Below are 262,711 nucleotides of genomic sequence, written 5' to 3'. Positions count from 1 at the left end.
ATGCTCCAATACATAGATCATAGAATATCAGGGTTGGAAGGGACCTCAGGAGGTATCTAGTCCAACCCCCTGCTCAAAGCAGGACCAATCCCTAGACCGATTTTTACCCCAGTTCCCTAAATGGCCTCCTCAAGGATTGAACTCACATGCCTGGGGTTAGCAGGCCAGTGCTCAAACCACTGAGCTATCCTTCCCCTCCGCCCCAAAAAAATTTAAAACTTTAGAGCCTACAAGTCTATTCAGTCCTACTTCTCCTTAAGCCAGTTTTGACTACAAACAAGTTTGTTTACATTTGCAGGAGGTAAGAGAATCTGTTAGTCTATAAGGTGCCCAGGACTCTTTGTCGCTTTTTACAGACCCAGGCTAACACGGCTACCCTGCTGATAGTGAATACAGTGACTCCCAGCCTAAACCACCACCACCCAAGGCTCCCATCCCAGTTATTTATTTGGCAGTAGTACCTAGGAATCCCAATCCTGCACCAGGCCTCTGCTATGCAAACACAGATCATTCCTGGCCCCAAGAGCTGTAAGTAACATGTATGTGGAAGTGACCCTCTCCTACAAGTGGAATAGAATCGCTCATTACAGTGGATGCACTGTGACACAGTCTTTTCAAACAGGAGATTACCTAATAGGGAACAATCTCTTGTACAGGTTTCCCTATAATTAAAGTGCATAAGGAAAGGGGTGGAGATGTGAGAGAGAACTGTCATTACTCTCAGCTCGAGAAGAAATCCTCTTTCTCGGGTACTCCCTTTTGTATGGTGAATGGCTTTGCAGTGTTCATAGATTCATAGAGTCCCTGGCCAACAGGGACCATTGTGATCATCTAGTCTGACCTCTTGTATAACGCAGACCATAGAACTGCCCCGACATAATTCCTAGAGCAGATCTTTTAGATAAACATCCAATTGCGATTTCAAATTTGTCAGTGATGGAGAATCCACCATGACCTTGGGTATATTGTTCCAATGGTTAATTACCCTCCTTGTTAAAAATTTACACCTTATTTCAAGTCTAAATTTGTCTTGCTTCAGCTGGGACATTCACAGTCACAGTCATTTTTTTTAAGATCACAAACGTGGAGATGAGGAAAGGATTTGAAAGTCGATGGACATATCACTGCAGAGCCTTTGCACAGTGAGGTCAGCATCAGTGCCTGGCTGGATCCTGGTGCTGCTGCTGTTTATAGAAGCTATTGATCACGCTAGAGCAAGGGAATTCGATAATGAGGGGGACCCTGATTTCATAAAATATTAGAAAGCACATCACAGCTGGAGCAGCTTGTGAATGGCAGCTAATGACATCTTTGCAGTCTCAAAGGTGAACTGTACAACAAGGAAAAATTGTGCCATTTGCTGCTCCTTTATGATGTGTAAAGATGGCCTCATCAAGATTTTTTTCTGCTTTTAAACAGTCTTACTAAATAACAACACTGCATTTGTGGCTCGTTGCTCCTGCCTGAGATTCCAAATTCAGAGAAGAGGCACTGTCATTACCCTAGGCTCAGTCCTACAAAGTGCTCAACAGTCTGCTCCCAATCAAGCAAAGCACTTAGGCACCAGTTTAAGCACATGAGCAGTACCATTGACTTCAATGGGCCTACCCAGATGCTTAAAGTTTGCATGACCAGGACCAAAGTATGCAGCATTTTGCAAAATGGAGTCCTTAAAGAGCTTTCAGTATAAGGGCCAGATCCTGAACACATTCCCATTACACATGCAAGTAGTCACACTGAAATCCATGGCACTACAGCAGTGCATAAAGTTATACATTTCTGTGTGTCTCCAGGATCAAGACCAAAGTCACACACCAACAAAGGATAGGGGAAAAGGGCATGATGAATAAGCAAATTGGTCAGGGTGGTGATTAACCATGTCTTGGTAACATAAGGCTTAACAACACAATGGTGTGTGTATATCTGTACATATGCATACACCAGGGGTAGGCAACCTATGGCACGTGTGCCGAAGGCAGCATGCGAGCTGATTTTCAGTGGCACTCTCACTGCTCGGGTCCTGGCCACTGGTCCGGGGGGCTCTGCATTTTAATTTAATTTTAAATGAAGCTTCTGAAACATTTTTAAACCCTTATTTACTTACATACAACAATAGTTTAGTTCTACATTATAGACTTATAGAAAGAGACCTTCTAAAAACATTAAAATGTATTACTGGCACATGACACCTTAAATTAGAGTGAATAAATGAAGACTGGGTACACCCCTTCTGAAAGGTTGCTGACCCCTGGCATACGCCTTTAACTAAATATTTTATACCTTTATCCAGAAAGTTATCTACATACTACTGTGCAAGGAGAAGCACACCACACATTGTAATGCACACACAATCTCTTACAAAAGGCTAGATCATCGCCCAGACTGCACGCTCCAGAGGCAGCAGGGGGAGTGCGCTCAGTGGTGAGCTGGAGCCGGTTCCCACAGGTTCCCAAGAACCGGTTGCTAAAATTAGACCTCCATGGAGAACCGGTAGTTAAAGGGCCAAGGGGTGGGCAAAGAACTCCGGTCCGTGGGCCGGACCATCCTGTTGCTCCCAGGATTCCCAGCTGGGGAGGCTGAGGCTCCCCCAGCCCTTCCCCCGCTTCCCCCCAGCTGCAGCGGGGCCAGCCGCCGGCACCAGCTGGGCAGCTCAGCTGAGCTCCGGAGTCGTCCTGCTGCTTTGAGCTGCCAGCAAGGTAAGGGGGGAGGGGGCTGCAAGCTCTAGGGCTGCTGGGGGGGCAAGTGGGGCAATTTGCCCCAGGCCCTGCAGGGGCCCCCGGCCCCACGGGTATGTCTCCCCCGGCACCTCCCCCACTCCCCCCCCTTAAATCATAACTTTTTATAGGGAACCGGTTGTTAAGATTTTGGCAGCTCATCACTGAGTGCGCTCACATCTTGCTTCCCCTGTACAAGCCACTCAGGTCCAAGTGGGTCTGTACACACAATACACTCTCTTACTCTGCACCTGGAGCACATGGGGAAAGGAGGGATATGTGCAGAGTTTTCTGCCACCCAGTGCGCTGGCCAGCAAAACTGAGCCAGGAGTAGCAGGGGGTTGGGAAGGAAAGGGCAGTAGTTAGCTGTCAGCCTAGGCTGCTGGACTATCCTGCTGGACCAAGAGGGGGGCAAGGAAAGAATCATGGCTCCCGAGATAGGATGCTCCCTGGAGGGGTGCAGCAACATTACAGTCCTAAGACAGTACCATGAAGTGTGAATACAATGCTATTTATCACGGTATTTTCCATTTATAGTCAGGATGTGTAATGATGGCCTCAAGGGTCTTGCAAAAAAAATTCTCCATTTTGGGAGGGAGTCCGCCTTTTGTTAATTAATATTAATTATTAATTCATTATTTTTAAAGGAATATCTGGGTCTGACTGCTTTATTTCCTCAAAGATTTTCATCCCACTTTAAGGGCCTGGGAACCTGACATGAGAGGAAGCTGAAACCTAGGCTGCTGCTCTCCCAGAGGAAGAGTATCGTGAGTTTCAGTGCAGTGGATGTCAATTCTCAGGTCTTGCCTATAATGGGGAATGTAGCTGGACCAGCACAACCCCCTCATGCAGATCTGTTGCTGTGACTTGCTTCTGTGCCATGCCACTTGCCTCCTTTGTACACCTGGGTCAGCTACACCAGCGGAAGTCTTGTTTTAACACCTCTCTGAACTAGGAGCTTCTACTGTGCTGCTACAGCGCAGCTACACCAGGGCACAAGTCCTCCACTTAGCCGAGCCCTAGGATGACTCATCCCCTTCTTCCTCAGCTACGAGAACCGTGAATCAGGTTTCTCTCTCATACTATCACACAGATGACTTCCTGGACACAGTTGTTTAGGGTAGAGAGTGTTGACAAATAAATAAACCAAAGATTTTCTAGAGTCTGTTTGGATTTGGGTTATTGCAGTGCAGTGCATGGTGTCCCTGATGCTCAGTTGGAAACCACACGTTTTTCAAGATTTCACACCTTCGTTTCATCAAATCTAAAATTACATTGGTGCAAAGAGAACAGCAAGTTATTCCTCCTAAAGCACACAGGGGTGAGCAGATCACTGCTCTAACAGAACTTCCCCAGTTCTATGATTTTGCAGATAAGGGGTGCCCTGGCCTATTCCTTTAGTAGTGTTTCATTGTAACTATGGGACTATTCTATTTTTCAGATGAAACTGAATGAGAAAAAATATACATTTAAGATAAGTTGAAATATTATTTGCCATTTGTTTAATCTCAGTGCTTTAAAATCCAGGAATATGGGTCCCTAAAGACAGCCCTGTTTGCATAGTACATGTGGGGGAGTCTGTATCATTAAAAGGGGAGCAGCTAGAAACCTGTGTGTCAAGGGCTAGAGCTGTTTTATAAAAAAAGGTCAATTTGTTCTGAAATACTGATTCGTCTCTTTTTCCATCATTTTTGACCAGCTCTACTAGGGCCTTTTTTCAGATTTCTCCAGAACAGTCAGAAATGACCTTTGGAGCCGTAGAGTTGCCCAGCAACTGTGAAGAGCTAAACTTTATTAACTTCAAGAATCTAGAAGGGTATTACCCAAGGAGAGAGAGAGAGCAAACAATTACATGCTGCCAAGGACAGACAATAGTATCTCTTTAAACCACTTAGCTTGGAAGAGACAAAGGAAAAGATTATAGGTGACAGGACTGTACTAAGTGTTTGTCTACATGGCGACATAGCCACTTGTCTACATTCAATATGCAACATCGGCATGTTCACTACTGTAGAACTTCAATACCTATGAAGACAGGAGGGAATCTCCCATCAGTGTTGGTAATCTCCCTTCCCCGAGAGTTGGCAGCTAGGTCAATGGAAGAATTCTTCTGTTGACCTAGCACTGTCTACACTGGGATTAGGTTGCCTTAACAACACCTCTCAGGGGTGTGAATTTTTCATACCCTTGAGCAACGTATCTGGGTCAACCTAAGTTTTTAGTGTAGCTCAGGCCTTAGTGCATGTCAAGCTAGGGTGGGCCTCTACGGCGCACTAGATGCATGTACTCCCATTTCAAACAGCAGGATGTCAAAGCGCACTACAGACCTTTTAGTGGACTGTATCAGCGTCCACACATCAATTTAGTGCATGGCAAGCTAGAGAGCTGTAGAGTCACACCCAGTTTGCTGGACAATAACTGTACACAAGCCATTATCTTTGCCTGCCTGCAGCATTGCACCAGGTTAGTCTTAGGGTGTGATTTTAAACTGATTCAGTAAACCAGTGCAAAAGGCTGCATGGACACTCATGGTTTGGTTTAAACCAGGCTTATTTTGAATCAGCTTGAATTGTTTTAAGCTAAACTGAATTTAGCCACTTTGAAACCAAATTAGAAGTGCGTCCGCGCAGGGGGTTGCACTGGATTAAGTAAACCAGTTTATCTAAAGCAGTGCAAAATTATACATATACGTGGCTTCATGATGCAAAGTATGACCCCCATCCTGAAAACACTTATGCAGCTGCTTTACTTGTAGGAGTAGTTCCATTAACTTCAAGAGCAGGCCTAAAAGTGTTTGCAAGATCAAGGACTATCTGTGTAAGAGGAGAGAGGGAAATGATGCACTGGTATAAAAAGAAGAAGTGGCTAAATTCCCAAACTAAATGCCACAGTCACCAAATGAGAAGTGGGTAAACGCCACTTACCCATGTTTATGCTTGACTGTATTACTGATGGCAATGTTCTTTGCTGGTTTTGATCAGTTCTAAGCAGGAACAAGCCTGGTTGGGAATGGTCTAAACGGAGAATGAACAGGATGTCTGAGCACTGGAAAATGCAGTCAGAAATTATTAAGGGGAACTACCACATCAGACGGGGAGGGGGAGCTTAAAAATATATCCTGCTTACACATAACTCCATTAAAACTGTCATCCTGTCTTCATAATCAAATATAGGCCTTTTAATTTTTTTTACCCTAGTAATCTATCACTCTCTCCTATTTGATCCTGTAGTTATGAGATTAGGCAGCATTAGTTGCATCTCAGTCATTTTCTCAGCAATGCACTGGTGTCATAGGCACAGGATTATGACTTCAGTGCAGGATTCATCAGAAGGAAAAGCTGGTTGAGGAGGGAGAGTGTGATTATTGGAGCTACTTTTGTTTTGAATTGTGAACAAGGGAATACAGAAAAGTTGCATCCAAATTAATTGATTTTGATAAAAAAAATAACTTTTCATAGTATTCTTATGGGGTAATCGCTTTTTAACAGTGCATACTCTCCATTCAGATGAATGTTGGTAGGATGTAAACATATGTTCATAAAATATACCCTGGGCAAGAATGAAAGAGTATATGGTACAGACAGATAGTATCAAACATTGCTATCTGTGCAGCAGAACCTCATGAAAAGTGCTGACAGATTCTTGAACAGTTCTGCTATTTGTTGCTGAACTGTAACTTTTACTGTAGCAACTTCAAGCTTCTTTATAGTGACAGTGTTATGCTTAGAGAGATACAGTAATTATAATTGTTGCCTTTGTGGAAGTATCTGTGTAGTACAACGTGTTACATCACCCAGTATGATAGATTACTGCAACTGATACCTAATGGTATAGAATCAGTCCCCTGAATGAATACAAGTACATAGTTTACCTCCTTGAGAGCCAGGCCTGCAAACACTTATGCCCGTCTGATGCTGATAAATTTTTGCAGGGTCTGACCCTTAATTGTTATAGCCATAGTTAAAACAACCGACAATAAAAACTGCGTGTGTGTGATTGTGATTTATCGTCATCATGATATACGTATGGTGTTTGCAAAGCCTGCATGTTTCATGATGTTTGTGGATATGTGGTTATATAAGCCAAACACCTAAAAGATCTGCAGTTATATGGGATACCAGCATGCCACTGACGCAACGTAAGACATGACGGGCCTGTCTTGCGGTTAAGGCTTGGTTCCATCATGGACTTCTTGTGTGACCTAGGTCATATAACCCAGGGTCTGATCCAAAGCCCACCCAAGTCAATGACTTTCTATTGACTTCAATGAGCCTTAGATCAGGGCCTCAGTCCCCCTGTGCCTAAATTCCCTATTTCAGTTACCGTCCCACCCTTTGTCTACTTAGATTGTAAAGTTTTGGGGACAGAGACCCACTTACCGTGTGTGTGTGTGTGTGTATATAACACCTAGCACAGTGGGGCCCCAATCTCATCTGAGCCTCTAGGCGCTACTGTAATACATCTCAATAATAATAATAAAGATTAAGGACCCCATTCTTTACTGGGAGATGGGCTCCAGTGGCCTTCAGCCATGCGATAAATGCAGGTATCTAGTATAATTTCACTTTAAGTGGTTTTTGATATTTTTGTTTCAATGCAGCACATTCAGGGGTGGCAGGTTTGCAGACATTTTGGTGGTGCCCAGAACCTGCCCCCCACCTGCCTAAGGCTCTGGGAGGGAGATTGGGTGGGGGGAGGAGGTCTGGGGTGCAAGCCTTGGGCTGGGGCAGGGGATTGGGGTGCAGGACGGTGAGAGGTTGGGCTCTGGGAGGGATTTTGGGTGGGGAAGGGAGTCTGGGGTGCAGGCTCTGGGATGGAGTTTGGGTGCTGGGTGCAGGCTCCTGGCTGGGGCAGGCTCTGGGATGGAGTTGGGGTGTAGGCTCCGGGCTGCGGCAGGGGGTGGGAGTGCAGGAGGGGGTGAGGGGTGCAGGCTCTGGGATGGAGTTTGGGAGCTGGGTGCGGGCTCCAGGCTAGGGCAGGAGGTGGGGTGCAGGAGGGAATGAGCTGTGCAGGCCCTAGGACAGAGTTTGGGTGCTGTCTCTGAGTTGGGGGTACAAGCTCTGGGAATGAGTTTGGGGACAGTAGGGGTTGAGGAGGGAGGGGGTGCAGGCTCTGGAACGGAGTTTGGGTGCAGGCTCTGGGTGTGGGTGCAAGCTCTGGGAGGGAGCTTGGGGATGGGAGAGGGTGCGGAGGGAGGGGGTGCAGGCTCGGAGAAGGAGTTTGGGGGCCAGAAGGGTTGCAGAGGGAGGGGATGCAGGCTCTGGGAAGGAGTTTGCACCCCCGTGTTCATCTTTATAAAATGTTGTGTGGTATCCAATGCGAAGTTTGTCATGTTGGGTGTCTTCTGAAGGCTAATGCTGCACTGAGCATTGTTATAGTAATGTTATAGGTTGTAATTTCATTTATATAGTTATGAGGCTGAGGGCTTGGCTACACTTGCAAGTTGCAGCGCTGGTAGAGGCTTTCCAGCACTGCAATTAGTAACTGTCCACGCCTGCAAGGCACATCCAGCGCTGCAACTCCCTGGCTGCAGCGCTGGCTGTACACCTGGCCAGGTTGGGGTGTAGCGATTGCAGCGCTGGTGATCCAGCGCTGCTCATCAAGTGTGGACACACACCAGCGCTTTTATTGGCCTCCAGGGAATAAGGAGATATCCCAGAATGCTTTTAACTAAATTACTCCCTTTGTTTTGTTATGCAGCCTCTCTTTGTTTTGTTGTGAACCTCCGGAGCGCCGTTTCTACCGGAGCTGCTTATCAGCTCCTGTTTGCTGTGATCAATCTGTGAACAATCAAATGAGATCCTCCTCCCTGTTGTGAACGAGCTCTGTGGAGCTCCTCCGTTGCCGCTGCTGCTATCTAAAAAACAAACAGAGCTCCTGCATCCGAAAAAGTGGGTATTCACCCACGAAAGCTCATGCTGCAAAACGTCTGCTAGTCTATAAGGTGCCACAGGATTCTTTGCTGCTTTTACAGAACCAGACTAACACGGCTACCCCTCTGATGTTTGCTGTGATCATCTGTACCTGGCTGTAAACAATCAAATGAGAGGCAGACAGGGAAACAGCGGGGAGTCGTGTTTGCAATTAAGAGTTAAGACTAAGGGGTCGGAAAAATGTTCTGATTTTTCAAGTCAGGAAGCTAACACACAGTGTTGGCTCCAAAAATCTACTCTCTCTCTCCCCCGCTCCCTGTCACACTAGACCCCACTCCACCCCCCCTCTTTTGAAAAGCACGTTGCGGCCACTTGAACACTGGGATAGCTGCCCATAATGCATCACTCCCAACAGCGCTGCAAATGCTGCAAATGTGGCCACACACCAGCACTGGTAGCTGTGAGTGTGGCCACACACCAGTGCTGCTCCTACACAGCTGGATGACCAGCGCTGCAAACTACCAGTGCTGCAAACTGTAAGTGTAGCCAAGCCCTGAAAATGTGTCCTCATGGCTTAAAACAAGCCCAGTCAAAACTCTCCAGGAACTCAGAGGCAGTTCACACCTCATCAGGGTATGTATGGGACAAACCCAGCCCAGCCTCACAGGAACAAAGGACACTGGCTTCGGCAGCAACAAAGGATCTGTTGGACTCTCGGATGAGTCACCCCCCTTCCCTTGGTCAGTGTGGGACTGCGATGAAGTAATACTCACCTGACCCTGAAAGGGGGGCAAAGAAAAGAGGGAAGAAAGACCATGATAAAAAGGAGAGATGTTTATGGATCTTGGGTAGCAGATAGAATACCCCTGGCTGGACCCCCCAACCTGAAGCAAATACTCACCAGCAACTACACACCACTCAACAAAAACACTAACCCAGGAACCAAACCCTGCAACAAACCCCGGTGCCAACTCTGTCCACATATCTATTCAAGGGACACCATCATAGGACCCAGCCACATCAGCCACACCATCTGGGGCTCATTCACCTGCACATCTACCAATGTGATATATGCCATCATGTGCCAGCAGTGCCCCTCTGCCATGTACATTGGCCATACCGGACAGTCTCTACGCAAAAGAATAAATGGACACAAATCGGACATCAAGAATTATAACATTCAAAAACCGGTAGGAGAACACTTCCATCTCCCTGGACACTTAATAACAGACTTAAAATGGGCAATTCTTCACCAAAGAAACCTTCAAAAACAGACTTCAATGAGAAACTGCCGAGCTGGAATTAATTTGCAAACTGGACACCAGATTAGGCCTGAATAAAGACAGGGAATGACTGGGTCACTACAAAAAGTAATTTTCCCTCTGGTGATACTCACACCTTCTTGTCAACTGTTGGAAATGGGCCACATCCACCCTAATTGAATTGGCCTCATTAGCACTGACCCCCGCACTTGGTAAGGCAACTCCCATCTTTTCATGTGCTGTATATTTATACCTGCTACTGTATTTTTCACTCCATGCATCTGATGAAGTGGGTTACAGCCCATGAAAGCTTATGCCCAAATAAATGTGTTGGTCTGTAAGGTGCCACAAGGACTCCTCGCTGTTGTTCCTAGGGTTGTGTCTGGGACCGGAAATACTGGCTAGTGTCATTCGGTTGCACAATCCAAGGAACATTTTACATGCTACAGGCTGTGTGTGAACAGCCCAGGAGTGGGGGTTCTCACAGCAGAGCAGGGGAAGGCTGGCTCCCAGAATCAGGGATTGGAGTGGCCTAGCAGATCACTGGTCCAGATAACACCAGGGGAACATCACAGCCAGCCAATAAACACAGCAGCAAACTTCATTCCACTCCAAAGCCCCACACCCTCACCCATCCCTGGAAACCTTATCAAACAGGTGGTTTTTAAATACTGCAATATAATAGATGGTTGTATCACCTACTTTGTTCAAAGTGTTTTCCAAACAGAGAAAGACTCTGTCTCTGTGCTTTTAAATATTACTGAAAGTAAGAAAAAGATCTTTGTAGTCCCATTGCTCTGTTTCTTCTCTCTTCGTCCTGTTGGATGTTATGCTGAGTTGCAGCCAGGCTAAGGTGCCTATCCTGCAAGCTGTTGCACTCGGTTCGGGGTTCCCGTCCAGAGACCCCGGCTTGCTGAGCTCATGGCTGATGTCCCAGCGAACATCTCCTTAGTCTTCGATTAAAGCTACCGAAGAGCGCTAAAAAAAAAAAAAAAGCTGCAGACCACTGCTCACTCTCTATCCCCACGGAAGTTAATAGGGCTCATGTGCACACACATGAAAGGGTCTCCCCAGGTGGATAGCTTGCAGGATCAGGGCTAAAATAAGCAACTTCTATTTTGACCGAGACTAGAGGTTAACTAAGCTACAAGACATACGGCTTATATTGATTTGGGGGAGAAAAATGTCAAAATTGAAGCTTAAAATGTACATTCTGATACAGCCATAACTAACATTGCGAATATCACTGTGATAACAGTAATGAACATTGAAATGAAACTTCTCGTACATAAGGCTAAAAGAAACCTGCATGAGTGGGGAAAAGCTGCAAGATTTAGAAGCCTGCTTCCCTCCTGCATTATGCCAGTAACACAATGAGATTTTGATGTAAGATACTGAATGCTCTGGTCCAATCTAGCTAAGCACATGGTTAACTTTAAGCATGTGACCAGTCCTACTGAAGTCAATGGGACAGCACAGATTCTCCCAGCAAAGCATGCACATAAGTGCTTTCCTGGATCAGACCAGATCACCTTGCAGGATTGTGTGCTGAGTTACACCAGCATGAAACCGGAGTAACGCTGTGATGAATCAGGCCCACCAGGTCTTTTCAGTAGTTTTTGCTGTTTTCCCCCAAAAATGTTCAGTCATGTGGTTGGGAAGATAACCTTCCATTTAGAAACCTGTTCAGCAGTGTCCTTTGAGTCAGCTGTCACACAGACTACTAGAGAAATGTCTCTGATGAGAAGAATGACAGTTCCCCCATTCAATTGAGTGGGGCAATGAAAATGAGAATGGGTTTAGAATTACATTGCTATCATTCAGAAGGATGCAGAAGTGCTTCACAACCACTTACCAACTCTGAGGCCTAATTCAATTTGCAATTTGGATGATAACATTGTTAATTATTTCACAGCTGAGATCTAGCTAATGCACTTATCTGATGTTGCTGGATGTACCTGTCATCTTCTGGAGGTTCCACTCACTTGAAAGGACTTTGTATGGGAATAAGGCTGCAAATTTTCAGTATTCAGTAGACAGATGCTTGCCAGTCCTTAAGAAATTACGGTAAAATATCATCAGAAGTATTGAATATCTAGAGGTCACTCAGGGAACTTTGTATGCAGTGTTGGTCCCAGGATATTAGAGAGACAAGGTGGGTGAGGTGTATCTTTGTATTGGACTAACTTCTGTTGGTGAGAGGAGAAGCTTCCACAGAGCTCTTCTTCAGGTCTGGAAAATATACTCAAGAGCGTCACTGCTAAACACAAGGTGGAACAGATTGTTTAGCAAAAGTCATTTATTTCAAAAGGACCATTCAAGGCGAAGTAGCCCATTACCACTTCTCCAATCATAGGGGGGGGGAAAAAGGTAAAAATACTGGAAGGGGGGTGATAAGTGGGTTATAGAGGGTTGCAATTAGCCAGAAATCCAGTGTCTATTCACTCCATGATTTTTAGTCCCTACCAAAGTTTTGAATTTAAGCTCCCAGGCTCCTCTTCCGAAGGTGTTGTGCAGGTTTCCTTTGAGGCTGAGAGACCAGATATAGAGCGATCGCTTCATGAAAAAATGTTCACCCGCAGGTGATAGGGTGTTTTCGTCTTGTATCATTTTCCTGTGTGAATTCAGTTGAAGGTGTAAGTGATTGTCTAGTTTCACCCCCATAGTTGTCATTGGGGCATTTAGTGCACTGGCTGAGATACACCACATGTTTTGATAGGCATGTATAGGACCCATGAATCTTGAAAGGTGTGTTGGGAGGGGGGTGTTGATTATTGTTGCAATGGAGATATGTCTGCATGTAGGCACCAACTCCATGGGTGTTCCGGGGCTGGAGCACCCACAGGAAAAAAAAAATGATGGCAGGCAGCCTCCCTACCAGAACCTCCCCCTTCCCCCAGCACTTCCTGCTCGCCGGCAGGCCCCACAGATCAGTGACTCTCCCCTCCCTCCCAGTGCCTACTGCCTGCCGCGGATCAGCTGTTTCGCCGTGTCAGGAGGCACTGCGGGGAGGAGCAAGGACGCAGAGTGCTCAGGGGACGGGCAGAACTGGGTGGCGAAGGGGTGGGAAGAGGTGAGGGGCTGAAGCTGGGGTGGGAAGCAGCAGGGCGGGGGTGGGACCTTGTGGTGGAGAGGGGGCGGGGCCTGGGCAGAGCCAGGGGGAGCACCCCCGGGCAGATTAGAAACTTGGCGCCTATGTATCTGCAGGTTTTGCATCTTTCATTCTGGCAGGGTCTGGTGCCACTTTGAGTTGGTATGTCCTGGCCAGTGGAGAGCTTGCTTCTGATAATGAGCTTGGTGTGTTTGGGGTTTTTTGGAGGGGGTGTGTGGGGGGGTTCAGATAAAGATTTATTTCAAGATGTGGTCCTCATCAAGTATGTGTTGTGATTGTTTGGTGATACCCTGTATGGTTTCCAGTGTGGGGTGGTAGGTGACAACTAGAAGTGCGTAGTCAGGCGGGATGGGGAGATTATTTCTGTATGGAAGCAGGTTCTCTCAGGATTTTTGGGTGGCCCATTCCATGATGTTATCTACTTCTCCGGTGGAGTGCCCTTATTTGGTGAAGACAGCTTTAAGTGTGTTAAGGTGTGTATCCCAGACTTTTGCCTTGGAGCATATTGTGTGGTATTGGAGTGCCTGGCTGTAGATAACAGATTTCTTGGGGTGTCTGGGGTGGTTACTGGGTTAGTGAAGATAGCTGTGGTGATCCATGGGTTTCTTGTGTGTAGTTGTCTGTATGAGTCCATTGCTGATGCCGATCATGGTGTTGAGGAAGTTGATGCTAGTGTGGGAGTGTTCCCGAGAGAGTTTGGAAGGGTGATAGTTATTGAAGTTCTGGTGGAAATTTATGAGGAAGTTTAGGTTGTCTGTCCAGAGCATGACAATATTTTTGAGGTAGCTCAGGTATATAATTGGTTTTGTGGTGTATGTGTCCAAAAATTCTTCTCTCAAGGCCCATGAAGAGATTGGCATATTGGGGGGCCATCCAAGAACCCATGTCTGTTCCCATGGATTGGACAAAGCATTGTTGTATGTAAAATTGTTATCTGTGAGGATGAAATGGATGACTCTGGTGATGTGTTTGGGGTGGATGCCTGAGGGTGGTCCATTATCCTATGGATATTTGAGTCAGGCAGTGATGCGGTCTTTGTGAGGGAAATTGGCGTATAAGGAGGTGACATACGCGGTGGCAAGGATGGTGTTCTGAGGGAGGATGTTAATGTTGCAGTTTCTGGAGGAAGCTAGACCTTTGTGGGGTGAGTGGTTTGAGGATGGGTTTCTATGAGTCCTGTTCTTTCAATAAGAGTGCTGTGGCCAGATGGGTCTGCCTGGGTTCCCTTGTTTGTATATTTTGGAAAGTATGTAGAAGGCGGGTTGGGTTCATGGAGGATGAAATTGTAGAGTTTCTCAAGGACCTGTTTGGAGAAGGATTTGATGATATCCTTAAATTCCTGGGGAAATTGTGGTGTGGGCTCTTTGCGTTCTTTATAGTAGGTGGTGTCAGAGAGTTGTTGGTTGGCCTCATTAATATAGTCATCACGGTTGAGGTCACTGCTGGTTTGATCACTATTTGGTGGCTGAATTTCAGGGGCTGTAGCACTGTCCTCTTGGCCATGGTGATTGTGATGGATGTGATGTTTGTTAAGGATTTCACAGTCAATTCTTTTTCAGTGTAATGACCAAGAGTGTGGTTTCATCTGTTGTGGGATGTCCAGTCAGATGATGATTTTCCTTATGACAGTCAGTGAGAATGTAGTAATTGTGGGTGGTGTTATCATTGTTGTGAAAGAATTCTTTGAGGCAGAGTCAGTGGAAGAAGTCTTCTAGTTCTCCACATATTAGTAGGTATCAGGTTCTGTGGTGGGGCAGAAATTCAGTCTCTTGCAGAATACAGATAATTCAGCTCCACTTAGGGGTAGATTTTGTAAACTGCTGGTGTCGGGGTGTTGTGTAGTGTCTATGTGGTAAGTCCTGGTGCCATGTTTTCTGATGGAGATGCTGTTCTATGGGTTGTGGAGTTGTAGTTGTCTCCCCTTTTTGTTTTAGTGGTTGGATGGCTGTCATGAGTTATTTTTTCCTAATTGTTTTGGGTTTCTCGTATGATTTCCAGGCAAGTTTCCTGGTTTTTTCTTCCAGTGTGTGGGAAAAAGTGATGATTTCCTGTCTGAGGCAGTCCCTTCTGGAGTACGCAAGGGGCAGAAAGTGGTTCCTCAGTTTTCCTGAAGTCTGTCTGCAGAGCTGTTCAGCATATTTGGAGTTGTTGTACGTAGTGGTCAAAGGGGAATTTTGTAGGTTTTCTATAAAACTAGTCCAGCAGCACTGGGAGTTCACTTTAAACCCTTTCCTGCCAACTGCCCTCCTAGGCTGCAATCTTGTAACCGATAGCATGCAACTCGAGTGCTAAGTGCATGCCGGGCCCCATTAACTTTATGAGGCTCACAGCAATGTGCCTATACACTGTCAGTTGCAGAATAATAGTATTTGTCAGCCTTCCTTGAAATACTCCCTTGAATGCCAGTATCCTACACATTAGACATTGTGCCTCACATACCTAGTGTCTTATGCAATAGGAAGGAATTTGATAATAAATACTTATGAATGAGAGTCTCTCTCTCCTTGCATCTTACAATGAAATCTGGCACTAAAATATAAGAGTGGATTTCTATTATTCTTGACTTCACTTCTCCCTCAGTCAATCCTTCCATCTCAAAACACATACATTTTTTCAGATTAAATCCATCCAGTTGCAAATCACATTCCTGTCTGAAAATTGCATACCTGTAAGTAACACTTAAGATTACTATAACTGTCAGGAGTTACAGAAATAAATGTATTTTACTCTGATGTTTCAAGTTTTTAACTTTATTTTAGTTTGCTCTATTTTCCCTGTGTTGCTGATCAGTTACACTCTAATCCTGGAACAGCATCTGCTAGTATGGGCCTATGCTTCACCCTCTGATATCAGTGGGATACAACAAGGATGCATGGGACTCGGCTTGGGTGCTGGGAAAACATGCCCATTATAGGAGCAAGGTTTTCAGCCCTGATTCTGCAAATACCTAGCCACCCGAGTAACTGTCACTCATGAAAAAACAATGAGGAGTCCTTGTGGCACCTTAGAGACTAACAAATTTATTTGGGCATAAGCTTTCATGGGCTAGAACCCACTTCATCAGATGCATGAAGTGGAAAATACAGTAGGCAGGTATAAATACAGAACCCATGAAAAGATGGTAGTTACCTTATCAAGTGGGGGGGGGGGGTCAGTGCTAATTAGGCCAATTCAATTAGAGTGGATGTGGCCCATGGACACAAATCAGACATCAAGAATTGTAACATTCAAAAATCAGTAGGAGAGCACTTCAGTCTCCCTGGACACTCAATAACAGACTTAAAAGTGGCAATTCTTCAACAACAACAAAATTACAAAACAGACTCCAATGAGAAACTGCAGAACTGGAATTAATTTGCAAATGTGACACCATCAAATCAAACCTGAATAAAGCCTGGGAGTGGCTGGGTCACTACAAAAAATAATTTTCCCTCTGGTGATACTCACACCTTCTTGTCAACTGTTGGAAATGGGCCACATCCACCCTAATTGAATTGGTCTCATTAGCACTGACCCCCCCTCCCCACTTGTTAAGGCAACTCCCATCTTTTCATGGGCTGTGTATTTATACCTGCCTACTATATTTTGCACTCCATGCATCTGAAGAAGTGGGTTCTAGCCCACGAAAGCTTATGCCCAAATAAATTTGTTAGTCTCTGATGTGCCACAAGGACTCCTTGTTGTTTTTGCTGATACAGACTAACACAGCTACCCCCTCTGAAACCTGTCACTCATGAGCTACTCAGCTGTGCAAAGTTACTCCTAAATGTTTGCCTGAGGGCCTTCATCAGTTTCTCATGGAAAAACCCTTATGCATACCTAGTGCTTGATCTGAAGGCCATTTGACTTTAAAAATCTCTAACTCAGGCCCTTGAACTTCATCAGAGGAGCAGAAACCCCCTCAGAGCACATGTTAAATGTAATTTCATTTTGTTCATATCATTTTACTCTGTGTTGTTTTCTGTTTACACATCAAATCACACACCTTTTTAAAAACAAAGTGGTTTGGGGTTTTGTTTTAAACTCAGGCCATACTACTTTAAGAAACTAGATTATATTTCAAAATGGAATTGACCGCAACCCTTTAACCTGCAGAAATGCCACAGAAAATGGCGGGGGGAGTTTCACAAAATCTGTTCCCCCCAGATTTATATTATCCCACCACCTCCCCCTCCATATGAAACTTACGTGTGACACCCCTTTGACTGAACCTCAGGCAAAACACACAATTCAACCACAACATTCCCCCCACCTTCTTTCGGTGACCTCCGGAGGGTGGCTGTGATGAAAGGAAACGCGAGGGAGCAGGGAAAGGTGAAAGTAAAAACAACAACTTGCCTACAGGTGAGAGCGGAGTTTCTCTGCCTCGTTCCCTCGCTGGGCTCACGCCTATACACGCACTTGGCGTGAAAGCAGGAGAGGGCTCATGCCTGGGAGAGGGGAGGAGCTGGCTGCGGGGGAGGAGCGGAGGGCGCAGGTGAAACTGACTCCGGGAGGAACTTTATCAGGGACTGGTCTCAGGGAGCCGGGGAGCGTCGCGCTGCCCAGGAGAGGGGGTAGCCCCCGCTGCTGCCCAGGTGTCTGTGACACGCAGCGGGAGCCGGGGGCAGAGCCATGGCCCGGGAGCTGAGCCAGGAGGAGCTGCTGGATTTCCTCTGCCAGGCTGGGGGGCGAGTGACCAACGCCGCCTTGCTGGGGCACTTCAGGCGCTTCCTGCGGGACCCCGGGCCGGCCGGGCAGGTGCAGCGGCGCCGGGAGCAGTTCAAGAGCCTGGTGAACTCGGTGGCCACGGTGCGGCAGGAGGCGGGCGGCGGCCCCAAGTACGTGGTGCTGAGGAAAAGGTACCGGGACCTGCTGGGCGAGGAGCTGGGGCCACCTGCCGCGGAGCCGCCCCCAGGGCCCGGGCGGGGCCAGGGGCAGGGCCTCGCCGGTGCCTCCCCAGGGAAGGAGGCGGCTCCTCCAGCCGCCCGGCCGGGGAGCGGAGCGGGCTCCCCGGGAGGCCAGGGCGGCGGGGCGCACGCCGGGCTCCGGGAGCAGCAGCGCCCGGCACCCCCCGGCCGCCTCCCCCGGGATCATCCCCGTGTCTGCCCGGGCGGAGCGGGCCGGGGGGCTCCCGGCCTCCGCCAGGCTAACTCGGGGAGGCAGGGAGCGGAGCCGCCTCCTGCCCCGGCTCGGGCCGCCGGCGGCCAGGGTCCCCCCCCGGAGCGCTGCGCCCCGTGCCCGGAGCTGCGCCCTCCCCGGGCTGCCCTGCGCGCCCTCCCTGGGCTGCCCTGCGCTCCCGCCGGGCTCCAGCAGCAGCAGCGGATCCAGGAGTGGGTGGAGAGAAGCCGGGATGCGGGGCAGGCGGCCCGGGACAGCTGCTCCGCTCCTCGCTCGCCCGACGGCACCTGCCCCGGCCCGGCCCGGCCGCTCCCCGCGGCTGGCTGGAGATACCCCCCGCCCGTCTTCAGGAGCATCCGCTGCCAGCTGGCCCTGCAGGACCTGGAGGATTTCGTGGAGCAGGCGAGCCCCGGGAGCGAAGAGGGCGGTGGCACCGGCAGCGAGGGGAGCGACTCCCCGCAGGAGGCGGGGGACAGGGGTGCCAGCCCCGCCGGGGGAGCAGGCGAAGCGCCCAGGGACCCAGGGGCGCTAGACTCACGCTGCCAGCAGCTCAGCAATGGGGCACCCAGCGACCGCAGCCAGCGCAGAGCCAACCGGCAGGTGGTGGAGGTGAATGGCACCGCGCCCTGCACCCACCACTCCTTCAGGAGCAAGAGCGCCCGCGGGAGCAGCAGGGTGTCCTCCTCCGAGGATGAGCTGAGGGAGCAGGACCAGGGGAGGAGAGGCCGCCGCCGGCGGAGGTCCAGGAAGATGGCCAAGGGGGCAATACTGGCTTCCCCAGGTGTGGACACTCCCCTCACTTTCCAGTACTTGGGCTCTGTGCAAAGACAGATTTGTGGGCCCACAGAGGAGGCGCTGCCAGTTCCCCAGAGGCCTCTGGACCCCGGGCCCTCCTCCGTGCCCCTAGACCCCAGGGAACACAACTGGATTGTCATGGTGGCTGCTGGCTCCTGGGTGCAGGTCCAGGCACTCTTCCTGGAAGATCCCCAGCTTGCTTTGCAGAGGGACTTTATCTCGGGCTACACCGCCCTTCACTGGATCGCCAAACATGGAGCCAGCCAAGTGCTCCAGGACTTGGTCAGCGGGGCCGAGAAAGCGGGCACCCCCCTGGATGTGAATGTGAAATCCAGCTGTGGCTACACCCCATTGCACCTCGCGGCCATCCACGGACACCAGAGGATCATGAAGCTGCTGATCCAGAAGCTGAACTCCAAGGTCCATGTGCGGGACAGCAGTGGGAAGAGGCCTTGGCAATACCTGAGCAGCTCAACCTCTGGAGAAATGTGGCAGCTGCTGGGCGCTCCCAAGGGCAAGACCATCTTCCCTACCCAGCCCTTAGTCAGACGCTCCTCACCCCCCAGAAAGGCCAAGAGCCAGGAGGTGGCCAGGAGCATCAGCAGGAAAACCTCCCTCGCGGCCTGCCTGAAACCAAAGCACATGAAATGGAAAATGGCTACCAAGTACCCTGCCCTGAGGGAGCAGGAGGAGTGTAGCGACTGACAAGGCAGCCGAGCCAGCCCAAAGTGGGGAGCACATGGACAAGCCTTGGGTAGAGGCTACAGAGACCTTCTAGGCAGGTTGTTTGCACAATGCACATTGTTTGCACAATGCGGGGTCAGGCTAGAGGTGGAGGAGAGGGGGGCACTTTAACTCTTACACTTTAACTACTTCTGGATCCTTTTCTGGCCTATTTTAATAGAAAATCCATCTAGAAACCTTTTGTCCAATGAGCTAATGCTGTGACAACTACCTGCCATAGGAGACAGCCAACTTTGGGAGGCAGCTGGGGGCACTCGCTCCCTGAAGCTTAGCCATGACCTGCAACTGAGTTACTTGACTCCCCCCCCAGCCCATGGCCCCTAGTTCAGGCAGTTAGTCTCAGAAGCAGTTCTTTAGATGCTGGAAAGGTGGGGCGGGGGTGAAAGCTATGCAAGGGAGTAAGTAGTGATCACAGGAAGAAAAGATTTGAGGAAACCCTAAATCATCCCTATTTGACCTGGCCTCCAGATTGAAACCAAGAGCAGAGTGTGAGCCAAAACTCATCTTCAGGTACTTCCTGCTGTGGAGGGAGATCATCACCCAAACAATAAGATAAATATTCACATGTCACGGGGGAGGGGATGATAAGGCTGTTAAATTGGAACATCACGTGCACTATGCTAGTTGCCAGCTCAGATGAATTATTTGCCTGCAGAAGGGTGTGTGAGGAGAGACTGGAGATTCTTCCCTTGGGAATGTTAATGAGAGATGAGGAATCCCTGGCACCTAGAGACCCAACCTTTAACGCTGCTTTGATGAAAATCCAAGCCTTGTTGTTTTCAGTGCAGATCAAAAGAGTGACTGAAAAAGGCACTGTCACAAAGATGAGAAATAGGGCTAATCTGTTTAAAAAACAATGTTTTTAAATTAACAAGGTTCATAAAGCGTGTGGTTTTTTTAAATAATGTGGATTCATTAGTCATTAATCACGCTGCCAGTTAGTGTTAAAACGTTTTCTGGAAAGAAAATGATCAACAAAGCAGGGTGTCTGATGTTCTTATTCTTTTCATCCACAGCTGAGGAATCTTTGAGGGCATTCACATCTTCCTAACACAACACACACAGGCAACAATCCTGCTCCTTGGGTCCTGGGCTACTTGTCCAATGCCAGCTTTGTTCGTTCTGTTGCATTTATGCCATCTACCCGTCTTTCATATTTGCACAGGCAATTATTCCTAAATGCACCTGGCTGGCTTTTGATAGTTTTGAAAATTAGAGGAATTCTCCATTTGAATATTCTATGCAACAAGTTGTGGGGTGGGGGTGGTCCCCTCCTCCCCCAGGAACTGTGTAAAACATATACCATAGTTAAACCTGAAACAAGAATGTTAATCCTAGTTACGGTGCTGCTATGTGTTTAGCAGTTGCACTTCATGGTGGGTAATGAAAACAGACCAGCTCATTTCTGTTCTAGGTTTTCTCTCACAGGCACAATGCTCTGAAGTCTTGGGTTGCATGTGGGGCTGGGGGGACTGTTCCTGTTTACAGGGGCTGGTTTTTGTGTTTTGTTTTTCTTCAGTTTAAAAGAAATATTTCATGGGTCTAAAGCTTTGGAATAATATTCTACAAAACCTAAATTGGGGGGGCACGTTTAGACACTGGCCCTTTAACCTTGATGGATTTTAATATTTCAAGCAAGGCCTTAACTTAAAGCCCTAGTCTCAAAGAGCGTGTGGAAAGCACCCTGCAATTCCCAGAGGCCTTTTGTCTGTGAAGTCCCTGGCTGGGGTGGAGGGAGGAGCAGACACTCTAGGGTGTGACATTCATTCCAGAGCTGGTTCATTCCAAGCCACTCCCCACCCACCTTTACAGTGTTCAGCACCCCTGGGTGTGCTAACCGCCTGCTGCTGTACCTCCCTGCTCACGTGAGAGGTGACACATTTCATCTGATCCCTCAACACCCCCCCCCCCCAACAGGGTACGGCATGCTGAGGGGAGGGGCCATGAAGGAGATCTTGTACCTATGCTACATATTGTAGAGGGGGGGCCCTTGACCGGTCCCCTGAAGGTGGAAGGCCACAATAGCAGCCCATGAGGGTCACGGCCACAGCAGGGCTATGGATTAAGACAGACATTTATGCAGATTTTTCTATCATGTAGGTTTAGTAGGGCCAAGGCAGCCTTGCTCACTTACCCACTTATTCCCTGACAAATATCCCTGCAGCCTGGGCCTGATTCCCTTCCCCACGATATGAGTGACTCCCACTTCCTGCGGCTGGAGAATTGGTCCCTGTAGCATTCACTCCTGTGGGCCCTGCTTGATCCCGGCTGTCCCTGTTGGGGGTAGATGAGCAGAGCTACGGCCCAGAGGGGTCGATAAGGGCGGCAGTGAAGTCAGCCTTCCATAGCGATGGCTTGGCTCTCCCTACAAGCCCTGACCCTTCCAGGCAGCTGTTCCCAGGCTGCCAGGACACTTGTACATATTGAGGTGTGTGCTCCCTGCCCACGCTGGTGGGCGAACCATGCTCATGTGTGGCAGGAAACAGCCATAGCTGCTAGATCAATCACCTGCCGAGGAAGGGCTAGAAACCTTGCCCTTCATCTTACGAAAAATATCCAAACCCACAGGCGTCCATCACCTAAGCGCAAGGATCTCTCTCCTGGCTGAATACCAGCTACGAGTGGGTAATATCACACAGACCCTGATAATACAAACGCGTGCTTAGCTTTACCACCATCACTAATCCCACCCGAGTGGTAAAACCAAGCATTTCCCATAACATTTGCACCATACCAGGCATCTCAATTTCAAACCACCACGAGGGCCACATGAGGACTAGTACATTGGCCCGAGGGCTGCATCATTGACACCTTTTAATACAAAGATACAAAAGCCCCCCCTGCCCCCACTCCACCCCTTCCATGAGGCCCTGCCCCACCTCTTCCCACCCCTTCCCTGCCCCCATTCCAACCCCTTCCCCAAAGTCCCCACCCCAACTCTGCCCCCTCCCTGCCCCTATTCCAACCCCTTCCCCAAATCCCCTCCCCAGCCTCGCCTCCTCCCCACCTCCTCCCCTGAGTGCCTGGCTCCCCGCTCCTCCCCCTTCCCTCCTGGAAAGTCCTAAGTGCCACCAAACAGCTGTTTGGTGGTGGGAAGCGCTGGGAGGTAGGCGAAGGAGTGGGGATGTGGCACACTCGGGGGGAGGGGCGTGTGTGTGTGTGGGAGCTATGGCGTCCCGCAGGAAATAACTCCGCAGGCCACGTGTTTGAGACGCCTGCACGATACGCTGTCAGTGTGTAACCTCAGGGGCTCTATGTGCATGAATGCACAAAACTTCTGACTTGACTTTACCCATTGCATGGATTTTTCAGTAGGACAAGGCCATGATCTGCCCTGTATTGCAACCCAGTGGCTGCAGCATTGTAGTAGAGCATTAATACCAGACAGTTAAATTGGCTAGACGCGGACTGTACTGAAAGTGACACTGCTGAGTCTATTTTCATTATCCAAGCTGAGCAGACGTCACCAAGTTAAACCCAAGAGCGCATAAAGAGCAAAGAGCAACTTAGTTTATTAAAAATGAAAAAATATTAAAAATCTGAGATGTTATCCAGAACCAGGGAAGGAAATTTTAAACTGGCTTCTGGAAGTTCAGTCTGGACCATTGATCTGACCCAGTATGGCCGTTCTTATGTTCTTAAGTGTCTGAAAAAGTGATTGTATAATGGGAATGCTGACAGAACCTTCATTCAAATGGGGCCGGCAGATGGATCTCTCTGATCTTTTACTACAGGATTGCTTATGAGCCCAGTGGCTGCTGCCATTAATAATACCTAGCTCATATGACACCTTTTTTAAGGCATTCAGTCATTTCATATAGGCACAGACATTCACTTCACCCACGAAGTCTGAGTAGCCAGGCTTTCTGCAGGCAAAGTCTACAGGAGTGAAGAGGGTGAAATCCATCCTTCAATCCACAGGTACAGCCTGGGGTCACAGAACAGTTCCCCGCCCCACTCCCCCTTAGCTAGCAATCTAGCCTATAGTCTGGAGCGGCTGCTACAACTGCAGCACCTTTCCTCTCCGGGAACCAGGGTCAGCAGATCTGTGGATCTGAGAGCATCCCCCACAACATGCAGAATGTGGAGATTCCTCAGAACCCCCATGCTCATCCCTCTCACGAGGTGCAAATGTGAGGCTTCCGGGGTGCATTTCACACAAAGAATTAAATGGATTTTGCAATGAAAGGGAAAAAATCTTGACTCCGTTGAAGTCAGTGGGAGATTTGCCATTGACTTTAGTGGAGCCAGGATTTCACCCACCAGATTTAGATTCTATGGCGACAGATTTGACCGCTGCATCTTGGTGCTGCTGCCAGCACAGTCTGAGAAGCAAGTGCTAAAGAATCTCCCCTTCAGGCTGTTCAAAATGCTGCTTTGTCTTTGGCAAGAACCTGTGATGAAGCTGAAGCCAGGAAGATCCCAGCTCGTTTTCCAGAGCCGGGGCGCGTACAAGGCGGTCCAGTTAAACTTGTTGCCCCTTTATGTATAAAACTGAGCAAACTTCCCATGAAGCCATTGAGACACATGAACATGGATCCCCTACACGCAGTCACTTTTCAGATTAAAACGACACTAGCAAGAGATGTACGAAAACAGCCTAGACAAGTCAGAGCTTTTCAGCTTTGTGAGGGTCCATGTAAACGGTAAGCTGCTCTCTAAGTCCTAGTGTACGTTCTGAAGCAAGGGACTCCACGCTGGTAAAGTACTGCCTTGTCTCCGCTCTGTTTGTATGAGCAGGGGGCTGGGGCCAATGACTGGGGACTACCTCAGAAGTGATGAGCTCTCAGTACAAGAAATACCCTGAAAGGTTTTAGTGCAATTGGAAAATGGTTCCTGTGCAAAGAAATACAATGAAACCTTCCCAATTCCCCTCTCATGATTCTTCGCATATGAACACATTCTGCAAAGCAGAGAGTAAGGGAACAAATGCCATGTGAAGATCTGAATAAATCAAGGAAACTGCCTCATGAAACGTACTTTCTTCTTTGACTTTGATAAGTGCTGTTTGGTTTAAATTATTGATGCTGGTACCTGGTGGTATGGCCTCTGCTTTGCATGAGCAGTGGTTTCTTAAGCGCGGGAAGCCTCATTACAGCTCTTTAGGAGATCTTGTTAAAATAATAGGTTGAGATGACGGGGATGTTGTGAAAATAACTCGGGTGGCAGATTAGCAACGTGAGTATTAGCAAGGCTCTGTTGTACAAATAACAGGGCAGTAACCCGTGGCACCAAGTCTCAGAGCCCGGGTCTGGTGACTCAGGCCTGCAGGGCTAAAAATAGCAATATGGGCGTTTGGGCTCTCCCCCTCGAGGGGGTCTCAGAGCCGAGGCTCCAGCCTGAGCCCTGTGAGTCCGAGTCAGCTGACGCAGGCAGTCTAGGCATACCCTAATAGGCTAGACTGAGGCTAGCCTTTCTGAGTGGGATTTGCAAGAATGCCTAAGTGATTTAGAAGCACAAATCCCACTGAAAATCTATGGGACTTGTGCTCCTACCTCCCTCAGGTCCAGATCTCTAAGGTACTTGTGTGCCTAACTCACTGAGGATCTGGGCTCTAGGGGCTTTGGAAAAGCCCGTCCTCGATGGCCACACAGGGTAAAGAGAGAGAGCAAACCTCTTTCCCCACAACCTTGCATGGGCCATGGGTTGCCAGCCAGAAGTGCAGCTCCTGAACACGGTGTGTGGGGGGGAGCACTGGGGCCGCTATCAAGTTGCTTCCCCACTCCCCCTCCGAGCAGTTTGTCTAAAAGTGGGTGGATAGCAGGCAGAGCCGGGGTCACCCCTCACACACACCAGCTGGTGGAGCTGGATGGCCTTACACTGCACCCTTTAAAGCGACAGAGCAAGTGTACACCCTGACACAGCACAATACGGGAGCTCCAGGAGGGATCAATAACTAGAACCGCTTGAAAAACAGGAAAAACAATTTTGCAAAAAAGTTTAAGATCTTGAAGTGGTTTCAGTTGTGCTGGGTTTGAAGCAGCTCCACCCTTTCATGGCATTTCTCGATGTGGTTGTCAGAGTTTCTTGTTTATCAAAATGCACATTTTCTTACCAGGTTTTTAGTAAGTGGAAAAATCTCAAGAATTATTTTTAAAAAGTTCTATAAAATTAAAAGCATTATGGAAAATTTGGGGGAGGGAGGGAGACCCAGAATGCGTCAACGACAGTGATATTTCACGAGACGTTTCACTTGTGAGAAAAGACCATCATGGAACAAAGAAACTTCTGCTATGAAAAATTTCAGGCAGGTTTATAAATAACCATTTTGGGCAAAGGGTGAGGTGAGCTCTGGAATAGGGCTGAGGCAGCTCCGAGTCACTGCAAGGGGATGCAGGAGATGGGAGTTTGCAGGTGACAGGACAATGAGGGAGGTTGGTTGCTGATTACAGGAAAGCAGCTGTGAAACTGAAAAGAAAAAGTTGTTCTATTATTATTATTTTAAAAGAGGAAGGGAAGGGCAGGAAAGAAGGTGAAAATGAGCAAGCCTTTCCCCTAATACGAATATGCAATTGAAACCTTTTAAGCCACTAAAGCACAGCTGAAAAATGATACAATTTCATGCACAAATCCAGTGTTTTCCTTGGTCATCTGTCAATATTAGCAGACAGAGGTTGACATCACTTGTGCTGCGGACTAGTTCAGTACACAAAGTGCTTCCTTCATGTGATTTGGTGCCAAGGTCTCCCTATGGCTATTGACCACAATGAAGAGACCGCTTCCTCGTGCCATCATGCGTGTGTATTTCTACACCTAAATATACAACCCCAATTAGAAAACCACCAGGGGCCGCTCCTCGGAAGGTGTGAATTGTGATAGCACCACTGAAGTCAGTGGGCCTGTGACTATTGATACCATCTGAGGATCTGGCAAGCAGTTCTTGGGCACAAAACATTGCAAATACATCCTCCAGTATCTGCTGGGGGCATGGAAGTCAATGGAGCTGCTCATGTGAATAAGGGTAGGCATGTGTGCACGTTTGCAGGATCAGGCCCTTAGATCAGATGACCAGGATTTCAAACAACAGAAGTGATTTTCAGTAGCATTGATCGCTCCCCTCCCCTCTTCTCCTTCATGGAAGTATCTACCTGAAAGGATCTTGTGAATAAAAAACCCTCCTTCAGGGATCCTCTGTGGGAAATGAGGCCTTGGAGAAAAATTGCAAGGATGAGCCACTCTGAGAGTGGCGAGCTCCCCTCCAGGACAGGCCCTCACCTTGGCTGGGGCCTGTAAGTGCTGCCAGTAAATCATTTGCTCTTAAAACTCAGATCCACATAGCAGATCTCAGTGCTTCTCCTCAGACGCCTGGGCAAGGTAGGAGCAGCTGCAGAAGCAGCTAAAGCAGGAACCTTCAGACATTCAGGGAACTTTCTACCGTTTTGACAGAACTCTCTCTACCCTGTGCTGATTGGCTGTTTGCTCCAACCCTCTCTCTCTTTCACAGTCTTTTTACCTCATGTTCACTCGACACCTTCCTGGTCCCCCTCGACTCTTCCCTTCAATGTCCCCTCTGTCTTCCCCTTTCTTTCCTTTTAGCTGATCCCCTCCTAACTGAAACCGACCCCCAACAATCAAACCCACTGTGGAACTAGCAGGACAGTGGCTGCTCTCACATAGTTCACTCTGCCCGTGTACTCTGTCCCTTCTCCCACCCTGTGTCGGTCTTGTCTATTTAGATTGCAAGTTCTTCAGGGCCATCTACTACTGTTCGTCCAGTGCCTGGCATGACAAGGCTCCATTCTTGGCCAGTCTGTTGGCACCACTCCAATAGACATGGGTACTAATAATAAAAGTAGGAAATGGAGAGGCTCCCTCATGAAGGTAATATTGGTCAGCTGATCTGGCCTCATGTCCTGGACCTTGGAGGCCAGCGCTCTGTTAAAGAAATGAGGATTAGGTAATCAAGTGTGCATAGCACTTTAAGGGAGAGTTACAAGTGGATGGGATAAAGAGATTCCAATTCAAATCTCCCCCAGGCCGCAGATATTCTATAGATCGCACTAGTCATGCAAAAATAAAAAAAATCCATACTTGGCTAACAGACTTTTTGCCTTACTCACATTTGTGTGGCTGCACCACCAGAAATGGCAACGGGCAACAACACGGGGCAGGTTTTGGTCTGAGTAAGATTTTTCTATGAAATGCATTTTATCATCTTGTCTTTTAACGTGACATTATTCCTTTATCAGATGCATTGTGTGCAGTCAATAGTGGCAGATAAATGAAAATCACGCTCTTTCAAATGGCCTCTTGCTGTTTTTACCTAGAAAGGACATAAAAACCCCAAAAGTCCCAAGCCCCAGACAGTTAAACACGTAATTCAGTAGGACCGGTTTGCATTACCTTATTTCCTCCCCCCTACAGTTCCTTACATCTCCTTGTCAATTGGTGTAAATGAGCCATTTTCATTACCACTGCAAACAGTTCTTTTTCTCTCCTGCTGATAATAGCTCACCTTAACTGATCACGCTCCTTATAGTGTGTATGGTAACACTCATTGTTTCATGCTCTCTGTGTATATATCTTTCTACTGTATTTTCCGCTGCATGCATCCGATGAAGTGGGGCTGTAGCCCACGAAAGCTCATGCTGAAATAAATTTGTTAGTCTCTAACGTGCCATAAGTGCTCCTGTTCTTTTTTCAATGGGTCACAATTACTGGTCAAAATCCACCCTAAGTCAAAGTAGCTGCCAGTCTGCACCGGACCCCCTCACAGAATTGTTTATTGGGGTTTTGTGGCCAACCTTATCTTTCAGTTCTCTTGGCATCACGCTCCATAGCTCGGCAGAACAGAATGGCAAGTCTGACATAGCAAGATATTTTACAGTCTCTTACATGGTACAGAATCTTCCTTATACAGAAAAGGAGCCTGATTAACAAGCAATGTGGATCCCATTATGACAAGGAAACAAATGATCCTGTCTACACTGCATAGCAATAAAATTCCCACGCGCACAGAGGAGATGTTATCACAGCTTGAGCAAAGTCCTCAGAGCAGTGAGCAAGAGTGCACAAGTACATGGGCTAGTACAGGGAACTGGGAGAATGACTTAGTTCTTGTTTACATTTACAGAAAGGGAAGAGAAAACGCTTACTAAAGAGGGAGGATGAAGGGGAAATGTGGACCCCGTTATTGTCAGACTAGATGATCTAATGAATAGAACTGAATTCACTCCGCTAACTAGCATGTCACAGGAATGGATGCCATAGCTACAGACCATGACGGGGTCTAAAATGGAATGATCCCCCCCCGTTTACCGCCATGTGTGTTTCTATCCGTGAAAACGGAGGACTGAAATCAGTCATGGATCGGGTCAATGAGTTTCAGTGTACGCTCTCATTGACATCAGAGGCCAATAGATACTGCGGTTATTCCTCTCTCCTGCATAGCCCTGAAAGCACAGCAATGATGATAATTAATTTCATGGCCTAAGGGCAAGGTCTTCTCTCAGATCCGTCGAGTGGCCTTGCCTCTGCTTCTCTCTTCTCCCTACTTGCCCAGGCATCTGAGGAGAAGCAGGCTGTCGGCACTGAGATCTGCTGTGTCGATCTGAGTTTTAAGGTGCAAATGATTTACACCCTCACACAGGCGAGGGTCTGTACTGGGGGGAGCTCACCACCTGAGCACCCCATCCCAAACGAGGGACCAGCATTGCAGGGGGTTCTTCCACTCTAGCACGCCCTATTGTCTGCTCTGGTTTTGCAGCAGCCTGCAGCTTTCATGGTCCAGCCCCCAGCCAGGTCATCTTTCAACTTCAGTCCCCTCTCAGGGTAATAAAAGTCCACACCAACCTCCAAACAAATGGTTCTTCCACGCCGGTTGGCCTACTCGCCAGTCTGCCTTCTGGGCTCCATTCTTAGCGGCCATTTCAGCCACTTCTGTGCTACTTTGAAAGCTTTCCCTACTCTGTCAGCTGAGCACGGCCTCTCAGGGCTTTCTCCTGGAGACCCTTTTTCCTTGCAGGTTCCTACTGCCTTGACTCTGGCAGCTTCCCCATGGGACTTTCCTGCTTTTTATAGCCCACTACCTCAGGGCCTCCTACAGGAGCCTGACTTGATTCCTGTAGTCTCCTCTCCCCTGCCCCCATTTTTATGAGATCCAGATGTTTATGAGGCTAGTCTCTGACACCATTAGTCCCGCTCCCTCATGCTGGGAGGCAGCGAATTATGGCACCCATTTCCCCTTAAAGGGACCTGCCACTTAGACAGAGCCCCACTCGGGTAGGCATGTACGGAGTATTGAAAGACAGGCTCCGCCCTGAAGAGTTGACAGTTTGAATAGACGAGGCAGCCAAAGGCTGAGGGGAGAAACAAAAAGATCCCTCAGCAGCGCAGCGGCAGAGTCAGGAATACGGCCTGGTCTCCTGCTGCCCAGTCCAGTGCCCAGAGCACACTGTCCTCTCCAGAGTCTCAGCCCTAGTGCAAGGACTGAGTAAGTGGGGTTTGCACAGGGTTTGTTCATGCCGTTGGGATGGGGGAGAAGAAATAACCCCTCACCTTCCTTAAAAGCCTCTGCCAAAGCACCATCAGAGAGCTACTCCTCAGCCAATTCCACAGCCTCCGCTCCACTGTTGGGGCCCCCCGACTACACTACACTATCACCCCACGGCCTGGTTCGTCCCACACACCCTTCTGCATTGCTGCAGAGAGCTCCAGGAGGCCACGCTCCCCGGACCACAGGAGAGGCAGAGGCCCGGCATGGCTTTTTGCCCAGCCCAGGCAGTAGAACTTCCTTTCCAATGCACTCCGGACCCTGTGCTGAAGGTTTTTCCCCCAGCGAGAGCACTGGGGAAGGCGGTAACTATGGCAGTGCTCTCTAAAGGCTCGTATCCCCGACTTTTTTGGCTCAGTCCCTGAGCCTTGACCACCTGCTCATCTTTCCTCTGCATAAGGATTAGGAGTATTTATTATTTGCATTGTGGAAGTGCCCACGACGCGGCTAGGTGCCATATTCACGCACCCTGATGAGGACCCTGTTCCTGCCCCGAAGCTCTCACCAGCAGCTGCTCAGTGTCCGGAAAAGGGGATGCAATGGGGCTCCATCCCCGCAGCAGGAGGCTGGGCAGGGGCCGTAGAGATTACCCCCCTATGCGCACACACTTTTTGATGTCCAGCGAGTCAGTGTGCCCCAAAGACCCATCTCACTAAGCCCCTCCCAAACCCTGAGGCTGGCCCTGGGCAGGGTGAGGTGATTATGGCGGGCAGGGATCAGCTATGTTTGGGGGAGTGGGAAAAATGATTTCCCGGGCTTGTCCCAAAATGCTAATGCACGGCTGTCCCTCTGATGCACCTCAGCTTGGACCTAGGGGGGTGAGGCGGGGGCAGGGCTGGGGGCCCACTTACGAGCCAGCCGTATTTGTGCCCTGGCTTTTGGGGCAATACAAGGAGGTTCTTCAGATACTTTCCCCTTGGGGGGACGGCAACTGGGCAGAGAGGAGGTGGGGAGCAGCAGGGAGCAGCAAAGCCATAGTGCCACCTCACTACACATTGGCAAATGGAGCTTACTGGGGGCCTGGGGAGGGTGTGTTACACCCCTGACGGGTGTAGCCAATTACTCCAGTACTAACCCCACCCTGCTGCCCTGTGCAACCGGGAAGACACTGTGAGTCTAAGGCACAATGCCTCCTGGTGGGGCAGTGCCCCTCTGCACCCCTCTTTACTCGGCTCTGTGCTAGAAGAACAACCTTGCTCTTAGTGTCTGTGGAGCAGGCAGAAGACATACAGCCATTATACCAGGCCTGGAGACGTTATTGCAGTCTGACTGCTGACGCTGGCCACGGGAAGAGGAGGGGGTTTGCTCCAGCTCAAACCGCTGTAGATAAAATCCCCAAATAACTCAAATGTACAGGAGATAAGAATCTTCCCCGCCCGACTGCTAGCTGGGTCCTTGCAGTAAAATGGTTTGTCAGCTGGATTCGCGGCTACGCTTATGAGTCATAGTGTTAGTGACAAGGAAGGTAAAGTCTGAGCCTTGCTTTAGCATATTTCTTGCCAGAGGTTCTAGCGCTGCCAGCCTGTTATCTCGTATTTGCTCTTAGCGTCATAGTCTTGCTTGATAAGCTGCTACAGTTATAAGCCTGGGCAGCAGCAATGACTAGAAATTCACTGGGCAGAATCGTTCACCACAAATACAAGAAGCTGATGACAACAACCAAAGCTTTCCATATACTGTTTCCTTTGGGTCTGGAGGAGATGAACGACATCCTACCCCAATTTCATAACATATACTAGGCACACGTCAGAACACATCCTTTTCCAGGAAAATGAGCAAATGGGTGAAACTGGGAGAAACTGTAGCTCCTTGAGAAGATGGGGTTGGATAGGTATGAAAACAATTAAATGCTCTTCACAAGAAAGACTCCGGGGCAAATCCCAAATTACAGAGCAGCTTTAATAAATACCTTCCAGAAAGAAGACAACAACTGAAGCAGCCGTGTAGTAGTTATCTAGCTTGTTTCCTTCTCATATGCAATATAGAGAGACAGATACATCCATTGGAAGATATAAGTATCTGGGGTATAGAATATTCATTGGAAATACAATACTTTTTCAGTTCATGAATCATTTGCAAACTCATCCTCTTTTTTTTTTTTTAAAGTGCATTATTTGTAAATATTGGATGGACAGGTTGAGCGAACAACTCTAAGCTCAGCTAAGTTTGCAAACTAATGGGCAGTAGTGGATTTCCAAGGCCTTGCAGGTCAGTTTTCCCAGTGGAGGAGAAATTAGTGACACAGAGTCTGGGAACGTTGTAAGTTTCACTTGTTTCATTTACACTATCTAAACCCGGCCTGGAACAGAGACGGTCACAAACAGCATGCAAGCCAATCCCTACTTCCAAGACTCACAGCCCAGCACCTGTGCCAGCTCTCAAGGAGCAACTCTGCCTCTACAGCTGACGCTAATCAGTCCAGGTCAGAAAAAAAAGTCACTTATTGCTTGCCAGAACCCAGAACCTTGCATCACACACTACATTAACAACACAGCAGGTCTTCCCAAGCCTGGACCACATTAAGCAAAAGACTATGGGGACTATGTTGAACAGTGCCACCTGGTGACATCAGCCAGAACACTATTCATTATGATTTATTTACTTACTTGTTATTCATGATGATGGGTCACTGACGTCACATCATTTCTGCTCCCTGGGAAAAGAAAAAAAACACCACCACATGCCTTCTAAATTTCAACAGCTTTCAAAAAATATTTTGAAAAAAAAAATCTGTTTCAAACCCTGCAAAATAGAAATCGCCTTTAATGTTGATATATTTATGTGTGTGTGTAGGTGTGGGACATAGTTTTTCTACTTTTTGGACTCACTCTATACCTCACCCACTTGTTGGGCATGGGGCTGAGAACCCATGCCAGAGGTTTCTACCAAATTAACCCCTTCTCCATGTTTCCAGCCTCTCTGTTCCAATACACTGTGGTACAGCATAACAACACTAAAGCATGAACTGCTCTGGATAAACCATGATCAACCAGCAAACTTTAGCCAATGACTAACAATTTTTTTTTGAGCTTTGAAAAATATTGGTTAACATTTTCCTCTCCCATTTTAATTTTTTTTCCATCTCGTGGTGCTTTTTGGTTCTATTCAGCAAGGAAGATGCTGTGGGGAAGGGTGCTTTCAGGCTATTTCTGGCCCATCCAAAACCGAGAAGCACTAGTAAGCTCATGAGCAAACCTGTCTTTGTGAGATTTCCAGCCTAATAAGACAGGCACAAGGGGATCAGATGAAGCATTGTCAAACTGGGTGCTTATTCCAGCTGACCCTGCAAACCTGTGGGATTCCCCCATCACTAATTGGCATGCCTGGTGAGAGTTAGAAAGGGACGCGACACTGCTCAAGGAGGGTGAGTATGCATTGGCATGCATGATTGACATGCTGGTATGTAGGCAGTTTCCCTTGTGTCTTTCTAAGCTACCCTCTCCTGGGACTCAGGTTCATTGACACTATTAACCTATTCCCTAACAATCCAAGAAACTGAGTTTACTAATCCAGGCACAGCTACTGGGTTTGATTTACCACTGCAGTAGCCCTCAAAAGTGTTGGCACATTCTTAAGGTCACACACTTTGTGCCAGGCCAAGATAGGTAGGCCTGGTACAGGGGCACTGTGCAGCTGTGGAGTGGGGGTTGGGGAATCATCTCCAAAGGTGGCTCTGTGCTCGTTACTGGCATCCACCAATGGGCCATTGGTTTTGTCCCCTTCTTCACTGTGCTGAGCCCTATCTCAGCCCCCAAATCCTGCTGTACAGAAACACGATGGTACCTCACGCCGTTGGACTCTGCAGTGCACAGGAGATGCAGCTCACCCATCCAAGATCCCCATATGCTTCCCTGCATCTCCACAAGGGACAAACTGACCTAGCACAGCACGGGTTTGCACTCCCCTTTTAAAGAGGAAAGTTGGGACAACGGCACCTGCAAAACAGATACCTGGGCTGGCTCTTTCTAGCTGCTTCTGCCCCAGGCCTGATAGGTGGAGTTCCTGTGTCATGTATCCATGCTGCCGGGAGCTGCTGGTGCACAGGTCGGGAAACCATTATATATCAGGGCAAAAAAGCTGGACAAGCAACAGTATTTGCACAAGATGGATCTATGCTGCGGGAGCAAACTACCAGCAGAATTCAATGCCAGGTGACACGGGGGAGGCACAAATCAGGAACCAGACCTGTGGAAAGGGACAGAATAGCTCGAAAGAAGCTGGAGCCTGGGTAAGTGCAATAGCCTGAAAGCAAAGACGCCTTTGGCAGAGTGGGCAGAAGCAGCGCCACATTCCCAACCAGGGTGGGTGAAATGCAGCATGAGACTGTTTGCACGGCCTCCAGGGCCCTCCGCCACTGCAGAGGAGGAGTAACGTAACTGAAAAATGAACGGCCAGTCCTAGAAATATCAGCCACCCACTCGCCCCGTTCCTTGGCCTCCTTCCACTGCTGCTCTCTGACAATCCAGTGTCGCTCGGCACACAAGTTCTCACGTATCAATTTAACATCTGATAGCCTTTAGCTCAGTGTTTCTCAAACTTTTGTACTGATGACCCCTTTCACACAGCAAACTTATGAGTGCAACTCCCCCTTATGAATTAAAAACACTTTTTTTGTATTTAACACTCGTATAAAAGCTAGAGGTAAAGCGGGGTTTGGGGTGGAGGCTGACAGCTCGTGACCCCCCATGTAATAACCTCACGACCCCCTGAGGGGTCCCGACCCCCAGTGTGAGAACCCCTGCTTTAGCTGCTGCCGAATGGTAAGTGGGAATGTCTGTGCAGTGGCAGGGCCGGCTCCAGGCACCAGCGCAGGAAGCAGGTGCTTAGGGCGGCACGTCCGAGTCTTCGGCGGCAATTCAGCAGCGGTCCCTCGGTCCCTCTCGGAGGGAAGGACCTGCTGCCGAAGTGCCGCCGAAGAAGAAAGCGGCGCAGTGGAGCTGCCACTGAAGTGCCGCCAATTGTGATTGCAGCTTTTCCCTCCCCCCCCCCCCCCGGTTGGGGCAACAAAAACCCTGGAGCTGGCCCTGGTTTGAGCGAGACAGGCAGGGCTGGCGCAACCCATTAGGCAACCTAGGCAGTCGCCTAGGGCGCTAACATTTGGGGGGCGGCGACCGCGGTGGCCGGATCTTCAGCCGCCCCGGTCGGCGGTGGTATTCGGGGGCGGGACCTTCCGCCACCTAGGGTGCCAAAAAAGCTGGCGGCGCTCCGGGAGACACGTAGTTGTGTCTGGCTCAATTCTGCTAATGCGACAAGGCTCTGAAAGAGGGACGCCTCTGCCTTGCAGCTCCCCATCAGGGACGGCTTTAGCAAGTGCAGGGCCCAGTTCAAACACTTTAAACGGGGCCCCAGCAGCGATGACTGAAAAAAAAACCCCACACACATAAAAAAACACGTGGGGCTTGTACTCACGGGGCGGCGCTTCTAGTCATCAGAGGCGGGTCCTTCACTCGCTCCGAGACTTCGATGGCACTGAAGGACCTGCCACCGAAATGCTGCCGAAGACCCGGAGCGCCGATGGGTGAGAAAAATTAAAAAGTAGCCCCTGGCCAGAGAAGTATCAGAGGGGTAGCTGTGTTAGTCTGGATCTGTAAAAGCAGCAAAGAATCCTGTAGCACCTTATAGACTAACAGACGTTTTGGAGCATGAGCTTTCGTGGGTGAATACCCACTTCGTCGGATGCAAGTAGTGGAAATTTCCAGGGGCAGGTATATATATGCAAGCAAGAAGCAAGCTAGAGATAACGAGGTTAGATCAATCAGGGAGGATGAGGCCCTGTTCTAGCAGTTGAGGTGTGAAAACCAAGGGAGGAGAAACTGGTTCTGTAGTTGGCTAGCCATTCACAATCTTTGTTTAATCCTGAGCTGATGGTGTCAAATTTGCAGATGAACTGAAGCTCAGCAGTTTCTCTTTGAAGTCTGGTCCTGAAGTTTTTTTGCTGCTATAAGGTGCCACAGGATTCTTTCCTGCTTCTAGCCAGAGAAGGGATTATCGGCCACTTACCCAGCTGGGGGCCCTGCCACTGGGCACGGGGCCCTATTACGCGCGGGGCCCGATTCGGGGGAATTGGTAGAAATGGCCTAAAGCCGGCCCTGACCCAAAGCCTAGCTCCAAGTGCCCGACCCATCAGAACCCTAACCCTAGATCCAAGTGCCCTACCCATAGGAACCCTAACTCTAGATCCAAGTGCCCTAATCACAGGAACCCGAACCCTAGGGCGGGAAGCGCTAACCATAGAAACCCTAACCCTAGACCCAAGTACCCTACCCTTAGGAACCCTAACCCTAGGGAGGGGCGCCCTACCAATAGGAACCCTAACTCTAGTTCCAAGTGCCCTACCCATAGGAACCCAAACCCTAGGGCAGGATGCCCTACCCATAGGAACCCTAACCCAAGCTACAAGTACACTACAATTAGAAACCCTAACCCTAGGGCGGGCCACCCTACCCATAGAAACCCAAACCCTAGCTCCAAGTGCCCTACCTGTAGGAACCCTAACACGAGGGCGGGAGGCCCTACCCATAGAAACCCTAACCCTAGCTCCAAGTGCCCCACCCATAGGAACCCTAACCCTAGGGCGGAGAGCCTTACCCATAGGACCCCTAACCCTAGCTCAAAGTGCCCTACCCTTAGGAACCCGAACCCTAGGGCGGGTAGCCCTACCCATAGGAACCCTAACCCTAGCTCCAAGTGCCCTACCCATAGAAACCATAACCCTAGCTCCAAGTGCCCTACCCTTAGGAACCTGACACTAGGACGGGAAGCCCTACTCATAGGAACCTTAAGCCTAGCTCCAACTGACCTACCCATAGGAACCCTAACATTAGGGCGGGAAGCCCTACCCATAGGAACCCTAATCCTAGCTCCAAGTGCCCTACCTATAGGAACCCTAACCCTAGGGCGGGAAGCCCTACCCATAGGAACCCTAACCCTAGCTTCAGGTGCCCTGCCCATAGGAACCCTAACCCTAGGTCGTGGCACCCAACCCATAGGAACCCTAACCCTAGCTCCAAGTGCTCTACGCATAGGAACCTAACCCTAGCTCTAAATTCCCTACCCGTAGGAACCCTAACCCTAGGGAGGGAAGCCCTACCCATCGGAATCCTAACCCTAGCTCCAAGTGCCCTAACCATAGGAACCCTAACCCTACGGAGGGGCGCCCTACCCATAGGAAACTTAACCCTAGCTCCAAGTGCCCTACCCATAGGAATCCAGCCCTAGCTCCAAGTGCCCTACCCATAGGAACCATGACCCTAGCTCCAAGTGCCCTACCCATAGGAATCCAGCCCTAGCTCCAAGTGCTCTACCCATAGGAACCATGACCCTAGCTCCAAGTGCCCTACTCTTAGGAACCCTGACACTAGGGCGGGAAGCCCTACTCATAGGAACCTGAACCCTAGCTCCAAGTGACCTACCCATAGGAACCCTAACCCCAGTTTAAGAAGTCCTACCCATAGGAATACTAACCCAAGCTAGAAGTGCCCTACGCTTAGGAACCCTAACCCTAGCTCCAAGTGCCCTACCCTTAGGAATCCTAACCCTAGGGCGGGTAGCCATACCCATAGGAACCTTAACCCTAGCTCCAAGTGCCCTACTCTTAGGAACCCTGACACTAGGGCGGGAAGCCCTACTCATAGGAACCTTAACCCTAGCTCCAAGTGACCTACCCATAGGAACCCTAACCCTAGGGCCGGAAGCCCGACCCATAGGAACCCTGATCCTAGCTCCAAGTGCCCTACCCATAGGAACCCTGATCCTAACTCCAAGTGCCCTACCTATAGGAACCCTAACCCTAGGGCGGGAAGCCCTACCCATAGGAACCCTAACCCAAGCTCCAAGTGCCCTACCCTTAGGAACCCTAGCCCTACGGCGGGGCGCAATACCCATAGGAACCCTAACCCTAGATCCAAGTGCCCTACACTTAGAAACCCTAATCCTAGGGTGGGGTGCTCTACCCATAGGAACCCTAAACTTAGCTCCAAGTGCCGTACCCTTAGGAACTCTAACCCTAGGGCAGGGCACCCTACACTTAGGAACCCTAACCCTAGCTCCAAATGCCCTACCCTTAGGAACCCTAGTCCTAAGGCGGGGCGCCCTACACATAGGAACCCTAACTCTAGCTCCAAGTGCCCTCCCCATAGAAACCCTAACCCTAGCTCCAAGTCCCCTACCCTGAGCAACCCTAACTCTAGGGCGGGAAGTCCTACCTATAGGAACACTAACCCTAGCTCCAAGTCCCCTACCCATAGGAACGCTAACTCTAGGGTAGGGCACCCTACCTATAGGAACCCTAACCCTAGCTTCAAGAGCTCTACCCATAGGAACTCTAACTCTAGCTTCAAATGCCCAACCCTTAGGAACCCTAACCCTAGGGCATGGCGCCCTACCCATAGGAACTCTAAACCTAGCTCCAAGTGCCCTACTCTTAGGAACCCTAACTCTAGGGCGGTAAGCACTATCCATAGGAACCCTAACTCTAGCTCCAAGTGCCTTACCTATTAGGAACCCTAACCCTAGCTCCAAGTGCCCTACCCTTAGGAACGCTAACCCTAGGGTAGGAAGCCCTACCCATAGGAACCCTCACCCTAGCTCCATGTTCCCTATCCATAGGAACCCTAAGCCTAGCTCCAAGTGCTCTACCTTTAGGAACTCTAACCCTAGGGCGGGGCACCCAGCTCATAGGAACCCTAGCTCCAAGTGCCCTACCTTTAGGAACCCTAACCTTAGGGCGCGGCACCCTACCCATAGGAACACTAACCCTAGCTCCAAGTTCCCTTCCCATAGGAACCCTCATCCTAGGGCGGCGCACACTACCAATAGGAAACCTAACCCTAGCTCCAAGCGCCCTATCCATAGGAACCCTAACCCTAGGGCGTGTATCTCTACCCATAGGAACCCTAACCCTAGCTCCTAGTGCCCTACCCATTGTAACCCTAACCCTAGGTCCAAGTGCCCTACCCATGGGAACCCTAACCCCAGCTACAAATACCCTACCCTTAGGAACCCTAACAATTGGGCAGGGCACCCTACCCATAGGAACCCTAACCCTAGGGCCGGAAGCCCTACCCATAGGAACCCTAACCCTAGCTCCAAGTGCCCTACCCATGGGAACCCTAACCCTATGGCGGGAAGCCCTACCCATAGGAACCCTAACCCTAGCTCCAAGTGCCCTACCCATAGGAACCATAACCCTAGCTCCAAGTGCCCTACCCTTTGGAACCCTAACCCTACGGTGGGGTGCCCTAACCATAGGAAACCTAACCCTAGATCCAAGTGCCCTACCCTTAGAAACCCTAATCCTAGGGCGGGGCGCTCTACCCATGGGAACCCTAACCCTAGCTCCAAGTGCCTTACCTTTAGGAACCCTAACCCTAGGGCAGAGCGCTGTACCCATAGAAACCCTAACCCTAACTCCAAATGCCCTACACTTAGGAACCCTAACCGTAGGGTGGGGTGCCCTACCCATAGGAACCCTAACCCTAGCTTCAAGTGCCCTACCCTTTGGAACTCTAATCCTAGTTCCAAGTCCCCTACCCTTAGCAACCCTAACTGTAGGGTGGGAAGCCCTACCTATAGTAACCCTAACCCTAGCTCCAAGTCCCCTACCCATAGGAACTCTAACTCTAGCTCCAAGTGCCCTACCCTTAGGAACCCTAACCCTAGGGCAGGAAGCCCTCCCCATAGGAACCCTAACCCTAGCTCCAAGTGCTCTACCTTTAGAAACCCTAACCCTAGGGCGTGGCACCCTACCTATAGGAACCCTAACCCTATCTCCAAGTGCCCTACCCATAGGAACCCTAACCCTAGGGTGGGAAGCCCCACCCATAGGAACCCTAACCCTAGCTCCAAGTTTCCTACCCATAGGAACCCTAACCCTAGCTCCAAGTTCCCTACCCATAGGAACCCAGCCCTATCTCCAAGTTCCCTACCCATAGGAACCCTAACCCTAGGGCGGGAAGCCCCACCCATTGGAACCCTAACCCTAGGGCGGGAAGCACTACTCATAGGATCCCTGACTCTAGCTCCAAGTGCCCTACTCATAGGAACCGTAACCCTAGCTACAAGTGCCCTACCCTTAAGAACCCTAACCCTAGGGCAGGAAGTGCTACCCATAGGAACCCTAACCCTAGCTCCAAGTTCCCTACCCATAGAAACCCTAACCCTAGCTCCAACTGCCCTAGCCATAGGATCCATAACCCTAGGTTGGGGCGCCCTACCCATAGGAACCCTAACCCTAGCTCCTAGTGCCCTACCCATAGGAAACCTAACCATAGTTCCAAGTGCCCTACCCATAGGAACCCTAACCCTAGGTCCAAGTGCCCTAGCCATAGGATCCATAACCCTAGGTTGGGGCACCCTACCCATAGGAACCCTAACCCTAGCTCCTAGTGCCCTACCCATAGGAAACCTAACCATAGTTCCAAGTGCCCTACCCATAGGAACCCTAACCCTAGGGCGGGGCACCCTGCTCATAGGAAACCTAACCCTAGCTCCAAGTTCCCTACCCATAGGAACCCTAACCCTAGGGCGGGAAGCCCTATCCATAGGAACCCTAACCCTAGCTCCAAGTGCCCTACCGATAGGAACCCTAACCCTAGCTCCAAGTGCTCTGCCCATAGGAACCCTAATCGTACGGCAGGGCGCCCTACCCATTTGGGAGTTGGGGGGAAACTTATCTGGGGGACTTTTCAGCAGGGTGAGGGGCCTATCCAGGGAGGGAAAATGGTTGAACGCTGGTTCTGTTCCAGCCCAGCTCAGTTGTGGGTGACTAAGCATGGTTACAAACCACTGTCACAAATCAGAGCCCTCCTTGGCAGGCTAAGCAGAGAGGCCTGTGGCTGAACGGGCCATGGACCATATAGGAAAGGTCAGGTCCTGACGTTCGGATCTGATTCTGGGTATGAACTTCCCCTTGGTTTAGACCATTTGAGAGAAAAGAGCCAGTGGCCAAGCTGAGATCTAGTTTCAAACAGGCGTGTTCTGAACCAGGATTTTGGCTCAGGCCTGTTTCTGATGGAAACTGAACTACGGTGTCTCTAGAAGTGACCCCTCCAGTTCAAGGTTCAGCCATGGCAGTTTGTGGAAGCTGGCACTGTTCTGTTCCGTTCCCCATTTGTGTTTCCCACAGGGATTTTTGGATGTCTTGTTCCTATTCACCCACCGAGAGCTCATGTTCAAGGCCTCTGAAATAACCTGTCATCAATTATGGAAGTCAACCAACTGAGCTATTCTACTTTTGATGGAGTTTCCTTAAGAAAATCAGCGAGTGCTTTATGCTCTTGCATAGAGCGATGCATGCAGGAAAAGGAGGCAATCTGGGAAATCTTCAACCACAAAGTTTCCCAACAAAAGCCCCAAATGATCACTCACACTGTTAACAAAAACTTTTTCCCTTTTCTGACTGGTTCTGGCTGGTTTTTCGTGCGTCGCTTTGGCTAACCCTGAGCAGAGCAATTGCTGATGGCTCTCTGTACCCTCCATGAGCACTCCCACAGCTGCAGCCTCTGCTGGAGATGAACTGGTGGCAGCAACGGTGTGACATCGGGGGAGAAAAAAGAAAAGTTTAGACACGGGTACATCTGCCTTACAGCTGGGGTTGTGAATGGCTAGATGTATCCACGCTAGCTGTACTCTAGCTAATTAACTACAGAACCAAGGAAGCCACAGCATAGGTGCGTCTCCACAAGCTGCCATTCACACCCCTGCAGTGTACACGCACCCCCTGAGGCCCACTCCTTGTTCATGCAAGGCTTCTAGCCCTACCCGGGGCTTTTAGCCCCGTTCCTTGCAGTGCCCACACTGTCTTGCACTGTGATGATCTTGCAGATAATGTCTGGAATTGTTAGCAGAATGGAACTGTTGGCTGATGACGCCGTGCAGTGCTACCAAAGGCCTTTGCTCATTATCCCATCCTGTCTCAACGCGTGTCAACAACGTCCTTCTGCAGTTCGGTATTCCCAACAAGAAGGGACCGGCAGCACTTAGAATGAATGCGCCTCTGCTCCGCGGCTCAGCACGAATCTCCAGAACAGAAAAAGGCCAGTGCATTACATGGCTGGGCCCCCCAGCTGCTGTTATTTTTCATTTCGTCTCTGGAACGGGTTAACATGCAATCCTTCCACTGAGTCGTCTCAATTTTCCTTTCCCAGTTTCCTAATTCCACTGGGCCGGTTGGGGTGGTGCCCACTCAGGGGCAGTCAACTCCAAAAGGACAAGGTTTGCTCCCTGCAGAAAAAGCAATTTTTCTGGCCAACTTCCCAAGCTCTGCGGGGATCTTGGGGTTCCTCTGGAAGGGACACAGGGTGATCCATGCAGAACCCTTGTACCTCCACAGCAGCATCAGCCACTGCAGTTCTGCTCCTATTTCCCAGCAGCATGTTCACTAAGGATTCTCCTAGTCCTAGCTCTCTCCTGGATGCAGTTTAATTGGATGATTCTCACAGCTGCATCACAGTTCCAGGGATTCTCTCCTGAGCACAGGGGCATGGGTGGCATGTTTGTAGAAATTTTGGTGGTGCCCAGAACCCGCCCCCCCAAACTCTGCCCCCCCAAACTCTGCCCCACCTGCCTAAGGCTCTGGGAGGGGTTTCGGGGGGGAGGTCTGGGGTGCAGGTCCTGGGCTGGGGATTAGCATGCAGGAGGGGTGCAGGGTGCAGGCTTTGGGATGGAGTTTGGGTGCTGGGTGCAGGCTCCGGGCTGGGGCGGGGGTGGGTGTGCAGGAGGGGGTGAGGGGTGCAGGCTTTGGGACAGAGTTTGGGTGCAGGCTCTGGGCTGGGGGTGGGGGTGTAGGAAGGGGTGAGGGGTGCAGGCTCTGGGAGGGAGTTTGGGGATAGGAGGGAGTGCAGGGGTGAGGGCTGTGGGGCTGAGGATGAGGGATTCATGCTGCAGGGGCAGGCTCAGAGCTGGGGCAGAGGATCAGGGTGCAGGGTGAGGGCTGTGGGACTGAGGATGAGGGGTACATGCTGCGGGGGGGCTCAGGGCTGAGGCAGAGGATTAGGGTGTGGGGGGATGAGGGGTTTGGGGTGTTGGAGAGGCTCAGGGGTAGGGCCGAAGGGCAGGGTAAGGGCAGCCTGCCCTGCCAGTAGGGGATGGAAGGCACTAGGACCCTGGGGCAGCAGACAGCAGTTCTGCCGGGAGCCCTTCTACTCCGGCAGCAGAAGCAGGCAGGGGAGAGGCGCCGCGCTGCTTTCTGTCAGGCAGGGACGCGGCGGGGCGGGGGGCCGGGACCCGCGGGGGCCGGGGCCCGATCCAGGCAGGGCCGGGGGAGAGACCCAGGTCCAAATATTGCTGGAGCAGGGCCCCCAGCCCTGAATATTCCTAGTGCTCGAGCACCGCAAACATATATAACCTGCCGCCTATGCACAGGGGGGTGATACATGTCCCCCGGTCCTGCCCCCAGCCTGCCAAACCCTGACCCACAGGGATCCCTGAACTCGTAGCAGTAGGACGCTATTGCAGGGATGGACTGGCCTCCTTTGGCATGAGAACCTGCGCATTACTCCCTCTCTTCAGGCACGAGTCAAAAGGCAGTAATCTGGCCCCCTGTTACTGAGACATGCTTCCAACTCCCACACATGGCTTTCTTTCATCCCTCTGCTCTTGCGACCCCCCCTCCTTTTTTTTTTTAACTTCCTGTCTCCACATTTATGACCTCTTGAATTTCATGGCTCACAGCCAGAATCCTTGATTCTTCCCAGCATCTGTTTAAACATCTTGCTTCCTGTGGCAGTGCCCTTTGGAACGCTAGCCCTTGGCAGCTCTTTGTTCCAAAGCTGCTGTCACACACCCTCAGATGACTGGTGTGTGAGCCAGGCCACGCTGGATTATGTAATATATTATAAAGCATTTTCTGTGGTCAGGAATCGGCTTTGGAAAAAGCTCCTATTTTCATGTCTATTTGCAGTCATTTGACTTCGTGATAGGCCTGAAAATGGAACGTGTCAAATGCGATCGTTCAAAGAAATGTGTCCTACAATCGGCCCATGTGTTGACTTTTATTTATTTTTCTCTGTGAGCATGTGTGCGCCTCTGTGCACATAGATAAGATTTCCTTGAAATGTTTCAATGCAGACTACATTTCTGTAGCGATAAAGGCGTCAAGGCCAGGTTCCCCCTTGTGATCCAACCCTACAGCTGGTTGAAAAATTGAGAGCAGGGGGAAAAGCGGGAGTCACCAAAGAGAGCAAAATTGCAAAGTTGTTTCCATCTACCAGGGCTTGGATCCAAAATTTGTGGGGGGGTTTCCTTCATTTCAAAACTTGTTGCTAATTTTGACTGGTCTGCAACACTTGGCTTGTTCTGGAAATTGAGTTTGAAAAATCCCAACCAGCTCTATCCGACCCCTTTTCCATGGCTGGGGTGGCACAAAGGGGCTGGATTCCAGCTATAAATGGCCAGCAGTGAATTCTCCTTCCCGAGGTCTAATTCCGATAAGGTGGCTCCCCCGCACCTGTCACATGGGAACGCTGGGGGTGGGGGGGGGGACATGTTCGGGATGGACCAGAGCTATAATGGATGTTGGCCTGACCCAAGAGTTTGATCCTGCTCCATTCAAGTCAACGGGTGTTTCAAGCCCCAAATCAGGGAGCCGTAAGCCGGGAACTGACTCCTTGACAGGGATTTTTTCCCTACCACGAGCAACACAAAGGAAATCAGACCTCAGAGACCTGTGTGAGGTCTGACCCGCTTCCCCCTCCCCAGCTGCCAAGGAGAGAGAAATGGGGCTTGTTGTGCCCTTTATTGTGTCGCTGCGATAAGGCCGAAAGGGTTATTCAGACATGGGAGGCTTTTCCCCCTGCTTGTGTTTTCACATTCCCAGGCTCTGATCACGCCTGCGCTGCCTTTCCTGAAATGCTCAGTGGAGGACTAGCGGGCCAGGGGCCTTCTGACAAGTGAAATATGACCAGCTGAATGGAGAAGTGAGTTTTATTCCAGCCAGCTGCTGGTGCTTTAACTCATGTGTTGTGCTCAGAGCAGGGCACGGTGGCATGGGGCTGCTCTGGGGAGGAGCTCTGACTTCCAGGTAGGACCTATTCCTAATGTTACCGGACACCGCACCTTGGATGTGATCCAACACCCACCGCAGTCAATGGGACCCCCTTCTCCTGGAGGCATTGGCTCAGGCCCGTAATGCACCTCCTGAGGTCCCTTCCAACCCTGATATTCCTGATAGCCTATGACCTCTCTGACTAAGCAGCATCACACGTTCGGTAGCTGACACAAGCGAATATTTCTGGCTGTCCTCCAGTCCTGCTGAAAGCGCTCAGACACTGTGAAAGGTAATGCAGGAAATAACGCTTCCGGCTTATCCGTCGTTACAGTTGCGCTTCTAATCCTTGGGGATGGAATTGTGCAAATCTACAGCTATCTGCCTGTAAAGCATCCAGCTATTCTCAGCCTAACCCAGGAGCTCTGGCTCTGTGGAGAACTCCTTCTGAATGGCAAATGTTGACTGATAAACATTGTATTTTCTTTGCTGGAGAATGATCTGCATTCTGGTTCATTATCTTAGCTCCTGCTTGGGGATTTACACCTCCTGAGAAGCAGAACAAGGGCCAGACAAAGGAGAACAGGAGTACTTGTGGCACCTTAGAGACTAACAAATTTATTTGAGCATAAGCTTTCGTGGGCTACAGCTCACTTCTTCGGATGCACAGACTGGAACATATATTGAGGAGATATATATATATACACAGAGAGAGCATGAAAAGGTGGGAGTTGTCTTACCAACTCTGAGAGGCCAATTAAGTAAGAGAAAAAAACTTTTGAAGTGATAATCAAGATAGCCCAGTACAGACAGTTTGATAAGAAGTGTGAGAATACTTACAAGGGGAGATAGATTCAAAGTTTGTATTGGCTCAGCAATTACCAGTCCCTATTCAAACCTAAGTTGATTGTATCTAGTTTGCATATCAATTCCAGCTCAGCAGTTTCTCGTTGGAGTCTGTTTTTGAAGCTTTTCTGTTGCAAAATTGCCACCCGCAGGTCTGTCATTGAATGACCAGACAGGTTAAAGTGTTCTCCTACTGGTTTTTCAGTGTTATGATTCCTGATGTCAGATTTGTGTCCATTAATTCTTTTGCGTAGAGACTGTCCGGTTTGGCCAATGTACATGGCAGAGGGGCATTGCTGGCACATGATGGCATATATCACATTAGTAGATGTGCAGGTGAATGAGCCCCCGATGGTATGGCTGATGTGATTAGGTCCTATGATGGACAGAGCTGGCATCGGGCTTTGTTGCAAGGATAGGTTCCAGGGTTAGTGTTTTTGTTCAGTGATGTGTGGTTGCTGGTGAGTATTTGCTTCAGGTTAGGGGGCTGTCTGTAAGTGAGGACAGGTCTGTCTCCCAAGATCTGTGAGAGTGAGGGATCATCTTTCAGAATAAGTTGTAGATCTTTGATGACGCACTGGAGAGGTTTTAGTTGGGGGCTGAAGGTGACAGCAAGTGGTGTTCTGTTATTTTCTTTGTTGGGCCTGTCCTGTAGTAGGTGACTTCTGGGTACTTGTCTGGCTCTGTCAATCTGTTTTTTCACTTCAGCAGGTGGATATTGAAGTTTTAAGAATGCTTGATAGAAATCTTGTAGGTGCTTGTCTCTGTCTGAGGGATTGGAGCAAATGCGGTTGTATCTTAGAGCTTGGCTGTAGACAGTGGATCGTGTGGTGTGTCCTGGATGGAAGCTAGAGCCATGTAGGCAAGTATAGCGGTCAGTAGGTTTCCGGTATAGGGTGGTGTTTATGTGACCATCGCTTATTAGCACAGTAGTGTCCAGGAAATGGACCACTTGTGTGGATTGATCTACGCTGAGGTTGATGGTGGGATGGAAATTATTGAAATCATGGTGGAATTCCTCAAGGGCTTCTTTTCCATGGGTCCAGATGATGAAGATGTCATCAATGTAGCGTAAGTAGAGTAGGGGCGTTAGGGGACGAGAGCTAAGGAAGCGTTGTTCTAAGTCAGACAAAGGAGGGCATTCCTCAGAGGCACACTTCCTCCCAAGACACTTTTGTTGCACTGAAGCAGGAGTAATTTACAATTCCCCCCACCCCTCCTTTTCAGAGTGTACCATACTTTCCCCATGGGCAGCCAGCCAACCACCTCTGCTGGCCATTTACGGTGACCAGATGTCCCGATTCTATAGGGACAGTCCTGATTTTTGGGTCTTTTTCTTATATAGGTTCCTACTACCCCCCACCCCCATCCTGATTTTCCACACTTGCTGTCTGGTCACCCAATGGCCAGTGCACGGAGAGGGGGAGGCGGAGCCCTAGTTCCACCCCTCCCTTGCTCCCTATAACAGCATCTAGCTCCTGTTCTGCCCCAGGACCTAGAGCTCGTATTCCGACATGGATGGGCATGAAACGAGGGGTCAAAGGTGATGGGTCATTTCCTCACTCTCCTCCGCCAGACCAGCTAGTCACAATTAACAAGTCAAATCGAGCCTAAGTCAAGTCCACACCCAATGTTTATGATGAGGTGATAATTATGGAAGCTATCTCACTGCTGAGGGTGAGCAGGGAATCAAGGGAGGGTCTTCTCCAAGCCTGCGGCTTCTGCCCTGTCCCCTGTCTGCAATGGTCCCCCCTGCCCTGTGACAGCAGAGTGGCGTGGGAAAGTTACCCTTGATGGGGCAAGAAACAAAGCAGCTCTGCCAAAGAACCTGTGGCAGTGGATTGCCCAGTATCTCCACGAGAGTTTTGTGGAGATCTCTGAGGCAGATTCCGTGAAGTGAGGGAGTCAATCAACACCCTGGTTCCACTGCTCAGACTAGGCATGTGGTGGTACGTGCATCAGACAGACACAAGCCTGCTTTCTGCAACCCTCCTGCCCCCAACAACTCGCCTCAGAGATTCTCAAAACCAAATCCACTTACCAGGGGCTTCCTCTCCTGCTTCGCTTCGCCAAGATCCAACAGCTGTGACTGGCTAGCCTCCTCCGGGGTAGAAAAGAGCTTCTGGCTGCATGCATCTCTGGCCTCCCAGTCGTCCTCTGCCTCTGAGTCCCCCTGACCCTCCACATCATTGGCCAGGGTTTCCTCCTCCTGGCAGTCCACTCTCGACTGGCACGGGAGCCACTGAAGTATCTACAGTGGCCTTCCCAGTGGAGGTGGGGTTGCCACCGAATATCGCATTCAGCAATTGTAGAACTGGCAGCTCTTGGGTGCAGCATCGGAGCGGTGGTTTGCCTCCCGCGCCTTGTGGTAGGCGTTCCGCAGCTCCTTCACTTTGGCCCTGCACTGCAGCATGTCCTGGTCATGGCCCTTTTCTGTCATGCATCCTGAAATCTGTCCGTAGGTATCATAATTCCTAGAGCTGGAGCGCAGCTGGGACTGCACAGCCTCCTCTCCCCAAATGCCGATGAGGTCCAGCAGCTCGGCATTGCTCCACGCAGGGGATCGCCTTGTGCATGGAGCAGGTATGGTCACCTGGAAAGATGCGCTGAGACCACTGCATGTGTCACCGAGCGAACAGGAAGGGGACTTTCAAAATTCCAAAGGAAGTTAAGGGGTGGGGCTCACAGTTGGTCACCTGAGGGCAGGGCAGTAGAGTTCAAACTGATGACCAGAGATGGAGGCCAATCGCAGCACTGTAATCCTGGTGCAGAAAGCTGTATGCCTCTCATTGGGGTGGTTTCTGCACACTAAGTGGCTTGGCAGTGTGTACACCTCGGGAGTTACAGCACAGAAAGCTGCTTTACTGTGCAGAAACTTGCCACTGTAGACAGGGCCCCAGAAACAAAAGCACACAGTCCATTTGCCATGGGAAAATAAAGGTTGAGGGTATGCGTGGCAGCTGCAAATTTATTAGGTGTGCAGAGAGGTTCTAAAGTTAAAGAAACCCAAAATAACGGTGACATCCACAGTTCCTGTGGGTTGCTAACCCCTTGTTCTGATTAGCAATTCTGTCTCGGGGGATGGGATTTAAACCAAACCCATGTCAAGCTGGGTCAATATTAAGGAGGGAAATTAAAAAAAAAAAAAGAGGAGGGAACTTTTCAGTATCTTGAAGAATAATAGTCGAATTTGTGTATCCACACTAAGGACACTAATCGACTTTGTGTCGACATGAAGTGTCAGGAGTGCACAGACCTCTCACACAGCAGGGTACGCCGCGCCGTGAGATGGTGGTGGGGTCATGTTCATGTGTGCTGTGGAACAGCTGGGGCTGGGGGAACAAGCACGGACTGGTGGGGACCGCCGCAGTGTGCTGCAGGCTCATGATGAATCACAACTTGCAAAACTTTTGTTGCGCGTGGGCACTTCCTCTGTGTGTTGTGTTCCTGTAGATGGAACTCACATCCCTATCCTGGGACGGCCCACCAGGCCCAGTTTCAATGGTGCTGCAAGCACTGGTGGACCATAGGGGGCTTTACCAACATCTTTTAGGAACTCTGGTCTGTTTAGACGCCTGCAGGAAGGTAGTTTTTCCCGGACCACAAAAATAACTGTTGGGGATGTGATGCCTACAGTGATCCTCGGGGACCCAGCCTACCCACTAATGCCCTGGCTCATGAAGCCAGCTACAGGCGCCCTGGACAGTGACAAAGAAACTCTTCAACTACCAGCTGAGCAGTGCAGGATGGTGGGGTGTCGCTGTGCATCCGGGAGGCTTGAAAGCCTAGGTTCCTCAGCAGCAGCGCTGTTGATTCTATTTAGTTTTACAGAGAAGCTGCACCTGCCTGCCCCTCTTCTTTACCCAGTTACTGTTGACTACATAAAAAATAAAATACATGTTCCATTGTTACTTAACAAACGCTTTTTTAATAATGACTTCGCAAAGAGTTGAAACTAGTCACATACCCCCCCCACACAGAACATGCAAAAACCACCTCCAGACCCCGACCAGGGTGCCTGACTGTGCACTGTGTGTGTGTGACTGCTGATCCTCTGCCCCGTGTCCTGTACCTGTGGTAAGGTGATGACCTGTCCACTACCAACCCCTTCCCCTTGAACACACAGTCTCCTCTAAACAGACAAAACAACATAGAAAAAAAACAAATTATCTTTTTTATTATTACCTAGACAGTTAGGGATGGGGGGGGATGGGGGGGGGGGGGAAGGGAGGAAAGGAAGGAAGAAAATTTAGGGAAAAGCGCCTCCTTTGTTACTTTTTTTGGGTGAGGGAGACCGACTTGGTGGCGGGGCGGTTGGTGCAGATGCAGGGGGGGGGGCTCCCTCCTCTCCTGCCCTGGTCCCCCAAGAACATCCACAGCGCGCCTGGCGTGTCCCTCCTCCCTCATTAGTCAAGTCAGAGTTGCCTGCTGGTCTTCCTGCCGCACCCTGCCCTCCCCTGTGCTGTGTGAGTGTGGCTGGTACTGAGACATGTTCCACTGGCTCATTTTTGCGAACAATGAACATAGTAGTCTCTTCTCTCTGAACAAGACATGCACACACACCCTATCTCTGCGCGCACCAGGACAAGTTTTTTTTTTTCAGCATTCATTGCCATTGGGGCACACATGGTAAGCTGTAGACTTTGGCTGCTTAAACTTAAATGTATAGTGTGCCTCTCCTGCTGCAGAATCCAAGAAGCATGAACTCCCTGCCTGTCCCCCTCATTATGCAAAGGAACAGTGAAGCATTCCCAATACTAACATTACCCTAATTCACCTAATTCTGCAGAGATCTCCCAGGAGGATTTCTGTTCTATCCCCATATATACTGACCTTCTTTTCGCATAGTTAATATTCCTGCTCTAAAAAAAAATATGTGTTTACATAAAGCCCGTGAGGGTGATGAAGAGATCCTGGCTGTCGGGAGAAATCAGCGCTGTAAGCTACCTCGACGCTCCTCCTCTCATCTGTTTCCTCTTCCAGTCCACGGTCACTGGTGGGGCAGTGGTGCAGACCCCCACCAGAATGGCGCAGTTTCTTGGTAGCCTTGTCTCAGGTCTGATTTTTTCCGCGGCACTGCGTTGCATATCCTGTATCCTCTCTGTCATGGCTGCTGGAGACCCCACACAGCGATCAGATCCAAGACTTCCCGGTCATCCATGCTGGGGCCCTTCTATTCTTCTGAGATTGCATGGACACCTCTGAGCTCTGCAGTGTAGACCAGGCCTAAGAGCCAGCCAACTCCTTTCACCACCAGTGAGATACTGCAGAAACTGCCTTATAATTAAGCTGGTGTAACAGGGTCGCTCACTCTTTAAGGGCTGGAGCTAACCACCCCTGATTACAGGAGCCATACCATGGAGCGACCAGGGTGATTGTCCTGGGACTGGAGACTGCTAGGAGCCAGCAGGCTCTAGCAGAGGGTCCTGGGAGTATGGATGGAGGCAAAGCAGGAAAAGCCTGGGAGGAGAAAGAGAAACTTCTGGTTAGCGTGGCCGGCTTCTGGCTGGCTTTGAAAACGTGATTTGGGATGTTGGTGAATTTAATAAAGCAGAACCCGAGAAGGGATCGGAATGGACAAAAGTGGGTTTTGAGTTCATTAAACAGGCCAAGAGAGGAAACTGAGGCAGGAGGGCTGTAGCACGACCCCCAGCCCCGAGGGGGCAGGCCTGGTTACATCTGCAATGAAGGTGTTCTGCATCTAACACAGGGGGGAGGTGGCATGTTGGCAAATCCTGCTCCGTCAAAGCTGAGCAGCCCTGTTGGCCTCAGCCAGGTTTCCCGGGGGTGAGTCAGAGCAGGAGCTGGCTTCTGAAAATAACTCTCTCCTCTTCATTAGGGATTACACAGCCTGCTGAGGAAAAAGGCCTCCACCCTGTCTACACTGTCTCTCATTATTTATATTACAGTAACACCTAGAAGCCCCAGCTGAGATCAGGTGCGAGGTGCTGCACATAAACATAGTAAGAGACAGTCTCTGCCCCACAGTCTAACTGGACAAGACAGACAAGGGTGGAAGAAAGGAAGGATTATTATGCCCACTCTACAGATGGGGAACTGAGGCACAGAGAGGTATTTAAACCCTCTGCATATCTGGGCCATAGACTCTCTGAGCCCAAGGCCTGGTCTACACAGAACAACACAGTAAAAATATGGGGGTCAGGGGCAGCGGTGCCAATTTTCTCTGGCGCTGGTGGGTGCCCGCGCCCCCCGCCCCTGGCCCTGCCCCCATTCCAATCCCATCCCCAAAGTCCCTGCCCCAACTCCCCCACTCCCTGCCCCTATTGGATCCCTTCCCCAAATCCCCACCCCAGCCTCGCCTCTTCCCCCAGCACGCGGCATCCCCCGCCTCCCCGCCCTGCGAATCAGCTGTGTCGCAGCCCAAGGGCTGGGAGGGAGGAGAAACAGGACACGGCGGTGTGCTCACGGTGGAGGCGGAGGTGGAGGTGAGTTGGAGCAGGGGGGTAGGGTGGGGCCACGGGGAGCTGCCGATGGGTGCTCAGCACCCACCAATTTTTTTCCGTGGGTGCTCCGGCCCCGGAGCACCCATGGAGTCAGCACCTATGGTCAGGGGTGTGATTTGTTTTACTGATATAATGATCCAGGAACACTCCCAATGTGACTGTAGTTATCCCGGTATGGCTTATTTCACTTCCCGAACCAGGATAAGCTAGATGGGTATAAGCACTTTTATACGGGCAGAACTGTCTCCACACGAGTGGTGTTGTCCCTTTGATTGTACCAGTATAAAGTGGCAAAACTTTCCGGTGTAGACGAGTGCTGAGTGATTGCTCCAGGTTACCCAGGGAGTCTTTGGTAAAACTCAAAGACTAACAGATTTATTTGGGCATAAGCTTTCGTGGGTACAAAACCTCACTTCTTCAGTTGCATCTGAAGAAGTGAGTTTTTTTACCCATGAAAGCTTATGCCCAAATAAATCTGTTAGTCTTTAAGGTGCCCCCGGACACCTTGTTGTTTTTGTGGATACAGACTAACACAGCTGCCTCCTGATATTTGGTAAAACTGGGACTTGAATGCCGCTCTCCGGAGTCCAGTGCCTTTAGCTACAAGCCCAGCCTTCCCCTGCTGTTGCAAAGCCCCACCAGGGGAGAACTGCAGGCTGATTGTTTCCTAGTGCTCACAAGGCACCTGTGACCAGCTAAGGGAGTAGAATTCCCTTTGTTACTCCAGTTCTAAGGAGCCACCGAGCCGGCAGCCACCCGCCTCAGCGCAGCTTGTGAAGCACGCCAGCCCCACTTCAGACGTGAACAGATGCAAAGGAGGATGCAGCTTCTGCAAACCCATTGGGTTTTTTTGTTTTTTTTTACAAAGAACGGGGCCTTTGTCCCACCTTCGTTGTTTCTTTTTCAATTTCAGTCAATTAATAATTTAGAAAAAAAAATGCAAATAAACAAACAAGTGGTGCTGCGTGTGGGCGCAGCACAAAGCAACAAAGCTGGGCGTGGGTGCCGGGGAAACAGATGGAGCCTCTGAGGGCTGCTGCTCATCTCGGATAATGGTGATAAATACTAATCGTATTTAGTGATAAATACCACCTAGCTCTTATATAACACTGCTCAGCGGCAGCTCTCCAAGCGTGGGGCTGTGGAGAAGCGGACATGGCTCAACCACCCTCCCCCATCCTCCCCAAGAGATGCCTTGTGGCTCCACATGAACACCCCTCCAGGCAGTGGCTCCACACGTGGTAAATGGTGCAAGGGGCCCTTCCATGCTGATCCCCACACAGAAGGGGCTGGGGGCTGAGGCAAGAAAGCCTGGAGGCACCGTCCCAGGAGGTGAGCAGCACAGGGAGCCAAGAGGGTGTGGGGAGGCAGCCACCATTTGGATGGCTCCGGCATCCAGCAGATTCCTCTGCAAGCTGCAGGCATGTGGAGATCTGTGCATTGGGGGGGCTGAATCTCCTGTTACCCTTGCCCCCCGAGGAAACACTGGGGAAACAATTTGCCTGAGGGAAATCCTTACTAGCGCTGTGGTGGGGATAGTTTGGGCCTTTGGGGAGGTGCACAGAGCAGTATGTTAGGGCCTCTGGTGTCTTCAGTTGTGTTTATGTGATGACTGAATTTAGTGCCACACACAGGGGGGAATGTTGCATTTTTCTCCCTGGCAGCATTTGTGGGTGGTTACTCCCGGCACATTTGCACTGAGGCTTCTTGCTGCAAGGGTGTTATGAGGGGCTCTTTATTTCTTCCCCTTGCCTCTCTGTTCTCCATATCCCCACCCAGCTGGTGTTTGCTCTGAGGGTGACACCTATTGGTCACAGCGAGCAGCAACACGCAGGGGAGGGCTGAGGGCACTGGTGTCAGACGTACATTTCCCGGGGAGGAGATCCTAGGAAAAGCTTCGTCCACTCACTGCTGGTGGGGCTGTCCACCTGGCATCCCCAGGCACAGAGCCACCCCCAGCAGCAGCAGGAGTCTGGGGTGTGGGTGGAAAAGGGGCTTTGGTTTAGTCCCCTTTCCCCCTGGATGGAGGTGACGGTGACGGGTCCTCCCTCCCTTCCCTCGTGCGTGGTGCAGAGGATCCAAGGTTCCGAGCAAATCCTTTTTCATGCAGAGAGGAGGGTTCCCCATCTGTCCTGCTACAAAGCCCCTGGTGGGGATGGGGAGCTGCGAGGGGTCCTTTTCTCTCTCTCACCCTGTGGAAAAGTGGAGAGGGGCTGAGTTCTTCCTTCCCCTCCACACAGAAGAGAGGGTTGTGGAAGAATCTTCTAGGGGGGAGGGAGCCAGTCTGGCACTGCAGACACTCTTTGCTGCTTTTACAGACACTGTTGGGTTTCTTCTCTGAGCCCCTGCTGAGTGCTTTGCTCCCTCCGCCTGGCATGAGAGCGGTGGTACATTACATCACATTGCACAGAGCAGAGGGTCTGTTGCTGATCCAGTTCTGGTCCTGAACATCATTCCAACCCCTTGTTGTCACTGGTGCGCTGAGGAAAATCCTCAGTTCAGTTTGCCTCTGCAATGATAAAGCTATCGCCCTGTCTGAAGGAACAGCCTTTAAGAGCACGGGTAGCAGAGGCTAGGCCAGCAGGGTGTTCACGAGGAAGCTGTGCTTTAACAGTGAGAGCAGTGACACCAGCAAATCACGTCTGTGGGGGAAGGAACAGCCTGGTCTGCAGAGACACTCATGGCAGAGCTCCAGGGATAGTGAAGGGAGGGAACAGAGGCTTGGGGAAAAGAGAAAATGCTAGTGGCCAGGCCTTTCCAGGTTGTTTAGGCCTTGTGCACATGGCACAAAATTCACCAGCATAGCTATTCTGGAATAACTATTCCAACATAATTTAGCTATTCCAGAATAACTCTCCTGTTCTGGGATAGAAGCGACTTTATTCTGGAATAATTACGCTGATTTGTGAGTGGGCACTTGCCTCATGTAGCCAAGGCCATGGATTTGAATGTAAAACACCCCCAAAACCCGGACAGAATTTATAGTGGGCCGCACACATCCAACCACCACCAACGGAAATCAGAGCACTCAGCCTCATCCACACACTGACTTCACGCCAGTTTAATTAACGTTGGTTTGAAAACCAACTGAGTTCAGCTGGGGCAAACCCCCATGTCGAAGCTTTTATATTGGTTTAAAACAGTTTTTAATCCAGTGAGCTTGCACCTGTAAATTCACTAATGCAAGTTAACCCCATGTGAAACCGATTTGAGTCTCCACACGGGAGAATGAGACGGTTTAACTAAATCAGTTGAAAAACCACACCTTTAGTTAAGCCAGTGCAGCTTTGGTGTGTAGATCAGGCCCTATGGGTTTTGGATCAGGCCCTAAGCAGGCAGGAGATAGGTCACTAAGGCTCTGATCCTGCAATGAGCTCCACACACAGAGACCCCTTGTGCCCATGCAAAGCCTCTTTGATTTGAGTGGGGCATCTGCATGTGTGCAGAGGCCTGCCCACAGTCCATCTTCTTACATCACGAAGTATAGTTTCCCTCAGTATTTCTTCTAGAGCTTTGTCTAGTTTTAAATGTCTGATGGGATGTGGCTTTCAGAAGCACTTCCCATGGGGGTGGGAGAATTTCCCAGCTCAAAGGCAGTACAGGCGTGATTCCCACTCTGTCATGGGGACACTTGGACATTCAGATAACTAAGGTTTGGGATTTGAGGGTGATTGATAGAAGGAGTAGTTTGGGACAGTGGAGTTTGATGTAGACCCCAGTAACAGGACATTTCTCTCTGCTATTCAGCCATAAATTCCTTTGCTCAGTTTCACCCACACCCTAAACAAGTCCAGGGTTGACAGCCCTTCTGTGTCTGTGGATAGCCATCTCAGCCATTAGTCACTGCTCACCAAACAGATAATGGTATTTTGCCCTTCTATATCAGCTTCCATCTGAAGGGCTCACAAAGCACTTTGCAAAACATTAACCAACTCTTACTCCACCACTGTAAAGTAGGTCTAGTTATCCCCATGGGGAAATCGAGGCACAGAGGAGTTAAGGCCCAGATCCTCAGAGGTATTTAGCCATACTTAATGCTGATTGTGGTGACAGTTAAGTGCCTAAAATACCTTTGGGTATGTCTACACTGCAGCCGGGACCATGCCTCCCATCATGGGTAGGCTAGACCGATTGATGGGCAGCATCAGCGTGGAGTGTCAGGCTGGCTCACACCACAACCTCCACGTTGCTATCTGGAGTGCACTAGTCCTGGTCTGTGAACTGCAGCGTGGATATCTGTGTGTGGATCTGGGCCTAAGTGACTTGGAAAGCCCACGGCAGATCCAGGAACAAAACCCAGCTCTCCTGACTCCTCTTGCTGGCTGCGTTTCCTTCTGCCACATCTTTTCCTCAGCTCACACCACAGCCTGGCTCCTGCCCACCCCCGGACTCTAGTGCATGCAGATCAAAACTGGCTAGGCCGCGCTGTGTGAAAAAGCTGGGGTCTGGATTCCCAGTTTGTTTTACTGGTGCCCCACATGAATGGCCGCGATTTTTAGACACGCTTTTTAGTACCATCCTTGTCTATAGCAATACTTCTATTTAATTGCCAATAGCAATAATACTTTGCACTGCTATAGCCCCTTCCACCGAAGAATCCCAGAATGCTTTGCAAGCATCAGGCCTCGTTACACACATTCTGTCTGAGAGAGGAGAATTATTTCTCCCATTTTACAGAGGGGCAAATGGAGACACAGAAGCAAAGCCAGGATTAGAACCACATCCTTTAGGCTCCCGCACCCCTGCCTGAGCCAGTATGTTTTCAAAAGCACAACACTGCACACATGGAGCTGGCTAGGCTTCGAACTGTGGGATAGGTGCCCCAAGACACTGGCCTAGCAGCTGGTTAGGCATGGACAGGCTGGCTTTCAGTTAGCTAGCATGGGTACAGCGAATTGTTCCAGAAGCAAATGATTCTATAACTACCAGCCCTGAGCTTCATGCATGTTCTCTGTCTCTTTAAAGCAAACTGGGGATATTGATCAGAAACAGCGCTGCTGCTAGCCAGTGCAAATGCTACTGCTCAGCTAAAAAAAGCTCAGTCTTGCAAACCAAATACTGTATTGATGCTGGTCTGCTGTTCTCTCTTTGTATGCCCGAAGTTTGGAAGAAGAACTGACTCTCACCAGCCCCACCCACCCATTTAATCATGTGAGCCCTTTGCTGCCCAGGCCAGCTGTTTAAAGGCCCTATAGAGAGAGTGCTGAGTCACACAGCTGAATCTTGGAACTGGAAAGCAAGCAGTTGTCCTAACTTTGGTGGCTTCGGTCAGCGGCATGGAGTGTGTGAGTCTTGTCTCTTTGTAGCTGGGACTGTTGAGCTGGAAAGGGTTCGGGTTTTACTTGCAAGACAAGGGGATAGTTAGCTACGTGTGGAATCCTGGAAGAAGGTTAACTGCTGGTGAGGGTGTTTGGGAGAGCTGTGGATCACATGCTGGGTGACCAGACTTCTGGTACACATACACCCCACGCACCTGACTTCTCTCTCAAGGCTCCCCCAGGGTGAGCTGCAGGGCTCTTTTCCTGTTGCATCATGGAATAGAAGAATTTCTCTGAGGGGAAATGTGGGTATTGGGTTGGGTCATATGTCAGTGATGGTAGGAAAATGCATGATTGGACTAGAACATTGGAGGGAGGGAACACTAGAGATGGATGAATTTTGATTTTTGCAAGATATTTCCACATAGCTTTTGTTTTGAAGTGTTCACGATGTTTATGTTTACAATTTTCAGCACTTGTACTGTCAGTAATTATCCTAATGTTTCCAATGTCTAGACAGTCTGGAAAGAATATCAAAGTACACCCTTTTTTTTTTTTCTTGCAAACTCTTACAAATCAGTTGTTGAAGATTGTAAAACATTTCATGCCCATATAAAGCCTTTGGGGGGGGTTCTTTTAATTTAAAATAAAACCCCTTCAACTCAGCCCTATAGGGCACTACAGGATAGGGCCAGGTCATCAACTCAACCTTGGCCTTCAGCCCTCTCTAACTCAGAAATGCACCTCCTTAAATATTGCCTACCTTCCTCAGTCTTGGTGGCTGCCTCCTCCCTGATTCTGCGATCCGACCATGGTTCAGCCTGTGCTCCAGAAACAGAATAAAAGAGGGATGAGTAGAGAGCCAGGATAAGTTGGGCTTAGATACTATGGCGATAAGCTGTTTAGCAATCTGCAGATAGTAGCTGGTCTGACCTCAGCATTCTGGCGCAAATGGGAGAGCTGGACAGAACAGACTATGCAAGTGGCTGGATATCCTCTTGGCTGTGAAAACTGTATCCAAATGAAGGAAAATGACCCTCTCTCCAAAACTGGAGGTGGTGATAGTGGTGCAAATGCTACTGTTTCCACTGGTCTAATGCAATATAACCCCAGCTGTGACAGGCCTGTCTTAAGGTCATCACTGAGGTATGTTTGGAGCTAAATTCCAATAGCTCCTCAGGTGAGGGTGCTTGTGTTCCTGATGCAAGGGGTGGAATGTGGCCTCTGTCCAGACAGGCTGGATATGGAGGTTGTTTATCTAAGTCACCTCCCTTAGGCTGCCCCTTGCACGGGGAGGGTGGCACTTGGTGGAGATGGGCTGAAGGTGGGTGTTTTCATGTACTTCGTTTCCTCCTCTGCAGTGGAGGCTGGGATGTACGCAAGCAAGCTGGCTGATGGGCAAGCGCTTTCAGCCAGCAAGCCAAGCCCCACCCCAGGGTTCCCAGGGCGCGGGAGCAGTGTCAGACAAGACCGTGTGCACAGCAAGCTGGTGGGCTGTAGATTTGCACCATGGCTGGCTGCACGGTAACAGCCATGGCTTTAAATGGGGGAGGGGAGAATAAAGGAGGGTTAGGTCTCACATTCCTGCGGGCCGGGGAAGTTACCTCTCTGTGTGCTAAAGGGTCGGGTGCCTGAGAAGTGAACAGTGGCTTCTTTTAGAAAGGCAGCCAGGGAAAAATGCTAGTCAGACTCCCCGGGGAAGAACTGAGCCCTCTTAGTACAGAAAAAGCCAGTGGTGGCAGGAGCAGCAGTGCAGGCTTCCCGGTGTGTGTTACATCCCCAAATCCCCATGGGCTGCAGCTAACGAGGGCACCTCTAGTCCAGTCTCTGGCCCATTCAGTCCTTGACCTCTGGACAGACTGCTAGCCATCAGGCCGGTTAGCGCCTGTGGCTGGGAACACATGGAGTCCTGCCCCTTGCATGTTAATGATTCTGGTCGCTGCCTGACTGGAACTTGTCTTGCTTCCAGGTCATGCTCAGCACTTATTTCTTGTGTCCCCTGTGGTATTGCCCCTCCCTTTACATCGAGAAAGTAAGTCTGTTTCTCCCCGGGGGCAGGCTAATACGGTTGTGGCTTGACTCCCCTAGGGACTGGTTGCTACTCACTTGAATATCCAGCCTGGAGAGTGCATCAAAGTGAAGGGGAAGATCTTGCCGGAAGCCAAGGGGTGAGCTGGGAAGCCTGGGAGGGGTTAGATGTTACATCATCGTTTAGGTACCCAGTGGGGATTGACTTCTTCCCTTAGCACATGACAAGGGTAGGTGCTAGAGGTGAATCTGCCTCCGGACAAATACAGTTCTCTCTGTTGTTAGGTCCATCTCCGCATTACAACTAGGGGTTACAGTGGACGAGAAGCTGGGTGAGAGTCAACAGTGTGACCTTCTTGCCAAGAAGGCTAACGGCATTTTGGGCTGTATAAGTGGGGGCATTGCCAGCAGATCGAGGGACGTGATCATTCCTCTCTAGTCGACATTGGTGAGGCCTCATCTGGAGTACTGTGTCCAGTTTTGGGCCCCACACTACAAGAAGGATGTGGAAAAATTGGAAAGAGTCCAGCGGAGGGCAACATAAATGATTAGGGGGATGGAGCACATGACTTATGAGGAGAGGCTGAGGGAACTGGGATTGTTTAGTCTGCAGAAGAGAAGAATGAGGGGGGATTTGATAGCAGCCTTCAACTAGAGGATGGATCTAGACTGTTCTCAGTGGTACCTGATGACAGAACAAAGAGTAAGTTGCAGTGGGGAAAAATTTTCACTAGGAGGGTGGTGAAGCACTGGAATGGGTTACCTAAGGAGGTGGTGGAATCTCCTTCCTTAGAGGTTTTTAAGGTCAGGCTTGACAAAGCCCTGGCTGGGATGATTTAGTTGGGGATTGGTCCTGCTTTGAGCAGGGGGTTGGACTAGATGACCTCCTGAGGTCCCTTCCAACCCTGAGATTCTATGATTTGGACTCCGGTGGGAGGGGCTGTGTAGTGTGGTTGTGTGTCTGATTGTCTCCTCCATGCCAGGTTTGCTGTGAATGTGGGGAAGGACCACAGCAACCTGGTGCTGCACTTCAACCCACGTTTCGACAGCCACGGGGATGTGAACATCATTGTGTGCAACTCTATGGAGGATGGGATGTGGGGGACAGAGGAGAGGGAGACGGACTTCCCCTTCCAGCAGGGTGACAAGACTGAGGTGAGGGCCTGGGAGCGGGGAACAAAGCTGTGCTAAGGGAGGGGGGGTGGTTCCTAGCCCTACATTCCTGCAGCACTTTTCATGCCGTACAGCAAAGCACTTCACACTAATTAAATAGGCCTCTCTTCACTCGGGCGAAGGCACCAGTGAGGCCCCTTGAGATTTTTGGGGTGCCCTCTCAGCCAGATCTGGGGGAGATCAGGCTTTCTCCCCCTCAGGACAGACACTAGTTGAGGCAAGAGTAGCTAATGCTGTCTGGGGGAGCTCCGGGTTAACACAGCTCTAAGAGGTGGTGGGGACTGGCTGCCTGTGTTGTTGGTTCTAATGTGCCTACTCCTTGCAGATCTGTATCTCCTTTGACACAGCAGAGCTGACGGTGAAACTGGCTGGCGACAAGGAGATCAGATTCCCCAATCGGCTGGGCCTGGAGAACATTGAGTACCTGTCTGTGGAAGGTGACTTTGCCATCAAAGCCATTAAGTTTAGCTAACGACTTAGTCCTACTCTTTCCACCTCCCTGCTCAGTGAAATAAATCTCAGCTTGGCCTTCAAACTTGCCATGCCTGCTTGCTCTGTGCCATTTCGTCTGCTCCAGCCAGCTTGCCTCTCCCGCACTACATAGGAATGGCTAATTGCACCAGGAGCCAACACTTACCTAATCACTAGCCCTTGACACCTATTCCCCACTTAAAGAAAACTGATCGTATTCTAAGGGTCCTGCTGCTGCCTAGTGTAAATGCTGCCTCTTAGCTGAAAGAGGCCGTTAACGCCACTCATCTTCCCCCGTCCACACCCCCATGAACTGCTCACTGTTAAAGGATACTGCCCCCACCTCCTGCAGTGGTCATCTGCTCAGCTATTTAAATGCAGTTGTGGAGCTGGGGCTGAATCCCGGAGTTGGTTGGCTGTCCTAGCTTGTTGGATTTCAGGCAGTGTACAAGTCCTAGCTCTTTGATAGCTGGGGTTGTTAGACCAGGAGGCATGACAGGTAGGTATGGTCTGACTGCAGTCCTTGATAGAGTGGTTCAGGCTTTGAAGAACTGCCTTTCTCCTCACAACTCTACTAGGGGTGTCCCTCACGGGGAGGGAGGGCGGCATAGGAGTCTCTTATGTATCTCCTGCGGAGGGGAGAAAGTCAGAGGGGTGTTAACTGGGCAGGTGTCAATGGGGACTTGTCATTGGGAAAGTGATCCAGCTCAGAGCTGGGGAGATCCTGCTGGTGGAATGGGGCTCTGGGAGTGGGAATTAGAGGGGAATCAGAACCTGTGAAATATTTTAGGGTTTTTCTAAAACCACTCTAGTAGTCAATTTCTTGGGGGAGGTGAGACATACTAACTCTGGGAGCAGGGCCGGTGCAACCATTTAGGCGACCTAGGCGGTCACCTAGGGCACTAGGATTTCGGGGGTGCCATTTTCTTCAGCCGCCCCGGTCGCCACCGGCATTTAGGCGGAGGGAGCTGGGGCAGGGGAGCGCGGGGAGGGCCCTCTGCAGCAAGTAAGGGCGGGGGCAGCACACAGGGGAACTCCCCACCCCAGCTCACCCCTGCCCCGCCTCCTCCCCGAGCACACCGTGGCTGCTTCACTGCTCCCGCCTCCCAGGCTTCCAGTGCCTAAGCTGGTTGGCATCACAAGCCTGGGAGGCGGGAGAAGTGAAGCAGCAATGGCGTGCTCGGGGAGGAGCTGGGGCGGGGTGGGGGTGCCTCAGGGTGGAGGGTGAGGTATGGGGAGCAGCCACGGGAGGGTTGGACAGGGCAGAGGACAAGGAGCTGGCTCAGGAACCGGGGAAGGCACAAGGTGGAAGTTTCACCTAGGGTGCGAAACATCTTGCACCGGCCCTGTCTGGGAGACTTTTTAAACCACGTCTGGTGGGGTTCAAAGGATGCGGGGGCAGGGGTAGCGCATGCTGCTGTTCCCACCTTGCTCTTCTAGCTGCCACTGACTGAAGTGCTGCTTCCCTTGCCTCTGGCAGCGGCTTTCTCCTTGCCTCTGCTAAATGCCCTCTTCCCGCTAGTGCCCCAGCCCCCCTCACAGCAATGTAGCCGATACGAGTGGGATGGCTGAGGCGCCTCTGTGCCCACTACACGCAGCATCCAGAGACGACGACGGTGGTGGGGGTCAGCACCACAGCAGTATGGGGGCAGGGTTCGAGCTGGCGTCCCCAATAAGCAGAGACGAGGCGCTGGGAAAGGCAGAGAATAGACTGAGTGAATGCAGCTAGCTAGTTGTTCTTCTGTCTATGCCCCTGAAAATAGGGAGAGGCGTCAGGAGAGGGGCTAATTCTGCTAAACTGGGATCCACTCAAGCTTCCTCTCCATATTCCCTGCCTTTGCCCTCTGACTTAGGCATGCGGCAGGAATACTTACAGCAAAACTGTCTGCTTCCCCACAGCCCAGGCTGAGCTCCCTCCTGGCTACTGCCGCCTCAAAGCCAAGAAAAGACTGGGCTCCCCAGAGGTGGAGGAGGCAATGCTCATGCAACTGCTGCTGGGTCCTGTAGCCAAATGAGGCCCAATCATGCTCTGGCGAGGCCTTCAGCTGAAGGTCATTATCAAAGATGGGGGTTCCAGGAACGTTCTGGCTGTGGAGCTGGGCCTTTCGCAGCTGAGCCCTTTGGGTGGGGAGGGGCAGCAGGATGATCCCATAGCCCCGACAAATGGACTATACCTGGATCTTCCACTTAAATCAACTCCTGGAGGGCTGGGGAGAGGGGGCCCTACTGCACTTTATCCCCCTCCTAGGATGGGAAGCTGGAGGTTTTTGTCAAGCTGAGCTGGTGTCCTACAGCAACTGAGGTGCAATTTTTCCCAAAGAACCTGGGGCTGAAGGGGAGAAGGCTGTCATACTCCTCAGGACCAGAGACACTATCATTCTGCCTCATCCTGGCTGCAGGATGCCTGAGTAACCGGGGAGCAGGCTTGCTCTTAGAAATGCCTGTCTCCTAGGGCAAGGATGGGGTTTGCCCCTGGCCCAACTAGCCCATTCAGAAACAGCTTCCCAGAAGCTACACTCTCCCCTCCTCTAGCTGTGTGGGAAGCTCATGGGCGGCGTGAGCATGGAGCATTCTGGGAGCTTGCTCTGCCACACCAAAAGGTATGTTTGTTTCCATGGCAGCCCAGCATGGGAATGGCTCCAGTGCTGGGGGCTGCACAGTGCAGGTGGCTACCTCTCTGCTCCCTGCCCCTCCAGGCTTGCTGTGAACGTGGGGAAGGACTGATGCTGCACCTCCACCCATGCTTTGACTGCCAGCAGGGTCACAGTGCGCAACTCCAAGCAGGCTGGGAGGCATGTAGTCCAGGCCGGCTAAGCTATGGCCTCCATCCTTGTATTGGGGGAACACTGGCTGCCACTATCCCACTCAGATTTCCCCTGTGCTTTAAGCCAAAGCACAGGTGGGGAAGGAGTCTTAAGAGAGAGATCAGAGGAAGGAAGAGAGGAAACCATGGAAACTCGGATCCCCTGAGGGACAGGCAAGACTTTTCCCTATTGCCCTTCCCCAGGTGCTCAGGAGGTAGCTCTTTGGTACATGCATGGTCGGTGCCTTGCCCTCTCGCCCTTTAAGATCAGACCTGTTCACTTGACCCATCTGGGGCCAGCTGGTACCACTCCCTCTCTCACTTTTGGGTTTACTGACCTCTCACAGATGTTGACAGCTTCCAGTGCTGTGGATACAACAACGGCAAAGAGCTCAGGTGGGAGGGAACCGTGTGGTCTGCAGTACTTCCTGCGGGATGCCCTGACGGGGGAAGTGAGGTGAGATGGCTGCAGCTCCAGAGCCATAACTACTCCTGTTGTTACCAAGGAGGCTGGTGTATCGAGTTAACAGTAGGTGTCTAGGCTGGCTCATATTATACTAGCAGCATAAGAAAACCTTTGCTAAACAGAACAGGGAAGAGAGAAACTTAGATAATGTTTTCACTCAACCGCTGTCCATGCTACCCAGCTATATGACTATTTATACTCCTGCTAGATCTCACTGAGCTAAGGCAAATGTGTGTCCCCAAGCTGGGAATCGCTCCTAGTGCAGACAAAGCCTAGCCCTGCCACTAGAGGGCACTGTGTCCACAACTGCTGATTTGACGCTCACCCCGACTCCCATAATCTACTACATTCCAGTCTTGGTTCCGGTGGATAGGTCCACAACACACACACAGCTACTCTTGCAGTGCTTCGCTTATTTATATGCAGATTAACTTATGGGATGTGCAGAATTGTTCCATTTCAGACCCTTGGTAAATCCACTTCAAAGGGTAAAAACACCTGGTTCCTAGAGACATTTTCACATATGACTTAAACCCTTAGGCCCAGAACTTCAAAGGTACTTAGGCACCTAACTCCCACTGAAATGGGAATGAGGCCCCTAAATACCTTGGAGGATTTGGGCCCTAGGCTCCTAGCTCTCTTAGAAAGTCAATGGGCTGTAGGCTTCTAAATCACTTAAGTGCTTTTGAAAATTTTACCCTAGAGCCCTGTCAGACTATGGTTGAGATCATGCTTTGGACTCCTGCTCAAGGGTGGGGGACTATGGTGTGGCTATCCAACAGGGTTCTCAGAAAAGTTTCCCTGTCCAGTCTGCTCAAGGAAACTGAGCCGGAGCCCAGTTTGTCATAATGTGTTCGTACAAGGTCGTGGTCAGCCTGGTTTCAATCATAGCGCTAAAAAGGCCTGCATTCAACTCGGCGCTTTCATCTCTGGGCTAGCTGAAAGCACTTTATTCTCTGCCCCATCCACAGTTGCTTGTGATTGAAGTTAACCCTCCTAATGCACTACAGCAGAAGGGCCTTGTTCATTCAGCTGTTCCAAATGTGATGCTTAAGGTGAAAACAAGAACATCCAGCAGTTATGTAGCACTTTTCATCAGTAGATCTCAAAGTGCTTCACAAAGGAGGATGGTAACATTAGCCCCATGTTACAGATGGGGAAACTGAGGCACAGGGTGGTGATGTGACTTGCCCAACATCACACAGCAGGCCGGTGGCTGATCCAGGAATAAAATCCAGGTCTCCTGAGCATGAGTTCGGTGCTCTGTCCACTAGAGAACACGGCCTCCAGGTAGGCCACGCTTAAGTTCTCTAGGAATCTTGCAGAACTGCACAATCTACTTAACCCCTGGAGAGTGTCTGGAAAAAGTGAAGATAAGTCAGGGCAGGGGAGACTGAAACCTGTAGGGGAAGTGAAGATTAGGAAGGTATGATGCTGCTAGCCATGGCTGAAAACATTTAAACAAGGAGGAAAAAGGCCTGGGTACCAATGTAACATTTAGCATTAACTAGCCATGCTGGTAACTGGAGCTAGTTGAATATTTGCACAAAAAAAGTGTTGTTATTGAAAAACAGCCTTTATAAAATGAAACTTTTGGAAAATATCATTGATATTATTGGAATTTTCAATTTTTTAAATTTTTTTTATCCAAATAATGTTTTCATTTACCAAAAACTGTTTTTTGTACTGCAAACTGCATTTTCAGTACACAGACATTTTTTGAAAATGTTGGTAAAACGAATCATGGAAAATTTTGCCAAAATTGGCAAATGGATCTATTTTGAATCCTGCCAAATGGAAATGTGAACATTTTTTATTACCTACCTTCTCCCATATTTTGACCGCAATTAATTACTCTTTAAGCCGGTTCCTATTTACACCATCTGAAGATTTGATTCTCTGGATTTCAATTCTAAGACACATTTTTGCACTGGAACAAATGAGAAGGAAAAAAGTACCTTTACTTTCTCTTCCCCCTTCATTTGATTTAAGAGCCATCAGAGTATGGAGTATTTGGTAGCACTTTTTATTGTCAGTATCAGTTAAGTGGTTCTTACATGTCAACAAATAGGTATTTCAAGTAATAATTACACATAATGCTATATGATAACAATAACCTTAAATTGTAAACTGATTGGCAACCTCTGGCAACCCCAACATCGGAGGAAAAAAGTCATTTTAAGAATCACTGAAAGCAGCTGAAAATATGTAGCCAAGCTGTGAAAAGAAAGTAAAATTGTCTGTAAGCAACATTCAGATTGACTGACTCAAACTTTCAAAATTTCCTTTATGATCAACTGGATAATAATTGTGCCCTTATCCCTGGGTCCAAAGAGTCCAAAGAGACATCTCTCTCTCTTCTCCCCCCTACCCCGTTCCCCTCCAGCATACTGCAAAAGGGTGACAGCAACTAATGCAACACTATCAAACAACAAATCTAGCTAAGAACATGTGCATCATCTTGGCACGGCAAGCAGGCTGCTCCAACTCTTTTTCTGCATGGTAACATGGCATGGAAGAGAAGGAAGCATTTATTAAGATTTCAGTGTTGGTGCATGAGATGCTAAAGAGCCTCAGTGCTAGCTAGAGAGGGTGTTGGCCTCAAGTGGACAGGCTGCTGGTCGGGCTAGGGCCTGGCTGAGCAGTTTGTTTCTGACCCCACAGGCCAAGTTCTACCCTCAGTTAAATGCCGGCAACGTGTACCGAAGATTCATGACTAGCGAGGGCAGAATTTGTCCCCACCTGTTGGGGGTAAGTGGAGGATCCCGGTGCCCACATTAGCCACATCAATACATACAAATACATAACACGAGTGATCTTCGTGAGGCAGTGACATTGCATTAGAAAACCCCTGAGCGTTGTGCTCTGACAAGGGAGGCACGGCCTACCCAAGTGTAAGTGCAGTCTGAGGGAAACCGGGAGCACCGAGGCTGCAAGAACATGGCCAATCCGCACTGCCAGAATACCGGGAGATTGACCTTGGGGTTGGTATTATGCATTTTAGGTTGGTTATAATGGAAGCACCTTTCGTCTGTTAATCGAGGCTACTCTTCAGGCCAGCCTGGGAGAGGGCAGTAGGAGAGGTGGGGGAAGCTGGGTATGAGAAACAGATATGCCCCTAATTTGTTCATTTTCATTTATTAATATTAGTATCTATTATTTGTATTATCGTAGCACTTAGGAACTCTAGGCATGGAGCAGAGCCCCACTGTGGGATCCACTAGGAAAAAACTTTTGATCTCTCTTGTCTAGGAAAGGCCCTGCCTGGCTCCACATGCGGACATTTAGAACTTGTGGAAAGCGGGGATAAAATGCTATCAGGCTGATCTGCTGGCTTTTTACATCCACTTTACACAAGTCACACCAAGGAGAGGACAATGGAGAATCAGGCCTGGAACCACAAGGCATTTGCTATCAGATGGTCTCATGTCTAACCTTCACAGAAAATGAAGTCCCTTTCATCAGCCAACCTGGGCATGGTTTTAGTCACGTGGAAACTCTTGTACGTGTGGTTGCCGAATCCACCTCCCCATCCTCCACCACTGACTTTGTACTGTCCGTTTTAAAAGAAAGCAAATCCGAGTTTTGATGACTGTGACTGCGTTGATTTCAGGCCGTGCAGCATGTTATGATAGCCGAAAGCAATTCCAGCCACCCCCTCAGCATGTAACTACTCTGTTAATGGAGGTATTTGAGGATTTACCAAGCGCTGATTTAAAGTCAAGTTGTAATTACGCAACACGCTGCAGGATTGTGCTGTCTGACACACGCCTCCATCCTCTTCCAATCTACAGCAATAGACCTGGCTGCTGTGACATTTACACAGTTTCAGTGCTTTTCAAAAACACCCCCTTGGGATGTAGGACACTAATTTCTTTCACAAGGCCAGAACCTCAGCTGAAGTCAATGGAGTGGTGCCGATTTACTCCAGCGGAAGTATTCCTTACCGAGAGAACCTGCAGAAATTGGCCAACAAGTAGGTCACCCTTGGAAGAGTTAAAACAGGAAAATTTGCATCCCAGTCCACTGCATAGGGACTGTAGTCCCCTCCCCCACACCTCACATGTCTCATTAGTTAAAACAGCAGCACTCCGTTGGGGGCTCTTCAGAATTGTTGTTTTAATAGCAGGATCGAATAAACCAGCCACTGCCCACAAGGAAAGATGGGCCATGTTAACCCATAATTGGACCCTACACAAATGTACATTTCAGGTTCGGCCCAGCCACCCCTCTGTCATGGCTTCGCAATCTGGCGTGCAGAGTCACAGTGCTGCTCAGGTCTGGCCCGTCCATTTTGGGCTCCCCCCAGGAATGTGGGCCCTAGATACATGCCTTGGTTGCTTATGCGTTAATCTGGCCTTGAGCATTGTCTGCTGAGCACGAGAGTCAGGGAAATATGGGCTGTGACCCCTTAGCACCAAAATAAGCTCATGCACAGCCAAGGGCTGAGGCTTGTATCCCGAACCCAGGCCAGGGCGCAGTGGGCAGAGAAGGAGGAGGTGTGAGCAGGAGACGTGCAGGTCCCCCACTGAGGGGCTTCCTCACTAGGGAAAAGCAGGATGTTCTTAACTGGAGAGGACGAAGCTGAGGTAAAATCCTAGTGAAGACAAGGCAGTATGTAGCTTTCAGGAGTTAGCAGGTCAAGATAAGGACTATGGGGATCTTAGGACTTACCTTGACCTGATAACCAAACTGTTTGGTCTTCACTAGGATGTTACCTCACGTTACCTAGGAGGACAGGTGGGTGGCACAGCCCCAGCCCCACCCCCCTCAGCCCCAGAGGGAGGGCAGTGCAGCCCCAGCCCTCACCTCTAGTGCCGGGAGGGGGGGCGGTGTGGCCCCAGCTCCCCCTCCCCTAGCACCAGGAGTGGCCCCAGCCCCTCACAGTGCTGGGAGGTGTGGCCCCAGCCCCCTCAGCCCTGGGAGGGAGGGCAGTGCTGCCCCAGCCCTCCCCCCCAGTGCCAGAGTGGCCCCAGCATTGGAGCACTAGGAGGGCAGGTGGCCCGGCCTGAGCCGGGGACATCGCACAGGGGAGCCGCAGAGCGGGAAGCAGGAAGGGGAAGGCCGGGGGGGCCAAGCGTGGGCAGGGCCCCACCTGTCTGTTTGGGGAGGCCTAGGATACCCACTGCCCATGACCACCTGACAGCCTGCCCCAGAACGAGCACAGATTGGTCACACCAGAAGCCAAGCGTTACGGTTTGTCTACTTTGGCGGCTGCACTCACATCCACTGCCAGCAGGCAGTGACTTGCAAGAGCCCTGGTGCTGCTGTCTCCAGGGCTCGAGGATGGCTAGGCGCAAAACATTCCCAATGGCTCAGCTTCCCCTCCCCCCTCTGGTATGGACAGCTGGGATGACTTAGTCCAAATTCGTTCCGCAGGGAGGAAGATCAAAACAGAATATGGAAGATACCGGATTACAGAAGGAGTCAGCAGCAAGATCACTCTCTCCAGGGCCAAAACCACGCACGTGAGCCGGGAATGTAGTGCAAAGGCACCCAGGAGAAGGAAGAGTACCTGTACCTTTTCCCCATTATTCAGCTGTGCAAAGGGAGAACAGAGTGAGGGTCTGGATCCCATTTAGAACTGTACATGAAAATACCTTATTTAGTCCTAGCCCAAAGCTGTCAATTATGTTTTCACGTGGTTGACTTAAGTTTTGAATGGAATTCAGCCTTGTGAAACACAACCTGGTGAATCTCTTCTGAGCAGGGAGAAGATCTGTCTGCTTGTCACCACCTGAACTTTTGGCTTCAGCAGACTTGCCCAGAGGAAAGAAAGAAAAGCAAAATTGCACCACTCCTGGGCTCCTCCCATCTCTCGCGTGTGACAAATCACCCCAAGAAACAAAACCAAACCATGTCCATCATAACACACAGGTCATGACTATGTCAGCATGTGAGAACTTGCCAGGGGACCTTCACAAGCCTGTCCTGGAAGGTCCTGCTACAGTTGCTCCCAGAAAACACACTCTAAGCTGTTTCAGACACAACTATTTTGCCAAATGTTTACATGTTTGCTTGTTACTCACAGGTCTTGCAAACACAGAGATTGCTCAAGGCTATGTGCATACTGACCCTTGTGAAAGCGCATTCTAAACAGTTAGTAAATACAGCCCCACCCTCTGCTAGTGAGCTGACAGCCCCTGAAACTCTATTCAGAGATATAGCAAATCAAAAGAGAGCTGGTCAGGGAATTATTTCCCCCATGAAAGATCTCTGGTCACATTTTCAAAAGTACCTAGGTGACTTTAGGAGCTGAACTGCCAATCCGTGGGGCATAGGCTCCTAGAGTTACTCGGCTGCTTTGGATGAAAATTTCTGAACTGTTTCTCGTTTTTAGCCGCTGGTCGAGGTGTGCTGCTGCAGCTGCATCTGTTCAACCCCAAGTCTAGACGAGCAGTCCGCCATACACAGTGACATGCATCCTGGGTAAGCTACCCCCGTGTGAGACATGTTCAGTGTGTCTACATTAGGGGTTTGCACCGGTGCAGTCACGTCACGTCACCGGTGTAGCTACACTCTGACTTGTTTCAATGCATTGCTGTGTGCAAACAGTTATAGTGAGCCTCTGCACTGGGCCCGCACAGCTGTTCCATGTATGTTCTTCTTTATACAGTGAAGAGGCTTTCACATGCTACTTCTAATTAAGGGAACAGGAATGCATTGTGGGAAATGAGGCAATAAATAGGTATCCTCTCCCCACTAAAGGCACTTAGAAGCAAACTCATGGAGACTGATCAATGTTTAATTTTCTCCAGGTACATGTCAAAATGTTCTTTCCCCAATCTGATGACTCAGAAACCCCCACAGAGTTAGCAGAACAATGTTTATATAAGGTTGTGCAAAATTCCTTCCTTAAACCTGAACCTTAACTAATAGCAATAAAACACAGGACAAAGGGATGGTGGAACTTCCTTCAGGAAGATTGCGAGGAATGGGTACCCAAAATACATCATCCGCATGAATGTACAGACAGTGCTAGTTGCTCAGAGTTTAGTAACAACAAAAGGATCCATTCTCTCCTTGATACATGCTTATAATTCCAATATGGACAGTAATTTACTTTCCGCTGTATAAATGTAAATGATCATTTTCCTCAATGATAATTGCTTGTGTGATTGGAGGTTAATCTGTAAACGACTTATATATTAACCCCAGTGCATACACACAGTGACAACTGACATCACCAGAAGCTGAGCATGTGGATTGAGGGGAGTATGAGCCAGAGGGCCAGATCCTCAGCTGGTACAAATCGACACTGAGTAAAGTGACAGACCTATCTAGAGCTAGGGGACCTTTAAAGGGAGGTTCTCTCTGGCTTGATGGGCCTTACGAAACGTTTTGTGGGACAGAACCATGTTCAAGTCGAGAAGCAGCTAAAATGGTCCTTTTTGCTCTGTTTGGACTATCCCTAGTTTCTTCCTTTCAAAAAAATTCCACATGCCGTAGTGACATGCAATTCCTTTGTTCCCCCAAAGACATCCTGTAACACACTGGGCAGATCACCTTCAGGGTATGTGAGGGCTGAAATTTCATATGGCAGCAAGGTCGTAGCATGCTCTAGCTCTGCCATGCTTCCCAAGGCAGCAATACATCTGAAGCCTGCAGGGAGCACTTGCTTCAGAAAAAAGGTCCTTAGAAACAGCAGTGGAGACAGTGCACGCTCTCGTTTTCACCGTTTACTGTTGAAACACATAAATTAATTGCATGAAGGTCTTACAAAACATGCATGTCAGAGCCTTTGGGGCACTGGTATCTGAGGCCCTCTTGCAGTATGATGGGATGAACAATCACACACTCAAGACGGGAGCAGCTTAAACAGCAACAGCAGCAGCAGCAGCAACATAAAATCTCTATGAGGTTAGACCAGAGTGACCAAAATGTGTCTTGTGAGTCAAATGTAGCCCATAGATTTCTACAATGCAGTCCGTGGACGCCCTCAATCTTTAACAGGGAGGGTGGTGGTGGTGGAAACAGTTGGGGATACATGTGCAATGCCTTGGAGAACTAGAGGTCCCAGAATTCAATCCTCCATAAGTGAGATAACACCCACTGCCTTAAAAAAGAGACCATTTCCAATCTGCTTACCTGCAGCCCTGGAGCTCTGGGTAAGTTGCCCAAGTGATGTTCAGTTGGGCAAATTTGGTTGTCCCAGGTTAGACTGACTGAGAAATGACTCACTAACCCTACAGCAGAAACCCCATTTATCTAACTAAGACAAATGAGCTTTTGGCAGAAGACTTAAATGCAAGCTATTCACGCTGGGGCATGTAACCCACTGTTAGCCATTAGAGGATTTCCGATAAGATGGGTTCAGATAAACGAGGTATTACTGTTTTAAAAAAATATGCTGGTATGTACATCATCCCCTTTAGAAAAAGCACCCTATATGTAATGCCCTTTAAAGACCCTCTCCAAATCAAACTAACAACCTTCAGGTTGCTTTTAGCACAGACTTTGCCTTTGTATTGTCTTAAATCATCTGTGAATCCAGAACCAGAAGGGAATCTTTTTGCTTCACTCTAACTTTGACTCCTGAGTTGCTTGGTTCACACAAGTGCTTGTTTAAACTCTGGATGTATCAAGCCATGGGATCCAGAAGAGGATAGATTATACTTTGCTGGGCAAAGTCTCCTTCACAAGGACACTTACTGGTACATTCAGCAAATGTTGAAACAGGTTGAAGCTTTTTCTGGTAGCCCTTTATTATGTAAAAAGCCCCCGAAAAGCTGCTCCATTCTAGGGTGCGACTATCTTTGGAGATTCCTCTTTTTGTTAAGTTTTCACAAAATACAAAATTAAATGCATTTTCTACGTACAGAACCAAGACTCAAGTAACTGACTAGCATATGTACAACTTACACTTTCTGCCTTGTTTTTAAAAAATATAAATATCAATAATGTTCAGGAGTATCATGGGTTGGTTTTATTTTTAAGGCTTCATTCTTTCAGATCCTTCATTATTAAACAATGGTGCCTCACTCTGATTGAGGTATGGGGACAGGGGGGAGCAGAGGCAACCACACCATGTTACCAAAGATGACACGTTTGTTCATGATAAGCTGGCCCATTCAAAAATAAGTGCCTCCTCCTCATACCTTGTAGCCAGGGAAATTGTTCACCTTCCTCTAGCGTGAGCCAGGTTAGATTAAGTTTTCATAGTGAGCTCTCAGGGCGATGGCATAGGGAGAGGAATGCAAAGACTTTATTACTGTTTTTTTCCTTCCTTGAATTCTCTTTTTAAACCCATCGCTCCATTGTAATTGTTGAGAGCTCTCAGAAAAGTACTCCGATTAAATAAACTCAAGCAGAAGAGCCGTACCCGAGGCGTGTCTGGGAAAGGTTAAAGTGAAGAGGCCGATGATGTAGGTAAACTACCGGGGGTTGTGGCTGCTGTGGCTGGGGCCGCTGCTGCTGTTGTGTCCATGGGGATGAAGTCTGTAGGGAGGCTTTCCGTCAGGCACTTGAGCTGTTCCTGACCCAGTTTAATCTTGTCGTCCAGCTCCCGCTGCTCTATGAGAAGCGCGGACTTCATCTTCACAAAGTGCTGGTACTCCTGGAACTGTTCCTCCGAGAGGTAATTGCCCAAGATCTCCAAGACCACACGTTCTCGCCGGTCCAGGTTCTCCTTCAGCTCCCGGGCATCCTCGTGCTGGCCAGCCAGCAGCTTCCTTTTCTCAGTCAGAGAGCTCTGCCACCAGAGACAGGGAGTTAACATCACAGTGCTAATCCAACGACCTCTTTCCCTCCCCACAGACAGCCTTTCCCTCCTCTGGCAGTGATGGCCTGGGGACTATGCTTCCCCTGTACATGGTCACACACATGGAGAAGGGGAATAACATTTCAATGTGGATCAAACATGAATCCTACTCAGTCATATTCTGAATATGTTTGGTCAACATGGTAATATCTTTTATTGGACCAACTTCTGTTGGTGAGAGACAAGCTTTTGAGCCACACAGAGCTCTTCTTGTCTCACTCACCAAGCTTGAAAGCTCATCTCTCTCACCAACAGAAGTTGGTCCAATAAAAGATATTACCTCACCCACCTTGTCTCTCTAACATCCTAGGACCAACACTGCTATAACAATACTTCATACCGCATGGTCAACATGGTGCAGATGGGGTTAGAAATTGTTAACAAAACACAATCAAGCCATGGTTTCTACCATGCTTTCCCCCCTATGCATGGTCTGGCCAAACAGAGCTAAAACATGCTTAGCTGGAGCCAGGAGACCACCATTTGTCCAGCTATGTGCTGCTTCCTCTGCAATTCAGCTTGCACAGCTGATGGTAAGACCAGCCAAAAACAAATGCTTTTTTTAAGTTGCCAAGATGCATGGGGTGAGAGTCATTTGTACAAAATATCAGCCACAAGTCATGGGGCCAGAGTCATGTTTACAAAGGTTTATACCCATGGAACAGGCTCAACTGTTGGCTTCACTTTGGAGGCTACAATCCTATATATGGCTGGGAGTTTCAAAAGTTCCTAAGAGACTTAGAGGCCTGGTTCCCGTTGACTTTCACTGGGAGTCAAGCACCTAACTCCTTGAAGCCCATTTGAAAGTTCCATCCTATATGTGCATGTTCTTCTAATCACCCGTTTGTTCAGCACTCTCAAAAATCACCAACGCTCTAAAGTTTACAAAAAGAGACATACCCGCTCTTCAGGATTCACATCTTCACCTAGGCTACTCAGAACGTTCTCTACCCGGGCCAGACGCCCTGAGAGGGAAAGCAAGAGGTTCACCACTTTATCCAGGTCGCCTATGAACATCTTGTATTTGTCAAACTCGTTGGGCTTGCATAAATCGCTGATCAACACCTCCACCTCCTCTCCCAGGGCATTATTCAGCTTGATGTCTGCTAGCAGGCTCTCCTTAGCTTCCTTCAAGATCTCCAGTTTGTGGGACAAACTCGCGATGAGCTCAGCCTGGTAGGAGGGAAATATTATTATTGTTCTTTATGGTGTATGCTGTGCTGTCGATGTGACCATATGAAAACATGGCCCTGGTCCCATTAGAATGAAAATTCAACAAATGCTGACAATGGTCACAGCGGGATGAGCTGGAGAGAGAAGAGGAAATGGAGGAGACAGTGAAACTCAATGTGAGAAGTTTTGAGCAGTTGGTCGAACGATATTAGGATATTGCTTTACTTGCCTAGTAGCCCAAATCGTAACCTGCTTTTGTAATGATTGGGCAAGATTTTTGGTGCCACATCTTGATATACCTTAAAGGGAATACTGAACTTCCCTCCCTTTGTAAAGTGTTTTGAGATCTCTGGATGAAGAGTGCTTTATAAGATTGTATATATTGAAATCAATGGGCGTTAGGCACTTAAGTACCTTTATCACACTCCCACACCTTCAGGATTCTTGTTTACATGTTACGTTTTGCATTATCCTTTGGTCAAATAAATATTACTTTAAAAATTGATTGAAAAAAGGGAGCAAGCTTGACTAATTAACCAAGACTCTGGATCAAAAAACCTCGAGGGAAAAGAGGAAAAAAACTTGTCATGTTTTTCCCTCCTATTTTTGTCCCTCTTAGAATGCACTATGAAGTGCTAAGAGCCAGGGGCTTAGAAACCTCAGCATCAGGTGCAAGTGCCACTTTCAATTTCAGCTTCAGCCAGAGCCTCGGCATTTCTCCCTTGGCAGAACCCACCGCCTGGGCTGATGTGGCCCTCGGCAAAGAGAAACAAACCAGCACGTAGCTCTACCAGCTAAGGAGAGTTAAAGCTCATTTTGTGAAACCCCCTGCAGCTGTTCTACAGCCAATGGGAAAACTACCCTGAGGTGCAGCCGTGCTGTGCATGTCCTGGATTTCCTGATTCCGACTAGGATTTGGAGGAAAGCAATAAGTACATGTATTCCCTGGTCTGAGGCTGGTAATGCTATAGCTCTGTTTTCACTTAGCAGTAAGCCACAGCAGAGTGTGCATTAGGAGCCGTTGGAACACCACGGGTGCTGCTTTTGCTTTCAGCTTCCTGGGGCGTAACAATACCATTATGCATAGTTGAATATGCATTGCACACAGAGGCTACAGGGTACAATATGAGGTCTCATTCCAAAGAGTAAGTCCCTGGGGTATTGAAATGTTTCAAGGAAAAACCCTCTTTCTATCAGAAGTGCTGGTAATTTCACATAGGCAGACTCTGTGCTTCAAATAAAGTGGATCTTTAACTACAGTCAAACAAATTGTAGTGGAAACCCTGGGGATGCTTGGAAGTGGTCTTTTAAAGCAAGGAGTTGCCCATTAGAGGTGGTTTTCAGTGCAAGCATCCCTGTATCTAAATAATACAATACCGTTTAACCGGTTACCACTAGATGGCTGCATTATTCACACATCTGTTGGAGTCTAGAGCTGTCACCAGCGGTTAGTTTTCTGATTGCACTGGAGTCCATTAACATTTCTGTGCCAGTGCCGAGGGTCAGTGAAATGTGAACAAATACTTCTGACCATAGATTTCCGCTGCCCAGGTTCATGGTGATGAGGAACAGCTAAGCCATTTCATTTTATAGCTGGGAATCCCCAAGGGGAAGATGACTGGTTGTTGGGTACCAATGCAGAGCAGAATGGTTTTTGGAAGGGGGAAGAGAAATTATAGGCTCAGTTCTGATTCATTAGCATTACACTGTAAGCTCATCCGGGTAGGGACTGTATCTTCCTATGTGTTTGTGCAGCGCCTAGTCCAATGGGGCCCAGCTGTGACTGTGGCCTCAGAGCTACTGGAATACAAACACATCCTAAGAATGGCTCTGATCCTGGGTTGTGCTTTGGCCACTTTGCAATGCTCTCCCCTTGCAAAGTGGCTCTAGTCTTGGTGAATTCAGCCTGTGCAGGCAGATCCTCAGGGGGATTCTCTGAGCCACCATAGCTGCTCCTACACCAGCCTCTGTTGCAGTCAGTGCAGGGCGTGTGGCCATGGAAAAGGGACGTGGTTTGGGAATCCCTATGCCCTAGTGCAGGGTTCCCAAATTTTTTTCCCGGAGGCCCGCTGGTGCAGCTGCAATGGGCACTTCAGCCCACGATTAACATGCGTCCGTCGGGGAGAGGGGCACCACAGGGCGTGAGCTGCCCCTCGCCTCAGCAGGGACCAGGGCCAGCGAGAAAGCGAAGGGGCCAGGCAGGTGCCACAGCCAGCCCTTGCCAACACCCCCTGCCTCAGCAGCGTGCTGAGTGCCTTGAGCTCGTCACCTGCAGCCCTGCCTCAGTCAAACACCCAACACCCTGCGTGCCTCACAGATACCCCCTCCTAGGAACGAGGAAAGGGCTTGAGGGCTGCCACTGCCGGGAAGAGGCCCGGCCGTTACCGTGACGGTCCCCATCATGGCATTGTCCAGATGGAAACCGAGTGGCACCGCCAAGTCCCGGTACCTGGGGGACCCACGAGACCAATACAGCCATGGATCATGGGGTGCAGCCACTCAGAGCAGAAAGAGCTGGGAACCTTCCAGCCTCTTCCAGCCACCCTGATAGCCATGGATCATGGGGGTGCAGCCACTCAGAGCAGAAAGAGCTGGGAACCTTCCAGCCTCTTCCAGCCACCCTGGGAGCCGTCGCCTCTTGGGACACGCCTTTCTCCTCGCCCTCCATCTGGCAGCTCTGCTTTGACCTCCGCCACCCGCCGGGGACGCTGGGCTCTTCCAGCCCTAGGCGCAGGCCGTCTCCAGCGGCACTCCACTAACATATACAGTTTGGTGGGGGCAACACGTCCCTCCCAAACGCCACTCATGGCCGACGACCAGGGACTGTGCTGTGGCCCACCTTTAGGCTGCGGTCCACAGTTTGGGCAGGGCCACCCAGAGGGGGGGGCAAGTGGGGCAATTTGCCCCAGGCCCTGGTCCCCGCAGGGGCCCCCATGAGAGTTTTTCGGGGCCCCTGGAGCGGGGTCCTTCACTCGCTCCGGGGGGCCTGGAAAACTCTTGCGGGGCCAGGCCCAGGAGCTTCTTACGCTCCTGGTCTTCACCGGCGGGGGGTCCTTCTGCTCCGGGGCGGAAGGACCCCCCACTGGCGAGTTACTGCCGAAGTGGGACCTGCCACCGAAGTTCAGCTCGGTCTTCGGCGGTAATTCGGCGGCGGGGGGCCCTTCCGTTCCGGGACCTGCCGCCGAAGTGCCCTGAAGACCCGCGGTGGGGGCTGCACTTTGGCGGTGGGTCCCGCTTTGGTGGTAATTCGGCGGCGGGGGGTCCCCGCCGTGGGTCTTTGGGGCACTTCGGCGGTGGGTCCCAGAACGGAAGGACCCCCCGCCGCCGACTTACCGCCGAAGCGGGGGCCCCCCTCCGCCCAAGACCCCGGGCCCCCGGAATCCTCTGGGCGGCCCTGAGTTTGGGAACCCCTGCCCTAATGGCCCCTTGTTGTCTTTCGCAGTTGATGTAGTTTAGAGCAGCCTTCAGGCTGTTGCAATCCGAGCTAGAGAGCCAAAAGGCACAGAGCAGCCCCAGGATCATGGGAGTGAAAAGAGCATCTTTGTGCTCCTTGGCTGTCGCTGAGGATCCAGCCCAGTCATTCCAAACACATAAGAGAACCACACTGGTCGCACCACATGGATCAGGAATCCTTTGCTACTCCGATCCCCCCTGCCCCGCAACAGCCAAGCAAACACCAAGCAGCACCCCCTGGCACTAACACCTCTGACCGCAGACCAGTCTGCTCCTCAGTCGGAAAGAACATGTTTCTACTGTATGCTACAGATGCACCTCCACTTTTGGTCAATGTGAAACCACTAGCTGTGAGGCTGGGATGCAGGACATCATCACCTGAATTCAGGCTCATCCTATTAAACTGGGCTGGGGGGTAGAACCTCCCTGTGCTGAAGTGTTTGTCCTGAGCCTCGGCTCACTTGCTCCTGGGTAGCTCCACTGGCTGCAGTTGATTCACTCCAGATTTACACCGGCATATGGGAGAACAGAACTGAGGTCCCTTGTCTTTTGCAAGGTGCCGTTGTGGCGACCCAGCTAGAATTCATGTGCCTGGGAAACTGGGGGCAGAGAGTCAGTAGCCAAAGGAGCATAAAAGGCAGCTGAATTATTACAGTGGCAAATGGGAAAACACCACAGAGCCATTCAAAGGCCCAATGGGAGCATTTCCATTGACTTCCATGAGCTTTGGATCAGTGGCGCCGCTCACTGGTTACCTGCAAGTTTTGCAGGAGAACCGACAGGTCGGTCAGAATGTTGTCTGTGTATAGTCCCTGTCCTTGAGCCCCTTGTACCAAGAGGGTGTCAGGTGGTGGGGGTGGAGGCAGGGAGCAAACATACCTTTTAATCAGAGCTTTGTCTTGGAATGCCTAGGAGTCTGAAACGGCCCTGAAAGCACTTGCTTCGGATTCATTAATCAGTGACTCTCCTGCCCTTCCAAATGCCAGCTCACACAGTCCTTTGCATATTTACAATGGAAATGTGCTTGGTTTACTCTTGGAGTAGCTGCCTCCCCTCATAATACCTATGCAAATGTTACTTCACACAGACGCCCAGCAAACATGCCAAAGCAATCTCGCTAATCACGCCGATCCATTTCTGTTTTCCCACGCAAACGTAACCTTTGATGCTTGGGACTTGTCCTCCCCCTGGCAGGCTCACACCTACTTGCTGGCTTGTCAATCCTTCACGACATGCATCTGACTCATTTGCTCGACCCCTTATCCTTTTACTCTGACTTCTGTCTTTTTGCTGATTCAGGCAGATGGGCGTTTGCTATGTTCAACAGCACTCAAAGAATTAACCCAATGCTGCAAATCTGGGACTGGCTGTAACTAGCGGCTTCAAAGTGAAGGGCTCTACAAACTGGGGACGAGGCTAGTTATTTAAACCAGGTGTTAAGTAGGGCGGAAGGCACAAGCTAAAGGTTTGTGATAGGTGCGTGTTGTCAAATCATTTATTCAGCGTGCAGTTACTATGCCGCATCTCTGCAGAATCACAGAAACGAGACGAGGCCTGTTACCTTAGCTAGTCCATTCCACTGCCAGGGCTGGATTGCTCCCTCCAGAACGTTTTCTAGCACATTGCTGAGGTTTATTTTAAATGTCCTATGAAATGGGGCTTCCCAATTCTATCTTTACTTATTTGTATTACGGGTGCACCTAGATGGCCCAAGTGAGATTGGGCTCCCTTGCTACCGAGGCCTTGTACATACACATAATAAGAGACAGACCCTGCCCCAAGTTGTTTACAATCCATTAGACAAGACAATGGCTGGGAACAGACACAGAAGGGAAACTAGCACTAGGGTGACCAGATGTCCCGATTTTATCAGGACTGTCCCGATATTTACTTGTTTGTCCCACGTCCCGACTGAACATTGGTCGGGACGCGAATTGTCCCGATATTTTGCCCTCCGGTGCACAGGCGGAGGGGGCTCGCGTCCCCCGCCCCAACTCCACCCCGTCCCCATCCCGACTCCGCCCCTCCCCCCCATTGGATCCCTCCCCAAATCCCTGCCCTGGCCCCGCCCCCAACCCTGCCCCTCCCCCACGTTGGATCCCTCTGCAAATCCCCGCCCTGGCCCCACCTCTTCCCCAAGCATGCCGCATTCCTCCTCCTCACCCCTCCCTCCCAGGCTTGCGCTAATCAGCTGTATGGCGGCGCAAGCACTGGAGGGAGGGGGAGAAGCAGGACGCGGCAGCCAGCTCAGGGGAGGTGGAGGCAGAGTGAAGGCGAGCCGGTGCGGGCGGCGAGGCGTAGAGCTGCCGGTGGGTGCTCAGCCCCCACCAATTTTTCCGATGCTCCGGTGGCTTTTTTTTTTTTTTTTTGCTTTTGTTGTTTCCTCTGCCGCCGGCTCTTGGGTTTTTGTTGTTGTTGTTCCACCGGCACCCTCCCCCCGCGTCCCGATATTTCACATCTCTCATCTGGGCACCCTAACTAGCACTGAGAGGTGAAAGGACTCAGCCAGGCTCACACAGTCCCAATGTGGTAACTGGCCTGCTAAGACCCAGGTGGCCAGATTCCCAGTTCAACGTCCTAGACACTAGACCAAGCAACGTGTGAGCTCAGTGTGCAAAGTATATACATGTATGTTTACAACACAGGGTACTTGTGCAACTCTCTGTATATTTCAGTCTGTTTAAACTAACCTGTCACACCGAAGGCATAAAAATACTGTTGTGTAATCCTGGCCAGTGAGACACAATGTGCTGTCAATTTACAGCCATGATTTGTTTTTGACATGGGGGAAAAAGAATGTAGAAATACGTGTGGGTTCTCTCCAGCAACAACCTGCCTCTGGGGATTTGTGAGCTTTTTCAGTGAGTCACTAAGGTGAGAATTCCCCTGGCAACCTAGGAGCCCTGCCACCAGCCCCACCAGACCTGAGTTGTAGGCGCTGTCACCTAAAGCCTCAGCAACAGAATGGCACGAGAGAGAGCACTGGGCTGGGCATTACAGGACCTAGGTTCTATTCCTGCCACTGACCTGAGCTGTGACATTGGTTGGGCAAGTCACTATCTTTCTGTCTCCTCTCCCACCTTCTGTAAGCTCTTTGGGACAGGGACTCTCTTGTAATAGAGACCGTATGGCACCTACCAGAACTGGGGCAAACCTCAAGCTGACACAAGGAAAGCCAAGATTCACACCAGTTGGAACCAGTGTTCCCTCTATTTTTTCCCACCCATGTGTGGAATTAATTTTCTTATGTGCATCAATGTGGAGGTGATGTGTGACTTCATATTGGTGCACATAGCAAAATACATGTGGTGGGGGTGGGGCTGAGGGGTTCAGAGTGTGGGAAGGGCTCAGGACTGGAGCAGAGGGCTGGGTGCAGGGAGTGAGGGCTCTGGCTGGGGGTGCGGGCTCCGGGGTAGGGCCGAGGATGAGGACTCAGGACTGGAGCAGAGGGCTGGGTGCAGGGAGTGAGGGCTCTGGCTGGGGGTGCAGGCTCCGGGGTGGGGCCGAGGATGAGGGCTCAGGACTGGAGCAGAGGGCTGGGTGCAGGGAGTGAGGGCTCTGGCTGGGGGTGAGGGCTCCGGGGTGGGGCTGGGGATGAGGGGCTCAGGCAGGGCCGGCGCGTCCATTAGGCGACCCAAGGCGGTCACCTAGGGTGCCAGGATTCGGGGGGCGGCATTTTGTGCACTCCCCACGGGGCGCACGGGAGCTTCCGGTTCCGCTCCCGTCGCGCCGCCCAAGAAGGACCTTCTGCTGACGTGCAGCTCAATGACTGCCGCTGTCGCCTGCGGCATTTTGGCGGAGGGTCCTTCTTCGGCGGCGCGACGGGAGCGGAACCGGAAGCTCCCACGCGCCCCGTGGGGAGCGCACAAAATGCGGCCCCCCGAATGCTGCCTAGGGCGCCAGAAACTCTGGCGCCGCTCCTGGGCTCAGGGCTGGAGCAGAGGGCTGGGTGCAGGGAGTGAGGGCTCTGGCTGGGGCTGAGGATGAGGAGTTTGGGGTGCAGGAGGGTGTTCAGGGGCTATGGCGGGGAGAGTGGAATGCCCCCAGCTCTCTCTCCCTGCAGCAGCATCTGTGCTGTGGGGGGGGAGGAACCTCTCCCTGCCGCGGCAGCTCTGGGGCTGGGGCTGCAGGATAGGCGCCCTTCCCCAGGCTCAGCAGATCCTGGCTGGGGGAGGGCCTCCTCGGCCACGCCTAGGTCCGGGTTGGGCCGTTCTGACCGGGTCTGAGCCGCTCCGGCTGCGCCGCCCTGGTTGCTGCTGGGTCCGGGCCGCTCCGGCCGTGGCTGGGCCCGATCGTGCCACACCACAGCAGAGTTGGGGCTGAGGGAGGGGCGCCCTGGCCATGGCAAGTTGGGAACCAGGCTAGGTGGGGACCGGGGAAGGGCCCGCTCCTCCCCCAGCAGGTCCCTGGGCCGGTTTCCTGAGCTCCTGCGCGGTGCTAAATAGGCTGCTGCGCGGCCGCACAGCTTACAGGGAACTTAGGTTGGAAGTGGGGTAAAGCTCCTATGAGAGCATAGAAGTGACCTCCATTTCTGAAGGGCCTCTGAGTGTAGTGTCTAGGGGTGCTGAAGTGGAACAGAATTACACTTCTACACCTCACTGCTGAATATGTCCCTTGCTGGTCACACGCAGACCAACAGAAACCCACGCTGTGAATTACCTTCTTCTCATTGATGTCCAGCTGCTCCTCTTCCTTCTCCACGTCTTCTGGCAAGTCTTTGATTTTATTCAGCAGCTCTGCTTTGGGGGCTGACATGTTATAGTAAGCAGTGCAGGTGACCAAAGTTACAGCAGCTTCTTTTTCTTCTCTTCTGTACCACAATGAAAAAGACGCACAACAGATCCCAAGAGGGGGTTTAGTTTAGATAAGGGAATAGAGAAATGTCAAAACCAAAGTGTCAGGGTATCAGCTGCGATAGTTTATTAATACTGTCTGTTAAGGAGACTGCAGCTTCCCACCAGTAGATGGTGCATGTCAGCCATTTTCAAATCCCTCCATGCTGGGAAAGCCAGCACAATCGCACTGATATTTGGTTGTCTGCTAACAATTTGTCTAAACACTGGGGCCGGATCCTCAGCTAGTCTAAACTGGTATAGCGCCACTGAAGTCAATTTAATTGAATATCTTATCCAGCATAATCCAGTTATAATTTATTACAGCAGGGCGTCTCCAGCTGTTGCATTTGGCCCTCTGTCTTATATTAGGCATTCTTCAAAGTTTTGGGTAATTTCTGCAGCACATTGCAGTGTTTTTTTATAAGGGATTCCCCCAGGATTCCCACCCCCCCCAATATTGCCTCTCATAAGCTATCTGCTTTCCCAATGATTTGGTCCTGATTCTGTTCTCCCACCAGTTTTACACTGAGGTAATTCCATTGGGTTCAGTGGAGTTACTCCTGGTTACCATGGTGTGAGATCAAAATTAGGCCCGTTCTCTCTGGTTTGGGGGCGTAGCATGGATCTCAGTTTCCAAAACCATGGGGAATGCCATTGTAGAGATTAGCCAACAAGGGGGTGGAGTGAAGCAACCTCTCTCTCCCCATGTCTCTATACCAAACTTAGCACCATATTCTCTACTGGCCTTAGTGTCCTGGAGCTTAGAGGAAAGAAGGTCCTGAGGCCAATGGCTACACACAGCCAAGACCGTAGGAAACCCTTTTACAGAATGATTTGCTAACCCCAGTGTATGGGGACTGAGAGCAAACTCGTGCTTCCAGCCTCACTGGCAGGAGGAATTCAGCCTGCACTCTTCCATACAAGCGAGCAGGCGAACAGCTCCTCTTATATATCAGCCAACCCCCCAAACGAACTGGGCTCACCTGTCATCCTCAGGCACCGTCCTGCTGGCTTTCTTTTGCATCATCTTCCTTTTCAGGTTGTTCTCTTTCAGCAAGTTGGTTCCATTGGGAAAGATCCCTTCCATTAAGTCCATGGTTGTCTTCATTTTGGAGTCTGGATCCAGGATATCTGCTAGAGACTTATCCCTGTGGACGATCTCCTTGGCTAGGGCCTCTGACTTAATATCCTCCGGGGTCTTCTTCTTTATCACTTGACTAGCTGTGCCCTGAGTCCAGGGGCTGAGGCCACCATTTTCCGAATCCTTCCCCTGGGTGTCTGGCTCTTTCAGGTTGCCCCCGAGTTGAGCTGCATTCTGCTTCTCAGAGTTTGGCCGCTCCCCTTGAGCAGCAGGCGACTGGTGCGGTGACTCAGGGTTCCCAACAGACGGTGAAGCGGCCCAGCTGTTTTCCCTGCTGATGGAACTCAACCCCGGCTGCTCCCTGTCAGCCAGACTCCTGGGAAACCTTTCAAAGCTGCTGTGGACAGAAAAGTTCTATGATCAGCATGGGCTGAAGGGCTCCTTTTGGACAGTGAAGGTACGGCACAAGCAAGAGAGGTATATAGGACATCACATTTCCCTTTCCACTACACTTTCTCTGGTCTATTCGAACTGTAGGCTCTTTGGGGGCAGAGACAGCCTCTCGCTAAGTGTTTGTTCCTAGAAAAACCCACTCTAGGAAGCTAGTGGTGCCAGAAGTAAATGATCCCCATGACTCCGAACACGGTCGCTTCCTTATTCGAGTAAAGATCGAATGGGCGAGTTACAAACTTCTTGTGTTGGACAATGTTGTGCTCACTCCCAGTGATACATAATAAGCTGATCCTTCCTGTGGGAGCTAAAACAGCAGCCACCCTCCGAGCAAGCGTTCGGAGATCAGGTTCGTCAGCCCCACAAGGAAGTCAATCAGCTTGACATTCTCAAGCTGGGAACGAGAATAAGCCTGAACCATTCAAATCCTAGCTGTCCTTTTCACACTGACACCAGAGGTTCCTTAACAACTCACTGCCACAGCCCTGCTAATAAAGTCGGGATGGGACTAATCCTCAGCTTGTGTAACTCGGGGTAGCTCCTTTGAAGTCCACGCAGCTGCTCTGATTTACACCAGCCCACGGCCTGCTTTACAAGTCACTCCGGCGGGATAAACTCATTGCATTTGGAAGCTGCCATATTTGCGTGGCCACCTCTTGACACCCAGTCGCCATGTTGTGACAGGATCGTTTTGCGCAGGCTCTGCGATATATTCTGGGACGCTTTGATCCTGCAAGCCTAGGTTTCATGTGGGATCGTCCCCCTCAAAACCTGGGACGTCCCCCTGACAACTGGAATGGAGAGCAGCCACTGCAGCACGTCAGAACCCGAGGACCGACTCTCCTCTCACGCAGCAGTGAATAAGGAGTAACGACATTGAAGTCTGTGCTGTAACTGAGAGGAGAATCAGGCCCAGTATATTCTCTTAGTTACAGGCCCCAGTGATAGCCATAGGTTTATGAGACACATACAGCTGCACAGGGCCTGTTTAACCAGGGACCCCCTTGCCCAGCCAGTGCCACCTACAGTAATGGACCTGCCAACTTTGGGTACTGAGTCAGGCTCACCGGTCTCGGGCTGCAGGGCTGAAAACAGCAGTGTAAACATTTGGCTTTGGGCTGGAGCCTGGGCTCTGAAATCCCATGATGGGGGTGGGTCTCAAGACCCCAGGCTCCAGCCCGAGCGTCGACATCACTATTTTTAGCCCTGCAGCCTGAGCCCCACAAGGAAGAGTAGGTGCCGCGGGGTTTTTTATTGCCATGTAGGTGCCACAGAGCTTGAAAACCAGAAGGGACCATTTCGTCTGCCCCCTTGTATAGCACAGACTACAGTCTCAGCATTCTCCTTCTTCCTTAGCGTCATTCATCCTTCCCTGTCCGCCCACTAGGGAGACCAGATGTCCCGATTTTATAGGGACAGTCCCAATATTTGGGGATTTTTCTTATATAGGCCCCTATTACCCCCAACCCTCTGTCCCAATTTTTCACACTTGGTCTCTGGTCACCCTACCGCCCACAGAGCCAGAGGCTAGCAAGCCCCGGTGACAGAGACTTTGTCCAACTTCCCTGCTTTCCCTGATGTATGTGTACACTCCCTAGACGCCTTTCCGCTCAGCTGGTGGCTGTGAATGACTCCCATGGGTATGCAACGCTGGGGGAGGGGGTGGTCCGTCACAGATGGATTGGGCCTGGCATATCTTACCCCTTATGGCCCTACAAAGACTAAAACTGGCCCGGGAAGACACCAAGGCATTACAGCTCTCCCTTACCTTACTTTGGCCTGTTCTATACGCCGCATGGATTTGTCTCCTGTTGCCCCACCTGCTTCAAATGCAGCCGGGGGAGGAGGTGGAAATACCTCTGCGTCACTTGTGAAAGCGCGGGGGCTCCACTCAGGAAGAGGAGGAGGTGGCGGCGGAGGGGGTAAGGGTTTAAATGCAGTCCCTGCAGCACCAGGCTGCAAGTCCTTGGTAAACACCTCATCGTCTCCTTCTTCCGGCACACCCGGTGGGGGAGTCAGCTGAAGGCCTGACTCGGAGATCCGCAGAGAGATCTTCCCAGAGGGAGGAGGAGTCTCTGAATCAGAAGAAGTGCTGCTTTGCGTCGGTAGGCTCTGCCATCTTTGAAAGAGCTTCTGCCCAGACACCTGAGAAGACACTGAGCCCTTTGGGAAGCTGTCATCATTGACGGAATGAGCCCATTTCACTTTTGGTGGGAGGTGTCTCTGAGGCAGCATGGCCTTTCTCTGCATCGCTTCTTCGGCTGAGTCCTCAGGGGAGCTGTCGTCGCGGTAGAGAGGCCGTGCCTGACCGTTATCATTGCCTTCAGGGGGGACGGCGTCTAGTTTGGCACGTTGCCTCATTGCCAGGCCGTCCCCAGCAGCCTGCAGGTCTGAGGGAGTCTGGGTGGAATGAGCAGTGCCAGATGAGGACTGCCCAAGTCCAGAAGGAATACGGTTAAGGAGCAGGGGTCGGGCGCGCTGCTTAGGTTCAGAAGAATGATTCTGCAAGTCTGTTGGTGATGAGACACATCTTTGAGTCCTGCTGATATGCCACGGGGGTTCTGAGGCCTGGTGGCTCTCAGTCAGACCGGATGAGCTTGTGAGGTCATGGCCAGGAGGATGGGGACGATAATTTGGGATTGTTGGCTTTTCAGGGTGGCTTCTTTTCTTACTGCTGTCGGACCTAAGACAAGATATAACTACCATAAATCTAACATTTTCATTCAGGGAGCAAACGTAGCTGCCATGTATCCCTTTAAATGCTAAGAACTCACATTAGGCCTTAATACCGGAGGCATGCTGCAATTTCTGCCTCCAGTTAAAGCTGATTTCAATGGGATTGCATGGGTGAAACCAGCAGCTAATTCTGGTCCACTTAGCATAGCCACACAGATATTATGGTGATGGGTTGGGCACCATATAATGACCTAGAGAAATAAAAATTACAACTAATCTATTAATAGGTTATTTTTTTCAAAGGCTAATGTGTAACAGGGCAAATAATCTGGTTTGAGGACTGTAGGAAAAATATATTTCTGTGGGCATGAGATTTATGAAGTTTGATCCAACTTACAGAAAACAGCAGGCAACATAGCGAATCATGCAGGAACTAAGCAACACAGCTTCTATACAGGGACAACCTAGGTCCAATGAATTAGTTATTTAGCTCCAGTTAGCATCTTGATTTATTATTGGCAGTGCAGGTAGCGACTCCTAGATTTAAGGTTGCCAGACACTTCTTATTAGAAGATTCTGTTTTCCGTTGCTTATAATTTTGCCAAATTTAAACTGTGTGGGCTGAAATTTCCCATGTTGGGTGTCTGCTTCAAGCTCTTTTTTTTTTTGGAAAGTTTCAGCTAAAATGGTTCAGCTGCTTCCAAGAATGAGACTAGGGAGAGATATATTGTTTTATCCATCTTAAACAATTCTTGCAACTGTGAAGTCCTCTGGAAAAATAACATATTATGTACTATTAATGCAACTGTTATTAGACTTACCGTAATGCAAACACACAGGGAGGAGCCAATTAAGCTTGCAGAGGCAAACTTAATTCTGACATTCCCTAACTTCTGAGTGCTCGACTTTGCAGCACCAGTGTTCTTTTAATGTAGGGTTGGGGTGTTGTGTGTGGTTTTTTTTACATAGTGCCAAATGGGTTCCAGGCACTTTGCAGACAATACAAAGACAAGTGCACCTCTACCCCGATATAATGTGACCCGATATAACATGAATTCGGATATAACGCGGTAAAGCAGTGCTCCGTGGGGGTGGGGCTGCACATTCCGGTGGATCAAAGCAAGTTCAATATAACGCAGTTTCACCTATAATGCGGTAAGATTTTTTGGCTCCCGAGGACGGCGTTATATTGAGGTAGAGGTGTACTTTACCCCAGTGAGCTACCAATCTGAACGGACAACAGACTAAATTGTTCACACCACTTTTAAGGATGTTCCCAAATGAATCAGAAATACAGCACTAGTCTTGTAAGTGAAAGCCCCACTTAGAACATCATATGAAACTCATCATATAAAACCTGAGCAGTTAATTTAGCTGGAAAACAAAATGAATGATAATAACAATTAATAATACATACAAGCTATTCCAAGCATGCATTAGGCTGTAGAAAAAAAATCCTATAGCATTGCCGTTATATTTGTATATAGTTTAAAGACTGCGCTACTGAAATGATCTGCTACATGTGCTGTATGAGATTTGGGGCCAAAAGGTGCTTTAAGTTATGCTGGTGTACATCAGCAATAACTCCATCAAAGCCTTGGGGTTACTCTGGATTTACATTGGTGTAAATGAGAACAGAATTTGGCAGCTAATGCCTGGGAAGATGGGGCTGTCTGTGGTTCTTGGACAGCAGCGACGTGTGATCTTTGAGCCACTCAGTGTTTGTCACAAGAACTGGATGGTAGTTCTCCTGTCGCACGGTAGTAACATTTGCTGATCCTCAAAACTGGTAGAGCCACATCAGTTACATACTGGACTAAGAACACAGATGTTGGAACTTGGCATTTGGGAAGCTGGCTAAGGGCAACGCAGCATACGGAAAGGAATACAAGTCAAGGGGCCACATTAGCTCTAATGAGGTCTCACTTCACTTGTCCATTTAAAGGACTAACCCTGCTCTAACAAAGCTCTTTTTAAAGAAATAGGGCTGGATTCTGGTCGCCACTCTGGCAGCGTATAGAGTAACAACGGGGGAGAATTCCACTAGCATAGGAGCTGCATAGATCCTATATTGCTCCCTTTACAGCCCTCGGCATCAGGGGTGCGCTGAGGGCAGAGCTGGGAGAGGTACTGAGGGTGTGAGGGGGAGAAGCTATAGCACTCAGAGCGTTAGCTATTCTGGGCTGCAGAACAGTCCATTGGCAGCCATAGGGAGGCTGTTATAAGGTAGCGCAGCCATTGGGGCTGCTCTAATTTACACCAGGGGTCACATTGGTTCTAGGCAGGTACAATCTGGGTGGCACAAAGGTGGCTTACAGCCGCCTTTCCTCCCCTCTCAGGCTGTTCTCTTAGGAGGCGCAGCACAGAATGTATCACACTATATTGTATTCTAATGTGCCTAAACTGTTCTCTATGGGCCAGACTGTGACCCTCTTACTCTCACTGGGGCGCAATGATCTGGACCGTCCCGATATTAGGGGCTTTGTCCTATATACGCAACTATGTCCCTCCTCTCTCCCCCTCCCCAAAAAAGTGCTCCAATTTTTCACACTTGCTATCCGGCCAGCCTACATGTCACAGTGGGCTTGATGAGACAAAACCACCCAAAGGGGATCCTTTATGGAGTTGCCAGGCAACACATGAGCAAAAAAGTGTCACCACTGAGTAGTTATCCATCTATGTTTTTTTCAGGCACATGAATGGCACGCACACAAAACCCAGGTACACAACGTGACATGGGCCCAGTGGAGCGCTAGGGTGAGCGGGCACGTAACTCCCCAGAGTCAATGGAGTTTCAGGGGTGTATTTGGTCCCTACAGCCATGTTTTATCTATCCAAAGAATCCTGACCATTAAGTGCAGGGCACTTTACATTCCACTGGAAAATATGCTAATAGAACACACGAGTTGCGGATGCCGTAGAAACATCACAAAGATGTGAAGATAGTAATAATAATCCAGGAATGCTGCTCTTGGCAGGAAAACACATAACATAATAACCCATTTCCTGCCCCTCTTGGCTCACTTTCAGACCTGGTGTTAAATCCAGTTACTTAGAACGCTGCTTGGAAAAGAAAAGGAAACAATGGAAGTTCTAATATAGTGAAGAATTGTGAAACACCGAAGGTAAAAAAAAAATAGAGAGGGCAGGAAGAGTTTAAGAATAAGAGCCAGCTGTGTCATTCTCTAATGAGCACTGCAAGCATTGTTCAAATCCTGTAGGAAAACTGCATGTTTTTAAATATTCAAAAATGGTGGTGACGTAGGGCAAAATTCTCTTCTGTGGTTTACACTACAAATCTCTAAGGGGCACAGGAGTTGTGAGACTGGATCAGAGCCATCTAATCCAATATCCTGTCTCAGATTTGCCCTGTCTTGTCCACCTGGACTGCATTTCCAGCACTCACTGCATTGTTGCCCTGATGCCGTTCGATGGTGATTTGGGAGATGGCTGGGGGTGTGATTCCCAACGTGATGAAAGGGTGGAAAGTATCTTTTTTGTAGGTGGCTGGAGAGCAGAATTCCTTTTTGAATAATTATCTTAATACTGCCTGGGTTTTGTTGTGATCACGTGTCAAGAGCTTTGTATAGGAGTCTTCTTAATATTTAAATTGAAACAAATACATAAAACAGATCAACATGAAATCTGGTCAGTATCAAAAAGCCTGTTACTTAGCAGTGTCAGTACTATGCATGCCCCTGCACCCCCTACGTATCTTGTGGGCTTTACAATCACTTTTAAAGGCGTCCCTCTCCCGATACTGAACGAAAGACCCTGACTGTACAGGGAAAACAAGGAAACTGCCTCATGGCAAAGCCCTCAGTCCAGCAAGGTACCTAACCACCTGCCCACCTATAACCAATGGGAATGTTCGAGTGCTAAGATTAGGCACCCTGCTGGATCAGGGCCAAATAAACATACAGGAACATTAGGGTAATTTTCCTCTAGTTTCTCTCCGTTGTGGTTGTAGAGACTTACAGAGACTCAGGAACTTAACGACGTGACATTTAACAATAGCAGGTCAAACTCTGTCAGAGAGAAGTGTTATTTTTAAGTTAATGGGACTTTTGCATACTAAACTAGGACAGACCACGCTACAGAAATGTGCACTGGGGAGAGGTGATCTGAGAGAAGGGTTTAACCTTTAACTAATTTCTATGCTGAAAAACAAGAGCTAACAGCATCTTAGCCTCTCTAACTCTCCCAGGTGTTCCACGTAAGACAACCAAAATGAGGTCTCTCAGTGCACCCAAAGCATATGGTTTGTCCAGCTCCTAATATCCCATTCACTTAAATCAAGGACATATTACCGGTGCTGCCAACAACAAAGGGGTTAGCACTAGCAGCTGGAGAAGAGACATAAATATAAACCTACCTGTCTCCTGCGCCAACCACGTAAGAAGGATTTTTCACCAAGTGGCCAAATTCATTACTTTCCCCTCTCAGCAAGTCCTGCAACGCAATAAGGAGCAGAGTGAGCAGCACGCTGAAAACGGCTGAAGCTTCTTAACACCAGAGCACTCTGTGTGTCATTTACACTGGGGAGTGTTGTCTAGTGGTTAGAGTAAAACTACACCACCAGGGAACTTCTGAGATGCTAGCTAAACCAGATGGATTCACCCCAGCTAACACACAGAGGCCTGATGAGCAGCATTTCTACCACCACCCTCCTTAAGAGGTTCCACAGAAGGATGGGGGCCTACGTTCCCTTCAGAAGTGCCCCCCGGTGAAGGCTGTTGTGGAGATGCCATGAATCAGCCATTACCCTCACTTCCCCGGCCAACACCGCTCTCTTTCCTGCTGCCCTGGCCACCTGCTCGTCACACAAGGAAGGGGAGATTGTGGTGGTTTTCTGTGGCCAGTGGCTCTTGTGGCCTGACTTACCTCAGTGGAAGCCAGAGTTGAATATTGCCCAGAGACTGAAAGAGCCTTCAACCACACTGTGATTCTGAGGCTGCCATTTTCCTATCACGCCCTTCCTCTGATTGGCAGGACAGCCCATGCAAGCACAGCACAGCTCTTGCTCCCATTACAATCAATGGAAGTTTTGCCCCAGGTGGCTTAAATGGGAACCAGATGAGGCCTGTGACTGTGAAAGCTAATTGTCAGTACTGCCGTGGTGCTCAGCTGGCCAGGGTAATGGTGCCGTGTAGCTGCAAAATCCTTTTTCCTAGGACACAGAGCCATCACGTAGCTCTTCCTCACCAGAGCTCCACCCAAGCCTAGCATAATGTGCCATAGCCGGCTCACCACTCCTGCTCCACTGTAATGAGTCTCTCCGTCCTTTCGGAATCCATTTCTGATCATGCACCCACAGCCAGATCTTCAAAGACTCCCATTTGGATACCAAAATAAATGGCTGGATTTCAAAGGACCTCAGCAGGTTGGCTGCTTGGCTCTTTTGAAAGGCTAGTCACTTGTCTCCATGGGAGCTGCTGGGTGCTGTGCACATTTGCAAATCCAGTGTTGAACACTGAAAAATCTGACCCTGAGTTCTTTTGGAAATCTGGTTCTGACTGCTTCCCCCATAGGATTTCAGTTGGTAAATGCCGTGCATTCATTTCAAGAGCTCAACCTTTGCTCCCTAACTTTTCTGATGAGGTTTTCAATTTAGGGCCCTCCATTTCAATTTCCCCCTGGTTTTGCTTGCTCTCTTTCCATTGTTGAGCATGGGATGGGGAGGGTTAGTGCCAGTGATGAGCTGCCAAAAGCTTAACAACCGGTTCCCTATAAAAAGTTCTGATTTAAGGGGGGGAGAGGAATGGGGGAGGGGCCGGGGGAGACATCCTCGTGGGGCTGGAGGCCCCTGCAGGGCCTGGGTCAATTGCCCCACTTGCCCCCTCCCCTCCCGCCAGCCCTGGAGCTTGCAGCAGCCCCACCCCCCACCTTGCTGGGCCATTCAAAAAGCGGCAGCAGGACAACTCCAGAGCTCAGCTGAGCTGCCCATGCTGCAGCTGGGGGGAAATGGGGGAAGGGTCGGGGGAGCCTCAGCCTCCCCAGCTGGGAATCCTGGGAGCAACAGGATGGCCCAGCCCGTGGACTGGAGTTCTTTGCCCAACCCCTGGCCCTTTAACAACCGGTTCTCCACGGACGTCTAATTTTAGCAACCGGTTCTTGGGAACCTGTGGGAACCGGCTCCAGCTCACCACTGGTTAGTGCTGAAAGACAGGAGAGCAGAGAAGGCGAGGAAGACAGAGACTGTGCTCTGCAGGCAGATGGCTAATAATTCCACACGGCTATCGATTTCCTCACATCTTGAAACAAATTCCTACAGCGACACTGTGCTGGGATTCACATTCAGCATGAAGAGAACAGCATATACCATAAGCGAAGCCCTGACTAGCATACAATGAGCCAGAGAAACCTGCTTATAAAATGGGAATGAATGTTTTCCACAGAGCAGCTGATCTGGTTAAAAAACAAATTGTGTGTTCCCCTCTTCACACACACTTTGACATTTTTGGTTCTGTACTGTGGGCTCTAGCCCCAGTTCCAAACAACATCCCTATTCATGAAAGCAGACGCTTAACTTAAGTCCTAGCGGATTTTTAACTATGTGCTCGAAGTTTAATATAAAGCTGCTGCCCTGAATCAGGGCCTAAGAGTAAAATTTTCAATAGTGCCTAATTGCTTCAGGAGCCCATGTCCTATTTTCAAAAGTCAAAAGCACTTTTGAAAAGTTGGACTTTGGGTCCTAAATCATTTAGGACACTTTTGAAAGTGTTACTCTTACTGCTGGATTTAAGCATGTGCTTAAGTGATTTCCTGAACTGAGGTCTATTAGAGTATCGGCACAGTTGTTTCTCTTCTTCCCAGCGTCAGTTCCTCTGCTCACACCATTTGGCACCTTCAGTCTCACTAATGCATGCATGGGGAAAAAGCAAAAACAAGCCAACAGGAAAAATAATAATGAAAGGTGCAGGATGCTCACAATTTGTGCCCCTGACAAAGACAACAGGCTTGGTAAACAGGAGCTTGGAACAACTGGTTTCCAGACTGCCATCGTAAAGGACCTTTTAGTGGTGGGGAAAAAAATATCTTCTGTCTGTACGTTCTCATCTGGAATCCTGTTTATTTTTGTTCCTGCTCTGAAATGCACCAGGAGTCAGACTGGGCTTTGCTTCTTGGCTTTCACAATAACTCTTTCTTAAGGATGTGTCCTCTCATTGAATATGAAATGTTTCACAATTGACAGCAGTTGTAGTAATGTTAGGTAGATGGATCCATTGGCCAGAGTGGGGGAAAAACAATGGGTGTATGTGTGTTCTAGGCAAGGTGTTCTAGCCATTTGATATTTAGATGCTGTTTTTTATGCTCTCCCTTTAAAAAGCAGCAAAAAGACTGATGCATTTCAAGGTGGGAGATTTAAAGTGAAGCGTATGATGGGTTTAGGAAGGACAGACTCCCATTCTTGGTGCATTTCAGAGAGGCTCTCACTCAGCAGAGCACTCCATTTGCTAGCTTCAATCCTTATTTAATTTATTCTACTAAATACTAGAATATCGTAACTGGATCATTTTTTTTTTACAGTGGCAGCGGTTCCAGATGCAGATGCTCTTGTTGAGTGGAGCTATCCCTTAAAACCTGGGCCTAGGTGGGCAGCCAGGGAACCTTTTTAGAAAGAATTCTGCCTATTGAGCTTTCATGCTGTGTTTTCACTCCATCTCCCTCACCCCCCCTCTTTCCAACGAAGGGACCCTATATGAAAACAGTGGGACGAATCAGCCCAGCTCCGCTCATGGCCGTGGTGTCAATGGAGCTATACTGATTTACACCAGCTGAGGAGCTGGCCCAGGATCTTGCTTTCTTTGACGTTCACTTGCTTCATTTGCTGCCAATAGAGTCACTCCACCCTCCCACCCATTTGTGACATCATCACGATTTTCACGATAACAGATTGGATGTAGAAAATATTGGCCCGGTTTCTCCTCCGCAATTGGACTGTAGGGGGCTCCTCCAGGGTTGAAGAGGTAATTTAATGGCTCCTAAGGCATACCCCTCCCTGCAGAGAGGGCATGGCTGGGGGAGAGGGGCGCATGGCTGGGCTTCCCTGCACCCCAGCTGTTGTAATGGCCTTTGGGGGTCATTGGTGCCCCTAGCCTGCTCTAATTTATGCCAGGGAAATGGCCTGCTGATAGCAGCTCTAGAATTGGGGGAGCACCAGGTGACTTAAGGACCCCTTTGTACACCCTTTTTCAGAGTTGTGCTCCGTGCTTCTGAGCTGCAGCCAAGTCGCTAGACCTAGGCTTTCAGACGAGGAATAAGCAGCAGGAGCAGCTGTACTCTTAAAAGCATTTACACAAACATCCTTTCCCCAAGCAAATCTCCCTAGCGTTAAGAAAACAGGGGAAGAGAAAGACAGGAGGGTTGTGCTACCCAGCTAGCCGGCATTTCAAACTGCCCCCAGGCTAATTTAAACAGACCATACGGTCCATATTGCAGGGCACATTTAACCGCATTGTGAGTATGGATAACATGGGTAACTGAATGTCAGGCTAGCATCATAACACTCCCAGCCCACAGAGACATCTTGCCTGTGAATATCAGCTGGACAATGTACTTACCTGGTGTTTCTTGTCGGCTGTGGGAGACGACCTGGAGCGCACATGCACCGTGACTGACTGGTTATCAGATCTATCGAGCAAGTCTTCTGCAGACACCGATTTCCCAGATCTCCCGGGCAATGAGGCCTTTTCAAAGACCCGCTCCTCCATCCTGTAGGGGAGTTGGTTGCGTGAGCCACGCTGACCTGCCTGAGTGCTTTTCAGGAGCTCCGGTTTGGCTGTGTAATCTCGGCGTCTGTCCGTTTTAAAGCGGCTTGCAAAGGAACTGCTGCTGCCATCCTGGTACCCTTTCTTTTGTTCAAACCCATTGAGATCGAAGCAGCCCGTCAGCCCAGGGGGAAGGGTAGAGGAGACCCGGCGTGTTCTAGACACCTGCTCTAGTGACTCTCTCCGGTGGTAAAGCTTCTGATCCTGGAGAGAATTCATGCTGGAGGCAGAGGAGAGGCTCTGGCTGTCCAGGCCGCTGACTTGCAGGTAGGAGCTTTGCGAGCGCTCTCTCAGGACCCCAGCATCGTGAGAAGGCCGCTTCCCAGTTTTGCGTTCAATGTAGTCCGCAAGTGCGTTCTGCTGCAGCTGCTTCAGCTCTGGCTTGGAGAGATTGATGGTGGAGCGAGCTTTGTTCTCTTGCTCAAAGATCTTGCGTCGGTCAGCCACCGTGTTCTCTGGGAAGATGAAATGGAGGCCTTTCTTCTGGGGGGAGAAGGGCGAGGGCTCGCGGTCTGAGACACCCACTTCGTTTATTTTCTCTGGCTCGGAGTAGGACCTCTTCTTCTGCTCGGCCGTCAGCCGCTTCCTGCCCCCGATGCGGGACATGTGCTGTGATAGCCCAGCCTGGCTCTCCTTCTCAGTGTAATCCAGGAGAGGGACATTGTTCTGCATGGGAGTGACGCTGTGCCTCTCCCTGGGGATGTGAGGGGATGCTGTGGTGCTCCTCATCCCAACGTGGGCCGAGGCCGGCCTCTGTACGCTCCTCTTGGGTTTGCTCCCAAAGGGTGGGCTGATGTCGAGATCTTTGCGTCTGAACGATGTGGCTCGTAGGACCTTGGACTGAGCATCTTTAATGCTGTTTCTGTAGTTTCTGCTGAAGGAGGCATCCAGCTGTGTTCCAGGAGCGTCTTGGACATTATCCCGCCACAGGATTTCCTTCTCTGGCTCGCACGTCAGCTGGAAGGTGCTTTTGCTCCTTGGCAGACCGCAGTACTCGCTCTGCCGTGCCTGATTTGCTGTCCCCACCATCTGCTGCTCCCCAGGATGCCAATCAACCTCCACAGGCTTCGCGCTCCCGTTCCTGCTCACCGGCTGCACACCCGGCGGCATCTCAGAGCCAGTCATGCTGGGTGGCCTGCACTGTTCGCTGGAGGGCTGGCCATGCTCTTGGGAGTTTGACTTGTTTCGTTTGTCCTCCGTGCTGTTAAGAGAGCACCTAACGCCAGATGATTGGCTTGGCCTGTTTGGCCCATAGTTATGTCCAAAGCTGGGCACACCCATGCCCTGGGGCCTTTGACTGCCTTGCTCACGTTGCTCGATCTTGCTGACCTTCTCCAGCACAGAACAGTGGGGCTTGCTGGATTCCAGTGTCCCAGGCTGGATGCTTTGGGTGCTGCTGGAGCTTAGCCGGCTCCTGCTGAAATCAGAGGCCTTTGGGTGCAGCAGAGAAGAGGGTTCCTCGTACTTTGGCTCTGCATTGTGGAAGGGGGTCGTGCTGGCGACGTCATCCTCGTGCCGTGTGAAGGCCTGTCTGTCCAAATCGTTCCATTGGCCACACCCTTGCCCTCGTTGATCCTTCTCTGCTTTATTATTGTGATTTGTGAAAGACAGTTTGGCGTCGGAACAGCCCTCGCATTGTTGCCTCTCCTTTAGCTCCAAACTATTTTGCCTCCTGGTGCTCTCCAGGCTGTTCTGCAAGGATGAAAAGCCAAGCTGCTTGGCCTTACTGTAACACCACTGATTCTGGCTGGTGGGGTCTCTCTCATTTTTCTGTAGATTAGCATTTTTGTCCTCCTGCAGCTCAGCCGCCCAGTACTCCTTGGGCTGATAAAGAGCTTTGTTTTCACTGGCATCCCTCGAGCGGGCCTGCAGTAGCTGGGAATTGTGGTTGGAGTGCGGGGTGTTGCTTGTGCTCTCTCGGATGCCATGAGACGTCACATAACGGGAGCCTGACTTGTCCTTTTGGGAAGGGGTCGAATGGACGTCAGGGCCCGATGTACTGTGAGATTTATACTGAGCCAATTTTGCTTCCTGCTTTTTCTCCGCAGCCGGTGGCCCGTAGTCTGGCCGATAAAAGACGGCTGAGCTGTTTGTGAAGCTTTGGTTTCCATTCTCATCGACGCCAGAATGGCTGCAGACTGGGGCCTTCTCATACGAGGCTGGAAGAGGTGGAGCGTATCCACTCTCTTTGGCCAGAGCTGGATAAAGCATCCCATTGTTGTTTGCCGAAGGCTGGGGCACCTGGGCAAAGTGCGGCTCGGGGGAAGGTACAGGGTAGACGCCGGTAGGAAGCAAAGGCTGTCCTGGCTGTGCTGCCTGGGAATAGCTCTGCTTAGGTTTCACTCTGGGGCTGCTCTCAGGGCTTTTCTCCACCACCGTGTGCAGCTGCCCTTCCACAAACACGGGTTTCAGCAGCTGTCCCTGCCCCAGGGAGACAGGGCCAGATGACAGAGGCCAGGCCCCTTTTGGCGGCGCTCGACATGGCTTGTTTTGATCGAGGCTGGACCAGGAGCTGGGCCGCTCGTGGTGCCTTATTGCTGCATAGCTGTCACTGCGAGTTGGTGGCATGGGGGGCCCCTTCGGGTGCTGACCCTCACTGTCGGAGGAGCTCCTCCTTTGCTGGCCCCAGAAGGGGACTCCACTGTACCGGCTGTGACCATGCAGCCTGCTGTAGCCACGGCCTTCTGTCTGCGTCCGCCCCTCGCCGCTTGGACGCAGCGCGGAGGAGTTCACTTCGTACTCCTCAGAGACCCCTCGCTGGACGTCGTAGACCGTCTTGACGTACCTGATGTCAGCCTGCCTCATCCCCTCCTGCGGGCTGCCTCGGGAGTGCACGTTGTCCATGGAGAAGGAGCGCTCCTTGCAGAAGGAAGGCGCCGGGCACTCGGGGATGCTGGAGTTGGTGGAGAAGGAGCTGTAGGCGGAGTCCCTCTTGCTGTGGAGTTGGGCAAGCTGGTCGATGCTGTTGGTGGACTTGGCTGGCGAAAGGTGGCCAGGGTGATATCCAGAAGGAGTATGGTCCAAGGTTTCCATGCTACCCCACGAGCTGTACTGGTCAGGGCTTCTCCTCAGATAGCCATGGTCATAGCCAGAGAGATCACTCGTGGATGAACTAGAGGAGAGAGAGAGGGAGACGGGGGAAATAGACTGTTAGCAAGAGAGGCATGCTTTGGCTTATAAACGAGCTCAGAGGCAAGATGTTTAGTTTTTAGAAGAACAGACGAAAACCCATATTTGGGCCTGACTGTGTTCGCTGTCTGCAGTCATCTTGGTTTACTAAGAGAAATTGCTTGACATTGCAACACATGTCTCCTATTTATCACTGGGGGGCGGGGGGGAGAATAAAGATGGAAGCACTGTGCAAGCTTTGGAGCCAGGGAAGTTCTGCCGCACCCATCAAACCCATCCAAAGCATTTAAAAAATAAAAATAAATGCAGATGCCAGAGAGGGAAAGAGCAAGGGAGTAGGAGCGGCTTCTTGGGGGGAGGAATTGAATCTCTCCCTTTTTTTCCATTTTTTTTCTTTTTATGGAGTTGAAGGCTACACCCTGGCAGTCTTCCTGGAAACTCAACTGTAGCAGAGAAATTTTGTTTGCTGTGAGAAAACTAAACAGACAAGACAGAAGGGAGATACGGGGCATATATGTGTGGATGTCTGTGTGGGAAGGAAATTACAGTAGTGTTTTGATAAGGCCCCAGGAAGTCTTTACAGCCCCACTGCGGATGTAGTTTAGCAGGCAAGGGCGTTCCCCGTGAAGGGATCTGCAGAGCATTAGCGAGGGCAGATATAGGTTGGTGGAGGAACCTCTGATGTGGTCACTGGAAGTCTGTCCATAAAGAAGACTATTCCAGTAGTTACTGGGAGGGAGGTAGCTGCTCTTGTTCCAGACACACTTATGTTTCACAATGGGTTTGTTCACATTAAGGGGGAAGGTGTGCAGGTTTTAAATTGTTGGGAGGGACTTTCTAGGCTCACAACCCCTGTTTCACTCCATCAGGTGCTTCTGGGGCTGAAGTGGGTAATTTGAGGTACTACTTTTCCCCTCCCTCTGTCCCATGCAGCTCTCCCTCTGGACACAGCTCACGCTGTCGCCGTTTAAATGCCACTCTTAGCTATGGCCAGAAGAAGTTGCTTGGGAGCCATGTAAAACGAAACCCTCATTCCCCTACACAAGGAGCTGAGCAGGCTGCCCCATTGCACTCCCAGGGACGCTGGGAGCAAGGGTCTGAGCTGGGAAGCACTAGCTGATGGGCTGCCCAACGGCTGGGGTTTGGTAGTGTGCAGAAAACAGTCACACGGTAGCCACTCGGAGTGGTTAGTAGTCACACACTCAGCTTAGAAATAGCTGTATTTCCTGGAATGGCAGCCCCAGTCCCTGCCCAGGCTCAACATGGCTGTTCATCTTGCTTGCTCCACGCACATGCCTGTCTGTGTGCACTTCCGATGAGACTGGAGGTGCTGAGCATCCACAACAGCCATTGGATCTCATGGGAGTTGGGGATGCTCGGTAGCTCTGAAGAGCAAGTTACCAGGTCCTCAGAGGCAGCCGGTGTAAGGTGAAGCAGCCCCCAGGCTAATCTGCAGCCACTAAAGAGTCCCTGATGCTTCTCAAAACACATTCGCACTGTAACCTCCCCATGCACAGCTGGACTGAAGGAGCTAAGCTGAGCAAAGGACAGCTAGAAAGAGAGACGGGTGGACAGCCTTAAGGAAACACAGCGGGAAGGAGTCTCCCTGCAAAGCAAAGGATAGGATATGCGGAAAGAGGTGCAGAGACACATATGCTGACATGGAGGGGAATAATGTCAATGAAACCTCAGAACAGCCACGTTGTTCATGTCCGGTGTCAGCTGCTGATCTGCTTTCACATTTTATTTTAGTTGTTTCTTTGTTTACTGAACAATGGACTATGGGTTTCAGACCTGGACAGCCAGGGCCCCGACAATCCACCCAGGGAAGTCGACACGTGGAGCTGGCAAACTGACCACTAGATGCCACTGGTGTTCCTCATTAAAAACACCTGGAGGAACAAGCATCCTTGGCAGCAGCCAATCCAGGCCGGAGTGTCTCTGCCAAAAATGCAGCAGCTGTGACGCAAAACCCCTGGCTGTCAGATGAATGGGCTACTAACAGGCTGATTTGAGCAGAGGGCTGGAGGGGGAACACGCATTTCTACTGTAACTCTTTTTTGTAATCCTAGTTTGTCTTCCCCTGCCCCACCGCCCAGGCTCTTTGGAGCTGGTTCTTGGCTGACATTTGCAGTGCCAGCATTTAAGTTGCCCAGAGGGTTTGCACAGAGGCTGTGCGGAGAATCCCTCCTTCGGAGGCCCATCTGCCTTTCAAGGGGAAACAAAGAGGGTAGAATTGTGCACGTCTCCCCAGACTGCCTATGACACTTACTGACAAATGCCTTCTGGATCTTCTTAGCGCAGTTGGAAAGAGAACTCCCCCCCGGCTGGGATCATGGCATTTGTTCAAGTTTGCAGCCTAAATAATGGCTGGAGGGGTCTGATCCCATATTCTTTTAACAGAACTAGGATCTCAGGCTTAGTGTTCTGGGACTGAAAAACTTCCTAACTGTCAGGGTGGTTAAGCACTGGAATAAATTGCCTTGGGAGGTTGTGGAATCTCCATCACTGGAGATTTTTAAGAGCAGGTTAGACAAACACCTGTGTTCTTATGTTCTTATGAGTGGTCGAGATAATCAGTCCTGCCACAAATGATGACCTCTTGAGGTCCCTTCCAGTTCTACGATTCTATGGTAACCCACCACACTGACTTAGGAGGGAAAAGCACACACATAATTATAACTCTGATCCCTGCAGAAAGCAATTGGCAACATCAGGAAATCCCTCACTGAACGTCTCACCCTGGGAGGACCATCAGTGACGTAACACCTTTGGCTATAGTGGCTGCTCATGAAAGCAGCTTGTCGCAATGACAGGAGATGTTTCCATGCTGCCTGGGTCCTTTTCTTATTTCTTTTTACATGCTAATTTTTATTCCACCTTTTTTTTTATTCGCTGGGGAAAGGAACAGGGTGGACAGTGTCTCTCTCAGATCCTATTATAGATAAAAAATCAGGGCCAGCTAAACACATTTTTAAAAGTGTTCTGCCTAACATGGGTTTAACGGCGTTGCCCAGTTGGAGTAGAGCAGGGAACACAGAGTTGAATCTGTTTAGGAACCAGTTTTCAAGACTAGCTCTAGGTCTTGAGCCGTTATATCACAGTAGTACAGTAGGACTTGGCTAGGTCCCTGCCTAGAGTTGGTATCTAGCTCTCAGTGCCATGCGGAGAGTTGACTCAGACCCCACCGAGACGGTGGGAATACAAGGCCAGATTTTTAAAGGGAGTTCATCACCAACTGTTCCCATGTAGGCACCTAAATAAAATGCAGCTGGATGCTTCATTTGGATGCCATGTAGGAGCTGAGGGCTTGTAAAAAATCCAGCCCCAACTGTGGATGATGAGCGCTTTTGAAAAGCTTGCCTGTATATATTAGGGCCAACACGGAGCCCCACTGAAATCAAGTGAGGCTCTAGGGGTCATTGGAGTGCATTGTTGGCTCAGGGCCTTAGCTTAGAAGCACCGGTCTTACTACGTGTCTGTAAAGTGTGGACAGGAGCTACGTAGACAGAGAATGATAATAATCGTAGTAGCCAAATACTGCAGTCTTTACCGAGTGCTTGACCCAAAGCCTAATGAAATCACTGGGTGTCTTTCAACTGACTTCACTGAACTGACGCACATAAAATTACCATTGAAGTCCATGGGAGTTTTGCTTGTGTAAAGGCTGGGGGAGGACTGGCAGGATCTGTCCGAATGCACCGAAGCAGGCTGCAGTAGACAGGCAGTTTGGCAGGGGTGACTGATTTACTGCTCAGAGAGGAAGGATACTTTCTATGGAGGAGTAGAGAAGTTTTCTTTTCTTGGAATGATACACTAAACAAAAACCAACTCTGCTGTATTCCTCTGAGTTTTACAGTACATGGCCAAGACCACATGACCCTTACCTGGAATGGTAGGACTGATGCCAAGGAGTGCCAATCGTGCCCTGAGATATTTGCATCATGCTGGGATCGGGTTGGTTCTCTATGAATTTGGTTGAATGCCAGGAGTGCGGTCGGCCCACAAGTTCAGCCCGCCTAGGTAGAAAGAGAGAGGGATCCGAAATATTAGCAACACCCAGTCATTCGGCTCCTTTTTCAGGGGGTAAGACCCATGCAAACGGACATTGGCAAATAAATGTTAATCAGCACATATCACTCCTCAGGCTTCTGTTTGCTGCTGCTATTCAGGCAATTAATTTGAAAGAACACTGAGTTATCCACCCATCCTGCCATATGTACACATGACAGCACATATTCACATCCAGGCACATTCATCCTCGTGCCAATACATGCCCATCAGCACATACACTGACATGTTGACACACATGGATACATATGAACATAGTGAGCATGAATTCTGTTCACATAAACATATTCAAATATTGTTACCAAGTCCACTGGCTTCTTGTAGAGATTTTTTCTTGTGTATCTTAATTGCAGACATGGGCACTGATCCAGCAGGATGATGATCCCTTGTATCCACAAGAAAAATTAGGCCATAACACCATTTAACTATTTTTTGCAAACTATTTGCTAAAGATTCCCAAAGAACAAACCATTATTTCAGTTTTAAGGCCACCTTTGATCTTCAGTGAAGGAAAGAGATCTGTTTTATCCCGCTGTTATGACAGGAGCTCATTAATAAGAGCTGAACTGAAAATTTAAAAAGGAGGAGCTGAACAAATCAAATTTTCCTCATAGGTGTGTTTAAACAGAGCTCTTTTGTTCCATCCCTTGCCACGAAAACAAGGAAACTGAATGTGGTCGGGTGGGAGGCTGACAGAACTGGATTTACGAAGTAACTCATACTGTCGCCTTCTCTTATTCCTGAAGTGTCCCTTCACAACACGAAGAGACTTGGGGATTTAAAGGATCTCTTTGTAGTTTTGGTAGAAGCAAAACCTACGCCATTTTCATTTCTTGTTTGGGAAAGCCCACTGTTTGACAGATAGAAGTATGTTTTCCCTTGAATCCTTCAGCAAAGAGCTGTAAGAATTGTGCTGCCCAGTCCTCTAAGCCATTAATACTTTAAAAGCAATTCAGCCAACAATCCTGTAATAGCATCACGAGTAAACAAGGAAGCTGTGACTCTAACTCAAAAGACAAGCACTATAAATTTAAGTGTAGGATAACCGTGCATTGTGTCCACACCTACTTGTTGCTGAAAATGTGGATTAAGTGTAATAGAATCTTAGGAGAGTTTAAACTAATAGTGGTGGTGGGTGCTTTGGTACAGGTGACCATCTGCTCATTTTGCACAGAGTCATGCACGCAAGCTCTGTGGAAAATCGGAGACTGAAACATGTGTTTGTGCACCAAACTAACAAGACTAACTGATCCAACTCTTATTGAATTCAGTGGAAATGCTCCCTGTGACTTCACTAGGATTGGACCCAAAAGTCTACAGATAATTGTTAAGCTGCTGTCTTCTGTGTAAGTGTATGTGTGCGCCCGTGTGCATGCGGCACAACAACATAGGTTCCTGGCATGTGCCTTCTAACACAGGATTAGGCACAGAACTTGCTCTTTCAAGTATTTGCACAAATCTAGTTTACTCTGAGTAAGGCCGTCCTTAGAGGAAGGAGACTTGTGCAATTGAAACTACTGGATCTGCAGCTGAATATTTACCTCCAATTGTGTATTATGGGAAGATGACTACATTTAACTCATCAAAGCAAAGCACTGGTTTACCAAAGGCAGGTCTTGATAAAAAACATTCCATACATGTGCTTTGCCCCAGGGTACAGGTTCCAGGTACCAATCTAAAATCACTGCAAGAGTAAAAAAATTTTTAAAACAGCCACAGAACTGGCTTTGGAGAGGCTGCAATATTGTGAGAACCCGACTCTTATCCTAGACAGACAGGCACAGTTGTAAGCCTCTCAGTACTGCAGTTAATTTCTGACTTAAGACAAACAATGCGCCAGACCCTCCACTGGTGTAAATCACTGTAGTTCCATTGGCTTCAGTGAAGCCAGGCCAATTTACAGAAACCAAGAATCTCGCCCAGAAAGTAAGTGTTGCAAAAGGCAAAACTGCTCCAGCCCTGAGACCCCCCAAACCCGGAACCCCTTCCTGCACCCCAAACCCCAGAGCCTGCACCCATAGCCCTGACCTCCTCCCGCATCCCAACCCTCTTCTCCAGCCCTGAGCCCCCTCCCCAAACCCAGAGCCCCTCCTACACCCCAAACCCCTCATCCCCGGCCCCACCCGAGCCTGCACCCCCAGCCCTGACCCCCTCCTGCACCCCAACCCTCTGCCCCAGCCCTGCACCCCCTCCCCAAACCCAGAGCCCCTCCTACACCCCAAACCCCTCATCCCCGGCCCCACCCGAGCCTGCACCCCAGCCCTGACCCCCTCCTGCAACCCAACCCTCTGCCCCAGCCCTGCACCCCCTCCCCAAACCCAGAGCCCCTCCAACACTCCAAAACCCGCATCCCGGCCCCACCCGAGCCTGCATGCCCAGCCCAGAGCCCTGACCCCTCCCGCATCCCAACCCCCTGCCCCGAGTCCAGAGCCCCATAACCCCTCATTCCCAGCCCACCCCGCAGCCCTCACCCCCGCACGCCGCCCATACCCCAAGCCCCTCATCCCCAGTCCCGTTGGATCGTGGGCACCAACAATTGTCTTCAACTGGGTCCCCAGAAAAAATGTTTGAAAACCACTGATCTAGACCATCCCTGACAGGCGTTTGTCTAACTTGCTCCTACAAACCTCCAATGACAAGATTCCACAACCTCCATAGGCAATTTATTCCAGCGCTTAACCACCCTGACAGTCATGCGTCTGACGAAGTGGGTATTCACCCACGAAAGCTCATGCTCCAATACGTCTGTTAGTCTATAAGGTGCCTCAGGACTCTTTGTTGCTCCTGACAGTTATTTTTTTCCTAATGTCCAACCTAAACCTCCCTTGCTGCAATTTAAGCCCATTGCTTCTTGTCTTACCGTCAGTGGTTAAAGAGAACAATTTTTCTCCCCCCTCCTTGTAACAACCAGAGTGGGTCTGATTCTCCTCTCACACCCATCATTTCACGTCACGGCAGCTTCATCTGACTTAGATCAGTGTAGCTGAGAGGAAAATCAGGCCCAGTAGTTGAAAAGTATTTGCTTTATTTTGACGGAGTTCCTGATCAAAAGGAAAAGAAAATATCCTAATTTCTGTGCTGATTTTGAGAAAAGAAATAAAGCAAACCTGGGAAAAAGCTTTTTGGCTTTGCCATTTTAAAAACAAAGAGAAAAACAGCAATGGGAAAAGGCAACAGTGAGAAATTTAAATTCACTTGCTTTTATCAGTGTGATGAAGATTACTCTTATTTCGGTGTTTATCTTGCACTATGGAGCTATCTGGGTTAGTCAGGAACAGTTAGCTTTTCAACTGATATACATGCCTATTCATTTTATAGTGCAAAGATATGGATACTGTAAATCATGCCTAAGGACTTTACTTACAGCGAGCATGGAATTTATTCATTGTCTGACATAGCCAGTGATTTACTAGGGAAATTTCTAGTGTTGTGGGGAAGTTATACAAAGCCCTTGAAGCTACGGATTGTGGTAAATAGTGTGCTGTGATAGATAGATAGATAGATAGATAGATAGATAGATAGATAATGAAAACTACAGAAAAATATATGGAGGAGAGGAGGAAAAATACATACCCCAATGCAAAGTTTTTGAACGTGTATGTATAAGCCAGATCCTCAACTGGTGTAAATCAGAGTAGCTCCACTGACGTCAATGCTGACTTACAGCTGCTGAGAATCTGACCCTCAGTGGGAGAACATAACTCTGTAGTATCTCAGGAGTTCTCCCAACAAATAAATCGCAGAACATAACAAGGCAGCAGAGCTGTGGAGATGCTTCTTTGCACCTGCAGTTCATCGGAAGGTTAGTTAAGCAGGGCTGGATTCTCCATTGCCTTTCACCTTGTGCCGTAATTTATACCAGGGCAAGGTACGTGCAAAGATTACACAAGGTGCTGAACAATGGGAATCTGGCCCCTAATTCTCTAAGCTCATCTCCAGAGAATACTAAAACACAAAGCAAGATGAGTTCCAAAACAGAGACATTACCTTGTAGCAAACATCAGCATTTTTGATAGCAACCCTCTGGCCAAATCAACATTGTATGGAGAAGGTGCTTGCACAAAGCCCTTTCTCTGTGCTCTCTGTTCTTCTTTCAGCCTCTTTTTAGATATAAAAGTTCCCCAGGAGCTCCATTTTCTGCTGCAGTTGTACAGTCTGATCTGACTCCAGGGCACTGAGTTTTAGGGAAGTTTCATCAGCCAACCATTCCACTAACATGACCAATTAAAGCCACACTGGAGTTCCAGGGGTAGCAGGCATCCCACAGTGCACCATGCTAGAAGTTAACTGCTGAGTGTCACAATGCAATGCAAGAAAAAGCCAGGAGGGGAAGAAAACTGCTGACCACTTCCACTGGGGAAAAAATGCTTCATGGTAGAACCCAAGATAAAATCCAAAGTTCCATTTTGAATGATATCACCAGTAATAACTGTAGCCTCCTCCACACACAAAAATGACACTGTCTGCAAAACCCCATGAGAATTCCTTTGGAGCGCTTCACTGCAGGCTTCATTGCAAAACACTACCAAAACCTTTGGAGGGGAAATGAGCAGATTGGGGGATCTGTACCTTTTGGGGCCATTCCTATAAAGTGTGGAGCAGTCATGTTGTATAAAGGTTGCCGTATGTATATATCAGAGCTGGGGTGAATATCAGATGAAAAGAACAGGGCTAATGGGATCTCGACTGCGCAAAGATGTCTTTGTACCACACCAGTGAATCCCCCTGATTCTTACATCTCAGCAGTTCATCAAGGGGTTCCCGACATGACATCAATAAAGTGAGGAGAGAATGGATGCCAGGGCCAGCACGGAAAAATTACCCCGAGTCTATTGTCAGGGTTTAGAACTTGGCTATAAAAATTAATTTCACTTAAAGGGGACAAGTTATTTAAGAAGTGGCTACTGCAAAAGTGGGCATACATAACAACCGCCTTCCAAGGTACTGCATGCACACGGCTTAGCAAATCCACACTAAGTGAGTAATCTCTCACCTGAAATCACAGTGGTTTGCCTTACAGGGTAAATCCTCCATTTTCACTACAGCCTAAATAAAGGGAGCTCTTTAGATCTCTCAAGTAATTAATAGGTTTCTCCATCTTTTATATGGGCTATTTTTTACACCCAGGAAACCCCACTGCACTCCATGGTCCTGTCAAAGCGCTCTGCACTGTCTTGCTGGATGTCTAGATTTGATTAAAAAGAAATATTTTCATGTGACTGTAGCCCCCTGATTCAGCCAGGCACCTGAGTATATGGACTTCATTACTGTGCTTGAGACCCATTGAAGTCGGTAGAACTTAAGCACGTGCTTAAGTACATGGCTGATTCAGGGCTTTGAGTGTTTATTAAATGGGAGGATTGTCAGCAACAGCTAGAGTCAGGCACAGGATAAGAAAGCACTGGGCAAATTTCTCCACAATGTCACGCTGCTGCATTTCAGTGACCTGCAGTAGCTCTGGCTATTCCAGTCCAAAGTGTCTCTTGAGCAGAGAAAGGCAACTCAGCAAAATGACACAGAGTTTTGAGACATGAGTGAATGTCTAGCATGAGACCACGAATCCCATCTTCACTCATGAGCTATGGTAGCTCTGCAGAGATGAAAGGCGAGTGCATTAATTCAGTACATTGCCATGGGTGGAAACTTCAGATTAAATGCTTTCTCCAACTCGTACTTAAATAATACTGCATCACCCACAGAGCCCCATCGGGTCCTTCTGAAGACAAGAAGTGGTTGCAATAAGCATTTCAGCAAGACTGGGCAGGCCAAGAGGGCTGCCAGACGTCTAACAGGGTGGTCTACCTTCTCTTAAATGTAGCACTCACTTTGTGGGTCTGAAGGTAGGAGGGGCTTACAATTATATGCTTCAAAACCACACGAAAGCATTCAGTCAACAACTTCCCCCCTACCTAGTGCTAGATGGAAACATGTTACAGCCCTCAAGGCAGCTATAAAATTAGCTATAAAATTAACCAAATGGATCTACTGTTTTTTAAGACGTTTTGAGCTTTGAAGGATTCATTTAACATTAACCCCTTTGCATCTGTGGATTATGGAGCTTCCATTGCTGGTGGAGGGCTTCATACCAAGAGCCAAAATATTCAAGGGAAAATATTGCTGCAGAGTGGCAGACAATAATAATGGGGGACAAGAAGAACTTTAGACTGATATCCAAGTTTCAGTCAGACGCTGAAGCTAAAGAGGAGGATTCTGCAAGGAATGCCCCTTCCTCAGCTGGTGTATCATAGGAACCCAAGTCTACAGCTGACTAACTTAATTTGATCCATGCAGAGAATAATGGGATGTACTTCAGTCTTTTAGAACATGAATCAGTGCACAGTAAAGGGCCTATCACTGAGTTTGACTGATTACCAACTAAGTCACCATTGTCAACACACCAATCAGGTGATCTTCATTTGTCGATCACAGTATGCAGTTGAGGCTACAGGTGTACAGATGTTCATCAAACTCATGGCTGACATATGAATCAAAGAACCTTTGGTGAGTCTAGATTTTCCCAGTAAAAGCTAATCCATGTGGATGGACTCCTGTATCCATATGGGTGGGTATAAGGGTCGGATCATCCTGCTGGATCAGGGCCCATGCCTGCAATTAAGATACACAAGGGAAAATCTCTATGTTTAAAAGACCCGAGAAGAAGGATTTGTATAATGAGAACATTGTCATCAATGGAGCTAGACTGATTTCACCCGCTGAGGCTCAGAGTTTGTCACATTTCACTGTAGCAATATACCGGGCACCGTTAGAATAAGGATATGTTCTATGTGCATCCACCAAAATGGCAATCAGTCCCCAGAGTCTGAAAATAAATCAAGTGCATTGCACTTCCTGCTTCATATTTATTTTGGGCCATAATCATCATTACAGTCCTTGTGCTTTCTATTAAGCAGAAAACTGACTCAGAAAACCTCTTAGGATTTCTACAGAGTGAAGCCACAATCCACTCAAAGACGTCATTCATAATTAAGGTGCAGTCATGGTTCTCAAAATAGCACATCAGACTAGGCCAATTAGAAAGAAAATCAACCTTAATAGCCTCAGCTTTATTCCTCTTTACTGATTCTGTTTGTTTAGACTCACAGAACCCTTCGAAGAAGTTTTGGTGCCAGGCTGGGAGGAAGCTGTGTTCCTTAATAGACATTACTGAAGAATAATGAAAACTCACCAGAAAGATTACTCAAGTCAGTGAAGCATTGCTCAAAATGTCACCAGATCAACATCGGGCCAATCATATCTCCCCACAAGGTTTGCAAAAATGGAACAGAACTAAATGCACCCATGTTTATTTTTCTGCATATGCTCAGGCAACGTTTCCACTAACAGAGGTGTACGCCAGTGAAAAAAGGACATACTTCACACAGTTTAGGTAAGACCTGTGAATATACTGCAAACTGGCTTTTAATCCTGTTGGCTTTTTTTAAATAATTCAAAATATATTGAGAAGTACATTATGGGCCATTTCCAATAGACAACTCTCTGCCTGAGGAAATCATTTCAAAGTGTCCCCAAGATTTCTCGCTTGTTTGATCTTTAGTCATAGATCAAGGGTAAAATTTATCTGCTGAGATTACCTGAGTTCTAGCAGGGACCAGTTTGGTCCTACTCGTATTGCGTGCCCCATTCCCAGTGCTTAAGACAGGTTTCAGTTTTGGCCTTTAGCTGATACATTCAAATGCTATTTGTTTACGGTCTTTGACAAGCTACATTTAGGATACCTGAGATGTGCCACGTTGAATCTTTATAGCCATGTCACATTGCATTAGTTGTGGGAGCTTTAACACACCTCTGAACTCACTTTACATTTACTTAGGGATTGTCTAGACGAGCATTTAGTTTGTGGCAAGCTGGGGTGTAAATCGACCTCACACTGGCGTGCTGTGCACTAAGTGCCCATGCGGACCCTGCTGCAGTGTACCAGAAATTCCCCAGTGAGCTTTGATCTGGTCCAGTTTCAAAGTGGTGTCACTCCACGACTGCATTAGGAAACTCTTGGAGCGCAGCAGCCGGGTGCACTGGGACAATGAGTGAACAGCAGGCTAACATGGGGTAGATTTGCACCCCACCTTGCTGTGAACTAAAGGTATCTACACAGCAAAAAACACCCCATAGCAGTGCGTCTCAGAACCTGGGTCAGCTGACTCAGGCTCGTGCTACGGGGCTAACAATAGCAGTGTTGGCATCCCTGCTCGTGCTGGAGCCCAGGCTCTGAAATCCGGTGAGCTTTTACAGATGGGGAAACTGAGGCAGACAGTGGTGAAGTGACTTGCCGAAGGTCACCCAGAGCTGGTAACTGGATTATGCTCTAACTAATTACCTGATGCTTAACCGTGGTTCAGTAACAAGTGCAGCTCACAGAGAATATCTCTTAGATTTAAGGCTCATCTTACTCAAGCCAAGAGTCCCACTGACTTCAGCTGACATTAACTGGACAACTCACTTGAATAAAGTGAGCAGGATTTAGCTGTTAATATGAGAGCTGATGTAGAATAACTACATGCTCGCTGATTACTAGATTCAACAAGTGTGTCCGACTGGAATCTTCTGAATGCAGAGTTTTTAACAACCAGTAGTTTTTAACTTCTCGGCCTTCTGGCTAAGAAGAGAAACTTTATTTAACCCCCTATATAAAGTCAATGAAAGGGTGTATCAGATCCGAAATTTGAAGGGAAGACATACTGGTTGGGTTCAAGTGCCAGAACATTCACGCCGTTCACACGTGACTGTGCCTGGTGTTACCTAGAGAACAGGAAGGCTGGAATGAAAGGCTGGAGGGGTCTAAAATACAGCCTCTCCCCTGTTCTCACGTTCTTGCTACAATGTCACGGTACTTTCCTTTACTGGAAAAGAGGAAGAAAGAAGAGATATGGAAAGGGTGCCTGATTGTGTTGTATGGCTTTTATACTTTTCAGCTTATGCCTTGGGGAAGAACTCCAGCTATTTCTGTCTCCCCAAGCATTACCACTATAGTCTTCTGAAGTGAAGCCAAAACAACAGACCTTGGGCCAGACCCCCACGCCCAGCTGTCATAAATCAGCACAGCTCTGTTGAAGTCATAGAGCGACGCTGATTTATGCCAACTGAGGATCTGGCCCAACAGGTTTAACGCAAACAATTTTTCTGGTTCTTCTTCAGTCAATACATAATTAGTTAAAAAAAACCAAGAGAACAAGACAGACTAAGATGCTTAAGCCCTCTGCTAGAAAACACACAGCAACCGCATCAGGAGAGACTTCTAAACAATGGATGGAATGTGCTTTCCAACTCTTGCTTGTTTCCAATAATGAGCCGTACAGAGCCGGTGACTGGCAGGAAATATGTCACACTATAAGCCTGATTATCCCAATGTAATGGGGACAGTGAATAACTGCAGATAGCAAAAGGGATTTGCAGTGTAATTAGCAGACACCAGGAACATGATCCTGTTTGGGATAACAGTTTGAGATGGGATATCTGAATTCCACTCTTTTTGTGCTATACGTTCATACTGCTGTGCCTGATTCGCCTCCGACTTACCAAGATGCAAATCAAAAGCAGCTCTGTTGAATTCAATGGAGTTACACACATAAAAGGCCTGGCTGCCCCCACACCAGTGTATGTACACAGGTATATACGCATTTACATACTACATAGATTCTAAACCAGACCCTTACCTGGCATAACTCACAGATAAGTTGATCGACACCAACAGGGGATCTGACCCTCTGGTTTCAACTGAGGTCTCCTGATTTGCCCCTGAGCTTGCGAGAGCAGTCTCCAGGCCCTATGGCCTCAATCTCTCACAGCCTGGACAGAGTGGAGAGCAGGGTGGCTGCAGGGAGCTGGTTGCAGCTACCTGATTCAGTCCTGGTGCAAGTTCAAGCTGCCAGGGTCAACTTAACTTATGTCACTGGCCTAAGGTCCCCCAGGGACCTTACATCAGGGAAGGGGCAGGCAAAGATGAGCTCAGGTCTGCCATGATCCCTTCCCTCCCTGCTCCTCCTTCCCCTTCCCCTGGGGATGGGAGAGGGCAGAGCTGCCTCCACTAGATTTACACTGACAGAGTGTTACCCAGCACAGCGGTGACTAGTCTCCTCTGGTGGCTTGCAGTGCCTAATAAACCTGAAAATATAGACCCTATATGTAACGTAACTCAAATATATAATATAGCTCAGATATGTAAGGAGCCAGCACCTCTTTCATACAAAACCTTCAATGAAGAGAGTTCTTGATCTGGACTCTCTAGGCCTGATTCTTCACTGCTTTGCACCTTGTATACTCATTCATGCCTCCTGTGCAGAGTGGCTGTAAAACAGGATCATCACGATCGAGTAGCATTTTATACCCACTTTGCACTCCACAAAGTGCTGGGCAACAAAGAATCAGGCAGGCGGTACTCAAAAATTACACAGCATTCTATGGTTAACGATGCCAACTCCAGGACAGATCCTCAGCTGATGAAAACAGGTGCAGCTCCACTGATTTCAACAGACCCCAATTTCCAGCAGCTAAGAGTCTGGCCCTAGAATCCTGGAATTTCCCAAAGACTGGAAACACTTATTTTCCACCCTGAATTTCACAGAACGTTTTAGACAATCGGCGATCCAAAGCACTTCATCATTTTGGGTGTGTTTACAGAAAGCAAACAAGTTGTGGGGCTGCCCCTCATGGCACAGCCAAAGGTTAAGACCATGCAGCATATTCCCTCCCACTCTCAAATGCTTCTACATTAAGGCTATTTCCTGTTTGGAACCAAAGTGTCAACCACTGATACACAATATAGACAGGCAGCAGACACAGCCTGAAATGCTACCCTCGGTGTAATAAAAAAAACCCATGACTATGTCTCTGATGGTAAAATATCACAATGAAGCACTAAACTGTGAGGCTTCTCTCAAGTAACCACTGTTGGGAATGAAAGATCTACAAGCAGGAAGTATTAATCTTGAACTCTCAAAGCGTTTTGATTTATTTTCAGTTCAAAACAACCTTTTGTTTCAAAATTTCCATTAGTTTTACAACAACAACAACAACAAAAAACAATTAAAAACTGGTCAAAATAAAAAGGGAAACATTTGGATTTTGTCAAAATGAAACATTTCTTTCAATCTGAAATGAACTCTTTTTTTCACTCTTCAATTCACTGAAAATTTTCCTTGATTTTTCAGAACCCCCAGCAAATCAAAAAATGCGTTATTTGCACAGCTCTATTCTTCAGATGCCTCAATACCTCTACAAATCTATCCCTTGGTCCAAAGCAATGGAGTGACTCCAGATTTACCCCAGTGCAGAGGAAAGCTGAATTTGGTCCTACTTCTCTAATTGTCTTCTCCAGGAATGACAAAGTTCTATAAAGGAGAGGAAAGGAAAGCACACCCGAGTCAAGCAGTCTCCCCTTGGGCAGATCAGCAACAAGAGTGACTAGCTCCTCTGTGCACAGCCCCACACAAACATTATCAACGACAGCAAAGCTGTCCCTTGCTCAGGGCACAAGACTGAGTTTATTTCCCTGGCACTGCACTGGAGGTGTGCGAAGGGCTAAGTGTGACGTGAGATAATTACTCCGACACAATCCCACTTCCTGATGGTTCAAAACCTCGACACTTACAAGGGTATAAATTGATTCTTCTCCCCGCCGAGGAAAGTTGTGTTTGACAACGGACCCAGCTGAGGATCTGTCCCAGAATGAAATTCAAAGTACATAAATAACCGGAATAGGTAGAGGGCGGGAAGAGAATCATGAGCAAAACCATCTTCTCTCTCACCTGTTCTTCAGCCGCGGTTTAGCTGCTCCTGACCATGCTGTTTTGCTGTGCTGTAGGTCAGTGGGGATACACTCCGGACTGAGTGAGCGGGAAGCTGGCAGGTCAGCGTGTTCCTTTGCTACACATGTGTCCCTGTCAAAAGAAACCAAGGGAGTGTCAAAGTTCAGGGAGTGCCTGAGACAGACAGACAGACAGACACACATACATTAAGATCACTTTCAAAATATCAAAGAAATATGTAGATGGGGGGTATTACATCAAAGCCTCATTTTTAACATGCACAAAGGAAAATGTCTGATGGAAAACAGCTGCTAAAAGCCATTGATGTGCCTATTCTTCTCCATGGCAAAGATGAAAGGATACATCACCACCAAATCTGGATTCGTAGGGTGAAATTCTGCCCTTCGTTATAACTCGGCAGAGCTTGGTCATTAAAACCCTCCTCCCTAAATGTTTTGGAGCAACTGTGCAATAGATCAACACATATTGTCACTGACCGAGAAGAATCAGCAGTGGGATCAAATATAGAACGTATTGAGAGAGAGACAAAGTGGGTGAAGTAATATCTTTTATTAGACCAACCTCTGGTGGAGGGGACAAGTTTCTGAATTTCACAGAGCTCGTCCTCAGGTCTGGGGAAGGTAACCAGAGGTTAATGCATTAACCTACTGAGAAGTACAAATGCTAATAGTGAGAGGGGGCAGCCATTGTGCCAGGTCCTGAACTTACACATAGTAAAAGGCAGTCCTTGGCCTTTGAGATCTTACAGTCTACACCAGGGGTGGGCAAACTACGGCTTGTGGGCCGGATCCAGCCCACCAGCCATTTTAAGCCAGTGTGCGAGCTCCCAATGGGGAGCGGGGTCTGGGGCTTGCCCCGCTCCAGCGCTCCAGCCAGGGTGCAGAGTCGGGGGCCGTACCACGTGGCTCCTGGAAGCTGCAGCATGACCCTGCTCTGGCTCCTACACGCTCCAATGGCCCCCTCCAGCACTCCAATTGGAGCTGCAGGGGCAGTGCCTGCTGATGGGGCAGCGTGCAGAGCCGCCTGGCTGTGCCTCCCCATAGGAGCTGGAGAGGAACATGCCGCTGCTTCCAGGAGCCGCTTGAGGTAAGCGCGCTCAGGGCCTGCACCCCTGCCCTAGCCCCATCCCTGATCCCTCTCCCACCCTCTGAACCCCTCGGTCCCAGCCCAGAGCACCCTCTTACATCCCAAACTCCTCATCCCCAGCCCCACCCCAGAGCCCACCCTGCCCATCTGGAACCCTCACCCCCCACACACACCCCACTCCTCCACCCCAGCCCAGAGCCTCTCCCGCACCCTGAACTCCTCATTTCTGGCCCCACCCCAGAGCCCGCACCCCCAACCAGAGCCCTCACCCCCTCCCGCACCCCAACCCCAATTATGTCAACATTCATGGCCCACCATACAATTTCTATTACCAGATGTGGCCCTCGGGCCAAAAAGTTTGCCCACCCTGGTCTACACAGACAAGACAAAAGCTACGAGAAAGGAAACGTTATCCTCATTTGTAAAATGACATTAAGACATTAAGTGACTGGCCCAAGGTCACAGTGGAAGTCTGTGACAGAGCCAGGAACTGACCGCTGACCTCCTGTCTCCGAGGCTAGCACCTTAACCACAAGAACATCCTTCTTTCCTGTAAGAGGAGCAGGAGCTGCGTTGCAGAGCTGAGGAACTTAGCTTGGGTGAGCACTAGTTCTTGTTTTAAGGCTGTATTCCAGGCTAGCTTTGCTAACAGCAAAACCATTGATCTTACGCCCACAGACAAGTCCTACCTACGCGGAATGATGGCGAGATAGAAAGGTCTATCCCCAGTTCAACGTTCTTCCAATCAGATTAACACACAAAGGGCTAGCCCACCCCATCAAAACCAACCCAGATGATTATTAATGATGGCTATTCTTTTAGCATAGAAAATAAAATCTCTCGAAACACTGGGTGTTCTTAATGATTCGAATTTTCGCAGTCAAATGTGGGTCTGGTTTACAGTCACCTCTCTGCTAACGTAAGGAAAACACTGCATAAAAATCTGTATGAGACGCATGCTCTTTCCCTGTCTTTCCTTCCCTCCTGCCTAGCCCTGAGGAGAGCTGCAGACTAAGATGGGGAGTAATTGTCCCTTGTTCTGCGTTTAATAGGCTTCAGAGCACATGCCAACATATGAGGCTTTAGATATTTCGGATGGCTTGGATTCCATTCCTGTGAGAGACCAGCCTTCTTTGTATCCATTTAAATCCTCCCCCCTCCAAGCCCCTCTCCCCCGCAATTCCCCCACGTGGCAGGCAAGAATTTTAAATCTCACATTGCAGATGAGATATACCAGGGAAGCAGTAGCACTTTCACCTAGATTGGGGAATTTCATTGGTCCAGAACTAGACAGAATGGCCTCCTTCCTCCGTCCGCTTATCTGTGTCTGCACTTTACCCCAAATCCTGCTGTAACTGCCTTTTTTAATCAAATCTCACTCTACTTTGCCTCTCACCCAGTGTGACTGTGTCCTACTCCCCTCTGTATAAACCTCTGAGGAACCTCGTGGGTAGGAGTAAGGGGGGTGTTATTTAGCAACTGAGACGGTGGGGCCTCACAGTTACTCCATGCACATACAAAACAATACAAACTGATGGACCGAAGCCACATAAAATAGATCTCTCTCTGTATAAAGCTAGCCAGATTCCTCTCAGGAAAAAGCCTGCATGAATACTGGAAGCCAAATTTCTCATGTTACACCAGGGACATGCCACTGAAGCCAATGGCTCCACTTCTCCTCTCGCACCAGTTTCATCAATATAGTTACTATTACTCCTGATTTATGCCTGTGTGGGAGAAGACTATTTCAGTGCAGGATAGAGCAGAGAGGAGAGAACTGGGCTCGATAAGATTAAACTTAACCTCTTTTTTGAAAAAAAATTATTATTGCTTATATTGCAGGAGTGCCTAGAGGACAGATGTGATGAAGTGAGAATTCGTCATCATGTTTTGTATGAACACTGTGTGCCTCAGTTTCCCCCATGTGCTGCATGGTTAACTAGGTGGGGGGGAAAGGTTGTGTACCCTTTGCAGAGCTCCAGGTATGACTGATGCCTGGCTGTCTGGGCCTGACCCCATGCTATGAAGAGTCTCAGAAGACAATTGCTCGGACTTTTGGTACCTAGCAAATAACAACTATGGAAGATCCACCCCTCCGCAGAAAGCCAGCCTGGTTTGACCAGCTGGAGAACAAAGGGCTAGGAGGAGGGCCAGGTGACAATGTTTGCCTGGGAACAAGGACAAAGGACTGAAGAGGGGCGGTGGTGCGGGGAGAGGCGGGCGGTTGTTAAATGTGGGTTGCTGGAAGCAGGAAAAGCTTCTGGACTGGGACTAAGAAAGGGTCAGAGGAGAGCTCTGGGCTCTGAACTGGCCCAGATGGCCTATGCTGTAACTCTCTGTTCTCTGTGATAACCAAGGACTTTTGACGCTGTGTTCCAGACATCTAATACGCTCTTCTGCTTCTACAGCGCTGTCTGGGAGTCACTCCAGATAAAGGAAACTGGGGGTGCATTGTGTAACTCTCCCTCCGGGGTCCAATCCAGGTGGACTTGCTGCAGGGAGCTCACGGCATAGAGCAGGTGTGTGGAAGGCGCCGAGTTTCAGTCCCAGGAGCTGTGAAGCCATGGGGTTTGCCCCGGTGAGAGAGAGTGACCCTAAGGGGGCTGACGCATTGAAGAAGCTCTCCCAGGGACCAGACCTGTGGATCTGTGACACCAGGGCCCCAAAATGCCAAGCTCTTTGCAAACATACAGCAAAGAAATGGCTCCTACCCTGCAGAGCTGACACATCTGCTCTCCTTGTTTCTAGACAGAGCTGCTCTTGGGGGGATCTTTGTTACAAGTGAGCACATGGAAGCATCTGAGAAATCTATTCTTGCAAGATTTCCAGCACCCTTTGGCAGACCTCAGCAGATCAGAAAAGCCCTCAGCTGATGGACGCTGACTGGTAACTTGTCTCCAAATGAGGTAACTTGACCCTGCATTCTTTGTGTACTTAAAATTCCCACTGATTTCAGTAGCTTTGGGCACATACACAATGTAGGGATTTGGTCCCTTTGGCGGTTTGCTATCACTAGTACAAAGCAGGATATACAGCTATACTATTGCACTGATACTAGGCCAAATCCTAGGTCTTGTAATTCTGCAGAGGAGAGCCTGGCACTGGTAGAAAAGCAGTGTGGCCAGCCAAAAACCACAAGTGAGCCTTCCCTCGCTCCATGAGACAGGCTTAAAATACATGGAATTTAAGAATGACCCATTTGCCTGGTGGGATTGGAGCCTTCAGGAGGCAGTCAGGCCACGGTTTCAGGCCTTTCTTGGCAACCATGAGAACAGAAATGTACTCGGTGTTTATTAACGAAAGCTGGGAGTCTCCTACAATCACATGACTCCAGGAGCTAGGGCTTTAAGAAAAAACACCAAATATTGCAAAACTCATGCTCAAGTTATGAGAGCTGGCACATGGCAATACTGGAGAAGAGAGAGCACCACTTCCACCCAACATCCCTCCGAGCACCGGTCGCTTCGTCCGTGGGAGTGAATGGGGCTGCCTGGCTACAGAATGGCTCTTCAGCTGCTGCCCAGGAAGCCAGTTCCCCCAGGAACTGCTTAGCATCCCTGGGTGCTCATACTGGCCAGGCTGTGGGGTTGTGGCCAGGTTCCTCCCCATGCAGCAGCGGGGTCAGGATGTGCCCATCGGCTGCCGTTTTGGCCTGACACAACCGTGCGGAGCGGATACAGAGAAGTAGCAATTTTATTTCTAATCCTCCATTAGTCAACCCATGGAAACAGTAACTGACCATCAGCTCATCTTCACTCTGTGGCAAAGGGGAAGATAGACCCTGGGGGAACGAGCTGTCTCATTCTGGGGAGATGGCGGGATCCAACTGAAATGTTAAGAGTCTCAGGACATGCACTTCTCCTTAGCTCTGGGGCAAATTCTGACATCACTACTCAGGGCCTGATTCTCAGTTACACTTGATGCCTCTCTGGTAGCGTAAAGGGGCCTTAAAGTGAGTGTAACTAATTTATGCCACTTGAAGTCCCCTCCTGGCACTGCCAGATTGGTGGAGAGTGCGTTTAGCAGTAGCCTACCAAGCTAACCTGAATCCAGCTAGCCCAGATAACAGTAGCCGTGAAGCCAATGCATGCTCCAGCATGAGCAGTACAACCCAGCACGGGCCCTGGGGAAAATACGCTGCTCACGAGCCCACCCTGGAGCCTGCACTGTCTCCGCTGCCATTGTTACCCACACTAGCTGGGGCAGGCTAGCCTGTGCCCAGCAGTTAGCAGTGTACATGTACGCCTCAGTGTAAATGAGAAATACTCATTAACTACAGCAGGAACATTCAGCACCAACCCGTTCTGGGAGTTAGAAGTAAATGTATTCCTAGTGTCCAGTACGTGCCTCAGAAATGGAAGGATCACCACCAAACTTTTCGAAAACACCAACAGGTGCTCCTCGGTAAAATAACTTTCCATTCTTCTTGTGACAATGCACTCCATATGCTTTATGAAAACATGCTTATGAACGTGAAGATGTCGTCACTGGAATATGCTTTATGCAAAAGGTCTCTTGTAAGGCAGCATTACAAAGCTTATAATCTACTGAGTGTGGTCATCCTATTTGTATGCATGTATCATTCCTGTATCGGAAGCTAGAAATATGAAGTATAACTCTGAGGTCCTATTGTAACTATGCAAAGTGTGGGCCATTAATGGTGGTTTAGAATCTTGATGGCTCCCATTGACTAGGACAATTGGTTGTGGATGTTCCTGTGTACATGTGGGCCAGCCCGTGGGTAATGAAGAATGAGGTCTTACAGTGACATGTGACCGTGTCACCTGATAATGAAATCCATCTTCAATCTGGTACTTTTCCATTTAGAAGGAGGCCCCAGAGAGACAAAAGATTCCCGCCTTGTGCCAAAGCTATAAAAGGGGGTGGAAGAGAACAAAGGGGGCGGCCAGTCATGAGAACACCCGTTTTTCACCTAAGATGTCTGCTGGAACTAACAAGGACCCTACCAGGAGAAAGGATTGGGCTCAGACTAGGAAGGAGTCAAGTCTGTGAAAGAAGTTTATTGGAACATCTCCGAGGGTGAGATTTTACCTGTAAACAGTTTCTTAATGTATTAGGCTTAGCCTTGCGTGTTTTTGCTTTATTTTGCTTGGTGACTTACTTTGTTCTGTCTGTTATTACTTGAAATCACTTAAATCCTACTTTTTATTCTTAATAAAATCACTTTTGTTTATTATTGAACCCAGAGTAAGTGATTAATGCCTTGGGGGAGCAAACAGCTGTGCATCTCTCTCTATCAGTGATATAGAGGTTGGACAATTTATGAGTTTACCCTGTCTAAGCTTTATACAGAATAAAACGGATTTATTTGGGGTTTGGATCCCATTGGGAGCTGGGTGTCTGGGTGCTGGAAATAGGTGACCTGCTGAGCAGTTTTTGGGTAAAGTCTGCAGCTTTGGGGGTGTGGACCAGACCCGAGTCTGTGTTGCAGCAGGCTAGTGCGTCTGGCTCAACAAGGCAGGGTTCTGGAGTCCCAAGCTGGCAGGGAAAACAGTCTCAGAGGTAATCTCAGCACGGCAGGTGACAGTCCCAAGGGGGTCTCTGTGACCGAACCCGTCATGCTTCTCCTAAATGGCAGACATCAGTTCTCCCAGTCTACACGATATCTGCACTAATGCAGCTCAGATTCATCTCTGATCGAGCCATTCCCCTCCTCTCCCTTCCATTCATCTCCTCAGCAGTCATGGAAAAGAGAAAGACAGGGGACTGAGAAACCATTACAGTGACTATTGGGCATCTAACTGCCGAGGGAAAGGAGAGTAAGTAGACAGCAGCCATAAAGGTCTGAGGAGCACATGCTCTCCTCACCACTGTAACAGAAGCACCGTGATTTTTTTTAATGGTTTTACAAACATGTTGGAAAAGCAGGACACTACGGATTCCCACTGCTGCTATGCCCATAGTCCTTTTCTGGTCACTTCCAATGTATTCCCATATGTATCCACATGTGGTCAAATTTACAGATCAGCAGCTAAGTGGTGCACATCTGGAGTGTTCCTCCTAATACACAGTTGTTGTATTTATGTCACAGAGACAAGAAAAAGTAGTTAGTTCCTGCACAGGATCTGGGGTTGCTGCTGAAGGAAACCCAAAAGAGATTTATCGGGCCTTGCACTCTTTGGCCTGGTCTACACTCGGGGATGGGGTAAGGTGGTAATGTAAGATACGCAACTTCAGCTATGGGAATACCATAGCTGAAGTCGACGTATCTTATTGCGACTTACCTCCCGTCCTCACGGTGCGGGATCGACGGCCACGGCTCCCCCGTTGACTCTGCTACCGCCGCTCATTCTGGTGGAGTTCCGGAGTCATCAGGGAGCGCGTTCGGGGATCGATATATCGCGTCTTAACGAGACGTGATATATCGATCCCTGATAAATCGATCGCTACCTGCTGATACGGCAGGTAGTCTGGATGTACCCTTTGAATGCTATCATGTGCTGGGCTGCATTTGGTATTACAAACCCACTGAAATACTGAAAGATCATCAAGAGACAAGGTGGGTGAGGTAATATCTTCTTTGGACTGACTTCTGTTGGTGAAAGAGACACGCTTTCAAGCTACAGAGAGCTCTTCTGGTTCCAGACAGTATGTTAAAGCTAAATACAAGTGGGTACAGATTGTTTAGCGTAAGTAGTTAACACACATTCTACGAGATCATTCAAGGTGAAGTGCTGATTTCTTTTGAGCAGGAGGATTGAGCAGGAGGTCAGATATAGAATGATCGCTTCATGAAAAGCACTCACCCATGGGTGACAGAAAAATGATAAAAGACAAAAACATCCCATGTGATAATCAAACAGTTAATAAATAACACAATGAATTAAACCTCACAACTGCTGCCAAGTACCTAAGAGATAGGGATCATTCGATCACTAAAATGCAGATGCCTCTGAGCTGGAACAGAGCGGCTGTTTAGCAGCATACAGTAACACCCCATGACCTTTTAGGACAGGACGTGAAAAAGAATATCCTGCCCAGGTGAATATGCAGGGGGAACTGCAGATAGGCAGACAATTGCTAGCTAAATGGACAGTAGGGTTAACACACCTACTCTTACAAAAGGTGCTACAGAATCTTTCCATCTCAGGCCTTGGCTTGACATGTCCCCCGAAAGATGGAAACTTCCCACAGCACCACAATCCCATAGCAATCCTCGACACCGCACTGAATCTAGTTACTCGGTAGCACGTTCACTCTCTAGGAAGGCTCTTTACGAACATGATACCCGGCTTTTCTTCCCTTTTCCAGTTTACAATGGAAATAGTTACCTCAGTGCAGGGAATAAATCAGCGAAATACCTTGTGCCTTGACTGTCATTGCTCAGCTCAAGGCCCACAAGTCGCTTTCTCACCTTCTTTACAGCAACTTTTTTTGGACAATATTAAATCTCCACAAGGGAGCAGGGTCCACTTCCCTCCCTCAGAGTGCCCTGGCAGACAGACTAGCAGGCCCCTTCCACTTAAATTGCAGTACCCAGAAAACAGCCTCACAGTTACATAGTTTAAAAAAACAAACCGCAGTGACCATCTCAGAAAAGCACAATCCCGCAGTTGTCCTTTTTCTGTCACCCAGATATAACACTGTTTCTCAGGCTAGCTGGGTCTATGTAACATCCCTCTACCCCACTTGAAGTTGGCAGCTGCACCCAGAATATTTCCTTTTCTGCAAAGTTCTTGTCGAACTGTTAAATGTTATTTATACTGGCTGCTCCCATTGTGCCTTTGGTATTTAATGCTGCACACGTTAACTACTAGCTGTACAAAGACTTTCTGTCCAGCCGTTCCTTAGCTTAGGTGTATGGCCCTTTTGCTCCTCACTTAACACTTACTCAGCCATTAGCAAAAGAATACTGCAGTGTTATACATTAAAGCCAAGATTTCTAAATTTAGGAGTCGGAAGTTAGTCTCGTAACTCCATTATTAAGTACATAAGTCAGTAAAGTTCTGAGCCCCCAGCAGCTCCAGCTGACTTCAGTGGAAGCTGCGGGGCTCTCAGCACTTTTGAAAATCAGGTCACTAATTTAGGAGCTAAAACAAAGGTTTAGGAGCCTAATTTTGCCTTAATAATACAAAACACTACCCCCTGCATTAGCGATACTGAGGCAGTTTGGGTCATTTCTGTAGAATACTGAAATACTATATATATAAGGGATACAGTCTTGTGGCATTAAACCTTTAAGAATTTTGTATACTTCAAGGATGGCTAATTGGAATGTATTGAAGAGGGAATATCCCTCTTTATCTCCTTTACTACAGAATACCACTGAACCACTTAAAGGAGGGGAAAGTGATCAGGAACAGTCAGCATGGATTCACCAAGGGCAAGTCATGCCTGACTAACCTAATTGCCTTCTATGATGAGATAACCGGCTCTGTGGATGAGGGGAAAGCAGTGGATGTGCTATCTCTGGACTTTAGCAAAGCTTTTGATACAGTCTCCCACAGTATTCTTGCCAGCAAGTTAAAGAAGTATGGGCTGGATGAATGGACGGTAAGGTGGATAGAAAACTGGCTAGATGGTCGGGCTCAACGGGTAGTGATCAATGGTTCCATGTCTAGTTGGCAGCCGGTATCAAGTGGAGTGCCCCAAGGGTCGGTGCTGGGGCCGGTTTTCTTCAATATCTTCATTAACGATCTGGAGGATGGTGTGGACTGCACCCTTAGCAAGTTTGCAGATGACACTAAACTGGGAGGAGTGGTTGATATGCTGGAGGGTAGGGATAGGATACAGAGGGACCTAGACAAATTAGAGGACTGGGCCAAAAGAAATATGATGAGGTTCAACAAGGACAAGTGCAGAGTCCTGCACTTAGGATGGAAGAATCCCATGCACTGCTACAGACTAGGGACCGAATGGCTGGGCATTCGGAGCTGAATATGAGTCAACAGTGTGCCCTTGTTGCCAAGAAGGCTAATGGCATTTTGGGCTGTATAAGTAGGGGCATTTCCAGCAAATCGAGGGACGTGATCATTCCCCTCTATTCAGCACTGGTGAGGCCTCATCCGGAGTACTGTGTCCAGTTTTGGGCCCCACACTACAAGAAGGATGTGGATAAATTGGAGAGAGTCCAGCGGAGGGCAACAAAAATGATTAGGGGGATGGAGCACTTGACTTATGAGGAGAGGCTGAGGGAACTGGGATTGTTTAGCCTGCAGAAGAGAAGAATGAGGGGGGATTTGATAGCTGCTTTCAACTACCTGAAAGGGGGTTCCAAAGAGGATGGATCTAGACTGTTCTCAGTGGTACCAGATGACAGAACAAGGAGCAATGGTCTCAAGTTGCAGTGGGGGAGGTTTAGGTTGGACATTAGGAAACACTATTTCACTAGGAGGGTGGTGAAGCACTGGAATGGGTTACCTAGGGAGGTGGCGGAATCTCCATCCTTAGAGGTTTTTAAGGTCAGGCTTGAGAAAGCCCTGGCTGGGATGATTTAGTTGGGGATTGGTCCTGCTTTGAGCAGGGGGTTGGACTAGATGACCTCCTGAGGTCCCTTCCAACCCTGAGATTCTATGATTCTATGAATACAGACCTAGGTTTTGGAGCCATCTTTGTTGTAATCTCTTTAGAACAGAGGTGGGCAAACTGTGGCCCGCGGGCCACATCCGGCCTGCAGGACCGTCCTGCCCGGCCCCTGAGCTCCTGGCCCAGGAGGCTGGTCCCTGGCTCCTCCCCTGCTGTTCCCCCTTCCCTGCAGCCTCAGCTCACTGCGCTGCTGGTGCAACGCTCTGGGCGGTGGGGCTGCGAGCTCTTGCCCAGCAGTGCAGCTGCAGAGCTGTGGCCTGACCCGGTGCTCTGTGCTGCGCGGTGCGTGGCTGGCTCCAGCTGGGCAGCGCGGCTGCCTGTCCTGGTGCTCTGGGCAGCGCAGCTGTAACGCTGCCAGCCACCAGTGCTCCAGGGAGCCCAGTAAGGGGACATGGAACGGGGGGGTTGGATAGAGGGAAGGGGTCGTGGGGGGCAGTCAGGAATGAGATGAGGGGTTGGAAGGGATGGCAGGGGGCACTCCGGGGTGGAAGGTCCGGGGGTGGTCAGGGGACAGGGAGGGGTGGATAGGGCAGGAGTCTTGGGGGGACCATCAGGGGGCAAGAAGCAGGGGGGGTTGAATGGGGGGCCGGGCCACGCCTGGCTGTTTAGGGAGGCACAGCCTCCGCTAACCGACCCTCCATACAATTTTGGAAACCTGATGTGGCCCTCAGGCCAAAAAGTTTGCCCGCCCCTGCTTTAGAACCCTGGTTTCCCTCACCCATTTCTTTCCCTTTTCTCAAATAGCTATAGGGTTTTTCAATGAAAAAAAGATTTAACACCCTCACTCCACAGATAGTCTTATTCGATAAAACCCTGGCCCCACTGAAGTCAATGGGAGTTTTGCCATTGACTTCAATGGGGCCAGAATGTCACCCAATGAGCTATTTGTGGAATAAGATATTATTCATCATGACTAAGGTGTCAGAATCTGTAGCTGCTTTTTTAAAGTTAAAGCTGACATGTCTACCCTTTTTTGGTCATTCATTAGACCCTTCATAAAATACACTAAAATCTTTATAAGAAATCAACCTTATTAGGCAATCTTCTGTTTTAAGAGACTGCCACTTTAGTATCCACAGCGTACTGGGCCAGAGCCTCAGGTGGTATCAATCAGTACAGCTCCAGTAAAGTTAATGGAGCTATGCCATCCCGACTGAAGACCCTGGTCCACTGAGGACCAAGACTCCAATTTTATTAGAAGACCACCTCCATTAAGGCAAGTTTCTCTTTGTACGTATTGCACTATCTCTGCAGTCCATCACTCACTGCCTGTTTCTAAACAATGGTTAAAGGTTTCCCCATCTTTTACCACCTCCTTTAGATTTCTGAGATGGATCTTGTGTGGCCTCAGATTCATAATAGCCCTTAATCAACTCCCCCAGAACATGTAGTCTGTTTCTAGCATTTGATATCTTTCATCCTCCCTTTACCTCTACCAACAGACCTTCCTTTCTGGAGAATTCATTGAATGTTTTAGTAACATCCACCTCTTCTGTCCATAAATTACTCTGACCTCCTCCTAAAGGCTTGTCTGTGTCCTGCACTGACCTCTTGTTACCTACATACTTGAAACATTTCTTATTATTTATCTTAACCTCTCGGGCACTTTGCATTTCAGTCCCATCTGTTTTGCTTTCTTTATCATTATTTACAATCTCTGCATTCCATCCTGCATTCTCTCCGGTCCTTTCGTGTACCTGATATTTTCCATCTCTCTCTCTCTTATATCTATTTCTTTAATGTAGTTTTGGTGTGTCTGTGTATTTTATTGCCAGACATTATACATAATTCTTGGAAACACATTTATTTCTCTCTGAACACTTTCTGTTGGCCCTCTGTGCTCACTCTCCTTCCATTGCTTTTGTTCAAATGATTTCCTCCAACACTCCCTGTATTCACTTCCAGAATTTCACTGCTAACACTCTGCACCATGTTTGGGTCTGTCCATTGTTTTTAGATTACAGTGGACCTCAACCAAACCCTTGGCTCTCAATACCCCCAATTATTACAGTGTTGCCAACTCTCGCAATTCTATTGTGAACTTTGTGCTCTATATTATTTTCCTTAAATCCCTAGCTTCTGGAGTCAACTGATTATCAGAAAATCCTGGGTTTTGTTTAAAAAAGAAAGGAGGAAGTTTCCAGGTATTATAGTCACAGAAACAAGTTTGAAAATTAGATCCCTAAGGGTTCAAAAACCAATAGGCAAATAAAGCAATTCCGTTTATTAATTTTTCAAATTTAATTATTTTTAAGCCAATTTCTTAATTTTGGGGGCCTGATGTTTATTTTTGATGTTTGGGGTTGACGATACTGTTACAATAAATGGTATCATGCAGGGTTTGCATTTCACTACAAAAATTTGCACAAAGGCTGGAACTTCTTACACTGGGTGGAAAGTGAAGGCAGCAATTGGCCATGTGACTAGTAACAAAAACTTGTCCTCTCCAGTTCCACTGAGCTCTTCGGGCATTTTCTTGTATATTCTAACTGAAAAACCCCAAACACTGAAACATTAAATGATCTGACTACAAACAGGAAAATGACACTCCCATCTGACATGCCCACCAGAGGAAGGAAGTGAAGGGGTTAAGGCTCCCTTTCTATCCTTATCATGCCCTGTGGTGCTGGGTTGCTGTTACATAATGTCACACATTGTCCTGAAATCCCTGCCCCAGCAGCCCTGGGCTCAGCCAGTGACATAAGGGCAATTGTTTGGCTTGAATTCTGATACCTCATATTGCAGGCTTAAGGCCAGCTCTCCAAGGGACAGTTATCAGCTAGTGAAACATTTATGTCCCCTGGTGAATGAAAATGTCCCCAGGATGAAAATCCTCTATCTCCTGGAAAGTGGAATTGATCTCTTCCTCTTCTGCACTATTCCTGACTGTTTTCATGGTTGACAATATTTAAATGAAGGGCTAACCCTATAGCCCTGTGGGTTGAACCAGTGATGAGCTGCCAAAAGCTTAACAACCGGTTCCCTATAAAAAGTTCTGATTTAAGGGGGGGGGAGCGGGGGAGGGGCCGGGGGAGACATACTCGTGGGGCTGGAGGCCCCTGCAGGGCCTGGGCCAATTGCCCCACTTGCCCCCTCCCCTCCCCTCTGGCCAGCCCTGGAGCTTGCAGCAGCCCCACCCCCCACCTTGCTGGCCATTCAAAAAGTGGCAGCAGGACGACTCCAGAGCTCAGCTGAGCTGCCCATGCTGCAGCTGGGGGGAAATGGGGGAAGGGCCGGGGGAGCCTAAGCCTCCCCAGCTGGGAATCCTGGGAGCAACAGGATGGCCCAGCCTGCGGACCAGAGTTCTTTGCCCACCCCCTGGCCCTTTAACTACCGGTTCTCCACGGACGTCTAATTTTAGCAACCGGTTCTTGGGAACCTGTGGGAACCTGCTCCAGCTCACCACTGGGTTGAACTAGACATTACCATGTGAGACACACGCTATTCGCTCTCGCTCTCCGGCATGCATGTTGTAGATATCACTGCGCTCCACTGGGTGGAAAGCCAGCGCTGCTCAAGCATCTGTCATTTTGTTCCTGCTGCGGCTGGTCCAAAAATAGCCCATAATCCATACTGCTGGCACAGGCAACAGAGAATCTCCTTGAGTTTAAGTGGTCATGTCCTGTGGTTTGAGAGCACAGGATCCTGAGTCCTATTCTGGATGCTGTGCGTGTGGCTTAGCTGATAACGGCAATGCCTGTATAAGTGTAGCCCAGGATTCAATACACTGTGCTGGCAGGATCTGTGAGTTCAATACACTCTGCTAACTCAGCCCTAGAGCCCTGCACGTCAGCTCCAGGGGTTAAGGAGTCCCTCGTTTCGCCAGCAGCGTGGCCTGTGGCCAAACTAGAAGTAGCAGTGATATGCTCCTGTGCTCAGATCCTGATATGCAAGTTCAGAAAAGCACTGAACGGAGCATTCTGCAGCCAGCTGGAGGCAGGGGAGCCTGTGAGAAGATGTGAGGAGCTGAAGAAAAAATCCTTCTTAAGATCCATCCCCCTTAAAACAGGAATATTTAAAAAAAAAAAATAGAGATGTGTATAAATCACAGTAGCATCTGCAGTTACATTCGCGAGGACAGAATTACAGGGGCTAAGGCTCCTCATGCTAGGCAGGGCATAAGATGATCACCGGCTAGAGTCAAGAAGAGAAATTTTAGGGAACTGTAGACAGGGCCGCCTGGGGTGGGTGGGTGGGTGGGTGGGGGTAGTGGAGCAATTTGCCCCAGGCTCCGGCCCTTCATTCTTCAGCGGCAATTCGGCGGCAGGTCTTTCCCTCCAAGAGGGACCCACCGCTGAATTGCCCCCGAAGACCCGGCCCTGCCCCAGGCCCCCTGAATCCTCTGGGCGGCGCTGACTGTAGAGCACAGTTCGGTAAATTATGGGGGACAAGGGCAGAGATTATGCCACTCTCAACGGAATGCCACCATTGGAGACAGATTAAAAGATTAGAGGTCACTGGGCTACCCTGATATGGGAATTCCTAAATAATAAAGTCTCAGATTGAAGAATCTGTTGCATTTATCCTAAGGGCTCCTTGCTGGCAGTGCAGAGCCCATGGCGTTGCAATGCAAGAAGAAACAAGAGAGAAGGAGAAGCCAGCTGAAATGAATTACGTGTCTCTCCCAGCAAGGTGGTTTCTTTTAAACAACCAGAAACTAGACTTCTGTGAAAAAGAACCACCACAGTCACCCTGCAGAGCGAAGGCAGAGAAATGCACACTGACCTTCAGCTCTGCAGGGGGAAGGCTGTGGAGAGAAGTGGCTGGATTTTGATCATGCAATATTATTTAATCTCAAAGGTTTCTAGCATTTTTGTTAGTGTTAGATTGACCCCAATCCCCCCTGCTCTGTTCACATGCACACACGAACACACATGGCAATAAAGATGCTTCACCTCTATACCTGTTTGCAAGCAGAGAACTGAATGAGGGATTTTCATTCATTTGGGGAAAATGGGTTCCTCGCTAAATTTGGCTTTGGCTGAGGGATCTTTGAGAAAATGAACTCCCTCTTTGTTTGGGAGAGAGACCTAATCTTCACTTGGCCCTGGGGGATTATCGGGTACTTAGAAAGGCGCTCACATGCACATTTTTAGCTTGTGCCAAAGCATTTGTGTCCACAATATCCAGACTTCATTCTGCTCTTTAGGGTAGATAATAGGCATTCCACAGCGTTTAAATGCACCCAGACCTTGGACCTAGAGATTTTCACTCTTTAAAAATACCCTAAATTGCTGCTTTCTGAAATGCCTGACACGGTCTTGCATTATTGGTTGTTCTTGCTGTGAATTTAGTGCTATGAAAACCGTGGGCTCACAGCCCTGGTGATTTACGGTAAGTCCCTTGGAAGGCCATGGAAGCAGAAAGGTGCCCATCCGGCCTGCCAATGGGACTTAACCTTGACGGAAAGGAATCACCTGTAGGGCTGAGAAGGTAGCTCACAGCAGACTTCCCAACAGTCCCACTTTGACCCCCTCCTGTCCCAATTGCTGCCTGAAGGGACAAAATGGCCAGTCTGCCCTGGGACCTTGTTTGAGAGGGTCCCCAAACCACGTAGCATTGCAACCGGGTGCACAGCGTCACAGCACCATGCATGTTTGGCCTGGACACCCCTTAGACTCTGTCTACGGAGGGGCCGCTGGGCCAAAGTTGAGTGGCACTCCCACCCTGTGCACCAGGTTGCAGTGCCAGTCAAATTTGCCCATTTGCCCTTCTTCTCCATCTACAGGGAAGCAAATGGGCCAAACCCAATTGGTGTCGTGTCCTGTTTTAGCCTCTTGAAATGTTGGGAGATATAGTTCAAAGTTTTCATGCCCAGTCAACACCTGGCATCTTTGTTAAGAGCTCAGAGCTGGCTTTTATGACTCCCGTCACTAGACTGGGACCACCAAACTATTTGATGATAGTTTATTATTTCTATCACAGCAGAACCAAGAGGCCCCAAATCCAGCATCGAGGCCCTGTTGCGCTCATAGACACGTACATGCCGCAAAGAGCTTACAGTTAAAATAATGTAAATGTTAATCTAAAAATGCTAAAAATGTCAATTTCTATGTTTCTAAAACTTGAATTGATTAACATTCAAAATTCTAAAATATCTCAAGCTTTCATGTAGGCCATTAGCTGGTGGTAATTTTCAGCCACGAGTAAGGTGGGCTGGATTCAAACTATTGACCCAAAGGAAAATTCCACTGAGCCATCCAGTTTCTGCCTTGTATTGGAGAACTGACCAATTCTGCAAATGCTGTCAGCACACGAGCAGGCCCATGGACATCTATGGGACTGCTCACGTGTTTAAAGTAAGTCTTTAAAGGATTGGGGCCTAACTCTATAAAGAGATTTTTAGGATACATTTTGTATGGAAAATGACCCTAAAACTTTAGGGCCACATCAGTATAGTGGAGCTAGGCCCGTTTACGTCAGCTGAGGATCTCACCCATATTGCCCGTTGTGAATGAAGTACACTCAATTAAAAAAAATCACAGCTGTCTTGGGTTTTCAAACAGCACCCCAATGGAAGCTGTAGAATTTTAAGTGCAATGCATTCTCTATCTAAATCTCTCTTTGAAAGCTAAACATTTCAGTCTAGTCTGCACTAGTGGAAAGCCAGATCTGTGGGGAAAACAATTTCACTGAGTACAGATTTAAACAGATACAGAAATACCAAGAAAGTCAATGTCCACTCTATCCCAGGCCAGGAAGTGCTGTGAATCTTATACAAGATTTCACAAACTTGCGCTCAACAGATTCCCCACAGAATTTCCCGGTTGGAGAGGCCAAGGTGTGTTCAGGTACATTTAAAACTTCAGATAAGTAGAGTTACCATGCTAACAGGCATCCTAGAGCTACAATTGATTATAAATATGGACAGACAGGCAGATGCCTGGAAACTTTTGGATGCCAAATCAGACCAAATGTGAACCTCAAAACCTTTTAAGGACAGTAGCGCCATATGTCAAGCTCTCCACTGTGAAAGCCACAACATTTGGAATGGGATCTGAACTTTTCCCAATTTCAGGGGTGTGTTGATTGGGGAGTTTGGTTCGCTCCATTATAGAGCTAGGGGCCAATCATAAAGCCTGAATCTGGATCCAAACTTCTCCCATGAGTAGGAGTGTTCAGATCTGGCATTTTGGCTTGACTTATTTCTCATGCCAAATAAGAACTCTGCCACGTTGATGTACAGATGATCTACCTCATAACAGAACAATAAGTAACTCATATAGCCATTTGGTACCATGATTAATCTACACAGGTGAAACTAATAAAATTGTTTATGCACAATATAGCACACATTTACAGTGAGAGTCCGTCAATGCAAAACTCATTCAGTTTCAATTATACCATTTGTTTCCTCATACACAATACTGTAATGAGAGTAAAGTGCAAACTGCCTGCCAAATGAACAGAGAATCTCCCAGCACATGCCAAGGAAGGCAGCAACAAAAGGAAAACAGGTCTCCTGAAACACGATGTCCCCTTTTAGGGCTGATTACAAAAATAAAATGGTCACGAAAAGGAAAGTTCACTGGGTCTAGAAGCTGAAGACACTCTAAGTTGTATTCAGACAAAGAGATTCTGTAAACAAATAATATTCTTCCACATTATTTTTTACACTTAACTCTTAGAACACTGGCATTTTCCAGCCAACTAAACAAATGTTTCATTAGATTAATCTGATCCAAACACCCAGTCCAGACACGCGTGAACTCTAAGTGCAGAGTTCAGATTCCAGATCTGAAATTTACAACTGGCCTTTAAGCAAGATTTTCAGAAGGGCACAGCACAGCACAGCACAACCCGGGCCAGATTTTCAAAAGTGCTCAGAACGTTGGGTGCTGAGCTTCTTTGAGAATCTGGCCATCAATGTTACAATGGGAGTTCTTGGGTGCTCACCTCTTTTGAAAATTGGGCCCCCGTTGTGGAGGGGGAGCACTCAAAAATCTGGCTGCATGTTTCCAGAAGACTGACTAAAACCTCCGATCCAAATATGCCCAAAGTTTGGTGGGGGTTCGGAATCAGGATCTGAATTTGAACTCTGCAGCTGTAACCAGCTCTGCGATCTAATATGTCTCTTTGCATCTTTTCCTCAAGTGTTTTCCCATATGCTTAAATTCTAATTGCAGTAACATTAGAGTATTTGATAGGACTTATCAACTGGCTGAGGATAATGGCTTGAAATATCTCCGCCCACGCAGGGCCCAATTCCGAGGATATGTCCCCAGGGCTGGGTCTAGGCACCAGCGCTCCAAGCATGTGCTTGGGGCAGCACTTTCCAAGGGGCAGCACTCCGGCTCCCCCTCCTTTTTTTTTTTTTTTTGCTTGGGGCACAAAAAGCCAGGAGCTGGCCCTGAGCAGAGGTGAGCTGCAGCGGTGATGGCGCGGAGAGGGCTGCAGGAAGGAACCCTGGGGTGGGGGGGGGACAGAGGAACTGCTCCCCCCCAGCTTATCTCCGCTCTACTGCCGCCTGCTCTGCCGACTGCACTGCCGCTACGCTTCTGCCCCCTCCCTCCCAGGCTTGTTGCGCAAATCAGCTGTTTTGCGGCAAGCCTGGGAGGGAGGGGGGAGAAGCGGAGCGGCGGCAGCGCACTCAGGGGAGCAGGCGGAGTGGAGGTGAGCTGCGATGGTGGGTGGGGGGAGGGTTGCAGGAAGTAACCCTGGGGGAGGCAGAGGAACCGCCCCCCCAGCTCACCTCCATCTCCTCCCCCGAGCACGCTGCTTCGAGGGGAAATGCGGCGTGCTCAGGGGAGGAGATGGGGCTGGGGATTTGGGGAAGGAGTTTGAATGCGGTGGGGAAGGGGCGGAGCTGAGGCGGGGCCGGGGGGGCACAGGAAATTTTTTTTCCTTGGGGCTGCAAAAAACTTGGAGCCGGCCCTGTATGTCCCTGTTCCTTAATCATACTTATTTAAACATCACCCACATCGTCTTGAGCCAAACCCTGAAGTCTTTGGGAGTCCCCCTGATTAATGACTTCATCACTTTTTGGTCTCAAGTAAGGAGTAAAAATGACATGAGGATTCTGCCCCTACGCTTTCCAGAAGGACTAGCACTCTTCAGCTCTGTGACCCACCTCCTGTTGGTTCACAGCCCAGACAAGGTGGGTGACCGACAGGCCTAAAACTACACTGCATACACCGATGGTTTGTAGCCCAGTCAGTCCAGCAATTGAGATGGAAAATAGCTTTGCAATCCTGTGTGTTTGTTGTCCCACTGTGCTTACAGCCTCCCTGGGAGGGAAAACCACTTAGCTCCATCCTGCCTTTCTCCTGCATATGATGAGAACTATTATTATCTGTCATTCTCTCCAAACCATTGTTACCATCCCTGGGTGAAACAAAAGGTCCAAACCGAGGTAATCAAAGAGGTAATGAAGAAGAACAAAGACAGTAACTGCTGACCAAAGCTCCTTTAATCTGGCAACGCTCTGCATTAATAACAGACCTAAAGGCACAATCTGCTTTCATTTTTTTAAAGGAGCATTTTACTGCAATTCAAATATCATAGAAGATGTGGCATCTTGTTGTCAGTGGCATAATTGACAAAGCTATAGCCCTTGGGATTTTTAACAGAGAACTACAAGAAAAACATTCTAACGGTGGAGTAAAGGAATCCACAATAGATACAACATAGGAAGGCCTTGCTCGTTTACAGTTCAAACCGCAAAGCAAGGAATACACTCACTGATGCATCTTATCCCATCTGCACTGCGTGTGTGTGTGTGTGTGTGTGGCGCAGGGGGGTATGTGTGTGGGAGAAACTGCTTTTGTCAAGCGTTTGGGGGGGTGCTCAGAAGTTAGGGTGGATGGTTTGCAGAGGGCTTGTTTACACAAAGTCAGGGGTTTGGGGAGCCTTTCAGGTCAGTGTTTCTCAACTTTTTCAAGCTGGCAACACCTTATTTGAAATAAATGTTCATGACTGCCTGACCTTTCTTCTAACTGTAAGAGTAAAAAATATGCCTCAGTGAGACCAACGTTATACATCTGTTCAGATTGTAAGCTCTTCCGTTCTGTGCTTGTACAACACCTAAAACAACAGAGTCCAGCTCCATGATTGGGGTTCCTAGGTGCAACCACAGCACAAATGATAAAGAATAATGATGGATTTGTGTGTGCGTTTCATTTCAACAGGTTGACAGAGAATACTTGACCTTCAAGGGTAGGATGTGCGGGGAGCGAGATTTTCTTTGCTTAGACAGCGATACAATTTTCAGTGCTTTGTGATTTCCCCACCCCCACCCCTCACCCACACACACAGTTGCCCTTCATGACTTCCTTGGAGTTACAACCATCTAGAGATACTGTTCCAGATGAAGAGTGCGACTGAAATATTGGGTTACTGTTGTCCCTTTGAGAGGAAGCGGGGAGATCTAATGCAGAACGAGTGCCCATTTTGCAGTGGACAAACCACCCAGTGCCCTTAAGGGACAGTTGAGAATGTCTAATCCCTGCAATCATTTACTTTTCTCCTTTGCTTCCTGATGTGCCCGTTCAAACAGGAGAGAGGCAACAGCATGATATATGCGAAGAAGGAAAGAACAGGTATACAACACAAGGTTCAACCTCCCACTCCCACGGGACGAGGGCGTTCAGCAAGAATGATCGAGCAGTCCATGCAGCAGCTGACTACTGATCACTGAAGAGCCTTTAGTCAAGCTGATTTTTAAAACAGAATACAAGTTTCCTGCAGCCATGGCCCAAACCCCTGCTACTTGGAATAGGGTTACTGCAGGCTTTGTGCTTACTGAGCCTCCTCTGGTGTAAATCCGCATAGTTTCATTGAAGTCAGTGGGCAGGGAAGTCAATGGAGTTACACGGCTTGACACCAGTGGAGGATCTGGCCTGTGAGTATTTTTCATTAAAATTCACTTTGCTCCTTGATCTCAGCTGCTGACACAGTGTCTGACGCAAGCCGTTTGGCTTCCACTACGCTCCCAGGGGCTCCCATGACTCATTCACTCAATCTCGGTTTCTCACTCTATTTTTAGCACCTATCTGTCTTTCCCCATTCAGATTAGATATTTGAGAACAGTTTAGGGAGGGAGAAAATGTGAAGTCACTCAACCTTTCTGATCGCAGGAGACAAGCTGTTGTATCTCTGACCTAGCCTATGTGTCCTGTCTCATCTCAAACCCCTCTCACACAAACAGAGCAGCAAAAGAGACCACAGAAGCTGCTTCACACTTCCTCTCCTTTCCAGACAGGTAGAAACCCCAACACAAAGATCCAGCTGTGGGTGAATGGCCCCCACAGGCCAGACCTGGGCCCCATCTCGGTGAGGGGTAAACTATGGGAACTGACACAAAGGAGCTAATTTTAAAGAGGAAGCAGCAGGGAGGCGAAGGAGAGGGAGGACTGTAAGAGACAATCAAGCAATTATTCTGATTTCAACGGGGTTTCGTGTGGGCGGTATTGTAAGTGTGGAAAGGAGAAATGGGCTCGAGTCTTGTGATTAGTGCCAGGCTGAGACAGATGCATAACTTACATGGGAGCCACATACACAAGAAGCAAGTGCAGGTTTTCACAGCTCTCAGAGACCGGAAGGGACAGGCTGTCTGGAAGTTCCCCCTTCTCTATGACTCCCTCCTACTGGCAAGTTAGTTTAATCATTTCTAAGTGTGAGATCCTTTTGCTGTGCACTGCCTCCAAAAGCTCCAGTAATCCGAACTGTAAAACTTCCCCCAAGTGTCGTGTTTCTTTCATTTTGGGTTTGGCTGGCGAGCTGATTGGTTCCATACGCAAAACCAACCTCCACTTGGGCTGAACTGGGACGCCGTTAACAGAGAACCCAAGGACTGAATGGATATGAAAATTGAGCTCTTCCCGCATCTAGAGATGATCTTTGCAGGTCACTCTCCAGGATAAGTCCTACTGAATTTAAATGGATTTCCACAGAAATTACTCTATGGCTTACAAACTCTACAGTTAGGTCACTGGGTGGGATTTTCAAAATTACCCAAATGATTTAGGAGCACAAGTCCTATTGGCTCTCAGGGGGACTTTGTTCCTAAGTCACTGAGGCACAGTTTAAAGTCCCACCCATCATCATCCTATATTAAATTCTATCAGACTTTTCCTGAAGGACGGCCCTGATGCACATTGGCAAGGCATTGCAGGGAACGACTGTGCTGTTACAGCCTATGTCACACCCTCAGTCTCCAGGGCTATCAAGTCTCCAGGGCTATCACGCTGAACCATCATCGCACAATTTAAATAAGCAGATCTACTTTACAAGCCTCATTTGAGTGAAGAAAACTCTCATCAAAATGTTTACTCTGCGATCAGATGTACGAAACAGCGGCTTTCGCTCTCAAAAAAAGAGGTTCCATCAAGTGACCATTTGTCTCTAAGCATTGTCTTTAATGGGCCCCTTGCTCAGGATTCTCAGGGATTTGAATCCATGCTATACACAGAGTGGAATTCAGCGGCGGAATGTATAGAAATCCGAGCGTTGCTTTCCATACCAACAGACAAAGGGTAGCAGTGTGTGTCCCTGGCCCACCCCTCCCCAGGTCCAGAGAACATTCTATTAAGAAATCCCCCCTGGACTAAATCTTGGTTGGGTCTGTCCCAAACACAGTTTCTCATTCAAGCCAACACACCAAGAGCCAGAAGTGCCAAACGCTTACACCCAGTGAACTGCAAGCTAAATCCTATTAGGCAGCCATCACTGTCAATATTTATTCCTAACGATTCAGGGACAAGTTTGCTAATAAAAGGTGTCAGCTAGAGCCTGGGAGATGGAAGTGCAGCAACATAGGCGTGGGTGAAAGGGCATGACACGTTAATCAGCACCTACCCTGCAAAACCCTGACAGGAACAAGGTACTAAACTCATTAACCACTTAGGCAACAAAATCCTGGTGCATTTCATATAGCGGCTACTTTTTGCCTAGGCTACCCAGCTCCTTGCTTGAAGGTTTGTCATCTTTTAAGGCAGGCCCACTAGGCTTTTTTTCTTTCAATCCCAAATGTATCGATACCAACACAACACCGAGGTGGTTACTACAGACTTTCCCTTCGCCACAGCCAGAGATAATTTGTTGACTCATGTGCTCTCTTATTTATTTACTGTAATACCTAGAGGCTCCGGCTGAGATCAGAGCCACACCGTGCCAGGTTTTGTACAAACATATAGCAAGAGTACAAATGTTCAGTCTATATAGACAACAGAGGAGGTGGGGAGGACCCACTATCAGCCCTATTTTGCAGATAGGGAATTGGTACACAGAGTGAGGAATCAACTTACCCACAGTCACGCAGTCTGTGGCAGGGCCAGGAGCCGAACCCAGGTTCCCTGAGTCCCAGTCCAATATCTTAACCACAAAACCATCCTTTCGCTGGCAACTTTGGGGCGGTCTTATTGAACCACATGGGATCTCTCAATGGAAGAAGACAAAAGTAGCACTTCAGAATGTACCTAATTACGCCTTCTAGCTAACTACTTTTCTTACGTAGATTAACAAAAACCCTGACCACACAACACTTAAAGTAGATGGTGCAATGATTTCTTTGAAAAATAGGATGCCTTTCTAGCCCTGCAATACAGCGCTTTTCAAGACCACACACTTCATCGCTCTGGCCCCCATCACCACAGTATGCGAGCAGCTCACAGACACCAGTGGATTTACCCTCCCACTCCCATTTAGCACTCTTCTGAGGAATGGGTGGATGCTCATCTCAGTTTTGCAGAAGGGGATTTGAGCCCAGAGAGGTTAAGTGACTTGACCAAGGAATTCTGTGCCACAGCCAGGCAGTGAACCCCGATCTCCTGAGCCCATGGGCAGCACAAAAGCATTCCTCTTTGCTTTCTCCATGGGCACTGTGAACTTCAACCCCTCCACAAGTCCGGTAAAGACTATTGTGACTTCTCGGCCCCTTTTTGAGGTGGATCAAAGCAGGTCTAAATAGGTTTAAATACGCACACGCTGTAGCTGTATGAATGGTAGTCCGTGGTCTGTGAAATAAAATATCTGAGGCAGATCGTCAACTGGTGTAAAACCAGTGTACCTCCTTCAAAGTCAATGAAAATACGCTGATTTACACCAACTGGGGATCTGGCCTCATATTGTATGCTGAATCTGTGGGGCCAGACTCTGCTTTCAGTGACCCCTATGCAACCCCACTGAAGTCAGCTGATATGTTTTCTTTTATGCAAGCATTTCCTTTCTTCCCTTAACGCTGGCCACCACAGCCCCTGCCCTAGACGGCTGCGTTATAACAGGTTACTGTCTGAAATAGCCAGGACCCTATTCTTTTGCAATAATCTACGGCCCAAGATGCCGGGAAATACAGTTACAACGTGGTGATCCAGACATATTGTACCATAGTGTAGTGTGAGCTGCGCGGATGGGATAAAACCAAGTTATAACAGTGTTAAGAGAACCAGGCCTCAGCCCTGGTCTCTTTTAGGGGTGTAGCATTGTTTTTGGAACATAATTATAACACAGCTTTGCCCCATCTAAACTGCCACAGCACAGTTAGGACACATCAGGCTGGAAGTGCATATCCTGTCTTGGCTATAACTGTACCCGGGGCCAGCCGTCAGTAGTAATGGTCACCACGTGCTTTTGCTTAATTTACCCTGAAGCCTATGAACCTGAGTTTGACTTCACATGTGCATCTGTCTATAGCTGCAATGGAATTTGAAGACTGCCCAGCCCCTGATGCGCATCAGGTCACAACTTAGGAACAACTGACATAGCTATTTGGATTGTCTGATCAAATACTCAATGCCTCTTTAAGGTAGCTTAACGAGCGGGGAGCTTTCGGGAGGTTATCAAAAGCACCTAGGGGATTTAGGAGCACACGCGCCATTGACAGTCCATGGGAATTGTGCTCCTTATCCTCTTGGCCTTTTTGAAAGTCCCCCGCCTTCGTTACCAGAAAGGCACTTTTGTATTTCATGTAAATACGATTAAATCAAACCCAGTCCATTTCATCTGGTTTAACTTTCTTTAGATCCCACTTTAAAAAAATGAAACAGAGTCCCAGACAGCCAGCACCACCTCCAGCATAAATATGTAATAACCTTTTCCTGCCTAAAAACTACTGGCAACCGAGTCCTCCTTAAAAACAGAGTACTGGTGGTAACTGAAGAAGGCCGGGTGTGTGTGTGTGTGGGGATGTCTATACTGTGGGTGCTTACAGCAGCAGTGCCATAGCATAGATGCTTCCTACAATGATGAAAGGGTGGGGGTGTTCTGTTGCTGCAGGTAACCCACCTCTCTGAGTGGCGGTAGCTAGGTCGATGGACAAATTCTTCAGCAGAGCAATGGTGCTCAGGGGTGGGAATTTGTCATACCCCTGAGTGCCCGCAGCTATGTTGATCCAACTTTTAAGTGTAAACCAGGCCTTAGACACACATCTGTTGGGGTAGTCTAGCTCTACTCAATCCTGCCTGGGGGAGTAGGAGGGAAGGGCTGGACTAGATGATCTCTTGAGTTCCCTTCCAGCCCTCCATGACGATGATTCAAGTCATGGCAAGTAAACAGAGAGGTGGTTGTCACACAGGTAGTGTTAAGCATTTGCTAGGTCATCGCCACTAAACAAGACATTTGCTCAGCAGCAGCAAGTTAAGTTGCAGTGATGCCCTTGGACATCTTATGCAGCCAGCACTGGAGGGGGCAGAGGGGAGGGTTGTTTATCTTTGTTAAGCCCAGTGTGGTTATTTATATCATTCTGTGCCGCTAGGCAGTGGATAAAACAACCAATCGCGCTGCGGATTTCCTTTCGAATGCTTGTGAACTGCCCATGCACACTTATGGAATCCGTCTCAGTGACTATTATTAATCCAGAGTGGCACTTGTAATGACAGCCTGTCTCCTATCGGTACAGTACGCGCCAAGAGAAAGGAAACGCTGGCCAGGACTTGTCTAAAAATCTGACATCTGCAACCTTTTCAATCTTCTTGTCAGGACGGATGCTACTTGGCGCTCACCACCAATGCTCTCCCAGGGCAGTGGGAGTGGGGGTGGGCGGGCATTCGTCTTTTGTTTAATTGCCACTGTCAAAATGGGGGAAAGTGCCATAGTATCTGAGGTCACACAATGGGTAGATTTACAGGATGCTGTCAAACATCATGGCTGAGAAAGCAGTGGTCTGTGAAATCCCAACTTTTGAAGAGCAGCCTCCGAGGGCCCTTCGAATTGGGTCTTGTCCAGAAGCAAAGACTGCACTGGTTTAACTCAAAAGTTTTACAAATCAGTTTAAACTGGTGCAAACCCTGTGAACACATGTAAATCGCTTCACCCTGACTTATATCCATTTCATTTAGAGCTAGGGACTATTATTATTATTATTCATTTGGTGTATGACATTTATCCTCATTTTAACACCCGTTCACACTGCCAGAGCAGTGCAAAGGTGCCTTAGTGTAAGTGAGAATCAGGCCCTCAAGCTATATTACCACAGGAATGCACAAGAACATACATTAGCTTCACTTAGATAAGGGGTTATTTTGGGACATCAGCAATTAAACATTTTAAAATATAAATCTATGTTTAATTTCAAACACCTGATGTATCATAGACCGTAGGCCAGATCCTCAAATGGGGCAAACTGATTGCATATAACAGGGTTTCTTCTTTTAGCTTACAGAATATATTTTCATTTCCCCCCATTATTATATTATATATATTGTGAATTTAGTGTGCCTGATCCAGCAAACCATTAGTCACACAAGTCGCCTTTCCTTGCCTCAGTAGTCCCATAAAAGTCAATGGGCCTATTGTGAGTATGGAGGACTACTCCCATGATCAAAGGTTTGCAGGATCAGATCCGATATAACTGGACTTATTAAAATATTTCTTAGCCCCTGAGTCGGCAAAATATTTAAGCATATGCTTAACTTTAGGCACGGATTGAAGTCCATACCTAGGGCTTGATTCAGCCAGGTCTTTAAACACACTCCTAACTGCAAGCCCATGAGTAGCCTCCCCATGCTTAAAGTTAGACGCGTGCTTAAGTACCTTGCTGAATCATGGCCCTCCTCAGCAAAGCACTTATGCTCATTCTTACCTTTAAGCTCCTGCTCAAATTCCATTGACATCAAAATGGGACGTTGCTGACTAGGGATTGGATTACTTAGATGCTTAAAATTAAGCAGGTGCTTAAATGCTCTTTCGAATTAGGGCCCCCTGAAAAATGTGTCATTTACCTTTCCAGCCAATCCCTTCTGGAGCAGTCTCTGTGGGGTGCCCAGAGGTCAGACGCCAGCAGATGGTTTCTCAGCACCTCACACAGTTAAGACAAACCCTTTGTACTTCCCAGTTTGAGTCAACAGACATTAACAGGCAAACAGTAACATCTGCCGGAAGCATGAATTACAACGGAATAGTGAACTTTTAAAATACATCAATTTTTATATTTATTATTTGTGTTGCCATAGCAGCTGGGAGCCCCAGTCCTGGAGCAGGACCCCTTTGTGCTAGGTGCTGTACAATCACAGAACAACAAGATGGCTCCTGTCCCAGAGAGCTTACAGTCTAAGTAAAGAATGTCGAGAGTCTTCGAGCAGCGTATTGCATTGGGTCAGACCATGTTCTTCTTGCTTTCCATGACTAACCTCCTCTCAATTGGGGTGGGAGCAGGAGCAAGGCCACAAAGCTTTTGTTTTCTCTTTGCCTGGGAACCTAGGGTTATTTAAAAAAAACCTTAATGACTCCCAGAATTATTAGCTGCATTTCACTGCCGGCACGGGATCACTGCCTGCCTTCCAATCCGTATGCAGGACTCTGATACCCTTCAATGGCAGCCCTGTGGGCAGAAGGATGGGAAGGATACTGGTGCAGAGTTTCCTGCACATTCAACCCCTGTCTAAGTCTTGGAAAGGCTTTAAATCTCAGCTCAGGATGTGTTGGGTTCTAGAAGAAAAGCCTCCGCAATCCCTGAAACACCAGCCAGGATTGTTCCATATTGAGTTTGCTTCTTTCCCATGACCTTACCCAAAGGGCACTAACTGCCGCTCAGCAAGCGCCAGGGATGACCTGATCCTCTAAACTTTGCTCACGTATCGAGCTACCACCTCCGTGGTACAAAAAAACGGGACCTGGGGGATGATCCTGAGCCCATAAAACTGGACAGCTGGCAGATTTCTCAGGAGAGCTACCCCGGAAAAGAGATGATCCTGGGGAAACCTGGACCGGTGGCAACTCTACTCATGTGAGTAGCCTTTCTGGACCTGTGAGGGCACAAACGACTTCTCCCAGGGGCTTGCTGGACTAGCCTTCATGTCTCATTCACAGGGTTTCCACACCCCAACCTTTATACCTTGATCCTGCTGCCACTGGAGTCAATGAAAAAACTCCCCAATGTTTTCAATAGGACCAGGAGATTAAGCCCATACTGGTGAGGAAATGCACAGGGCCTGAAAGCCTCATTCACCTGGAGTTTGGAGCAGAGGAGTGGGCTGGCTGGGACCCAGGGAGCAGAGCAGCTACAGCTGCTGATTTAGCGGACAGGAAGCAAGTTGGGAGCAGAGCAGCCCAGGGGCTGCTGTTGCTTTAAGAGAGGGGGATGGGAGCAGAGTGGCACAGGAAGTGGTGCTCAGTTAATTGGAGGGGAACCCAGAAATGAACCTGTGAGTGGCTGGCTGCATAGGACTATATGTGAGTGTGAGTCTATGTGGGTTCAGGTAGTGGGTGAGTATATCCGTGTTTGAGTGAGTGCATATGGGTCTGTGGATGAGTGGCTGGGTGCATACATGCAGGGTGGCATGTAGGTGGGTGCATGGATGGGCACCTGCTAGAATGGGTTCATGTGGGTGGGCTTGCAGAGCAGGTACATGAGAGCTGGTGAGCAGCTATGGGGGATGGGAGTGGAGAGAAAAACGTGGGCAGATAGTTTAAAAAGCCATACATGATAGAGAAAGACAGATCTCTGGGGAGATGCAGGAGGTGGACAATATAGGCAAAAAGATTGTCTTCTGACTGCTCTCTATCTAGGGCAGAGGTTCTCAACCTTTCCAGACTACTGTACCCCTTGTAGGAGTCTGATTTGTCTTGCGTACCCCAAGTTTCACCTCACTTAAAAACTGCTTGCTTACAAAATCAGACATAAAAAAACAAAAGTGTCACAGCCACACTGTTACTGAAAAATTGCTCACATTCTCATTTCTACCATATCATTAAAAAAATTGATTGGAATATAAATCTTAATAAACATTTCAGTGTATAGTATATAGAGCCGTATGGGCAAGTCATTGTCTGAAATTTTAGTTTGTTCTGACTTCGCTAGTGCTTTTTATGTAGCCTGTTGTAAAAGTAGGCAAATATCTAGCTGAGTTGATGTACCCCCTGGAGGTACGAGGACCACTGATCTAGGGGAAGAGGAAGGAATATAAGTGGATGGAGGGAAAGACGGAGTGCAAAAAGAAACTACCTGATCTATAATAGGAAAGAAAGGGGAAGGACATGAGAAAGAGGAAACCAGGTCTATGGGTCACATTTCTTTAAAATTTCTTACAAAGAAGGTTGATTGCCAGTGCTGCACTTAAATACCACTGTATCCCTTTAAATCACAGGACATGACTTTGTGGGCAGAGCAAGCCTGGTTTTCTGGGCACTCCCAGTGGGAAAGGGGTAGTGGAGAAATGGGTAGCTTGCACCATTGCATCTCTCCACGGAGCTTCTGCCAACAGAACCCAAGGAATACATCAGGCCCTGTGGACCTCACTACAAACCCTAAGGTAGGATATGCTGTGGCAGCTTTTACTGCTGCCATTGGAATCTGTTGGAAAGCACAAACAAATAGAGGTCATGTGCCAAGGAGATATGTGGAGGCTTACTCAGAAGAAGATTGCTGATTGATTAAAAGTGCTCAATTAAATGTCTTAGGGAACAAAATCAGCCATTCAATTTTGTCTCAATAAATTCTGCTCTCAGACATGTGTTACACCTAGCACACTGATGCCGAAAAATGTTAGACTTACAGAGTCCTTACTACCACTATATCAGAGTTCTCACTGGTCTGCCAATACGTGACATGAAAGTTTACAAATATGACACAAAAGGCGATGTATGTGGCTCTGAAGGTGGGAAGATCGTCCAAACAGGAAGAAGTGAATTGAATCACATTTGGGGAATCGCTATCTTTGGAGCAAGATTTCATATTGAAGATCCCGGCAAAGTATGTTAATTAAGGGCCTAATTCTGCATTCCTTTCCCTCCCACTGAGGTCCCTGGGAGTTTTGGATGCACAGATAATAGAGCATAGAGGACTAAAATTATGAAGTGAAAGGAAAAATTAGATCTGAAAACTAAATACTTTACTAGCATGGGGATATGTCTGATCTTGTATCTTTGACAAGAACTGCTCATTCATCGACTCTTTTTAAAGTCTAAGCCTTCAAATTTCAAAATGTAAAAATAAAACTCTTACTCACAAGGGTAGCATATATCTGACTAGCAAACAAACACACATCCTCTGCTAAAACTATGTTGTAATCAAAGAGGCAAAATTGAGGTGAACAGCACCTCTGGGTAAGATTTTTAAGCCGTTTTGTTTAGGTGATATTAACAAGCTACGATATACAATAAGCAGTAATATGACAATATGTTAAATGCACACAAGAGACCTCAACTCATTTTCTCATGTACTGTTTTATGACTATAACTCCTTTCAGGAAGATAACCGTATTGTCCCTCTAGTGGCCATCAAAGACTAACAATCTAGATAACTGAACTACTATGATACATTTGTATCATTTTGTCTCTGTTGAACTTGGCTGGGATTTTCACCTTGTATTATGTCGGGTCTGCTCAGGAAAACAGGCCTTAAAATATACTTTAATTTCCTCCTTCTCTGAAACATACAGATGACACAGTGAAACAGGAAAAATGCTACAACTTGATCAAATTTTGTTATTTTAAAACATTCCAAGAAGCAAAATGTCAAAGCGTTTTTTTTTTAAATGAAACGAAACACCACATTCCTCAGGCCACATTTATCCCTGGTGGTGAGACCACACTGACTTCACTGGATGAGGTGGGCCCCTGATATTTAAGAGTTTCCTTATAATCAAGATGAACAATGTTCTTTGTTTTGCTTTAAAAAAAAAAAGCTAGTTGCTTTCTACCGCCAGAATGAGACATTAATAACAACGGGCCTCACTCTGGTCTCACGCCAGTTTTACACTAGTGTAACTCTTGATTTGAGTGGAGTTATTCTTGATTTACACCAGTATACATGAGAGGAAAATCCGATTTTCTATTACAATGAGTCTCTCAGCATCGAACTGTATCTCTCTCTCTCTCTAGCTGTAGGTGAAAACATATTGTCTTGGCAAATAATTAACCATAGTTAAAATCATAGGCTCCTCCTTGACCAAACCTCTCAAAATAAGCCACTAACATTAGAGAGAATCCTTCTACACACAAAGCTTAGTACACCAGCTCTGGCTGCCTCAGACACTTCCATTGCAAATACAGGGATTTTCTGTTTCTTTCAGACATTAGGGAAAAGAAAAATAACCCTCCAAGTTCTCAGAATTTGTACGGCTCTCCAAACACCCCATCCCCGAGCCAGCACTTACCATTCCTAAAATAAATCCTCGGGTTCAGCCCCAGGCAAGGGCACATGAGCCCCCCAGAATCCCGTCCAAATCCCAAGTTCAAATCTTTTGGTGTCCCACTCCCTGAGGAGACTGCAGCCCTGCCACTGCTCCAGTGAGAGAGGGAGGCATTGCTTCTCCAGGGGGGTAATTCAGGAGAGTCTGCAACAATAGCCTACTCTCTGCAGCCCCTCTCTCCACGGTTTGTCAAGCAGCAGTGTCTCGGTGCAGTTGTATTTGCTGTGATCCGGCATCCAAAGTGGATTTAAGGCAGCATGCGAGAAGCCGTCTATGCAGTTGACAAACAGCCCTGACAGGAAGCATAACTCACACACATATTTGCTGCAGCACAGCCAGAGCTGGTCAGGAAAGCACAACACTTTTCACAGCTCCTAAATGATCATCCAACCCTCTCCTTGTTCCCTCCCAGTCTCAGGTAATCCCACAAGAAACCTGCTCGGATTGGCTCAAGGCACTCAGGGCTGTATTTGCATTTCAATGGCTCAGAAGGCTCCCTCCAGTTTGAAAATGGATCTAGTATTCCCAGGTCAGGCTCTGCTCTGCCTCCTCATCCCTGCTCCTCCTGTCACTGGGCTACTAGCGGATGGAGATGCACTGATTCCTTGCTCAGCTGGGAGAGACAGCTTCGTTCTGGATTTAGATTAAAAACAAAAGTCTCTGCCTCGTTTGTAGCCACTCTCCAGTCCTGAGCAGATCAAATGGAGCAGTGATAATAGGAGGTAAAAAGTTCATTGCTTTTATAAAGCTCACGTTACGGCAAGGGGAATAACCATTTTCCTCCTCTGTGCATTCCCTCCAGTATTGTGATAACAACACAACCAGACACACCGGGCCTAGCTCTGCAGCCCAGCACCCACTGCAATCTACGGGCCTGGTTCTCCGCTCACACCGATGTAAATCAGGAGTAGTTCTATGGGAGTCAGTGGGCCTGACTCTCCACTCACTCACACCCCAGTGCCCCACCGCTGACTTCCACGGAGGTACTCTTGGTTTCCACCACGGAAAGTGAGGAGACCCAATGGAGGAAAAATCAGGCCCAAGGGGATACCCAAGAGGAAACCAGTCAGTTCAAAAGCTGAACTCCCATCCTTTCGGTACCTAATGCTCATCCATTCCCCCCCGTTTTTGCCCTCTGTCCTCCTTGGGGGCTGTTTCTGTGCTCACAGCTGATTCATGCTGAAAGGCCCGTTCAGCGTTCTCTGTTATTCTTCCTGTTTTGCACCAGAGTGTGAATACCTAGTCTAGCCCTCATGCAAAGACCTTTAACACCACTTAACTCTCAGACCATTGCAAGCTGCTAGCTGCGCAACACACAGATGCTGAGCAAAAGGGAGGACTGCAAACCCATAGGGAAGTGTGATGTACATCCACTGTGGAAGGGGAAAAAATCATTTAGACTCCAAACAGAAGAGTAAGTGGAGCCTATAGAAATATAGTTGTTCCCCTCAAGAGATGAATAACTCCCTGGAGATATAGGTCAGTTTCCACCAGTGGATGATCTTGCTCATAAGGTGTCTTTTACTCAAGGAACTCTAAGAGCTTTACAAAAGTGGCGATTACTCTTATCTCCATTTTATAGACGGGGAAATTTATGCCCCGAGAGGATAAGGGATTTGTCCAAAGTTCACACAGCAAGCCTGTGGAAGAGCTGGGGATAGAACCCAGGCCAACTGAGTCCCAGGGCTTTGTCCTCACAAGAGAGTAGCATTGGTTTAATTTAAATTGGCTTTTAAACGCGTATAGTTAAGCCAGTGAAATAGGCTGTGTGGACAGTCTTCTTTTGACTTAAGTGTGTCTTGTTTTGGCTTAGCTTCAATGTGTTCCTAATCATTTTAAATTGAACTAAAATGAAAATGAGTCATTCCTAAACTTAAATCAAAGTGTTTACACAGCGTTTTGCATTGGTTTTACTAGAATTGGCTTGAATTCACACCTTAAGTTAAACCAGTGCTACTTTCCATGTAGACAAGGTTGCCAGCTTCTGCTCTAACTACCACTTCCATGCTACCAGCCTGAGAAATCTACTGGTTAGCAAGACACACATGCCAAACACATCCATGTGCCACCTTCCCAATCCTGGGACGCACTGGAAAATGGGACAGAGGAGAAAGGCTGTGGGTGATGGCATAACTGCTGTAAGTGTTAGCTATGACCGCTAATAATGAAGCCTGTAACCTGAATGTGTCAGCCACGATGGTGATCTTGCAGGAGAAATGTCACTTTCCATGTTCTGCAGACTATGCTTCTTCACAGTGAACACCTGTCCCCAGTAAACACTGCTATGTTACCACCTGACTGGGCACAACGCCAACTTATTAGATGGGCATGACTTTAGTTATATTACAGAATTAGCATGTCCATCAAGTTTGATTAATAAAGGCCAGATTACCATCCAGGAAAGTCAAAATAGCTCCAATACCTACCGTGAAGGGGATACGCCATCAACTATCTAGAACAGAGAGGGATTCATTCTGATATCCAGAAATAGCTTCCTCGGCCATGCAAGGTGAGTTTTGGGGTATATAGGAATGAGGATTAAGCAGTACGCTAGGGCTGGAGATAGTGGGGAGAGTTTAGACTGAAATCTCCACCCTTGCAGCATCTCTCCACGGAAGAATCCCACACATGACACACCTTGCTCAGCGACTGTATAAAGCAGGGGCGGGCAAACTTTTTGGCCTGAGGGCCGCATCGGGTTTCAGAAATTGTGTGAAGGGCCAGTTGGCGGAGGCTGTGCCACCCCCAACAGCCAGGTGTGTCCAGGCCCCCACCCCCTATCCGAACCCCCGGTTCTCGGCCCCTGATGGCCCCCCTGGGATTTTGCCCACCTCTGGTATAAAGTAGTCAAGCAGTCACAAACTGGCTGCCATCTGTGTGGGATTCTTTCACAGAGAGCTACTGGAAGAGTGGAGATTTCAGTATAATCCTTCCCAATTCCCCCACCACTAGCAGAGTGCTTAGTCTTGATTTCCTTGGGGCCAAGGGACCATTTCTGCTCAACAGAGCCTTGAATGTTACATTCATTCTGCTAAAGCCTGACCTGACTTTTGCTAGCCAATCAAATTAACATAATTGCCCTAGATTTGCAGCAATCAAGCCAGGGGCTGTATTTTATAGGGCCTGTTCCACTGTAAAATCTATAGTGTATATTGCCGGTTCATGCTCATTCCATTATGAGACACATGGGTCCAGTGTAATTACACCATGTGAAATATGCAACTGAGATGTGCAAACAGTTTTCCAGAACTTTTCTCTGCAATGAAACAAAGTCCCTTCCTGGGCTATAATCATAAAAGCTTCTCAGCAACAGGCATTTGTTCTTGCCTGTGAAAAAATCTAACAACTACAGCTTGCCATCTAAAACCTCAGACTCGATGTAACTGGCGGTGGTTTGTTTAAGCGTTATGCGTTTTTGAGAGCCCAGGTACAAACCTTCAGGCAGCAAGCCGCGGCCTTTCCAGCTGGGAATTAATTAGCAGTGATTATAACAAGCACACATGCTGATAGAGGAAGTCAGCATCAGCGCTTGCAGCCTGAGTGCCTGGAGCAATGATCCTGTCAATACTTTCAGGATAAGTGAGGCTGGGCCAGGTCAGTACTTGGGTAGGAGACCACCACTCAAGGACTAGGTAGGAATTGGCAATTAAAGGCCTCACCTGAGAACTGTTAAGAATCCATAACGCTCACAGAACCACTCCATATGAATTCCTAATAGGTGGCCATAATCCCTTTGGGTTAGATTGTGCTACCCTTACTCATATTGAATAGTATGTTATTCCTTTTCAAGTCCCTGGGACCAATTTGGGAGTACAGTGCTACTCAGCATGAGGAAGGGTGTTAGTACCTGGCTCTCTGCGTCAGTATTAAGCAGTGCCCCAGTTTGATAATAGCCGTTACTATGCCCTGGTCTACACTACAGAGTTAGGTAGACGTAAGGCAGCTTCTGTCAACCTAACTCTGTAAGCATCAACGCTAAAATGTTGCTCCAATCCATGTAAGTTGCCCACTACTCCGATTTAATAACTCCACCTCCGCGAGAGGTATAGTGCTTAGATCAATGTAGTTAGGGCGACGCAGTGTCTGTGTAGACACTGCATGATTTACATCAACTGCTACTGCCTTTCAGAAACTGTCCCACAATGCCCCCATACTGACAGTTAAATTGGTGCAAGCACTCCTGGTGAGGACGTGCACTGCCGACACAAGGAGCAGAGCATGGACGTGCAAAAGCAATTTAATTACTGCGGTGGCTGTACATTGACATAACTTTGGCAACTTAATTTTGTAGTGGAGGCTTGCCCTTAGTTACAGGGAAGCATATACTTCATATAGTGAAATGTATTTTGTTAACATCTGAAGTCCTTTGAGATCCTTGGATTGTGGGTGGTGTCCAGGCCAAATTTCAGTTTGGGAAATCACATTACAGTCGCTGAGACCCCCCCCTCTAATTTCAGCTGGAGAAGATAGTCTTCACTTTCTGCCCTGAACTGCTGCAGAGCCCTACCCTGCACTGTTAAACAGCTGCTACGTTTCACACCAGAGATGGGGGGTGGAGCAGCTCCTGTTCGCAGGGCCAGATTGCCAACAGCTCAGTGTTCATACTCAGGGCCACATTTAAAAAAAAATAAAATAAAAAAAAGTTCAGCTCCCATTTACAGCCCCCAGGAAAGGGCACCTTCTTCATGAGGAGCATGGGAGTGCGGAGCTGTTGAAAAATCTGGCCCTTATTCTGATGCCTAAATAGAAGCTCAGCACATTTGAAAACACAAGACCTACCTTCAAACAAAGGAACGGACATGGTGTTGGGATCAATAGTTTTCCACCAGTGACATTATGAAAGGTGACTTTGTTGATACCGTTCTCAAATTATATATTCTGCGAAGAACCATGGGGCAGATTCAGCTAGCTTTGTTTTTTTGGGTTTTTTTTGGTAGTGTTTTATGTTTGCTGTTTGATTCGGAGGACTCTTTAATCCTATTTAGTGCACCAGAAGAAGTCATATGATCTCCCTTAACAAACCTCAATAATTAGTACTTTACAATGAATTTTCCTCAGTGCTGGGGATGCTTTCAATGCCTTTGAAAATGTACTTTGACCTAACATCAAAAGAGAAACTGGGGAAACTGGAGATAGACTTTTCAGTGCCCCGATGGCTTTCTGGTGCGTTTCTCAGGAGTGTTCCAAGTCAAATTACAAGCTGTCTGAGTGAAATATTATAGAGACGGATTTACCTACCCTTTGAAAAAACTCATTATTAATGGAGTCACTCCCTGTCGGCATCTTGCTCTCCTGAACCTCAAGCATGACCTAAATTCACATTTCCGACAAATTGGCCACGCTCGCGCATTCATCTAAAGCAACGTGGTTTATTTACTGTTTCATAGATGTGTTTATTCAAGAGCAGAAGCCTTCTCCTGGCAGCTCATTTGTGTCTCGTTTGCAGGCCGGCACAGCTCTCCCCGCACTGGGGTTGAGCTTCAGGAATGTGTCCTATTCTGACAGGCATGCTGGGGAAGTTTGGTGTAGTTTAAATTTATAACCTGGAACTAGCAAGGATCTTCCTTTGTTTTCATTCCCATTTCTGATATTTAGTAGGAGCAGGTATTTCATGGTGGGACCTGTCTCCTCCCTGAATATTCCAGTTGCATTGTCAATGCAAAACTATGCATGGATTCTGAGATGCCCTTATAAAAAAATGCTAGAGTATCCTATAATGATCACACAAAATTCTGCAGTAATGAAAGATTATCCCGGACAGGGGTTGATTAGCACGGCTCCAGAGGTGCAAAACTTCCCCTAAGGCAACCACTGAAGAATTCAACGCCGCAGTCAGGGAAAGCTTGGGAAGCACAGAACCCCACCCCCCACCGCGGGTGACCAGATGTCCCGATTTTATAGGGACAGTCCCGATTTTGGGGTCTTTTTCTTATATAGGCTCCTATTACCCCCCACCCCCTGTCCCAATTTTTCACATTTGCTGTCTGGTCATCCTACCCCCCATCCCAACCACCCATAATGGTGACATGGTTGGAGAAAGGGATATGACTGGGGTTGTCTTATGTCCCAGCAATCCCAGGTTGCCAGAGTGGTCTCTAAGGGCTTGTCTGCCCGGTCTGCTGGCACTCAGCAAGCCAGGTTGTGAATGCATAGCACACGAGCCTGTTGTGTACTGCTAGAAGCAGCGCACTGCAGAACTTTTAGTGTGCGGTAGCGGAATCCATATGGCCAATTAGCGTGTGGCAGGCCGCCATGTTGTACATTCATACTCTGGCTTGCTGTGCACTAACAGACTGTGTAGATGAGCCCTAAGACAGCGGGCGATACTTTATTTACTTCTTCAAACTCCTCTAATAACTCCTATCCTGAAGCACTAGAGCAGTGGTTCCCAAACTGGGGTTCGTGAACCCCTGGGGGTTCACAGAATGTTACAGGGGGGTTGCTAGAAAAATTTCACTAATCGTGGCCAGAGGAACCCGGGCATTGGAGGCAGCAGGTGGGACCTGGTTGCAAGGCTGGCAGCCTGAGCCTCAGGGAGAGCGTGGCCGGGCAGTTGGGGCCGGCAGCCTGAGCCTCAGGGAGAGCGGGGCTGGGCAGTTGGGGCCGGCAGCCCGAGCCTCAGGGAGAGCGGGGCCGGGCAGTTGGGGCCGGCAGCCTGAGCCTCAGGGAGAGCGGGGCCGGGCAGTTGGGGCCGGCAGCCTGAGCCTCAGGGAGAGTGGGCCTGGGCAGTTGGGGCCGGCAGCCCGAGCCCTGTCCCCATCAGCGGGGGAGCCGGCAGCCCGAACGCCAGCGCTCTGCACGGGGCTGCCAGCCCGAGCCCTGCCCCCGTCAGCAGGGGAGCCGGCAGCCCGAGCCCTGGCAGTCAGCGGGACCTGCAGCCTGAGCTCAGTGGAGCTCAGTTGACCGGGGCGGTCAATGGGGTCCAGCAGCAGGAGCCCCACGGACTGCGGAGCCGGCAGCCCAGACCCCGGCGTGGGGCCAGTAGCCTGAGCTCTGTGGCGGGCAGGGCGGTAGCTGAGACCCCCCAGGCCTGCAGGTGGCAGCCCGGACCCCTGTCCTTGTCAGACAGGGGAAGTTGGCATCGAGGGCAGAGTGAGCAGGGGCCATGTTGTACGTGGGGAGTGGTCCAAGCTAATTTGTCCCTCGCAGGGCGCCCTCGTCGGGACGGACCTTGTGGCGGAAATAAAGCTGTTTGCGAGCCAAACCAGCCGGAAGCACGTTGTAGCCAGCGTAGCAGTGTTAAGGCGCCTCAGCAATTGCCATTCTCTCTGGAGGGCTGTTTTGCTTCAGATGAAAGCATCAGAAGCCCACACCACAGCGGAGAGCTTGATTGGTCCATGTATAAATGACATAGTTCATTGACTCGGAGAAAAGGCTGCAAAAAGGATTGACATGGTACCTCTGTCCAATCATACGTTGTCACAAAGAATTAATGACATGTCAAATAATGTAGAGACCACAATTGTACATAGAGTGAAAAATAGTCCATATTATGCTATACAGTTGGATGAATCAACTGATGTAGCTAATCTAGCTATTTTGCTACTGTTTGTACGTTACGTGACTTCTTCAAACTCCTCTAATAGCTCCTATCCTGAAGCACTAGAGCAGTGGTTGAAGACCACTTGAAGAAGTGGTTGAAGAAGACTTGTTGTTTTGCAGACCATTGGAAGAACGTACAACCGGAGAAGATATCTTCAATCTGACTAATGCATATTTTCAAGAAAAGGAAATAGACTGGTCTCACCTAGGCATTTGCACTGATGGGGCCACATCAGTGACAGGGAAGTATACTGGATTTGTAGCTCAAACAAAAAAGGTTGCATCAAAAGTCTCTTGGACTCATTGCAGCATCCATAGACAAGCCTTTGCAACAAAACGCATGCTTGAGGGACTGAAGGAAGTGCTGGACAATGCAGTGAAAATGGTGAATTTCATAACATCACGGCCAACAAATTCCAGAATATTTCACGTACTTTGTGAAGAAATGGGTAGTATACACAATTGTCTGTTGACCCATACTGAAGTTAGATGGCTCTCACAGGGCAAAATCCTTCTGCTCTTGTTTGAGCTTAGAAAAGAAATCCTAGGTTTTTTTTCAACAGCCACCCTTTCCACCTTGCCAGCTGTATGGAAAATAATGTCTGGCTCCAGAGCCTAGCTTATTTAGCAGATATTTTCTCAAGAATTAATGACCTAAATTTATCTCTTCAAGGCCTCAATATAACAGTTTTCAATGTGCAAGACCGAGTTGAATCCATGATAAAGAAATTGCAGTTCTGGGAAAGTTGTTTGGAAAACAATCAAACTGAGGGTTTCACTAATCTTCATGACTTCCTGGCAGAACATAAACGTCAGTTGGATCAGTGCACTAAAACCAATATAACTGCACACCTAAAAGGACTTTGCACAACTTTCAGGGATTACTTTCCAGTTATATCAGGCGATAATGACTGGATTCGCAACCTTTTTGATGATACCACTTTCTCAACACAGATATTGAGCACTGAGGGAAAAGAGAAATTGATTGAGCTCTCCTGTGATTACGAACTGAAAAGGAGTGTCAGAAATCTGTCATTGATCAACTTTTGGCTGAGTTTAAGAAACGAGTACCCCCTTCTGGCAGAAAAAGCTGCTGCAGTTTTGTTACCATTTTCAACAATATACTTATGCGAGAAAGCGTTTTCCTCATATGCACATCTGAAAACCAAATATAGATGCCAAACCAGACCTGAGACTTTATCTTTCTCGAGTGGTTCCAGGCTTCCAAGAACTATGCAGAGCAAAGCAAGCGCATCCATCACACTGAGGAAATTTAAACTTAAATCCCTGGAAATATTCATTTTTAGGAGGGGGCTCACGAGATTTCATAATTCAGTGAAAGGGATTCACGGGTTGTTAAAGTTTGGGAACCACTGCTCTAGAGGATCATGCAAGTTGTTTAAATACAGAAGAGTGGCTAGACATCCCAGAGATAGTGACTAGCCCATCCAAATCACACTCATCCCACACAACAGAAACCTCCCAGCCAAGTAATAACACCCCTCATCTGACCTCCCTCTTGCCAAAAGGCTTGGGAAAGTAAGGAAAAGATAAAGCGTGCTCTCGCAAGTCAATGATTCTGAGCTTTGTCAAATCAAGTGGTGAGCAGTGGGGTCCAGAAATTGCCCCAATTCCAGCCCCCTCCCATTCCAACCAGGGGGCTGTTAGTTTGAGCACGACAATTGGCTATCACTGCGGCAGAACCACATGAGGAGAGATTAGATCTACCAGAGAAGTGCAAAGCGCCATTATTGAAGGCACAATGCTGCAAGCCTTACTCACATGAGTACTGCTCACCCAACAGAGTAGCTGCATTCACATTAAACAATGTGACTTGTAACGTGGCCTTGTTATCAAGGGGACTACTCTCCTAGATAAGGATTACTCACTTGAGAAGGGCTGCTGGATCAGGCCCAATGTACATAAAAACTGGCCTGTAAGTCTATTTTTTAAATCCAATTTCCTGTTAGCCCTAAATCACGAACGAAGTGTTTTGCGTTTTCTCAGTCCTAGAATTACACCCTGTGCAGAAAACAAGTCACCATAATTTTGCTCTTAGGAATGGTTTGTGGTCCTATGGTGCTGGCCTAGCATGGACACTAAGTCACACTTTTTACTCGAAAGAAAGAAAAATCCATTCAGATTAGGATCAAACTCTTTGGCAAGGAAGCCTGGGGGGATCAGTGGTTTGGATTCCTGCACTGCAGGCTGAGTTGGCGATAAACAGAGCCATTCAGTTTACAAAGCCACTCACACTTCCCAATAACTGTACTGCACTCTGCACAACGTACGATGGCACATTTTAGAGGCCCGCTCTTACATTCACTGCTGTAAAGAAGGAGGACCTCTGTCGGAGTCAATGAAGTTACAGGAGTTTAAAATTGGCACGAGAGCAGAATCAGGCTCCAAGAATTCACATTGCCCTCTTCCCTTTCTAAACTATAGGTTTAAGAAGCCTAAATGCCGTACTAGTGACCTTGAGATTCTGGTGTACGTATACTGAGCAAAGGGCTCGTTGAGAGGCTGCCTCTCTTCTGACCTCCCATGAACCTCTGGGATCTGTGAGTCTTTCTTGTGGTTACTCCGTCCCCAAGGCTGAACTCAGGGGCTGACAGCTGGGAACCGCCCCCCCCCCAGTCTATCAGTGCTCAGGTGTAAGTGCTTTCAGGCCTCAGGGCAAGGTGCATAGTTGGTCCAGGCGTTCTCTGCTCTTCTGGGACACAGTTGGGAGGGTTCCTGTTTCGGCCCTATGCAGGTGTGGCTAATGGTAGGAGTGAATTACTCTCCTGCTGGTGGTAGACAGTAGAGTTGGGTACACTGACAAAACATTTTTGCATTTCGTACAGTGCTTAAATGCCGCAGTGATGGGCACCAGCACAGATTCAACAGAGATACCAAAGGACCCCACCAGGGCCTCACATTGGGAGCCATGCAGTGTTACACCATCCTAGGGGAAGCTCTGAGAAGCCCTTTGCTTCATAGAAGTAATATTCCTCTGGAGCTCCCTGGCGTGCAAAGAGAGCACATACACGGCTGCACCCAGTGATGAGCTGCCAAAATCTTAACAACCGGTTCCCTATAAAAAGTTCTGATTTAAGGGGGGGGGGGGGGCGGGGGGGGGGACGTACCTGGGGGGGGGGGCCTGCTGGCAGGGGGGGGGGCGCCCGCCCCCCCCCCCCCCCCCCTAGCACCTCCCTCCCTCCCCCTCTCCCTTCTTCGGCAGCTCAGCAGCAGGCAGACTCCAGAGCTCAGCTCTGCTGCCCAGCTGGTGCTGGCGGCGGGCCCTGGGCTGGCTGGGGGGGGGGGGGGGGGGGGGAGCCTCCCTGGGCCTCTGCCTGGGGGGGGAAGGATGGAACAGGATGGTCCAGCCACCAGACCCCCCCCCCCCCCCCCCCCCCCCCTGCCGTTCTAACACACAGAGTCTTTTTAGCAACCGGTTCTTGGGAACCTGTGGGAACCGGCTCCAGCTCACCACTGGCTGCACCTCTTCAGAGACTCGGTCTTCAGGAAATCAGGGTATTGAGACTGATTGGGACAGATTTGCTATTTTCCCTGTCTTGTCTTCCAGCATTCAGAGCAAGTCTGCGGGGTGTCTGAATCCGTCATGGCCAAATACAAATTCTCCTAGGCTGGTGTTGGCATTGTAGGATGATGATGAGAGGTTCTCTACTACAGAATGGAAATCAGTGTGAGCCCACTAAGTCACCTGCCCTTGGGGAGCAGAGGCGGAGGGAATCGGTCGCACAGGAGAGATTCATTTCATGCATTCTAAAATAACTGCCTCCCACTCTCCTTAATAAAGGTGCTAATACAGCCTGAATACTCTGAAACAAGTGTGAACTGCAGCCGTTCAAGTCCACAGATAACACCTATTAAAAATAGACATACATGAGTAAACAGTGACTCATGCTTTCACTGACAAAAAGCAGGGCAATTATGACTCCTAAGATGACACTCACGTGGTTCTGGTTTTTGTGAAGCAGCCAGAGACCAGCTTACAAAGAGTACTGTAGTTGTACATTTACTTGCATGAGCTGCCAAGTCAGGAGTTGCAAGGTATGGGCCCAATCCTCTTCCTCTGACACTAGGGTGACTAGACAGCAAATGTGAAAAATCGGGACAGGGAGTCGGGGGTAATAGAAGCCTAAATAAGAAAAAGACCCAAAAATCTAGTCAGGGCCGGCTCCAGCTTTTTTGCTGACCCAAGTGGTGAAGGGGAAAAAAAAAAAAAGATTGAACTGCTGCCGAAGACGAAGAGAGGGAGTGAAGGACCCGCCATTGAAATGCTGCCGAAGACTGAAGAGTTGCCACCCCAAATTGCCCCCGCAGACCCGGACGTGCTGCCCCAACAATGAATGGACTGCCGCCCCTTTCTATGGGACGCCCCAGGCACCTGCTTCCTTCGCTGGTGCCTGGAGCCGGCCCTGCATCTGGTCACCTTATCTGGCACTGACTTTAGGGGGAGCAGGACTGGGATCTCCAGTACATCCAGTGTAGTAACAACAGGATGTGTTTATCATACATGATGTGTGGATGCTATATTTTGCTCTATGAAAGCTGATCATTATTGGCTTTCTCTGGAGTGTTACTAACAAGCAAAAAGAGCAGTGAGCAGACCCTCAGCTGCTCTATTTCTTTGGATCAGGGCCCACCTGAGGATCCGGTTCGGTCTCGAAAGGGAGGAAAATGAGCAGTGTCAAAATGTAAAACATTCTTTTGATTTTAATATGTGACCACTAATATAGACGGATCTGAGCGGTACCCTCCCATCTTCATTAACAACGAATGCACTGAGACGTAGACGTATGGGTGTTTGTATGAACACACACTTCCCTGTATATTTAAACAAGAGATGATACAAATGAGTGAATAATAAAAACTCCCTTACACTCCCGTGACAGCGTTTTTAATCTGTGTTTTTTACTAATCACCGTTAAAAAAGGGAAATAAACATAAAAGCTTATGTGAACCCAGTGTGATGGGTTGGCTCAAACTCACAAGCACTAAACAGACAGACAATTTGACATGATGGGAAAGTTGAGGTAGTGACAAGCATTTTGACAGACTGATCTCAATTAGCGTCCGAGGGAGTTTTGATAAAGCTCCAGTTCCCTGAGACACTGCTACATTACAACAATGCTGCACAATCCTACCACTGGAATAACGGGATTCCAGGTATTCCTATAACTCTTGGGCACAGGCTCCTCTGTGTGTCTCTGCCACGTAGTACACAGGGCTCCACCAACAGCATGAACTAGAGGGGTACGATAACTAAGAAATTTTCCTTCTTCCTATTTAAAGAACTTAGGCTTGGACTGAAACGCAGGGAGTACAAATCATCAGCTGGAACAAGTCCTAACTAGCCAAGAGAGTGGGAGAGTAGGGCGGAAAGTATTCTAGTCTAGTAAGTCTTTCAGCCTTGTTCCCCGTTCTTTGTTACTATATAAGCTGCTGCATAGAGAGATGAGCTGTTCTTGGTTCACATAAATGAAAAAAAGATTTGAGCTGAAGTAGAAAGGACAATGTCAAATGCCCCAAAAGACTCAATGCCCTGAGTCTGTAATTTATGTTACTGGCTTCCTGGTCAATGTCGATGCCAGGCTTCAGTAATCTGGACCAGTCTGTGCAGTGATTCTGGCAGCTGGTGCGAAATGCGAGGCCCGTGTCATGTTTGCCGGAGCAGGAAGGGCAGGAGTGGGATGGAAGGGAGGAAATTAGTTTTTGAAATAAGACATAAGCTGCATTTGAGAAGGATGATTTCCTTTGAGGGGTTGTTTGCAACTATGACTCATCCACAGACCATGAGGAGTGAGAGCCATGGGGGAGAGGGGTCAAAGCCACGGATATCAATCAGAGATGGGCAAAAATAGGGGGAAGTTTAGGTTTTGCAAGACTTCCCCAGTAAGCTTTTGGTTTTGCAAAACTCAAACCTGACCCAGGAGTGGTTCCGAACCAGCCTTTTTAGCCAATCCTCCAAAGCTTGGGGAAGTTCAGATAAATGCTCCCGCCCTTGGCTCATCTCTACTACAAATTAATTCCTGTAAGGTAGAAAAAGAGATGCTCACATAAATGTAAGGCGACAGACACTCTTCTGGGTAAAGGCATTTTTTCCAGGACACAAAAGCGATCTCTACTGGATTTCCCCTTGCATTGCGAGTCGCAGCGTCACCATACTGAGCCAGGAGGCTTACCGTTAAAACAAAGACAACAAAACTCCTTACAACGTAGCAGGATATGATCCATCATTGTTCAGTTTCACTGGTGGATTCTTCTTCTCATAGTTAAAACAACATATTCAATCATCTGAAGTTTGGCAGCTGAACACACAGCGGGTTGGGGGGGCAAGTGATTGTGTGAAGGTGAAACTGGGAAGAAAATGTACTGCACCATAACTTACAAATATTGTGCTGCTGGGAAGTTCCTTTTTTGTTGTTTGCCTGTCTTGGCTTGTCTTCAAGACTGTTTTGTATTCTATGTTTGTACAGCACCTAGCACAATGGCTCCATTCCTTGTTAGCACTGGAATACAGATAATAGGAGAACAATAGTTGTGATACTGCTGAGAGGAGACAGGGGAGGGTGTTTTGTAAACACGTAACAGAGAATTAAAAGCAAGACCTGCATTTAATTCTTTCCTGGCCGCCAGGAGAGGCATAAAGAAGGAAGCACAGACTGGCAGATTTCTCCTGCTTTGAAAAGCTGCTCTCTCCTTCTGAACCGCTGACAAGCAGATTAAAAAAAAAAAAGAAAAAAGTACATTTATACACCAAAGAAAAGGGAGGAGGCTTTTGAAGTCCTAATTAACAGACTCTGTCCCAAGTCACTGCAGTTCAGCTGCAACACAAAAGTTTGACAGAGATGCATGGAACCACAACAACTTGCCTAGACAGTAAGACACTATAAACAAAACCAGCCACTCTGGAAACCCGACCCCCTCCAAACATCCTGAGCAGACGGGTTTGCAGTTGGGAGGCCAAGTCTTTTGCACTCACTAATAAATTTAATTTAGAGAATCTTTTGTGGGTCCTTTTTAAAGGTTGTTTGTTGATTAAAGCAGCAAACAACAAACTTTGCCTTAATTTATGCTTCTTTTAGCATTTCGAGCTTGGGGGGGATGCTTTTTATAGAAGTTAATGAGGCAGAATAGCTTCCTTATGGGAAAGATATTTTCTCACCAAATTAAAACTTGTGTTGGAAAAAAAAATAACGAGATGAAGGTGGCTTTTCTCTAAGAAGTTAAATAAATCTCAGAGCAGGAAACTTCTCCAACACTTGGAACTGTCCTTATCAGAGGAGATCTGAGAACAGCAGCTTCACAAGATGTTCTTTTTCTTTTAATTTTATGTTCCCTCTTTGCACTTGTACGGTAATAAAGCATTGTTTGCTGAAAACATACAAACAGATCGCTGGGGACTAGAGCATGGTGTTACCATGAGTGCTGAGAGGCTGCTCCTGGGACAACCTCATTCCCCACCCACCACATGGCAGCTGCATTTCATGCCCCCACTGCAACTGGGTATGTGGGTAGCCCATGCAAAGGAATAAGAGGGGATGCATAATATCCCATTACTCCCTGCATGGGTGCCTAAGGCAGCTGATGACCAAGCCCCATGATAATATTCTTTCTGAATTAAAGCATCACCTCTGTTTTAAATATACTGTTTTTGCTAGAACAGTGCTTCTCAACGCTGGGCCGCCGCTTGTGTAGGGAAAGCCCCTGGCGGGCCGGGCCAGTTTGTTTACCTGTCGCATCCGCAGGTTCGGCTGATCGCGGCTCCCACTGGCTGTGGTTCGCTGCTCCAGGCCAATGGGGGCTGTGGGAAGCAGTGGCCAGCATATCCCTCGGCCCACACCGCTTCCAGCAGCCCCAGTTGGCCTGGAATGGCGAACCACAGCCACTGGGAGCTGCGATCGGCCGAACCTGCGGACGGGGCAGGTAAACAAACCGGCCTGGGCCGCCAGGGGCTTTCCCTGCACAAACGGCGGCCCGACTTTGAGAAGCACTGCTGTAGGATGCAGATTTAGGGACTTTTAGATCAGACTCTGTTATTATCTGTGCCACGGTAGTGTTCAAAGCTCCCAGCCAAGATGGGGGCCCGTTGTGCTAAGCGTCATACACAGACATATTAAGAGCCAACCCCTGCCCCATGGTCCTTACCACGTAAAGAGACAAGGCAGACGAGAGGAACACTGCTCTTTCTGTTTTCCGGAGGGCGAATGGAGGATTGGTGAAGTGACATGGAATGACTTGCTCAGGGTCATACACAATCTTTGGCAGAGCCAAGAACTGAACCCACAAGACCATCCTTCTCCCTGGGCCTCTGGAGTTACCCCAATTTCAATGGAGTTATACCAGATTTAGGTTGGTGCCACGGACAACTCAATGCCAGGGGCCCCAGAGGGAGTGACTAACAGGCAATGATCAGAGGGGCCCCAGAGGGTGAACCTAACAGGCAATGATCAAAGATCTCATCCTCTGACGAACAGAGGCTAGGGGACACATTCTTACCATTCTTTAATCTTTCCTCGTATGGGACCCTCTCTAAACCCCTAATCATTTTAGTTGCCCTTTTCTGACCTTTTTCTAGTGCTAGAATATTTTTTTTTGACTGCACACTGCGTGACATCTTCAGAGAACTATCACGATGATGCCAAGATCTTTTCCTGACTCTTGTAGCTAAATTGAAGTTTAGTATCAACTGAATTTAGACCAGCCATCCTCACTGCCCTTCCTACAAGTTTAACTCTTTGTTTCAGCCCTTCTGCTTGGCCAATCAGTCAGGCTCCTCAGTCTCCTGAACATTCCCCGCCTTAACGCTGTGAAAGCGTGTGCATCAGGTTGTCTGACTTCAGCATTGGAGCAGCCTTTGTTCCCTTGTAACTGCTAGAAAGGGGGAAATGAGAGTGAAATGCATGTTTATTCAATTCGGTGCCAGGGAAAGAGGCAGAATGAGCAGTGCTGGAGACTGAACTGAACTCATTATACACAAGCCAGGTGCTGCGTGGACAATGGCGGAAGCAACTTTACTGCAATGTTCTTCAACTCTGAACTGAAGAAACCGCCCTCGAAGCATGGTTTAGTCCTCACGGCCCATTCAGGTAATGGCCACGTCTCTGCTGACGTGGCCATCGTGGGAGCTAGCGTGACCAGACAGCAAATGTGAAAAATTGGGACGGGGTGGAGGGTAACAGGAGCCTATATAAGAAAAAGAACCAAAAATCAGGATTGTCCCTATAAAATCGGGACATCTGGTCACCCTAGTGAGAGCTGACAGTACCAACAGCAGTGGTAGAGTTTGTGACACTTCTTCTCTGGTGCCTGGCCTGACAGCATAACGCTCACACCTGCGCTGCCAAACAGCTGTCAAGGTGGTAGGAGCTTTCACTCACTGTCATCTCAGAATGGAGGCCGGAGTCAATCTTATGACCTGTGCTGTGGAGCAGAGAGAGGGCTCGGGCTCTAAGTATTCCAAACAGGATGCTTAGAGCACACAGCCCTGCCTCTGACTAGGATGGGAGTTGTATAACTTAAACCCCTATGAGCCTCTTGAGCATCTTGGAGATTATGCCAGTAGCAGGAAGTGTCACAGCGTTCTAGTTATGGGTTAAAGGGTTGCCAAGGCGCTCAATGAAACAAGCCAAACCTGAAACCACAACTGGTCATAAACCTGAAAGAACAGGAACGCTTTCTGTTTACTTTGAAACTGCAGTGGAGCCATAGCAATGCTGAACTCCATTAGCTCTGGAAGTAACCCCCAGTGTCAGCTCCAGGTAGGAGCACTGCAGCCAGGCCAGATGGGAGCAGGGCACCGGGCAGATGAATTCTCACAATGCTTTTGAACCAATCGATCATGTTGGCTATGTGAAAATGGTCTGGAAAAGAATCCCAGAGCCCTGATTGGCAACGGCTCCTGTGCCTCCCAGGTTCAGTCCATATTTGGACGATGACAAAAAAGGGTTGTGAATGAATCAGTGCAGGGTGTGTAGGGACAAAGGAGACTTTACTATTGATTTTACGGTTTCTAAAGAGCCAGGGTAGCAAACGGCATACAGGTGGTGGAGTCTATTGTGTTCACTGTAAGCCATGTTGTAGTGTGAACCAAATGAAGTATTTTTAGTGCTTAAAATTGGAAGGTTCAGCTTATATACAAAGCAGCCATCAGGGCCGGATGTAACTAATTCCTGGACAAACAGGCAGAACAATGTCCGTAGAGGACAGAAAAGCTTGAAGCCTGGTTCTACCTCCAGCACCATGAAAGAAAACTTCTCCTTAGTTCCTTGCTACAGCATCCATGAATGAATTTCTTAGCACACTGATGTCCATGTTCAGAGCTGACGGAACAGCTGAGTAAATCAGGCATCATGGGTATATAATGGTCAGCAGAAACTGTCACAGGGAATCATCACCATATACCAGTATAATAGGGTGACCAGACAGCAAATGTGAAAAATCGGGACAGAGGGTCTGGGGCAATAGGAACCTATATAAGAAAAAGACCCAAAAATCGGGACTGTCCCTATAAAATCGGGACATCTGGTCACCCTACAGTATAATCTCTAGCCAGAGAACCTGGACCATAGAGGAGAATGGGAACATAAAGTACCCAAGTTAAAACTCCCACGAGGCCCCATTTGAACATTTCAGGTTTTGGATGTTCGGTTTTTCGGCGAAATAGTGCCATTTTCTGTGGAAAGCAGACACTTGTTCTGCTGGAAAACAGTTTAAACAAAAAAACTGACCAACCCTAATCCTGAGGCTAGACTGTGGCTACCCCCCCAGCCCATTGATTCAAAAGTGGAAAACAAGGGCACATGGAACCTTCCACTCCAACGCTTTCATCCTTATGCTCCCTGAGTACAACGACAGAGAGTTTAGCAGCAGTGGTATCACCCGCCAAGATACTGTCCCCATCCCACATCGGCCAGCACGCTGAACCAGTGTAGGGAGGGCTGGTGCACATTGCCACCCATTCAAAGTTGCACCAGTGACCACTGCCCTGGTGAGCCACCAGCAGCACGGTGCCAGTAGTGGTTACCCAACAGTGTTAAGAGAAAGGGTGAGAGGGGAACTATTTTATACCTCTTAAACAAAATTCTCTTTTTAAAACTATGTTACACACTCTAAAACATAACCAGCTGGATTTTATCCAGTGCTCTGTCTTGATTCCTGGTCATGGGAAATATGTACAAAGTATAGACAAGGAAGCTACAGCCAACAGACAGCCACTCCCAGTGAAACCCAGTACTACAGGAATGAGAGAAAGATCTCAACGGACATCAAAGAGTAAACAGCATGGGAAATTCCAGTGGTTAGGAAAGGCTGATTAAAAATCAACTCCTGCAAACCAATACAACGCTGGACAGTTGATCTGGAAAGCAATATACCATGCACGTTAGAGAGTGATAAATTGGAGTCTGAGAATGACTAAATACTCCCTTTCGGTGCATGAAAAGATATCAAAAGTATACTAGCACCAACTGGAGACAGCTGAGCTGTGGAGAGGCATGCAAGAGCCTATCAGCTGGTTGGGGGAGAACTGAGGGAGCAACACAGAAACCGGGGGGCTGCTGAATGAGAAAGCACTGAAGTCAGGGTGTAGTAAAGGGAGAAGATAGACTCTCAGAGGAAGCATCAGAGAACTGCGGTGAACTATGAGACGGGGCTTGTTTAAAAGCTTTAGCAAGGAGATTTGAGCCAGTGTGAGAAAGAGGCAAGTCTTGAGAGAACCTCATGAAATTAGCTGATGGGAAACATATGCAGGTGAGGGACAGGTAATCTAAGGGCTGACATCAGCTGCGCTGGGAGAAGACATTGTGGGGAGATGAGCAAATGAGATTTGGAAGCACATGGGGAAACAGAGGTTCTGGAAAAGCACCATCATTCGTTTTCCTTCTAGATGTCCATTGAGCGCTCACCCATAAAGAGCATCTATCGGATATCGAATTACACCCTGCAGTGAAACAGTCTCCTAGGATTCTCTTGAGTGAGACAATGATTTCACTATGCTTTGGGGACATTAAAATATTTTCCTGTCTGCAAGGCAGCTCTGTCTACAATGATATATATATATGGAGATATACCTACCTCATAGAGCTGGAAAGGACTCTGAAAGGTCATCAAGTCCAGCCCCCTGCCTTCACTAGCAGGACCAAGTACTGATTTTTCCCCAGATCCCTAAGTGGCCCACTCAAGGGCTGACCTCAAAACTTTGGGTTTAGCAGGCCAATGCTCAAACCACTGAACTATCCCTCCCACTTAGCTAGCTAGCTCTCTTCTATCTGATTTCTCTCTCCCAATCCATGTGTTATGTGCAAATGGGCAATAAAATCTAAGAGTGACTTCGAAATAATGGCCAGGAAGAGCAGAACTACAGACGGTGGCGTTGCTTTCTTTAGCCTAAATGAAAATGAGCCAGATTTCGAAAAGTGCTGAGGACCTGGGGCCTGATCCAAACCCTCTGAAGCCAATGAGAGACCTTCTGCTGAGCACAGGCAACTCACCTAAACTGTAACAGAAAGTGTGGGTGCCCAGCAAGTTGGAAGGATATTTGGGCCTAAAATGCCTTTCTAATTAGTGCTAACAGAAGTCTGAACTAGACTAAACACAAGTAGCTGCTACAGTACTTTGACTTGGCCAACTGGGTGGCCTTCCAAACAAAGGATCAGAGTATGATTTTCAGTGAGTCATTGCTTGAGTTTAATCTTGCTGCTTATTTTTAACGGCTTTCTGCTGAATCAGAGATGTTCTTCACTGCGTACACAATAACTCACCCGCTCTTTGAATCTTTGAATACGATTCATAAGAAATTGATACAAGTAACATTGTTTTTTGGAGGGTGGGGTGCTTTTTATTATTATTTTTCTTTAAAAACGAAGAGTCATCCAGGCTAACACTTTGCTTCATGTTGACTCTTCTTTTGCTGGGTCTTCTGAAGTCATGAAAAATATGTACGTTTCAACACAGACCTGGAGGATTTACCCGCACACATCCTCACCTCCCCCTGCCCAGTAATGTAGATGACGATTCTGAGCTACAACCACAAATGTGTTGTAATGAATTCTGAAACCAGACCAAACCTTCTCGGTGGTGTTGCAAAATCAAAACTTCAACCAGATTCTCCAAGATTTGGGAGCCTTTTGGCAAATCCGGATGTCAGCATTGCTCCACATTAACAGCACCAAACCTAGGCCAACTTTCATGGGTCTGGACCAAATTTGAAGTAACCTTTGGCTGAATTTGTAGCTTCCAGTGTGAAATTTGGTGGTTGTGGCTGGAGTTCTATGGTCTGAGTCAAACCCATATCTAAAATCAAAACTCAAAGGGTACAAATCTACATAAGGTGAAACCAAAAAGACAAACTCAGAATGCTTGAACCACTGTGAACTGATACTGCTGGATATTTTACATCAATTCTATTCCTACCCGGTTGGAATTGAGAAGCTTTGGACCTCAGCTGTGATGTTGGTTGTGTGAAGTTCTAGTTGCCGTTATTTTTAAGGGTGGGTTGGTGCCACAAATGTATATGGAAGCGATTCAGCATGTGCAATGCACCGACTATGGACTTCTGAGTTCTAGTCCCAGTTCTAACCCAGACTCCCTTTTGCGATGTGGACAAGTTACTTAATATGTGTTTGAGTCTGACGCTATCATCTGAGGAGAGCTGGACAAAAATTTTCCATCCAAACAGTTTCAGTGGAAAATGGGATTACTAGTTCTTACCTATGGCTTGAGGAATGAGGATGATGAGTTAACGTCTGGAAAGTGCTATCAGGGTGTAAAGCACTAGCTAGATAAGTGCTAACGCTCAGAGCCTCAAAAGGTATTCAGGCTCCTGACTCCCTGCTTTCAATGGGAATTAGGCAACTAAATACCTTTCAGGATCTGGGCCCCAGTGTTATTGGCTGCCTGTTTTGGACAGCATGTACGTTAGCTAGCGAAGGAAGGCTCTGAGATACTCTGCTTGAATTACTGCACATCCTGTATATGTAGTTCTACAGTACTTCTGACTAGTTTAACAGTGGATGTCACTGTTGCTCCACATAAACTGCACTAGAACAGAATTAAAAGCAATTAGACAATTAAAACATATGTGCTAACAGGGTTGTTCTTGATGGTTTAGGTTTGGCACCACCTTTAACCAAAAATGGGTGTGAATTGTGTGTACATAGGAAGCTCTTTTTCAAGAGCTTTGCCTTTAGAAATGTGACTATTATTAGCAAGAGAGATAAGGTAAGGCTAAGAGCTATGCACACACACACGTACAAGCTGAGGCCTATAGCCAGGGTTTGGAGAGCCAGAGGGTGGAGGCAACACACACGTGCTTGTAATTAAGGTCAGGGTCAGTTCAATGAAAGCCTCCAAAGCTGTCCCCTCCTAGAAGGCTCAACATCCATTGTGTGAAAGTCTACCTTACTCCTCACCTTACCACTTGTTCCAGACTGCAGTATTTTCCCAATTAACACTGGGGAACATTCAGACACACCAAAAAGGCTGAAATTCAGGCCACCCAAGACACGTTTTTATCTTGGTTTCACATCTGTAATATATACAACCTTCCTAAATGTTTACCTGGCTGGAACAATCTGGACAACTGAGTGCACTAGGGGGAAAACACAGACACAGGGTATCATTTTTTTAAAAAGCGTCCATGTCATTTAGGGGCATAAGTCTCCTCTTCAAAAGCACCTAAGTCACGTAGCAGCCTAAGTCTCACTGACTTTCAATGACTTCTAAGTGACTTAGGCGCTTTTGAAAATGGAACCTAGGCTCCTAAGTCATTTAGATGCTTTTGAAAAAAAAGTCACCCACAATTGACTAGTCCTCGTCTCTGAAGTTCCCCTTATTCCCAGACTTTTCCAAACTGTTATAAGCATTAGTGTTGTTCCTGTTCACACCACCTGATTCACCACTTCTCTGTTTGCTTTACCTAGGACCTCAGTGAGCCACTGCTCAATTTGTTGCTGCTGTATTATTAAAGAGGATTCACTCATTGTGCAACTAAATACTCTCTGAAAAGTGTGAAAAGAAACTAGGTCACGGAGAGGCTATTTTAGTGATAGTGACATTTCTGGGTCAGTTGCCCCTTCGAATCGAATGGCTTTGTAGGGGTCTACAAAACAAATGCAGTGTTCACTCTCATTCCCATAAAACGTAGCACTACAAGCCGGTATTAACATTTTTCTTGATATAAAGGGTTTTCAGCTGATTCCCACTGATTCAGTGAGTGATTTGCACTGAACCACAGACAACCGTTTGTGAAACTGATGGAGAAATACAGTCACGAGGACACAGGACGAAAGAAAATGTGCCACATCGTTGTGAAACTGACACATAAGGCTGCTATAGTCTCCTCCTTCAAACCACTTCTCAAGGCAAATTCAGGACAGTGCAAAGACTTCCACTGCGCCTTTACTCTCCCAGACAACGAACACCTGCCCAGTGGGCAGGCCCCATATGCCTTTGGATTGGGACAACCATTTAAATGGGCAATAGACCATGTACTGTACCAACATGTCCCAAATATGAAGACTTCTCTCTGTGTGTCTGGATGTATATCCCGATGCCAGTGTCTGAACATTGGCATCTCTTGACTCATCAAGAGTGTCACTTCATGCACACATAGGGTGACCATAAAGTCAAGTGAAACTCAATGGCTCTCTGACATCTTTAGGATGACTGAAGACATAAATAGGAACACGGGAACTGCCAGACCGGATCAGAGCAGGAGGGTCCATCTTGTCCTGTAACCTTTCTCCAACAGTGGCCAGCACCAGCTTCTTCAAAGGAAAGCACAAGAAACCTCATGCTGGGTACTTATGGAATACCCGGCCCATAAGGAACACACCTTCCTAAACTCTGTGTTTGGCTTGTGCCATGCACAACAAAGGCTTCTATTTTTTTTAACCTGTCTAATGTAGCTCTGGATATTCCCATTATCTGTATAAATATCCAGGCTTTTTTTTACTCCGGCTAAGCTCTTAGCATTGATAACTTGTGGCAGCGAGTTCCACAGACCAATTACACATCACGTAAAACAACTTTTCCTTTCACCAGTTTGTAATTTGCTGCCTTTCCATTTCACTGACTGTCCCCTTATTGGAGTGCTCTGTGAAGGGCCTGGCTCCACTTCTCAATACCATTCATTATTTTGTATACCTTCCCCATGTCTCCTCCAAACAAGGGGACAATAAAGCGGGCTCAGAGATGTTTCCCTTCACAAATCAATTTGATTCTTAACTAAGATATTTCCGTGGTAAGCACTTTGGGGCAGACGCTGCCTTTTACTACATGTCTGCACAGCACCTAAGACACCGGGGCCCATACCTGGTTAGGCCCTTTAGGCGCTACTCTAATACAAATAAATACTAAAACCAGAATACAGGTTAAGAAGTTCCATGTGCCAGATGCACTCTCGGGTTGTCCTGTTTAAAAGGTATGTTTAATGAGCACAATTTTCCTTTCAGTCCCTTTCTGCCAGCATCCCAGCCTGTATTACAAACAATCTAAGTGATCTCTGATTCAAGAACAATCAAGGAAAAGCCAGTTCTTACGCTGTAATTTGCAGTTAAGTGTAGCTTCCCCAGCGTAAAAGTGAGCTCACTACAACACTTTGCTCTGATATAGCACTTTCCAGCCAAGGATCTTAAGGCTTTTTACAGAGCTTGGGACATTTTATAATTGCCCCAATTTCACAGATGGAGAAACTGAGACACAGAGGCAGATGCTCAGTGGAGCCATGACAAATAACGAATACACAACCCCCTAGGACTCTTTTAAAATCAGTATTTAGATACGAAGGAAGCATTTAGCAATCACAGTGGAGCAGAGAAACTGCGTGACGTTGATTCACTGATTTAGACCTGCGAACAGTTTGTAGACACTGCCAGGCATGTGCTTTAAATGGACTTGGTGTGCCAGTGACCCATTGTTTAGAGTCACTGAATCTGTTCCCAGGCAATCATCCATACCTGGGGCATTTATCAGGATCCTGATGAAATCGACTCTCTGGTACTCTTATTAGATTCCCTTGAAAATCTTCTTGTCTCCACTCAGAATAGGCAGAGCCTCTTTAACCTACGAATCCTGCTGGTTACCCCATTTGCGTTAAGCAGAAGCCAGCCCCCTTTGGGAAGTTTTGTGCTACACATTGAGTCACCATGTCCAGCCAGAGTCCCTTACTGTTTGCTCTCTTTAACCACGTTCCTAGCAGACAAAGCCATTACACAGTACAACTCTACCTGCCCGCCCCTAAACACAACCTGCCTGTGAGACAGCATATGGATTACTTCTGAAATTAGCAGTCCAGCCTGGAAGGGCAGCGCCACACTCACATTAGCCCCTCTTTTCCAAATCACAAAATAGGTTCCTTGTATGTTTGGGACAAAGGTTTTGCTTCTGAGCCCATCTAATCATTCCTAGCGTGAGAGGCATAACAACACATCATCGCCGCACGCTGCTCTTATGAGTGCTACCACATGTGAGTCTGCTCTCAATCGTCCCACTGCATCATTGGCACAGAAGTCTTTGGGTAGGTCTATACTTACCGTCCGGGTCGGCGGCTAGCGTTCGACTTCTCGGAGTTCGAACTATCGCGTCTAATCTAGACGTGATAGTTCGAACTCCAAACGTGCTCCCGTCGACTCCGGAACTCCACCACCGCGAACGGCGGTGGCGGAGTCGACGGGGGAGCCGCGGACTTCGACCCCGCGGCATCTGGACAGGTAAGAAGTTCAAACTAAGGTAGTTCGACTTCAGCTACGCTATTCGTGTAGCTGAAGTCGCGTACCTTAGTTCGACCCCCACCCTAGTGTAGACCAGGCCTTTGAGAGCAGAATCTGGCCAGCCAACTCTCTGGGCTCCCATGATGCACTGACTGTACTTTTGCAGTGCACACAACTGGGGGTTGATTCTATTCCTACTGAAGTCAACAGGACTTCAATAAACAAGGCTTGGGCCCCTTCTTCCTGCAACTGCTTTCTGCAGGAACTGTTCAGGGTGTGACCGAAAATGATTCTCCTTGGCTCTCCCTGTACACCAGTGGAAAACAGCTGGTCCCTCCCTGTGAGCACCATGCAGGTGTGTATCATTATGTAGTTTCTGTTGTGAAACACTCCTTCCTCTTTTTGTTTGTATGTTTGTGTGTGCGTGTGTGTGTGTGTGCTACTGGGAGGGGTGAGTTCGAATTGCCATGGGGCTATGTGGGTGTACAGAGCTGCCAAGTCTAACTCATGTGGAAGGAGACTCCTTCCTTTAGAATTAATCTCCAGGAACTTTCAGAAGTCTCATCACTTTGGGATGAAAGGTTTTGCCAAGCGTCTTTCAACGTGCCCTTTAAAATCTCACTCATTTTGTATCTCCCTTCTTCCAATGGACAGAGGGGGACAGACCCAGATGAGGGAGAGCCTTGCATTATGAGCTCTCAGTTGCACATGCTGCATCTAAACACAGGATGCCACTAGCTGTGGGGATGTTAGTTGTCCCATGTTAGCACCCAGTGCTAGTTAATTTCAGCCACTAATACATGTGAATTTGCTTGGATTTCCAATAGAAACTAAGGCTTTCCACCTACAAACAAATGGGATGGGGTGGGGGGGGGAGAAAAATCACAAGGGGAACAATTTTTCGCTTGACATGTAAATTAAATGGCAAAAATGAACCAACTGGATCTGCATATGGTAGAGAAGAATTTAGGTCAAGATTTTCAGATAAAAGTGTGATTGATGCCCATAAGTGGAGCCTGATACTTAAATACCCAACATGATTTTATATTATGTTATGAAATCCTTATCAGATCTAATAATCAACTTAATAACAGAAGCATGTTTAAATCATTCCAGTACACACATGCTGGACACTTTACAAGGAACAGTGTACTAGATAAAGGAACAAACCGATCCAGCTATCACTGGGCGATTTCTGCATCATTCAAGAATGTCTGTTCAGTCTTGCTGCCCAGTGGAGAGCTGTGATGTGATGGACTGTCTCGCTGTAAGATCTCTTTCTAACTGCTGCCAATTATCCCACCGCATCATCCTAGTTTTCAGCAATTTACACAAAAAACAACCCAAAACCTCAACAGCCACAAGGACAACATTCAGAGCGGGAAACTGCAAAGGGTCAGGATGGACCCCCCAGGACTTTCAGCACAGCGTATCTTCTACAGTACAAGTAAACATTTCAGTACAATCCTTCCCCAAAACAACAACAGGAACAAGGAGAAAAGAGATTAAAGAAATCCAACTATATTCTGGCAGAAAATGGTCTTCTCCAGACAATCAGGGGAAAAAAGCCAGCGAAACGAGGCTCTCAAACCTGGCATGAAATGCCCTGAGAAAAGAACCTGTGTGCAGGTTCAGAATAGACCCTTGGATTTCCAATAGAAACTAAGGCTTTCCACCTACAGCATGCCTTCCAGCAGAAACACTCACTAACCTAGATCATGAGACCATCTCTCGTACTGTCCTCTGTGCCCCCTTCTGCCATCTGTAAATATTGCGCGTGCGCAAACACACACACACACACACACTTAACTCACAGACCTTGGTGCTGCTGTCCAACAGGCCAGGATCTTCAGAACTGGGTGCGGGTCTGAGTGCATAGCGAGCTGTACACAGAGCCCGTACGCCAGTGACATGCAGCTTTACCATTAATGCTATCGTTTCCGACAAAGAGGTATCCCAGAGGGAGGGAGACAGAGCCAGTCTTGCTCACACCTTGAACAGGCAGACACTAACTAACCAGGACAAAGCTCCTCTTCCTAACAACCTACAGCCTCTGTCTTGCTCCATACCTGCTCTGCAGTAATTGCCATTGCTGCAGGCACCGAGGGGATGATGACACTTGAGCAAAAGAGGGCAGAGTGACTAAAACAGGGAGGGGAAAATACTGGGCATTTATAAAGGATGCCCTCATTTGTTTTTACTTTTTTTCAGATGTTGCCTTTACTACTTAGAAATCCGCTATATTTTCCCCTCCCCTATTCAGTCACTCTGACTCCTGTTGAGTAAGTATCATCTTTTACAGATGGGCAAGATGATGCACTGAGAAATGAAGACCAAGATTTTCAGAAAACAAGAGCTTAAAGTTAAGTTCCTAAATCCTTATTTAGGTGCCTAACTAAATGGCCTGATTATCAAAAATGCTGCGTATGCAATAGATCCCATTGACTTCAGTGGGAGCTGCTGGGTGGTGAGCAGTTTTGAAATCTGTCCACTAATGTGGCAGCCAAACGTTCCTATTTTTGAAAATCTTGGCCACAGTGAGCTGCCCAAAGTCACACACCTAATCAGCAGCAGAGCGGGAAATAGAATTTACGTTATTGACTTCCAGTCACCGTCCCTAGACAACACTCCCTGCCCATTCTTGTTTCACTTGCATCATACGTTTCCTGAATTTATTACTCTCACGCTGCAATGAGGATATATCTTTCCACTACACCAGCAACAGGAGAACATCCCACACACAGTTTAATTAATGAGGTGCCTAAATCTTCTTAAATCAAACTGCTTTTTCTCAAGCACACAGACCAATGCTGTGGTGCCTTCCTTTGATCTCCATGTTACTCAGGCAACTTCCAACTGGGCTGCCCTTCAGAGCCTGCTTTTGATACCTAAATTCTCCAGACATCATTAAAAAGGTACCACCATAAAACAGGAGCCATCAGCAGCAAGTGAGGCGCTGCTAATCCCAATCCAAAAATAACATCTGCCCACATGACAGCTGTAAGGAGAGCAGGGAGGGAATCACAAGTCTCATGCGGGAGAAGAAGGGAATGTTTTCAATTACATTTGGTTGCTGGTGCCACTCTGTCAATTACCCAAGCTCAGCCCCTCCTGTACATAATGGGCAGCTGTGTTGCTGCCACTGCTGAAAGCAGAGTTATACCCTGGATTAAATATCATTGTGGATGCCCCACCACTGCCCTATTAGTAGAGAAAACATATTTCACAACCGGGCAGCTTGCTGGCTTTGCTCTCATTGAATAGTGATAGCCTTAAAGCCTTTTCTTTAGCATTTGCTTAAGTCGGATTAGCATCATCCAGTCATGTACCTGAAAGACTACTCCACTGAGCAACTCTTTGTTAAATTCTGATTAAACAATGAGACATGACAAGGCAGAGACGCTGGGGTATTAATTCATACCTTGCACATCCTGCAGAGACCTTGTTGACAACACACTGATATGGGAAATGTAACATGCTGATTGGGCCCTAGAGTGGGAATGACACTGCAAATTGTTGAGCTCCTTTAAAGTTCGGGTCGTGGCAGGCTGATACGCATGATCTGGCTCCAGAGTGATTGGCTACAATTAAACCAAGTACACCTCTACCCCGATATAACGCGACCCGATATAACACGAATTCGGATATAAAGCAGTGCTCCGGGAGGGGACGACTGCGCCCTCCGGCGGATCAAAGCAAGTTCGATATAACGCGGTTTCACCTATAACACAGTAAGGTTTTTTTGGCTCCCGAGGACAGCGTTATATCAGGGTAGAGGTGTAGATAATATTATTTTTAAAAAAGGGTAGTGGGGAGTATTTTGAAAAGTGCTCAGCATTGACTTAAACATCGATCCCAGGGAAGATAATGGTAAAACTCTCCTTGATTTCAAGGGAAGCAGAGGTCAGCCAATGCTGAACTTTTTTTGAAAATGTGGCCCCATGATGTTAATTACGTTAATTAAACCATAATTTCAAATATGGCTGAAAAACACAACTGTCAAGTAAGTGGCTATGACAAAAAACTAATTATGCTATTAGAAATGTAACTAGGCTCTTGAATCACATGACATGATGAAAGACACATGGAGAAGCATCTCATGACTCCAAGGAACCAAATAAACTCTCAGCTATCAACAAATGAAGCAACTGCAGCAGTGCACTCTAATGAGAGAGGAAAGTCAGCAGAGCATTTAAAGGTAATATAACCTCCTTTTATTACCATATAAAACTGCTGAGCAGGGCCCACAACATTTTAACCTACCAATTATCTTGTACATTGAGAACTTGGGTTGGTCCCAATTCAAAGAATTTTACATGGTAATAAAATGAGGATATAATCCCTTTAAATGCTGTGGAACCTGATAAAGGACTCATGTGTGTTTGTACAGCACCTAACACAGGGGGGTCCTGATCTTGTCTTTGGGTGAAACCGCAGAACAAATAAATATTAAAATAATAATGATGTAGACTGCTTTTGAAACAACGTAGTAGAGTTTGTGCACCACAGTTTATCTATGTTCTAGCCGGTGAGCACCAAACTGGCAGGACGTGGTGACAAACAGCTTTTTCAATATGTCACATCATATTTGAAGCTGTTTTATAGTCTTGCAAGGTGCATACAGTAAGATCATAGACTATTATATGTATGATATTGATGGGGATTCTGGAGAGCATCCAAGTTATTTGGCCAGCTAAAACCCAGGCCAGTAATTCTCTTGCAATACCATATGGCTACCAAATGAAGCTGAATTACCATGAAAATATTCCATACACCTATGTTTTTACTCCACTTTCCACTCATATTAAAACAGTAACAACATAGCATTGCCTGGGGCTTAGCAACCAGCCAGGTTTAACAGATTTGGGGCCGGCAGCTTCTCTCAGCAGGTCATTAATCCCCCCCCGAAATGCCTTTCACCTTGATCACTAGACTTGAGGATCTGCAGGGCGTCACTGTGAAAACTGATTATCTTTGAGGGTTTCACCAAAGGCTCAGAATCAAAGCTTGGGAGTACACAGCTTTGGATCCTAGAGAAACTTCAGCCTTCTGAGACAGACAGGGAATTTCAGGAAGCAAAGGACTATTTGAGTAACACCTTGAAGTACCACATGCTTCTAACAGAATTCCTCACTCACGCTGCAGGCAGTTATCTTGGGTGCTGCACATAAAAAGAGCTAATTCTCCCACCACTGCCCTATGTTGTCATGCGGGTACCTCCCCTTTATTATAATGAAAATTAATTTCATATACGTCCTGTGTGCCAGAGTAGAGAATATGAGCCCAATCCTTCCAACCCACATAAATAGTCTTAGCTTCCTCCAAAACCCCTGAGTGTGCAATGAACTTATCAGCTTCTGCTTAGTGACCCCATGTGACAGTGTGAGCAGCTTACGGCCAACTCATCCCTCTGGGCACTTTGCAAGGGTCCCCACCAGGGCCAATGTGAGGAGGTAATTGGTTCCAGTCTCGATAAAGTTAGTAAGGGGGATGCCACTCCTCAGCTGGGGGCAGCTAAAAGCGAGACAGGAGGGAGATGGAAAGGGTTGGGAAGAGGGCTCAGAGAAGCCCAGAACCTCAGCGAGGTGAGATCTCGCACCCTGTGCCTGGGAAGAAGGTAAAAAGCCTTGTGTTGTGGGAGACAAGCACCTGTATAGCACATTCTAAATAAAGCACCCGGTGTTGAACCTATGCAGGAGCATGTGAGGACTGTTCGCAGCAAGGACTCCAGGGTCAGGTTCACCCCTCCTCCCCTCCGTGACACCCCTGTTTAGGAAAATACTTAAGCACAGTGCTTAACTTTAAGCATGACCTTAAGTCCTGTGCACATGCTTAACTTTATGTGTGGCCTGAAGTCCATTTTAATGGGAGGCGACTTAAGCATGTGCTTAAAGTTAAGTACTGGCTTAAGTGCTTTCTGAGTAGGGATGTTCCTCCTTAACCAGGGCCTTCTCGAGGAGCATGGAGCAGCCCCATTCGCACGGCCTGCAGTGTAGGAATCTGTTCAGCAAACATTGTTTGGCAGCTCCGCAAACCATAACCAGCTGGAAAAGCAAATCTGCCAGTCTACAGGAAAATCCAGTGTTTGCTCAGAAGTGCCCGGGTGGGATAGAGATTTCCTCCTATCTGCAGAGGCCTAATCCTGGATCCAGCAGAGCCAAAAATGTGCTCTTAGGCAGTTGAGAAAACAATTGTACTTTCTCCCTCAATAACCAACCCCTCTGTGAGCTAGATTGTGTATTGAATTTAATCTTAGGTGTGGCAGCACCATAGGAACAGTTTATTCAGCATTCTTGAGTGGAAAGGATACCCAGTACTCAGGCTGGGTGAAAATGTTGGTTCTGTAGCATACCTACCCTCCTCTGTTAGGTTGGCATGCCAGTCCATATTTCATTACAAGCAATCATAGCTACTGACGGTTGTAGCCACTATATCCTCATGAGAAGCTCTCCCTGCACACCAGGGATGGGTAAGTTGCACATACAGAAAGGTAAATGTACCTTGCTTAACCAGCAACAGTGGCAAGTCTCTATGAATTCATCCTCTCCCCAAAGGTTTGTTATAATAGAAATAGAAGTCTCACACTGCCACAATTTAGCATTTTCACCCACACATTAGTTAATACAAATTCTGGACAAATTCATGACGTCTCCTATGGAGGAAGCCAGAGCAGAACTCGGAGCTAACATACTGTCTGTGCAGGTTGGGAGGAGTGGGACCAAGAATATAGAGAAATGACTCAGTCAGCCATCATATATAAAGAAATATTTCCTGGTGAACCAACAAAGCTCCAGCTCTCTGACCTTTCATTCTTCTCCAGACACATTATGCTTCTTCTAGCTCAGAAGCATTCACATTCTCCTCCTCCCAGTCAGGCTGGGATCCTGACAAATGTTCTCCAGGCTTTCAAATACTCAAGCACAAAAGAGAGGAGTATACTAAAAAGAAACGGCAAATATTGGTTTAGCAGTTGAAGTCAGAGTTTGCGTAAATGACAGGGAGGGAACAAGGACTACCCAATATTACACTGATATCTACACAGTGGCATTCAGGAACCAGAACTCCATCACCCATCGATTCGAAAAGGACATATAATTGCTTTTAATAATGGACATGTCTTGTTCTGATAGCATTCCCATGTCTTCCAAACCCTATTAACACTTTAAAATATTCTTATGTGGGGAGGATATTCCAAGTTACCTCAGATAGCTAGAAAAATTATTATTTTCCAAGTAAGTTGAAAACGTTGGTCAAATTATCATGTATCCAGAAACCAACATCTAAGGCCCGGATTCAGCAAAGCATTTACACTGGTGCTTCACTGACTGCATTTTTAAAAAAAAAAAAGAGTTTGTTTCCTGCAAACAATTTTGATTTTTCATCAAAAAAATGAACATCCCAAACCCAAAATATTTCAGTTTAGAAATGCTGCCAAAGTACCTCATGGGAGCCGTTGTTCGGATACCCTAAGTCTCCGTTCTCCTCTACGGGCTGACTCCTCGGCCAGACTACATCGCTCCTGAGGCATTGCCTCTCCTCCTGGCTTGCAGCTGTGCCAAAGGTATGGAATGTTTAAAAGAACAACAATGGGATTGTTAAATACAAGCTCTCCCGCCCAGGTCCTCAGACTTCCATTGAAAAATCAATGGGAGTTAGGGGCCTAACCACCTTCGAGAATCTGGGCCTCAGTGCCTTCATAAGGAGAACCGCCCACCCCAGGGTTTAAGGCTGTTCAAACCTGGGCTTTGGGTTCAGACCCAGCATTTGGTTTGGGCCATTAAAGAGCTGGGAAAGCTGCAAAGTTTGGATCTGGGACCATATACGTCCCAAGATCAAGGGTGATGTTTGTACTCAGTGGTTTAGGGCCGTTTCTACTGCTACAGCATTTCTAATGTGCTTTGCCTCTTCTGAGTGGGGTAGAGGGAGACCTTCAGACAGTATAAATCAGCATAGCTCCAGTTAAGTCAACACCTCTATGCCAGACACCAACTGAGGAATGAGAAAAATCCATATGAAAATACTTGGGGCAAAGTGGAGCTTTACAATCCAAATTTAAGTCCTTCTTAAATGTTGGATACCCAGGGCCTAATTCTCTTCTCGCTCACTGCAGTTTAATGACAATAACTCCAACAGAGTGACTCCTGTGTAAATGAGACCAGAATCAGGCTCCAAACTGGTTGGCCAGGAGCAGCTAGCAAACCCTCCCTGTTAATCTCTGTAAACCCCCGAGCCACCAATTATGCACAAGCTATTTATTCGAAAGAGATAAATAACACAGCGTGAAGAGGAAAAAAATGCCCATGCAGTCAGTTCCCTGCCTTCCCCTGTTATTAACTGCATTTTTAAAAATGAATTTATGGGTTCTTTAATCGTTCAAAACACTGTCTCGCTTGATTCATTGGCTTGGTCTCCAGTGAAGAATCAAAGGCTTTTACAAGAACGGCAAACACTCCACTACTATATCAGTCTAACCGGAGTGATAATAGCCCCGATCTCTGACAGCTTGACGGCTGTTATAGATACATAGCTGGTTTTTTTGGAGAGGGGGAACAAGTTTGTAACATACCACTTCGTTTGGCTGTGTCTTACCCTCCTGACAGGCCGGAATATTTTCTGTGTACCTTCCAAGCCCAATCAAAACAACCCCACAGCGTAAAAGGTGCAGGAGGTGACTTTCTGACACTTTTCAGGACTTGCCATCCCTGGGAATTCTCATGCCCCCCACCCACCCTTGGTAACCTTCATAACAAAACAAGGCTGAATGCCTTCAGAAATGAGTCAGGCCAGAGCAAATGTTGCTCGTGTTTTATCACCCGGGAAACTCAGAAACTTTCCAAGAATGAAGTTATGGGAGTAAAGCAGGAAGCAGGGTAAGCCAGGGAGCTCTAACATACTGTCTCTCGCAGACAACAAGGCCTCAGTGTCAAAGCAACAAGACCAAGGGCATACACAGACCAGAGAAGAAAGCCTCTATGAGAACCTACAGAACGCTGGTTACAAACAGGTGGCGGAACACTAAAGAAAGAGACACAGAAAGAGAACAAGCAGCAAGACCCAGACATGCCTGGAATACTTTTTTTCAGGCTGGCATAAGGAATTTAAGGAATTAAGAGGGTTTTCTTTTTTTCCTCCTCAGCAGAAACGTGAAGGATTTAATGATTACTCATTCTGATGGAACAGAAATACTAGCTTGTCTCTTTCCAAGGCACTCTGCTACATCTAACTTACTTGCAACTTCCAAATAAATTGGTTTTACGCTGCTGCTGTTGTTAGCAAATGAGAGAGTGAATACGCTGGTGTTAGTGGGGTGAGCTAGAGCTGGGTGGATGATGGATTTTTTTTGGTTCACTGGCAACTGTGAATAATCAGGGAATAAATTGTTTCACATTGAACTGAAAAAGCCCTTTTTTTTTTTGCAAAATTATTGGCGAACAGAAATGTTGAAAAAAAAATGTTTCAGGCTGAATGAAATGTTTAGTTCAGCCTGAAACAAAATGTTTTGAGTTTGAACTTTTTCATTGTTTGTTCCCATAACACTGAAGGAAGTTTCAAAACAAAAAGTGTCATTTTGAATAAAAAAATCCACGTTTCATTTTGAAAATGATGAAACATTAATTTTTTTTTTCAGAATTTTTCACTTTTGTTCTGTTTTCTCAACAGGAACACTTGGGCGAAACCCACACAGATTCACAAAACCTTCACCATTGCAGACATGGCATTTACCACCACACAAAGGGTTTGGCTGAAAAATTTTCCCCAGCTCTAATTTTAACTCCTTTTGATATTCTTACATGACAGAGTTTGAGGATTTCAGAAGGGCTAGGATTGAACTAAATAGTGAAATCTATCTCACCCTGCATTTCAACATTCTTCTGGGTTTTACAGAAGCAGTAACACCACCCCCGTGCACTTGGAACAGTCTCTGCCACCTCATTCAGAAAATTATCTCCTTCTCCTCTTTAAGGGCTCCATCCTGCAAAGTGCTGAGCACAGGTCCCAGTCCAAAAAAGCTCCTAGACACATGAGTAGTCCTGTGGATTTCATTACTTGCATATTTAAAATCAATCATATTCTTAAGCATTTTACTGAATCGAGCCTGAGTGCTCAGCACTTTGCAGGATCAAGCCCTAAATTGCCCCACAGAACATGCTTAAACCTTCCAAGTAGGACTGCTGCTGAGGTTCAGAGCAGGACTCCATACCTGAGGCAGGTCTGCAATGATTTGTCTTGCACTACATTATAAACTCCTCGGTGCAGGGAACGTGTCTCTCTTTGGGCAGCACCACACACGCTATCAGCACTCAGTAAACACAACAAATGAAATATTAGCTTGAATCAAAGCCCTGCATCCAAACAGCCTCCAAACAGTGGGGAAGGTGAGATCCAGACCTAGATCCAAACTCTGCATCTCAGGCCTGTTTCTAACTACTCCAAAGACTTGTGGGAATATGTCAAGACTAGTTCGGGCCTGATCAGGGGCGGCTCTAGCTTTTTTGCTGCCCCAAGCACGGCAGGCAGGCTGCCTTCGGCGGCTTGCCTGCAGGAGGTCCCCGGTCCTGCGGATTTGGTGGCTTGCCTGCGGGAGGTCCGCCAGTCCCGCGGCTTCGGCGTACCCGCCACCGAATTGCCGCCGAATCCGCAGGACTGGCGGACCTCCCGCAGGCAACCCACCGAAGGCAGCCTGACTGCCGCCCTCGCAAGGACCGGAAGGGCGCCCCCCGTGGCTTGCCACCCCAGGCACATGCTTGGAGCGCTGGTGCCTGGAGCCGCCGTTGGGCCTGAAACTGATAGATGCTTCTGAGGCTAGGTCTACACTGATTGGGGGGGGGGGGTCGACCTAAGATATGCAAGTCGGCGTATCTTAGGTCGATTTACCTGGCCGTGAGGACAGCGGTGAGTCAACCACTGCCGCTCCCCCGTCGACTCTGCTTCTGCCTCTTGCCACGGTGGAGTTCCGGATTCGACGGCAGAGCGATCGGGGATCGATTTTATCGCGTCTCGATCCCCGATAGATCGATCACTACCTGCCGATCTGTGGGTAGTGTAGACGTACCCTGAGTCTCCCAGCTCACACTGATGTTGGTGAGACTTGCAATGCTAGGTACCACCTTGCAGGGTCAAATCCACAATGAATATGGTCACATCTATTTCTTCAAGACTCTTAGCTGAGCTCCCAAAGAAAACCCATTCCACAATCCTCTTTTCCAGTGCATAGTGTACAAAATAATTTATACATAGATGATGCCAGAGCCTAAACATGTTTAAAGACCATGTAAGGTGAAAGATCTGCAGTAGCAAGTTAAAGTACTCATTGCCAGGCAATATTATTACAGTCCTCATTGAAACAGACACATGCTTCGTGCTGGTCCGCCTCTGTCCTGGAAATATAGTCGTTCTGAACAAACAACATGAGTCAAATTCAGCCCTTACTCCTGTCCACCCAACCCCACTTACTTCAATGGCATTGCACGGATGTGACTGAGAGTGGCCTTACATCAGCAAAGAAGCCTAAAGAGCGCCCTATCACGTCATGCAACGTGTGCACAGGATTTAAATCAACTCACCCTGCTGTTCCCGTGCGTTGGGCTGGAGCCAAATTTCCAGTATATCCAAACCAGGCTGACAAACTGGCTCCGAAAGGTCGTGTTTCAGCTTGGCAAAGGGACAAGACCACCTCTGATATCAGACGCTAGTCCTGCACCTGCTACGCAGGGAACAGACATAGTCACGCCTGGTGCGGCTCAAATACTCGGGGACAGAGGTAGGGGCTCAACCGGCTGCGCATGGGGACTAATTCCAGGGGCTTCTGAAACAGCAGCTTAAATCAGCATTGAAATAACTAGGCAAATGGTCAAATTCTGGCCCGCGCTGTGCCCAGGTATAGGGAGATAGCCCCTTCTGCTCCCCTCCCCCACCTCAGTCCCTAGAGTGGGCCTGGGCAGGAGTCAGCCATAATTTGGGTGGCTGCTGTGATGTCGCCGTCTATATGGCTTTATAAAAATATGCTAATGAGTGAATATAATGTCACTGGAATATGCTTCATGCAAAAGGTCTCTTGTAAGGCATCATTACAAAGCTTATAATCTACTGAGTGTGGCCTAGGCCATCCGATTTGTATGTATGTACCACTCTTGTATCTGAAACTAGAAATATGAAATATAACTCTGAGGGCCTATTGTAATTATGCAAAGTGTGGGCCATTAATGGTGGTTTGGAATCTTGATGACTCCCATTAACCAGGACAATTGTCTGCAGATGGCTGTGTTTTACCTGTATACTGTGTGCTGGCAAGTGGGCAATGAAGTCTTGCAGTGACATGTGATCATGTCACCTGAACTGGAATCCATCTTTAACCTGGTGTCTTTCCATTGAGAAGGAAGGGGTGGGAACTCAGAGAGGGGCAAAGGATTCCCGCCTTATGCAAAAGATGTATAAAGGGGTGGAACAGAACAAAGGGAGGGGAGGAGCCATCATGAAGAATCCCCCAGCTACCACCTGAGCTGGAACAAGAGCTGTACCAGGGGAAAGAATTGTGCCCAGACCTGGAAGGTGGCCAGTCTGAGGAAAAAACTTACTGAAGCATCTCTGGGGGTGAGATTATCTGTATTCAGTTTGATTAGACATAGATTTGCGCGTTTTATTTTATTTTGCTTGGTGACTTACTTTGTTCTGTCTGTTACTACTTGGAACCACTTCAATCCTACTGTCTGCATTTAATAACAGCACTTTATACTTATTAATTAACTCAGAGTGTGTATTAATACCTGGGGGAGCAAACAACTGTGCATCTCTCTCTATCTGTGTTTTAGAGGGCAAATATTTTATGAGTTTACCCTGTATAAGCTTTATTTGGGTTTAGACCCCATTGGGAGTTGGGCATCTGAGTGTTAAAGACAGGAACACGTCTGTTAGCTGCTTTCAGGTAAACCTGCAGCTTTGGGGCAAGTAATTCAGACCCTGGGTCTGTGTTGGAGCAGACGGGAGTGTCTGGCTCAGCAAGACAGGGTGCTGGGGTCCCGAGCTGGCAGGGAAGGCAGGGGTAGAAGTAGTCTTGGCACATCTGGTGGCAGCTCCCAGGAGGGTTTCTGTGATCCAACCCGTCACACCTGCGCTCCCTCCTCCTGGGCAATGGGAGACCCTAGTACTGCTGGCAGAGCTCAGCCGCAGAGTGGTCACACAAGACAGCACCAGGGGAGCCCATCAGACCTATCCAGAAGGATAAGTAAAGGCAATCCTTACTTAGTTGGGGTTGGACTAGATGATCTCCTGAGGTCCCTTCCAACCCTGAGATTCTATGAACCCGTGACTGTGCTTCCCTCAGAACTCCGGGAGACCTGATCTTGCCCCTGACCTGCAGAAGCAGGACGCCTTTATCCAGTGCAGCTCAGGAAATGCTCCACCTCCTTCCAGCTGTCTGTAGGCCATTCAAACAACAACTGGCCAAGGGCACCCGTTCTCCTCTCTTCCCCTGAGAAAATCCCATGCAGCAGGCAGCGACAGTGGACAATGAAATTATACTGCGACTTTTTCCTTTGTGACTCCACCCCTAAAAGCTAAGAATCAACCCCAGCAAAGAAATGGAAATACAGCAACACCTGCTACTAGCAAGGCCGGGGAAGGGCTCAGAGTGGAGTCATTTTCATTAAGAAGATAAGATCACTCAGGGTTCTTAGGTAGCTCATAGCAGCCAGGACCCCCTCCGTCCTGCTTTAAAAAAAATAGGCCATTTGTTAACTTTAATAACCACACACACACACACACACACAGAGCAATTCAGATGAAGGGTGTGTGCCTCTGAGTTCCGTTAGAGAAGAAATGATGACTTTGCAAATTAGAGTGAGTTCCTCTCGTCTGCACTTTAACTCAGTTCAAAAAACAATACTTCTTCTCTAGCACTTTTCATCAGTCCATCTCCAAGCCCTTTGCAAAGAAAGTATCATCAACCCAATTTTACAGAGGAGGAAACTGTGAACACAGAAGCAAAATGACCTGCCCAAGGTCACCAAGCAGGCCAGCATCTCAGCCAGGAATAGAACCCAGGTCTTAAGGCTCTGTCATAGACCATAGACACTGGGGCGAGAGAGAAACCTGGGCCATGGCCAAACCAATTTTGGTCAGTTTTTGCCAAACCTGAGTGACACTGCGACCTCACGTGCCAGGTCGCAATATCACTCACTCACGTTTGAAAGGGCTGTGCCTAAGAGGGTTTGACAGGCGGCGCAAATCTAAGCATCTCCCCTTCCGGCCACACGCACTTTAAATGGTGTTCCACAGCCCCTGCTGGGTGACTCATAGCTTCTAGCAAAGGCAAGCTGCAGTGATTGGTAACAGTGTCTTGGAGAGTTCTAGCACCCTGGTTACATATTTTTGGCACTAAAGGAGAACAGGTTCATCAACACATCAATTTTCAGAATGGTTCTCAGGAAGAGCTGTCACCATGGCACCGTCCCATTGCTGGGAATGGTCTTGGGAGAAACTGCGGCCTTACTGTCACTCCACAGCAGGAAGCCTGGTCCAATGGTGTAGCTCGGACTCTGAGACCGTAGTTCAGTGTTTGAATGCATGAGAAAACAGGAGACTTTCCTTATGGGTACAGTGCTGTGTGGTGTTGCTTTCAGAACTTACCGTATACATTTAAAAGACTCATGTGTTACCATGCATGGAAGTGTTCTGTTCTTCGTTGTCTAATCAACCGCTACAAGCCACCCCCAGCTAGTCACTCAGCCCTTCTGTGCTGTGGAGGCTCAAGACAGAACTAGGACAGAGAACGAAACACCTTTCACCCCAGAGCATGTAACAGGTCGGGGAGGTCAAACAACTGTCATTGGCAGGACAGCTCGGTGAATCGGCTTTGGGACTGCAGCTAGAATTCACCATGCCCTAGAGGACCGTCCCGCCTCCTCCCCAGCCCCTTGGGAAGACGGCACAAGGTTCAAAAGAATGAAGGCGAATGTGGTCAGGACTTAGAAGCTCAGCCCTGCAAAGCTCTGCTCACATGAGTAATCCTTACTGCCTGACTAGTCCCATGGAAGTCAAGAGGGGAGGGGTGGCCATTAAACCTGCATAAGGATGATAAGAAGAGCCCCCCCGTGTCCCAACCCCCCGTGTTTCTCCTGGTCTCCCAAGCCCAAGCCAGGGTTCTTCCTTTGCAGGAAATCAGGTGAGGAAGCCAGCAGGCAGCAGTACCACCACCCTGCTGATGAGAATAGCACTGGACTGGCTGTAACTGGTGGTCAGGCCTTTCCGGCCCCGCTCCCTGCTGCTAGCTGTCTCACTGTGGTCTGGACGTGCCATGTAATGAAGTCAATAGTGCTCAGTCAGCACGTTCCCCTTTGCAACAACAGGCAGACTGCTGCCTCTGCACAACATTGACGTCTGTCTCCATTCTAGCCCTGCACCCACACCTACAGTATCACTTTCCCCAAAGTCCCACCTGCTCTTGAGCACGGTACAGAAAAGATGCACACAACATGCACACATCGTGAGACATTATAGCCAGATGGCACAGAGGGTGGAGCACACAGCTCTGATCCTGAAATCTACACAGGTAAATCTACACCGAGTCCCAGTACCGCACCGGGGCTTTCCACAGCCACCAGGGGTCAGTCCCCCGATGCAGATCTGATTGCAGGATCAGGATCTACCCTTGGAACACTGAGCTGGGTGAATAATGCCAATAAGCCCCCAAACAACACACAAGAGCAAGCCTGTGTTAAACATACAAGGGCCTGACCCTGGAAAAAAAATCTTTATTTCTTGGATTAAAACACCGCCACAGATAATCCCATTGACTTTAATGAGGAGGTTGGCTGCCAGGAGCTGAAATGAGATTTCCTTTTCTAGAGGGGTGCAAACTTGCAGATAATTAAGAGAGACTGGAAGTAATGGAAATCTCCCAAGAAAGCCTGTTCTCATGAGACGTGTAGCCCACCACTGCAGATCCATCAAGTCAGACGAGCCTCTGAAATCCTCTTCCCCTCCTGGGAACATTCTAAGGTTCACTCATTAACATTAGCGCACGCAGCAATGTCTCCTTGAAGCACATGGACAAGACAGAGCTAAGCATTGCTTGATCTTCCCCATCAAAGCTTGTGTCTAACTCTCAGCCCACATTGAGTGATTTTCTGTGTTCCCATAAATATTAAATATGCAAAAATAAAGCAAAAGCAAAAAGTAAATTCCCTGTTTCTCCTCCCTATTTCTTTCTTTACCATAAACCATTTCTTTCTACTCTGTCGCCACGCATGCACACCCATCCCCCAACAGCTGTAAAATAACCATCTATCACTTGGATTATGATTTACTTTCAACTTCCATCAGGACTGGTAAACACACTGATATATGAGCAAGACAATACGAAGCTGATTTTCATTGGCAGCTGCTCTTCAACTGAACCGCCTGATGTCACAGCAGCAAACGACACGAATCACTTTTCCCAAGTGTGGACTGAATGAAACTATATCAGCATCATGCATCTTGCCTTTATGAGCTTACTAAAAACACACCCACAGACAGGCCACCCTGACAGTAACGACAGGGCCTGATTTTATACCACTCATGCACTGGACCTGATCACACTGTTTTGCCTGTAACCCTGTTTAATGGACGCAGTCAGTATCTGCATACGAGTGAAGTCACAGTTAGGCATGGGGGAACCTCAAAAGGTTTGGCAGCTCGGTTCAGAGCTTGTGACAAATCCTACACATGCCTTACTCATGTGACTAGTTAAAGGGGGTAAGGAGAGCACGATTTGGCTCATTATCCAAACCTGTGGGATCGTCCTTCACTTTTTCCCTCAGACACAAGCAGATCCTTCACCGACCTCACATTTCCCTTCCCCTGACACTTGCCTTTCTCTCCGCCTCCCAGCAAACACCCTTACACCTGCCTCTCTTTCCTTGTCCCTAACACTATTCTTTCCTTTAAGAGCAAAATCCCAAAGGAGGGGTGTAACACCCTAGTGAGCCCATTTAATGAAACAGGGCTCAGCACTTCTGTTCCTGTCCAGGTACACCCAGTTGGGCTAATTATGAGGGCAGGGCAGCACCTGGGGGGTATAAAAGGCCGGCTGAGACGGGACTGCTGGGGATTCAGTGTATGTTTCAGTAGGAGACAAGAGCCCTCGCTGACAGAAGATGGTTCTTGGGGAGAGGGCTGCAGGCAGGAGGAGCAGCAAGGGGTTTGCTGGCTAGCATCCCCGAGCCAGGGCCAGAAAGGGCTGAAAACAGGAGGAGCAGCAGCAGCAGCAGCAGCAGAACAGGGAGATGCCTGCTGGCTCTAAGCAGGAGAGCTGAAGTTGAGGGCTGTCGGAAGGGAAGCAGTGGGGTTAGCATCTCCTTGGTGGAGAGCTGGCTCCCAGAGGAACCAAGAGAGACTCCCAGTGGTGAGCCTGTGTGAGTTCCCGCTGGGAAGAGCAGGGTCATGCCCCACAAGGAACGGCTGAGGAAGCTGTCCCGGCGGAGGGACAGACGAGGACTGTTTAAGAGTGCAGGTCTGGCACTCTTGGTAGGAACAGAGCTGGGTTTTTAAAGATTACTGGGGTTGATGTGGACTATGTTGTGGGAATTTTGTGTAGGGTCTTTTGTAAATAATCTGTTGCTGGACTAGAGAATAAGCTTGCATGGATTTACTGGCAACCCAAGGGAGAAACTGAGGCCGGGGCCACAAGCAGGGCTGCCACAAGGAGGCAGCCACTCTCTTACAAGAGGGATCTTCCCGGGTACCCTCTCTGCTGGGTTCTAATCTGCTGCTTTATTCAAATCCCATGGACTCCCCTAGATCAGAGGCACCTCCGAATGTACTTGTTCCTCCTCAGACCTGCGGAAGCACCACCAGGGTTCATGGGAGCTGAAGGCAGCAGCCCGCTCAGCAGCAATTCTGACTCACTGAGCCCCTGAAATGGAGTTTGGCGTTTCAGCAGAGGTAGAGCCCTGTGGGAAACAGGAACAACGTCACTCCTAGGTGTGCGCTCCTGGAGGGCCCCACACTTTGGGGGAGCTGGCACTTTCAAAAGACCTACAACTCGCCGTACTACAGTAGCACCTACAGGCTCAAACTAAGCACCCCCGGCCCTCAGTGTGCAAGGCACTGCACAAGCACATGGTAAGAAACTCCCTGCCCTGAAGAGATCAGACAGAGAAAGGGTGGGAGGCGAAACAGAGACACAGGGAGGTGAAGTGACTTTCCCCAGGTCAGTGGCAGCGCTGGGAATAGCACTAGGTTTCCTGGGTCCCACTACAGAGCTCTGCTAGCTGACTGCTGCTGTTTCACCATGAGCCCACCCTCCTCGCAAGATGAAATTGGGGGCCTAAGCCTTGTCACAAACAATAATCCTATCCACACCGTCCACCATCCCTCTCCTCCAGATCCCAGTGACAAGCCACAGTCTGCCCCCATCCCAAATATGCCACATGGGCTCCTGAAGTCTGCCTCAGGTCCCTGAAAATCCTATTACACTGAGATGCACTAAACCTTGGGATCGCTCTAGATAGGGATGGAATGAGGGACGGTCCGTTCTGGTTTTAGCCTTGGTTTGAGATCCGGACTGAGGTGGAGGCTGGCTGTATTTTTGCCAGAAGCAGTGTGTCCCTCCCAACCCATTTTATATGGCAATCACTGTTTGGACTTACTGGCAACCGAAGGGAGAAACCTGCAGCACCCAGTTCAAAGTACAAAGACATTCCGCAGGGAATTAAAGAGCCAGCCCATCATTTTTAAAATTGCCACTTCGTACCAGCATCTTTCAGCCAGGAATTTCAAAGTGCTTTGCAAACTATAATTATACCTCACAATAGCCCTGGGAGGGAGGTGGTGTTATCCCCATTGCAGAGATGGGGAGACTGAGATGCACAGAGGTAAACACCTTGCCCAACATCCCAGTGAATAAGGAGCCCAGCCAGGAATAAACCCAAGCAGTCGTGATTCCCCAACTCTTAAGAATACACCAGCATGAAGCATTTGCAGTAACCAATGAAAGGTAAGGGATTGGAAAGCCACTTCCTGTCCAGGGGTTCTAAGTCCTGGTCCCAACCTGACCACGTGGTAAAAGCCAGCACCACAACTGGCAAGAGTCAGCCCCATAGTGGCAGCAGGGGCGCCAAGGGCTAAGTGGGCATGGAGCCTTACCAACCCGAAAGGCGCCTGGGAAGGGTTGAGTCACATCAGTAATGCAGGTGAGGAAGCTTGCACCGGGCCTGTTCCATGGAGAAAGAGAGGTTTCCATCCATAGAGTTGCTAATTTGATATCTTGGACGGGAAGCTGGATGGGAGCGGAAGGGGGACTTGTGACGGTGGGGCCTATTTCCCATCACTTGTTCATTCATGTATCTAAGCAGAGTGCCTCTGGGCATAGTCCACCGTCTCCTTGGATTTCTTCTCAGAGTAGCGAGCACAAGCCGAGGTTCTCTGCTCAGTGTCCTCTGGAGTCCTTGTGTTGGCCAACCCCTCGTCCCTGTTTCTGCTTTCTTTGTCCCCCGCAATAACTTGACTCTTGGAGAAGGGCAGGTGGCTATTTCTGTTTCTATTGTGGGGCTTCCATCCAATCAAATAGGCTCGCACTTTTTATGAGCTCCAAATTCACCCAATACTTTTGGTTTGTTTTTAATTAAAAAGGAAGAGCATATACCAGTATTTTTAAATTTGGCTGCTTAAAGTTACTGGCAGGCTCCTGGAGAGCTTGCCAGCTGGGGAGACGGCTGCCCTGCGGCCTGGTTTCCTGAGCTGCCCAGCTTCCCACCACATGAACTACCAAGGACCTAAGAGCCCAGGGAGCAAGGAAGCCAGGAAACCCTGGCTCCTTGGCAGCCCACCAGATGGGGGGCTTTGGCTTCCCGGTAGCGCACTAAGCAGACTGCCAAGGAGCCAGGGAGATGGGCGAACTGGCAGGAAACCAGGCCTGGTTTCCATCAAAAGTGTAGCTGGAATTGTTTGGATTTGGTGCAATCAGCATTTTCTGACAGAAAATGGATCCATCGGAAATTTTACAACCAACTCTACTTTTTCTGCTTATTTTGATGGCAAATTTCATCTTAGCAATATTGGTAAATATCCAACTGCAGATCAGTACACAGAGCCGAGCCTCAGCCGGTGTAAACAGATGTAGCGCCACTAAAGTCAGAAGAGCTGCAACCATTCACCCCAGCATCAGGTATTCTCCTTTTGTACAGCCAGCTCTGCGCTCTCTCTTTCCTTCTAGCCTATATACACACTACGCAAAAACTCCTTATATTAAATAATTATAGCACTGTAACAACAAACCATTACTCGTTATTAAAGGATACCTACAGGGTGGTTTAATATTCTGAAACATTGGACTCAACAAGGAGACTTCTCAGATTGTAACGACAAGCTTTTATTTGAATGTTGTTGTTTGGCGAAAAGGTTTCGGTGTCTGTTTATTCTTGAATGTTCATGCAAATGGATTCTCTGAATGCAAATACTCAGCTCTGCCTATATACAGATTTGCTTGTGCATGAATACAGGTGTTCACAAAGGGCTCCATCCCACACCCACTGAAGTCAAAGGCAAAACACCCATTGACTTCAATGGAGCAGAATCAGGCTTTATGTATGCAAAAAAACCAACACCACCTCTTCATACAATTTCAAGCCAGGGAAAAGAAATATTGCGGACTAGCCTGAGCCTTTAGATGCAGCAATGCGTAAGAGGCAGAATGTGACCCCTCTATGCCATGAAGAATTGTATCTCGGAGAGTCATAGTTCCTTCCCTGCTCCTCTCTTGCTGCTGCGTGGTAGGAGGGGGACTAATTCTCTGAAGTCCTGGAAAGGGTGCATCCTACTCCCTTCCACCCACACACTGGGATTGCTCCTCTGGCCAGCAATCAAGGAGAGGCAGAACCAAATCCCCACCCCTCTCCACCACCCCCTGCCCACTTACGGAGAAGGGATACTAATACTATCCAGGGAGCAGAGGCTGTGCTCTACACTAGACCCGGGCCTGAGATCCAGGTAGTCTGAGCAAGAGGGTAGGGACTTGGCTGGGAGGACCTTATTCCTTCCTCAGCCAATAAAGACAAGGGCACAGGCCGGCTTCAGGTGACCAGCCACATACCACCACCAGCAGCCAGTCATGGCAAACAGCCACAGCCTGACCTAGGCTTGTCCGAAGTGTTAGGCGAACCATCCCAAAGAATAAATAAACCCTTGAAATATCAACATCTGTTCACCGATAACGAGGGAAAAGTGGCTAAATCTGTGGGATAAATTGCTCCCTCTGAATAGGCTGCCCAGCTCTAAGAGATTACGGACAAGATTTACTCAACATTTATTTCCAAACTCATTCCGCGCATTTTAATCCCTCTCCAGGGATGCTACTACTTATCCTTCGGGATCAATCGTTAACTCTAATTTATGTTTATGGCTGATAAACACTAAGAGCTGAAATCGTCAGTGTTTGTGTCTTTAGGGTGAAGGTCACTGACTCCCTCTGCTCCAGGCCTGAAGGGTTCTCACTCACCCTCGCTCTTAATAGGAGCAAGAAGGCTGTGCCCCGAGAGAGCTCTTATCGGCAAGAGAAAATAAAAATGCTGAGGGGGTTCCAATAAAGTATGGCTGAAGGCTTAATGGGTTGAAATGCGAGTCTGGGTCTTTTCAAGGCACTCCCCTAGAAGCACGAAGTCAACATTCAGACATGATTTCGTCTGGGGCTGCTGATCATTTCCTGCCCCAGCAGTTTTGCTAAAAGGAAGAGCCTTCTTTCCCCTTCCAGAAACGCAGCCCATCTGATAAGAATAACTTAAGCAAACAAAAAGAGATGAATTCCAGTTGAGCTAATTCATCACCGAGTCAGAACTCCTGCCAATTAGATCATCGAAAGAGCATTTGCCGAGCAAGGGAGACAGGGCGAAGCAGCAGGGAATTTATGAGCTGGGGTACTGAGAGAAATAAAAAAGGCTTGTGGTCTGTCCGTGGCTTTTGTCTTTACTAGGGGAAAAGGTGAGTTCTCACCTCATGTTATTAACACGTGAGCAGCTTAGTGATGACAAGGCCACACTTAATTCATACCTGCACATGATGTGTGTGAAGCACAGAATCCTGCGCCAGCCTCAAACGGAGACTCTCATGGTTAGCAGCTTTACTAAAGGGCAACAGTGGGCACCACGTTTTAAGTGGCTAAAGAGAAGCTGCCCACTCACTGAACCCATAGGTGCTCTGAAAGGATTTAGAGAAACAGCTCAGAACTTACTTTTGGTTCCCAGCATTTAATTTTTTCTTTTTCTTTTTTTTTTTGCTACTGCAAGCACTACCCTCTCTGCCAGCACGGGTACGGGGACGTGCACTGTGTATGTTTTGCGTCCCCTCACTAGTACCTCATATAAACCAAGACGTGGTTACATGAAAAACTGCTAAAGGGCCATATGGTATCTTAGTAGCAGCACACTGTAGGGCTGCATGGAAGATCTGAGTTGGATTTCTAAACTAATCCAGGGCCCCTGGGGCTCGGACTGCTGCTGAGGTGATACAGAGCCCTGCGGGGTGGGGGAGACTTCATGCTGGCCTCCAACTACCCCTCCAATCAACCCCAGGAACTGCATTGAGGGGTGCCACGTTCAGCTCTCCTCAGATAGAAAACTGGATTAACCCAGTATGGGTCCTTTGAGGGTGATCAAAAGGGAGGAAAACATGGAGGATCCCTGAAATAGTTCCGTTCTAAATTAAGAGTCACAGAAATGACAGCACGGAAATTCTGCCCAACTGATGCTAACAGAATAGGACAGGAACCTGAACATGTGAGATGCCAAATGGTGAAATATAACCCCCCTCTCCCAAAGAACAAATATTCAGAAACAGAGGAGAGGTGGTGGAGGTAAATAAAATAGGAAATGGTACAGAGCACAAAAAGATGCATCGACCATTGTCTTACATAGATGTAAGACATAGAACAAATAGACCATAGTCTTACATAGATATAAGACAGCAAAAATTAATAGGAAATTCTGTATATTCTGAAGCCTCCATTGTAAACTACTGCCAGTGACCAAATACCAGACTAAATGGAGCACTGATCTCTTCAGGTAGGGTCAGTCCTATACTACTTATCCTCCCCAAGGTGTTTTGTATCGGAGTCTATGGCAGTTATGTAAATTCACAGAAGACATTCTTAGAAGCAGGTCGCAATGCAACAATACAATCTCTAACAAACAACTTGTTACCACCAGTTACAATCCACTGTGTTACCTATACCCACACTCATGGCGTGGGGTGCCAGGAAACATTCAGCTCCCTTCCTGACAATGAAAGGACGGTATCAAAAATAATCCTGTTTGTTCGTATTTTGCTAAACAGCGAGGTGGCTTCAGGAGCCAGCCTTTCTACCCTGAACTACAACATAATCCTCAGAGGCCACACTCACCCGTGGTGTAACTCGATTGCCTTCAGTGAAGTGACACCCAAGATGAATCTGGCCCCATATAGCTGCACTATGAGAACACTGGAAGGGATCTGAAATTCAACAAGGTGTTAGGATGTTTGAAAATGAGTCATTCCTAGAATAAAACTTCCACTGAATGGGCCAGATTATGGATCTCACTTTCTCTGCCAGACCTGGGTGCAGAGGTCTGGCAGAGAAACCCGTGGGCAGCTCTTAAGGTACATATTAGCTGCCAATAGTCACCAGGTCTTTACCCTGCGCTCAACATATCCCCTGTGCTCAGGGTTGCGAGAGAGGTGGCACAGGGTGAGCTATGCCTACTGTGTGCTTCCCTACACCAGTTCTACACCCTCCTCCTCCCAATGTTTCACACAAAACACTGACTCCTACAAAAAGGACAAAAATAAGTCATCAGGCTTTATGGAAAAATCCTATGGAATTTAATCAGACCAATAAGTGGGTTTAAAAATTCTACCACCATGTTCCCATCCTCTATGAAATTCTAAAGGACTTTTCCTTAAGGAAGCTGCGGCAGGCCATTGCTGTCTACTGACCCACAAGAAAACTGCAGAGTCACACCACTGAGGTTTTTTATTTTCTGAAAAACTTGGACTGCTGGAGCTGTGCGCTCACTAGGGAAACCTAAGAAGCAGAAAGCTGGGTGTGTCTGAATGGCTAGCTGTCTCCTTTATTTGTTAGATATTATGTGAATGTGCAGTTAGGAAACAAGGGTGGGGAAGCTGCTAGTCCACAAGGCAAGGGTTAGATTTCTTCTTCAGTAGCTCAGGAGGGGTTTCCCCCCAGGGTAGAGGAGGTAAAATGAAGGTCTTTTAGGTGGTACCATCCTTATAGGGAATTATAATGTATTGGCTAGTGTGTACCACTGCCCCAGGATGGAATGGCAGAGCGGATTAAGATGTTGCTTTCTACTTGTTAGCCTATAAGCAGGCAACTGATTTAGCGTGACACCCGGGAGAATATATTTCTATCCCTCCAAATCAAATTTAACCATTAAAATTAAAGCTGATACTTCAAAATTTCCCCACATGGCTAGCAGCCATCTTACCAGGGCTGCTGCTGATATCAGTCTATTGGACAATCTAGTGGCCAAAGCCTCAGATTTTTGATGTTGGCTGCCAGTTATATTGTAAATAAAGGCCTTTAACTGGCCACTTAGCGTCACCCACCTCTCCCACCAAGGAGCTGTCTGAGCTCCTGTCCTCTAGATGCCCCTCACATCATGAAAATAACATTTTGTTATTCAAAAATCAGTCCAGAACCTGAACATTGCAACAGGAAGGATATGACCTCATGAAGGACAAGACCAATGATGCAAAAGGACTTTCTTGAGAAGTGGATGAGGTCATGTCTTTTATTGGGCTGATTTCTGTTGGTCAAAGAGACAAGCTTTCGAGTTCAGCTCTTCTTCTTGAGTTAGCTACGTATTTGGTTTCAGTTCTCTGGAACAAAAACCAGCTTCCACCTAACATCCATCCACTTTCACATGAAGCCCAAATCTTGAACCAAATTTTAATTCTAAAACTAAAGAGAAGATTTTCTATCTGAAACAAAACCCACAAATTGCTATTGAATTCATTCACTCAACTTTTAAATCCAAATTCAAAAATCCCTGGCACGCTCTCAAAAGACTGTCCCTACCTACAAAGCCCAATGCGGCTTCAGCTCCTGGGGATTCTCAGTATGCTTTGGGAGCAGAAGACAAGGAGTACTCTCCTCAGCTCTGCTGATGGCGACATCTGTGTGATTGCAGTGGCTGTTTCTACATTTTTCCTGAATATCTATCTGTCTTGCTGTCCAACTAGTGCAGCCCCAATGGTGTTGGCAAAAAAATACCCCTTGCTGGTATACATGTATACATTGTCGGACCCTGCTCAGAGCAGGTCTAGATGACAGTGGGGATAACACTGGAGGCCAGTCTACATTACAACTTGTACCCACAGTAGCCACAGCGAGGCTTCACCACTGCTACAGCCACAGGGAGGGATTTCTGGGAAAGGCTCAGGGTGGACAAGGCTGGCATGTGGGATAGCTGATAACTGTGGTATCCAAATATAAAGCCAGTCAGGCACATCCAACTTTCTGTTTCTTACATTCCCAAGGGATTGGCTACAAATCGTTGAAGAGAATTTATCGGCTCCGTGATTTGATGCCAGGTCTCGGTCTTGTCATTTGGGAGAACAAGAGGAACCAGAAGACACTGCTCTCCAAGATCCCTAACATGAGCCCTTTGATAGCTCAGTTGGTAGAGTGGAGGACTGTAGGGGGTGCTCAGCAAAATATCCTTAGGTTGCTGGTTCAGCTCAAAGGAGAGCATCTTTTTCTATTGGGATGATTTAGTTGGGGATTGGTCCTGCTTTGAGCAAGGGGTTGGACTAGATGATCTCCTGAGGTCTCTTCCAACCCTAATCTTCTATGAGTCTATAAATCACAGTCCACCTTAAACAGGAGGCATTAGGGAAAACACTACAAACAATAGGCTTCCATACAATCGTGTTCCAATTTTGTCTCACTTGTTTATCAGGACCACACTGCATTCTGGAACTCTATATAGCACACAGAGACATCTAGTTGCCAAATAATATAACTGCAAGTAAACACATAACTCCCATCACTTATTAAATTGGGAGCCTTCCCACTGACATTAGTGGGAGTTGGACTGGGCTCCAGACTCAGAGGGAAAAAAACAGGCCCTACAGAGAGTTAATTGATTTGGTGACTAGAGAAGAGCACCAGCACCAACCTTCAAATCTCAGAACATCTGGCATATGTCCTCCGAGCCCTGGGGCTCTCCTAGCCAGAGGTGAAAGCTGGGATGTGCAGCACGCCCAAAGGTGTGCAGTGCAGGGGGATGTGGAAAGCTGCAAGTTAAAATGAAGGCCTGGAATAAAAAGATGGGAATTATTCATGCTTAGTTGTTTCCCTTCCCCCACTCCAGCAAATCAGAGTCAAACACTAAAATGGAGACAAGGCCCCCTTTTGCTCTCTAAGGGCTAGAAGTCTTTTTATATTTAAATGAAAATCTGTCAAACTAATTAAGTGAAGATGTAACGGTCTCATTTTGTGCTCATTAGAGAACATCATAATGGCCATAAATTCCTCCGAGGGAGCGAGACTGTGTGTGAGTGCACAGTCTTAGAATGTCTCAGAAGATCCAGGCTCAACCATGTCTTTTGTCTTTACTTTAGACTTTGTGAGACAAACAAAGGCCATAGTATTGCTTAAATTAGCTGCAAAGTGCTACATATTACTGCAACTTTATAGGCGAGGGTTTTGCATGCACAAAACAGTTAGGAAACTGGAGTCATGGTTCCCACAGTGACAGTAATTTGGCCGTCATGTAGATATGGGGTGTGACAGATCATTGTACAGGGTGTTCATTATTGTGCTCGAACATATATGCACAATACAGTTGGTGCTGTGGGTTGCTTTGAATTTACTATTGGTAAGATCTCAAATAAGATGTTACATTAATGTCATTTTTTTATTTTAATGTCCTCAATTTAAAAAAAAAACAAGATATCAAGCAATGGCATATTGAAATAAACTGCACAATATTTTGTCATATATAATTTTCTTTATTTCTCCTTCTTTCCCCCTCCCCCAAACTTAAGCAAAGCAAGCCTTCCCCATTGTCAGGTGTGAACTTTTAAAATAAAACTGGGCTGGAATTAATAAAAACTGCTTTTGAATGAACCATGTACAGGAAAAGCAACTGATCATCAGAGCTCATTACTGCTACATGTGTGGACAGAGTGGGAACTATTCAAAAGCAATCAGAGATTGGGGGGGGGGGGGTGGTTCTGACGCAGTAGTAGCAAAAAGGCAGCCGAACACTATGCAGCAAAATAGACAATGGGCCAGCGTAGAGACAGGAGATTAGACAGCTGGTCTCATCTCTCAGGCTATGTGCACTGGAGACAACGGTTAGGTTTAGCTACAGATGGTGGGTAGACGGTTCTTGAACCCCCAGCTGGTGCCCCCAAGTGTGATGGTGGCCACCAGAGAAAGATTAGGAAGGACGCCATGATGAAGTAAAGCCAGGAAAAAAAGGTTATTAAACATACAGTACCACCAGGCAGGATTCCAAGAACTGATCAACAACAAAATAGTGATGAGTGTCATCACTGTTCCTATTGAAACAACATCTACAGTTCCACCAGCTAGAACAGAATTAGGTTATCAGTCCCCACACTACAGGGCATAAGTTGATCGTCAGTTACCGTCAGAAAGAAATTTTCCTCCATGGTTAGTGTTGCACACATAGGCACATTCTGGGGGTGTTTTGCAAAACACCCTGTATTTAACCATTGGCTGAGAGAAGATCCCAGACTGGATGGACTACGGGTATATTCAGGCATGGTGATTCCTATTGCCCACAAGTATTTCCAATAAGTGGGCTAAGTCAGATGCAAGGAACAGGAGCACTGCCCAAGTGGAGACCTCCAGGTGAAGTTATCCATGTGCATTTGCTCCTTCCTAAGAATAAGTCAAGAGGAGGCTTTCATTTTCCTCAAGACTGAATTAGTCCCAGGCCAGCTCCTTGCTGCAAGAGTGAGTGTAGCATGACAGTGAGAGAGAACCACCACTTCAACAGGGGGCATCATTAGACAATTATTCTACTGCAAACATTTATCCTCATCATTACCAAAGCTTTGATGCCTTTGGGGAGGAATTTGTGTAATGAAACGATGCCCAGGCAAAGATTCATTTCCCTACCTCCCCTCTTCCACAAAAGAAATTAATCTAGTTTAGTGATAAATGAGGCTGGGTTACTGCCAGGAGAGAGATCTAAGCTGGAACAGCCTCATGTGGCAGAGCGAGATAAATGGATTGCATTTTATGTGATGGGCCTGATTTGCAGAGGTGCCAGCTGACCTTGGTGGGAGCCGTGTAAGCGCCTCATGCACCAAAAAACCCATCCCTCTTACCTACAGTGGGAACTGTGGGTACGCCAATAAATGCAGGATTGAGTCCTACATTACAACATCCTCATTCACTGGAACACTGAATATAGCAAACCAAGGGGACAAGTGATAGGAGAACTGCTGAGTCTGGAATTAGTCTTCTATTATGCTTGGATGTTTATCCTAGGCTGAGTGTCTGCAAAATTTGGCTAATAATCTCCATTCATATCCCACCCCTCTTTTCAGGTTAGACCAGAAATGCCCTGGGACTACCCTTGTGGTATTTCAACAGTTTTGCTTCTGGGCAAAGCAAGAAATCAGAGGTCCCAACACCCTGAAAATCATGGTTGGAAAAGAGGGAGAGGGGACAGTGGGAGGAGATTTAATGAACATTTCAGAACCTAGTAAAAGATTCCATTTTGTTTCATTTCTGAAAATGGGTCAGATTCAGGGGCTGCGATTGGTTCTCATTGGTCTAACCCTGTCTCCCCCCGCACAAGGCTTTCCATTACCAGTCGTCGTTGGTTTGACACTAACCTAATGCATAGCTCATTGAAGTCAATGGGAATGTGTCCATTGACTTTCATGTGGGCTTGCATCAGATCCCTAGTTACCTCTGATCCAGGCAGCCCTTACTTACGTAAGTCACCCATTTGCTTCAGTGGGTGATCTGCTTGGGGCAGGAGGATTACAGGGTTTGGCTTGGTATTAATAATTCCCAATTAAAACAAAAGCCTAAATCTTCTGTCACTGAAAGATAACAGCTCAAGATCAAGAGAAAGAGAGAAGTATAAAGTGTCTGAAAGTCTAATGGCACCTGGAAGATGCAATTCGATTGTAATGGGGCATCCTCTGATTTGGGATAATTTCTTTGCTCAAGGTAGTTATTGGATTGTAGTGACTTGTTTTCCCATCTCCACAGGTGCGGGAGACTCCTCTACTGTATTCTCCCTGGCCTCCAATGAAGAAAAGCTTTGCCTTTCTTCTTATCACAGTTAAATGATACCTGCAGCTTCAAAGACCCTCCCCCCATCCATGGCCTTAGGCAAATAAATCTAGTTCTCAGCGGATAGTGGGACAAATCGCCTGCTGGAAACTGACAGCGGACAGGTGATAATGACTACCTGTTGATTAGGGGGACAGTCCCATCTCCCCAGCAACCCTTCTGCAGCTATCAGCTTTCACTCTCTTCCCTATGATCAAGCCTGCCATTAGAGTGGGTGCCTAATTTCAAACACTCACGACAGCCTGGAGCACTGATGGGGATGATTTTCTCACCCAGTGCGGGACAGATCTTCCGGAGTGGTATGAATGATGAGAGAGATTCTTCTCCCTGACTGTTCTCTGACCCCATTGTGTTCCTGTGGTTTTCCCACCACACTCATGTATTTATTACAGCCCATTAATGTGTTAGATGTATGAGTATACAAACAGCTCAGTCGATAAGAAAGCCAATATGCTATCTGGAAAGTAAGTAGCATTAACCTCTTCTAAAGCATGCGCTCCTCAAAGCCTATGGAGGTGGCTCAGCCAGACCAACTTTCCATATGAAACAACCACGTGAAATTCATTATCTCTTCACATGATCACTGTAGCCATATTGAATGGCCTGTCGTGCCAGTAAAGTCTCAGAGAACTGAGTCAAAATATAAGACAAGTTACAAAACACAACACACCTATGAGAACCTACCAGGCCATCTAGTCCACCACCAGTTCCAGGTGTGTTCCCTACGGAACCTGTCTGAGCACTTTACAGTCTCGTTTTAAAGCCCACTGGGATTTTCAAATAGGCTCAAGGGAGTTAAGCCTCCCACTCCTGTAGATTTTCAATAGGAGTTGGGCACCTGACTTCTGTGGGCCCCTTGGAAAACATCAGCCCACACTTTATTAAAATGGAGCCCCTCGTGCACATGTCAGAAAGTATGTTGCAGCTGTTCACCTACATTTGCTCGTGTTGTTGCTGTGATTGCATTTGCAAATGAAGCAATTGCAATGATACCTAACTAGCTATTAGCACATGCAATAACTCATGTACCTGAGCATGGGATTCACAACACATTTGGTCTCTAGCAATCAGCTCCCAGGCACAGAGAGAGTTTCTAGTCTACTCTAAGCAAAGTCCCCCGATGCTAGATAGACCTATAACTGAAATGACATCGTCACCTAGTGCAGACTGTACAACTGCAGCTGCAGACAGCAGGTCACACAAGTTCATTGAAACATGCCTGTATTGACTGGAGAGACTGATCTTTGAAATGGTTCTTGATGTAGGTAATCTGAAATGCACAGGTCAATTTACTCTTTATACTCGCTAGATAAAAAGTAGCATTTATCCTTTACTCATACATGAACTCAGCAAAACACACGCTGATCTACACCATTCCTATGTGCCATCGCACAGCTGTGTGTAAAGGACAGGGTGTCGGCCCTGGAAACAGGTCAAGCAGAAATCCAAGCTGAATTTGAAGCAGCCTATTCTAGTCTGCCAAACTGAACGCAAACGTTTGGGGATTCAGGTTTGGCATGACATCACCAGCCCAGAAAGTCCTGTGCTCTAGGGGCTTGATCCGGCACTCTGACCCTGATCCCGCAAAGCACTTAAACACATGCTTAATTTTGAGCACTCGTATTTAAAAGGAGCTCATCTCTTGAGTCCAGTTGATAAGAAAAGTTCAGGGCTACGGGGAAAGAAGGAGCTCTGCATTTTAGGAGCTGATCCCTGAAAGCACAGGAAGGAGGAGATGTAAGAGGTTCCTTCATATGCCCAGTCTTCTCCTGCTTCTACACTCTTGATATGGGCTCTCAAAGCATGTGTCCTTACAGGCTGGCATTTATCATGCTCAGGATGGGATGGATGGAGAGAGAGACAATGTCATTGCACTGTGTCACAGTACAAAGACTTCTACTGAAGTCACTGAAGCTATATTGATTTAAATCGTCTGAGAACCTGGCTCATAATCATCAGACTAAAGAGGAGCCCAACTTCTCTGTGTCCAGCTATGCAGAATATGAACCTAGTGAGCTTCATAAAAGAGAGGGACCATAAATCGACATGCCCATGCAAAAGATATGCAAATTATCATTGGGTAATATTCTGTAAAATTAAAGGGCCCATAGGCCACTGTTTTACCGAGTGGAACAGTGACGTGGGTATTCATCCACTGGATGATACACTGCGAACATCAGTTCATCTCATACACTAACGAGCTCTCAGATGCGAACGCCGCTGGGTCACTATTGTCCTACTAGAGTGGATTTGAACTATTGCACATGTGAGTTAATATCCCCATGTGCTTTTGGAAAATCTTGGTTTAAAAGAAAAATGCCTCCTCAAACCAAATACAAGCTGAGGAGGGAAAGGCCTTTTCCCCTTTAATGCTCACCACTCTGGAGAAGGATTCTAAGCCTTTATCCTGCTTATTCATGAGTGTGTGTGTGTGTGTGGGGGGGTTCTTAATAAAAAAAAATCATTCTTGAGAAGCTGTTGCTATGAAACTCCATGGTTCACAACAGATGGCAGTGAGAGCTGTTCTCAGGCCTGGCTCTGAAGCTCTCCACTCAAGCATACCATTAACATTCCTCAAATACCTCAGGCCCTGGCGGCTTCCATGCGGGCCGCCAATCCCCTAGACAAGCTCAATGCAGGCAGCTCCTCTGGTGGCGTCTCTCCTCAAGGTGCTCCGACAGCACTTGGACGCATGTGGGACTGGCTTTAGGAGGGAGGCTGTCGCCCCCCTCAGCTTTAGCCGCCAGACGCTACAACTGGGAAAATGCTCTGATTCCTGATATCAAAATGCAGCTTGTGTCCGAACCAGCTGGGGAGCTCTAACCACCCCTCTCTTTTGGTAAATAGAGAGAGGCTGAGCATTTTCAACTCCCACTGACTTCCACAGGAGTTGTGAGTACTCAGCACTTGTCTGGATCAGGCCCTCGGCAGGTTTTACAAGGGCTCTCATGAATTATTTCTGCTCAGTGTTGAGGGATGAAGCAAAGAGCTAGCCCCCTAAATCTGAGGATCATTATCTTTCCACCACCTTTGGGGCGCACGACACTTCACAGACACAGGGCTGCTGCCCTAGAGAGCTTATGGTCTAAATGGGACTGAGAACAGGCAGGAGTCTGGGAGGAGAACAGCGGCAAACAAGGGGAAGGGAATGTAGCACTGGAGAGATTAGTGATGGAAAACAAGCAGGAAGGGAAGGAGGAGGAGGGAAGGCGGCTGGATGTTCAGAAAGAGAGGAGCTTCTGCTCAGGGAGCAATGAGATAAACTACATACACGGTGTTCTGTATGTGACAAACTAGTTTAGCCAGTGGCCTATTACCATAGGTGCTGGAACTAGGGGTGCTGCCGCATCCCCTCGCTTGAAGTGGTTTCCATTATATACAGAGTTTACAGTTTGGTTCAATGGCTCACAGCACCCCCACTATACAAATGGCTCTCAGCAGCCCCTCTATACAAATTGTTCCTCTGCTTATTATTACTTATACACCTCTACCTCGACATAACGCTGTCCTCGGGAGCCAAAAAATCTTACCGCGTTATAGGTGAAACCGTGTTATATCGAACTTGCTTTGATCCACCGGAGTGCGCAGCCCCGCCCTGCCGGAGCGCTGCTTTACCGTGTTATATCCGAATTCGTGTTATATCGGGCCGCGTTATATCAGGGTAGAGGTGTAGTAGCGCCCAAAACATGATAGGTGCTCCCAGACACATGCTGTAGGAAGACACAATCCCTGTCCTGAAGAGCTCACAACCTAGGGTTTCTCTGGCTTTGGTACCTGCTTGTGCGACTCCTGAAAAGTCCTTCATGAGGATATGAAGCCTGCATCCACGTGGGTAAAGACCTTCACATATCCCAAGGCAAACTCTGAACAGCATCACCTCCATGGCGCGCACACACAGCTCAAACCACGTGGTCTCCTAGACCCAAACAGAAATGCTGGCTTTGCAGGAAAGCATTTGAATCTGCTTTGCCTGTCACGGTAGCATTGATCACATACAACTAGTGGGACTTGTGGGGGGTGATTTGCCTTTGGCTGCTGGGATGACTTATTTTTTTGATTCACTCCTACCAAAGAAGAGACAAAGAGGCAGATGCCATAGGCAAAACGCAGTGAGTGGCGTTTGATGTGCGCAGCTGGCCATTTGCATAGCTGACCCTCTCAGGCAAAGCCTAGCTGCGAGATATGAGCTTGCCTCATTGTGTTGTGCAGAAGAACTGCTCCCAGACTGCCTGGGGAATGGGGCTAACCCACAGGCTCACAAGTGGGTCTGACTAACATTTCTGAGCAGGTCTCTTTCATTTTAGCGACTGTTCTGAACATATTAAAAAGCTGTCATTGCAGCGCTTCAGGGGGATCTCTCTTCTGTGCAGGCCACAGTACATTGGTGACAAGAATACTTATGACTCTGTTATTCGGAGATGGCTTGTGGGGTTGCATATTCAGAATCCTTAGTGGTTTGGAGCAGCTACACAGGAAATTTTCTCTCTCACATGCACACAATGGTTTAGATTTGGTTTATGAGCTTAAGTTACAAATAAAGAAGGAATGAAGTTTCCAGGTGGCTCTTTCATCCTTTCATCTTCTCTATTTTTTTTTATCAGTCTTTAATCAAATTCCCGCTGTTACCTCTATTGAGCAAAGGAGAACTGCTGGCATGGCTTTTAAGTGTCTGCACACATGGCCTGTCCTATCACAGCCAAGCTGCTGCAATTCATTGTTAAGTGGTCTCTGCAGGCTGCAATCGCTAAAAAGCAAAAAAGAAATGACTAGGCTTTGGCAACTGAAGTCAATGCTAATACCTGGTATTTGTTCAGCCAGCTGTGTGCTTATGGAGGACTGTTTTTAACCCTTTGGAGACTTCAGACAGTTTGGAGACCATTGAATATACCAGAGAGAGTGAGGGAGAAATTACTGATACCCTCAGTCTGTGTCTACACTGAAAACACTACAGTGGCACAGCTGCACCACTGTAGTGCTTCAGTGTAGACACTACTTGCGCCGATGGGAGGGATTCTCCCATTGGCATAGGTAATCCACCTCCCTGAGAGGCAGTAGCTAGGCCCACAGAAGAATTCTTCCGTCAACCTAGCATTGTTTACACTGGGGGTTAGGTCAGCGTAGCTACGTCTCTTGTGGATTCTTGATACATAGCTATACAGATGTAAAATCCTCCTGTAGACCAGGCCTGACATTTTTAAAACTACCTAAAGGACTTGGGTGCCCAATTTCCATTAAAATTAATAGAAAATGGGGATCCAAATCCCTTACACAGTTTTGGAAATCTCGGCCATAATGTGTATTATCTACGTACATGTTATATGTTATAGATCATAGAATCACTCAGGTACAAGTTATCATAAATGATTCACAGAACTAGTGATGGCAATGGACCACCAGATCCATTGCCTTGGGGCCTCCATGGCTGCTGAGTTGGGGGCTGGATTTGCCCCCAAAGGACTGCAGGAATATGCATGCTTGAGAAAACACACACACACACACACACACACACACACACACACACACACACACACACTCTCTTACTTTCCTAAGCACTGATAGGGCTGACAACCTGGGAAGTGGCAGCATTCCAAGAAGGAAAGTTGCTATACAACCATTGTTCTGTCCTTACCATCTATTTCTGCGAGTTCAGTTAAAAAATGGCACATAGGCAAGAAAAAAGCAGAGCCTTTTGGAGTGGATGGTATTTTACCTACAATGATGGGCATTTGCCCCACAAATCATCCCATTATCATTGCCAGAGCCTCCTCTCTTTGTAAAGCTGTCACTCCTAAGACTAATCAGCATGCATTAGACATTGCAGCTTCAATGGGGCCAAGAGACCATAATCTATTTCATGACAATTTTCATAAACAGAAATCCCCAGAAGGAAACATTCCCTTTCATATAATTATGACGACAAACCCCAATATCCCAGCAGTGTCAGTCAACCATTGTCTTCCCCCAACCTACATATAGTGCACCAGATCTCAGGAGGTAAAAACCTGAACTGATTTGAATGGAGCTATACTGACTTACATGAGCTGAGGATCTAGCCCATCTTAGTAAATAACAGCATTATAGGCAAACTAATAGTGCTCACAGTAAAATGGGTAACTTTTCTACGTATTTGTTCAGCATTATATTAAGGGAAATAAAACCATAGCGAGTCATCTAAATCCAAGTTCGAAGTCCTTAGCTGTGGTATTTAATAAGCAATCTACAAAGCTGTCTATATTCTGGGCCAGTTCCTCAGCTGGTGTAAATTGGTGTAGCTCCACAATAGAGTTACATCGATTTACAATGGAGGATCTGGTACTTTTACATTCGTATTCTGTGGCCTACAACCTCACTGCACTAAGCACAGACAAATATATCTGTATGGCTGCTCAGGCCTTACCGAAAACAGTGACGCAAAGTGCCACATGAATTGAAACTTGCTTTACGCAGTCCTCACGGAACTAGTACCAACCTGTTACCACATCTAGGCTTCAACTAAAGATCAAATGACACGACACTGGAAATCTTAGCAATCCCTTAAGGTGGTTTGTGAGAACATTTACTACCCAATAGACAAAGATTGTTGCTCCCATCACATTGAGCATGCTGGCTGGAGTACATCATCATGGTTTCTGAAGCCTATGGAGCTATGCCCATGTACACCAGCTGAAGGTCTGGCCTGAAATATTTTTCTCTCTCTCTTGAGGGGGATACAAGATCACCCGTCACCACGGTATCTGAAGACCCTTATAACTTAAAGCTCAATAAGACTGTCTTCCTCTGGCCAGGATTTTAACATAGCCGGAGCAATGCTCTGCCCTGTTCCTGTTTGCTGTGAGTCTCACCACAGCAACGGCTCAGTAATCTCTCATTTCATCACCTGGACACTTGTTTGTTCACTTGGAACCCTACAGCGTTTAGGACCAACCGGATTCTTGATTTTTTCCCTCCTCAGAGACCCAGCCACACAAACTACTACTCGAGCAGGTATAAAGCCGACTCGGCAGTGGCTCCCCAGAGGCTGCTTACCTTATGAAAAAACAGACCAAGCCTCAGGTAGCCCCATCCTTGCTGGTGCGCTGCTCCTACGACAGAAGGCACCGTACAGGCGCCCTGCCATGTGGCAGGCTGCTCAGCACTGACAGGAAAGAATAAGAAGGCTGTCTCGGACAAGGAAGAAACAGGAGGGTAGCAATTAAGATAACAAGCCTCAGATACAGGTGGTTCGTGCTGAGGCACCTCAGGACTGACCCAGCAGCGAAGCAGGCGGCTCCAGCAGCAAATGAGGAAAAGCAGCTCAAATTACTGCCTTCCTGCCAACCAATCGTCAGCAGGCCTGACAAAGGAGCAGAGACCGTGATGGAAGGGGAAATACACAGAGTGAAGATGCCAGGCAGCTTCTGTCATGATGCCTGGTGAATGTGAGTCTCACCTATTCCTGCCACAGCAGCACTTGAGGAAGTCACCCGCAGAGATCAGTGGCTGACAACCTCTTGTAACGTGTCACCTCATCTCTATAGTGTCTGAACACCTCATAATCGGTACCATATTTATCCTCATTACACCCCTGTGAGGTAGGGGAGCATTATCCCTATTTTATAAATGAGGTGACTGAGGCAAATTATCACACATATGTCTGGCAGAGCAGGGAATTAAACACCCAGGTCTCCTACATCCTGATCTAGCACTCTAAGCACTGGGCCACCCTTCCATCTCTCAGTGATGTGAGGCTGTTTGATGCTTCTATTGCAATTTAACACTGGAAACATCACCATTTGTAACAATGCTACAAAGAGATGGTAAATAGGGGGATGGAGTAGTAGCTGAAAGCTTTTCAGCTTCTGACAGATCTGAATTCATTTTGACACAGCTGCTGTTTTTTAATGAGCTTGTTTTATTTTAATAGCAGCATAAAAGCTGCTACTCCTATAAAAGTCTTCTACATAATGATGATTGTACCATAAATGTACCTATAACTGACACCAAATGACACTGGCACCATTGGTTCTCTAGTGTTGTTATCGCAGCGGGCAGCATATTGCATAGAGTATTCTCAAGAATTTGTTTGAATCCCAAATAGCTGTTTGTTCCATGGCCACAAAAATGTTTATTCACTATTCACAAACATTTTGCAAGAAGGCTATTGTTTGATAAATATTTGGGGAATGGTTGCTCCTCTTTGTACAAATACCATAAGCTAACAGGCGTCTCTGTACATGAACGTGACTATTCACTACTGGTTGTGTATTATTTGCTGTTCCTCATTTGTTATTCATTGTTCTTCTGTTTAAAAAGTTTCACTCATTCTATCAAGAAGCCAAAACAATACCACGTGACTTATGTGACCAATCACACCCCACCAATAAGGAATGGCAAACAGTCAAAGCGACCAGTTTGCAAACGCACCACCGGCTGAAATGTGTTCGTACAAACTATTTGGCAAATAGTTTCAAAAAAAGATTAGGTTAGCTTTAATCAAAGTCATGAACAATTTGCAAACAGAAAAAAGGGTTAAATTTGTCAATGTATTCACCACACATAATTCTATCATCTCTCCTAAAAATAAACCTTCAATAAACATTCATTGACGACGTATCATATTCATGGCTGTTGCTGATTTAACCTTTGTTCTGTATCTAAATTCTGTGGACTAGATTCCGGGAGCTGATTCTGATCTCACCTACGCCAGGGTAAATCAGGAGCAACTCCATAAGGGAGATGAGAACTAGGTCAACAATATGTGTTACACTATTGTATATTGAGACAAACTCCATTTATATCAGTGGAGTTATGTTGGATTTAACTGGGATCAGATTTTGGGCCAGTAGCAAAATAAAGGCTTAATCGTTCTAAGTGAATTTAATAAACTATCCAGCCAGACTGGTGGGGTATATGCATCAGATTTCACCGTAATGCAAATTATAAATCCCTTTTAATAAACAATCAGATTTATGATCAAATCAAACAGGGCTCTATGGGAAATTCTTACAACATAGGACTATTAAATTGGACCCTCTGTCCAGATTTTCTTTGCATGTGTCATTTGAAGCCAGCACGCTGCAATCCTTTGCACTGGTATGGGGAAGAGGAACCTGACTCATGTCCTCCTATTTTCCACCCAGGTTTCAAGGTCAGTCTAGACCAAACCACAGACACAGAAGTGAGGCATAGACCAGAAGTAAAACACAGTATTAGCTTTTACATTCTGTAATGGTATGATCCTGCTCCAACTTAAGCCAATTGGAGTTTAAAAAGAAGCAGGGTTGGGCCCTAAAATACCATCTGGCACTGCATTGGCAGAATTTTCCTGACATACAGGATCAAAAGTTAGTTTGATTATTGGCTGGACATCACTGGGATGAGCTTCTTCTCTGGAGCTGCTGTGCCTACAGCCTCTGCATGTCTAGTACAGCGTCACAAAGCCAGCATCCTGTCCATCTGGCAAGTGGTGATTTACTACTGTTCCCTTGCCAACAGCTCAGTTTCTAATGCCCCACGTAGTGTAACGCATTGTGACGGCTGGAATCTTTTTAGGAGGCAAAGGCATTTTGACATGGTCACCCTACCACCATCAATGACCTGAAATTATAAAAACAAACGAGCACATTGATTTTCTTGTCAACGTTTTCCCGCAGTGCAAAACCCTGGCAAACCTAAATGACAGCTGATTAAACACTTGACAGCCAGTACGTTTGCAATGATTTCTAATTTATTGTGTGTTTATTATAATTCTTTGGTCTCGATCAGCTTTCTTTGCTCCGTGTTGGGCCTCCTCACTAGACCAGGAATCACAAGCATTTGGATGAATGGCTTTGAAAGCCTCTCAACTTTAATAAAAATACTTAGCATTTAAATAGACTGGACCTTACAGGCTGGATTCTGCACACAGTGAAATCAACGGCAAAGCTCTTCAATAGTCTAGGAACATGCCGTATAGCTCCAAAATATTGTACAGATGTTGGGCGGATTTGGCTCCTCAGTTGGTTTAATGGGTGCAACTCCACTGACGGCAATATGCACTCCGTCCCATTGTGATTACCTGTAGTATTACCATAGCACTTCGAGGCCCCAGCGGAGATGAAGGCTGTAGGTAGGTGCTGTACAAACACACAATAAAAGTCCCTGCCCCCAAGAGCTTACACAACCCAGGCAAAAGGTGGGAAAAAGGAACAATTATTCCTAGTCAACCGAAGGTGAATGGAGACATAGGAAAATGATGTGTCCAAGGACACACAGACAAGAACAGAATCCATCTCTCTTGAGCCCCAAACCAGTGCCTTAATCACAAAACCCTCCTTCGCATTCGTTCATCTCTTTTTGTGAATGAATTTAAGACTCTGGTCTCCAGAGCTGTTAATCTGGTAACTTTCATGGGCTCTAGCCCCACCTCCCCTGCCAAAATCATCAGTATTGTACAAAAGTAACTGTACTGAACAATGATCATCTGGATACAAATTCCAGCACTGCTGAGTTGGCCTCTGCATGAAGTAGTGGAGCGGGAGCCAAATCCATCTCCTAATTAATGTCATTCACAAAAGTGGGATTTAGTTGATTTAATTTTTTGGCACTTGGTCAAATACGACGTGAAATTACATTAGTGCTGTCGGAGGAGAGGATTAGGCCACAAAGCTCTTTGAAGGATCATGCTGGCACGTTGCTTTTTGTAAAAATGCCAGCAGCTTCCCCTCCCTTTAGGAAAACCCCATTTCCACCCAGTAAATGAAAAGGAATAAGGGCCAGCGAGGAAAAACTGTTCAAGAAAGGTCTGAGCTGCAGCCCATTGAAACCAACGGGACCCTGTCTATTGACATCGATGGGCCCTAAGGAGAGAGAGTTACTCGTGTATTTTCTCCCAAACTCTGGTATGGTGATTTGCCAGGCTGCGTGGAAGACTTTTCAGCCTGTCTTTTTTCAAACCTGAACCGTAACAAGAGGGTCTCGCAAGGAAAGATGATTTTGTAGTTAAGACTCTGGGACATATTGAAATCAGTGGAAGTTAGGAGCGTAAATACCTTTGCCAGATCTGGGCCACAGAGACTACACAACTTGCCCAAAGTTAGAAAATCTGTCGAAGCAGAGAATTGAACTTGAGTCGCCAAAGTTCGAGGCACCAGCCCTACTGGGCAATTCTTCCTTGATATACAATACTTGGTGCTAATAGGTCATAAATAAAGGTCATAAAAGCTCCTTTTTCTCACCTTTATCTGATCTGCCTATTTAGACTGTAAGCTCTCTGAGACAGTGCCTAGCACGATGGGGGCCCACTATCACGTAAGGCCTCTGGGCACGACTGCAATAATAAAATAATAATAAACAACAACAACAACAACAGAGAAAGAAGGACAAAATGAGAATCTGCCCTTTAACTTTATTGACCACGCTGCTTATAAAAGTTGATTCTCTGCACAGAGGCTATTACCATTTATTTACTCTCCTGAACAGTAAGACCACGAGGCTTTTCATCCACATCTTTTAATACCTCTTTTGAGCATACTGTTTATTTGATCAGTTCTCTCCTTTTCTCTATGCGTCATTAGTAGCTATATTTGCACACATTAACTTAAACAAATGGTTACAAAACTGAGCAAGCAAGCAGCACCCCAGCCTTTAGATTAAACTGCTCTGTGAACTTCACAAGATAACAGAGTTCATTTCCCTCTGTTAAGCCATAAAAGCGAATAATCCTGAGACCATAAGCTAGTTGCGGGGATAACAAGCCAGCTCTGAGAACCGAAAGCACCGAAGCCAGTAGCTGAGTGGGAAAAGGTGACATTTTTAGCTGACGCTCTAAAATCTGGTCTTAAAACATGCTCATAATAGATGGCAACAAAATAATGCAAGAGATGTACAGTCTGACACACGTCTCAAAACCTGGGGTTAGAGTTGCCAACTTTCTACTCGCACAAAACGAACACGCTTGCCACGCCTCCTGCCCCACCCTCCTCTAAGGGCCTGCCCATGCCCCGCTCCTTCTCTGAGGCCCCGCCCCCACTCACCCCATCCCCCTCCCTCTGTTGCTCGCTCTCCCCACCCTCACTCACTCCTCAGGGGGTGAGGGCTCCGGCTGGGGGTGCGGGCTCTGGCATGGGCCAGAAATGAGGAGTTCAGAGTGCGAGAGGGGGCTCCAGGCTCAGACAGTGGGTTGGGATATGAGAGGCGGAGAGGGCTCCAGCTGGGGGTGCGGGCTCTGAGGTGGGACCAGGGATGAGGGGTTTGGGGTACAGGAGGGGACTCTGGGCTAGGACAGGGGGTTGGGGTGCAGGGGTGTATGAGGGCTCTGGCTGGGGATGCAGGCTCTGATGTGGGGCTGGGGATGACGGATTTGGGGTGCAGAAGGGTGCTCTGAACTGAGACTGAGGGGTTCAGAGGGTGGGAGGGGGATCAGGGCTGGGGCAGGGGGTTGGGCGTGGGAAGGATCTGGGAGTGCAGGCTCCGGGCGGCGCTTACCTCAAGCAGCTCCCAGAAGCAGGGGTATGTCCTTCCTCCGGCTCCTACGCGGAGGTGCAGCCAGGTGGCTCTGCACACTGCCCGTCCGCAGGCACTGCCCCCGCCACTCCCATTGGCTGCAATTCCCCGCCAATGGGAGCAGTGGAGCTGGCGCTTGGGGTAGGGGAAACATGTGGAGCCAGAGGGAGGACATACCGGCTGCTTCCCGTGAACTGTGCACCGCGGAGGCTAGCAAGGAGCCTGCCAGCCCCGCTGTGTGGTGCCGCCAACCAGACAGTCAACTGCCTGGTCAGCGGTGCTGACCGGAGCCGCCAGGATCCCTTTTTGACCGTGTGTTCCAGTCGAAAACGGGACATCTGGTCACCCTACCTGCGGTTGTTTTACCTTTCAGTTCACCAAACTTCTGAAGATCAAAGCTGAAATATTACAAAATGCCACACCTTTGGAAGCCAGGTGTGTACGGTGTGAATAGGACAGAGACTCTGTATTTCTGTATAAGCGCTACACAACAAGCGCTTATCTGAACCTCAGGCCAAGACAGGGCCAGTGTCTCAGAGCCAGTGTGGCCCAGTATGAGCACTAGACAGGAAGTCAGGAGAGCTGAATTCTAGCCTCAGACTCGCTGCCTGGCCTTGGGCCTTCACTTCTCTTGGCCTGGCCCCTCAAGCCCTTTGTCTATTTCAGTTGTAAACGGTTCAGGGAAGGGGTTGTCTTTTACGATATGGTCTGAGCAGCACCTTGCACAAAGAGGCCTTCATGAACCACTGCACAAATAATAATCAGGGGCTGCAAGGTTGAAAAGAGAAATCGTTAATTGTAGCGTGCAATACAGAACTTAATTACACAAGAAGAAATGAATCACTGTAATCAGGTGCTGGATCCCTACACACGGGGACAGATTGCAGAGCTGTGTAATAAATGAATTTATCAAGCACCTTTGACTGGGCCACCTGCTCTGTGCTCGCTAATCTGCCTCCCTGCAGTTTATTCCCACATGCCAAACATCCGCCCAGATTCAAACACCTGCCTGCCTTTTTATACATCAATCTGCCAGAAAAATGTTTTCTGCTTTCCCCAGATTACACCGAGTCACTTATTTAGTCTTGGGCCAGTGATGGGTTTAAAGTCTGGTCTCTTAAAAACCAGGCACTTTATACTGTTGGAAAACTTGCCAGTGGATCCAGGTCGCCGGAAGAGACTGAGAGATCAGAGGCCAGCACTGCATTATTATTAGTGATAGAAAAGCAGTAAGCTCTGGTCTACACTGAGGGGGGGAGATCGATCTAAGTTACGCAACTTCAGCTACATGAATAACGTAGCTGAAGTCAACGTACTTAGATCTACTTACTGTGGTGTCTTCACCGCGGTGAGTCGACTGCTGCTGCTCCCCCGTCGACTCCACCTGCGCCTCTCGCCACGGTAGAGTACAGGAGTCAACGGGAGAGCGCTCGGGGATTGATTTATCGTGTCTAGACTAGACGTGATAAACCGATCCCCACTGGATCGATCGCTGCCCGCCGATCCGGCGGGTAGTGTAGACATACCCTAGGATACCTGGCTTTTCAGATACAGGGTACAAAACATTTTTAAAACTGGCTACATATTTTTAAAATAGAAAACAGCTTTATGTGACATACAGGGAACAGCTGATTCATGGATTCTAAGGCCAAAAGGGACCACTCTGATCTAGTCTGACCTTCTGTAGGATGGTGCAAAAGTTTTACTAGGATTCGTTTGGGATGACCTGCTTCTCTCACTGTGCCATCACCACTTGTGCGTAATAATTATACAGCCTTTCTATTGATGGTAAGTTCTTTTGGGCAGAGAACACTTTTTCATTGTGTGTGTGTACAGTATCTGTCACAATGGGGTCCTGATCCAGGATGGGCCCCCCTGCACGCTACCACAATAATAAAATAATAGTCCTAATTCCAGTCATATCACCCCACACTCTCATGAGTTCCATAGATCAATATTATACTCCCTTGACTTTGCGTTCTAGCTATCTTATGTTTCTAATGACTTCCCGGGGCCAGATCCTCACCTAGTATAAACTATCATAGCTCCATTGACATCAGTGAGAAAGGCAGTGCAGAGAGAGCACTGAGCTGGGACTCAGGAGACCTGTGTTCTATTTCTGGCTTAGCCAGTGGAGTCACCTTGGGCAAGTCGCTTTCCTCCCTGGGCTTCAGTTTCCCCATCTGTAAAATTACTTCCCTTGTAAAGCACTTTGAGAGCTACTGATGAAAAAAGTGCTAGATATTACTATTATGCAAGGGAGCTCCGACAATTTACATCAGCTGAAGATCTGGGCCCCAGGTCCTTATAGTCCTGTGTACTTCATATTTGAAGCTCTTAGATAATAATTTTGTATATGCTACTGGATAAAAAGATATAAGATCTCAAATGGTCCAGAAATACGCTCCCTTTCCTTTCAACCTTCTAGCTTATATTTCAGCCCTGAATCGGGTTTGAATCACTCTGTGGTGAGTTGTGCCCTTTCTTTAAAGGAAATTGAAAGGATGGCTGTGGATTCTGCTGTAGTTTGCAAACAAGCCATCAGCTATATCCACGTTAATGGCAGACGTAAACAAACAAGGAACTTGAGAAGATTGACTTGCAGCCAGCTAAGCCCAGCTTTTGCTCAATTAGATTAATCACATATTGAGGGAGCCATGCTCAGCGTAAGAACAGGCATTGCTTAGTTGGGTGCAGACTGTTAACATTTAGAGAAGAAAAAGGAGTGACTTGAATACTGATCTTTGTTATCTTTGTGTTTGGGCTTCCTTAGATCTCAATGCTGAGCTGCCTCACAAAGCAAGAGATGAGAGAGTAACGTGTCCTGCTTTGAGCAGGGGGTTGGACTAGATGACCTCCTGAGGTCCCTTCCAACCCTGATATTCTATGATTCTATGATTCTTTCATTCGACATAAAATGTCCTATACCGTTTACAATCAAAGCATTAACAAGTGTACAACAGGGAACAGCCCTGTGCTGGCAGGGAGATGGACTAGGGAGATACGGATTCAAGCCCATGTCTTTTCCATCTACAACTGATATGAAACTATTAATAATAACTATTATTTGCATGATAGTAGCACTTAGAGATCCCAGCTGAGACTGGAACGCCAAGGAGCCAGGCGCTGTACATGCACCTCATGAGACAAAGCCCCTGCCCAAGGAGCTTACAGTCTAAGAAGACAAGAAAGATAAATGATTGGAGGAAGAAAGTATTCTCTCCATGTCAGAGATGGGGAATGGAGGCACAAAGAGTAAGTGACTTGCCTAAGGTCAATGCACATTGGAAAAAATAACCCCAACTATACATACAATATGATGGGGGCTAATTTAGCTACAACGAATCAGGAAAGAGATCTTGGAGTCATCATGGATAGTTCTCTGAAGACGTCCACGCAGTGTGCAGCGGCAGTCAAAAAAGCAAACAGGATGTTAGGAATCATTAAAAAAGGGATAGAGAATAATACGGAGCCTATCTTATTGCCCTTATATAAATCCATGGTACGCCCACATCTTGAATACTGCGTATAGATGTGGTCTCCTCATCTCAAAAAAGATATACTGGCACTAGAAAAAGTTCAGAAAAAGGCAACTAAAATGATTAGGGGTTTGGAACGGATCCCATCTGAGGAGAGATTAAGGACGCTAGGACTTTTCAGCTTAGAAAAGAGGAGACTAAGGGGGGATATGATAGACATCTATAATGAGTGGTGTGGAGAAAGTGAATAAGGAAAAGTTATTTACTTGTTCCCATAATATAAGAACTAGGGGCCACCAAATGAAATTAATGGGCAGCAGGTTTAAAACAAATAAAAGGAAGTTCTTCACTCAGTGCACAGTCAACTTGTGGAACTCCTTGCCTGAGGAGGTTGTGAAGGCTAGGACTATAACAGGGTTTAAAAGAGAACTGGATAAATTCATGGAGTTTAAGTCCATTAATGGCTATTAGCCAGCATGGGTAAGGAATGGTGTCCCTAGCCTCTGTTTGTCAGAGGATGGAGATGGACGGCAGGAGAGAGATCACTTGATTATTGCCTGTTAGGTTCACTCCCTCTGGGGCACCTGGCATTGGCCACTGTCAGCAGACAGAATACTGGGCCGAATGGACCTTTGGTCTGACCCAGTACGGCCGTTCTTATGTTCTTATGTTGTTAAGGTCACAGACACAGTCTGTGGCAAAGCCAGGAATTGACTCTATATCTCCTGGGACCCCAGTCCAGTGCTTCGCCACAAGACCATCCTTCTGTTTTTATTTACCGCAAACATTTTAAGGTAAATCCTCAGCCATGGTTAGTTGTCATAGCTCATCTGTAGAGCTCCACAATGGCACTCTAACAACAGACACCAGCTGAGGATCTGGCCAGTCACCTCCACTGACTAGCGTAATAAGGGACACAAGTGCAAAGTAATCTAACAAGGGTGCGAGGTGGGCTGCTGGCTTCCGTCTCACCCACACCAACCAGTGCTATTGCCTGAGTCCCTTTTGGTCTGTCAGCCACTGTGTGAATCCCCGCTCCAACCTCCAACCACTAGAGGGTGATGCAGCTCAGCAGAGGAGCCACTGGCTGCAGTCAAACAGACAGCACAGTACAAGCATTTCAGGAGGATACTGGCTACTCCTGCCAAAAGATCCCTTCCCCGCCAAGTAGGCTTAGAAAGATGCAATGATGAGTACCGCAAAAACAATCTTCCATTATGTTAGTACAACAGCTCCCTCTAGTGGTGACCATGGTATTTTATCTGTTGTGTAACACCGGAAGGATCATCCTGTTGTGATAATTGGGCTTATCAATTTACTCTAATTGTGAGCTCAACTGTAAAACGTATGTGAACATTCATAAGACGCCACAATAATCTATAACAACAAGTGTTGATGGGAAAAGGGACAAAAAGGAGACAGAAAGACTGAATTAGTCTAAACAAAGAGGCCTATTGATATAATTCAAGGACTGTGTTAAGATCATTCTCAGTAAACAAGAAAATGTGGGTCTGGAAATTAACGAACCAAAAGGGGCGTGTTGGATATTAGGTCTAATTTGTGGACAAAAATAATAAGGGCCTGGGTTCTTCTACCCATCACTCCCTTTTTGACTCCTTAAATAAAGAGACTTAGGGGGGGATACAGAAGAACAGGCAGAGGCTGCTGGAGCAAGTTTCACCATTATGGCTGCCACCACCACCGTTCACTGGGATCCTGGGCCTTCGTCATCCTAATCCTAGGAGATCCTACCAACCAAACCAGGCCAGAGAGAGGGATCCCAATGACATCACCACCCCTACCAGCTCCAGCTGAAACCCAAACACCAGATGAGGTGAAATGGGATCAGACTTTAACAGCAGCAGCAGCAACCGCTCCAAGCCATCTCAACTAACTACTTCCCTTTCCCCCAAAATGACAGTTGTTACTATCTTTGATACCATCTAAGGGATGTTCAAACAAGGGGGGGGGGGAGGTTTTTCTAAAATGCTCCCCAGTTAAAGGGAAAGGGAATAAGAGGTCACTGACTTTGTGCAGGAACTGCGGTTCTTCGAAATGTGTCCCCCTGTGGGTGCAAAGCATCGTGAGGCACCCCAGCTTTCAGGGCAAGTGGTGGCAACCACTCACTGGTCTGAACTGCACCCCGGAATGCCATAATGGGCCCTCCGTTCAAACACTGCTCGCGTCTGAAAGGGTCCTGTCGAGTGGTTGTCCCTGTGGCTCTGGATGCTAGGTTGCTTTTACAACAATATTCCCAGAATAGCTATGTGAGACATCATGCCTCAGCAATCTAACTGCTGCTATTGTGAACGTAAGACTGTGTAAACAGCGACAGCCATCCTTGTTGAGTGACCCGTGGAGAAAAGTCTATTTTTAGCAACTGCTGTAGGGCACGGTGGCCCATACAAAACAAGCAGGCAGTGCACAGATTTGGGGCCAAATTCTCAGCTGTTGTAAGCGAGCATCGCTCCACTGGCTTCAGCTGAGGGAGCTGGGCCTGAGGAACAGTGAATCTGCTAAGTGAGGAAAGAAGAAGAAGCCAATTTGAAAAAAGCAAAAACCAACTCGAATCTGCTCCCTGAACCAGAATGAAGCTGAGCTTGTCGTTGAGTTAACACACAAGAGGGAAAGAACCTCAGCTGGTGGCAAACAGCAACTCACTGATGAAGTCTATGGAGCTACACAGGTTTGCAGCAGCGGGGGCTCTGGCCCGTTGTCTTTAGGAATGTGGTATCAGCTTTGACCAGCAGCAGAACCTCAAAAGGATTAATCAGAAACATCCAGGCCCCCAGTCGTCTTGCTGCATCTCAAAGAAATAAAGGCACTGAATAGCATGGACGGTATTAGAAAGCATTGTTCTGACTGGGCCAAATGCCTCCCCCTCGGTCAGATACAACAAGCAAAGACACATTTCACTTATTTACTGCGTGCAAATGGTTGCAGCTTGGGCCCAGTCCCTCTCCCTTTGAGCACAGTGCAAAGCTCCCACCAGCTACAATGGGAGCAGGCTCAGGCTCCTCAGCAATATCTATGTTTGCAGGTTCCTATTTGTTCTGTGTCTACCTCTCAGCTTCTCTCATTTTAATCCCCAACCCCACCATGTTCCACACTAGTTTGGTGTCACCTCACTTCTACTGTGGATGTTATTTGCATCAGAAATTCAGAAACCAGGCGCCTGACACTTAGGGTGACCAGATGGCCTGATTTTATAGGGACAGTCCCAATTTGGGGGTCTTTTTCTAATATAGGCTCCTATTATCCCCCTACCTCCTGTCCCAATTTTTCAAACTTGCTGTCTGGTCACCCTACTGACACGACAGAAAGAGCTATTTACAATAAAGGGAGGAATCCTATAGCATTTTAAGTTACCTGCGTGAATCAAATTTGCATGTCTCTCATTTTGGTTCTTTCTCCTACATTGTAGCTCACATTTGGGTGTGGACAGGTTGAAAGGTCTGGCACGGTCAAGAGACATCTCAGATGTGGGAGACTTTGATTGGCTTAGCATCATCTTAGTGCCACTGACTTACTGTGTTCTATTGATGTAAACATTTTTGCTTCCAAAGTCTGATGATTATGGATGCACAGATTTTTAGACCAGAGGAGACCATTATGATCATCAAGTCCGACCTCCTGCATAATACAGACCAGCATACAACCTCAGCCAGTAATTTGTGCATCAAGCCCATAACTTCTGTAAACCCATAACTTCTGTTTAAACTATATAGCATATCTTCTAGAAAGATATCCAGTCTTGCTTCAAAGACTTCAAATGATGGAGAATTCACCACATCCCAAGATAATTTGCTCCCATGGTTAATTACCTTCACTGTTAACAAATGTTGTTTTATTTCTAGTCTGAATTTGTTTCAGCATTAGCTTCCAACTATTTGATCTAGCAGAAAAAGAAACGCAAGAGCCATCTACTATCAGAAAACTCTTTCCCATACAGGTATTTGTAGACCATAACCAAGTCACCTCTTTAGTTTATCCAAGAGAAAGTAAACAGATTGGACTTCTTCAGTTTCTCACTATAAGGCAGGTTTTCCAGACCTTGAATAATTCTTGCGTCTGAACACTTCCCAATTTTTCCAACATTCTTTTTGAAGTGTGGACACCAGAACTAGCCACAGTATTCCAGTAATGGTCTTACTAATGCCATAAACAGAAGTAATACCACCTCCTACTCCTACATGATATGTCTTTGCTTACACATCCAAGGATCACATTAGCCTTCTGGGCTACAACTTCGCACTTGTGCAGTTGGTTATCTACCATTCTCTGGGTCCTTTTCCGTGTCACAACATTCCAGGATACAGTCCCATATCCTGTAAGTACAATCTACATTCTTTGTTCCTAGATGTAGGACCTGGCATTTGCCATATTAAAACATAAGTTATTCAAATGAGCCCACCTTACCAAGACATACAGAACCATGAATGGCATTTTGCTTAGTTGGATAGGAGCAGCTAAACAGCGGGGCCCAGATTTTCAGAACCACCGACATAATCTGCACACATTTTCCACTGTAATGTCATATGCATGTGGCCTTTTACATGTCTGTCCTTGTGCACACTCTGTCATACTAAATGCACGTGTAAATTTGGAGCACATGGGGGACTGGACTATTCCAAACAGGATTGATTAAGATGGCACTTAGTGGGATGGCATGTGGTCAGTATGGGTTTCTGCAGAATTTAAGTTTTCTTTGATGCTTCTAGAATCCCTGGTTGCCAACAAAACTCCTCACGTGTGAACGCGTGCCATACCATCCAAGAGACCCATCATCCGGCGGGACACAGGACAGAGTGAGGGCTTTGCTACCACAGCAGCTCTGCAATAGAGACGTTGCAGGGAGATTTCCCCAGAGCCTGGACCGATGGCACACACTCTCTCGACCCACCTGTAGAATTCCCAAGTTCACAGGATAGGAGAAGAAGCCATGGAGCAGCCATACGTGGGTTCTTTGTGCCTTACACTGTGCTCAAGTCCAAGAGATTGACAGGGTGGCTCCTACTACAAGCTACAAGTCAATAAGCTCAGGTGCTCTCAGCTCTACAGAAAGCCCTGGCTTCCCGTCAATCAGTCACGACACCCAGCTAACAGCTGCTTCAAACATTTGTCCCCAGCGGCAATATGGCCACACTTGATGCAATGGGGGAAAATACTTGTTCTTCCCCCCTCCTCGGTGATTTTGGTTTTCTGCTCACTGGCTTCTTCTCCTATCCTGTGAACGTGGGAATTCTACAGGTGGGTCACCAGCAGAGCAATGCTTGTTCATTCCACCCTCCATTTGCAACACATCTGCTGCCCTGTCACCTCGCCCAGCAATTATTTGACAGGATCTTCCCTTTGCCTGCTGTTTACACTTAGCTCTTTATCTGGCTAGAAGGGGCCAGTTCTTAAGCCTTCAGTACGCTGTGTGTTTTATTGCTGTGGTTTAAAAATACAGTGGAGCAGGAAATGAATCTGCTTTCTCTCTTGCCAGAGGAGCAAACTTTTCTGAAATCTGCCTCCTGAAGGAGCACTGCATTAACGATACAAGGGAAGGGAGGTGTTTTCTTCTGGTATTTCTCAATGTGTTTACAACCAGATGGCAGAAAATGTATTCAAATGGCTCACCCGGTTGAGGCCAGCTTGCCATGGGCAAATGTACAAAAGATATTAGCAGCAGGGTGTGTGTAAGGCAGGAAATTATTACTCCATTTAGTGGGGAGTGGAATGTGCACCTAAGGTGCATTTGATAAGGCTCCTTGATTCCCTGACATGCAAACCAAGTCCTTCTCCGACTCCCAGATGACTGAGCATGAAGAATAAGCAAATTCCCCTTGGCACTCAAATTGCAGGCCCAAGCTATTAAAAAAACAACAACAACACGAGCCTAGTATCTTAGAAAAAGTATAAAAGAACTGGGGTGGGGGAGCGTTGTGGAAGGAACGAGTGGACATTAGCAACAGATCTTTAGATTGTTATTGCCAACATGATAAATACACCCGAACTCCAGGAGGTGAGGTGAGGAGCATGACTCTGTCAATAACCCCCCAAGTAACTAATCCACAGAGGGGCTCCAGATCTGGAGATTATACACCCATCAATGACAGCTGGGGAGCATGACTTGAGGGCCACATGATAAGAAGAGGCCGTTGAGGACAGATGGTCCTGGGGTTAAGGCAGTGGGCTTGGACACCTAGATTCAATTCTTAATGCTGCCCCAGACTCCCTGAGTGAGATTGGGCAAGTCAGATGGTCTTTTTCTACTTCAGTTCCCCATTTGTAAATCAGGACTACCAGTGCCCATTTTGTCCATTTAGATTTTAAACTTTCCGGTGCAGGGACTGTCTCTCACAATGTGTCTGCAAAGTGCCTGGCACAGTGAGACCCATCCCTGATCTTGGCTGTGGCCTCTAGGCGCTATTGCAATTACAGCTAGAACTCGGTGGTAACAGCGGAGATCGGCTCAGATCCTCCCATTACAAAAGCACAGCCCCCTGTTTTGGAGAAAAAGGTGTGTTGCCATTGTCTGTTAACAGCTTTGCAGTATAGGGCCTCTGACACATAGGTGAGCAGTTCTGATTCCATCCACTAACGAGTGGTGGAGTGCACACATTTCAGTACATGTATTACAGTGCCTAAATTCGGTGATTAAATAGTGGGGAGGCTAAAGAAACTATAGGAAATAAGAGATTTGGCCTGACTTTCAGAAGTCAGTAAGAGCTGCTGGGTACTCAGCACATCTGAAATGTGGGTGTCTTTCCAAATTTGTCTCTATTAATCCATGCATTCAACAGCTTCACTTTAATAAAGCCATCGATATCGTTAAAGCATCCATCAATCACTAGTAAGAACAACTTTTATAATTCGTATTGCTGACACTGTATGACACTACAAGTTATACTTATAGTAGCACTGAAAACTAAGTAGTTGGATCAAACTCAGAAATAAAAACCAGCAGCCCAGGTCTAGCAGACAAGCCATTTGATAATCATATAATGTGGTGGAGCTACAAGTGTCAGGCAGGATGGTCCAGTGGTTAGGGCACTGATTAGCAGCTGAAACCGGTGTTCAAATCCCTGCTCTGTCACACTTCCTGTGTGACTCTGAGTAAGTCTGTGCCTCGGTGCCCCATCTGTACAATGGGTATAATAGCACTGCCCTACCTCACAGGGATCTTGTGTGATTCCCACATAGTACTGGGGGCCATGTAAGTACTTTGGACAGAAACCCAGTATTATGGGGTACGGTTTTATACTTCTGGACAGCTGAGGCCACTACTGCTGGGTGTGTGCGCTTTCATATTAGACACCAAGGGGCTGATTCTACCCTCATTTATACTTATGGCAGAAGGATGGACTAGATAATCTAACAGGTATTTTCCCATCTCTTATTTCTATGAACAGTATACATGCAGAGGCTGGAATCTGTCGCCAGCATAAGCTGCACGAGGGAAAGTTAAGTACCCAAGCTGGGATTATTGCCTTATTGTCTATAGCTGAGTGGGGAGAGTTTTATTTAATGTTTCATGCACGTGTTTTATTGTTTTATGCAGCACATTACATCATCCCATGTACACCTCAGGCATTTGAGATAACCAGTTGCTAAAAACAAAGCTTTATACCTGGGCTGTCAAACTCAAAGGAGATTCCGTGTTTAGTTACGGTCCGGGTATAAATGCAACACTTCATACTTCCTTCAATCCCCAGCAAATCCCCCACTGATATTGGCAGGAGGTTAGCACAGAGATGAAAGCGATGATCCAACCTTTATGTACTTAGGTAACTTTTATTTATCATTTATTCAGTACTTCATTTGATAGTCAGAAAACGGGCTCCCAGTTGGGCCACCACTATGTCTGCCCTTTGTTTCTCTCCCTTCCCCCTTTCTCTCCCTCTTCTCTCTTAATAAGTCTCTTCTATTCTTCCCTCTGCATTTCTTTCCCTGCAGCTACTCCCAATTCCTACCCCCTTTCCTGTTCCAGCTGCTAAAGGATTAACTATTTAATTGCCGACATGAACACTGAAGCATCTGCCTTGGACTTTTAGAGCTATTGAATGAGATCAATAGGGAAGTTCAACCCTCTTGGTCATTGTTTCAGGCTGTCTGCAGGCACAGGTAGACATTGCAACGTGTGTGGACACTCACTTCACATTTGGGAGGTTCTCGCTGCAGACACGAGAGCTAGAAATTTACTTTTGTTTTAAAAATGAGAGGTGAGCATGAGCACCATCTGAGTAAGTCCTGGGGGTCACAAACAAATAATTAGTATTTACTGGTTGTATTACCGTGCCACCTGGGAGCCCTCATCATGGACCCGGCACCCCACTGTACTAGGTGTCCATCCACTTGTAGAACAATGCAGGCCAGATCAAGCCCAGGGACCGTAGGTTTAACACTCCTGCTTTAAACAGCCTGATTAAAAATCTCCTCTGAATTGCTCAGTTGTCTCTTCTGATGTCATAAGCGCACTATTTAACCACTCATATAGAGTTCCTGAATTTCTAATATGAAAAACAAGCAAAGAAAATGCCTTTAAAATGGTGGTTTTCTGTGTATGTCAGAAAGCAGCACACAAAAACACAAGGTAGGTTTGCGTCATTATTTGCAGGTCACGTTTAATGGCAGTGTGAGTTTGTCTCATTCCCTGTGCACAATCTCTTGCAGCAACTACTGAAAGCATTAGCCAATCACGTGCTGAGAACTCAGGTAACAAATGAGTGTTTCAGAAAGTTTGTGTCTTCAGCCAGCAATCCCAGTCCATCATTGACTTATTATCTGCTAAGCACTCCAGAGAAAGCAGCTTGTTAATTCCCTTCAAAAAGAATCAAATTAACTTGTTCATTCATGTTATCGTCAGGTGGCAGAGAGCTGCAAGACATCAGCTACTTGCACTTCTACCCCTTGAAGAACAGCATTTTTACATTCAGGGAGAGGTGAGCCTGACCCAGTAAAAGATGGGGTCCGAACAGCCCCAAATGTTGGATTTGGCTCCAGATCTGAATTTAATAGCTTTGGCTCCTAACATTATATGGGCTGAACCAATACCCTAGATCTGAACCTACACTACATAAACCTTGGATGCAGAATTTCACCCACATGAGTAAAGTTAAGCATGGGCCCAACTGAAAGGCTGCTGAAGTCAGTGGAAGCACTGCTACTGATCTCAATGGGCACTGCACAGCTAGACACTACTTGCATAAATATTTACAGTACCAGGGCCATAGGGAGAACAACGAAGAATAGTCTATTTAATACCATTGTGTCTAACCAAGGATCCCTTAGGTCTGGGGGCCTAACACATTTATTGCTGAGTGCCCCAAGATTTGCTCCTGGATCAGGACACTTTCTTCCAGCATGCTCCACAGACTGAAAGCAACGGCAACGTCTTTACATAAGCCGTACAACGCCTAAACCTGCATCCCACATTGTCCCAGGCCATAAGGAGCTTTCACAACTCTGGATGATATTATAGTGCTTATTACTACATTAGCCTGAATGGTCAGGTGCATTAGGGAGTGGGGTAAAGATGATCCATGCCTCCGAAGATCCTTTCTGCTATCTGTCTCTGAACCTCGCTCACATACCGTTGAGTGTTTGCATTTCATCACATAGCTACATGCCGACTTAGCAACAGTCCCTTACCGGCAATGAAGGATCTGCACCCCTGGCCATGTTTGTGTACAGAATGGCTTTCCCTAATTAGTCTCTTTTGTATCTTTGCTGTATTTCACTCCTTATTTCTTTCTTTTACATTTTTATCAAATGGGGAGTGTTTGTTTTTCTTTTTGCTTTTTCCCCTTTCTCTGGAATCCTTAACCATTTCCCTCCACTCCTTGTTTTGTGTTGGAGATGGACACATTTGCCTAATCTCTCATGCCACCTCCGCAGCCAGAGGGCTGAATCGTGCTTCTTTCATGGGTCAGCAGATTTCACATAGCTTCTGACCCACAACCCAGAAGCTACTTGCGATCTCCACTTTCTGTTTGCCATTGCTCCTCTCTCAGGATTTTAGCCTCCATCCGTCCACGTCAACATTCGAAGGCCAGATTCTCTGCTGGTGAAGTCAATGGAGAACAAGCTGAGGATCTGGCCCTAATAGTTAGTTATTTGTTAATTGTATATTTATAAAATGCAGTAATATTCCATTGATTAGGGATATGAAACAGCTTCAGATGAGGAGAGATTCAACAGACTGGGACCGTTCAGCTTAGAAAAGAGATGACTAAGGGGGGGCTATAATAGAGGTCTGTAAAATCATGAAGGGTGCGGAGAATATGAATAAGGAAGTGTTATTTACCCTTCCAGATAACATAAGAACCAGGAGTCATAGGCAGCAGGTTTAAAGTACAAAGAAGTACTTCAAACTTCACACAGTCAACCTGTGGACCTTGTTGCCATGGGATATTGTGATGGTCAAAAGAAGAATTGGGTTCAAAAGAAAATGAGATAAGCTCATGGAAGATAGATCCTTCAATGGCTATTAGCCAAGATGGTCAGGGATGCAACCCCATGCTCTGGCGATCCCTAAACGTCCAATTGCTAGAAGCTGGAACTGGAAAACAGGGGATGGCTCACTCTATAATTTCCCTGTTCTGTTCATTCCCTCTGAAGCACCTGGCATTGGCCATTGTTGGAACACAGGATACTGGGCTAGATGAACCATTGGTCTGACCCAGTATGGCCGTTCTTACGTTCTTAAGTAACTGTTTAGTGGAGCTTGAAGAACTTTGGCAGGGGTATTGCATGAATAAAATTATTATTAACATTATTATCCTCTATCTACTTTTTTCTCTAATGGTATATGGCATCGATCATCTTAAGTTGCCATCACCGTGACATCTAATGTTACAATTCAACGCCTTGGTCCTGATCTTCAAGGCCATCCATAGCTTAGGACCCAGCTGTACATGTGAGCACATCTCCATCTGTCTAGACGGTTATGCTTCTCTAGGGCAACGGAGCTAACAACATGCAGGATGAAGAATGTAAAAGATAGAGAAAGTATTCTCAGTGGAGAGAGTTTGAATGTGGGACAAGCTAAGGAGGTCTCCTTCATCTGAGAGCCTGGGGTGAAGAGCAGAATACCTCACAAAGGGAGGGGGGAAGCAGAGCTGATGTTAACCCCATGTTCACTGGGGACTTGCACCTTATCAGAAGCTGTTTAAAAACTGGACTTCATTTGATCATCTATTTCAGCGGGAGCCGAGCACTTCTGAAAATCCCATCTTACAACTGCACGTTTTATGGAAAAAAATACAGCAGTAATCGCGACCCAGTTAGCACCAAAAACACTACTGCAAGTGGACCATATCACCAGGGCCACCCAGAGGATTCAGGGGGCCTGGGGCAAAGCAATTTCGGGGGCCCCTTCCATAAAAAAAAAGTGGCAATACTATAGAATACTATATTTTTGTGGGGGCCCCTGTGGGGCCTGGGGCAAATTGCCCCACATGCCTCCCCACCCCCCCCGGGCGGCCCTGCATATCACACGATGAAATGACATGAAGCACCATGACGCTCCAAACCAAAGCAGAGCTCCCATAGTATTACCCCTGTAAAGGAGGGACAAGAGTATTTGGGATTCCCCCGTTGTAAACATTTATAAGAGGGGAGAAAAAGAGAGACGGGACCCTGTCCTGGAAAACAATGGCGACAGAAATGCTACATGGTTCCATTTTAGAAGTATACTTGTGGAACGCGGGACACTGTAGGCTATTTGTTAATTTGTTCGGATGCTAGGTCATGTCCTCTTTCAATAACTCAGCAACTCTAATTAGAACCCCATGCTGGCGGTTGAGCTGTGCGTATTGAATGGGAGCTAAGCTGTTCTGCCTTGGCTGATTCGTATGGTATGGGAAAGCTAGTCAGAAAAACAAGGAAGAGGCTCATTTGTGCTGTCCCTGGAAGAAAAAGGACAGAATTCCCAGCTTGGACACAGGCTTCTAGCACACCGGGAGTTGTGGTCCAGTGAGTCAGACAGCTCCCCCAGTACAGAAGGATAATCAGAGACACACACACAGGCAGAACAGACTCTAGTAGTAATAAGCTTGGCTTCTAGGAGGAATTGCACCGCAGCTGACGATAGCCAGGTATGATAAGAGCCAACTCCCGCACATAAACAAAACTAGAAAGGCCAGCTGCAACAGCACCAGAATCTTACTCTGAACCCTTCCCCTCCGTTGTGGGGGTGTGACTGAAGATGCAAACCCAGATCAAAAACCAAATACCAGCATTGGCCTCTACCTCTCCAATGTGAGAGAACGAAAACCTCAGATCCAAACCCCCCAGCCCCTGGTAGATTCAAAATCTGTATTGGAATCTAAGTCTGTGGCTTGATTCTAATACAAACACTTCCATCTACATAACACATTTTATTTGCAGAGATCACAGTGATTTACATAGATGAATTAACCTCAAAACACCGCAGGAGGTACAGTGTGTAAATATTACACATTACAAACTCCTTGAGCACCCAAGGAAACCGAGGCAGAATTACGTGACTTGCCCCAAAACATGCAATTCATGCCAGATCTGTGACTAGAATCCAGGAGGCTTGATTCAGGGGTCACTGCTCTATCCACTAGATCGCACCCTAACTATATAATCCACAATGCTATTGAAAACGGAAACAGCCATTCTTTCCCTCAATTGCACAGTAAAGGTCTGATCCAAAGCCTACTGAAATCTATTGGATTCTTGCTGTTGATTTCAATGAGCTTCGGATCAGGCCCTGAATCCCCATCCACAAAGAAAAAGCGCAGAAATGACAGCGAGCATATGGCTGAATCTTCTCCTAGGTAGCCCCAGATAGGCAGTAGGACTCTGCTTTGAAGTGACTAAGCAACATCCCCGACTTGCTGTGTTGATGGGGAGCAGTGGAAATAGCTCTTTCACACCTGGTAGGAGGTTGTGCGCCAGACTGGCCCAGGTGACAGGTCACAGGTGCCCCGACTCTCAGCAGGAGAGATGAAGATGGCGGCTGAGAGTCTTTACAGGACGGTGTTGGGGAGGGAGGGGAAGGAAGGAGGCGGAAGCAATAACGCACAGCACCCTGCTTGCCTACCTGCGGATGACCAGCTTCAGTGTCTTGTACGACCCCTTCACCAGTGAGATGGCCTCCCGCCTGGAACTGCTCAGCTCCACCTCATTGATGTTCACCACCTCATCACCAGCCTGCAGCTTGGAGGTCAGGGAGTCCGCTTTGCCCCCTTCTTCAACCTGCATGGAAGAGAGGAGAAAAAGCAGTGAGAAGCAATTGGCTCAGCTTCCCAGGCAGGGTTTGGCAGCCTTTTGTGGCACTAAAATGAGCCACTTCGTCGGGGACTAGTTTTACAGGCCTATGGCTCTGCTCCTGAACCACGAAGCAGCACCTTCGCCTCCCAGCCCCAGAACTCTCTGCTTGCTTCTCGCTCCACTTCATGGGGGTGCAACGAAGATCTGCAAAGAATGCAGCCCTCGGTGACTTTTCCAATGAAGCTGGACATTCTCTAGGATATCTGGAAGCAGTAAGGGGTAAGGAAGTGGTCATCAAATATTTCCTGGTCAGTTTTATAAGCCTCAGCCATGAATTCTGGATCAAGCTGCAAAGCTCAGATCAGATCCAAGCTTCACTAAAGTATGAAAAGTTCAGATCCTGTGGTTCAGATCTCTCTCTAGCAGAGGTGCTGGAATAATTTGTACAGTGGGGGAGCTGAGAGCTAGTGAACCAAACTGTAAACCTTGTATATGATGGAAACCACTTCAAGCCAAGGGGTGTGGCAGCATCCCTAGTTCCAGCACCTATGTGCTCTTGCTGATCAACCAATCTAATGACTAGAGCAAGTTGCTAACATGCAAGCTGTAGAACCGCTGCATCTAAGTTAACACATTTAATAACAACAGGGAGCACTTCTGTAGTACTTCTCAACTGAGGATCTCAGTGCACTTTATAAAGGGAGGTTGCACAGAAAGGTTAAGCGACTGGCCAAGACTTTGCTGTCTGTCAGTGGCAGAGCTGGAAATAAAACCCAGGGGCTTGGTTCGTCCCTGCTCTACACCTTGTGCAGTCATTTATCCCTGTGCAGAGTCAGCTGCATTCGCACTTACACATTGCACAGGGGCAAATGACTGCACAAGGTGCAGGGGAAGGGAGGGGAGAATCCGGTCCTGGGTCTCCTGACTCCCAGTCTTGTGCTGTCTCCATAGAGAAAGGCTGTCTCCTTACGCAGCCGCCTAAAGTATGAATACTGGGCACTGGGTGAAGCTAGGTGACACAATGGGTTAAGGCACTAAGCTTTCACTTCTGGAGACTCAAGGTCAATCATGTCACAAAACCGCCACTGAAAATCTGCTATAATACAAAACACTTGGTGGGCCATGCTCAAGAGAAGCTCAGATCTGGGACAGAAGGGCCCTGAAGATCAGGACTGAAGTCCAGCGATGTGGCATGACAGGAGGCATGTACCTGGCTCTAGCAAGGCCTTCAAGTTCCTCAGCACCGTATTCAACTAAAAATGGTAACTGAACTCCTCTTTGCAGATTCATGTTCTCAGAACTCACACAAGCCTCTGATCCAGTCTGCTGTAGCCCAGCAGGGTGTCCGTGGAGAACGGCTGATGCTTAGGTCTGAGTGATTTTCTTATAAGTGAAATGAGAGATACTTCAGGAAGTTGTCACGCCAGGCGAAGAGTAACTGAGCCATAATGCACATTCCGGCATGTTACCCAGCTTTCTTGCTCTATAGATTAGTTTCAGTGTTTCAGTGTGAACAACAGTTTCTTGCAGGAAGTAATAGCCAGTTCTTTGGATGAGAAGAATAGGATTTAGCACAAACATCATATAGAATATCACATCTTCAAAGCCTCCTCCAAACATTAACTACTCGACTCTCTGAATACCCTTACCAGGTACCTAAGTGTCATTGCAGACTTAAGCCCCTTCTAGGAAGTTGTTGCTGAATTGGGGGGTGAGGGAGTGTTTTCCCCCTGAGAACACAACAAAGCCAAAGGAATGAGAATTGATATAAGGGATCCAGGCGTGTATCACAATTCCCAGGAGGATTTAGAAATGCTAGACCTTGCTGGCAAAATAAATTAATGCCTAAATCATAAAATCAAAATGCAGGATTGCTCCAGCTTGTCTCAGTTGGCAGGGGCTACGCAAGAGCACAGGTGCTATTGTTTTCATAGAACAGAATCGGCTTCTAATTTCACAAAAGGGGGTGGGGCCTGTTTTTGCAGTTAAGCCAATTCATTAAGTGCTTAAATACTTTGTTGCACTGGGGATCACACCAATGCAAAGGAAGTGTCAAACCACTACAGAGATGCCACCCGCAGAGTTGTGCTGTGTGCCCAGTTCCCAGCACTGTCAAGCCAATTCCTCTCATCAGGAAAACCTGACCTCCAAGCCTTGGGGATCTCTCCCGGAAATGATGCTAGGCAGTGCCTCTTGAAGCCACGCTGCACCACAAAGCTTTCAGCAGAACCTCTGAACGTCTCCTAATCCTACAGGCTCTCAGCCATCCTTTCCACCTCCGCCTAATGCAGACACACACCGTCCTGCTAAAATGGCAAAACAATCTTCTTCTTTTTTTAAGCCAAGAAAGGCTTTGGCCACTTGTTCTAAATATTTGCACCTGCTGGGAAATGGGACACCGCTCAATTCACTGCTCTATTTCACAAGTACTGAGCATTCTCCACAAGCAGGAGATAAATTGACGCTATTGTGTTTTAGATTAAAAATGTTCCTGAGTAAACACCTTTGCTGGTTAGTTCCCGAGGTGAACCCCAGAAAAGAGAGCCAACAAGCCCCAGGGATCTTGCCTTGTGATTCAGAAACTGAACCAGGGACAAAAGCAGTTGAACAAAGCATCAGATCTGTGCACCTTATAGACGGCAGGTGTATATAGAGGATGAGGCCCTGTTCCAGCAGCTGAGGTGTGAAAACCAAGGGAGGAGAAACTGGTTCTGTAATTCAGTCTTTGTTTAGTCCTGAGCTGATGGTGTTAAATTTGCAGATGAACTGGAGCTCAGCAGTTTCTCCATTCCTAATGTCTGATTTGTGTCCATTTATCCTTTTCCTTAGAGATTGTCCAGTTTGGCAGGTGAATGAACCGGTGATGGTGTGGCTGATCTGGTTAGGTCCTGTGATGGTGTTGCTGGTGTAGATATGTGGGCAGAGTTGGCATCGAGGTTTGTTGCATGGGTTGGTTCCTGAGCTAGAGTTACGTGCAGTTGCTGGTGAGAATATGCTTCAGGTTGGCAGGTTGTCTGTAGTGTGGGATCATTGTCCAGGATGGGTTGTAGATCCCTGATGATGCATTGGAGGTTTGAGCTGGGGACTGCATGTGATGGCCAGTGGAGTCCTGTTGGTTTCTTTCTTGGGTTTGTCTTGCAGTAGGAGGCTTCTGGGTACACATCTGGCTCTGTTGATCTGTTTCCTTATTTCCTCGTGTGGGTACTGTAGTCTTGAGAATGCTTGGTGGAGATTTTCTAGGTGTTGGTCTCTGTCTGCACAATGGATCTTGTGGTGTGCCCGGATGGAAGCTGGAGGCATGAAGGTAGGCATGGTCCAGGCTGAGGTTGATGGAAATCATGGTGGAATTTTTCCAGAGTCTCCTTCCCATGGGTCCAGATGATGAAGATGTCATCAATGAGATATATATTGTCATTAAATTTGAAATAGTTGTGTGTGAGGATAAAGGCACAGAGCTCAGCAACCAGTTGTGCTGTGGCATCATCACATCCATGGTGGCTAGGATGGTGTTTTCTGGAAGGTCACCAATGCATTGTAGTTTCCTCAGGAAATCAGTGGTGTCACAGAGATAGCTGGGAGTGCTGGTAACATAGGGTCTGAAAGAAACCAACAGGACTCCACTGGCCATCACATAGTCCCCAGCTCAAACAGACAACCTGCCAACCTGGTCTCTAGAAAAGGATAAATGGACACGGGCCTCATCCTCCTGATTGATCTAAACCTCGTTATCTCTGCTTGCTTTTTTTTTTTTATATATACACCACACCTGCTGGAAATTTTGCTTGCTTGCATCCCGGGTATTCACCATTCACTCACGCTCATATTGAACAAAGCAGTGCAGCTTTAAGAATGTTCAAGTATCTGCTTCCTGTTCTGGATATTTTTATAAAAACCCGACGGGGCTGGTGTGCAGCAGCATACGTTATCCCCTTGGGAGGGCAGCCGGCCGCAGGACTTGAGCCTGGAACCTCCGGATCTTAAAACGGGATTTTCTACTGACAGTGACTAAGTCTCCCTACGTCGGCCCAGGCTCAGGGTAGCTCCCCAGCTGTTCTCTGTAGTCCAGACACCACTGGGGAGGGACAGGGGACCAGACTGAGTGGGACATACATACAGGAGCCACGCAGGGGAAGCAAGAGGACAGGGAGGTGTTCCCACAGTGCAGGAGCAGCTTAGGGCCCATTTAAATCCCACCTCCACATTTGGGCGGCGGGGCAAGGCTGGGGAGCCCCTCTGGGGTTGTGCTAATTCAGATCAAGGGCTGTTTCAGCCCCGACAGCAGCCCAAAATCCACAAAGATGGTTTAAAGCCACTTTTGCCCCCATCTCTTTTCCCCAGATGGAGTCTTCTGTGCTGCATCTCTCCGGAAGTTCAGTAGAAAATCTCCCCCTAGTGCTCTGTACCTTACAGTTTTCTTGCTGCCTTTTCGTGGAAACAATGGGGAAACAAAGGACAGAGTGTCCCCAGTTCCCGGTTCAGGTTTATCTACAGGAACGCTCGCCAGCACCGACGGGGTTCAGAATCCACACCTCTAACCAGAGCCACATTTCGTACGTACAGCCTCTGTGACGGGCTGAACTAAAGGGCCAGGTCTGAACACTTCCTCGCCCTTGGAGAGTTTGCACTCAGCTCTGAACCCATCTTTTGTGATTTAGGTCCAACTGGAATGCCAAGGATGGGAGCTTCCATGAGGGGAAAGAGGAGAACAGTTTGTGACAGCCCCACGAACAGAGCATGGCAAGTTTGGCACAATTCTTGTCCGAATATGCTCAGCGCCTGATGAAGAATCAAGAGCAAATGGAGCCCTGGGATCCCACCAAGTATCACTTCCTCTCGCTGGCTGTGTACGCAATGTTTGTGGTAAGGGAGTGGCATTCTCACGGCACAGTCTGCATATTTCACACAGAGCAAGCGCAAACTGGCCACCGCTCTATCTCCAGCCAACGTCATTACTGCAGAAGCAAACAAAACCCAAAGACCAAGGAATGTATTTAAATGAACACCTGTTTCAACAGACAGGATCTAAAACAGCGAAACCAGGAAATTGGATCGTTTGAATGGGCGGTGAAAGTCTGAAGCTAGGACAGCGTGATGCCACGCCACCAAGGGCAAGGAGGGTCACAGAAGCTGTGTGCTCAGCCCTTGGAAGAGACGGATCCATACATTATTCCACCTCTCCTGAGTTAGGAACAGTTAAAGGCAGTGTGATCTAGTGGCTAGAGCCCTGGACCAGGAGTCAGGAGACCACAGCACCGCCACTGGCAAGTCACTTCACCTCTCCCACCTTTTATCTGTCTCATCAATTGAGACCGTTAGTTCTTTGGGGGCAAGGAGTGTCTTGCTATGTGCAGTGTCTCCACAGTGAGAACCTGATCTCAGTTGGGCCATAATAAAAGTATGAGTCAGTGGGCTCCGGACAGGGCTGAGTCCAGCCCTCCTGCACTGGACAGCCCGAAAGAGAGTGGCCACAGCATGTCTGTTAGGAACGGTACAGTGGAAACAGAGGGTTCTCGGAGCTAGGAGAAAGGCTGGAAGGATCTAAAGGCAAATAAAAAAGTGCCGCTTCCAGGAGGGCGTTTGGTACCTGGATGTCTCCTCTACCTCCATCTAGCTGGGTGGAAGGACGCAAAGGAAAGCCGGCTTTGCAAAAAGAGGTTCAGGGCATCGTTTTACTGAGACCCTGAAAAGCAGCTAAAAAGAAAGCCACAGTAATGAGTAATGTTGGCACTTTCACAGCGCCTTTCATGCAGGGATCTCAAAGTGCTTCAGACACAAATCATTTAACTAGCAGAACCCTCCTGTGAGGTATGTGACTTCACCGATTTTACAGATGGGGAAACGGAGCGGTTAAGGGCCAAACGTTCAAAGTTACCTGATTTGGCATACAGGGCCCTAATTGCATGCACAGACAAACGGCCATTTCTGCCTACCCATTCTGGATGCACAATTTCATTTTGAAAAAATCAGGCTCCAAGTGACAGGAGGTCACAAGGTGGAACGTCACGCCTTGCCCAAATCGCAAGCTGCCTGGATGCTGTCAGTCAAAGACAGAGTCAAAAATGCATTCCATTATGCTGAGTCTCACGAACAGTGCTTGAGCGGCCAGCTTGGTCACAGCCCTGTCAGACTTAGCTTCACTCAACAAACAGCCGCTTGCTCCAGCAATGCAGCTATTGTGAGCTAAGCGACCTGCTACCACAGAGCACGCAATTGTCAGCAAAGGCTCCTAGGGTTGGTTTAGGCTGAGAAAGACAAGGGGAGTTTGAGCTGTAAGCTCTTAAGCCTTCTGTATGCAGAACTTCCATTGCCTTCATTGGAAGCTTTAAAGATGGGGGGCCTGGCAAGGTCCAGCCCCCTAAGTTAAGGTTGTGAAGTCACCCAGTCATTGTGCAGAGGCAGGTTATTACAGAAGACTCTGAAGAGCACGTGGGGTGGTAGAAGTGTGACAGGTTTGCTGTCCCACTAACCTTACCTCTGAAAAACCACAGCTCAACCCCAGGCTTATGTCACAAGGGTGTCTCCCCATTCCTTGTCTCCTCTGAGCCCATCCCCCAGACAGCACCTAGATAAAGCGCAGTGCAGCAGGACTGGCAGTGGAGCTGGGAGAATCACTGATTTTTCAGTTGCCTGGAAAAGATTGGTTTGGGGTCAAGCAAAACCAACATTTTTGGCAACCCCCCGCAAAAATCCACCCAAAAAATCATTTTGGCCCAAACAAAACCTTGTGTTTCAATAAAAGCAAAGGAAATTTGGGGGAAAAATATTGTTTCAACCCTTCCCCCCCCCAAAAGAATCAAAACATTTTGACATTGAGTGGAACTTTTTTGCTTTTTTCCCCCCCCAGTTGAAACAATTCACCAAAATTGACACCAGTTCACAAAATGTTTCAGTTGACCCAAGGTTGCATTTTTCAGGGGGGAAAAAAGTTTTATCTGAAAAGTTTCACCCAGCAGCCTGTGTGCTAAGGAGGCCAAGGAACTGCTCCAGACCAGCCGTGACATTCATCTGCAGAGCCACGCGTGGGGAAGCTCACCCTGTCTGCTGCGCTTTGCAAACCCGGGTATGGAACGTTTTATGCCATACCAGCTAAATATAAAGAGCCAGGGGTTAGACATACCTCCCAGTGTGCCTGGGTTTTGCTGAATTAAGTTGGACCTTTCACCTTAGTGACTATGTTGTCAGCATCAGTTTCTACCTGGTGGTGACCTAGAACATTTGCAAGAGAATTTATGAGGGATCCACAGGAACAATATGATAACACGTCACACAAGAAATACTGGAGAACTCGTTGCGTCATTAGGGCTTGCTAATAATATATTAGAAGGCCTTGCAACTCTCACCGCAAGAGTATTCTGTTCCCTTTCTTTTGTGGCAGCAAATGCAGCACCCAGTCTCCTAAGGAAGCGTCCGACAGAGCTTAACCAATAGCCTTCTATAGAAAGCACTCCAAAAGTCTATGGGGCTTTTTGAACCATCCTGGAGCATTCCTGATAGGAAGAGTGGCCTTGTGGTTAGGACCGGGACTGGGATTTGAGGTTTGATTCCCCAGCTCTGACACAGACTCCCTCTCTGATCTTGGGCAAGTCGCTTAGGGCCAGATTCTGATACCAGTCTCCCATAATGAACAGACTCCTACTGCGTGAGTAGCTCTGCTGAAATCAATGGGAGTATTTCTGCTACTCAACAGGAAAAAGGGTCTTCACCTCTAGCTGAAAAACAGAGGTAGCCAGGACAGACAAAGGAAGTAATGCTATTTAGAGTGTAAGCTCTTTGGGGCAGGGACTGTGTGTGCAGTGTTGTGGTAGCCGTGTCAGTCCCAGGATAGTAGAGACAAGGTGGGTGAGGTAATAAAAAAAAAAAGCTTCTGAGTGTGTGTGTCCAGTCACTAACACAATAGGGTCCTGAGCTTGGTGGGAACCTCTAGGTGTGACTATAATACAAATAACCCTATTCAGTTCAGTAACAGGGCTGTATCCAACTCCACAGGATGGTTCAAAACACCTACAGAAAGGTTTTCCTTTTCTAATCCCACAGCACTTTTCCAGAAGGACTGATTCCAGCGTCTCCTCTCCTCCTCCTCTCTCACCAAATCCAGCTTGCCAGTACATTCAGCTTCTTTCAAAAAGACAAAAGTCTTCCCCACTAAGCCGGCCTCTCCTGAAATACAGCCACTTCAACGCATCTCAGCGGCATCTTCAGGCTGACACAAACGGAGCTCCATTCAGTTGCCTTTATTGAGGGCAAAGCATACCATGCCCGTTGCCCTGGCCTGAAAATCCAAAAGGCCACCCTGGGCCTGCTTTGCATTAACACTGTACTCCATCGTGCACCTCTAGAGCAGGCCTCTTGTCATTCAGTAGATCATGCAGCAGACTTTGAACCCATCTGTTCTTTTTTTTTTTTTTTTTTGGCTTACTGTAAAAGCAGCAAGTTGCTTAAGCAGATCACCAAGGATACATAAGACTTATTGCTACTGTCTTTTGTTCAGTTCCCTATGGTTACTGTAGGTTCAGAGAATGCCGTCTAACCGAGATCCTTTCTTGATGATTTTAAAGAGGTTTCCTTTATTTATTCCACTCTTTTTTCCTTCCCTTTGTTATAGGGTCTTTTGTAACAATGAAATCTCTGTACCTTTTAAGATGGAGCATACCAGCTTTGTGCCCTCTGTATTATGCGTAGGACATGTGATTACTCAATTGAAACTATTTGCTGAAGTTTTTTAATTATTAAGAAAAAAAAAGAAAAGAAAGCATCCAAATAGGTTTGTGCACTCAATGATCCCAAAGAAGCAGGAACTCTGATGCAGCAGGTTCAGTACAGACACTGAGATTCCCTGAAAAAAAGTCAGTCATTTTAGCTGAGTATTGATGGAAGCAATGGCAATCGCTATGACAAACTACTGCCCTTAACTTGTCAGATATTCTAATGATGACAAGGCAACCATCAGAAACGTCCTGCTGGAGATGGCTGTCTGTAGTACCCCAGGTGCAAAAACCAGCTTTCTAGAAACTGACAGGGTGAGAGGGAGAGATGTTGTTCCTTGGAAGAACTGTGAGCTCTAGCTTTCTCAGCTGACAAAATGCCTGTAATTCGGGCAACAAAGACTTAATCACAAACAGGATGCTGCTGGGAAAGGTTTGATTTGCCTCTCTCTTGCCCCGCACAGGCTTGTTTATACACCCGAACGTGGGTGTAAAACTACACCCAAACGTGGGTGTAAAACTACACCAGATCAGAACAGTAGCACTTTGCCCCCCACTTTGCACTGGTGAAAATGACCACACAAGGTGCAGAGCCCTAAAGTATCAGGCCCAAAGCCTGACTCACCCAAGGAGTCACACTGAAATCAGTGGGACCACTCATACAAATGAGGTGAATCAGGACCCATGGTTGAACACCTTCAATACCTGATGGACTCATCTGAGACTGTATATGGGACGTGGAGTTTCTTAGGCTTTCATGGAGATCTGAGCAGGTTCTGAAAATAAGAGGGAGAGGGTAGCAGAGATGCTGAGTGACTCCAACATCATTTGACTTAACATCGTTTGACAATTTTGGAGGACCCAGGGGGTTTCCAATGCAATACAGACATTCCTTCCCCATTGTTCACAAACTGCATGTCAGCAGGATGTAGCTGTAAAGACAATTAAATCAAAATATAGTTAAGTCAAAGGTCCCTCCTTGGAGCCATGTCACTGCTGGATATCTCCTTCCCTAGTGCAAACAGGCTTCTCGGGACTGAGAACCTAGCCATCGAGATTCACTTCAAGCCACAGATGCTTTCAAATAAGCTGGTCCTTTATTCTTCTGGGAGGCAAGGAAGGAATCCTTTTCAGACTGCTCTGGAATACACCCCAACCAAGTTTCTTCTCCCCAACACAAAATGGTCCTGCATTCCCGGATCACTGACTCTCTCAGGAAGAAGTTGTTCATCCATTCTGGGTGGGTGACTGATTCCTAACCTTTACTTCGTGTAGTAAACGAAATGGGTTATTCCAATTACTACTACTTTGGGTTTCCATAGTGCTTGCCATTAAACCAAAGCACAGAGGGCCTGACTCTCTGCTGTCCTGCACGCTGGGGAGTCGTTTATCCCTCTGCAAAGTGGGTAAAAAATGCCATCATTCTGATTGGTTAGCACTTTATGCTGCTTTGCACGACTCCGCAAGCCACATGTCAGGGAAAGCCAGGCTCTGGGATTTTAAGTAATTTGACCAAGGTCAGTGCTCACAGCAAGTCACAAGCAGGGCTCAGACTAGAACTTAAAAGCCTCCCAATCCCACGTTCTCATCAGCAGTGGATGTATTTTTGAAGTGCCAATATAAATACACCACCGCAAATATGGGATTGGGTTCACACAAGAATAATGCATCTTGAGAGATTGAATCAATTAAATGGAAGAACAAGTCAGTTCCTGTGTTCTAGGATTAAGATGCCTTTGGACACTGCCATAGAGAATTTTTTTATCATGGGCAAAACAATATATTTTCCTCTTATCTTGTTCTGAGAAACAGCTGAACCATTTTAATTAAACTTTAAAAAGTAATAATACTAATAATACTCAGCAGCAGCAGCAGCTGCCTGAGGCAGATACCTGAAGTGGAAAATTCAGCCCAGACAGCTGAAGTTTGGCAAACTTAAAAGCAACTGAAAAACGGGGTCCTCTAATGGGCAGTCTCAGGCAACCCTAAGCATTGATGGCATTACCAGCTCTGCCTGTAATCGCACCTTCCATCATCCAGAAGCATCCCTAAGCAATCTTCAGACTCTGAATCAAATTCTGTTCCTGTTTACACCAACGTAAATCAAGAGAAAAAGTATTCACACAACAATAGCCATGAACCTCTGATTTCAGTGAAGTGTCTCAAAATGTACATGGGTGAAACACAGCAAAATTTGACCCTGTGTCCATAAAGAGTAGAATTGGGCAGGACCTGGTTTTCCTGCCCTACAGAAATGTTTGAGAGACTTTGACATTTGTTGTCTCAAATTAGGACAAAGTGAAAATCCAAAACATGTTGGGTTTTTTCAAGTCAATCTAAATGTTTTGTTTCAATAATTTTGAAACCTTTTTTTATTTCAACCATTGAAAAAATTACTATAATTAACTTAAATTGTGAAACACCGTTTTCTTGAACCAGAAAACTGGAATTTTTCATTTCAAAATTTTCTCTTCAAAATTTTTTTGAGTAAAAAAATTTGTCAAAAAAAATCTACCTCTCCCGCAAAAATTTCAGTTTTGAAAATTCGGCACTTTCTGACATAAAAAATTTCATCAAAGAGACACTCACCCAGCACTTAAAGACACCACAGTACTTCACAAGAATCTTAAAGATGGGGAGAGTGAAGAACAACTTGTCCGTTGTATTTACAGAAGGGGACATCATGTAGGCACAATGTAATTACCCAAATTGGAATCTGGCCAGGACACTGAGGTTAACACCTCTTGCAAAAAGTGATCAGGACCTCGTTCTAACGTCTATTCCCACATGCCAGAACATGGCACCTCCAGCAGCAGGGCACACCCCTGTTGGTATTACTGACCCAGAGGGACAGTTGCTACCCAGTAATTCACCAGCACCAATTTTGTGTAACACCTGGGCTCGTCATGGTGGTCTCCCATGAGAGTCCTGACCAGACCGCACATACTTATCCTGTAAGATCTGCTCAGGCCATGAAGTGGTCAATGGAAGAGATGAAGAAATGTTATTGTGATCCACATACTGCAGGTCTAGACAGTCCTTAGCAACACGCCCCCAAACATCCCCAAGACCACCCCAGGGGCTCCCAATACTTCTGCACTCCCTCACTTCCTGTTGGCTTGTTTCCTGTCCTGGGAGCCAGGTCAATCCGGGCAGACAGCTCTTCAGCTAAAAGTGGCAAGAAGTGGAAAGCAAATTGCTGGCTTCAACGAGAAGAGATAAGGGACCAGGCTCTATCAGTTTGTATCCAACTCCCTGGGGTGACTCTACATTCACAATCCACTAGAGGAAAGAAGAATTAGCTCTTACATTGATTTTCCACCTGCGTGAACAGAATTTTTTGGCTTGCTCAGAGATTTTTATGTAAAAAGAGTGGTAGGGTAGGGAAGAAATATTTTCCTTTCAGCCTACAACAGGGAATGAACCATGCCGGTGCTGAACCTGAGGCATTCGAGAAGGAAGCAGCCTCCAGGATCTCAGCTTGATGGGAGGTCAGATGAAATGTGAGTTGGTCCCACTCCCAGCTCTGCAACACACAATGCCAAGGTAGTTTGGGAAGTTACATTATGACTATTATTGATTTGCTTTACAGCAGTACCTAATGGTGCCAATCACCACCATTGTGGTGCCAAGTGCCGAACGAACACGTAGTAAAATAGTTCCTGTTCCTACAAGACACACAAAGGGTGAGAGGGGAAACAGGCACAGAGAAGTGAGCCAAGGGCAAGCAGCAGGTCTGCAGTAGAGCTGGAAACAGAATCAAAGTGTCCTGAATCCCCCAGTCCAGTGCCCTATCCACTAGACCACATTGCTTTTACCACTGTATGAAAGCTAATTTAAGCCCCACAGATTAAGGGCTATGTGGTCCCCTCCTGCACCAGACCAAGAGTGGTCAATGTGCTACATGAGTTCCCTTAGCAGCTGCGGTGCAGATACCAGGGCAGGAAGGGGGTCTGGCCTGCAAATCTCACCCTGCTGCCCGAGGTCCGTAGAATCTCATGCCATGTGCAAAGTGTCTCCTGCTGAATCTGCACGGCAATGGCAGCATGGCTCTCCAAGGGGAGATGCTACCATTGACTGGGCACCTGCCAGCCTCGAGTCAACGTGCAGGGGGATGACTGCTCCTAGGGAGACCAGATGTCCCGATTTTATAGGGACAGTCCTAGAAGCCAAACTTGAACAGCTTAACGGAAGTAAATCGGGGGGTGATAATCTCATCCTAGAAATATTAAGGAATTATTGCGAGGATACAGTCTAGCTTAGCGAATTAATTTAATAAAAATCCAATTCAGGGATTGTACTGACTGACTGGAGATTAGCTAATGTGTATTCCTATATTCAAGGAAAAAAAAAAAAAGTGGGGAATTATAGGCCTGTTATCTAAAATCTGTAGTGTGTAAGTCAAAAAAAAAAAATCTTAAGAGAGAGTGGTTTCCGAGCATGAGCGCATGGCAAGGCAGGATAGATTACAGCATGGATTTATAAAGAAGGTGCCAACCAAACACTTTCTCTCTTTTTTTGAAAGTAACAGATTTTTTTTAGACAAAATCAATCGATGGGATCTAATATATCTGGATTTCAGTGATACGATACGATTGAAGAATTAGAATTACTGGTTAAAAAATGAAAGATGAAATGAAAAATCAAAATCCAGATAAGGAGCTGGCTGGGGTGGAGACTGAGGGAGGTAGTATTGGGAAGGGGAGGGGTTGGGGAGGGGGTACCAGTGGAGAGTTCCTCAAGGCTTTTTTTTGGGTTATTTTTATTTTATTATTTCTATTTATTGCTGACCACTGAAGAGGTAGGAGTGAAAGTGATGACATGATGCAAGTTGAAGTTGGGAGTTCAATAGGGGGGAAGGGGATCGGGATATTCTCGATTTAGATTTAGTAACTGGAACTAGATGTAACAGTAAACTGGAGTATTAGTAAGTGTAAGAAAAGGTTATTAGGTTAGAACTTTATGTTAAAGCTAGGATGTAGTTATATAACCAGTTGGATGGAGAGAGGAGGGAGAGGAGGGAGGAGGAGGAGGAGGAGAAGGACTAGGGAGGATAGGGGAGATGATGTGTGATGCAAAAATTAAAAGTGAAATGGGGTCTTAAGTTGCATTAGTCGTTTGGGTTAGGTTAGGGGCAAGGAGGTATAAGTCGGTGGAGGTATATATGTGAGTGAGATGCCAGAGTTGTGTTGTCCCATTGTTAAGGTGTTTGGTCTCCCATGTGAAGGTTTAAGAAGGAATGAAAACAAAGGCAGAAGGAAGGAAATGCTAATGATAATGAAAGAGGAAGGGAAGGCCTTCATTTGAGGAGAAGGGTTTGAGTTCCTTTGTTTTTCCTTAACCAAAAAAGAAATATAATGATTGATGAAATACCATATATCAGAGGAGGAGATATAGAGGAGTGAGGAAAGATTTCAGCTAGATGGGACTAAATGATCAGTCAGGACACAAGGGGATATAACTGTCAGTCAGGAATTCAAGGGGGAAAAATTAGAAAAACCTAACAGGCCTAATAAGGGGTGCGCTGGGAAGGAAGAGGGCCGGGGGGGGAAGGATTAAGGAGGACAGGGATGGAGATAAGATTAAGCTAGATTTAGATAAGATGATGGGATAGGATAACGGGCTTAGTCAATAAACAATTGTCTGGTAAACAGGTAAATGGCACAATATGGGTCAATGGTATTTGGGTTTTCCAGAGGGGTGAGGGGAGAGTTGGCCTTGCTTTGGGTCGGCTGGAAGGTCTGCATTTGGGGTCGAAGGGAATTTTCCCCCAGGGAATTTTGGCAATGGCCCTTTTCTTTTTCGGGGGGTTTAAGGCTTTGGGGCAAGGCAGGGGGCAGGAGGGCTGGATTGGGGGGATGCAGGTCGAGGGTGCAGGAGGTCAGACTAGATGATGATTGATCTCTATTCTGATCTCTAATGATCTGATGATATTTGGGGCTTTTTTTTTTAATATGGGCTCCTATTACCCCTCACCCCCGTCCCGATTTTTCACACTTGATATCTGGTCACCTTAACTGCTCCTTGGGTAGCAGCAATGAATGCTGCAAGCTGTACTGGGCATTCCATTGTCCCGAGATGGGAACTTGCCTGTTCTCCCTACCAGCTTGGGTACACCCCCGTGAAGTGTGCAGGGTGTCACCGTCGCATGGAAGGGCTAGAGAGAAGGGGGAGGGGATTGCTGCGGAGAAGCTGCTTTTTCCCACCACACGCGCCCTCCTTAATTGAGTCCTGCTTGTGACTAAAGCCCTTCTCTTCCCTCCCACGCTGCACAATGGGAGGGAAGCACCTGGCTGGAAACCAGAAAGTTGTAAGAACCACAAGCATTTCCAGACAATGCCCAGAGAGAGCAACTTGCAAAGGGGATACAGCCCTGGGGGTAGAGTCTTGGGGTGTCCCCCTCCTGGGTGGTTTTATATGACACATTAAATGCCACTTGGTACATTCCAAAGGCAGGAATAATGTGCTTAGACTCGGTGAGAAACTGCGGCGCCACAGATAAAAGGCATTGCTGGCAGGGCTGGTATCCAGAGATCGAGGATCGGTTCCACTACAGGCAGGAGAACCCTGCACAATACGAATTCCTCCCTTTACTTCAAGCCTCATTTCCAGATCTCCATCCCTCTGCGCATCCGATCCATGGTGCCACGCCGATTTTCACTAGCTGAGGATCTAGCCGGACGGCTCCAATGCTGCGAGGATAAGCAGTTGCCTTCAGGGTCTGATCCAGGGGGGTGGCTCAGCAGCTTCCAGCTTTATTCATTCATCAAAGGAGGAATGAAGCCTGGCGTGTGGAAGAGTCTGAGTGCATATCATTCCCGACAGCACCTGTCACGGAGATCAGGCCTGGCCTGGATAAAGCCAATTCAATGAACTGGTGGCTTAATAGTACCTGGCCAGAGTGTGGAGTGTGGCTGAAAGGAAATGAAGTACAAATGACCCCAGTCAATGAGAGATAAAGAGCCAAAGTTGGCTAATAAACGCTGGCTGGTGGCCGAGATCATCCCCCAGAGCCCTTTCAGGTCTAATGGGGCTGCTTAACAGGGATGGTCCCAGTCATCCCAGACTGGGTCTACATACCGCTCAGTGCACTCTTTAACAGGTCTGTGCCCTTTAAATCGAATGGAAATTCATGGGATGTGAAATTATCTCTGCAGCCTGAAGGAGAAGGTCCCTCTGCATAACGCACAGAACTAGCTCGTGAAATGCCTGGCTTCACGTCACAGCCTGGCTGCAGCTCGAGCCAGTGGCTGTCGCTGGCCTGATTGTAAAATCACAGCAAGGGCTTTGAAAACATCAGTTCCACAGCAAGCCCCCTCCTACAGCACAGGAGGAACAGTGGGCATTTCTCTCACTTTCAGGGCTGCAAAGGCAGGGAAACGACATGGGAACGAAGAGTCTCTCATGAAATGCAATTGGCCTAGAGGCAAACCCTGCCCTGCAGCACTAACCCTTTGGTAGATGTGGATAGCTAGATAAGTGCGGTTGAGGGAGAGGGGCAGAAACACAGAGCGGGGCCCTACCCCCAAAGGAAAGGCTCAGACAAGATGGGCATGACCATGATGCAGCTCTCAGCTATGCAATGACCCAAGGGAGCAGAAACAGCTGAATTGAGTCTTCTTGATTGGACAGAGCAGGAGCACCTTTGGGACAGTGGGAAATGTTAACATCTGCCCCAGCACCAACCCCTACCCACCAGCACCACCCAGCTGTATTGTGTACAGGGGCGGCCAGACAAGAGAGAGAGATTAAGAGAGATCAAGCAGTGTATTCTCTTGATAACCAAGAGGAGGAAATATGTGGCTAAAGGACAGGAGTCAGGAGGCCTGGGCTCTATACATGGATTTGATGTGGGTAAGTCACTTAATTTCTCTGCCCTTTGGTTTTCTCATCTGCTCTATGGAGATAACCGCGATATCACTGGGGTGTTGTGGGACTTAATTCACTTAGGCCCTGCTCCTGCTCCCATTGACGTCAGTTTCAAAGCTCCCATGGGACTTCCCGGGGCTACTCAGATGAGTAAGGATTGCTTGACATGGAGAGAGTCACCGAAGAGACCCTCGGTGGTTATCTTTCAGTGTCACCCACTCCAACCCTAAACGTTGTTCTGCTAGCACTCGGTGTGGGTTCTTTGCAATTATTTGGAAACCCAAACCAGTGAAAGATCTTAGGTGGATTGGCAAAAGCACTCTGCACGGGTGTAACTCTTTCCCCACTGAGGTCAGCCACCATATTACAAACATACGTTATTCCTTAAGCAGGCTCTCTTACAATGGCAGACTAAGCATCGCGTGCAGCTCACCAAAGGTGTGTTCTGGTTACGTCACTCAGGGACCCCTCAAGTTCACTAATCCACCAATTCTTCCCCTCACACTGACTTGCCATCCAGAATGAGCCTCACGCACTCTTTGCGAAGCTCTGGCTCTTCCTGCAGCGTGATTTCTGTGGGGTGTATTTGTCAATCTTAAGGCAGTAGGAACTATTTTAATTTCAAAAGCGATATCATTAACACTAGACGACGACTTTGGTTTGTAAAGCAGCCTCTCCAGGCCAGCTCTGTCCCACAATGCTTTGTGACTTAAATGGGAAAAAGACAGTATTAATTGTCTTGTACTCTGCCTATGGGAATCCTAACACATTAATGCTCAGATCCTGGCCACCCTAGTCCATTGGGAATAAGTTATCTATGTCTTTTCCTTTTTATAATGTTCATAATAAACCTTCTAGAACCATATGGGCTGTAGCCTGCAGGGTTCTGGGCTCCTCCCTGCAGGTGCTTCCACCACCCCCTGCTGCTGGTATCTCAGAAGAGCCATAGGCTTCCATCATGGTGACCACAGGTGGAAGCTGCTGAACAAAGCAGCTCTTCAGCACCTAAGGTGCCGGGGTGATGAGCAGCAGAAGCCCATCCCCGCCAGGTTGGCTGTAACCCAAGGACCAAGGCAAATTGCGAATGAGGGAGTTAAAGGTAACCTGAACCCCCCTACCTACCCACACCTTTCCCCCCATAACACCCAGAAGCAGCAGCCCTTCCTCCTTCCCCTTCAGAGCACCCACAGACCTTCCCCCGCAAATCTATTGGCATCACCACCAGTTAATTTGGATATTGCATCAACCAGCTGATGCTCATCCACATCCTAGTCTCATCCAGGCACTTTGAAAGCAAAGCCTCTGCAACCCCAGGGCCCCTAAGGCACAGCTGCATAGAAGGCAACCCCATCCCAAGCCATTTCACCATCTCCTCTCCCCTGGCCTCACTAAGCTACACAGGAGGGGCTGGACCCTGGTGAGGAAAACTGGAGAAAGAGAGTCAGGTTTCAGGGGAGCCCTAGTGTGGAGGGAGAGCAGGGGCTCAGGAATGCCAGCAACGGGCGGTGCTGCTACCAGACAAACACAGGCCTCTCAGCACGCAACCTTGGCCACTCAGAATGGTTTGTAAAGCTCTTTCCTACATCCTGCCCGTCTGTCACATCACTGACTGCTAGTGAAATCGGGGTGACAAGAGAGCCTTGTGCATAAGCAGGTTCTCGGGACAGATGAGCAATTACCTCCAGTCCTTCTGGGGCCTCTCACACCTCTCTGCTCCCAGTGCTGCCTCCTCTTCCATTGCTTCTGACATTTTTCCCACTCCCCTTTTCTGACTGCTCCCTTATCTTTCTTCTTCCACACTACACTGGGCCTACAGCCATGCTGCCCCCTGCGCCTGGGACAGTCTCCTATTTCTGGTTCACCAAGAGCTCTCCTTAAAAATCTACTGCTTTGAGAACCCCTTCCACGTCCCCTCCCCAATAATCCCCATACCCCCACCTGACCTGTGCTGTTCTTCTGGGGCTTGCCATTGTTTTCCTTGTCCACCTGAGAGCATACATTCTGTGGGGCAGGGAATGTTTGTAAAGCACTGTGTAATTACTACTAAATGAATTCTAATGAGAAATACAGCGAGCAAAGCCATCCTCCTAGTATTTCAGACTCAATAGATTTGGAGAAGTGGATGCTTCTCAAAACTGGCCCAAACATTTCAAGATGCTTCCATCAGTAAGGAGGACCAATTGTTATTTGCTTGTGAATGTTATTTACCATGGCGTCTCCAGGAGGCCCTGTTTCCCAGCTCCCTGTGACTCCTGAGGGGCAGCAGGTAGTTTCATGAAGTGCCATATTTGGGTCTGGTGAATTAAAATCTCCAGGGTGTAAGAAAAACAGCACACACAAGGCAAAGTCTAGTGTAGGCCTTAAGGTGATAAGTCACATGAGCAACAATATCGAAAAAAGAAGCCCATTAAAAACCATGGGGGTCTGGTTCTGCTCTGTTACTCGGATGTCAGCCCAGAGTAACCCCACTGCCTCAATGTGCACTAGTATCACTGAGAGCAGAATTTGGGCTAGGCGATGTACTGCTAATTAGCCACAGATCTTATATTCTGGTTGCGATCTCACCACCACCAGTGTAAGGCAAAGTAATCCCAGTGAAATCAGTGGAGATGTACCTATGTAAAACAAGCATAAATAAGATCAGAATCATACCCTCTCTCTGTATCATTAATGGACTAGATAAATTCATGGAGGATATTAGCCAAGATTAGCTATTAGCCAAGATGGTCAGGGATGCAACACCATGCTCTGAGTGTCCCTAGCCTCTGTTTGCCAGAAACTGGGAGTGGATGAATCACATGATGATGATCACCTGTTCTGGTCATTCCCTCTGAAGTACCTGGCATTGGCTAGTGTTGGAAAGACAGGATGCTGGGTTAGATGGACCATTGGTCTGACCCAGTATGGCCGTTCTTATGGAGCCATATGGGTTATGCCTGAAGGGTGACCCAGTGAGTGAGGTAATATCTTTTATTGGACCAACTTCTGTTGATGAAAGAGACGAGCTTTCGAGGTACACAGAGCTCTTCTTCAGGTCTGGGAAAGATACTCTGAGCGTCACAGCCTGAAGGGTGTTATTCTGTTTGTAAACTCTGTGGGGCAGGGACTTTTTCATCCCCCTTAGTAAGGCACCTAGAGCAACGTATCTTTATTACTTTATATTACCAAGAAGTCTCATTGCGGTAGATGCTACACAGACATATAGCACAAGTCTCTGACCCAAAAAGTTTACAATCTCTATAGGCAAGATGAAAAAAGAAGGGTTATCACCATTTCTCAGATGGCGAAACCGAGGCACAAAGGGATTCAGTGGTTTGCCTCAGGTCCGAGAGGAATTCGGAGTCCCAGTTCAGTGCCTTAACTACAAGACCAACCTTCCTCACAGTCATACAAAGAAAGAAGCAGTAGCATTAATAGTAAACACCAGGACAAATTCATTCTAGTCACTTGAGGCTGTGGAAGAGAAGGAAAAAATAGTGATGTCAGTCAGGGGCAGTGCAGCTACAGGAACCCACCGTCCCTGCCCTCCCCAAGCGCAGAGTGAGGAGAATTCTATCATGACGATAAACTCCAGGATCATTTTCTTTTGCTCCTTCCCTGCTTCTTGTATAATACGATTTTACTACAGCTGAGGAACGCTCCACGCTGTTGCGGGTGGGAATTGGAGACCGCGCTACCTTTGCTCATTGCTATTTGGCTTTGCAAACAAGTCATTCCATGAATTCCATTGAGAGTTTATTGCCAGGTGATGCAAATAATGGGACAAGGCAATTTGATCCTGTTTGGTCTATGGTGGTTATCAGGGTGATGCTTAGCCAAAGGCTTATTATAACTCACTGGCTCTTCTTCTGTTACATTTTACACAGCAACCTCCCTCCCCAGAGCATACAAACCCACTGATTACACTTATCCAAGTGTTAACATTTGCTTTGCAGCCTGCCGGTTAAAAATAGCTGTTTGTCAAAGATAGCAGGAGGTGCGTCCGCAAGGCCCACTATCCGGCACATGCGAGCAGCAGGTAATTCCTTTTCTTTCTTCAGTTCTGCCATCATACGCCCAAGCTAACAGCCCTAATCCTGCCTCAGTTTCTCTTTCCTCCGCTGTCCCCTAGGGGACACTTTCCCCATCATTTCATCTGGCACCTGGAAAATGCCTGTTGGTTACAATGCAGTGCGTATTTGCTACCCAGCCATTTCAAAGTTCAGAGGGAAGCGGTTTTCAGTTGTAAAACCCCCAACACTATCAACATTAAGGGTTTGCCCCTGAACAGCACAGTTCTGCAGAGATGCTCTGGGGAAAGGGCTGAGTAAGGCAGCCTGAAGAGTAAGGACTAGGGAGGAGTGCACAGGTAAGAGCATGAGGATCAGACTTAGGCCTATTTCTTTTCACACACACCCCATTCTCCTGCCTTTTACTTGTACTCCTAAGAGGCAGGGATCAGGCACACAGAGACTTCCACTCAGTGCAATGGATGAAGCCTCATGCTCAGCATGACCTGCACTTGTGCTGGAACACACAAGGAAGGCCAACATTAAACCCAAGTCTGCATTAACCCAACAATCCTGGGATTTGGCCAGTAATGAGGCCGATTGATCCCTAATCCCCTCCACTGCTCCTTAGGGATTGACCACAGTTTGAGTGTGGTGATGAGGGCAGTCCCAAATCTTGGAGGTTACAGACAAAGCTACAGATCTTCAGGTGCTTATCTAGACTTTGAGGGACACAGTTCCTTCCTCTGTGTGATTCTAACAGACCCGCTCCACACCACTCTCCCCTTCCAGTGAGTCTCCAGTCACAAACTAGCTTGCAAATGTTCCAGTACGTGTTTCTCAACTGGGGAAGTCTCAGGCCTCTACCTACCTGAGCACATAAGATCCTGTTTGTCCAGGACAGGACCCTCCCCACCTTCCTGATTCCTGCTGGATTCCCAAGAATACAATGACTATTTTGACACCGAGCTCATTTCACAAACCAAAATAACAGAAGAGCACTAGGTGCAGGGCTGAGGGCTTTGAGAAATGCTGTTTGCAGTGCTGTAGCTGGGTTAGTCTCAGGATATTAGAGACACGAGGGGGCGAGGTAATATCTTTTATTGGACCAACTTCTGAGTACCTTTCCCAGACCTGAGGAGAAGCTCTGTGAAAGCTCCAAAGCTTGTCTCCTTCACTAACAGAAGTTGGTCCAATAAAAGATATGACCTCCCCCACCTTGTCTCTTGAGACATGTTGTCCTTTTGTACTTCATTTCTCATCCCTTGGAGGCTGTAGATACCAGTCAAACACAGAGATTTCTGTGATGACCTAGGAAGCTAAATTATTTGGTTCTCTCAAAGATAATAACTAAAGGACAGCAACAGGCATGTGATCAAGAGGATAACCCAGTGGGGAAAAGTGAGGAAAGCTGTTGTTTCAATGTGGTATATTATCAAATGGGATTAAGATGCCCAGACTATCAGAGGGCCAGGATTGGTCTCAACACATCATCACCAACCCAGATTACCAGCAGGGTGCAGAGCCACCAAATTTTGTTGCCAGCTTTGGCCATTTAATTATCTTTGATTGTCAAGTTATTGCTACCTAAGAAGGAACAAACACTTCACACCAGGCCCTCATTTGTACAACAGGATGTTGCTGTGTGTGTCACGCTGCAGCCTAAAATGTCAGCAGAGTCAGTATGAAGCGATGGAAGCAGCCGCAGGCATGGCTGAGAGCTCTTTTTGTTCACAGTGTCACCCAGTTCAAGCATCCCTGGATTTCGTGGTCTGTTACCATCCCGTTTAAGTTCTCAGCCATTTGACCGTACAGTGTACAGCTACAGTGAGGCATATCTATGCCACGTCAAGAGTCCTAGACCATTGTGATACCAGAGTGTGATGGGGCATCTGCCCCACACTAGCCCATAAAGGGTTAATAGGACCCTAGGAAGGCTGCGCAACAGGCAGCCAATTGGGGAGAACCATAGGGAGACTATGTAGGAGACAGCCAATTGGAGAGGGGCTACGAGGAGCAGCCAATCAGGGCCAGGCAGGCCCATATGAAAAGAGCTGCAGGGTGGAGCAGGTCGGTCACTCCCTGGAGCTCGAGGAGGACTGGCTGCCTTGCAAGCAGAGGGCAGGTTGCACCTTGGATAGATCAGTGCTGGGCAAGCCCAGGGGAGTGAGGGTGAGCTCCCGGCTGACTGCTGGCATGCTGAGGCCCTGAGACAAGGGCAGAGAAGGAGCTGGGGCTATGGGCAAGTGGCCCAGGGAAGTAGACTGTGGGTTTGGAGGGGATGCGGCACGTGGCTTCCATCTTCAAGGTTCCTGGGCTGGGACCCGGACTAGTGGGTAGGCCCGGGTCCCTCACTCCCCACTCACCATCGAGGAAGTGGCTGAACAGTGGACTGCTGTTCCCCCAAAAGAGGGAGAACAGAGTGTGACACAGCCAGAGGGTTGTGTCCTGAAGAGAACGCTGTATCCTTTGGGACAAGACACATCTTGGAGCAGAAGTGGCAGCAGCGAGACATCACCACCAGACAAGGGCGCACGGATGGACTAAGCTAATTCCCAGGACAGCCAGCAGGGGGCGCCACACTGGTGAGTTGTGTGCCGTCACAAAGAGGTTACTCATCCAATCACCATCCTTACTCGTGGCTAATTTGCAATGTGATGATTTAATTGGTTGTACAAGGGAAACTGCAAAAATGGTGGATTACTTGGTCCATCTGCTGCATCTGTGAGCCCAACTGCCACCTGCACAAATCTAAACAATTGTCCCAGCAGAACACAACCCACACGACACCACAACAGGCGTACACAACCCCAAACATGACTCTGAAGCCTAAAACATCTGTTGAGTCACTGTGAAGCAACAGGTACAGCTACAAGCATGGTTGAGAGCTTTTTATTTAGAATATCACCAGGTCCAATTATCACTGGGATTCACAGTCCGTCATTGTCCAATTTTTAAGTTCGCAGCCATTTGAGGCTTTTTCTGCTCCCCCTCCCCCCCCCACACACAACTTGGAGTTTCAGCTTCTAATCTGGTGTAAACTGGCATAGCACCATGGAAGTCAATGGGGCAATGCCAATTAACACCAGATGAGGATCTAAATCGTTAACTTGAATTTAAAAACCAGAAGGGCAGGAATTAAGCTAAAGTTGTTAAAAAGCTCATACTGTTTGCAATCAGCCATCAAGTACCATTTACACCAGAGAAAATGAGTTCAGATGCCCATAAAACCTATTGAACTAAGGATCTGTTTCAGAGCCTATTGGATCAGGACTTAATGTTGGTAACCTGGGGTAAATATGGAACTCTTATTGTCTGATCAAATTCCAGACAGTTGGGTTATTATGACAACAGACTATATAGATATCATCCAACACTGTTTCCACTGAAGTCAAGAGGAGTCTTGCAATTGGTTTTAGCCAGAGCAGAGTCGGATCTTAAAGCTGTATTTTCAATTAAAAACATTTTTTGCCAAGACAAAATAAAGCACTTTTTTCTAATAAATATTCCTGCCAATCTGTTTGTACAGTCACCAATTTGCAGCTTCCAAAAGTCTTAAATAATACAATTAAAGACCATTTAGAAACCCACAAGTTTATAGTTTTCAATAGTTTTTAAAAGTTCTTGCAAACCTTTATGCTGGTATATTCCACTGCTGAGAGGAAAGAGTTGTCTGTTAACCCCCAGGCTACTGGCTTTTCCAGATTGCCAGCCAAATGAACATTTAAGAGTACACAGATGTAGCTAATGCACCCTGTTGCCAACTCACCATTTCTATTGTGAGTTTTGCAATATTTGGTGTGTTTCTTAAAGCCCCAGATGCTCATGAGAATCTCCACTTTCATTTTTTTAAAATATAAAGCAATCTTCTAGCCTTCTGGGGTGAGGAGAGAAGCTTGCAAACCTGAAACAGGTACAACCTAAAGGCCCAGAAACTAGATGGCAAAGAAGAAAAGTACACAAAATGTATTAATTAGAAAACTTCATGATTTTAAAGCCAATTTCCTGATTTTTTGGGGAGTCTGACAAGTGATTTTTGAATGCTCAAGAATAGCAATACTGAGTGGGCTAAATGTATTTGGGAAGTGCAATTATTTTTAATCTGCTGTAGTCTCTCATTGTAAAAGGTGGCATCTGGAGTTCTACGTTTTGGTTTTTCAGATCAAGGGTTAATTAAATTGCCTAGTCCATGAGTGCAATATCTGCAGTGTTCTTGATACTAAGGGCAATGGTCCTACTGGTGAGGAAGAAGTGGGTTTCTTCGTATAAAGCAGTGGAGCTGAAGTGCCTGCTGATTGGAAGCATATGCTGCACTAAATCAGGAGGGCTCAGCTCTCCACCTACCCAAACCCACATGTGTGATGTAAACCTAAGAGAGGAGATCTCTCCCCACATGCCCGACCCAGGAAAACAGAATAGATCGAAATGCCTTGGCATCCACGAGACTATTTTACAACTTTGCAAGATGGACAAAAGAGAACTTAGGATCACAGTTCCTGTGGTCCTATGTCTACACTACCACGGTAAGTCAACCTACTCTATGTAACTCCAGCTGTGTTATTCATGTAGCTGGAGTCAACGTACCTTAGGTCGAGTTACCACGGGTCTACACCACAGGGGGCGGGGTGTGTGTGTCCGTCGACTTACATTACTCTTCTCATCACAGGTAGAGTACAGGGGTCGACTGGGGAGCAATCTGCAGTCGATTTGGCGGGTTTTTACTAGACTTGCTAAATCGACCGCCGGTAGATCGATTTCAGAGAGTCGATCCCCACTGTAATGTAGACCTGTGCTGAATCAGGTCAGATGTCCATTCAGTGCAGCATCCTGCCTCTAACAGAGACCATTGCCAGCTGCTTTAGACGAGTTCGGAGATTACCTGCCTTCAGGAAGAGTTACCTATTCTACTCTACCGAGGTTTTTATACCATGCTTATCACCGTAGTATCTGTGCACCTTCCACTTCCGCATTAAACAACGTGACTAACATCTGCCAGATGTCTGTCCTCTCATCCACTCCCCAGAGGGAGAAGTGTGTAGGGCGGGGAATCTTGTTTTGGCAGGATTTTTTTTAATAACTTCCTGGGCCCCCTCGCTTGTCAGTCATTGACTCCTGCCCTGAAGCAGGAGAGTTTATATCCCTTCCCAAACCCTTGTGTTATTTTCCATGTTTACTTTGATAACACCAAATGTTTTTATCCATATAGGCCAAGAGTTTACAAAGCAGCTAGTGATTTTGGGTGTCCCATTTGAGACACTCTCAAGGGGCCTGGTTTTCAGAGAGGGCTGAGCCTCAGCCCTCTGAAAACACAATAGTGACTGGTACAGAGAAAGTAAATTGGGCCCCTCTAATAAAACAGAGCACCCCATGAAATCGAACAGTATAAATGATGCAAATATTAAAAAACAAACAAAAAAACAGCCTGAGGAACTCCTTGCCACAATATGTTACCGAAGTCAAGAGTTTAGTAGGGTTTGAAATGGGAGTAGGCATGTATAGCTCTTTTGGACAGGAGCCATCTTGTTGTTCTGTGTTTGTACAGCACCGAGCACAATGGGGTCCTGGTCTGTGACTGGGGCTCCCAGGTGCTACCGCAGTATGTGTAAATAAATAAATAATAAGACTATCCCAAGTTACATTAAATAGAATAAAAAAAGCATCAAGGAAGAGAAAACCTTCATGCTTCAGGGCACATGCCAGCCACTGACTGCCTGGGCTTCCAAATAAATTGACCCTGTGATCAGGTTATTCCATGATTGTCCATTAAGGCATATCCTAGCCCTTGTACAGCTGGTGCTGGCCCCTGGCAGAAACAGGGTATTGGACTAGATGCACCACAGGTCTGCTCAGTTATGGCAACTCCTAGTTTTTTTCTCTCTCTCTCTCTCTCTCTCTTTTAAGAGAGCACTGCTGGGGGGAGAGTTAATACCTTACATAATAGCAATAGTACTTAGCACATAATCTTCAAAGCACATTCATTACATTAGCTAATCTGATGATCTTTCAACACTCTGGGAAGGAATTAACTGAGTGTTGTTATTCCTATTTTAGAGGGAGACTGAAGCAGTGGCCATGGTACCTGCCCAGGGTGACAGAGGGTGTCGGAAAATGTCTCAGTTGCCCTCTCCCAGCCCTGACCTCAGACCACTCGGCCATGCACGCAGCACTGGCATGAGTTGAGTCAACCTCTCTCCTTTGGTGCTTCTGCCACCTTCTGATTACTCAGCCTCGCAAGAAGCAGCAATTCCTATCTGACCAACAGGAGCCGCTGTTTCTCTTGGGTGCCATTTCTCTATTTTGGGTTTTCTATCTGCCTATTTTTAACTCTTCCGTTTTCTCCTATTGTCTCTCTTCCCATATCCTATTTTATTTCTTTCCTATTCCCCATTTCCTCTCGCCCTTAAGCCACCTTCCCTCACTGAGCTCGCAGGCTAATGAACCCCAGAAGGGTCAATGCTTATAAGGAAACTCATGGTAGAGTTGACCTGGCTGGGGCTGTCCTGCTCTGTCCCTAGCAAGACATTAAAACTGAGATTTTCAACTCCCATAAGCAGCTTTGGAGGTCCAATTCCCCTTCTTTTTAATAGGGAGTGGACACCCATATTCCTCAGAAGATCTGAGCTTAGACCATCCCACCGCAACTTTCAGAGTCAATTCAATGTCAAGCGAGATGTGTTTGTCCCTTAAGACAACCGTCTTAGCCCACGAAAAGGAAATGCTAACTGACTCTCCAGAAGTAGCTAGCACAATTAACCCCAGCATTAAGGCTTGATGCAGCTTGAGTCACTGCCAAATCATGCACACTCCAAAATAACACAGCAAGAGTTCCCCTCTAACCCGATAATGGGAACAGTGCACTGTTTAGCATGACAGTGCCAGTACAAGAGGGGAAATGTTACAGTCTAATATTGGCATTGATGGCAGAGCCAAACCCTTGTCATCACATCACACACGGCAAATGCACTACTTTCCTCCCACCCCTTCTTTTACAATGACTACAGAGTCTTCCCCAAGTGAATTTAGTGTCCATGAAAGGTTCCAGGCTGCCCACCTGGAGACTGACTTTCTCTGTCCCTCACTCTGCATCACCCATGTGTGCTGCCTCTTTGCTGGAGGGACAGCGGGCTACGGGGCTTCGTTCTCCATGTCCCTTTTACTCCCTGGCACCTCTGCTCAGACTGCCAGCAAGGGTGACCCACACGCGACGGTGGTTTAACAATATGAGCATTTGTCCACCAGAATCGGAGTTACTGGTCCTGATCCCACCTGATTAAACTTGAAAGAGCAAAGGAATTTCAGAGCAAGCAGTGGCACTGGGTCCTCAATTCATGCCCTCTTGTGTAGACTTTGCAGCTGTCCCAGGAGTGCTGTGTGATCTTAGCGCGAGGAGCAGCCACCCTACCAGGATTGTCAAGCTTTTGCTGTTTAAGGGTAAAGCCTCTTGAGCCTCAATCACTCTGTCCTTTGCTGCCACCCTGAGTCAAAAAGTGGAACTTCAATTGATCTTTGGGGCAGCTCCCACAGGCCCTTTTAAAGGGCAGTTACTTTTATTTCACACCAGAGACTAGAGGTGCCTTTCATCTGTGCGTGCGAGAGAGCACACATGCACTTGAGTGGGACATGACTCCTGAGAGCCGCTTTTCCAGCGGACTGTTGATTCAGTAAACAAAACTATTTCATACAGTAATAGACTCAGACTTTAAGGTCAGAAGGGACCAATCTGGAACTCCAAATCTCGATCGCTTTTGGGGAGAAAATATTCCAGGTTTCAAACCTGAACCCAGACTGGAATATAAACGTTTGAGGAGATGAACTGGATTTTCATTAAGGGCCTACTGCAAGCGAGTTTATGGGATTATAGGATACATCATTAAAAGATAGGACCTGCTGACTGCAAGAAAGCCAGTTTGAAGGTCAGCTTATGGGTATGCAAGAGGCAGCATCAAATGGACTGAACGGAGTTTACGGCATGAAGAATAAGGAAGGAAAGGAGCTCTCTGTTAATAAGGCTAGTCCTTTTTGCTTCCGAATTTAGAACTGGTGAAGTTTGCGGGTCGGTGGCACTGGATGCTGGAGCCCTCTGCTTAGCCAGGAAACAGGGATGGGGCATTGCCAGCTCTCTCATACTGCCCCATGAACATCCTTCAACCCTGCTGTGTAGGGGCCACTCCAACAGCGAGAGGGTGAATGAATCTCTGTGCTTGTTGTTCTTTACAATAGGATTGTCACTGAGGGTGCTTGATACCATGGCAGTTCTTGTGATGTAAACCTGTCCCCTATGTACTGCCCTGAGGCCACCCGCACCTTTCACACTGGTCCCTAAACATCCACTGGGTCACAGTGATGTTCAGTTACTACTGACCTAGGCTGGATTTCAATGGATGATCTAGAGCAGTGGTCCCCAACCTTTTCGTCTGGCAGGCGCCAGACGAAGGACCACTGCAGCGGTGGAGCACCCGCCAAAATGCCGGCGAATTTCGGCAGCATTTCGGTGGCGACGCCTCTCGATGACGCCGCTTGCCGTCGACAAGTGATGTCATCGAGAGGCATCGCCCCTGAAATTCGGGAGTGACGCCACTTGTCGACGGCAAGCGGCATCATCGAGAAGCGTCGCTGCTGAAATTCGGGGGCGACACCTCTCGATGACATCACTTGTTGGTGACAAGCGTCAGCATCGAGAGGCGCTGAAATTCGGCGGCATTTCAGCGGGTGCTCTCCCGGAGTCCAGGACGTGGGCGCATTAAGATGCCCCTGCGGGCGCCATGGCACCCGCGGGCACTGCATTGGGGACCCCTGATCTAGAGGCAAAAGATTGCAAATCCCATCTCAAGTCCCCTTCAAGACAGTGCATCATGAGAGCTGGCCTTTCTTACCTCCATGATGATAAATAAACCACCAGCTACTGGGCGCTGTTATCCACTTATCTCCCACTGTCCACTGCACATTATGTCCCAGGGTAGAAAGCACATGCACGGAGAAATGAGTGCACACTGCATATATATTTCTTGGGCATAATTCTGCTCTCAGTTACTGCATTCTGCTAGGACAAGACTGTTGCATTCAGCCCTTGGTACAGGTACGGAGGTGCAACACTACCTCACAGGAAGCTTAGGCAGGAATTGTGCCCCTGCAGGGGTGGATTTTGCCCTTGGGGGGCAGATGGAGAGAACAGTTCCAGCACTGCTCTGAGCGCTTGGGTATCTCTCCTGCAGGCTGCACGTGGTAGCCATTGGAGGCGACAAGCAAGATCATTGTGCTAGTCCATGGTCATACATAGGATGAGATAGCCACTGTCCACAAGAGCTTGCCATCTAAACCCACAGAGAAAGGAAGTGACTGCCCAAGGTCACGAGCAGAGCTGGGACTAGAACCAGGTCTTTGCACCCACAGTGCACTGGACCACGCAAGCTCAGGTGAGAGCTCTGATTAGCCTATTTTGGTAGCCTGAACTAAACCAAGCGAGGATAAAGTAGGCAACACTCGCCTGCCTTTCCAGTCTTGGGCATCTCATGCAGAGACACTTCCAAAGATACCGTAGTTAGTGGAACAAGGGGCAAACATGCTGGAAAGAGCCCACCAGTCTCCTTTTGCTTGGGATCCAAGTCAAATCTGCAGCAGGTTTCACTAATCCGCTGCACCACTGAGTCCCCTTCCTCCCTGCCTGTCAGTCAGTCTGAATCTCTGCACCCTGAGTGTGGAGGGCTCCTTGCCAGTTTGGGGAAATGTTAGAGCAGAGTTTTGAAACTAAGACGCTAAGCGTGTGCTAAGCTAGTGATTAGCTGGGCTGCATTTCACGGCAATCGGGGGAACATTCCTTTTCATTTTACACAACATTGCTGGGCTCTAATGATGGAAAGGCTTAGGGCCTGCGGAGGGGGCATGCTAGTTCTTTGTTGCCTTGTATGAACCCCTTGAGAAGAGATTGCCAAGCAAAGGTGATCTTTAAATCCACTGCCACAGCCAGAAAACAAAAGCCACTGCAGCCTTCTCTCCTTTCTGCTTTCAGACACCTTTGCATTTGATCCTTGGCAAGGTTTCCGAGTTAATGAGAAATACAATTCTTTTTCTCCCAAGAAGAACCTTGCCCTGGATTCTGCCTGTACGCTCTCAAGAGGGCAGCAGTGCTCCCTGAAATGCAAAAGAGGCTAATGCTAAATGGTGCTAGCAACAATCAGAGATACAAGGCGGGTGAACAAGAGCTCCGTGTAGCTTGAAAGCTTCTCCCTCTCACCAACAGAAGCTGGTCAAATAAAGGATATTACCTCCCCCACCTTGTCTCTCTAATATCATGGGACCGATACGACTCCAACACCACTGCACACTAGCAACAAGCACACGCTCTCGGAACTCTGTCTGGCTGCTCAAATCCTATGAATGAACTGCAGCTTTCTTGGATTGTTCTTGTTAAGAGCCTTCTTCTAGGCAGATGTTCTATAGCCA

At 47.8% G+C, this 262,711-nt stretch overlaps 3 protein-coding genes and 1 long non-coding RNA gene across 13 annotated transcripts; 2 read left to right on the top strand and 2 right to left on the bottom strand.

Annotated features, from left to right (window-relative positions):
* Positions 1-17,462: 17,462 nt before the first annotated feature.
* Positions 17,463-21,486, top strand: SOWAHB (sosondowah ankyrin repeat domain family member B). The gene is made up of 2 exons (XM_039539432.1): positions 17,463-19,638; positions 20,617-21,486. The coding sequence occupies exon 1, from the start codon at positions 17,576-17,578 to the stop codon at positions 19,559-19,561; it is 1,986 nt and encodes a 661-aa protein (XP_039395366.1). The 5' UTR covers positions 17,463-17,575; the 3' UTR covers positions 19,562-19,638; positions 20,617-21,486.
* A 32,161-nt stretch (positions 21,487-53,647) lies between these two features.
* On the bottom strand, positions 53,648-63,268 carry LOC120406534. Its single transcript, XR_005599337.1, has 4 exons — positions 63,190-63,268; positions 59,750-59,825; positions 58,407-58,464; positions 53,648-54,577 (listed from the first exon to the last, which is right to left on the bottom strand). It is a non-coding gene; the product is annotated as an uncharacterized LOC120406534 (long non-coding RNA).
* LOC120406533 (16 kDa beta-galactoside-binding lectin-like) lies at positions 57,460-61,382 on the top strand. The gene is made up of 4 exons (XM_039541443.1): positions 57,460-57,670; positions 59,732-59,811; positions 60,655-60,826; positions 61,170-61,382. Exons 1-4 carry the CDS (start codon positions 57,662-57,664, stop codon positions 61,314-61,316), a joined length of 408 nt encoding a protein of 135 aa, XP_039397377.1. The 5' UTR covers positions 57,460-57,661; the 3' UTR covers positions 61,317-61,382.
* Positions 63,269-72,250: 8,982 nt separating the features above from the next.
* On the bottom strand, positions 72,251-231,690 carry SHROOM3 (shroom family member 3). Of its 10 annotated transcripts, none has more exons than XM_039541591.1 (13): positions 209,570-210,024; positions 196,595-196,683; positions 161,901-162,021; positions 115,746-115,877; positions 114,175-114,285; positions 103,800-103,931; positions 96,577-99,895; positions 92,388-92,464; positions 87,105-88,019; positions 84,789-85,283; positions 83,630-83,780; positions 75,245-75,517; positions 72,251-74,275 (listed from the first exon to the last, which is right to left on the bottom strand). In XM_039541591.1, the coding sequence occupies exons 6-13, from the start codon at positions 103,856-103,858 to the stop codon at positions 73,928-73,930; spliced, it is 5,637 nt and encodes a 1,878-aa protein (XP_039397525.1). In that variant the 5' UTR covers positions 103,859-103,931; positions 114,175-114,285; positions 115,746-115,877; positions 161,901-162,021; positions 196,595-196,683; positions 209,570-210,024; the 3' UTR covers positions 72,251-73,927. The 10 variants fall into 10 exon arrangements, with proteins under 10 accessions (XP_039397525.1, XP_039397527.1, XP_039397523.1 ...); XM_039541593.1 differs by lacking the exon at positions 114,175-114,285 and having other exon boundaries at positions 209,570-209,678; positions 209,973-210,014; XM_039541589.1 differs by lacking the exon at positions 114,175-114,285.
* Positions 231,691-262,711: the final 31,021 nt, after the last annotated feature.

This window comes from Mauremys reevesii, linkage group 5 (assembly GCF_016161935.1).
Source record: "Mauremys reevesii isolate NIE-2019 linkage group 5, ASM1616193v1, whole genome shotgun sequence".
NCBI lineage: Eukaryota > Metazoa > Chordata > Testudines > Geoemydidae > Mauremys > Mauremys reevesii.
The sequence above is the reverse complement of the archived record's forward strand: the minus strand, read 5'-3'. Positions and strand labels throughout refer to the sequence as shown.

What these genes read in the sequence shown, in the direction of transcription:
- LOC120406533 (XM_039541443.1), top strand. An exon ending in ATCTTGCCGGAAGCCAAGGG is followed by an intron (nt 59,812 to 60,654) that starts GTGAGCTGGGAA and finishes CCTCCATGCCAG; the next exon opens with GTTTGCTGTGAATGTGGGGA. An exon ending in AGCAGGGTGACAAGACTGAG is followed by an intron (nt 60,827 to 61,169) that starts GTGAGGGCCTGG and finishes TACTCCTTGCAG; the next exon opens with ATCTGTATCTCCTTTGACAC.
- SOWAHB (XM_039539432.1), top strand. Translation starts at nt 17,576, where the DNA reads ATGGCCCGGGAGCTGAGCCAGGAGGAGCTGCTGGATTTCCTCTGCCAG.
- SHROOM3 (XM_039541586.1), bottom strand. An exon ending in GTGGTTGGCGCAGGAGACAG is followed by an intron (nt 88,020 to 92,387) that starts GTAGGTTTATAT and finishes ATCTTGTCTTAG; the next exon opens with GTCCGACAGCAGTAAGAAAA. An exon ending in TGGACATCAATGAGAAGAAG is followed by an intron (nt 75,518 to 83,629) that starts GTAATTCACAGC and finishes CCCTCCTACCAG; the next exon opens with GCTGAGCTCATCGCGAGTTT.